Raw genomic sequence first — 288,358 nt, forward strand, 5'->3', positions numbered from 1 at the left:
TTCCTGCTGCATTGGCAACTGGACCATGAGGATGTGAAGAGGAAACAAACCTAGCCACTTCAGGAGGACAGGGAAAAAGAAGGCAGCAGGACCACATGGAGCAAGGGATGTAGGGCTCATTCTGGGGCAGACACCAAGTGTCTGCTGATGCTTCATACACTTAAAAACCTTTGATTCTCACTTTTTGGAGTTTGGATGCTTGGAATTTGTTTCTCTTCCTTGCTAACTGGAGCCTAAAGAGGGAAGCTGTATGTTATTCTACCTGTTCCACATATGCAGCTTTGGCCATCCTCTTCTTTCTTCCTGCCCAGTCTATGCAACAGCATTTTTTTCTTCTTTGAATTTTCCTCTGTGTGCTTGGGGCTTCTTTTGTCTTATTTTGCTTGTTTGATTGATTCTGTTTATTTTGGTTTGGTATTTTTTATTGTTTTAGGTACCCGCCTCTCACTAAAGACCCTGTGTTCTCTATGTGATATGTTTGGTCACTAATTTCCATGTAAGAAACAATTCTACAATTGCCATTAAATGTCAAAACTCTTCGAATAAAAAGAGAGAGAAACAAAAATTTCTCCAGATTCTTTCAGTAATTCTTCAAAACAATTGATTTGGTTATGACCATAACCCTTGTGTTTTCTTTGCCTTTTGTGTCCAGCTGTGATGATTTCTGATCCTAGCGCTGTGAGCTGAAACCTGTAGGACAACAGCACTAGGCCAATCTCTTCTTGTAGCTGACCTGCAGAACTGCAAGTCTGGATACTTGCATATTGTTCACTCTGCCCTTCTTGATCTGAGATGCTCTGCCCAACTCTTCTCCTTGGACTTTATTAGAGACACATGAAGGCAGCTTTAATTTTCCAATCTTATCCCTTATATGGGAGAATGTTGGCTATCTCCTATTTTCCAACCAGGGTGTGGACCAGACAGTGTCCCAGCTTGGTTGTTCCTGCTACATCCTTCAAGTTTATGAGGCTGTTGCATGATTCTTTCAATTTACTACTTGGACATTTGGGGTCCTGGCTCACTGCAGGCAATGGACAGAAACAGTCACAGCTCCAAAACTAGGATGAAAAGAAGTTGCCTGAAATCAGCCTTAAGAATCAGAAAAATTCTGATTCTTAGTGCTTATTTCCATCAAATTTTGGAAATTTTGAAATCTAATCTCAGCTCACCAGGATACCTGTCTGGTTGGGGCACATTCAGTGTGGCACAAAGCAGTTTCTCTCCCAGGAAAATCCTTCATCTGCTTCTACATCTACAGACTGGAAACACTTTCCCACAGATGCAGCCTTTTACTCTTCTACTTTGTTGCAGCCAAACTATCAGTAGGGTAGCTGGAAGGGGAAAACACTAGATGTTTCCTAAACAGCTCTTCTTTGTATGTAAATGGGACATCTTTCTCTGCTTTACATTTCCTTTCTTTCCCTCTTTCTTGCTCTCACCATGTGTTCAGCCTGGTTTAGCCTGAGGCCAACAGAGAGGAAGTCTGATGAAAAAAAAGATGAAAAAAAAGTCCTGCAGATTTCTTAAGGAATGGGAGGCTGCAGCATCAGTAATCAGAGGTAAAACGTTGGTGAGTGGAGACAGATTATAGTTCTGAGATGTATCTGGAAGACAGTAACCATAAAGCAGGTACATAGGCACTTAAATGAGACATGCCAAGAAATACCTTGATCCAATAAAAAATTACTTCCATCATCTGTTCTGTGCCTTTAAACAGCAGAATCCACATTACTGCTTTTACATTGCTGTAGATGTCAACAGAGTTTGTCTTCTTCTAGCAGCTGTCCATCTGCCTAACTGGCCTGCTTGCTCTTTAGCACAGATCCCTTCTTTTCTGTACTGATGACCAAAACAGGTTGCAGAAGGGCAACTCTCCAGCAGTGTGTGGCTTCTTATTTATTTGAATTGGTCGTTACTTTGTGTTTTCAAATGAGTTACCTTTCTCAATATGTATGATGAGTGTCAACTTCTTTCCCTCCAAATTTCTTCAATGTTATAAGCCAAGCATCATCCCGTGGGAGCACAGACTGTTAATGCTCATACCAAGAGGAACCTTCCAAAGCCAGACTTCATCAGTGCTCTCTTACAGCTGACTGCCACAACCTCCCTCTCTGGATGCCAAATATGTCACAGCACTTGTAGAATGCTGGTTTCAGTGAAATAAATGCATTTTTAAGGCTAGAATCCACCAATTTTATGGAGTCACTTGGTATGTGGAAAACCAAGCAGACAACGAAACAACTGCTGGAATTCATGAAAATTTTTACAAGCTGCTTACTTGTCCCCACCCCAGTCCTAGAGTTTCATAGTCCCATGTCTCTCTCCTCTTCCTTATGTGCATGAAAAAGATTTGTCTCAGAGACTGTATTTGAATTTGTCACTGATTCTCCATTTCTCTTTGTAATCTTCTCCCTCTGATTTACTGTGTTCTATTTACTGCAGCCAAGACTCAAGGGTGAGATTAGGCCTATTTTCTTAAATTCATGTAATCATATTCAGGTTACTTTTTTCCCCCCTCATTTTGTGTATGGATTAATATCAGTAACGTACCAGGTATCTCCAAGTCCTGCACAGTAACAGGGGAAAGATTAGAGGAAAGAGGAAAATCCCACACAGTAGATGTATTTTGGTAATTATTATTTTCTGAGATATCTGTGAACTCCTTTCCCTGATACCCTCTAGCCACATATTGCCCTGTTGAACTATTATTGTCAGCTCATGCTGACCCTCAGCCTTTTTGTCCTTGGCCTTCACCTATACTCAATTTTCCATCACCTGTCTACTACTTGTCTAGAGATTTCCCTGCTTACTGCCTATGAGTGCTTAGTTTTTTTAATTGAGCTAAAACTCCACACCTCCTATGAAATGCAGGCAATTCCCTCATTCCCTTAGTCTCTGAGTTCCCATGTCATGGCATCCTACCCTTTAATTGATGACTGTTCATGTGTATACATTTTCTGGGCAGCTTTGAGGGAGAAAACAGGGATAGAAGATATTCACTGCTGCCATCTCCAACATTGCTGCAGCTGCTTCAACAGCAGTCCTCCAGTATGCATTTTTGAGGCTTCTGTCAGAATAAGATAAAGAATTTTTTAATCTCTTAATTTAATAACATATTCTTTCTTTTCACAAAATTTACAGTAGCATCGTTTTCTCTGGCTTAATAAAATTTACAGGCTGCCTAGCACCCAGGAGTGCACATTTAATTTTTCATTGTGGGCTGAGGTTACAGGGGATGATATAGAAAGAAATTGAAACTCTCAGGAATTATTTTGAGACAAGGCAAGAAAATAATTGCTATATTCACTTGTACTTTTATTCCTCAGAGATTGTGGAGGCTTTAGAAATTAATCATTTAATATAAATTTATTAGGCACATGGAGTCCCAATTTTTAGAGTTCATTTAGTGTTGTGACAGAACAAGGTCTACTGCAAGTTAATGGGCTTACTTCCTAAAATACACCCTGAAAATATCACTCCTATAAACTTTGAACAAGAGCACTTTTTTGTTCCTGCATACAGTGTAAGGTGGCTTATGATTTTCCTCACTCTTAAAAGGAATGTAAGTTTCTTTTAAGGTGGAATCAAATGGAGTGTTTAAGTGTTTGTACTCAAAATCTAGTAGCCAGTGGAAAGCAGAAATACCTTTCTGGCTGGAGAATCTGCTCTGGCTGGGCTGTTGGAGCTGCTGTTGTGCTGCTACCATTTTGTGTCTTGCACCCTCTAATTTGCAGAAGAAGCTGGAAGCCATCACATCATTTTGAAGTGGCTCTGATGGTTTCTCACCCCTGTGCAAGCACTTAAAAGTTGTTATGGCCATGTGTGAGAGAGACACGTGTGCGCTGCGGCAGCGGGAGTGGGAGGCATGAGGGATTTTTAGCACAGTTCTGATTAAATCAGTTTAGCTGCAGTGGGACAGAGGTTAAATGTGCTGCTTCAGATGTTTGCCCTTCTGTGAACTGTGACATCTGGCCAGCTGTGAAACCTCTGTGGTCTTGCCATGGCTGCCACAGAACAGCCGTGGGTACCCACTTCATACTGGAAAGATTTACCTCACACCTTTGTCCCATATTCAGGAACATGATCAGCCATGCTGGCCACAGCACTACTCCTGTAGACAGGATCCCCAGTTTGCCCTGTAAAGATGCTAGCAGGCTTCTAGGGCTGGAAATCACTGAGTCTGTTTAACTTCCTGGATTCCATCTTATTTTGGCCCTAGTCCATGCTCCATTTTCCAGTTAAACATTACTATTTATAATGCTTACCAAAAAACAGGATTTATTTCTTGCACCAAAAACATTCAAAAGAAAACCTCTTTTAATTTTTTTTTCTTTCCTGTGACTCACCAAGGGGGTTTGATGTTCCACTTAGAATTGCAGAAAACAAAATTACAGGCAACTGGATTTATAATGGGATTTAGCCTTTCCCCTGGGGGCTCTGGATCAGCTATGTGCTTGCTGGAAAGGCTGGTTTCTGGTCAGTTGTTAACAATAGATGTCTGTGGCTTCACCATTTCAGCCATTATACCATTACAGCTGGCACTCTCCACAGAAGTAAGGTTCCTGTAGCTTAGCCATGTGCTTTCCCCCCTAAATCTGATGCCATGAGTCAGCTGAAATGCTATTTACCTCTAGGCATATGTACAGAAGGAGGCAGATGTTTTAAAAGTCAGTCGCTTAAATGTACTGTAAAACCTGTCTTGCTCCTTCCATGAGGCTGAGGAGCAGCAGGCTGCCCCATACCATGCTCCCTTCCCAGGGAAGTCCAAAGCAACATCTTCCTGTCAGATCCCTATGGTGAAGGGTGTGATTCTTCTACTTTCTTGCACAGAGGTGGCTTTATTTCTAAATCTGACTTTCTGAGAAACTGTGCTGTAAAATATCAAGTTTGTGTATGAAAGTGTGTTTTATGCTTACTGTGGTTTTGATCCCTGTGGTGGCAAAGGGCAGTTCAGATGTCACCTTCCCACTGGTGCCATCTCTGTTAAGTAACACATTCTTACACTCTGCTGTTGTTTACCTTGGCATGATTTAATGCATACTTGACCACAAGAGGAAAGACTTAAACTAGATTTGGGAATGCTGGTTCCCGTTGCCTGTCATCAGATAAATTTTCCTGGGAATTCCCTTAAGAATTGCTACTGCCACAGATCTGGGACTCAGGTGAGCTGGAGAGCCCCATCATTCCCATGGGGAAGGGGCAAATCCTGTGTCCAGCAGTGCCTCGTGGTCACCACAGACGATCTGCCTGCCTTTGTTTATTTAGCTTCTCACTGGGGATGAAGAAGCCTTCAGTTCCCGTGAAGGCTCTAGTCAGGAAAGCTGCACGAAGCTCTTCTGTGCATCAAAGATTACTTCCCTATCAGTATTAAAGGTATTAATGTATTAAAGTTTTCGGTTGTTTTATATGTCTTATGCTGAGCAGGTCAAATTTTGTTTTGTTTGAGGCTGTAGCAAAACCTCTCCTTGCACTGCTTTGAGACAAGCTTAGTTCCCTTTTTTCGTTTCGCTGCTCAGCTATAAAATAAATTCAGAGAACATTTTGTTTTCAGAAATAAATTCTCTTTATTTTAAAATCCAGACATATGTGCTTTATACCAAAACAGACACCAAAGGAAACTTGGTATTCATCTCTGGTTTTAAGCAAAACTGTGGCTTTCAGGATTGTCTAACCAGACACGGGGATTTCAAGGAAACTTTACAACTTTATGTCTCCCTGCTGATTTTCAAGATAGTTTTGCAGGCACTTTGGCAATCTTTCTGTCAATGGCCTCTCACAAGAGAATCCAAGAAATTTCAGAGATTTCCAGGGGTTAAAAAAAAAGAAGAGAGGCAGAAATAAGGATAAAGCAAAGATGGTGTCTTTACAATGTCATAATAAATATGGTGAGCTCTCTACCAACTTTCTGCCATGTGCAATTCTTCTCCCTGTTCCTTCACACCATTTCCAACAGCTCTCCTCTTGCCACAGCACCAACTGCCTGCTCATTCCTCCATTGCCAATCTCTGCTTTGTAATAAGACCTGTATAATTTTCACAGATTCTTGAATAGAAGAGGCTTTATGTAAGAGGAATATTCTACTTTTTGGGCAACCACACCAGTTATTTTCCCCAAGTGTTCCTGCAGCCACAGACTACAGAGGCACATGGAGTCATGCTTACAGCAGCTTTCTGTTATCCTCTTCCTTCTCTGCTACTGTGAGGTGAGGTCCTTCTGGCAGCAAGTGCAAATGGCTGGTGACAGCCTTTGTCTAAGATGGGCACATGTATTTCTTCTGGTGAGCTTTGTGTTCAGGCTGTCCTTAGAATCTGCCACCTTTCCATTAAAAAAAATACTGCTTCTCCACTGAGACACCAGGACCCAAGGACTTAGAAGATTTTTAGCCTGATTTTCTGCAGCAATTCAATTAGTTTTCTTTAAAAAATCAAGAAAAAAATCCCTAACCTAAAAAAATCAGCTCCAAATTCATAACAACAGAACTGTGAAGGTACACAATATGGGTTTGCACCATAAATTAGTTAGAAATTATTTGCAGAAGATTACTTGATTCAGGCTACAATTTCAAAGATGCTGTTTTCAGGAATCTGAGATTTTAATCTGGGTATCTCTCTCCTTAATACAAATCATAGCACTGTCATGAGCCAGATTTGCTGCTGAAGACATTGATGCTAATTAAAAGATTAACAAATAAACTCAACTTTTGCTAACTGTTATCATCTTAAATAAAATATTTTCAGCCTGTATTTTATGAGGGGAATGGCACTTTCATTTTCATTCCTCATCCACCTTGTCTTAGAGGAAATTTTTCTCAATTTTGTCCCCATTTGTTTTATGTTTCCCTTTCAACAAACCCATGCTTGATGCTAGTTTGGAAATGTTTTTACTTGCAAGTATACCAGTCCACAAGAATGTAAAACCAACATTTTATGTAAAGGCAGGAAAAAATACGCAGACAGAGGCCGGTATCTCCGAAATGAAGTGGAATGGTGTTTGTGTTTGATTCTGACAGAATATTTTAGCTGGTGAAGCCATGAAGATACAGAGTGAGCTGTGGTGACATAAGCTAAATCCATTTGGTAATTATCTAGGCCTAACAAAGTGAGTTCTTTTCCTTGGAAACAAAAAAAATTAAGTTTCTGTTTATTGTTCTTTAAATTTTGAGGGAAGTTAATCCAAAAATCTACCATCCTAGTGTGGCAAAACTGCTGACTAAACAAATATTTGGCATCTTTTTGCATCTGCTAGCCTGTGTTAATTACTGAGCACTTCCTGTCCTAAGTGCTGGAGAACAGGTCTTTGAACCTAAATCCACAGAGAAATGTCGTAGACATCTTTTATGGAAAATCCTTTCCTTAGGATTTTTCCTCCTGAGAAGCCTCAGGAACAAAATGTAAACAATGGTTATCTGCTGCTGTGGAATGCAACAGGTGGATTTGTGCTTGGCTCATATTGGTTGTTTGTAATTAATGGCCAATCACAGTCAGCTGGCTCGGACTCTGTCTGAGACAGAAGCTTTTGTTATCATTCTTTGCTATTCTATTCTTAGCTAGCCTTCTGATGAAATCATTTCTTGTATTCTTTTAGTATAGTTTTGATGTAATATATATCATAAAATAATAAATCAAGCCTTCTGAAACACAGACGGAGTCAGATCCTCATCTCTTCCCTCAACCTGAGACCCCGTGAACACTGTCAAAGAGTAGAGAATCCTGTTTGTTTAAATAAGCATGTAAAAATCCCATCTTTTCAGTTCATGCCTTGAGTCTTGCTCCCCTTCTGGCTGAGGCTGTAATTAGCAAAGATGGCTGGTTGTTACAGCTTTCCTACTCTTGGGAGGTGGAGAATGCAGGTTTGAATCCACTCCATCAGAGAAGGGAAATGTATGCAGGTTTCCCTCCTTCTGCAGAAGAGCTTTGATGCTTGAGGTATTGCAGACTCAAGGAGGAAAAGGCATGTAGGGAACCTTATGGCTGAAGAGTGGTCAGGTATTTTTCATTTTCAGGAATACTAAGTATGATAAAGTCTTTCCGAATTATCTGCATTTAGTTGCCTAAATCCCATTCAAATCTCTCTTCGAGTATGATGATCTTTCTCTTTGGGACTCAGTCTTTCTTTCTCTCCAAGAACAGCAGGAGAATTAACTCCTCAGAGCTTGCAAAACATTGGTGTATGGTCATAACCTGGGCTGCCCAAGGCAACTGTTAATTGAAATATGGCTGAGGGAGAGTACCTAAAATGTCCTCAAAAATGTAGAATGTAACTCAGAATGAGCTTTTACTATTACATTTCTCCTGAAGCCTGTGGGCAGTGCATGCAAAAGCCAACAGCACTTTGTGAAAGGTGGTGCTCTAAGAAGACTTAGAGAGAAGGATGCATCACTCACCTGTTCCAGCTGGACTAGAGAAACAAGTGAAACACAAATCTACACAGGAGTCTGCTTTAATCCATCACTCTATTTTATGAAGCATCACACAGCATTTTCAGCAATTAGCATTTGATAGCAGTTTAAGTAAGGGTCACAGGGTTATCTAAGGAAAAAGCTGAGAACCTATTTCATCATCACTGAGTCCTCATTTGGCAGCAGCGCTCTTGGAGGGCTTGGGTAGTACCCAGCAGTTGCTGAACTATTTGAGGAAAATCGTGTAAATCTATAATCCAGTGGTAAATCTGTAAGACAGAAACATACCACATCTCATTAGCAACACAGCCTGTATCACATAAAAAACAAGCTTGTCATGAATAGCAATACTTCTTAAAACCTTGAGCTGTTTGCTCACCGGCACCAGAATTCAATCTGATTGCATGATTACACATTTATTTGACATCTTCAGCTGTTCAAGGGATTGACTTTCAGAGTTTATTCAACTGTAGTAAAGGATATTCAGTTCCTTGATTGCTGAAATAATGTTAGTCAGAGAAAATTATTTAATGAATGCTTAAATACTAATCAAAAATCTTCACTGAGCCTAGATGCAGTTTTTCTCCCAATACACCTTCAAGTTTATTTGTCAATTAGTCATCCTTCTCTTTTATCTCAACCATCTACTCATATGAGGGTTATGTTTAAAACAAAGAATCAGTTCCTTTTTTTGTTTTTCATGGCTATTGAAGCAGGATTCCCAAAAGGCACCCACTCTTAGACCTTCTTGCAATCCAGTGCTAACAACATTATTTTGTATCAAGCATTCTTAGAAATCTGCACTTGTAACTTGATGTACTCATCACTTCCAGTCTGTAAAGAACACTGAATGCATTAAAATAGCTCTGAACAGTGAAAGCTTTATTTTCTGTAACTTTTCAAAAGCCTCTGCTGCCAACAGTGACCCACCCACCCTCACAGCCAGAAAACTGATACTTCCTGTGCTCACCTCGTACTCAAAGTTCAAGAAACCAACTTAAAAAACATATAAATTAAACCCAGTTCAAGAAAAAATTTCCTTTCCAATAATGAAAAAAAAAACAACTTCCCCCCAAAAAGGGGGGAAGCTCCTTTCCAGGTTGTCAGTTCAGAACCAAAGTAAAGCATAAAAGCTATTACTAGGCTTATCTGTACAATAACTTATGAATTGCAATTTTTAAAATTTAATTTGGAGTAAATGTGGGGAAATGACATCCTGTCACTACATGCTGCAATTTTTTTTCCCCCACTCAACAGCTCCTATGAAACAGAAACCCGTAATTTTAGTAGTTTCAGCAAAAACAACAGGAAATCTAGTTCTGTCTCACAAGTGATTTGCAGGCAGGCACCAGGACAGCATCCAGGTCTGCAGCTTCAAACTCATATTGAACATAACACAGCAACAAAAGAGTACTTAGATCAAGCTGAAAAATCAGATAGAGGCTGGAATAAAGTAGGAATAGGAGGAAAGATAATTGGAAGAGAATTATTTAAGTGGGTGATTTTAGATTGTCATAGAAGTTAATTTTCTCATTTTGTCTGAGTCAGGGAAATCTCTGGAGCACGGCAGAACAGGCAGATGTTTTCCTAGTATGCAGAAGGCCCAGTGGATTTACTGGCTGCTGAGTCTATTTATGACACTCAGTTTAACACAAAGGCTTCAAAAATGACAAAAGAAATGGAAAAAGAAAGCAAATATTTCCAAATATCTTTACAAGCTATAAAAATCAAATGTCATACAGTTACTTTTATAAAAAAGCTTTTACTAGCTTAATAGTCTAGCAGCCTGGAGTTCCCCAAGAGTAGTTTAATCAAAGAGCAGCACAAATGGGGCAGACTTGCTACAGAGTTGATAATTGCTGAGGAAAAGAATCAGCTGGATCAAAATGGTAATTTCATTGGTATTTCTTCGTAAACTAGCTTTACAGAATCAGCTTAAACACCCAAACCATTCTATATCCAATGCCAAAGGCTCCAAAAGAGATTTTTATATATTCACACTCCAATCTATCAATTTAAATGTTGCTTTTGTCTCAGCAAGCTGACTTTGGAAGATGACTAGAAATATCCATATCCATTTTTCAAAGGCATGAAAAAAACCAAAACCATACAGTATTCTATAATAAAGCCAATATTGGGAAAAAATTAGTTGCTTATTTCCAAGTTGTAGTTTTCCTTCTGTTTTTTTTTCCCAGTAAATTCTTCAGGATTTGCTGTTATGCATGCTCACAGCTGCTGCTGTGGTGGTAGACCCTTGCATCTGGGCACCCACTTGTCACCTAACCCTGATGGAGAGTAATGAATTAGGCAGGGGGCAGATATTACAACAAGGGGCAGTTTGACAGCAAGGATCTAATGAGTCCTAACCTGCACTGATAATGAATTCAGCACAAAATTCATCCAATATTGCCACTATCACAAAAAACCCTAAGCAGACTTGAACAAACAAGACAGCCTGAGACTGGAAGAAGGAACTAGCTGACACTATCCAATTGCTTGAGAACCACAGTCCCAGAATTTTTCTATCATTCTTAGGTAATTCTACCCAGACTAATTTTTTTTTTTTTAAACCCAAGACAAACAGGAAATTACCATTAAGAGCCAAAGACTCCTAGAAATCAGACATGAAGGGTCCCAAGAGGGTCCGAGAGGAATACAGAAGGTCCTAGATCTACAGAAATGCCAGTCAGATCAATCACCCTGAGTTCCTGTCCCACTCCTTTCTTTGCTCCCACACCAGCCTGAGTGCAAGTGAGTGATGAATACTGCTTTCCTTGATGGTGACCACTCAGTGGTGCTAGCACTTCCCAATGGCTTGGGCATCCCTCACAGGTTACATGGCTTAAGTTGAGCTCAGAAGAGCTCCTGCCCTGCCCTGCCTCCCTTGCAGGCCTCCAGCAGCCCTGGTGTGAGCAAAATAACAATGATGGTATCTAAACAGTAGCTACTGTCAGTTCCTGTGTTCCAGTTATCCAGATCCAGGTATTAAGTGACATGAAGTAGAACATTGTGTTCTGATGCCTAAGTATACCCATATCCATGCATTTATATCACAGTTAAAACATCCCACTGTCACGTGTGCTGTGCATTTGGTATAGGCCAGCTAAATCAATGCCACAAGCTTCTATCAGAGGAAGACTTGGAGTTCCACCCACAAGCAAGAAAGAGAAACCACAAGAAGAAGGGAAAATGTAATATTCTCAATGAGTGATCAGGAAAGTATTTGAGCAACTGGATGGAAGACAATTTTAATTTAATCCAGACACAGGCCTGCTTGATAAACTTACTACTCTAATTTTTTAAAATTTCCTTGAACAAACCAATAGATTAAACAAATGAAATCTTAACTAAGCACTTTAGGTGGATGTCATTGTTTTTCAATTAAAAACACAGTCCAAGACTGAAACAGATTTCTTCCAAAATACACAGCAGAAATGTCAGGAATAATTTTTCAGTATTGACCAACAAAAGCAAAGCCAACATTTTTTCATCATGACACCACAGCAGCATCCCTGGGATGAGTGAGAAGCTCTACAGAAAGCAGAACTCCCCCTCCCACCCTGAGGTCTGCTCCCTGCCAGTGAGCAGGGCTGGCGCCAGATGCTGCAGAAGCCTCCTAGTAAACAGCAGGGTTGTGTTCTTAAGTGAATCCAAATATATCCTCCTGATTATCGCCATGGAAAAGGCACAAGGAAGAGAACTAAAACCTTGTTAGTGATACCCAAGTTTGAAAACAATCCTTAAACTGCTTAATTGTGTCAAATTTCAGAAAATACCGTCAGAGCTCTATCTTACATCTCATCATCTGGGTGAGGTAATTATAGGGGCAGAGGGCAAACCATCAGCTAGTATAAATTTTTTTCTCTTACAGGATTTTCCATAATTAACGCTGGCTTAGAAGCTTTATCATGAATCTTTCATTGTATTTCAAAGTCACTAATGAGAGAAAATATTAATTTCTTAATGATAAGAACTTCTAATAATTATTTCTTAGCAATGGAGTAAGCACAATTCCTGCAGGGGAACTCACCAGTTTGGCTGTGCCTTTGGGTGACCTGGCTTGCCAGTCTGTGGGTAACCTGTAACAGGTGTTGCTTTTTCTTAAATCCTAAATGTTTTTTATCTCCTGACCCATCTCTATTTTGTAACAGTTAAAGCAGCACTTGCACTAATAGCTCAGGATGTGAGACAGCATACTAAAGGCAAAAAGAAAAAATCCCAAGGCCAGAAGTAGATTTATCTGATAGCAGTTATTTTTAGAAAAACTCCTACGGTTGATTTTCCTAAACTGGAGCTCAGATGTTTGCTGTATTAAAGTAAAGCTCCCAAAAGAGAGAAGTCAGCATGAGAAAAGCATTCTTTCTGTCAATTACATGAATGTCAGTGCTGCTGTCTGCATACTCTATAACTCAGAAGTTGGAGAGGAGGGAGTATCTGGGTGGTGTCGTATGGGAAAGGGGTGACTCCTCAATATAGGTTTGCTCCACAGCAGGAGAAAGCTTCTGAGTTTGGATACAGTTGGTGATATGAGCCAGTGCAGTTTACTCCAGGCCATGTAGGAATAAAGATTAAAACTATTCTCAGTCATGTAGGAATAAAGACTAAAACTATTCTCAGTCAAAGTGCAGGTTTGCTGTTTTACTTGCACAAGAGCTTTTGCCAACACAGGTGTATTGGTTGGAGACCATGCCTGTGGCACTGCCAGCAGACATCTGTGGCCTGAGCTTGGCCTGAGCCAGAGCTTCAGTGCCACTGAGGTTTGTCACTGGTTACTTTTTTGTGGTATCTAACACAGTGCCATTGGAGAAAACCCAAGTGGCAAACTGCAGGGATATGTGCAGCAGCAGCTTCACTACCAGTTTTGCAGATGGACAAGTGCCTGGGGAAATGGAATGACTGTCCCATCGTGGCTGCTGAGATTGCTTGTGGTGTGCAATTTTACTGTAATTATCTTGGGAATAACAAGTCACATTACTTTGGGTCTACCCTATGGCCAAGGGACCGCTGACCCCTTCCTGAGCAAAACAGCTGTGCACAAGGCGTGCACTGACTCGCAGCTGAGCCTGATAAGGGTCTGCAGTGAAGGAAAGCCTTAGAAATTCCTTTGCTCTTTTGGGCTTTCATGAGAAAACTCATTATTTCTATGTGAGGGAAATTTTTCTCATTTTTGTTTTTATTTAAGCGGTGGTTTTTGAAAGCCTTGTAAGAAAATAGACGAGTGTGGTTCTTTGCTTGATCTGGAAATGATCAGAAGAAAATATTGGACTATGATACTTTAAAATATCTAGGTGAAGACTTTAACTAAAAAAAAAATCTTGAGAGAATGCCAAGATCCTACCAGGATGTGTTAGCCTTTCAGGGATCTGTTAATTAATTTCTTGTGTGTGAATGACTCATTCTGGATCTTGGAGCGGGAGGAAGGGCTTCTGAGGTAGGTTCAAGAAGTTAGCCTGGAAACAAGCAATTGTTTGAGCTGACAGGAATTTCTGGTTGATTAATAAAAAACAAAAAAGAGCTACATTTGGAGGCTGTGAAGGAGCTACATTAAGATAAATGTGGAGATGATACACCCCTTTACTTTCATTTTGAGATAAACTCACCAAGAGCAACCTTCCTCTCCAAACTCATGAGATGGGTTAATCTCATCATGTTCCCCTCTCTTGTAAAACAAATGTTTTCTTTCCCTTTCCCTGATTTTTTTTTTTTCTAGAGGGGTGACAAACATTGTTTACCTTAAAATAAAAATCCGCACACAAACGCACATGAAGTCAAGGCCTACATAGTTTTTTGAGCATGTGTGACCATCTTAATCTAGAAGGAATATCTTACACACCAGTCCAGAGTACATAAATGTCCTTCCAGCAATGTTTTTTTTTTTTTTACATGTGAGGTTGCAGGTTATGTTCAATTTCAACCTGGTCAGACAAGTATTTTCAATATTTGGTGATTTATCTATTTCCACTAGTTTTCACACTCAAAAATTATCAACACTTTGTATTACAACCAGGGTTTATAAAGTGTCAGTCTAAACCCACCCCATTAGCCTGTGATCCGGTCAAAACCCAATTACAGCTTTAGTTACAGCCTGCAAATGAAATTATGCTGCCTGAGTTGAAGGATAACTTTAAAGCAGGAATGACTGAGTGGTTCCCCCTTTCTTAATGAGTTGCTCATGAGTTCTCCCTTTAATCTTTTCAAGGTGGCTGTACTTTGACATCTCATAGAGCAGAATAACGATGGCAGGAACATTTCTGTCAGCTATTGGCTAGGAAGTAATCTTTTGGGTTCTGCATGATTTGACACAGTCTTCAGGGGCACAAGTCAATACACCTTTCTGGAGGAGGAAGGAAAGCCTGATCAAACCGTAATACACTGAATACTGTCCTTTCTACACTGAAAATCACTATCAAGTGGTCCAATCCTGTGGTAAAGATGAGGTCTCAGACCATTTGGGAAGTAGCTAGGTCCCAAGGACTTTTTATAAACTAGTCCTGATTTATTGAACAATAATTTTTTATGATTAAAATGCTGTTTATTTCAGCTGAAAAAAATAGATGCCTTATATTTGTTGGTTGAATTGGGTACGTTTTTTCTTCTTACTTCTAAAAGGAGAACATTGAAACTAGTTTCCTGGAACAGATGAATCAGATTTACATTATCTGATGTTTTTCAACTGACACATAGATGAAGATGCTGTTTATACACTCAGAACACATATATTCTCTCTATTCAGTTATCTTTATTATCTGTTGTTTTTTTTTTCCTTGTATGAAACCTGAGAGCCACAAAACCTCGGAAATGTTACTGTTGTGTATTTACACCAATTTTCCACCCAGTGTAAGAGTACTTTTTTTGCATAAAACTTTAATTATAAAAATGACCTCTTTGGCCTTGTAGCAGCAACTATTATTTGTAACAGCAAATTCCCAAAGCAGTTTAAATCCTCAAAGCATTTTGATAAACTTAGTGTCTAGATGCTATTGTATAGATACACTCTTACATGGAAGTTGTCAAGCAAAAGCACAATTGTAAGATAAGGCATTAAATATGAAAGGTTACTGCTAACTAGCAATGCATAATATAGATAGTTCTATGTGTTTAAGGGAATTATATATTATTGTATCATTTGAATAAGAGCACAGTTATCAGTCTACTTACAGCAAGGACTGCTGTAATTTAATTCTAAAATGAGTTGGATTTTACTTTAGGTGATGTAATGTCAATGAAAAAACATAGAACTAAGGTGCAAAAACATGAGGGATTTTTTTTTTTTTTTTGTTTCACTTCAGCAACAATTGCAAATGTTGCTGTTCAGGATACAGAAATCAGTATATGGCTGATTAGTGTAGTATATGGCTGATCAGTGATTAGTATGTCACAAGATTAGCGAAATTCATGTCTTCCATGATAACAGTTGATTCCTCCAGGGCATTCACATTTAAAATACATGTGGAGGATGGTGTGTGAAGTTTGCAATTTGTAGTTGATCTCTGCTGGCAGACCTGTGTATCTGCGACCTGCACATTGCCAGTTCTGGAGCCCCAGCCACGGCTGCCTTGAGCTTTCCATTGTGCAGATAATTTGCAGCTCTAAGCAGAAACATGAACTTCTTTGTCATGGTTCACTGGCAATTTTATCATTATATTTATACAGCAAGCAGGCTGACAACTTAAACTCCCGCAGGAAGTGGCAGGGATCTGTAGGCATCTCTAAAGAGACAGCTTTGGTTAATTATTATGGAGATTTTTTTCTCTAGCTCTAGCTAACTGAAATAACAATAAGGCACGAAGATAAACTTATGCAGCCATATGGGCAAACCCTGATATAATTTCATATTGCATGCAAGATTAAAAAAATGCATTATCCTCATGCATGACACAAGCTTGGTTATCAAATCTCTCCAAAGTGTGAAATGAACTCTGTCTCCATAAAACATTTACAAATGTAGTAATTCATCTCTGAAATGAAATTCTCTTGAGCTGCAACATCACTCAATCTCCTTTTCTTGCTTGCAATAATTTTTAATCCTGTGACAAACTTCACCATTCAGAGGTTATCAGACAAATTTACAACATTAGGTTAAGAATGATGAAACTAGAAAAGAAGTTATGTTCTCCGTATTACAATTTAGAGGCCACTTTCTTAACCTTTTCTTTACAATGACAAAAAAAAAACTTACAAAAATCTCCTCCATAGCTCTGAAATTCCTAATGGAATTTTTTGAAGTGTGGCTTTTATAAAAATACCAAATATAGTGAGATTGAAAGGCAAAGCATTAGGTTGAAATATGCGTATCATATTTTTCAATCAAATGAAAAGAATGAAAAGACCTGTCAGAAATGGTATCTTTTAAATTGTTGTAATTACTGTTGGAATACCCATATGATGAAGGAAACACAATTATTAACATGGGGATCTGGAAATGTGATCATGCGGTCACAGAGTAGTGGTTGCTGTCCTTGAAGGTAAAGTTCAGATTATTCAGGTAGGAAAGATAATTGTCCTCTACTTGGCTCGTACCTAACCTTCTGACGTGGAGAAAGATGTCCTGGAAACTGTGGTTTATGCAGAATGTAATTCTTCAGAGAGACCCCTACCCCTTTAATTTCCATGTGGGAGCACTAAAGCAACATTCCCACGGTAATGGATCCCAGTTTGGAAAATCTGTCTTATGATATAATTGTGCTTTAAAAATCTGTAAGGGAGCTGTAAATGAGGAGAGACTCAACGGCAGAAAAGTGGAGAAACAGATGGATTTGTGAACGAGGCATGTAGAATAGAAGTCGGGACATTGGCTTCTACTATTTTATTAACCATGTACTGTCAATATAACATGTATCTGATTTCCAATCCAAACTGATGGAAGTGCACAGAAGGTATTGTAGAAGGTCTGCTTTGAGGAATTTTAACAATAAATGAAATATACTCTTTCATGCACAAAGAAAATGCCAGTTTCTCTTCAGAGAATCTGAGGAGAGTTTAGATGATGAACAGTGTGCAATTTCAGTAACACCCTCCTTGCCAGAGGCGAGATTAAAGTTCAGAACTTCTAATGCATCTCTGAACTGGTATTAAGTGTGTTACTAGTATTAAGTAATGCTGAATAGTCTTTGGAAAAATCTTTTTCAATGTGTCATGAGAAGTAAACCAAGCTGTTCTTTATGCACAGACACTCATTGCAGCCAAACAACAAGAATCAGTCTTAAAGCCAGCACTGCAGCCATCTGCCACATTTCACCAAATATTTTTGCAGACCACAAGCCGTTGGCATCCTGACTCGTAAGTGGCACTTACTACTGCTCACATAGGTGTACAAAAGCCAGGTCAGACATTGTTGATAGAGAAGCCCTTGTGAACCCCCAGCTACAGGAGGCTGCAGTGCACCTCCAGCAAGGTGGCAGCTTGTGTGGCTGGGTCAGGCTGAGCGAGGTGCTGCCAAGGCTGAGCCAGCCTGAGCTGAGCTCACACAGTCAGCACATCGCTGCCTGGGAGCTGGGCTCATGTGGTCAGCACGGTGGCAGCCTGGCTGCACAACTGGGCTCAGGGGATCTTGAGGAAAGGCCTGAGTTTTTGCAGCTTGGCAGTGGAAAGTCCTCTGCTGGTAATTGAAGCAGATGAATGGGAAAGGAAAAGCTGGAGAGCATCAAACTCACATTACCCATTTCAATCTCTTCTAGCAAATAGCTGTAGCTAAGATATGACTTACAGCTGCAGCCAAAAACTTCAGGGCTTGGCAGAGCAGGGATTCTCACAGCTTGCTGTGACAGGAGTCAGACAAGGTATTCAAGAGGAGTCAGGAATTCCTTAACATCCATAATAATGAACATCTGCTCTTCCATACAAACAAACAAGAAATACCTCTCTCTGTAACAAAGCAGAGATGTTCTCATACCTTCAACTTTGAGTCTGCTGTCCAGTGCACAGCTGCAAGTTTAAAACATTATTTCTCCCCTGTCCTTTTGCACTGGGGTTTAACTTTTACAGACATGACCCCCTGCCCCAGCAGTGGCTCAGTGCAGTGAGGGACAGCACACGGTGTCCCTCCTCATGGAGAAACAGGAGCTTTGCAGGAGTTCCATGGCCGATGGCAGGCAGCTATCCTATCACTAACTGCCCAGATATGCCTTATGGGCTTGCACCCTTTCATGTGTAGCTGGAAAGACTGTCATACATTTGAGGTTGAAAAGCCTTGCTTGTCGTTTAAACTGAGCTGTGGTTGGGGGGGGGGAGCTGCCTGGGAGGCGAATTTCAGACTGTGGCCGACCATTTTCTCCTGGTCAACACTTCCAAAGCAAGCCACGTGCAAGCATGACCCTGGAAAGGGTATTAGATGGGAGTTTTACAGAAATTATCTCTCTGTTGGCGTTTTTCCTTGGTATGTTTGGGCTTTTGTGTCTTTGGGCTGAAATACATTGCAAAATGGCAAATATGAGAGGCATAAATAAATTGTGGCAGTCTATGATTGTTCTGTTTTGAGATATCCATACAATGTAAGGACATGTGTAAAATATGGTTGTAAAGAAAATGTCTATCGTGTCCTGCTGTAGAAGTCACTGCTGGGCAAGCCTGAAATGCTCTCTTGCAACAAACCTTTTACTCCCTGGTCTTCTGCATGAAGCAAGCAAAAGGTGCTGAATGGAGGGGTTAGTAAAGTAAATGCTTGCTGTGTTCTTCATTCATTTAATAATTAGTTTCTTCCTTTAGGTATGGGTATGGACAAAGCTCCGTAATGCAAAATGATAGATGGAGCACATGGGGGTCCTCATCATCACTTTGTAATCCCAGGAACATACGGTAGCTGCAAAGTTACAGTAAGCTGATAGGGGAAGTGTAACAATCCAGATCTGAGAGAAACATTTTTGTAAGTATAACACTCCCAAGTAACTTTGCATGTTGTTTGTTTTGAATGTATCTCACCACTGAAAGTAGAAACAGCAAATCACAGTGGGGAAGTAGGGACCAGATTCAGGAACTAATCTACAGCCCGGTAAATGTTGCAACCTGTCTCTAACAGTGAATCAATGAAACAGCTCCTATTTGCAGACACAAACAAAACCCCTGGTGTATCAGGCAACAATTAAAAGCTCAAACTTCCAGGTAATCAATGGTCACTAGTGATAAGTGTTGCATCATATGAACAGAGTATTTTGAATGTATTTTAGATACATGCAATCTCAAAACCAGGTCTACAGCACTACAAACTTACTATGAATACTGCATGTTCATTAGAAAAAAGCCCCAGACATCTTCCTTACCTGCTATTGCTTCCAGACTAGGGATTGCAATAGTGCTGTAAGTGCTAATACATTTACAGGACCACGTGTGAACTAAGGTCTCCTCTGCATTTTCCAGGCCTGGCAATCTGTCCACGAAGAAAGAGCCCCACTGTTTAGATACAAAGTAAGGAACTTTGAGCTGATCTCCCTGAAAGAAAAATAAATAAATACATAAGCTTAAAAAAAAAAAATCTTTATTCATCCACAAGCATTAGTTTAGGGAACTCTAGTGTTTTTCTGATTGCCTGGGAAGCCTATATTGTATCTCAGGAGCAATGTGGCTTTAAAATATAAAGTCAACAACAATACAATAAGAATCTTCTTCCCACAAGTCCCCAAGTTCCTGTTTATACAATTTATGGATTCCCTAGGACATAAAAAGTTAACTGTAAGTAGTTTTTAAAACTTTTAAGAAAACCCCTTCTATTTTCCCTGTTTTTCTGTTTATGATAGTGTGAATTGCTTGCTGTCCTTCTCTGCTGGAGAGGCTGTGTAACAGCTGGGATCTCCTCCTGGGGGAAAAGGAGCTTCCTCATGCTGGGTGGAGTAACTGCAAAGAATGCATCATGCCACCTGTGTTATCTATTTCTGAGCTGAGGAATGAGTAAAAACAGAGCCACAGAATCCATGGAGAGACAGTCAGTTGCCTAGAAAATTGTGGAATATGAATTTTTTAAATGTATATTTTCAGACAACAACATCTGTTTTAAAAAAACCATTAAAGCAGCATTGGAAAAACTTTTTACAAGTTCATCTTGAAACCTGCTATATACTGTCATGAGCAATCAGAATAAAATGCCAGGACACATCTACAGAAAGATGAAAAAATGGGAAACAAAACTACACTATAGAAAATCTGTTAAAGTAATTTGTGTGCAAAGTAACATTCAGACTTGCAGAACAGATACAGCAGTTTGTGCCTCCAGGTTTGTGAACTTTTGTACTTTATTCTCCATTTAACCTCTCTTAACAGTTTTGAGAATCTGCTGGAATCATTTGTGTTTATGACGGAGGCCTGTATCTTTTGATCACAAGGAAGTGGTTGAGGCAGCCAAACAGACCACATCAGTAAACACAGAGCCACACTTCCATCAGTCTGTGCTACAGTTTATCCTCTGAGTCTAAATGGGGGTAAGTACTGATTTCAACAAATGTAGATATTAATTTCTGTATTCTGATGTAAATAAATTGGAAAAAACCTCCCATCTTTTGTTTCAAAATAAGCATTTAACTGAAGTCCTGGGCATTTTTGTTTGTTTTTTAATGCCTTGCACAAAGGGACAGCATGTTATTTTCTTTTTTCCCCTCACTAAATCTTATCTTTCTATGCCAATCCCAGGACTTTACATCAGTTATAATTAAGTTTAGATGCTCTGATGAATTAAAATCTGTTTGCCAGCTGGATGACACATGCAGAAAACTCTTAAGGCTGTTACAGCTGTTCAGGTGATTAATCAAAACAGCAACCCCACTACTGGCCCACATAAGCATTTGTACAAAAGACAGGGTCCTGTTTATTGATAAGATAAAAGAAGTGAGGGTTCTGCTTTCTGAAGTGGATGGTTAGTTCAGTAGACAATTAAAAATGTAACCTGAGGAAATGAACTGATTTTTACAGAAGTTTGATTCTATAGTGGGATTTCCTTCCTTATTAAGGAGGAGAGAGTTAAATTTTGGATTTACAAGCCAAGCCCTTGGTGAAATCAAACCCAGTTAGATATGAGACTTGTCATCACCTAGTGCAGAGCTCCCATCATTTTGCTGTGGCTTATCTACACATGACAGGGCTGGTCTGGTAGGCTAAATTTTGATTTAAAATTTGGAAAGAGCACTCGAAACTTTTACCACATCCCTAGGAACATCTGACATTGCTTCCCCTTCCATCCCTAACTGATGCCCTGAAAATGTCCTTATCTCACCTGCAGCACACATCAGAGCCTGCAATGAAGGACAGACCACACATCATGAATCTGTACATCTGTGAAATGAGGCAAAAGGCTCCTCTCACTGTGGCTGCTCACGTGCCTGGAGGCACATGCCCAGCAGCAGGGCTGATGAGCTCTGCAAGATGCATCAGCCACTCCTGCAGTCCCCAAACACAGAATTTGCTCTCACAGCAGGACAGCAGATCCTGGAAAGTGCTGGGCAATCCCTCTTTCTCAAGCAAATCCCCCAGGCATATGGATTTGCTCTCAGGCATATTGGTCAGACAGCAGCAGGTCAGATGTTGATTGTGCCAGTTGAGGGTACAAAGCCTTGAAGAAAACATCTACACTTCAGGGAAATAGGGATGGTACCAGAAATTCCTAAGTTCCAGGGCCTTCCACAAAATCAAAACACCTGAAGTACGTGCTACCATCTTTGCTTTGCTAACTCTAGACAAATAGGGCCTGTTAACAGAATTGACAGAATCTGTTAATAGGATCCTTGGGTAACACTGATTAGTTGGATTACAAATGACCTTTCCAAAATACTAATTAGCAGGGAGCCAATTGAAGGTTTTCTACATTTGGTAAAGGGATGAAAGAATGAAAGATGTAAAGGAGAGAGGAGTGGAAGACCAAGCCAATAGTATTTTTAAGAGCTTTATTTAGATGCAGATTTGCCATCTATGCCATAGCAAGCACAGAGCCTGAGGAATACTTTACTGCATCCAGTATGAGTGATGGTACTGATGATTGTATGCTTTGTCCTGAGGTAATAACACACCACTGACTCTTGATGCCAGAAAAAAATCAATGCTCAAAACACTGTTTTTCTGGTGTAATAGTATTTGAGATGTTTCTGTCAGCACAACTGTGCTGATGACAACAATGGGATGTCCCTGAATCACACAAATGGACAAACCAGCCACTGGTGTGAATTCTGTTGCACAGAACCTGCCCTCCTACACATCATGCAAATATGAAACATTTCACACATGAATATTGTAGCTAAACTACAACAGGGATCACTATTAGAAAATTTAAAATAAAATGTGCTGCACTTCAGGGTGTTGCCCTAGGAATATGGCTTTAACACATCAGGCTTCACAACAACACCTCAGGTTGTTCCAGGAAGTACTGTTAGATTTGTGCCAAAGATAAACAGGAATAAAGAGACAAACAGAGCCAAAAGGCATAAAGGAAATAGCCTTGTCTATGGTCACACCAAGGGAGTTAATGGAAATACAGGGATTACAGAACTGACTTTTACAACAAACCAGTCACCAGTCAGTATTGTAAAAATTAAGTTTTCTCTTCTAACTACAAAATTATCATGTATATCCACCAATTAATTATTTAATTTCTGCTCCATTCATTCATATAAGCCATTCATTTACACACTGACAGCTCCTCTGTAATAATTTTCCTCGAAATCCTGGGACAAATTCCAGCTTTCCTTTTGAGTTTTCATTGATGGAACTGATCACACATTTAAAGAACAGAATGCAAAACCAAAGCCTCCAGCCAAACAAACAAACCCCCAATTCTAGGAGAGAGGCAAATCCTCTTTCAATAAAATGCCTTGTATTTTTATTCACCCTGCATGTTGCAATTTACTTAGAAGCCAAGTAACTGCATAAATAGTTTTTAGTTTGCTATTTTCTTGCTTATTTGGTTATGACTCACATACTTAAAAGAACTGCAGTTGTTACCATGATTTCACAGTTATGTGTATCTGCTTATATCATGCATTTAATTGAAGGGAAAAGACAAAAACTGCAAATGAAAATGGAAATCACAAGTCTCCCACTTGGTGTGTGAGGAGGTTGTTTTCTTCCCCTCTCACTGTTAGTGACGAAATACCAGTCAAACAACTAAAACCAGATTTTTGTCATTTCTTTCTGAAAGATGCAATTGCCAATTAAAGTAATACTTTCTTACTTTAATAGTAAAGAGTGATAGCATTGAGAGTTGCACTATGTATTAAGTTTTTAGTCCCTCTCTGCACACATAGCATGGCATGGAAAATCTACAGTAGTACTGTATTTTATTGCCAATGAACACTAAGGCTGATTAACCAGATGAAATCTAATCTGTGACTAACTTTCCAGAAACACCTGACTTTGTACAATCCTTTGAATTGGCTTTTCTCCCTTCTTAACCAAAGGGTTAATGGGAGAAGTTGCTTGGGGAAATGAAAATAAAACTCTCATAGGTTTGTGAAGGGAGTCCCTTTGAACTAGTCCTGTTAAGTTAGTGGTGCCCAGTCAACTGCAGAGATATGGATGTGACCTGTTGTTCAGACTCCAGTGAGCAGCCTGGTAATGAAATAACACCACTGACCTGCCACGGCCCCCCTGGTTCAGGTTCCTTTAATCAACGCAATTCATTTCTCCCTTGCTTGCTCGCTGTCACTGGTAGCAGGTGTAAACGGAACAGGGGCTGTGTGTGGCAGGGGTGGTGCCTCCCTGAGATACTGCAATCTCTTGTCAAGAGTGCTACAGTGCCAGTGAAACATCAAGCACCTGTCTAAAAGTCTCAATTTGCTGCTTGACAACTGCTGCGATAGAGAAGACGGATCTTGTGAGGAGAGATGTCGCAACACGGGAAAACCGAATCATCATTGTGGGCTCAGAAAGAAACCAATCCATTACTCTTTGTACTTCCAGGAAAAGAACCACCTTCTGTCTCTCTGTTTAAAAATGTGTGCTTCAAAAGCATGTATTGAACATGCTTAAGAAACCATGTTGAACAAATCCCCCAAACTTTAAATCTTATGCAGCAATGCAGCAGAATCTCCAGTTAGAGAATGAACAAATTTATGGAGGATTTATTTTTAAAGCATTAATTATTTAAATCAAATTGTATTAACCTGTATGTGTTATTAGCTCTTCCTCCCCCACCTCCCCTTCCTACTGAGAAATACATTCTCTTGATAGGATATTAAATTTTTTTGACTTCATTTTTGTTTATTTACAACCCAGGAAAAGGCCTAAACATTAATGATTACATTTCCTTATTTCAGTGACTGAAATGTCTTTGTCTGACTACAGTTTAGAAATCAGGTAGTGGGGGAAAATATGAGATATGTCTATTAAAAAAATAAGATAAAGATATCACATCTATATTGTTTTAGTCCCGTTGAAGAGACCCTTTTCTACATTAAAACCAGGAGCTTTTATAACACTTGGATTAAAAACACACCAAGTATAAATGCACCTCCCAGATCTTTTCTATTGGTAAGTCAACTTTTAATCACAAAGAGTAATTATTTTAAAAGAAAAATAAAGTTTGGTGCGTTACAAAGAAAAGTGTGAAAAGCATCTGTATTTTTCTGCAGTTAGAAGAAAATGACCTATTTATTTAGTAGCATATGAAATGAAGAGACACTCCAAATGGAGAGTGAAGCCTTGCTGTAGTTCCTACCTACATGGGACATGCTGGAGGTACAATGCTGCCCCATCACCCATCTCAGTGCTGTTTTCTATCTACTTTGCTCTTTGGGAGCAGAGGAAAGGATAAATCATAGTAACCTTCCACCTTCTGTGGGAGAATTAAAGGGTGACAGCAGTGCTAAGGCCCTGCTTCCCAGCAGTGATCAACCTGAAAATCATATTATTTATCTGAGGTAACTATCAGTAAGTCTGCACTGGGCTGGATTTTGAAGCTGCTCCTCTTATCTGAGCACAGCTGTCACCAAAATAACAACCTGTGAGGGAAGCAGCAAATTAAAAGTTATTTGTATACAAGGAAAGCACAAGCAAACCATATTTCACATAGACAGAAAGCAACCTTCAAAACAATGTAATAAAAATTCCTCTGTGTTTACAGTTGGCCACAACACACAGGGAAACACCATGAACTCAGCAGAGTTCAGGCACTGGACTTGTGATAACTAAGCTTGAAATTTTTCCTTGTGGGATGGAGGGATCTTGTTTCTAAAAAGGTTCTTGCTAAGGGAGAGCACACACAGCCCCTTTTCTGAGATCCATGGTTTAGCTCCAGGTAGAGGTGCCTTGTCACCCATGCATTGCTGAGCTGGGACAGAACAGCATCCTCCTGGTAAGACAAGGAGGACACATCTGTGGGGGATGCTGATGCTGCCAGCACCATGGTAAGACAAGCAGGTTGATTCCTAGTGCAGGTGACATGAGGCTTTTTTGTAATTTACTTTATTCTGTTCCAGGAAACATCTGCAGGAACCCTTACCTCATATTTTCCTTTCTTCTCCAATGGCTCAGATTCAGCCTTTGCAGGCACTATACCTTTGTCCCCTAGAAGCTCCTCTAAGATGAAGACAGTTTCCCAGTTGCTATAGTGACGAGCTGGGAAAATATCTGAGTGCATACTGTCACCAAAATAAACAACCTGTGAGGGAAGAAGCAAATTAGAAGTTCATTGCATATGAGGAAAACACAAGCAAACTGTATTTCACAGAGAGAGAAAAAGAGCCTTCAAATGACCTAATAAAAATTCCTCCATGTTTACACTTGGTCAAGACATGCAGAGATCCTATTAATGTCAAGTTTGGGGCTTTATCTTCAACCAGCTCCATAAGGGAAAGGCTGGCCCCACACACCCTCCTTGCTCTCACTCTCCATGGGCATTGGAAAAGGAAGCCTAACTGGGACCAGCAAAAGGAAGTGTGAGTTTTTTGGCTGACAGAAATAGCCTGACAGGAAGCCATAGAAAGATTACCAAAAAAATACACTGAATTGGAACAAGTTTTAGACTACACTGGAAACAAGAAAGAACATTCTTCTTGGTGACTCAAAACTCTTCTGTGTCCAGGGAGGAATTTATTCATTATGAAAAATGTTGTTACACCATCTTTAGTGGCATTTTCACCTATCCAGACCTGTACTTAACATACTCCTCGTTTTTACTGATGCTGTCTTTTAATCTTTATGATCTATTTCCTCAGGGGTATTTCCTGATTACAACCTGATTCTTCCCAAAGCTGCTGAAATGTTTACCCTGCATACAGAAAGTTTACATCTAGAAAGTTTACATATTCTACTGATAAGAAGACAAATATGCTACTTGAAGTTCTGGGCTGCAGAACCAATCACATCAATAACTATAATGAAAGTTTGTCTGGTGAATTCTTGAGTGAAACAGGGTATTTTCAGAAAGATTTACTCTCACTTGTAACATACCTTGGGATCCAACTTGCCAGTCATCTTCTTCAGCAGATCATAAAGCTGGATAGCATTACCTTGGGAATACCAACCAGGCTTGTCCAGTGACAGCAGAGCCTCCTGCTCCTCATCATTTTCTGAAATCACCAAGCCAAATTGCATGCTGTTAGTGAGACCAGCCCATCCTCCTGTACTTGTGAGATGTGTGAGAAGCTGCCTGTGCACAGCTGGTCTATTTTGACATTAAACCAGCTCCAGTGTCTGGCTGGAGTTCTGGTACTGACTGTGGATTCAGTCAAGGTGTTTGGTAGCTGGGGGCAGGCAGACATTTGTGAGAAAAGAAGAAGCTGAGCCTTGTGTGCACTGACTACAGAAGAAGACCTAAGGACTTAAATTCATGGACTTTGCCACCCAAACACTGCAGCAGCAAAGGCAGGAGGCCACACAGACCAGACTGATGGAGCTGCCACAGATGAAGGTGAAACCATGAGATAAAACAAACTGTAAGAGACAGCATGTACCTTGCCATGCATAAAAATGACCCACAGTTTTTAAGGACTGACATACACCCAACAAAACAGACTGAAGTAGCTCCTAAGGGCATTCACCAGCCTTAGATCAGCACAAACAATGAGCAGTTCCAGTTATCATACAGTTTTGAAGAAATGATGAGTGGGCAAATGATGAGCGTACAACAACCCCAATGTTGCTGACGGTGGTATAACCCAAATTGACATGTACCCACTCTGGCAGTGTCAGCAAATTAGACAATTCAGTAGAAACTGAAACTCCCTGGTCATCACCCAGTTCTGCCATAGGCTTTGTCTCTGGCTGGTTTCAAAGCATGGATCTGTCCCAGTGTCCACGTAACCTTGTTGCTTTTTCAAATCCCTGTGTTATTGCCAGATGAACTTTAGCTTCTTGCTGGAGCCAAAATAGCAGTCTCAATGAACTGATAAACTACAATTTCATCAGAAGTATTAATATGAATGTCTTTTGTCTATTGAACTGGTGAAACAAAAGGTTGATTTTGCTATTTAGTCTCAACCATGTCTTAATTTTATGCTAGAGACAGAAGAGTTAGAAACCAATACAGTACTTAGATCTGACTTAGGTGTAACATCAGAACTTCAGTTTTCTCTTGCTTTAGAGAATTTTTCAAAGCACTTAAAATGTGTTAGGAATAAGAGGAAAAGAGCAACTTCCACTTGGTTAGAGACTGCTGAAAGCTGAAATGCAAATTATGGAGAACAGTGAAATGCTAAGACAGCTTTATGTTTTACGAGCACTGAAGATGTACATGGAGAAATAAATTGATCTTTGAAAGAAATTAAAAAATAAACAAAAAGAGGGAAATGGGTGTGTGGAGAGAGGAATGAATCCATTCTTTAATATTATGAATGTACAAATTTGAAGAAATTGAGACAAAATGATTCTATATTAAGGCTGTTTTATAAACTAGGAAAAAACAAGGAAATTCAAGTTGACATTAACAATTCATGTAGAACTTGTGTGGAAATGTTTTCCTTTGTTCTTCTTTAGGAATGTAACACTAATTACAATAACAATAAATATGATAGCATCCGTTAAAAAAATCTTAATTTCCTGACTATTAAAACCTTTGATCAAACAACTTCTGAACAAACAGAAGTTGTCATAACAGTAAATTTATTTTAAATTCCTGGTATTTTTAGACATATTTGGATGGTTGGCTGAACAAGTAGACACAATCTTCAAATGACATGGACATAGAAAAAGAAACTTATGAAAACAACTCTTTTGAGATGTTATAAAGTTTTTTGAAATTTTTGAAGATTTGTATAGCCATCATTGCTTTCCATTTCAGTTAATCAGGAACATAATGGAGAAAATTTAAGCTTTTATGAAGTATTTTCTGAATAATGACATTGTATTTGCAAACAGAAGCCCTATGTATTACAGCAGTTTCAGAAGGCTCCAGTAAAAAGCAAAATCCTACTTGCTACCTCTAGCAATGGAATGGCATGAGGGGAAGTCCTGGCTGCAAAAATTCACTCTAATTACAAGGCAGAAGACCTCTTGCTCATTGAGAGCTATTACTGTCACCCCTAGCAATGGGATTCATCTCATTTAACTCAAGGCATTTGGAATTTAGGCTTCTAATGCACAGTAACAATCTGAACTAGTTGGCCAGGAACCTGTGGTAGGCAAAAGACGGTGCACCAAGAATTTTCTGGGGTGCCAGCTGTGGACAAGGAAAGGATTTAATTAAGTGAGAAACTTTGCTTTTAGGCAATGAAATAAAGGGAAATTAATTTCCCCTTTAGAAGGAGGCAGGAAACAGCTCTGAGATGTCTAGTTCATTATGGGAACACTGATTTTGGAAGGAACTTCATAAATTTGAGGAATTAGGAAAGGTCCTTTAAATTATCTGAGTTGTAGGGTCATAGGGATAACAACTCTGAATGGATAAATCTTGTCTTGAAACATCTCATGTGGCTGCTTGTGCTCACACATTGAGGGGTGACTCTGTCCATTTTATTACTCTAATCTGAAGTGGAAGGAAATGAATGGTGTTTCAGTTGTGATAAGTCATTAACAAAAAGTTTCTAATTCACTTACATTTCTCCACTAGCAAAATAGAGCTAAGAAAATTATTCTTCAAGGCTTTTTGTAGAAGTTCTGCCATGTAAAAAATTAATACACAACAACTTAAAAACCCATCAATGACACCAATGGCTCTGGCCTTGTAACCTTTGGAGGGTAGCTACATGACAGCACTACAGAAGTCTGCAAATTTCCTGCAAAAATGTTGCTTAAATGTTTATGGTAGTTCCTAATACATGTTGGATATTCCAAGCTGAATACTGGCTACACTCAGTCAAGAAGAAAACTGCTGCTGACCTGCTTTCCACTTTGCTGTTATTGATTCTTCAAAGTTCATTCAAAGGTCAGAAATGCTATAAATATTCTTTCAGCAGGAAGAAACATACATAAGTGGGGATGTTTTAGGTCTTATAAGCTAGGAGGAAAAGGAGATGCCCTGATGATTTCAAACAGACTGGATAACCAAAAAGAATTTCTCTGATGATTTAGATAGAGTGATCTGCTTCCTTCTGAAGCCTCATACAACACTGCAAACCAGATTCCTGGCTGTAGACTGAAAATGTGCCACATCAAGAAATGTAAAGGTACTAAGCAAGTAAAATTAAAATAATTAAACCTAGAAAATCATTCTATTAAAACACTTGCCCAAACCTAACTGTGATTCAGAGCAGTCTTCCTGAAGGGAAGTTACTGTTCCTTTTTAAAAACAAACGAAAGCTTGACTCATGCTGGGGCAATATTAACATTGCTGGGATGGCAATTTCCATATAGCTTTGTCTAACAGCTGAAAATGGCTTCTGATTCAGAAATATACTTTCATCACCAATAAAAGATAAGTTTTTTTCAGATAAACCAATTCACTAACAAGACTCAATATCCTTTCTCTTGTAAGAATTTTCTTGCCTACCTCTAAATGTGCATTGCAGCTTTAAAGCATCGCCTAAGGAACATCTGGTTTCATTCTGAATGATTATGCAAAAAGTAATCAGTGAAGCTTATTCTCATTTAAATGACAACTGATGGTAATTTACTTTGGCAAAGAGTCACTTTTTGGGAAAGACTTTGCACAGCTTGCTTAGTGCCGTCTGCTCTGTGTCCTCTTATGGGTTATACCTGCTGAGATGGAAAGGCTCTGAACCTGGGCATCTATCCCCAGCCTGACTGGTGTTTACACTGTTAGACCCCAGGCCATGGGACAGGCTTGGTTGGGAAGCATGAAGTTAAGAGAGAAGCTGAGGTGAGGGCAAATTTATGCTTCAACACTTATTCACCTATACTGAGCCACACCTACACCCAGGGTAATTTTCTTCAGCTCACCACCCCTGAGGAACCACCCCGTGCTGCTCCTCCGGCTGCACACTGGGGCCAGGACCCACCAAAGAGCCTGAGGACAGCTCATATCAACCTGACTGGGCAGACACCAGGGCAAGAAAGCAATTCCAAGTGTCCAGAGGTCCTGCCAGCCAAAAGTGTGCTGTACATACAGCTCCACTACATCCCCTCCTTCTGCCTTTCTCTGGACAGCCTTTAATCCCTTTCCACACAGACCTAGTTAGACTGTCTATTAGGGTTATTTTCTTCCTCTTTGAGCTGTGCAGTAGTATGAAAAATGTGTGACAATTATGTGCCTGTAGCTGCTCCTGCCTCTTCTTGCCCATGGGCAGCTCCAGTGGGCTCTCTCTGCCTGCAGGCATCTCATGCAGACGGGCTCGTGTTCTGCATGCTGAAGCTCTGCTTACCAGCATGGGGGTTACTGTAAAACAAATCCATTCAATGGTCCACAACTATCACACTGATAGGCCTCTCTGCAATTTAAAACAATGCCATTTCAAACCCTGAGGGCATTACTAAAAAAGCTGGGTTATGTTCCAGGCTTGCAAACACAGTCTGATTCTGGAGAGCATTTTGAGCTCACTTAAGAAAGACAAACTCCTTTCCAAAAGGGAAAACAGAGCAGGAAAGTGCATCATTTTACAAGGACAAAGGGACCTGCACAGGTGGGTTTTTCCAGTTGTAAAGGTATAACAAGATGGATGACATAAGTTGTAGAGTTTCCCTGTGGGCATGTTCTCCATGAAGAAAGCAAGCACTTACAAGATTCCTGGATGTAAAACTTCATACCCTGTGGGCACCCTTCTGAGGGTATCACCCACCTGTGTATAGACCAATCAACTTTGCTGTGTGGTTTCCATGATTCACTCAGGTATTAGTGTGTGTTTTGCCATCCCTGAATTACTTCTGTGCCCTGGAAGCAGCTGTGAAATCCATCTGCCTGTGCACCAGCACGTGCCTCCCCTGTCTGACTGCAGGGACATGATAAAGAAAAAAATATTCCCTTAACTGGATGTGCTGAAAGGAAAGGTTAAGGCTTCCCAAAGTGACTGGTGATTTCAGCCATCCCCATTCTTGGATGTCCAATCTGTTTTGTTGCGGGGTTTTTTGTTTCCCCCCCCATCCCAGAAAAAGCCTGAAGATCACCTCCCCTTCTTGCCTTTGCATCATTCTGCCTTTTTTGAGGTGGCTTGTGGTTGGTGAGATGGAGGCTGAACTAATTAAAGTAAAAATTCAGTTTTGAAAACTGGAACATGATTTTAAAATTGACATAGGCAGTGATACGTCTTTCTTTTGCTTAGCAATCCCAACGTGAGTGTGTTTGGTCATATGGAGGACTAAATAACAGTACTACTAAAACTGGCTCTTCTCTGGAAGAACACCACAGATAAAGCTGAGGAAAAAATACAGATACCACCCTGTGGAAAAAAATAAACTATTTCATAATAATTCAAGTACTGTTTATCACATTACCAACAATTGCTTTTCTCAGGAAGGACTTCTGTCCTTCCGCTATTTTGCAAGGCCTAGTAAAACCAAAGTAAAAAATATTTGTACTTTGTGTATTTATATCTGTGCATTTTATATTTGTGTATTCTCAAATTGCCCTGGGCATATATAAAAACCACAGAATCCTCTAAGCACAAATTAAAAAAAAAAATTATTTTTTTAGTTTTACCAAAACCTTTTACAGTTTCATTAAAATCTGACTTACTGCTTTAATTGTGCCAAGTAACAGGCTACTAGAGATGATATTGAAGTTTTACTTGTTTACAAGAAAATCAGTAGTTCCTTTAGAGACATCAGCAAGTAAGTTCCTCTGAAGTTTTACTTGTTTATAAGAAAATCAGTAGTTCCTTTGGAGAAGAATCAGCAAATAAGTTTCTCCTGAAGGTTTTGATTGCTGTGCTACAAGAACTGAAAATAACAGCTCCCTACAGATTAAGTGATTTGTTTTCAAAACTGTCAAAGCATAAATTTTCTGCCTTCCCAGGAACAGTGTGACTAACAAAGCCTTTCTGTTTGAAACACTGATACAAGCAAGGCCATCTTTTTTTCTCAGAAAAGAAAAATCCCTTTTTGGAAAATGACTCTCCTACAAGTTCATTTTTAATTGTAGTTCATATGCAAATTTGGCAACAGTTTTCTGTAATTTTATTTAATTGCAATTATAGAAAAGAAAACTTATACTCTGCAAGGGTAAGGTGGACATTATATAATTTCACTTCATTGCACATATTTTGTAAGGGTTTTCTTATTCTCTTGTTTTTTTAAATTAGGATCTTGGAAAGGTACAAAATGGTAGGAAAATAAATAAATTCCCTCTCTAGAGCAGTTTTCTTCTGAATCTTATTGGTTTTGTAAAAAGATCCAGAGCCTTATAAATGAGGAAAGTAACAATCAAAGAAAAAATATTTAATTAGAATACAATAGCATTACATAGTTAAGGACCATTTTCTCCCAGAAAATATAGTAACTGCCACTAATAGTTTAAAATCATAGATATGAAAAAATATGAAACATACCCACAATCACCCTGGGTGGTTTTGTTCAGCAGCAAATACACTTTTTTTCTGATGTATTTTCTGCCTTATATTTTGTTTCCCTGTGCTTTAGAAATCGTTCAAGAGGCACTGAAAGAGGCACCTAACACTCACTTTAGATTCTTCCCTTGGAGTCATATCTCTGTTCATGTACCATCAATGAATCCCAATGGTGATTTTGCAATTATTTTTTGCAATAAGGATGATTTTATTACAGTCTCTACTGCATTTTATATTATTACTATTCCTTCTAGATAAAAACATTACAAAAGAAGGTAAGGAGAAGGTGTGAGTATGTGATGGAAGGCAGAGATATGACAACAAATTCACTCTTGAGGTCTGGGGACAATTTCATGGCCCTGTGGATCACAGTCATGAATGAATTCAAAGGAGGGACAAAGAATATGACAGGGTAAGAAAAACTGGCAGAGATTTAAGAAGGTCTGCTAAGGAGCCTGGTGTGTCAGGTGACACCATAATGAAAATCAACACAAAACCTTGTTCCTATATCTGTTGAGATTCAGAACAACTTTGTATTTAATAAACAAAATGAAAAATGTTAGGAAATTAATGTTCTAGCAAACAGGAAGAGTTCTTACATGCGAAACAGTCACTGTTAATCTCAGAACAATGTGACTGGGCTGGAGATGGCAAGTAAAACTGGAAACTACTCCTTTCTGGCAAAGTATATTTAGTTATCCTTTGCAGGGAAGACTAAAATGAAAAGATTTGTAGTAATGAGTCTTCTGAAGAAGTGAAAGATAAATGATTCCTTAGACACTTCCTAAGGCACATGGAAGACAGGGAGGAGAGTCCAGGTAGCCAGCATGGCTTTACCAAGGGAAAATCCTGTCTCACCAGCCTAGTGACTCTGTAATGGAATAACCACAACAGTGGATAAGGGAAAAGCTACAAATGTCATTTATCTGGACTCCTGCAAGGCCTTTGACAGGATTCCCCTGCAATATCCTTCTCTCCTGAGACTTCACTTGGAATACAGCATCCAGCTCTGGGATCTTCAGCACAGGAAGGACACAGACCTACTGGACTGAGTCAGAGGAAGGAGACAAAATTGATCAGGGGGATGGAGCACCTCTTCTATGAGGAAAGGCTGAGAGAACTGTGATTGTTCAGCCTGGAGAAGAGAAAGCTTTGGGGGTCACCTAACTGGGGCCTTGAAGGGAACTTACAGGAAAGATGGGACAAGAATATTTACAAGGACATGTAGAGACAGGACAATGGGAAATGGGTTTAAATTGAGAGTAGCTTTAGATTAGATATTAGAAAAAAAATCTTTACAGTCAGGGTGGTGATGCAGTGGAACAGGTTTCCTGGGGAAGTTGTGAATGCCCCTTCCCTGGAGGTATCCAAGGCCATGTTGTATGGGGCTTGGAGTAACCTGGTCTACCTGAAGGTGTCCATTAGGAGGAAGGTTGGAACTAGATGATTCTCAAGGTCCCCTTCTAACCCAAACCAATCTATGATTACCTTTCCAGTTCCTTATCTGTGCATTTTGTGTGGTTTGCAAAACCACTTGGGCATTTATATGAAAATGTGCTTTATCTTGTTTCTCAGAACCAAGGGCATTGTGCCAGATCTCTCTATGCAGGAATTTCACAGATAAAAATCTCTTGCTACTAGTATTCCAGAAAAAATAATAATCTTGGAGCATTCAACCTTAGTCTGGTAGTATCACAGAGGCAACTAGAATCTGTGGACAGTAATAATATATGAAGTGGTTTCACAGCAGATAAGAATCAAGATAGAATGAACATGTTTGCTAATGAAGAGAAAAAGTCCTGGGGTCGCTAACTCTACCTAACAAAACATGCAGCATACATATTGAAGTTAGGACATCTGGAGCCTAATGTGAATAATAAAGACAGATTGAAGAACAAAGACATGAGGAAGAAGATGGTACATCACTTTTGGTTTTGAGCTTTCAGGTTGCAAGAATTAATTCATTTTGGAACATTAGCTACGGAGGACTTAGGCTCACCTAAAGAACGCAGTGTTCCATGTTTGCTTACCAGCCAAGGAATGTCCATTTTTGTATTTTCTGACCTATTATTTCCCTGTACTTGGTGGGAGAAGCAGAGCTGCTCCTGAACAAGGTGACTCTCTACACACTTGATATTTACCTCATGTGATAAATCCACATCTGCTGTTTGCTGCAGATCTCTGCCACTTGCCACTTTGTGGTTCCTGGTTGCTTCATAAACATTGGGTAAGCTGCCCTATTAAGAAACTGGGAAATTGAGGCAGAGATCAGCTGTCATATTAAACTGAAGCAGATCTCAGCCCAGGCTTTGATTATGACTCCTCTACATGTTCTCAGCTAATTTCTAGGGCTCTTTTCACTACTTGCTTCCAATAGCAGATCAAAAAAGCAAAATGTGCTTTCTGCAAAAAGCAATTCTAAAGACTAACCTTAATAAAAGCCTGACATTTTGGAGAACACACAAGAGAACTCTAAAGCTCCTTAATCAAAACCAGCACATACAGATTCATGGAAACTATGCTGAAGGGAAGCTTTCTGCATCCGTTGCCAGCTCTTGCTTTGCCAGGAATGTACCATACACAATTTTATTTTTGCTTTACTACAAACTGCCTGGATTTAAATTTCCAAATTGGTTCCGAATCAAATCACAAGGTAACTCTTTATGAGGTTCTCTGTCTACTCATCTATTCTTTTGAATTCAACTGATGAAAAAAATTACACAGAGAAAAAAACTCCTTACTTCTATAATGTATTGTTTATGCACATGTTATATATGTCAAAGAATGTTTTTTGCCCTGCAAAGTCATACTGTTAAGTCCCCCATTTCACAGGTAATTTTTCTTCCTTCCAGGAATTCTGTTTGGATTTTGACATCATTTTAAGAACCAGAACATGAAATTATTTCTCACAGGTTTGCACTAAATGTTAGTGGACCAGCAAAGTTTACAAATTTTTACTACTGATCCATCCCTTGGGCACCTCATCTTCCATAGGGTCTGTGCCACTTCTGCATGACCAGGGGCTCTTGATCAGCACTGCAGGTCTGTAATTAGCAATGAGCACACCTCAGCTGGGATTCAGGTGCAGAAATAGTGTGAAGGCTCTGCAACAGCAAACACAGCGCTGGGTCAGTGTGCAGTGCAGGCACTGCTGTTTGGGCACTGCAAAGCCCTCCATGGACCAGGACTGCTGGCCCTTCACTGCCTGCAGTGGGAGGTGGCTGAGGATATATGGTGGACAGCCAGAGCAGTTTCTACACACTGGTTTCTGTATCTATTCCTGGTACTTCATTGTTTCAAAACAGACCTTTGATTTTTGATGTATGGCTTAAAATGTAATTCTGAGTCAATTTTTGTTTCAAGGAACCTGGTGGGTGTCGCTGGGGGAGGGTTAATTTTCTTCCAAGTGGCTGGTATGGGGGCCGTGTTTTGGATTTGTGCTGAGCACAGTAACAAAATAAAATATTTTTGTTACTGCTGAGCTTACACAGAGTCGAGGCCTTTTCTGCTTTTAGTACTTCCATGCTGGCAAGGAAAGTTGGAGGTGCCATAGGAGTTTGGGAGGAGACACAGTTGGGACAGGACCCCAACTGACCAAAGGGATATTCCAGATCATTTGACATCATGCCCAGTAGATAAAGTGAGGGGAGGAAGAACGAAGGGAAACACAGAGTGATGGAGTTTGCCTTCTCAAGTCACAGTAACGTGTGATGGGGCACTGCTGTCCTGGGCATGGCTGAACACCTGCCTGCCCATGGGAAGCTGTGAGTTGTTTAGTTTTGCCTGAGTGCACAGCTTTTGCTTTAACTTTCAAAAGTTAACTTATTAAACTGCTTAACTTATTAAACTGTCTTTATCTTGACCCATGAGTTTCTGCCTTTTACCTTCTGATTATCTCTCCAATCCTGCTGGTGGGGCAGTGAGTGAGTGGCTTGGCTGCTGGCTGGGGTGAAATCACGACAGTGAGAGGCTTGCAACTCCATACAAAAAAATAGCTTCTTAAAATGATCCATTTCTCTGATACAGATTTGGCAAGTAAAAAAGCCATGTTTTGAATAAGCTACCAAGGGTGTAACATCCTACTTAGAAACAGCAGTAGAGTCTGGTAATAATCTGCATAAATTTATAAGCTTTCCAGAGGGACATTTATTATTCCATGGACAAAATAAAATGTATCTGTTTAACCATCTAATAATAAAATTGTACAAAACAAATAAAATGGAAATATGTGCTCTCTTAATGCCAGAACAGCTGCTGAGTTGTGCACGGTTTGACTCCCTAGTGTTCCTTTCAGTCTTTTGAAATTTCCATTTAGTTCTTCCCCCCCAGACATGGACACTCTTGTATGTGCTGGGAAATAGAATGAAGGTGAAAAGACAATCATAACCACAATTTCACCCTTCTAGTCTAGAATTGTGGGTATTGAATCAAATTATCTGTCTAAAAAATCGTTACACACTCTTTAGCATTTCTAAGGAAACATAAACACGAGAACTCGAGTTATTATTTCAGAATGGCTGCTGCTACTGCTGCAACAAACCCGTTGGTGTTATTAGCACCATGCTCTAACCAGCTGAGCCAATCTCGGGGCTAATAAGAGTAGGTTTGGCAAGCCTTGCTCATGTATGGAAATATGCATTTGCTTTTCTCTTCCATACAGAACTGGGTCGCCACATTCTGTGTAAAATCTTCCATGAATCCCAAGCATTTTTATGCATCACATATTATTATCACACTATAAATGTAGTCTGAGTGCTCACTGCTTTGCTTCTACTACATCTTGTCTGTTTTTCTTAGAGAATATGAAGGGAATCATCTCCTCTTAATAATGTTTTCATGTCTTGGAGAAGAATTCCCTTAAGCCAGATAATCTGTTTGCTGAACACGGTTTTGTCTGGAATACAAAGTGGTCATTTAGGCATTTTGGCTTTGGTTTTGAAAATACAGACTCAGGTTATGGTAATTTATGTTCTGTGGGCACCCACTGGCAGGAGAGGCTTGGGTTGAGAGGCCCTTAGTTCATTCTGCTGTAAAAAGAAGCTGCATTTTTTAGATTAATTTGGCTTCCTAAGTGTGGCAGTTTCCCTGCCTTATCTCTCTGGTATAATCCAGATCAGACTGTACTACAGTTCTACTCTCTGCTAGCATCCTAAAAGAGAAGACAATAAAGAAACAACACCAGAAGGTGATCACAGAACTATGACTGAGGATCTTCTGTAGATGTTGACTTTTAATGACCTCCCAATTACATGGTGCATGTGTGTCTTTCAAGGCATTTGACATGCTTCTCTATGAAGGAAGTTTCTTTCATAAAATGAAACACAAACATGGCCTGAACCACTGGTATGCAGCTGTCTTCTAAAATAAACAACTAATTGAGCTTATCACTTTCAATAATTTGAAATAATTGCTGGATAACTATCAAATAATTTGATTAATTTCAATATAGAACACATAAAGTTCATGGGTCCACTTCCCTGAAATTACAAAGGACATATTAATGAACCATAAAAATTAAATCTAGCAGAATTAATTGAAATAATGTCAATTTTTCCATATGCTAAGTCTTTAAAAAGAGCTAAAAGGATTTTCACAATCAAGACTGATGAGCCCTTATTCAAACTCAGTTTTCTTCACTACTTCTGGATTAGGACATTACATATCTTAGGTGAACATACATATCTGCCAGAGATACAGTGCAGGGGAGGTCACTTAATATCTTGGTTCTTTAGCTCAAACAAAAAAGCCAGTGCTTTTGTTTTTCTAACATTTGTTTATCTGGTCTGCCTGTGGGCTCCCAGAAGACAGAAAGTGACTCTTATCACATCCTTACACAACAGTTTAAAGAAAAGGGGTTTGAGTTTTATCCTTCAAGGCCTTGAATATAACATGATGTAATCAATAGCTAGGATTTTGTAGTAGTGTTACTGTAGTAGTTACTGTAACTCCTTTTAAAAATGAAAATATACTCTCTATACACAAAGAATTCTGTTTTGGGGTACTTGGCAAATATGCTAAACATGTTTTCCAGTTTTAACAAAAGGAATATTGTAGATACCATGCTTTTGAAAGCAGCAGTTTAAACTCTCTTTGAACTAGTTGTCTGTAATATTCTTATCAGCTCTGTGCCAAACACGCTATTTAATATCAAAGGTAATCAGCTGAAGCAACCCCTGCTGTCTTTATGCAGAAGCAAGTTGCAGTTTTTCACTGTTTTGATTTTTGGATGAATACCTTATTGTTCCTTTTATCCTCTGAAGTACTTTGAACACTATGCAAACATATAAGGACCTTGGCCTGACATATTTACCATAAGCTTTTTTCTTTTAAATAAGGATGGGCATTGAAGAATGCATCTCAATACTCAGCAACAAAGAGATGCCTTACTTCAAACACTGTTTAATTTTTTTCATTAGAAAAGAAAAATTAAACAGGGAGTTGTTTATGAACAACGGTGAAGATAATGGGGACTATCTTCCTATAAAGTTTTCTTGCGCTGTTGCATTCACTGCAAGTTTCTTAGGGTGCAGGATCTCATGGGTCATTTTTCAGTAGCTGGGTCATTTGTAGCTATGTTCTCATGGATGGATACTCAGATATCTAACCAAGGGGAAGTTTGTGCTGCAGCCTTTCTCTGGGTTGGCAGTGATAGGCCCATCTTTTCCTCTCCAGCCTGCTGAGGGTGTAATATCTCACAGAATGCTGGGCCAGACTCAAATGTGGTTGCAATTGCAGTACTGATAGAGGTTTGCAGTAAGGGATGGGTGGAAATTCCTACCCACATATACCACACGATTGCATAATCCTCAATGCTTAGGCAAACAGAGTAAATGTTAAAGAATTAGCCTGTGTCCTGGTAGCTCTTCTGGCTAATATGGTTGAGCTGAAGGAGCTCAAGAAGGAGCACCAAACCCAATTTCCACTGGCCAGTTCAGCTGATAACCAGGCACCTCCCATGGCCAGTTTCAGGCATTAGCTGAAATCCCAGCCCTTGGCTCGTGTTCCAGGTTTATAGTGAATTGCTGTAGTCAGGCCAACATGGTGCCCTCCTGGTAGAAACAAAAACAGAGCTTTGCTGCTCAACCTCCAGCTTCTGATGTGCTGTAAAATGCCTGAGTGAAACCCATAATTTGTGTAAATAAACTTGTATAAACGATGTGATGACAATCTGGCCTCACTTCTGAAGCAAGTACCAGTAAAGCCTGTTCAAAAAACAACCCCAAACAAACAGAACAAAACACACTCACTCCACTCCTCTTCCTAAGAAAAGGAATGGCTTCCCAGCTCAGATTGCCAAGAGGAATGTCCTGCAAGGGAAAGTCATTCTTTGGCTTCCACATGGTCTAACTACTACAGAGTCACAACTTGAAGAACTTACACCAGTTTAACCACGTCACTGCAGTAGTGGCTACACACACTACCAGTGCAAACTGCAGTGTCTCTCGCATTTCACAAAAGGTTTATAAATGATGCACTGCCAGTTAGTGATCAATTGTGTGTCCTCAAGTTCTAATTCATTATCTCTGCAATAGAACAAAATTGTACAAAGCATTTGTTTTAATGAGGCAAAGACCATCAAATATGGTAGCCAAGGACTTTGGAAACTATCAGAAAGAAAGTAGCCTGTGACTTTAACAACCTACTCTGCAAAAGGATGTGAGCATGCGCTAGCCCAACTTTATTTTGCTTTTTGCACCTGTTTTAAATTTACAGAACTTTGTTCTGAACACATAAAACCCAAAATCCAAACTGTTACTGTCTACTAAGACTATGTTTATCAAAAATGAAATAAAATTTAACTGTTAGAAAAGAGTTTGTTAACCTATCAGGACAGTTAAATGACTCTCATCTTACGTATCCCATGACTTAATTACAAACATTGAGGACATGATAGGAAATGATCACCTCTGTTCTCAAATGATTCCCAAAGTGGTGATTTTAAACTACATACAGGTGTCATCTAGCAAACCTTAAAAAGATTTATTGGTAAGTCCCTTTGATTACAAGGTAACACCTGTTGAGTTTTGAAATGTTTGTCCACAGGACATAAATAATATCAGGAAACCAGTAGTCTCTGAGACAACTGTTTACACTGTCAAGAAAAAAAATCTGGAGTGGCTGATATCTTTGCAAAGGATGTACACAAAGTGGAATAGTTTTAGACTAAGATCATTTAAACTAAGGATAGGTGGTGAAACAGTCATCGAAGAACCCTAACATTGTGGATTTTTTGAAATAATCTCTGAGCTTCTCCAGTGGATTATGAATATTTGTATGAAAACAAACCTTGGTATATGAGATGAAATTTCTTTGTATGTCTCTTCCACTGTCAGCCCTACAGGCCTGTCCTAGCCTGCTTTTCATAAAGTGGAGTCAGACATTGATCATGTTGCCAAAGAGGGTGTCACCTGAAGGAAGCATCTTTATAAGGTACTTCCATAATACTTTTGGTTTCTCATTATAAAAATTAAAAACAGTCAGGTTTTATCACTGAATATGAAGTTAAGTCTATATAGTCATCTGTACTAACCAGTTGCTTAAAAACAAACTCCTTTTTCTCAGAAATCATGGATAAAATGAAAATCCCTGGCTGAGATTAGAGTAGGGAATTATTTCTCAGTGGTGGCTTGGGTACAGAACAAGATGCTTTATCCCTTTCAATCGTGGACCTCCTGCTGTCAGCTTATTACAGAATCTGTTTCTGATATTAGAGCACTAAGAGACTCTTAATCTTAATGTCATGTACTGTGAGGTACAAAAAGATTGAGTTTTGAAAACTAGAGTACAAAATAACATTACTTGTTAGTTTTAATCCTTTTTCTTTCCTAAAAAGCTGGAAATCACATGAAAAACAGTGCCAATACACTTTAAAGAATTGCTAAACGGCATTTCCCTTAAAAAAGAGTAGCATGGCTTTTAAGGGCCACATGGCACTGTGGGATGTTATAACAATATAAAGGCATCTTCCTGTAGAAGAGATATGGGAAATGGTTATAGACTTCATAGCTCTTGAATAATGCAGTGTGCAGCCAGTGCACCCTTTACATGCACTCTGTCACAACCTCCCAGCAAAAATGCATTTATTATGTGGCCTCATGTTACAGAATATATCCACACAGACTGATTTGAAGAGGCACCATCTCCAGAAGAATGACAACAAGCACAGCTGCATTAGATAAAGGAGCACCCTGAGCCAGGGGAGGAAAAGATTACACAGGTGCCCTTTGCTGGTGCTGTTGTTCTGCTTGTGCCTCCTGAGAGATGAGGCCCTTTGTGGGCTTCCCTGCAAAAGGCTTCCTGAGCTCTGAGACCTGTGGCAGGACAGTGCTGCATCCCCTGCTCTGGCTGGAGGGCCAGCTGGGAGCCCCAGTCAGCCCAGGACATGGGTACATCATTTTAAGCTATCTTTGACACACTAGCCTTATTGCAAAAGTCCTCCTTGAGGCAACAGTAGAAGTCAAAAAGCAAAGACCTGATATTCAGAAAACCCCATCAGTGTGAAATCCCTTTCCTCTCTATGCTTCCATGTCCTGCTCTGCTCTTACTCTACCTCTCTCCTCCCATGTCCCCACCAGCTGGATCCCCCAGCCCATCTCTGGCATAGTCAAACCCAGTTGTTCACAAAAGATAGCAAAGAAAACTCAAGTAGCAGACATGGGATCACCACCTTCTGAAGTCTTGCAGTCCCTAATAACCAAAGATGGTCTTCATACCAGAAACATGGTCTTTTATATCCCATCTCCATATTTTCCTTTCTAATTGGTCCTTTCGGCTTGTAGAATTTTCTTGTATTTTTAGAAGGGTGGAGAAGAAGCTTCTGCACAGAACTGTTAAAATGGCAGTTACCAGAAAACCATAAAAAATTAGAGGACTGAAAGTTTCTTAAATGGGAAGCTACATTCTGCAGCAGAGGCACCTTAAGATGGACAGAAATTTGAGTTCAGGAGGAAGGAAGGCAGCCTGGAAATGTAACTGAAAGCAGGCTTTGAAAGTGGTATTCACTGGCACTACATCTCTAGGATTGTTTTCAGCCTGTACAGATACATACACATACACATGAGGCTATACATAAGTTTTTAAGTGTGTGTTTTAAATTCAGGCACTGAACAGTCAGCAGTACATTTCCAATTTATGGGAAAAAAACCAAAACAAAAACAAACCAGATCAGAAAAGACAGCTGTGCCTGAGCTGAAAATAAAAGATATATAAGCCTTCTTTAAGACCAAGCAGACTTCCCTGTGAATACAGACTTAGAGAAGGCTTCCAGGGAATTAAGGGTTACCTTTAGCATTTCAATTATAATTTTGGATGTATCTGGCAATGATCAGGACTAGCAGTCAGGCTAGTAATTTGATATTCATTAAAAAGTGATGTGATAAAGGGAAAGCTCTGTTGTCAAATGTTACAGAAATCTTCATGTATTGCAGATTATCATATAATTCACAACTGTCTTTTCTATTTATATTCCTTCGAGCCCTTCAGGAAATGAGAAATTATTTTAAGCTGGATGTAGCTGTTGAAAGCAAAGAAAATCCTTTCTTGTCAACATAGGATTTACGCAAACACTTTCAACTTGATCCTTAGGTCTTGTAGCTCAAGATATTATTAGTACTTTCAAGAACCATGAGAAGAATTTCCCTATGTAAAAGGAAATACAACCTCATGAATAACAAGTTAGTTATGGAGTATTTATATCATGGTAGCAAAGTCTGGGGGTATTTTTATGTGCAGCTCTGTTTTCACAAAATATATCCTTTGCTACATAAGTTACCCCTAATCATAAAAACCATTTTGCCAGATCAAAATAAGTGTAGCTGTCCTAAAATCTGTAAAGATACATATAAACTGTTCCTTCACTTAACAGAATGGTACTTTGAGAAAAATTATGCAAAATTAAATAAATAATTATTGTGCTTTTCAGTGCCCCAGTGACACAAATTGTTTAGGCTTTCAAACAGCGTTTTGGTTGCTTTAAATGATGTACATCTTGAAAATGAAATAGTGATGCAATTTTAATTGATCAATTAAAATAATTTTTCATGGTTTCTAAATGGATTAGCTCTAAAATTACTTGTCTGCTGAAAAAAACACTTTTTCAGAGCTGTTACCCAATATCACATTTCCAGACAATGTCTCCTTTGTCATGCTGTCCTGTTTCTCGTTCTCCTTCAAATGCCTACTGAATACAACTGCCTTTTGAACTAATTCACTGAAAAGAATTTATCCTTCTCTTTAGTAAACTTCAAAACCTTTCCTTCAAAATCTGGAGCAGAAGTCCTGTTACAGATAAATAATATTTAGCTCCAGCACACAATGCAACACTTGGGAAATTTGAAATTAAGAACACATTCCATATTTTGTGCCTTATCCTTAAGTCCATTTATAGCACTATGAAAAATGGTATCATTAGGAATTTATTGCAGCTCAGACCTAATGGTTGGAAGAACATGGTTGAGACTCAGACCTGGAGAAATGGGTAACAACGATAAGCAATTACTTCAGTTTATTTTCTTCCTAGAAACAACACATTACTTCCCAACACATTTCTTCCTAGAACAATTTTTACCCTAAATTACCTTAGCAAAAGTTTAGTCTCTGTGCTTTAAGAAAATATTTACTATGATTTTCACCTACAGATTTTTAATTTTTCAAAGGAAAAATATGAAAATTTTGTCCCCCTGATCTGCAACACAGTGGCCAAACTCTTCTGCCTGAAGTGTGTAGTGCCAGCAGGAAGAAAGAAACTAGAAACTGCAATTTTGAATTTTCAGTGGTTCTGATATGAAAGAAAGCCTTAAAAATTCTGAAAACTGGAAAACCACTCCCTGTCAATGTGTTAGAAGCTTCACTGTATACTGTTTCAGATGCTGTGAGGAACACAGAGGTAGGGCAGCAGAATAAACATTATAGAAATGTATTATTATTTTGGGAAATTTCACATATAAATGCTCCTACTTTTATGGTTTAAACTTCATGTAGTCTTAAACAAGATCTACAGTTCTTTTAAACATATCTCTAAAAATCTGTCCTATGTGTGTAAGTCTTTGCTGTGAATGTTGTGGTTGGTCTTGCAGAAGAAAGCAGTTACTGTCTTTGGATACAAACATATTAAGAAAAAAAATACACTCTCAGGTTAGTTGTTTTAACAAATTATTTATCTGATTATTACTTTAGTTATGTTTGTGTGCTTCATCTATTTAGATAGTGAAGTGTCCAGAACAAAAACTACATTTTATTTTGCATTAATAAGGTATTAACATAATGAGTGATTGACTGACATTTGAGCCCCTTTGCATTGTCAGGGTATAAACTGAATGAAAACCACTAAGTCAATAAGAGGACTCCAGATAATGCTGTTCCTGTTTGAAAGCAGAGAAAGAAACATCTTCATGAAAACTCGTCCTTACAGTTCAATGTGGTGATTATGCCAATGCTACATATTATCAATGGAGAAAATAACTTGGTCTTCTCCCTCTATTTTGCCCCTTTTTTGCACCAAAAAAACCCCAAAAAACCCCCTCATCAAAGAATCCTGGAGCTTTTTGGCTGTCTATTAAATTCACTGAAACTGTCCAACAGGTCCAAAAGCTACTGGCTGGATTTCTGACAGAGGGACACAGCAGGATTTCCTCAGGAAGTCAGGCTAATCAGATTGTTTAAAAGAAATCCTAAGTGAATTACATTTTATTTTCAATTTGCTTTATACAAAACTAAATCAAATGGTTGCAGAACTAAGCCTCTTTCACCCTTTATGATTTTATTCCTCTTTCTCCTTTCATACAAATAGTTTCAATTTCCCTTCTGAGATGACTTTTTTCTCAAATTGTCAGCTTGGCAACTATTTGAACTAAGCCTTTAAAAATCACACCTAGGATACTTCTTATTTTCCTATATAAATATGGGAAACATTAAAATATAGTTTCAATATGTATTTTTGCTGCTTGTTCCAGACTTACTGTAGAAGTTACACAAGCAAAATTTCTTTGGGGCTGGAACGGTGCCTTTCCTGTCATAAATTAATGATCAACTGTGGTTCAGTGTATGCTGACTTAAGTTATTTTGGCTATAAGATTAATTTTCAGGTAACTTAATCATAAAGGTATTTACCAAAATATGGAAAAGTAAATGGTCTTCAGCAACATTTTAGTGTTATTTGTAGTTAAATGAACATTGCTCTTATAAACCTCCTGTGTTACAACCCTAATTACCTAATGGACAACATTGCCAAGTGCTTCAGATTGTTTTAATTAAATTAAGTGAGTACAGGGGTGCTTCTTTTTCACCTGCTCTCTCATTATTTAGCCAAAGTAAACACACTTAATGCTGTCAGATTTCCATCATAAATTCTTTCCTTCAGCTTTACAATTTTATTGGTACAGTTCTCCTAATTTCCTTTAAATTCTTTAAATATTTCTGCTTTGTTTTTTCCCAGAACTAAATTTTGTTTTCTCTGCATGACCCTGTGAGCACAATAAAACTTCTTTTTCATTAATGATGAAATATCTGAGCCCCAATGTATTTTCAATTACTATCACAGCTCTGCCTTTTAATTGTCCTCAACACTGTAATTTTTAATTTCTCAATGCTCCTCAGTCTTAACAGAATTTTAGTCCACTTCCCAGCCCACTGCCAGTGTTCAGTTGCCTTAATTTTATTTCTTTTTTTTTTTTCCATAGAAGTAAGCAGATGAGAAGGTACTTACAGCTGCAACTTACCAAGAGTTCGGAAAGGTCTTTGATTTGGTGTATGGGAGAAGAAACCAGGTTTCAAAGCATTTGTGACCAAAATGTCAAAATACTCTTCAAAATCATTCCTAAAAAGTAAAGTAAATGTGATTAATTAAACTAACAAATTACTTAAAATGTCATGAAATACTCTTTAAGACCTAAGAAAATATCAGAGTATTTTTTTAAGGTACTTGCTTCTGTCACTTTTTTTTTCGATGCTTGTTCAATGCCTATCATTCTTTTCCTGAGGCTGTCAAAAGAGAGTCAAACCCCCAGTGAGTTATCTTTGAGAACATTCATTATTTGTAAAAAGATATTCCTTGATCTCAGGAGAACATGTAACAGATGATATTTTTTTAATCTGAGATGGCAACATATGCATAGACATGGACTGAAAGTTGTAAATGAGGGATTTTCTTTTCAAAGAAGAAAATCTGAAGTGATGGGTTAGGAAGTGGCTGAAGAGACTTAAACACAGGTGCTTATTTGTAGGTATCCACACTGAAGATGTGCATAGGCCTAAGATGCTCTGTTGGCAGACAACAGAGATCTAATTTACAGCCAATGGAAACTAGAGTGTAATCTCACATATTCCAAAACTGAAGCACCATTTTGATAGCTGAATTCCTTCTTCAGATTCCGCTGGCTGCTCTCACTACATCCCTGCTGGTTACAGGGAGGCTGGACATATGACTACAAACAAACAGCCACCAGCTTCAAGTCTTCAACTGCCTGCTGAATCCCACGATTAAATATAGATTTTTCAAAGATCATTTGGTCCATCTCCAAACAATATACAGATTGTTATCTAGACTATGGAAATCCCATCAGTTTCAATGGGTTTGAATGTCTCAGCATGGTATGTAAGAAAACATTCCTCATCTATGACACACTTTATTTTAATAGAAATATTTCATTGCTTAGGTGACTTCATTGCCTACAAAATCCAAAAAAGTGATGGATACTCTTGAATGGAACAAAGAAATCACAGATGGCAAGTCCAGGATGGACACAGGCACTGAAATGCTGTCAGCAGTAGAGGAAGTTTGCTGGAAGTAAACCAGTTAACTATATCACTTTCAAATAATTCATGATCTTCCATGGGACTGAGATATCTTATCAAAAACTGAATGCTCTCCCTATGAGAGACAGCTTTTGGGCTGTGTTCAAAGTTACATTCCAGCCTTAAAATAAAAGCCCTTTAAATTTCCTTTCTCTAATGAAATTTTAGCTTTGTCTAATTTTTCTCCACTGGTGACCATATGTAAACCTTTGCCTTTTTAAAAGTACCAGTATCAAATATCACAATGATGTGTTTTTAAAATTTGCTTCCATGTGGAAGATTCCAGATGCTGAGCCAACAGGCTGGGTTCTTCTGTCCTCAGGTGAAAAGTATCAACAGAGATAAACTTTTCAAATTAGCACCTGGTGCAAATAATCCATCTAGAGGTAAATTAAGCTTGAATTTGCAAAACAAAGCAAGCATTTCAGGAGCACAACAAAGAACAATTAACAAGTGAGAGGATAAGAGGAATATCCCTCATGTTGTACAAGAGTAGGTTTAGATTTGATATTATGAGAAATTTCTTCTCAGAAAGGGTGGTCAAGTATCAGAAAAATCTGCCCAGGTTAGTGGTGGATTCACCATCCCTGGAAGTGCTCAAATAATGTGTGGATGTGGCACTTGGTGATATGGGTTAGTGGAGAACACAGAGGTGCTTGGTTAATGCTTGGACTCAATGATTTTAAAGGTTTTTTCCAACCTAAATGACTCTGTGATTCTCTGATTTGTGGGAAAAGTGGCAAGTACTTTGTTTAAAAAAACTGAAAGAGAACAAACAAGTCTTTTCAGAAGAATTGGTAACTTTTTATTACTCTGTTGAAAAACTGCTTTGTGTGAGGAGATGCTGTTATCTGTGGCCTTTTCTGAAACAATATATTCAATCTCATGTACAAAGCTACTGTTTCTATGAGAGACTTTGTGTTACATTATTATGTAACACTATACATAAAGCAAATCTGTTCCACTTGCTGCCTGTGATTGGTACAGTGGCCTGTGGTTACAGTAAATAGCTAGCACAATGGGCAGGATGTATCTTATACATGTATCATAACTTTCACCTTCTAAAAACTGCACTCTGAATTCAGATAGTGGTTGACACCACCGACAGAGCCAGTGGAGAAACATCCACATTCTTGAAAGGTAATCCATCCCACTTTTTTCAGACATAATTCTACCATGCAGACTGAATTGCCAAGGATAATGCCCAGTGGTTTCTCTCCACTAACCACAGAGGGAAACAAAATGAACAGCTTCAAGAAGTTCCTCGATTTTAGGTGGCTAACATTCCTGAAAAAGTGAAATACAGTTGACTTCAGTGACTATGTGATGATTGACTCATCATGAGGTGTGCTCCTGCCAACACTTAAAGGTTCAATTAACCTGGGCAGCATCCTCGTGGTAGGTAAGACTGAAAAGTCACACCATGATGCTGCTGTATGAATGAACTGGCACTTGCTTTTTAAGGTTTACATGTCTTATTTACTGATCCCAGCAGTATGTCTGTGATCTGGCTGGGAAATAGTTATCATTTTATTTCAAAATGAAGTTTTTTCTTATACTTCTTCTCCCTACCAAAATGTGTTCTAGTTAAGGACAATTTTGTCAGATGAGCACAATTGGGATATTTTGCTCATGAAATGGTAAATGATACACTTAAGCATGAATTTCCCAGCACAGGTTTTATGAAGACAATAATTTCTTTGCCAAAAAGGAGCTTCTTTAATAAAGTGCAAAAAAGGAAACAGTTACAAGGTAAGGATATTGGGAGTAAGAGGCTAAAACTTTACATGCATCTCTGTTTTTAATATTTATCATTATGGGTTTTTTTATTTATTTAATTTTGGGCTTCTCAGTATCATATTGATTAACTGAAAGGAGTAGGAATAGAAATTAATAAAGGATTATGTAGGTGCAATTTGTAAGTGTTGATCTCAAGAATAAAATGCAGTGTTGATGTCAAGAATAAAAAACGGTTAGCCTGGTCAAATAAAGTTAAGGGCAGAGATAATAAAGGTGAACCTAAATTATATTCCAGTACAGCAAAGAGTAGCACAGGTATGAAGAGTCTTTATGTCTCATATGAGAGGCATGGAACAAAAAAAAACACTAAAAAGTTTAGATTTTCAGGAAAATAACCCCACTTCACTGAAGTCTAATGGACAGAGGAGTACTCAGTTCTCCAAAAGCTACTTGGAAGCCACACTGCATGAATCACTGGAAAATATGATTGTAATAAATACCATAGAACAATCTACACTTTTGTGGAAAAGAAAGTGACACAGTATCCTTCTAGCAGGATATCTTTTTTTGGTGTTTTGAAAGGCAACTGGTCATTTCTGATATCTTGCTTACTGTCTTCCAGCAGGATTTCTACAGCTACCTTCAACAGCTGAACACTATTCACCAAGGAACAGAAAGCCAAAATCATTGTATGTGGCCAAGAATGTACTTTTATACCAAATTTTCATTCAGGAAATAACTAGACAGATTTACACAAAAGAGTTAATTCACAGACATCTTGCTCATAAAAGAGAATTGCTTTTTGTCAGGAGGTAGATTTGTCCCTCCAACGAGCAAGTATAATGTTCATGCAAAGCAGTGAGAACTGGCATGGTTGATGCTTCGTTTTAGCATTTAGCCTAGAGAGTACAAAAGAGAAGTCACACTGGCAGGACTGGTTTTGGAAGGTAGCGCTGTCTTTTACCTTACCTGTAGTTTTCTTACAGTGTTGCTGTATTCATTCTGCTGTTCCCTGGCATATCCTGATAGCCAAGGCAGGGTCACACTGAACTACTTTATTTCTTGGATTAATAATAAATAAACAGTCTCACTCTGTCACCTCACTATTTGCATCACTGATTAATTTATTTTCTAGGTAAGTGATAGTTCTGCTGAATTTCACTGAATTTGACTTGACCAGCCATGTTCTTAACATTATGCTATAAACAGTTATTGTGATCAGCAACTGCAACCTCCACCAGTTGCCAAGTGCAATAAACTGCCTGCTTTACCTTTTCTGCTGTGAAGGAGCACATTTCTCGTGCGCAGCCATCTTTTGAAAACCACTAATGGGAAAAAGTATTGGTAAGATTTTCCTGCAAATTTACTGCAAGGAAATGTAATAGTACTAATAGTTGCACTCACTGCTGGAGAAGCAAGAAAAGAAGTGGCTTAAATAAGACAGTCTAGCAAAAGTTTACAATAAAATTAGGAATCAGATGGTACATAGGATATTGGCCTGAAAGATAATTCCCTGGCATCTTCAATCCCATCATGATGCCTCCAAAAGGATGCAGGTTGTAAGTGTGCTGTGGGTCAGATACAGCTCACAGGCTCACAGATGGACTACTTTGTCTCTTGTAACACTCTACTAGAGAGGGGCCCAGCGGAAAACTCGGAACCAAATAATTCACCAAATAATACATAAACAAAACTCAAATTAGCTTACCAATAACTCAGGCTTATCTCCAGTTGCTGTTGGTTAGATATAATTTGAAATGGACTTTGCACTTACCCAAGAACATGTTCACACAGAAGCCTGCAGTAGTCACTGTGAGAACTGGTAATTAACAGCAGAATCTTCCCAGCATTCTTCAGTTGTTTCAGCCACTTTTTTACAGACTCTGGACATCTTTGTAAATATTTGTCTGGATGATTTTTCACTTCTGGGAAATACATCCCACAGTCTTCTAAAAAAATGAAAACATAATTATGTTATCCAATCCTGCTCACAAACCACTTAATCCACACAACAAATATCCTTTTATGTGCAAACAACAGAATTAAAATAAGGCAAAGCAAAGTTTAACATTTTCTCTGGGCTGTAATATAATAGAAACCAAAACCCCCAAACAAACCAAGAAGATTCACTGTAGCAGACATAAGATTGCATGACTTTTTTATTGTGGAATTTTCATAATTATTTTGTTTCATGATCTTTTGCTTGTCATAGTTAGTAGCAAAGAAATTTCAGATTATAGTTTCATGCAGGAAATAATTATTTCTTTTCACCTTTGCTCAATTTTTGGATACTCAGTTTGTGATTGTAAAATGAGCTAAATATTTAGAGAGTAGTAAGGGCCTAAAATTCCAAAGAACACCTGTTCACTTATTCCGGACACTTTACATTAGCATTGATTGATCAGTAACATCCATTTTATTATTTTCACATTTTTCTCAAGTAGCACTTTATCTATGAAAGGTTGATCAACTGGCAAAGTCTTGTAGGTATTTGGAATACTAGGAACAGATGCAAAAACCTGCCCTATTCAGCTTCAACAATGTTCTTTTTGCCAAATAAAACAGCAATAGAATTTTGCAAATACACTTGGAATGTAAGATTTTAAAAAGTGTGGAACAACACTAACTTGGCAGTAAAAGTTACCTATTCATAAAGTCACCAATAAATATTCATCTTGTTATAGCCCATAGCAGCTTTACCAAAATGTCAAATTAACATTAAATTTCCCTACGTATTTCTTCTGTGCTCAAACCCTCTGTAACCAAAACTGTCAAGCTAGTTAAAGGTTTAAAAAGAAATATAATAATTGTAGAGACAGAAATTATACAAAGTATTTGGCTCTCAGTCCGTGTGTGTTATATTATAATGAACATCATAATAGATTATTTTTCTTCCAGCACTTGTTCTATATGCAACTGTCTGTGGTCAACTTTGCTGAATGATTTAATAAATCCCAGACATTACTTAGCCTTCTGGTATGTGAGTAATGCTGTTCTCTAGTTTGAAAAAATAAGATTTAAACCACTTGAACTCTAGCTATTTAATGGAAGAGAACATGCATGTTTGAAACAGCAGTATCAAAGAAAGACAGAAAGATGCTGGGTGCTAAACATTGTTCCATACACTACACATTCAAACATCTACAGATGGCAGGGAACAAAAGTCTTCCAAAAGAAGATTCAAATTGGCTGTTATCCCTGGAATTAGACAGGAGGCAAAAAATGTATTATTCTGTACTACAACTTAGCAGATTTCTTCCAAAAAAGTAGACTGGTATATCTGAGAAGAGTCTCTCAAACAAAATCTCCCAACTCACAACCAGGCCACTCTTCCAGCCCTTTGCTATATTTAGGTCAGGCTGTGTAACAGTGTCTACCAGGGATACAAGCCTGCTCCTGCAGCCAGCATTATGGGATGCCATGACATTTGCCTTGAGAGCTAGCCAAGAACAATGATATTTTTGATTAAACAAAGCAGATTTATGAAAGAAGGTTTCCTGTTGTGTTTTCCCTCCTTCTTTCCTGAGGCATGAATATTGTTTGGGATGAGCAATCATTTCTAGGAACAGAATCTGCAATTTTTTTTCTCCATATTATAACTAGCAATAATATTTCATATGCTATCCTATGACAATTTTTATTTTTATGTTTTGGAAAGTGCACAACATTAGATGAGAAGGAAGGGGCACACACAAACAAAGCAGGCTTAGCACTAGCTCCTACAGGTACAAACAATTAAAATAAAGATGGCAAAGTTCATTTATATAACCAGTGACCTATCACTCTTATCACTCTCAGATGAAAAGATCTGTTTTACTCCTGGATGCTTTATGTTTTTCTGTCCTTATGAAATCCCTTCTACTGTCTGTGACCATTATTTGATGTGCAATTTAAAGCCTTTGAGTTAATATAATCAAAACTGTCTTATCTCTCCATAATCTGTGGAGTATCTTCTATGTGACAAATCTATTATACTTGGCCTTTGAGCTACATCTGCATTGGAAAAGGCCAACAACTCTGGGTTCAATATATGAGCTGAAAGAGAGTTTTATTCCAGCTTTCTATCTAGACCCTGAAGCACAGCTGTTAATTGCAGACAAGCAATGAATCAGTTCTTGACACTGAGATCTGAAATTTGCCTCTGGGCTGTTTGCCACATCAGACTGAGGCAGCTCAGAAGAATCCTCATTAAAGCATACTCTACTGTAATTAGACCAGCATGGTCCAGGAAAGAAGAGTTTGACTTAATTCCTAACATACTATTGTATCTGGTGAAGACAGTTTGGTGGAATACAAACTCATACCTGTAAATGAGTTTAATCACCAAATCTTGCCAGATTTAATTGAAAGCCACATAAAAGCCAAAAAACTTGCTCATTAACCCAGGGCAGGAGCCAATTTTGATGAGTATAGCAGAAACACAGGCACCTTGTTGACAGAAAGAATTGTGGAAGCTTTAACATGTGATGGAGAAATAGCATTGTGTCAAGCCTTCAAAATCAAATGGAATGATTTCTTAATGACCAATAAAGCCGTTTTCCCCATTATGGCATAGGTTTTACTGTGTTTTACTAAAGCAAACAAACAATAAAAATATGAAGAATACTCTATTAAACAAAGCACCAGTGAGAAATCAGAAAAGAAATAATTTTATCAGAGACAACAGAGGAAAGCAAAAATGAGTGCTTACGCAACTGTCATACAGCTTGATTCTTGAAAAACAAAGAAGTAGTTCATCAGAGTAACACTGTTCTGGAGAAATAAGAAATTTCTCTAGCCTGTAAAACCTTCCTGACAATGCTTATGGACCATCCAAATTGGAAAATACTCTCATAAATGGAAATATAAGCAAACTTTAGGAAAGTTTTGTTGGTCCACAAATTCTGTGTATCAAAGTGGGGGACTTGTGGTCACTGCCAGATCTACAACTGATGGTTTGTTATCTGTACATTGCCTAAAATAAAAGCTCTACTTTTTTTCCTCTTTGTTTTATGAATATCACTTAACATACAGCTATATGGACATTGACATATATTAATACATACTCATAAATCAAGGAAAGCAAAACATTCACAAAACAACTGTCTCAACTTTCACCTCAAATTCTCTGTTGTTTTCAGTTACCTTCAAGCATGCCAAAGCCTTCATTAGTAACCTCTGGCAGTGTGAACACTTACACAAAAAAAAAAGAAGTATTTAATAAATTCAAAACAAGAAGCCCGTGACAATCGACATAACAATTAACATATTTACCCCCTATCATTTTATGAGAAAACTTAATCCAATGATGTGGAGGAGGAAATCTAAGCATTTCATACACAACCTTGGAATGTATTATGTATATGTCACCATGGAACAAATGCAATTTTTTCAATTTCCATTCCTGTTATTAAACAACATGAAGTTTATCTCAAATCTCTGAAATACAGCCTGCTTTAGCAAATTAGCAACTAGACTCTGAAGGGATTTATAATAATCTTCCAAATATACTTTCAGAAACAATTATTGCTTTTGCAGTCCACCTTTCAGAAGGTATCCTTTCAGAAAAATAAAAGTATCCTTTCAGGAAAAAATTATACATTTTAAACTGAAGCTGGAAATAGAAGCAATTAAAATGAATTGTCTAGAACCACCACATATGAAGGTCCTGCCAGAGCCTCTTATCAGATCAACATCCTGGTGTATTTTCAAAGCAATATAATTTCCTCTGTCTATATTATCAGAGGTTCCTTTTGTGTCCAGTTTGGAGTTCACTTTTTCTTGTTTTATCTGACATTTTAATTTGAAAGTTAATCTGATTTTTAATCTGACATTTATCTGACGTTGTGTTGACTTGTAATTTAACTGTGTGAGAGCTGTGATAGCAAGTGTGATGGGAATTTTGTGGCTGGAAATGCTGGAAATGCAGAGCCCTCAGACCATACTCAGAGAGAGGGTGCACAATGCTTGTCGTGTCTTCCAGCACAGATAATAATCCAGTCCTTAAGCCAATGACCATCCTCTACTACAGTCACAAAATTACTTTATTGAACTATGCAGTTTGATGTTTGTGGAAAAAAAAATAAAAAGATTCTGCATTTCTCTTGTGCTCTGCATTACACTGCTTCTCCCAGCAGGATCAGTTCACACACACCTGGCCCTGGATTCATTTGGATTCAATGCCAGTAAATCTGCACTGCCAGAACACTGCAGTTTTCATCCCTTAACTGCTATTTGGATTATAAAGTGGGCAAATGTTCAAGGGGCACCTTTCTGGCAAGGTCTTAGTCCAGAACTAAAACACAGGAACAGTGTATTTCTCAGTATTGTCACTGCTTCTGAGGGGAACTTACTTGATTAAATTAAAAATAATTTATCTGCTATTTATACAATTTAGCTAAGCAGAAAAGTATGAGGCTAAAAAAAACCACTAGAATTCAACCAAGAAAAATAAACTTTACACTACCAATTTGTAGCTTGTATTTAATGGCTTTAACAACTAACAATCTCTTACAATGAAAGCAGTATTTGGAAATGTGACTTTTCTCTCTTTTAAATTCAAAGGCAATATGATAGCTTAGCTATTTATACACATAACCAAATTCTCTGCAGCTCTGCTATGAGAAAGAACTTCTAGTTCTTCCCTAATTTTTGTCTTAATGCTGGCTTGCAGATAACAGTTATTCATTTGATTACCAGAGCAGAGCTGCAATGAATGTTACAATCAGCGATGATACAGACAAAAATATTCACTGTATATTCCTATGCACTGTGGCCTTACAGCACTTCACGTTTTTAGAGTGAACAGAGACACTTTGACCATTGTTGCTGTCTTCCTCTCCTGTCTAAATAAACTAATACAACAACTATCATAAACATTCAACAGAAACGCAAGAAAAGTAACTTCATCACAGAAGATTCTGAAAAAGAACTTAAATTTCATCTAATGAAAGCAAGTAGAAGAGAAAGGGGGTGATGGTTAAAATTACATTAGGCAAGTTGTCTTTTACTGCCTTTTATTTAAGCTGAAGTGTGTTCTAGTAGGAGCAGCAGAAGCAAAATGAGAGACAGAGGGAAGGAAATGTTTACATAAAGCAAGATAAGAAAAGATAATGGTGATGCAGGAATGACAAAATATGGTTACATTCTGGAGGCCTGGGATGAGGCAGATATCAGGAACAGAGAGCAGCAGGAAGAGATAAATCATCCTCTCCTTCCTCCAGGAGATAAAAAACTTTTAAAAACAGAATAAAAGGATGACAGTCCTGGAAGACAGGAGGTTAGGAAGAGGCAAATGTCATAAGAGCAAAAACGAAGAGTGACAGATATCAAATATTTTGAACTTTCATGTTTTCTACAATTGTCTCAATTCTTTAGAAAGATTGAGAAATTCTTTAGAAACACAGTGCCATTTCTGAAAAGGCCAAAGGGTTAAACATCCTGTTCCAGTTCAGGCAGGAAGAGCAACAGCTATTTACATTTCTTCATTTATTAGGAGCAGACATAAAAAGAGGATACTAAGTTTGGAGACAAAGGAGATTTTAATATTATGGTACCAAATCTCTCATTCTCACCTGAAAAAAAGAGTGAAGCAGCATTTCTATGATAAAAGAGGGGGGGAAAGGAGCATGGGTGAATTGGCCAGTGGAGACCAGAAATTCAGAATAACACCTCAGTGAGTTTCTGCCTGTCACAAAGCTGAACTTTGCAACCCGATGAATGTTCTCAGCTTGTTGTAGCTAAGAACTAGCTTATGTGCCAGATATATGAGTTGCTGCTTACACACCAGTATCTTTCAAGCTGCTCCTGCATATACAAAGGAAACAGAAATGTGACAGAAAAAGGAAAAAAAAGCCTGAAAATCAGACAGAAGAGAGGAGGTAGGAAATATGAGGAGAAATAAAAATCAAACCAGTATAAGGATAAGTTTCATTCTATTAATAATGCACAGTTTTAAATAGGGAACATATATTAGGATGTCAAATCAAATTAAAGAAAAAACTTTTCCTCCTGTGTTCTCAGAAAATTAGGTATTTTTATGATCACAGTGTAAGCCCTCTGCATGTGGCACTTGAGTTTCGAACTAATCACATATTACCAGTTGAACTACAGGATCAACTGGGTCTTCATTTGCCTCTTTTGCCTGTGTATCTGTCAAAGATGTTTACCGCCCACATAACATTAACATTCTCAATATTTTTAGCAACATCCAGCTCTGATCAGGCAGAAATAGATCACACTTTCTAAAATAACAAACTATTTTCCAGTGATGACAACTCTGTGCTCGCTTTGATTAATTTCAAGGGGGTGACCATAAGGTAAGGGTCCGTGGTGAGCTAGGAAAAACATGACTACTTGGATTAATAGTGGCTGCAGTGCTATATAAACACTTAATACACTGAAGGAAACATTTTAGCAGAACACACACAAAACAGCACCTCTGCAAATATTTCATGGGTCATTTCCTCTTCTACTTATTTTCTACTCCTGTGGCCTATGAGAAATTTACTGCAAGATTTAAAATGCTTTGGTAGCTAAAGATAGGTCTCCAACGAAAAAGGGTCTGATTGACTAAAAATTTTCCTAAGGAAGCTAAGAGCAGATGTTGTTTCTTCTGGCTTAATATTATAAGGCAGGAACCACAACTCTCCCTTTCTGAGTTGAGGTTCCCATGACAAAGGCAGTCAGGATAGCACAGGACCTTTAGCTATATTTAAAGGGAAGTCCTAATGTCTAAATTAGAAGCTATTACTGCTCTGACATTTCTTAGCTGAACATCACCCCCTTCTTCTCCCTGTGTAGCAGGGAGTAGAACCAAAGACCTCTGATGGACAACCCAGAACCTCAAGGCTGTGCAAGGTTTAAGGGCTGGCCCTAATCAAAGTCAGCTTCAAGGTGAGGCTATATCATTTCTTGAAAACATAGCTTGTCAACAACTTTTCCCCAAAAACTTTTCAAGCAAGCTTAAAAAGTACCATTTCCTGACAGTCCCCACCATTTCCTATCAGGAAGAACCCCCTTCAGTCTGCCCCTAATCTTCACCCTCCTGCTTGCTAGCTCTGTCTCATCTTCCACCACATCAGAAGTGTTCTAGATGCAGAACAATCAAGACTCAATGTGACAGGCAGATGCTGGCATGGCTTTTGCATCTAGTGTTATTCCTACTTCTTACTGAGGTCCATGGACACTGAAAGAGAAATCCAGGCTATTCTCATATATTTTCTGTTCTTACTGGTGTTCCCAAATGGCTGATTTAACTGCTCCCACAGCCAGAGTAAGCCCCACTCTGCAGTCCTTGCATCGTCTCATCCCAAGCTTGCAAATCTCTTCCTTTAGAAAAGGGTAAGAACACAAATAAAAGAAGTTATGAGAAGCACGGGTATGTGGCAAAGTCTGCAGCCTGACTTCACCATGACTGCTGACACATGACACTTGTAAAGGAAGTTGTCTTGATGTAGGTAGTTTGAATGACCTTCTATAGTTTTATATACACAAGTCTTGGAGAGAGTATTTCTTTCTTTCCTTGTTTTTTCTTTTCCTTCTGCTTTTATGTTAATATTTATATCAATTTATATTTATTTGTAGCAATGTTTTCCCGATGCACTACAAAGCAGGAAGGATGTACTTTGGACGTAGGACAGGATCTGTTGCTATATTTTAGAGAAAATTATTTATTTCTCCAAAGAATTCACTTCCTTGCTTTACATTACCATGCTAGTTAGAAGCATAACAGACCAGATTTATCAAACTGTATGAAACCAATCAATTTCTGATGACACTCTCACAACCCATGGGTTAAACACTAAACTTGTGCAGAAGTAACTATCCTTTGCTGGATAAACATTTAGTTAAATTAGTCTGATTCCCCAGATCCTCTCTACTGCACTGTGTGAACAATTAAAGTGAACAATCTGCAGGTGGAAAAATCTGCTTTGTTCCATTGTCAAGAATGTCTTCTGATAGAATTTATGCAACACACTTATTTATGCTTGGAAGTAAAAGACTGAAAGCTGGCAGAGTGATTGCTCGAGGCAACACAACCCACATTTTTTCTTCCTGTTAAAGATTTACACGGATCATTTGTTATATAAGTATTACCATGGTATTAATACTTACAGGAAGACACCTTATCAGTGGGAAATTACCATAAAAATTCTGGAAATCTCCATCTTCACCTATACTTAGACTGCTGAAGTTACTGATCCTTATACACATATTTATCATACAAACTTGTCATAGAAGTATATTTGAGATTTTTCTTCTACATACATTACAACTATTTGCTCTCAACACCAACTTTCCCAACAAATTTTCATACTTCAATAGATACCTGTTAAACTCTACCTGTTGTCAATTCACATACCTTTAAAATACATCCCCTGGTAAAGACATCCGAAAAAAAACACAAAACAATTTAGGATGGAAGGAGGAAATTGTTTTGTTCAACTGAATGTAGCTAAGTAGGTGGGAAATGGGATCTGTTCAGGATGCTGCTGCAGTCTAACATGACAGGAAGAAAAATATTCAATTGTGAATCTGATGAAGGTTACTTGAGTCCATTAGCTTGTGTAAAATGTGCTTTTATGCTTGGTGTGGAAATGAAGTGCATAATGAGGAAATAAAGTACAGTAGATAGATATCTTACAATGACACAGACTATAGCTGCTGATAAACTAAAAATCCTACTCAGCTGTCCTGCTCCACCAAGAAGACATTACAGGTAATCCCTGCTTCTGAGATCTCAAATTAAAATAGCTCTGGACAAGAGATTAAACTCTTTTTGAAGCTTTGAATGGACCAGCTACTTTGAGGCACTTCTTGCTATAAGAAAGAAGTTTAAGTTCTCAGAAAAGTTTTTCCTGGAAGCAGCAGTATCATTTCCCTCTTATATTTGCACATGTAGATACTAACACACAAACAGATGTAGAAATAATCCTTTTCTGTCTCCCAAGACATTGTGCACCAACAAGAACAAACAAATGGTATTAATTCCAACTTCCAGGTCTGCAGCTGCAAACTTTCCAAATGGGTACAGATGGACCAAGAACTGTAAGCAGACTCATTTAACTTCCTACATAACATTCCTACACAGATGCCACATGCACACTTCAAGAACAATCTGATTAGCAGTGGGAACCTGCAAGCAACAAGTACCACAAGAATGGGGTAGGGAGAAGAACTCTGTGTAAATGGAGGCATTTAAAATTGCATCAGAAAAACATGTCAGAAAACAAGACATTACAGAAGAGTGTGACCAGGGGAGATTTGCGACAGCCTATTCTCCTTCCATGTTTTTCATTACTCTGTGTATACACAAAGTTACCAGCCACGTGCTTTCTGTGATCTCATTATTTTTACAACTTACAAGTAGTGTCCAACAATTACTATTCATACTGTAGGTGATGTACCAGCTGTTGTTATGCTTACCATCACATTTTAATACATAAAATGAAAGCCTTACTCTTCTTGCCTGGGATCTCACCAGCCATCCTGTTAATACAGCTCTCCAATCACACACATACAAAATGCTTTTCATGGTTCTTGCCTACAGAGCTGCATAGATCTGGCTACAGAAGAATATTTTCAGTTCCTGTGTATTAAATATTTACAGGAAGATGTACCAAGAAGGGCCATCGGGATAAGGCTCAAAGAGCTGAAATGACAAGGAGTCAGGGTACATTCAGACTGCGCAGTGAAACGCGGGGTAAAGGCGTTCACCGATCTCTAAGAAGCCGGCACAGCTGGAAGAAGCAAGGCTTCCACGTGTGCGCATTTGTTCTCCATCTCAATAGTCCGGTCACACGGCTGTGGAAAGAGAGAGCGAACAGCTTCCCGGAGCAGGAGCTCATCTTTCCCGGCACTCCTTCCGTCCCCGGTCCATCGGTCCGGTGGTGCCATCTAGCGAGGGGGGCCCGGGAGCGGGAGCCCCGCGGGACCGGCACCGGCACCGCGGGGGCGGCTGCACCGCAAAGCACCGCAAACTCCCTGTCCTGGTTTAGACACCATGGCTGTCGGGAGCGCAAGTCCCAGCTATTAATTTTCCCCCGTTTCTCTGGTTATTGAAACCTTCTTAAATTTCAAGACAAAACTTTTAAAGTTTTGAAGAATTGAAACATGGAGTTCCACAGCCACAAATGGCAGTGGTCCTCAAACAGCAAGTGTGACAGGTCAGGGCATGGGTGTGGGAGGAAGGTTTCATGGAAAACACTGGGTGATTTGACAGCTTAAATATAAATCTAAGAGGGGAAATAATAACAGTCTTCAAGCATGTAGAAAGCCCATGCTTGGGGCAAAAAAAATAAAAAAGGAACAATCTGTCCTCTGAGGCACAGGTCAATGAGTCAAGAAGCAATAATCTTACACTTCTGTAAACCTAGATTAGAAATGATAAGAAGGTTTCTGATTTGAGCGGTACTGACACACGGGAAAAGCTGCCAAGGAAGTTGTATGATCTTTGTCAGTGCAGGTCTTTAAAAAGAGGCTAGAAAGCCATCTGTTAAAACACCTAACTCACCTTTTTGGCAATGGTGTGCTAAATGCAAGTTATTTTCTACAGTTCCTTAAAGTACCGTGATTACATATTACCAATGAATATGCATCCCCATGTCCATCCATTGCTTTAATGAGTCATGCTAGTGTTCATGTTTATCAATGTGATATGGATAATGACACTTACGGTCCCATCAGGAAAATTTACTAGCAGGCAGTAAGAGGAATGAATTCAGCAAACAGCAGCAGCACAGCTCTGTTAATCACAGTTTTTGCTAACCCGAACAAGAAGTCTGAAACTTATCCAAACAAAAGAGATACAGCCAGCTGACTTCATGCTACCTTTTCTTGCAGACCATCTCTTTCCCATTTGTACCAGCTCATTTGCCACAGGAAGGCTGAGAGGAGCACTCCCTAATGCTATTTTCATGAACACAAAGACTCCATTATTTTATGGCCAAGCCATCAGTTTGAGAACAAATGAAAAAAGCTGCTTTCCTGAAATTTAACAAGATGTATGGCCTCCATTAAGAATGCTTTAAAAATGGCACTATTAAATGAAATTATTTTATGCAAGGCGCGTGTGCTGAGTTCATCACTCTCTTATGGAGAATGGATAAGAAGAAATTAGTTAAAATTATACCTAAAGCACTGAAAAGGTTATTGCTGGTCAAGCTGTCAGCAAGAATTTTGGAGTTCATAGTCTAGAGAAATCTATTTAAAAATTACGAAGAAAATTTTTCTGGGTGCTTTGTTTGTGAATCTGTATTCCTATCTCTCCTGGTTTGATTCTTAACCTGTTTTAACATTATCCAAATAACACAACAAACAGATGAGAACTTTTGGCTTTTGAGGCCATTTTTGTATGGATCTCTGCAGCTACTAGCAAGAAATTCTGGAAATTAAAGGCAATTTATATATTTGATATAAAATAATAGAATCATAGAATGGTTTAGGTTGGAAGAGACTTTAAAGATCATGTAGTTCCAAATCTCCCTCAAAATACTTAAGTGACTTCAGAGTATCTCTTACATTTATAGTGTATTTACAGAGTATATCCCAAAACGCTGTGGCTGTTTCAGTCAATGCAAACTTTACAGGACTTGGTGTTTCAGGTTTCTTGCAGGCTGGCAGAGGGCGGCTGGGAACCCACCCTGCTCATGACAGCAGCGGGCACTCCTGGGCACGCTGTTCTCCTGCCTGGGCAGGCTGTGGAGCAGGAGGGTTTCCATGCACCTACACCACCAACAACCTTACTCCAATTTTCTTCCTCCTCACTACAACTTCAATTAAACAAAACTTTAACATTTAATGAGAAAAAGCAGAAAGCAAGTGCCTGATTGCCACTTGAACCCTTGCTAGGCTGCAAGGAAGGAAGTCCTGCCATTCAAATCCACTTACATGGGGCTTAGCCAAACAGGATGGAGGATTTATGAAAGCAAAGACTGCATGAACAATTCGTATTTGTATATTTAAAATGTTTGTAGAGGCAGTTTCCACAGAACAACAAAAGTCTTCCTTGAATATTTATGAAGAAACCAGATGACACACAAACAGCTCTTTTGTTTTCCAGCTTGTGGGACTGGTTATTAAGTTCCAAGAAAAGAGACATATAAGGAGACCCACTTCTCCTTTAGTCTTTAAATTACCATTCCTGCCAAAGCCAATGACATATGCACACCATGTTTGCATTCAGCACCTTACATTCTGCAAAAATCATGCAACATCCTCATTCATTTATTTTTTTGGACAGACACCTGAACATTAATGTGCAATTATTGTGTTAATATAATTTGTTGTATGTGCTTTCTTTTATTACTACCCTTCTGCTGGAAGAAGTGAATTGAATATGGAAATGTCTTGAATGAATGCTGGTTTTAGACAGTTTATAGTGATGTAAGACACAAACTATGTTTTTTTCATTAAAACACTCCTATCAGGACCAATGTTAAATTATATCAGCAATAGTGGTTACATCACAGCTGCTTTTTAAAAGGAATTTCTCTGCTTTATAAAGACTCATGACAAACAAAAAGAAAGACAAATAAAGGTAATATTTTATTTTTCCTTTTTAAGTGCAAATTTTCAGGCATTAGAAACCATTTGAGTCTGACAATAGCATAGCAGATATATGCCTGAGAGATATGTTCCCTCAAGAATTTGCTCATATCTGTATTCATTATGAAAAATTGCTATAAAACAAAATCCAATTTGCATATATTACACCCGCACATGTAAGATATATTTGTAGAGAAAGATAAATATACTTATATGGAAAATGCCATTATTACCATTATAGTAATAAGTTTATGAGCTAGTGGATAGAATAAAACAGTAACTATACTTAAAGAAACTTTAAATTATACATAAAGACTTCAATATTCTTTAGAGAAAGGACTATAAAGTCTTATGTGCTCATTTAATTGTTAGGCATTTGAATCACTTATGACTTTTTCCACATGTACCATCATTCTTCTACAGAAATGCATTGCCAGAAAGTATGAATACAGCATCACATGCTGTTATGAAAAGAAAAATTATAGAGAGTTTATAATAAGAGCTTTCTTGGAATTTTTATTAAACCTCACGCTCTTTCATGATTAGCTCACGAGAAATATTGGGATAATAAAAGTCTTTGGTTGTTATTTGACCATGGCTGACTGTGCACTACAGTAAGGTATTTTATAGCTTGACAGAAGTATGCCCCTTAAGGATTTGTTCAGAGTTCCATGACAAAATTCACACTGACTTCAGTGGCATAAGGGTTTACAAGGATCTTACTCTCCTCAATATAAGAAAAAGACCATCAGCTAATATTACTTTATTCACTCAAAAGACATAAGCTGATTTTGCTCCTACTCCTGCTCTCATTTTAATTTCTGTTGCAGATGATTACAAGAGATCAAATAAGCAAATCTAAGCACCTGGCAGACGGGAACCTGTACCTGCTTTCTTTACTCCCTCATTGAGTGTTTTATTTCACTGTGGGGACAGGTTTCATGCACACATATACAATCAGTCACTCCATCTCACCTGACAGGCAGTAACTTTTTATGCCACTTGCAAGCTCAGCAATATGCCCTGCAACATGCCAATCTAAAAACACCTTTCACAATGCTGTCCTGGGAAGCTTAAAGTCTTCTTTTCCAGCTTGTTGAAAATATCCTTTGCTTGAGCCAAACAAAATTGATATAAAGAAGACTGCAGGAGTCCTAGATTGGGGAAAGTATTCTGGCTTATTAAGTGCAGAGAGCTAAACCAAACAGGTGGCAGCATTTCCCCACAGTGCAGTAAAAAGCTTGTCTGAGTGACTTACAATCTTAGGCATGCAAGAAACACTTCAGTTGCTATGTACAGATTTTGCCTACATGGTATGAGCCTCATATTTTATCCAGTCAATCTTATTTGACTTTTAAGAACATGTCCAAGTTCTAATACAGCTGAACTCTGAATGATTTAAATCAGAAGCATGCTTACATGCCATTTCTTTTCCTAGCTTGACAGCTACAAATAGCTTTACATTCTATTAAAAAAAAAAAGTAACGAGTGCTTTCTACATAAAGCTTCCAAAATCAGACAAACTATTTTTATTTAAATCCATAAAACTAGGGAATGCAATGAAATACTATAGTAAAATGAAAGGGTTATATATAGGGAATATAGGGAAGATGGCATTCAGACCAAGATGGGAAGGTATTTGTGTGGCTCTTTGCATTCACTGCAATGACACCTTAGTGTTTCTATGAAAATACTGGCTGAATTTTTTTTTTTTTAAGCAAGATACAGTAAGTTTAAATAATACTTTTACAGATTACAGATGCCCTCATTACTGTAATGTAATTGAATGTAACTCTGGATTTAAAAGTCACTGAGCACTGTCTCTACTGAAACACCAGAGGGAGCAAGTTTCACAGAGGAGTGAATACTTTTATTGCAAACTCCTGGCTACTGTGTTTCCTCTTTAAGAAGGATACAAAAGAATTCAGTCAGATTACCTGGAGTGGCTGCGAATGTGCCCTTCAATGCAAAGCCCTTCAACCTGTGATGAAATGTGTAACAAGGAGCCCCGAACAGCAGAGAAAGTGAGGATGTGCATCATTTGGGCAGTTGCAGGTTTTTATTCACAAAGCTGAAAAATCTTCTGTTACTGAGTAAGGGACAAAAACTAACAGCCTTGATGTATTTGCCTAATAAAGGTTATTTTGGTACTGTTTTTTTAAAAATTGACTCACACTCCTTCTTCACAGCACAAATCACACTCAGTTGTGACAGACTCCTCTAAAAGACTAAAAAAAAAGAACAATAGATAAGATCAAAGTCAAATCTACCATGAAATGAACTGAGTTACTTGGAAAAAACCACATTTTCTTGTCCTTCATTGGAGACTAAACTAAGCAAGGCTCAAAGAAAAAATAACCCAAATCAGTAGTCTTTCTGATGATTCACATGTGAAAATAGATCTCACTCAGAAGTGACCTTGTTGCTGAGTTTTAAATGGGAACTGAACCTTCACAGCTACTCTTAAGGACTGATCAAGTGGCAATGTATCTGCATTGTTAATACAGTCTAAAATTTATCAGGGATAAAAATCCTTTTATGCCATTACACTGGGTCCAGTTTGGTCAGAAGACATTGCCAGTCACCATACAGTGAGATCCCAAGGGATTTTTTTTCACAGCTGGTGGCCTGTTGTTGGTGGTGCCCTATTCCTGAGGGACCTCTAAGATCAGGTGTAGTCTTTACATTATGATTAGTGCAATTTCTCCTCATAAAGAATTTTTCAGCATGCACATGTCTTAGTCATTCCTGCTCTCTCCAGTGAATGGTGCCTGATCTGGACTGCTAGCAAATCATTTTGTATACACAAAATGCACAGGAAAGGCTGTTTCAAACCAAAGAAAAGTTTGTGGTGGTTTCGGTGTCTGCTTTCAATCTAAGAACAATGAGTTTCAGAAAAGAGGGAGGAGGAGGAGGAGGAGGAGAGGAGAGAAGAAAGCCATAGAACTAAGCCAGGGAAGCAGAGGGAGAAGGGGAAAAAGAGCAGCCTCTTGAATGAGTAGGGTTTCTGGCCACGAAACAGCAACAGCAGCCAAAAGCAGAATTTGCAACAGGTTTTTTTGGAACTGGTCTGATTGGTACCATTGCAGCAAACCAGCACATATTTCTTTCGCTCCACACATTATGACCCCATGGGAGAAAGGCATCCCAAGGATTTGATCACCACAATTACTATAGAAAACAAAAATCTGGGTGCAAGGAGCAAGCAAAACCTGCCTAAATGACAGTACTTCACAATATACTCTCCAGTTGTAATTAAGTAAGTTAAGTCTGTCAAAGAAAAAGGTATCAGAGATTGCTTTATTGCCCAGGCTACCTTCAGGCAGCATTAGGAGAGTTTCTAAAGCCTACACAAAAAGTATTTTCCTTCTTCTAAAATACAGGATGAAAAAAGGAAAACTATCACTATCGACTTAAAGATTGGAGGGTATATTTGAAAGTAGGAAATAAAACTCTGATTTTGCAAACTCCACAGAGTGTTTTCCCTTCCTTTTGGTAAGCACTGTAATTAGGGAGTTCGTACTTCACCTGACCTAGCAGCTGGACCACTCCACTCATCCTTTTTAAGCTCCAAGGAAGAGGCTGTCTGGCACCTCAGCAGGCTACTGAGATCCAGCAGCGCTGTCACTGCCTCCAGACTGGAAACAATCCTTTCCAGCCCTCTCACATACCACACAGGTCTCACAGTTCAACCCTCAAGCTCCTGGAGACCACAAAATATTTGGCAGTGCAAGAGGTCTATGATCTTTCCTGTTTGGTTTTGCTCAGAGCTCTATAAGGCAAACAGTTGGTGCAAAGGCACAGGAGGCTTCAAGGGTTTCAGCAGTGCTCTCCCTTGCATTTTGGTTTTTCTCTCTGTCCATGCAGGCAGCTGGCTGGTATCCTTCAGCCATTTGGAAGTTAGTATGCCTCTGAAATACACATTAGTGCCACATACTGGCTTTCATGCTGGAAGGTGGATGCGTGCCATATGGCCAGTGACTGGATATATTTCACACTGTTTTCAAATCTACCAGCACGACAGTTCAAATCATCTTCTAAGGCTGATGTAAGTTACCAGGGTGATAATTCTGTGTTCAAGTACTTATCTGGCTTCCTGACAGATTTATTTGATTCTTATAATTCTCCAAAAATAGCACACGATCATGTATAAGTTTTTTAAAGTTCTGTCAGAAAATCATCATCATCATTAAAAACTGCACACAACATTTATGTTCCTTTTAATCTTCAATCCTTTCCTAAGTACTTTGATTTTTTTTTTCAACTTCTTTTTAGAAAGAAGCTGATCTCTTTTTCCTGAACTTTGATAGCAGTACAAAGTTACAAAGTAGCTGGCACTGCACAGAGTTAGATAAAGCATTCCGTCAGTATTCTTTCTTTTACATCCTCATTAAAAATGAGTACAATAATAACACTATATGTCCAATTTCAAATAATTTCATCTATTTTACCATAAGAATACAGTTTTAAATTTAGCAAGAAAACTTATATTTAGCAGGAAGGTTTTTACTTAGGAAATCTCAGCTTTGGACTTATAAAGCAGTTTCAGTAACTTCAAGCCAGGTAAATGCAAAAATAAATGTACCTTAAAATATCAATTTGATAGAAAAGATGTATGCAAATAACACATAATTTTAATTTTTTTTAGGAGGGGAGTTTGATTAAATTTTCTCTACCAGTTTTCCTACTTTATTAATGCAGAGACTGAGGCAGATCCAGGCTGGTGATTTAGAACAAGAATTTTATGCGGGTGCTAACTCTGTAAAGGGACTACCACAGAAAGCTTATTGCTAATGTTTTACTGGCAGCTAATTACTTCTGCTTGGGCTAAATAATTAGCAAACTGAAGTGTACTGAATAAATAAAAGTTCTAAAATCCAATCAAGTCACCTTTTAAGTTGCTTCATGCATCCCAAGAAACCCTGAGACAATCCACTGACAAAACTTACCCAAGGACAACAGAAAATATTTTCCAGTTCATGAGGTCAGGAGTAAGTTGTTGGTGATCAAGCAAACCTTTCATTATTAGTTTGTGGAATCTAGTAAGTGTATTTTTTCTTCAGTGGTTTTCTTTTCCAGAACTGGGAAGTACTGGTTTCTTTCCCTCCCTTGCTAATGACTAAGATGCAGTGCTATGCTGGGCTGGCCAGAGGCAGGGGGACAAGAAGAATGTGTGCTGTCTCCTTTTCTCTAGACAATTTCAATGTGGCTTGAAAGCAAGTCCTGTCCAGGTCAGCTTTAATAAGAAAGAGAATTCTCGCCAGGGATTGTGGTTACCCTCAAGACTTCATATAAAACTCTTGGGAGCACAAATATAAATTCCATTAACGACTTGCTATATTTTAGCTTTCAAAACCAAAACCCTAGTGTGCTGTGTAACACAGATGAATAGCTAGGATATTAAGAATATTACCAGATCTTTTAATTAATGAAATCTACACCAGCAAGAAATTGGAATATTGTTTGAATCACAAAGGGGTACTAAAGACTCAATATGTCTACTTTTTCTTGATTCTTTTTCTACTACGAAATATAGAACTAAAAATGAATAAATCAACCACTAACACTCTTGTTTTATTAAAATATTTCTTTTCTTTTTGTTTTAATTACAATTAGAATGCCCCCTTTTTGTTGTTTCTACCAGAAAACTTTATTTAGCTTTCCTTTGAGGAAGAAAATAATAATACTGCAGTTGCAACACAAGCACCTTTGTCATCCTAATAGCTTCACTAGGTGGTTTATTATCACTATCTCTTTATGCTCCTTGGAATAAGCAGGTAAGTTCACAGAAGTATAGTGGCATAAAATCTAAGCTCCACAGACAATAATATCAGATCTGTCCTCTGGCAGGTCACCCAATATAATAAAATTTTGCAGCAGGTCAGATGTGGACATAATCACTTTTTCTTTTTTTTTTTTTTCACATTTCCCAAAGCTCACTACAATAAACTCTTTATGCTGACATTATGACTTCATGCTGGTTTTATGCTAAATGCAGATCAAACACCTGATGCTTTATAAAGCTGAAGTGATGGGAACCTCAAAGAAAGTCTGCTGGGACGAAGTTAACCTTGATGATGTTTATGGAGAGAAATCTTATCAGCACCCTACACCAGTGCTTTATTTAATGTGATATTCTGCATGAGGCCCTAGGTGCCTTAAGCCAGCATCAGTTCATCACTGAATGTGAGCACACACTTCAGATTGAGCTAAAATGAAAGTGTTTGAAGATGCTTATACTCAGACCCTAAGGATGTTTCTAAATGCTCCCTCCCTTCTACAGTTGTCCACCATTACACCAGTTTTGGAGTAGTTACAATATTCTATTAACTGCAAACACTGTTTCTGTGAAAGCTTTGCTTTGTTTGAGTTTCCATACAGATAACCTCAATTTCTTTCCCTTTGCTGTGGGAACATTTGCAGGTGCAAGTGGAATGCTGGCAAAGTCCTGAAACTGTAGGAGATCATGGAGAAGAGCAGTGCTGGGAATTCCTGTCTGTGCCTCAGGTCTTGCAGGGCACATTTTCATTGCCTTTACCTCAGTGCCATGAAAAATAGCCAAAACCCCCCAAAGCAGTTAATGCCAGCACTGAGGGGTCCCTTCCAGGATTGTTCCTGAACAGGAGCTCTCCCCTGAGTTACACACACAGTTCCAGCTACATAATGTACTGCTACACTGTAATTGCTGGGTAAGCAAAGAGGGAGAATGAGAAGTTTTTCTCTGGGACATGGAAATTTCCCAGCTCTGCAAGATGAGGACAGGACTCCATCATGAATCACTGGCTGGGTAAAAACCTAACCTAGTAAAAGGACAGTCCTTAAGGATGAGAGTCACCCCACCTGAGGCTGACAGTCCCTAAATCCGTGCAGGATGGCAAGGCTTCTTTTATAGTTGATGGAGACAAACGGGTGTCTCTAGCATGTTGCTCTTCCCACTTGAGTGTACACAGATGTCTAAAATAGACCATGTGAGTCACACGCTACAAATGCCCATTTCTTTCCTTTGCTCCAAAAAAGTAATCTAGACAACAAATGCCTAATTGTCAACATCCAGAGTCCACTTGCATGAAAGCCAGTCTGGCTGGAAGGATGTGATTTGTTCAGCTGGGCTAATTAAACATGAAGATCTCTAAAACAGGACAAACAGCAATGATTAGAATCAATAGGACTGATGAACACCAAAGGACTAGAGGCATAAGACTGTCTGAAAATAAATTATCTACTTTTCTATCCTCCTGTCTTTCATGAAATATGAACATTGACTATGTAGATAAAAAGGACATGCCCCAAATCTTGACTGTCTTCTACAAACATCCATAATCTGGGGAAACTGAGATGTTTTAGCTTGAACACAGCCAGTGTCAGAGGCCATGGGGATAAAAGTAACCCTTGAACTAACATTTATGCTAAGCAAAATTATGTGGGCTTACACCTTTTACTTGCATTCACTCTTCTCATTAAACTTTGTACTATGCCTTTTACTGCAAATACTGCAAATCATATCTTTTAGATAAAATTAAAATATCTTTAAGATCTGGTTAAACTGAATTAAAAAAAATCCAAACCCAGAGTAACTGGCTGGTCCCAGTCCTAAACATCAAGATACCTCAGCAGGTAACAACAGCTGTTTCTGCTTCATTCCATAACCTGGATTAAGAACTGGTGATGTCTGATTGGCATGAAAAACCTTTTGCAGACATTAAATGGTGCAGCATATTCCCAATGGGGCACATAATAGCCTCCTTTAACACTTGCAAACGAGAATATTGGCTTCTCTACTTCATTAGTAACTTTCCAAAACCTCATTGACTAAACATTTGAACAAACTAGGTAAATAATTATCTTTCTCTCCAGTTGATACAGAAGTAAAAATATACAGCCAACAGTCATTGATGGTGAGGTATTTTAATTTCATAAGAAAATATTCAGTTGGGATGGTCTTTGTAACTGTACTGTACTCCCTTATTTACTGAATTATGTTGCTTGGATCATGGTCCAGTCAGTTGCAAGAAAGAAATGAAGGAGCTTCAGTCCAAAATGGCATTAATCAATTGCAATTCTCCTTTCCTGTAAAGCAATTGGCTCAACACGATGGCATTTCAAAGTACTTCTAGATGTAGACAGCCAAAGGCTCCATGTAATGGGAGAAGCACATCCACTAGTGTGGAGCATGTTTTTACAGGCATTTGCTCTTTTTTCATTTCCACATCCATCTGGAGAACCCAGAACCAATAATTCTGTGATTGTTGCTGAGCAATGTGGTGCCACTGCAGTATTATCTTACATTTCCTTTGCAAAACGTCTTTTAGTCTATTACTTTTTAATGATTTAAAACATTCATTTCACATCTTAGTCAAAGTTTTTTGTAAAAGTTGTCCTGTCACAAAGATCAAGGCCTTTTTCTTCCCACTTAAGAAATGATACAGTCACTGGAAACAAGCTTTGACTAACCAGAAGCTCTCTTAAAAGTGTGCAAGTAATATAAGTTTATTTTTATTGTGCATGGCTATTCATTTTACCAGGAAAATAAACTATTTGCAGAGAGGACATACTTGAAACCAACTTTTTAAGATAAAAAAGAGCACTTATGAAGGACACCTGAATTTCTTTATATCAAATATTCAGGTATTTATTGGAACTTGCATCTCAATGAAAGGGAATCCCTTTATATGATGTCTTCAGATCCAAGTGGACAGAAAACAATATTTGAAAAAGCAGAAAGCCTAAAATGACTGGATACAAAAAAAACCAAAAACCAAAACAACTTAAAATGGCAAAATGAATTGCTCCTTGAAGAAAAAAAAATGTTCAAGAAAATGCCAACAACTTTTTCACCTACCAGGGAATAAAAGTAGCACTAGAGAAGTAGCTGAAATATTACAGTAGAAATCAATGTGAATCCCAAATTAAATGGAAATCTTCAGTAAAGTCAATGTGTGATGTAAGTATATGTCCATAATCATAGTCAAGGAACAAGCAAAGTTTAAACAGCTTAATGCACTTGAGCCTACTCACAAGCTCCCTTTTATCTCAGAATTCTGAAAAATGGCCATATAATTAATACCAGACCCAACAGAAAGATTTTTAATGAAGATGTTACTTAGACAGGGCTACAAAATTTGCTGAAGTCATAACAGCATTTGTGCCAACACTGGAGAATAAAAAATGACTCAAAATTTTTTATCCTTTCACACCTCAGGCTCCATATTAATTATATGATGAAATTTGAAGGAAAGAATAATTAAAGGCTTGAAGGTAAATGGACAATAGAATAAAATCTAACATGGCTTTAGAAAAGGTAGGTCATGTCAGACCAGCCTGATTTTTTCCTTTGATAGGACACCCGATTTCCCAGACAAAAGAACTGCACAGAGAGATTAGATTTTATCTGAACTTCAGCAGAACATTTGGTAAGGTGTCACAATGGAGATTGCCTGATAAACTGGAAAAAAAGAAGGTTAGAAAAAGACTGTGAAGGTGCTGACTAAAGTGACTGTTGCAGAGGAAATGCCAATGAACTGTGCTGAAAGGGAAACCTCTGGGCTAAAAGAGATGGCTCCAGTAGAGCTTCTCCAGAAGCAGTCTTGATATTAGTTTTATTTCTAATTTTACTTTTGTGATTTCATTCCTGAAACAGAAATGAATACAAAAAGTTTGGGAAAAAAATAAAAATAAAGAAGAGAAGCACTGACAGGGACAAGAACACCATGAAAAGGAAAAAATGGAGCAGAATATTAAACATGGAATGGAAGTGCAAAGCTGAGATGGGATTCAACTCACCCAAGCTATCTAAAAACTTTATAACTTCCCAGTTCTTTGTATAATCACTAGAAAGATGTGAATAAATCCACTGATATTTTATATTATCTACTTTAGACCCATGTCTAAATGGGATGAACGGAGATTGTCTGGAGATTCTTCCATCTTTCTACAGTCATTCATAAGGTACATCTGAAATTGTTCCTTAGGTGCCTAACTTTAAACAAAAAAAAAAAAATTCCCCAAGGACTATTGAAAAACTGCTTTTCAGTAGCTCATCACCAGAAATCAGGTAAGAGAAAAACATGCAATTTTCTTTTCTGACCCGGGACTCAATAGAACACAAATAACTTCTTCAGACATACTACACAAGATAAATTCAACTGAAGCAGCAAAGAGCTAATACAAGTGTAAAAATACTGTGAAATCTCATCTGAGTCAATATCTGGCTGTCCATATTCTGCAAGAGCCTTTGAGAACAGAGCTTGTCTTGCAAGAAAACACTGCAAGAGCAAGAATTATATGAATAATCAAATGCTTCATTAGAGCCCCCCCATTGCACAAGGGAGAAGGACAGTTTCATCTTAAAACCCTCAACAGCAGCAGGTTAGAAACTTGCCACAAACAGATTTAGGGTGGAAACTTTCTTGAACATGAGAACAGTGAGGCTGTGGGAGTGCCTTCCAGAAGAGCAACTGAAGGCCAGAAACCTGAGGAGTTTTAAGTGACCTGGACTGTTTTGTGAAACAATTCTATGATGCAGGGCCTGAGGAGAAGAGGTGTGCCAGAAGAATCTTGCTAGCTTTATTTTGGCTTGAAACAAGACCTCAAAAGCTAAATTCCTAACTATAACGTGGAAATGGGCTGAAATTCCCTGAGAACCTTTCTTTTATACTTTAACAGCATGGAAAAACCACCTTACAAGTTATTAAAATATTTTTTACAGTGTACCCTAGTATATTTGTACAGTTTTCAAAGGGAAATGACAGATTTGTCAATTCTGATGACAGTAACAGAACCAAATGTCTGAATTCAAAGCTAACATTCCTTTTTATGGGGGTGTGTTAATTTATTAATATAAAATATTTGGTTGTTGGTTTTATTTATTAATTTATCTATTTATTTACTTTTTAAGAAAGAAACAAAGGAAGAGTGATTTGAACAATATAAGTGAGATAAATTTTTCATTTGGTCAGATCAAGCAGGTGGACTTTTTATAAAAGAGCTTTTTTCACTTTTTTTTTTTTCCTTGAGCTTTTCTGGTATATACACATTCTGAAACAAAGCAAATAATTAGTAAAATAATATAACATAATTAAAATAAGCATTACAACTTGATTTTGTTTTGGTAACTTTTTGCAATTTCACATAAAATAGGTTTAAATTTCATTATGAGATACAGCTACTTAATTTCTGATATCCTTATGCAAGTTTGAAAGATAGTTTGAAGAGTTTCATAGAAAAACATTTATTTACATAGACACCTGATGGTTTTGTTGCATGTACAGTTTAAATCATCACAGGGTAAGTAAAGAGTCAATGACTGTAAATAATCAGATTTTATTTCTTCCCCTAGGAACTGAAATCTCACTTTGTCATTTTGACATATGCCTGTCACAATTTTAGTAGTATCAAATATCTGAGGACTGAATTTATTCTTCTCTTATAAATGTATCTTCTTGTAGCATAGATTTGGGGAAAAATATGCCAAAACAACCATTTAATGATAAAAATACTGTAACCATAAAATAAATATATATAAAAAAAGACATTTGTTAGTCTTTAATTCCCAACCTTACATTAATTCACCAAAGAAAATGCAGACAGTTAATAAAAAGTTATTAATAATACATTACACTTGATATATCAGCTATTCTTTCATTCATCTTTGAAAAGTCCTTTGAAGCAAATATACATTATCTTGAATTTATAATGGAAATGGAAAAATGAAAAGTTTAAGTAGATTATCCAAAATCTTGCTTATTCAAATAAGCTTTCCACAAAAGCAAAAATACAGGTAGAAATAAAGACATCTCTTGATTTCTCTGTGATGTTGTAACCAAGAAAAAAAGCCGAAAAAAACCCAGGATTATCAATTGAACTATTCACAGGGTATGTACATCTTAAAGTAAAATATTTTAGCTGTATTGTTCTACCAACTATTCAACCTGGTCATAAGGAAAATAATCTGTTGATTTCTATCTTTATCACAGATCTTGCTTGCCCTGTGCTGAGATGCAGTAATTCCAAGTAGTCAGAGCTATATGGATGCTGAAGGGACAAGGCCAACCTGTCCTAACTGCAGCCTGAAGCTTTGCTCTAATACATTAATGCTCCCTCCATTCTCACAAAAAAGCTTCTTAAGGAACTTAATTACATTTGAGATTTTAAAACTCCTTTGAAATTTCCCAAACGTCTTCAGTTTACTCTGTGACATGCACACAAGCTACCCTTTTGTGCTCACATAGATTCCATATGTGTTTTCTTAGAAAGTCAGGCTAAACATTTAAAGATAGGAGAACAGACCTCAAATATGTCATCCAAGATTCCTTTGCCAATCTCAAAAGGTGTCGAGGATCAGAATAATAGTGAAATCATGATCTAAAGCCAGAATTGCATAAAAATGTGATATCTACATATGATGATAGAGAAGAGCAAAGATTTCAAAGCAGGGCAGAATAGCAGACAAAGTTCCCTGAAAAATCAGTGTGCAAGAAGCATGCTCTCAGAGACCAATAAACATCAATTTACTATTTTACAACTAGAGTGCTTTTCCACACTGCATATTAAATAAAAATAACAAAAATGTATCATGTGAACATGGTACTGATTGAAGAGGTTATAACTAATTTTAGAATGAACTTGCTATGCTCCTTTATGCAAAGTTATAGAATAATTTTTCATTTTGAAGACAAAGATCAGATTGTTAGGGACAATCTTACCAAACAGAGAAACAACTACTTAGACAGTCAGTCTTCACTGCTGGGTCTCTCTTTGTCATTAGCTATATTATCTACTAAATGTTTCTTTGATAGACAAATTCTTTTAAAATAGAGCCGATGTGAATCTGTATCAGAATAACCTGAGCTGGAAGACACCCTCAAGGATCACCAAATCCAACTTTGAATGGCTCATGCAGGAATCAAATGCACAATCTTGGTGTTATTAGCATCAAGCAAACTGAACTACTCTCAGGTTAAATGATATATGTCAAACCCTGGTTGTAACATGCCAAGTGGATATGGTCTTATGACTAATTTTTGAAGAAAAGCTGTACATTTTCTAGGAGAGCAGAAAATCATTGCAAGTGTCAATGTATTCACATTTCATACACATTCAGGAAAAAATATAGTTTGCATATTGTTAATAAAAATATAAAGGAAAATTCAGACTGAACTATACATGCCATTACTATCTCATTTCTGTCTGTCTACCTGCCTATATTTTCTAATTTGTTTCACAATGCTTCAATATCATGTGGTAGATTACTCAAATGCTTTAAGCCTTACCTTTAAATCTCTTTTCCACTGACAAAATCAGTTTCAAGCTTTGTGTGCCTTTCTTCCCTCCTGCTTATCTATCTGTATTTCAATGGAGAGTCTCACTGAAATTTCTAGGTTTCTTATGAATGCCAACACATTTACTTTCCAAACTTGTCAAGGGCTTTATGGGAGTCTGGCTGGTAACAGGCACTAGACCCTTGGGCTAGAACTATTTATTGCCATGGCTGTGAAATGCTCAGCAGCCTGATCAAGAAATGCAGAGATTCTTCTCCTGAAATAACAATCTTGCTCTTCCAGCTTTTGTACATTTGTCTGAACCTCTGTTAAAAGCTTATCAAACTTACAAGTTCCACGATATTTCCTTATCCAGGTGATTTCCCTAAGCAAAGCAGATGGTCAGAAACATTTTGCAGCACCATTCCCTCTCTGCAAACTTTGCTACAAGTAGCTTTTATCATTATGTAACTGGAAATGATGAAAAGCAATGCTTGCACCAACCCAAGAGTGTATTTTTTTTTATTTTGCTCTTTTCAGATATGTATTGTATATTCTTTCCTTCCTAACCACAAGACTGTACCCAGCCCCTAGATCTGTTTATTTTTTTCAGAATTATTTGCATTTTTCTATGGCACAAAGAATTAAAAGCCTGCATAGACCAAGTTAAAGCCTGGGATCAGGCTAACCATTTTAAGTTCCAGGACTGTATAAGGACCTAAAATATTTTTTCAAGCTATAATTTATTGTGCATTTATAGCCTGGTGCTTGTTTGAAGGGAGGTGGTTGTATGCAAAGGAAATAAGAACATACAGAAGGGAGGACCATATCTGATGGATGAATGGAATTGCAGTTTTCAAGCGTATGGATGAAAGAAGTGTCAGTTAAGTACAGGAAAGTGAAGTTGAGCACAAAATTGCAACCAGAGCTTTAGAGAGACCACAAGTTTTTCCACTTTTGAAGAAACACCTAGTTCTCTTTCCCACAGAACAGAACTTAAATAATCTTTATTAAGACGTCATTTCAATTTCTGTGCAAAAATAAAGATTCTTTCTTCACTGAAACAAAGAAGATACCAAGAATATTTGTATCATGATTTAGAAATTTAGAACATCAATATCACTTTGGCCTCATGGCTTTTTGAGATGTTAGAAATAAATGTTAACTTTTGGAAAATGTTACTGCAAAATAGATAAAAAACTAAATCTTGCTGTACACAGTAAGAAGTTATAAATATTATTTTCTCAGACTAACTATAAAAGGTAGTCTGAAATGACTTACTGAATAAAACACAGGGCAAAGATGTAATTATTTGATAGTTTTAGACATACAGATTTTTCTCTCTTTATTAAATAGAGGGAGATCCAGAAGACACATGGGTAATTTCTAAGAAAGATCAAATCTCTATTGAAGTTAGTCTACTGAAAAATATTTAAGCATTTGAATGAAATATCATATACTTGAAATAATCACTATAGATAAAAGAAATACAGATGATGGTAAGGGTGAAATACAAAATGATGTACCTTAAGGGCATTCATTTGTGAAAAATATTCTAGAGGTGGTCTGGCTAATCTATCATATGGTGGTATAAATAGGCATGATGCAAAATATAATGAATGAAGCAAACTTGAAACAAAAGTTCTTAAGCAAGAGCAACAACAACCACTGGCACCTAAAAATCATATTAATAAGACTTCTTTTTATAATATAAATCCATAAAATTTATGTAACAGCACAAGCTGCCTCCTGGTGTTAAAGTGCTCTGGTTTTACACTTCAGCAACAATCTAAAAGACATGCTTCTGACATTTGCGTTATGCATTTAGGTAATATAATTCTTCAAAGATTCCATTCTTCCTATGCATTTTCTATTCTCATATAGTGCTGCTGTGCCAGTAGGATTACATAATTCTCTATTCTTGCCTATGAACTCAATGCAAGTCTCTTTGAGGCATGAAGAGGACTTCATCTGCAAGTTCATCCCCCAGTGGAGAAGCAGCCACAGCTGAAAGCAGTGAGCTTCTCAGTTCTCAGCTCCCTTGGTATACTGGACAGGAAAGTTCCCCAAGATTACAAATCTTGCATTGAAGTAGGGTGACAATTTCTAAGAAACAGACATAAGACAGGGACCAGTAAAACATGAAAGGAGAGGGGGAAAAAGCAATGATTTCTGCAAAGGAATCATGGCTGATCCTGTCCTTATACAAGCCATATTAACTACCCAGCAGTGCTGGGTGAAAGGCCAAGTAAAAGTGCATTCAACTCAAAACAATTCAGAATGGACATAAACTGAATTCAGAATATTTTACACAGAAATTATTTTATGGAAATTCAGAGTTTATTCATATATTCATATTTATATACTCCTAATTTCTATCTTTCGCAATACTCCTGCAACACTTACCACTCTGGACTGTAGACACTGCAGTCCTAAGCTGGGAATTTAAAAGGATGCATTAAGGAAGTTCAGATACATGGCAAATAAATACAGGACAGGAAATGTCACTCTCATTATAAGATTTATCATAAAAATAAAGGCATGCATCCTTTAAATAAAGCAAACACCTGAGGATGAAGTTCCGAAAAAATGATCTTACGTTCCTTCCTCTAAACATGTTCACTACCTTATTTCCATATGTTTTTTTACATGCTCACATATACTCTGCACACAAATCTATTTTTAAGGCTTTTTAAGGCTTCTATTGGCTTTCTTATGACTGTCAGCCCTACCACCCATTAAGGCATCCCAGAGTTTTACAAACATTTATGAACATTCATCAGATTCCTAAGAGATACTGCCATTTTGCTATTCCCATCCTACAAAAATCCCCAGTTGACTGAGGTAGACAGAGCTGTGGCACATATATCCACTAATTCTGGCTGCCCCTTTCCCTGACACTTTTACTGTTTTCCAAACTTATTAATAAAGAGAAATCCCATTCATTGGTACTATGACTTTTTGTTCTGCCCTTACGCATGTCAAGCCCTGAGTCCCTGGACGATGATAAAAGGTATAGAAAAAACTGCAGGATTACCTGGAAAGAAGTGGGCCTTGTGAAAACCTTGTGTCTCTAAATGTGGAGAAGTTCTGCAGTTTAGGAAAAAATTGTCTTTCCTGAACTCAGTGTCAAAAATATTCCACAGAAATGAATGGGATCACTGCCCCCAGAGCAGCAGTGCCCTAACATGGGCATTCCCACTTAGTCTTCTCTATGGCACTAAACTAGAATTTTCAGTCAAATGTGAGTTTTAAGTTTAGAGTTTAATGAGAGTCTAACAGAGTCTAACTCTTACAGAGTCTGACTTTTAATTTGAGTGAATTTAATGTTTTCTCAGAAACTGGCTCATCCTTAGAGTGGACAGACTCAAACTGAACTAAATCAGGCAGATTAGCAGCTCTCAAAGAATTCATTCCATGTAGCAGGAGGATCAAAAAGTGCAGACAAACTACTCTCATGATTTTGCCTACTCGCCCAAAAGAATCAACAGTAAAAAGTATTTCCCATATCATTACAGATAAAATCCAAGGCCATGGAGCTGACTAAAATCCTGATATCCAAAATATGAAGTATTTAGCACTAAGTTTTGAAAAATGGTTTGAAATATCTCTGAAGCTAAGGTGCAGGGAACATGACAATTAGTTGTGTATATACATTGATAGAAGTATGTAACTATTCTGACATTGCATTTTGAAACAACAAAACAATGCCACATATCATGTCATAGTTACCTGTCTCACATCAGAAAAATATTTAAATGAAACAGTGACTGTAAAAAACATGAATCTGTCTCAACCAAGGGATATGATGACAATTAACATCCTGCACTGTCATCTTCAAGGTTTATACTTATCTCTGTTTCCTCCCAAAGGCTATGGCAGTGACTGAATTTTCTCCAAAGGCAAGGTTTTCACCTTTGATAACAAAGAGCTGTTTAGGCTACATGAAGTAAAGTATCAGCATAAGAGATCTTATAGGAACTCAAAAAAGCACAGTGTAGTCATCTTTGAAAGTCAGCTACAGGACTATCATAGCCATGAAACCAGTGCTCAGAAGGAATTTTCAAATCACCCAAATTCAATACCAGAACTAATAGATTCAGAAATGGTCATGAAAAGCAGGAAAATATCTTGATTTGAGATTACTCTCTTGGATTCCAGGAAACACTAATACCTCAGACTTACCCTCATTCCTTAATATGGAAAAAAAAAAATCACAGGTATTCCTATTTGACTTTTACATTAATAGAAGCAGAGAAATGGATGACAGACATGAAGGTATTTGTGTAAGATTTTCCAGGAAGCTTGTTCTCCCTTTCTGAAATCTGAGTTTTGCTACAAGAATATGAATAGACTGAAAAACTCAGGAAAATGCTGTAACTTTTTCTCATAAGAAGGAATTTTTATTGATTACAGAACATAGAGGAATTTGTTCTCTACTCTCAAAAAAAGTCCATCCTGTCACAGAGACATGTCAAATGAATTTCATGCTCCTCTTTAACACAGATAAATGAGAACATGAAGGTTAAACAAGTGAGAATCCCCAATCCCCTTCCACCTCTCATATGCAGTCATTTTCTGCTGGGAAACAAAAAATTATTCTCTCCTGGAAGTGAATCAGAAGGCAGACCCATCAGTCAGTAGCCAGTATATGATTCAGCTCAGCTTTTCAATAAGTTAGAAAGTCCAAAAGTCACCAAAAAAGAGTTTTTGAATGAGAGGACTGCTTCCTTCTAAGTCTTTTGAATTGCCTGCTAAGCACTTCTGTGAATCACACCCGCTGCAAGAGGAGCACATCTGAGTTAAGAAAGCAGGGATTTTCGGTGGCAGCTGGCAAGCAGACACTCCCTCTATCGAGGGACAGCTTTCATTCAACTAAAAGGTAGGACAAACACCAATTCCTGTAGCTGGACACCAGGAAAGAAATTAAATCAATCATTAAAATACATGGCAATTATAACTCTCCCTTCAACCACAGTGTTTTCTATAAGAAGAAAAATGTTGATTATAGATGCTTCATAAAATATGCTGATTTTTGCTTATATTTTATAATTATACTAGCAAACATTGAATAATTGAGAAATAAGCACTATTGCAAGTTGGAAAAAGACATTCCATTCAAGTCTTGGAAAATTATACAAAAGGTTAAAATAGCATTAAGTATGCCACTTATGTTAAATTCAGTGCTTGAACTGCAGAATGATTTAGCTGAGCCTTCCAATGCTTTAAATATTCCTCCATGAATTGCACACAATCAGAAAACTATTTCTGCTGTAATTCACTCATACTTCCAAGGCAATGTATTTTGAATAAGGGGTTTTGTCCTACTTGTTAAACCAATTGAAAAAAATACTACTTGGCTCCCGGATTAATCATATGCTAGATTTTTACTAGCCTGATCATTTAACAAATTACTAACAATGAACATTTCCTGTGTGTTCACAAGACTTCTGTTTAAAATATTCCAAAGTAGCCTTGTAACACTTAGAGTAGCAGTAGGCAAAACCACTTGAGCTCTACAAAAAAGTGTGAGTTGCACAAAAGCAGTGAAGTTTAGATTGAAAACAAATATTTAATTTTCTTTCCTCTGCTTGATGTCTGCTCTTCTTGTTTAAATCATGCAGATAAAGAAATGTATCTGCATGAAAAAGTGTAAGAATAGGGTTACAAAAACTATCATCTTTATTTGGGGGACGCAGCTTACCACAGCTTTGCAACTGAGGCTACATTAAAAACTGTAACTTTTTTTTTTTTTCTTTAAACAAGATTTGAACAGATAGCTTATATAAAAGTTGGGGTTTTTTTTCTATTTTTAGGAGGAGCGAATGCTTCAGGTATTTTTCAAAGTCTACGCAGTAATTTCTAATAAATACATTTTACTCCATAATACTACTTGGAACTTAGGCTCTCAGCAAACACTTGTGGTGTTTGCCTTATTTTATTTAAATTTTAAGATTTGAAAACTGTCCTTTGAAGGGACAAAAATTAACTTTCAATGACTATTTCAGATGACCCTTAACATGCCAATTATTATCGCTTGAATCTATTTACACAGCTAGACTAAGCTGAAATATTTTCAAAGTACTCACCTCAATAAAGTGAAAGTTCTCTTATCAGAGAATTACTGTGTTATATGTTAATAGAGAAGGGCCCAGATTTGGCATAAGAAGCCACCAATACAACTTCTTTTGTGCCTTATCTTACAGCTCATATTTTAAACTGCAGGTATGCGCTTATCTTTGCCAAACACCTTCCTCATACCTGAAATTAAATAATGTATGGTGATAACTCAGAAGAATTAGCTTGCCCAATATTAAACAGTGTATTTCACACCTAAGCTCCTTGCAGATGATTCTTTTTTACTGTGTTGTATCTGTAGTGTATTTACTTAAACACATTTGACCCAGTTGTACTACAGCTTTTGTTATCAGAAGTTCTCAGATGCATCTTATTCTCATACAGGAACTTACACACCAGGACACACATCAATCAACATGCCCCAAAACACACTTGTAAGAGCATAAAAGCTGTCACAGCTATAGCTCTCAATTATGGTTCAAAAACTTTCTATATAGGAGGAGTGAGGACAGAATACCAGTGCTGGATTTGTTTGTTATCTTTGCAATCTAAGGAAGATCAGAATCATAAAGCTATTTGAGTTTTGTTTCAATTAATAAAGTCCCCGGAATTTAAAATATAGGGCTTTATGAAGGCAAAAAGTCAGGCCAAAGATATTTCAAATCCATGCTTATGTCTGGGAGAGGAAAACTGCCTCTGGTAACAAAAGCTGATGTTGGCTTGGTCCATTTTGCTGCAGAGCCTCCCTCCCTCCAGTCTTCCTCCTCCAAATTTCTCTCCCTAAATCCTCTGGCTTTAAATCTTTTGTTCTAGTTCGTCACAAATCTTATCTTCCCAATCCCAGAGTGCCAATGCTTTGCCTCTGAAAGTTCCACTCTCCTAATGCTCTCCCAAACTCCCTTGCTTTTCCCACTCTGCATCCAGTTACTTTCTAATCCTTTTGGAATAGACCAGAATGTACTAGACTAGACTAGAACTAGTTCAGCTGGACTTACAATGATCATCACGTCCACTGCTTTGTCACTTCAGATCTGAACAAAAGTTAAAGCATGTTATTAAGGGCATTGTCCATGTGCCTCTTAAAAACTGACAGGTTGGGGACTCTGACCATCTTTCTAGGAAGCTCATTCCAGTACTTGACTAACTTAGTAAAATATGTCATACTGTTAAGTCTGCATCTCCCCTGAGGTGTTACGATGCAATTCTCTCCCACAGAAGCTTGTGGCATCCAAGTTCCCACCCAAAATCATTCTTTTCCTGATCTACTTCTTCCAACTCCACACTGGACCTGAAATCTACAACCACCAAACCCCACCGTTCACAAACTGGTCTTGTAGCCCGTGACACTGGAATTACACAACATTGCTCAATGTGCTCATTACTATTTGTGTTTTCACTTCTGTATAACAAAGTAAAACCACCAAAGACACTTTTAGAAAGTGGTCAACTCTTCTGAAATTAGGCATATCCCTAACCTTAGTTGGGCTGATTCAGGGCTAAACACTGAGTATTAGGATTTGGGCTTCAGAAAAGATGTACCAGGAATCCCTAAAATCCAAGGTTTAAGCCTTTGTGGTTGGTAAAAGAGATTAGCATGGCTTACCATGAAAATTGATAATTCTGCCACTTAAAAACAGCTTGGAAGAAGAAATTATGCATTTTGATAGCTGTGCCCTAAATTACTTAGTGACAAGAATCACAGGAGAATATCCTTTATAAAAGATAGTGAGAGAGGAATGTACTAGACAGTACTGTTTCTCCCAAACACAGTGCTGATTGAGCATTATTTTCCCATAATAGTCAGTTACTGAATACAATTTTTAAAGATTCAGCATATCTTCCATTGGTAGCCTAAAGGATCTCCAAAGTGCATAAGGGCATAAATGAGTCAGAACTTCAGATTTTAATTTATATTTCTATTCTGACAGGACCTGACTCATTTACAGTGCACTACAGCTTCAAGCTATGCTCTCAGTTTACTTCAAGCTATTATATGAGGATATAATGAATAAAGTCTTCTAATATGTTTATGGAAAGGATTGACATAGTAAAACTAACCTTATATGGAGCTATGATTATGAATCACCAAATTAACACCACTGTATCAAATATTGTTTGGCTTTGGACATCTTTTTTACCTGACAACATTTCTCATTAAAGAGCTTGCTATCTGGTGTCTCTATATTTTTTTACAGCCTCTCTTTAAACTTGGTGACTTTTTGCAAACATGTGGGAAATTTCAGATCTCCAGCCTTTTCCTTGTTACACAAAGGAGGAAACAAATACCAATGATAATGCTGGGGAAGACAGAAAACATCTAGACCCCAAACTAAGAATATCTGCCTTTTGCAAAGACAACCTTTAAACCTGTACTAAGTGATACATTAGGACATAATCTTTTAAGACTCAGGCTATAAAATTAGGTAGTAATCCTGGGGAGGTAGTAATTCATAAGTACCACTAGTCACAGTTTCCTGCCCCAGCATCAAAGGATATATGGATTATTTGAATAATGGAGGTTGTCACCCCCATAATGCAGCAAAATAGGTGAAAGAAAAGACTCTACACAGTGGATTCTAACAACAGTATAGTCCAGGGAGAGCAAAACTGCAAGTCATGAACAACCCTAAAGCACTCAGAACCAAAATAAGCATAAAGTGATTAATTTGTATTTTAGATGATAGCCTGGAGTTAGGAAGTGTAGTAGGCAGTGCTGGAAGTCAATGTGCTTGAGGCATTACCTTGAGTAGCATTGTTTGGTTATTTTTAGGATGGCCACCCAGATGGGTGGCATTAAGGACATTGTAATCCTCTCTTAGGCCACTCTGCAGATGGCAATGTATGTGCAAATACAATATACAGCAATTGGCAGGGGCTCTTAATTTGGGGTCTGGATGAATAGAGATTGATAGCATATTCTATTCTCAAAATAGGCAGTCAGTAAGTCAGACCCCATGCAGTAAGTAAGTCAGACCCCATTCCATGGAACAGAAGAAAACAATAAGCCATTAGGTCAAGGTTTTCTAAATATAATGTATGTAACTGAAATAAGACTGTTACATCCTCGTTAGTATATTAGCATTTCAGTTACCCAAGTATCAGATTCCTTTCAAAAAGCTGCAAAGGAAATGACACAACACTGAAGTTAATTAAGCTGGTTTGCTCTTCTGGTAGAAAAAGTGTCCCGATGTTCAAAATCAAAGACATGAAAAATGTATGACTTCTTCCTACAACACACACATCTCTCTGTTCTTGTTTCCCAGTAAGAAACAGTTTGAAATTAACTATTCTTTATAAATCTGAACCAGACTAGTTTGATTTCCTGTAGAACATCAAATTTTCACTGAAGATGTCTCAAACTGCTAAGTAATCCAAAGTTTTCAAATATCTAGAGTGCACTGATATAATCAACCTTTTAAAGTCAGAGAAAGTAAATTGCAACAGAGCTCATTTTCAGTACTTCAGTTTACCTTTAACCACACGAGGCAACAAATGTCTCTGTTTCATACACAAGGTGCAGGTTTAAAAAAAATAAAATAAAATTGTGTTCATGGCTAGTCAATGACCTGAATTAAAAATACAGACTGTGGAGCATTCAAACCAATTTATAGACCTGTTCCTCCTCTGCTCACTCTTTCAACCTAATGCTGATGGTACACCCCTATAATGCTCTTTCAATTTTCTAGAATGGAAGAAAACTAAACCAGTAAAAAGTTTAGCTATCTTAGCTAAAGCAGACCCAAGAAGAACCTGACAACTGCCACACATAGTAGAAGGAAATTAGGAGAACACAGGAAGGGGACTAAAGAGCAGAGAAGCTGACCTTATGGTGGCAAGCAGCCAAGCAGATGAGCCCGGCTGTGAAACTCTGGCTTTGTCCATACAGATAACTCTCATAATTTCACATTTACCATAGACTACTAAGTGCATATACACACCTTGCTGTTTTGATGCAAGATAATTCATTACATGGTGTGTTGCAGACTTAAAACACAGAAATATGGGGATGACAACCAGTGCTGTGATTTGGGCTTTATCCACATGTGACTTATCGTTCTGCCTCCAAATTACTTTGAATTAACAGACTACAGGTGCACATATTACACATAAAATATTAACCTCCAAGTACCTGCCATTGGTAACACATATAAACCATTCCAATGATTTTAACACTTTGTGAGGAAGGAAAAATTTAGGGTTACTGAGTAAGAAAGAAGTACATATCTTGCAGAAATGTAGGGGATACAGTTTAGGAGGTATAAAAACATGGATTTGCTAAAAATGCTGTGTAACATCTGGGAAATTATTTAAAGCTATTGCTTAAAAATAAGAGACAGGTGCCAAAATTGGAAGAAAGTTCTTCTCTTGGCATTTTAGATATTAAGGTTAACTTGTGAAAAAATGTCTTTTAGTGTTACAGATTTCTTAGGTTTATTCCAGTCGTTTCTTAGGCCAAATATTATCTTATAAGTTATTTAATAAGGAAGCAGCATTACATTACAAAGAAAAAGGGATGGAACACTTTTAAAATATGGAAAGTAACTAGAAAATGATGCATATGCTGAACATATTATCTCCTTTGGCTTCTGTTCTTTTCTTATTAAACACTTTTTTTGTGAAACAAATTACACTTCTACAATTTCAACCGTGAGCCCCCTTTTCCTAGGAGCTAGGCTAGTACTACTCACAAGAATAGTCACTGGAAAAATAGGGCAAGAAACTGGTATTCCAGTAAGCAAGGGATAAATATTCTATATGGTCTCTTGTCCCATGTAGATGACCTTTTCTGTGCTGGACTGAACACTTATACATGAAATTTTAGGCTGAATTATTAAAGGTAACCATAATGTTGTATCTGTGGGAATTCCTCAGAGACACCTTTGGTTTTAAATAGAAATATTAGAGTACTTAGCACTCAGGTATGTATTATTTTTACTCTTTTTCCTTTAAGAGAGGAATCTGGAGACAGGAAGAGAAACCCTGTTGCATTTGTCCCCTGTGCTGACCTAGTACGAACACATCTCTGTTCATTTATCTTACTATAATGAGAAAGAATAATGCAAAGGAATATAAGGAACATTTTTTAATGATGAATATGAATATGTGAATGCTACTGGACAGTGGTGAAGCTGCCTTGATATGATGGCTAGGGTGTGCTGCCATAAGGAACACCTCTTTCCAACCATGGAGATCTTGGTTCACTACACACCTTTGTCCAGCTGAAATAAGGACAATAACTTGGACATAAGGTGTTCAAAAGGTCACACAGAGAAATTGTACTGTTAGGCTGAATCAACTTAAAGCAAAATTTCATATCAGTTATTATCTCTCACAAACACATTGCTCTTCCGATTCCGGAAAAGAGTTAATGCTTCTGCTTTCATCAAAATATAATGTCTGTTGTCCTTTGCATACAAACCTTTGACAATTAAAACCAATGGAAAGTAGGGGTAAACTTCTCATATTTGTAACAATAGCATAGAAGTGTTCAACACACAATTCCAACAAGGTGCTATTTTCATTCTATGTAGGTGCTTCATTCATTCTATATATTGATTACAAAAGATATGCCTTGTTTCCATTTTTCAATTAAGCAAGCATGAACAGACAATGCAGTAATTACATACGCAATTATGCAATACCATCTAGAAATATCCTTACACATGGAAAATGAGAAAAACAAATGTAGATTTAAAAAAAAGGCTGCAACAAATTATGCTGCTGATAATAAAAATTATAATCTGGACAAAATTAGGGAAATCACAAGGAAAAGAGATTAACAAGAGATGAAAGGTACATAATGGTGACAAAGATGGATAAAAGGATAAATACAGCACAACTGTTTTACTTGGTTTTCGACACAATGCCTTGTTTCTTTTTATGAAGTGCCTTGTGAAAATCATATTTTTCTCTATTTCATCACATCATTTTTTAACTTTAAGGTTAAAACTCAAAATACAATGATAAAGATCCCAACTTATGCTTTAAGATTACAAATTTAAAGTTATTTGCAGATCAGTTGAGCTGCAATTATTTATGGACTCAATTCTCAGGCAAACAAAAGAAAAAACAACTGCATTCCAGCTGCAGAAAAGCCAGGCTAAACTCAAACTACTGTTAATAATGTTAACATTTTCTCCATGCTCAGTATTAATATGAATTTTACATTTTTTCAAATTGCTAAATAAACAAAATAGATCTCTAGGAAAGATAAGAAGATAATGATTTCTTTTAAGTCTACAAACAATTGACATCTGCCAATGTTGCACTGTACTCTCAGGTAGAAAAAAACCCGCTTCCTCTACTACCACAGCAAGCGGTTTCATATTTTAATACTTCAGATAGTTCAAATAAATAAGTAGTATTGTTCCTCCTTGGCCACTTTCAAATGTTTTAACAGACTTTCAACTAACTTGGCACTGTCTGCTTCTCATACCACGCCTGCCTAGAGGTCCTGTGGCCAAAGCAAATATCTTGTGTTTAACTAGCAAAAGCCAGTTTGGAAAGAGGAATTTACTAGTTGACCATAAGGTGGAATGGCTAAATCAGTGATGGGAAAATATTTCTTAGTTGTCTGTCACCTTTTCCAGGTTGAAGGTTGCCCTCCTGTCCCTTTCTCACTAGAAATTCACATAGACACATACATATGTGCAACTTTTAATTTGTTTTTAGTAAAAGAAAATGAAGAACATATGAAATTTCGCCACAAAATTCACAGTCTTTCAAAGTAACATTTGTGAAACAAAAGGTTTTCAGGAAAAAACATATTAAAGTTTTTCCAACAAAAGTATTTCGGCATAAGAAGTGATTTTTAAAAAGAATCCCAAATTTTAAAACATTATCGAGATCAATTTCCATTTGTGAGGGACAGAGGGAATTTAGTTACAGAGGAATACAATGACATTTCTCAACAGTTCACTTCATCAACCTTACCAATTTTATCTCCATCCACATAAAAGCAACCAAATCTTGCACACAACTGCATATAACTGCTCCTGTTGCTCTTCCAAGGTCCAACAGCTGAATTCTCATATTGCATTAGCAACACTGTAAACCATTATTTTAGATTTCCCTTAGGCTAATTTGGTAGATTTAACTAATCCATGACGGTAAAAACTATGCATAGATGAATTGAAAATCAATAGATTGAACAAGGTATTTAGTTGCAGCAGCACGAAACAATTTGGACACTTCGTTTTTTTCCTTTTTTGATCCATATCAACTTTGGGCAAATCCACTGAATTAAGTCAGGCTAGTTTAAAGCACCAACTTGTAGACAATGTCACAAGTATCAAAGCTGTGACTGGTCCTCAAACGAGGCACTCATACTGTTTTCTGATCCTCCACATTTTTTGATATATAACTACACCTATTTATCTAACTGCTATAGCTAGAAAAAGTTTAAAAGTCTTCAGGAACCATTAGCTTGGATTTATTTTTTTAAAGGAATTCTCATCAAATTCACTTTTAAGTCCCAAAATTTGTCTTCTAAAATATCTCTGGTAGATGCCACTACTTCTCCTAACCCATGTTTGGAGATTCCTCCTTCCATAAATCAGCCCCAAAATAATGCTTCTATCAGTAGACCACTGAACATTTTTCAAAGATAGGTTAAACTGTCTTCTGTGACTCTTGATCTTCTTTATGGAGAGAAGAAAAAGCACCATCACACTAACCCAAAAGATAATCATTTCTTGAATCATGTGAGCAGTCTGCGCAATTCTATGGGGCTGTTTGGGTGCTGTAAGCAGAACCTGTTCAGCTGAATCAGTAATTAAAAGCATGAGTCAGCTTTTGAACTAAAGAAGGTGGCTCTTGCACTATTATCTGCACTAGCCTTTTTAGGAGATAAAGACTAATACTACCTAGTGTCACTTACACAAATACTTAGCTTTTGGCATTGTCTGCTGTTTAAAGCAGGTCTTTTGATACACCTACATTTCCAGAATACTAACACAAACTACATCTGTTTAAAGTGATGAAAGACAACAGCTCTGGAGTTTTGTGGGAATGAGGCTGTGTAGTCTTTTTTGTTGTTATTATGTTTTGGTTCTCTTTTTTATTTTCTGTAAATTTATGTGTATAAGAGATTATGGATGTGTTTCATATGTTACCTTGATATATAAGGTTAAAGATAAAATCTCTCTTAATACAACAGAAGCATTTATGTTCTGTATAAAGGGGATCTTTAATACTGAAGTACTCCTCATCTCTTCAGTCTTTACTGTTTGTAAAAACAGCAGTTGCTCTGATTTCCCAGAAAAAAGTATTTCATATATAAGTACAACAGATGTTCTCTGCTAAAAGGAAAATATCTGCTTTTCCAGTGGGTGTGGAAGGATTTATCTTTCACTTTCTTTAAAATTGCTCAATCACAGAGTGAAGTTCTAGGAACGCACTGTAACAGACACCAACGCTGCTCTCTCCAGAGCCACTGCTTCACAGAATACTCCATAATTGGTTATGCATATTTGTTACAAACCTGACTATTTGCCACATACCAACTACCATATTTTGCAGTTCAGAAGGAAGAAGTTCTGTTCAAAGTCATAAGCACACACAATAGGATTTCCAGCCTCCTCACTCATCCAGCTCCAAAGCCACTTTCCCCATAGCATCCAACAGAGAACTGCTGCGTGGAAAAAGCTCTTGCCAAATCCTAGTTTTGTGTGCTCTGGCATTTTGATGGAAATAGTTTGGTGTTAAAAAAAATTCTTTTCCTTTTCCAACCATGTTCTTTTTCCACTCTCCTTGTATTTTGCAACAGTACAACTATTTTTTTGCTGTAATTTGATAATTTATTTTTAGGTGACTAGAACTGGCAGTTCTACACAATCTCTTGGACACAGCAATGGTATCTATGCAGGCAGGTGCAACCAGACTCTGCTTATACCCTGATCTGGCAGCACACAAAGATGTATTAGCATGCATGTCCCCTAGCTAACACGTGTTTTGTGCTGCACCACTCTAGATGGTCACACAGCTTCCAGCAGAGGCCTGTTTCACATCCACGTGGCTTCTGCAGGACTGCAAAAGTCTGGCACCAACTGTATAAACACATCCAATGTGCTCAGAGGCTCAAACAGAAAAAAGCAGAATTTGCTTTGTGTAGTTGGCCAGAGGCATAAAATATGCTGAGGAGCACCTTTCTGTAAAGCTGCAGCTTCTAGAGAAAAGACAAGCTCTCAAGAACCCGAATGCAAGCACAATAAATCTTCATGGGGTCAACTAGACATTAGCAAAGGAAGATGTAATGCAGGACTTGGGAAGAGTTAATAAATGACAGTCAAAGGAAAAGTACAACCTGCTACCACAGACACAAATAGAAATTGGCATCTCAAATTTACTTGTGTACCTTTGGCAAGTCACAGAAAAGGTTTTATACCCACTCTTCTGGTCAAGAAAAAAGGAGCGGCTTTGGTGTCTCTCAGCAGGACTTCCCAGATGCAAGTTCAGTCATGCATCTGTCAACAGAAACATTCTGAAGGGCTTCACGTAGGTCATGTAGGCTTTGGACCTGCCAGATTTCCTCTGTTGATTCATATTTGCAGTCACAGACTTATTTCTACTTTAGCCTTTTCTGTTTAAAACTAATTTTCTGGCTTGAAAGATACACTTCAGACTAATTTAGCAGACTACCCCAACAGAAACCCTTTGACAAAGGTAGGACTTTTGTCAATATGTATGAAGTTAGGATCCAACAGACTCTACTTAGAGATGCAGGGGACCAGTCCAGACATTTGCTCTGGTGAACAGTACAGTCTGTCATTCTGCTCCCCATCACTTCCAAAGGAGATGAATGCTGTTCTGATGCATACCATACAAGTTAATTGAGCTCTATATATAAAAGCATCAATTAATATTTCTCAAAACAGAATTACAGCGTTTAAAACTACTTGGGAAAATGGGAAATTAAAGACACTTGAAAAACTAAAGATTTTCATGCACCTGAGGGTAAAGTCTTGAGAATTGTTCAAGGAATGTTCCTCCTCTGATAAGGAAACAATGCTTCTTTTTCTTTTGAATTTGCAGACAAAGATATTAAATAAAATTTTTGCAAAGCTTTTCTATAGCATACCCAATTCTGACAGATATCTCTTGGATGTCAATTAGTATAAACGTTGAATTTTTAAGTCAGGAACTAATTGCAATCAGAGATTAGAAAAAAAAATGGTTAGACATTTTCTATGCAATTTCATAATTTTATCTGGATTAATTTTTGCATTATTTTTCAAAAACGAATTTGTATTTTGTAATGAAAACGTATGATTTTTATGTATGGCCTGAAAATTGTGTTGGAATTAAACTCTAAAATTAGGTGATACTTAATTTTTCATTTCCATATATACAAAAGATGTCTTATTGAAAAGAGTATTTTAAACTTTATTTAAGTCTGTTATCCAAACAGTATGCATATGAATATATATGCATTAATTTATGTTTATGAATAAATATGCATGAATTTTTTTCATCTGAACTTATGTGCTGTATCCAAAAGACAGAATATCTAACATATCCAAATAAGCAGGAAGATGACAGGACAAGAAATTGATCAAAAGAAGAAAGATATGAAAATAAAACCACTGAAATGAGAAAGGTGTTCTCGAAATACAAAACTAAGACAGTTCTTTTGGATGTGTAGGAGAGATTGTGTCTGTAGTAGCCATCTATGACAGTTTCTGATTCTTAAATTCTTCCAAATCAAAACAAGTTAATATATAGCTAAAATGGTATTGTACAACACTCCAATGCAGAAGGAAAAAAAAAATGAAAAAAAGGAAAAAAAAACAAAGAAAAAAAAGAGATGAAAAAGAAACTCTTGACAAACAACTGAAAGATGTGATAACAAAGGGAGCTTTCCTCTGTGGTGTGAAACAAGGATCAGGAGCAGTTTGTGAAGTAACTGGAGTAACTCATAGCTACGTAAGGGCTAGGATATAATGTTATGCCCTTGACAATATGCTTTGGGTAGAAACAGAAGCTACTGGGCAAGCTTCTTTGGCTAGTATTATGACAGTAGGAATGAATTATTGTAATGATCCAGTTTGGCTTTAGACATTGAAAATATTTAAAATTACATTTTGCTCAAGGGAGAATAAGCTGTAGACACATGTCAAGACTCCAGAGAATTACTGGGAAACCTGGTAGTGATTTCCCAGATAGCAAGAAGACTCTTCAGTCCCAAAGGGTTTAAATGAATTTGAAGAAAACAAGTACTGAGCAACTACAAGAAGGAGCTTGAAACAAGTGGCATATCATAAAAATATCCATATTTGTTTCCTTCAGGAAAAAGCTTCTTTCAAGCTCACAGACACAAACAAAAGAGCAATGCCCCGAATTCCAAACCTGACCTGATGGAATGGACAGCATTCTTGGGCTGTCACTACAGCAGGATTTCATCCCCTGCCCGAGTTCCTCTGCAGCTTCTTGGAGCTAAGAGCCAAGAAGCAGGTTTTTCATTTTGCTACTATACATATAAAATGAATGGGAAATTTAAAGCTTATTTTTATTTAGCATGTCGAGGCTAGGACTCAAACTCAGATGATCTTCAGTTCTATTGAATAAAAAATACAGTATTTGCAATGAGACAGATTGAAAATTCTGATCTTGGACAGCATGACAGAAATTATAACAAAATTAGAAAACCCAAAGCCTTCAGCAAGAGTAGACAGTGATTCTCTCTGAAGTTTCAGGATTACTGACTTTTGTCTCAGATTGCATTTTTAGAGGAATATATTTTAAAGTGACTCAGTGGACAGATATCATTTTTGGTAATAATACTAAATACAGAGTTTTATATATAGTGTTTTTGAAGAGAAATAAAATATGACCTAATTATGTTCTAGCTGAATTTTTCTATTTCAAAGCAGTGATTCTATGTCAACATGGATTGGACAAGTTGCAGCAAGAACATTTTATACAATGCAGCAGTTTCTTGCTACCTAAAGACTCTGTACTAACCAGCTTCGAAAATGTATTTACTTTTCTGTTTTGGCCTTACTTCTCAAAAAATGATTCACCCTTTCAAAAAAGGACTCACCTATACTGCTTGGCTCCACGGAACCCCTGTTTGATAATGCATGAGCATTATTACCCCACCCACACCACAGTGAACGGGCATAGGTAGAGCACAATAGTAAGAGGAAGCATCAAATACACTGAGAAGCAGAGAGAAAAGCTAAAGATATGGAGATTGGAAAAAAATGCATAGGAAAAAAACACTGAAAAACTGAGATAAGCCTTCAGTTCTATACATATTGCTTGCATGTTTTATGTAGGAAATGTGCAGTGTTCACATTTCTAGTTACAAGCTAAATGTCTTCTCCCTTTACACCCACTTCCACCAGCCCAGAAAGTCTTCAGGAGACGAAGTCCTGCAACTCTAAAGGGAGTAAAACCACATCCAGATGTGGTATTGGAAAGAGGAAAGAGAATAGCCTGAAAGCAACACAGATTTCCTTTGTTGTTTCCTTATGGTTTGCCATTTTGCAAACTTCGGAAAGCAACTTTCAAGAGGTGACAGGCTGAGAAAAAAATTAGCAGTAATAGCAGTAAAGGGAAGTGGGGCTATTCTTAGAATATATGATTTTAGTATTATATTCTATTATCCCCCTGCCCCAAACTACAAGCCTACAACCCAACATCATAATGAAGTCCAAAGAAATAAAACTAATCATCCTATCTTCTACTGCCTAACTGTTCTAAATAGGAACTATAATTGAAATGTAGTCAGCTATACAATCTTATCATCCTCCACCAATGAAGGTACTTACAAGTGCATTTTAGGAAGCTTTGACTAAAATGTGGACAGCACCTGGCCTGATTTAGTCCTTTTGGGTCATTCTGCCTACAGGCATTGGATGTCACTCATCATTATCAGACATTAAGGGCCAGATGCAGAGAGATGAAGGCATTACAGAGCATTCAGTACAAAATAATAATACATATAATAAGTACATAAATGATGGCACAATCAGATAGTTAAGAATCTCGATTTCTAACTGACAGAATATTGAGTATCAGAATACATCAATCAGTCACTAGAGAAAATAATGCATTCTTATCTCCAGCCTCATCTGAGGACAGCAATTAGTTGCCTCTATAAAAGTGGTATTCAGAGGATGCCTCACCTAGGATGAGGCCATCTGGAGCATGGGGTTAAATGTTGCACTGCCTAAACAGAGGTAATATTGTGATTACTTCAAACACCTTCAAAACTTATGCCAGAATATGTGGTGGCTAACAAGGCAGCAGTTTCTACAGGAATCAGTTTTACTGATGTGAGACAGGACTCTGCAATAGCCACAACAACTCAAATCCCTTTCAGTGTTATATTTTCCACTATATATGTGCCTTTGGCATGCAAGATTCCTGTCATGAGGACACTAAGTAAAGCTGGAGGTCTGTGTAATTGTGACAATGCTGAAGCCCTGCCTAATCACAATATCCATAAGGAAACAAAGTGCAGGGGGAAAAAACCCTAAAAGAGCCTTAAAAATAAACAAATAAGCACACATATGCAGTGTTTTAAAAATCTAATCTTCTCTCTGTACTTCCATGTTGTAATGACCAACCAGTTTCAGAAAGCATCTCCATGGGATGCAAACCAAAAGATATATTGATATTCTTAAACATAGTCTTCTACAGTTTATTCTGATATACACAGGAGGATAACAATAACAGTCCGATCAGCTCCAAACCACAGAGAATGCAGAAAGTTTTTCTTAATTTTTGTCATTTAAAATGACAATAACTGAAATTCAGAGCAAACATTCTGTTCTAGACCAAGAAAAACAAATGACAGATCTTGGGAAAATAGAATTTAAAAATACAGTTCTTATGGTCTTTGCCACTGTTTTTCATACTTAAAAAAAAAAAAAAAAATCCACTGTTCTTCAAAAAGAGCCAGGAACATTGCAGTACGCATCTTTAAAAGGTTCTCCAAGTGCAAACTTAATAAATATCTGGGATGAAGAAGGAAAGAAATGCCTTTGGGAGGAGATGACAAGCCTGAAACTAGTTTAGTTGTGAGTTTCAACTTTTCCAAAGCACTACTTTCTTACTCCTAGCATCTGTTTGGCAAGAGGATCTCAGAAGGATACAGTTACCAATAAGGAAACAACAAGTTTCTCAACGAGATAACAGAGATAACAAGTGATCATGCTTTAAATTACTATAAAGGACATATCAAACAATTGCATTCTTGGCACTTTTTTCCTTGGAAGATTTCATTTTAATTCATGGCAGTTGAGTGATAGTCTACAACTTTCAATATCAGTTTTTGTAGATCAAACAGCTTTTAATAACAATATGAAATACTATGTCTTTAAAAATAAAAAGCAAAGACTCTGAAAATAGTTTTCCTAAAAACACCCCAATGCCCTGAATTGTAAAAGCATAATCGAGTTTAGCATTCAAATAATTACCTGATGTTGTAACAGGAAATATATAATTCATCTTTTGTGTGAACTGTGAGGTTTCATCAGGATCGGGTTTTCTGATAAAACACTGTCAAATTTTCACCAGTCCAACTCAATACTTCATTCATGCAATAACTGAAACTTCTTATACCTTGTGCCTTTGCTTTTTCAAAAGTATTTGTTTAAAACTGTTTGTTCATCGTTTAATAAAAAGTCAGGGAAAAAAAGTTTCTACCCTAGTCTTGTACATACATCTTGCAAAGCAGTTCCAAGGCATGAATTCTTTCCATAGGTTTGGAACTTGGGACATAGTGGTACAATGAGCAAAATATCCAATCTGCCACTATCACAAAATTTTATGCAATTATTACAAATTTCTGATTGCATTTGCACAATAAAAGCTTGTTAGAATTTGGCAGCTAAATGCCCCAAAGAGCTTATCTACACCTTCAGTGTCAAGATCTCACACCTACATAACTGCTTAATGGAGCACTCTCCAAAAGAATCAGACTCTGTTTCTTTTGGAAGAGGCAGTGACAGAATATAATCACATTTACTTTGTCCTCCTAGCACAAGAACAGAAACTTGAGATGCTTCCTATGTGCCTTTAAAGCACGTGGCATAAATACAGAAGTCAAGGAAAAATGCTGTGCTGTAGGGGTATAGGGAGCTGATTAAGCTTTAATGGGCCATAAGCTTGACTGCAGAAACTCAGAACCTGCTAGACTCTGTTTATAAATTCATTTTCTGTTAAATACAGACTTAGGGCACATATGTCCTTACAAAAACATCAGAGGCCTGATCCACATTTCCATAAACAGTGCCAAAACTGGAATGTTTTACTTCACAGGCCACTGTGCAGTCACCTGAAATGTAATTAGATGCCATTAGGCCTTGATTATAAGCTGATGGTTGAGACTTAGACAGCCTAAAGTCCTTTCCTGAACATTAGTATAACTTGGAAACATCATGTTTTATTTCAAGTAGACATTTTAGATGTAGGCCATAAAATAACTCCAAACACAAGATGTAGTCTTGCTGATCATCACTTTTTTGTAGTTGTATGCAAGTATGCAAGCCAAGTTCTCCGAACTACTAGACACAGAAAAGCACCTGCTTCTCAGGTGTCATATTTGTCCTTCGGGTATCTTAGGAATGAAGGATTCTAAGGAGCATTTTAACAACTTTGGAGAGAGGCTTCTGCCAGAAGTTTGAGCAAAGGCCATGAGGCAGTTTTCCCTCAGAACAGCTGGATGGTAGTACATCCTGCATTATCATTCCATAGAAAAATAGTATAAAAATACTGGAATTTTAATTTGCTTTCTATTCTTGAATCTGCCAAGTCTCAACAGAAACAGGTCCTTTACATCTATGATTTTTTTTGATTTTTCCATGTCAAAAGACCAAGAGAAAGACCAATGGTCTCTGTGGTCCTAAGAGACCATTTAGCCTTGTGAGATTCATAGGTAGCATCATTACGACAGCTCCTAATCAAATTCTCCAGAAACTTCAGATTGTTTTCTTAGAGAATACAAATTTTTTACATTGAGGTCTTTCTCTCCTTCTAAAAGATGATCCAGTAGAAGTTTAAACATTCCAAATCAGTTTTAGAAGTAATGCGACAAAACTGTGTCCACTATTCCAATTAAGTTTGTAAAACAATCTTGCTTTGTCAATGCAAAAGTTTGTCTTATTTTTATTTGGCATTTGGTATCTCTAGAAACTGGTAAAGGTAGTAAAATTATCCTATATCGGTATTAAATAGTTTGTAAGGTTGACCAGACATTATTCCACATATCAAATAAATTCTGCTCATGCTCTTGCCAACTCAGTTTTCCAATAGTGTTGGCACTCCCTATGCGATTAACCTAAATATATCTTCCCTTAAAGTATCTGCAAGCTATTGGTGCACAAACAAACAAAACCCCCTGTTCTAAACTACTTGAGTGTCTCAGGGATATAGCACTGCAGGAGAGGCTCAGAGGGAAAAGTCTGCCATAGTTCATGTAAACATCCTGTGGTCATCAGCACAGCCAAAGGTGGAATCCAACTATGAAAGCCAATTTTTAAATACAATTTATGTACACAGGACACACCAAAAAAGATCTGGATTTAGACAGGTATAAAAAGGAAACAGGAGAAAAATATTCTAGTATTTTAATTTTGCTTTTACTTACTAATATTTAAGTAAGCAAATACATCCCACCACAGGTCTATAGACACAGTAGGTCTATTTTCTGAAACAATAAGCTCTCTCTGAATGAACTAACATGCATTCTTGGTGAACTAATATTTCAACAGACAAATAGCATTATGTTTATGTCCTGAAATAAGGAAAATGTTTCAAGATTCTCAGCTATATTTAAAAATATTTCAAGCTGGTAAATGAAAAGAGTTTCAATCAAAGAAAAAAATTTCTAAATCTCATTCTTTTAACTTCTACTGAATTTGCAGAACGATCTTCTGAATATAAGGCTTCTTTTTGAATCTACTACATCTAATCCTGAAGTCTATTGTTGGAAAAATGTGAAGTATCTTTAAAAAAAGGGAAAGCTAGCATGCAGAATAAGATTACAAATATGCAAATATAAAGATAGAACCTTGCCTTGTTTCTAGTGCAGAAAGGGATAACGAGACACTAATTGGATAAGCCATGCAATGGCAATAGAATCATTGACTTGAATATACCAGATTTATTGTTAAATGATGTGATGACTCTAGCATTGATATCACGTCAAATAACAGCATTTACTTTAGCCACAGCTTCCCAGATACGACACTTATTTTTGGTTGAAAACTAATTTAGAGCAACTCTTATTTTCTACTGTTAAAAAGTCCTCCCCCTAATCATCATAAGATACTTTTCCCTACTGAAGACAAATACAGTCGCTTTTAAACTGGAATCCACAGCTTTTTGGAGGACAAACCCAAAAGTTCTACAAGACATTTTTCAGAGAGATGTTGCATGAGATAATCATACAATTCAGAGTCCACATCACAACATGGATAAATGAGTCTTTCCCTCCATAGCCCATTTCCTATCCCCAGTTTTACTTTTGTATGCAGCAGAATTACAGTGGTGGAGTATCTGCGATCTGTGGAGATCACTGTCAATGGGTGCAGAAGTCATTTCACATGACCTCCAGCAGGAGTCCAATTTTAAATTTGTTTTTTCATCATTCAGTGCAGTATCAGCAGGGAAACTGGAAACAGGATGAAGTCTGGTCAGGCTGTCTCTCCTGAGTTCAGGAGTCCCTATCTTTCCTTGTATCTCCATATGTTTTTGTATCAGTTGTTTGGAAAGTATCTGTTTCACATATGAGTCTCTTTATATAACTCTCTTTTGGTCCTCAAAGCTTTGAATGCAAAAGCCTACTAGTAAAGTTCATAAAAAGAGTTCATCCCTCATATTCATGTGGTATTCCTCCTATGGAGGAAGATGTCCCACAGGAAACATTGAAACTTGTGATTTGAGTCAGGTAATACAGCAAATGTCACCTATAAAACTTTGTAGCCCTGGTTTTCTGTGACAGGGCTGACACTGCATTAGCACTTGATTAAAAGCAAGTAATTCTGACTCTCCTATGTGACAATATAATGCTTGTAAAAGTTCAATTTCAGCTAATTGAAATGAAAACTAGTCTATTACTAATATCAGGAACACTTAGGTTTTATGGACTCAAGCTTATTTTGCATAAGTGAAAGAGCATAAAAAATTTATACAGAATCATAGAATCATTTAGATTTCACAAGACTTTAGGATCATCAAGTCCAACCATTAACTCAGCACCATGAGTGAGTCCAACCATGTTCCTAAGCACCACATCTACAGGCCTTTTAACACCTCCGGGAATGGTGACTCCACTCCTTCCCTGGGCAGTCTGTTCCAATGCTTGACAAACCTTTTGGTAAAGAAATTTGTCCTAATATCCAATCTAACCCTCTCCTGGTGCAATTTGAGGCCATTTCCTCTTGTATCACTCTCTACTTAGGAAAAGACACTGGAACCCACTCTAACTTCTTTTCAGGTAATTGTAGCATGAAAAAAGGTCCCCCCTGAGGCTCTTTTCTCCAGGCTAAACAAGTTCAACTACCAACTACTCCTCACAGGACTTGCACCCACCTTATGCACATGCACCCACCAAAAGAATGTTTCAAAGTTTCAATTTAAATAAATTAAAACAAAACAGCAATATTTAAAATGCCAGACTTAATAAAACAAACAAATCCCTTATTTTTAAAATGAACTCAGACAACTTTTTATTTTTTCTGGTTGTAAAAGTCTGGATTTCCCCCACTGGCACCTGTTTTTAAACATGGAAGTTTAAAAACAACTCTGTGCCAATTGTCCAAACCACAGCAGGTAGTATAGTCAATGAATGAGACTATTCAGCAGGCTGACTACATGCTCCAGTGGCTACGCTTGAAAAAGTAGCTCAGTTACACCTATTTTTGACCAAGTATTTGGAAGATTCCCCTAATTATGGGATACCAAAGGAAGCTGCATGAACTTTTTCACCTTTGGGATAGCAGAAGTGGTTCTCATTCTTTTTTTCCATGGTTTCTACTTTATTCACTGAGGTTCAGGGCACTCTGACAGAAACCTTGAGTCCAGCAAGCACAGAGGTAGAGAAAGATATTAAATAATCTAATAAAAATCAGTTAAAAAAATAGGGCATGAATTAAAAAAAAAGAATAAAAATAGTCCTCACTGGGAAAATATGACTACTTAGCGTATTTACATTTCTATGTGAATGTTCTTTTTAAACAAGAACATCAGGTACTTACTAAAATAGAAAGAAGACTTGCAGCAATTTTTAAAGACTAATGATCTATTTAACATATTTAAAAATAATTTTAAACATACTGTGAAATGACATGGACCTACAGAAAACAAACCTCCATCCGCCATCACTCTCAAGAAAGTCTGACTGATTTTAATCCAAATCTAATTCTTAAAGAAAATTTTCATAAACCATTGTATTGCCACAACTGGGAGTGCAATCAGCACCTACCAGAAGGCTGAAACTGAGCATCTTCAGCTAGAATGAACTAGAAACCTCCTCATCTGGTTATGTTTAAGTAGCTCCAGAAAGAGTTTTGTGGAACTCCCTTGTCAAAATCCAAAGCAAAATCTTTGCATTTACTCAGGCTATTCAGTGACCAGGATCCTGGAAATTTTATTTTCCTGAACTGTACAACAAGTTAATGAAATACTTCTGCTCTTTTTCTTCATGCAAGTCCTGTCATCAGTTGCATGTCTACATTTTTAAACAGAACTAGTGAAAATAAAAAACTTCATATAATTAAACATTTACACTAATTAATTAGAAAAGCATTTGTGAAAGAAAGGATGAATATTTAATATATAAACCCAGCTTTGTCTTTTTAGTATCTTGAAACTGATCGGTTTTCAATTAAACCCACATATCTGATAGGAGTTTCAAATTAATTTATTCATTTAAACAATATTTGTTGTTTTTACATTCAGAAGCAAGGGAGGGAGAAATAAAAATGAGGGCAGAATAAGGTCAGGCAATAGGTTACCCAAGGAAAACATCTTTTCTAACACCAGTACTTCTCTTTGGTATCTTTTACTCGGTTACCAGAAATTCTCTAATGTGGGTGAGGATTGTCTTATCTTCATACAATCCTAGCGAACATGGTGATAAACAATGTAGTGCTGTTAGAGAGCAATAATCAATAATACTATTTGTCTCAGAGGACTGTTCATCAAAAATTCATGTCTGTCTCAAAGCTTTCTCTATAATCTATGTAGAACACATCTTCTCTTGAGGTTTCAACATGGTTATTCAGTGTCCCTGCAAGTTAACTCAGTCAGAATACAACTATAAATATTTAACTGGGTGTCATCTATTTAAATATATTGCTACACTAAATAGAGCTCTTGTGATCAACAGTTACTTGAGCTGAACAGAACAAACTGGTCAGCAGTCAGTTTTGCAGTGCCAGAAAAAATACACACCATCTTTCCATTACTACTTGAAAGGAGGACATTTACTCAACCACAATTACAAGTGTTAAAAGAGTATAAGGACTTAAAGTCTATTAAAAGAGTACAACAGGACTGTAGGAGTAACAGAATTTGTTTTGCTTTGTTTGTTTAAAGAGAATTCTTTATTATATCCCAAAATATGGATATAGATAGGGCTGCACAGCCCCACACATTACCTTAACAAGCCTCTTAATTAAAAAAGACAGCATGCATTCTAAAACTCAAAATAAATCTTATTTATTTTTCAATTAGAAAGGTAAATATTTCCTTCACCAAGATGTTTTCTAGTCCTGTGCAGTCCAAGCAGCTAGCATTGGAATAGAAAATACCCTCCATGTAAAGAGAATGTTACAATAAATACAAAACAAACAACCAACCACCCAGATTTCCCATAGCTATCAAGATAACAAATTTTCCTTTTACCTATTCCTTTGTGTCCATTTGACTGTGGGCAATGAAAAGCTGGAACCCCTCTGTATTAGCTTGGCCCGTCAGGTTCAGTGGAACACTTTGCTGCTCTGCACTCCCATTGAGGACTTACCTGGCTGCTATAGTGGGAGGATGAGAACACTTCTCACCACGGTGTGACAGAAAGGGATAGAGGACAGCTTTAAACCACGGAGTTGACATGATTTAGGATTTTCCAAAGTGCCATAAAGCATACCACAAACTAGAAATCCAATTATTCCTTTAATTTCATGGCAGGCTTTCAAACTTCTCGTGGAAACTCTTAAACACCTTTCTTTGAAAACTTAAAATTGGAGAATGGAGAATTCATTCACCAGAGATGGTGCTAGAAGCTATTAGAGTTCTTTGCTGTTAGAGTCCTTTCCAAAACTACCATATGTTTTGGGTACAAGCATTTGAATAGAAGAAAACTAGTCACAGATGAGGACATTCTTCAAGGTTACTTCAAGCAGGTAAGAAAATTGGACTTGAGCCAGAAGCAGCAAAAGCAGTGTCCTGTTGCTGACAATGTTTTGATTTTATATCGCCAGTAACAAATTACTCCCCATTTTTCAGTCTACTTTTTAAATTAAAGGAAAAATCTCCCACCAGCACATTCTTGACTCTTTCTTCACAACTGAGATTACTAATCCAAACAGAGTAAAAACCCCTCCACAGACCAGGTTCCTTGAGTACCATTTTCTACCATAAACAGTAATTATAATCTGTAACAGCAATTTGAAGAAAAAAAGTCAGGATTAAGACTAAAGGCCAATTATTAAAAACAAGACATATTTCAAGTTTAAGTTGTGAGTTATTACTTTCAGAGAACTCTGTTATTTGAAACTAAGCTCAGTGTTTGTGCTTAGATGGTTCAAAAATTTAGATCACATACTCCAAGCCAAAACAATAAATATACTCACACTGAGTATCCTCAGCATCAAGAACATAACTGGCCAGTTCCCAGCAAGGACCTATTTCAAGCCATTCTGGAGTTTTGCTTCTCAGCTTTCTTTTTTTTATTGAAGGATGCATGACAGGGAGTGGTTTATTGTTTTATGTTTAATTAAGACATTCTATTCCTCTTCCAACTCCTCAAGGAGTTGCTTGTTGTGGGACTCACTCAAAGTCACTTTGTGAGTAACTTGCAGGGTTGTGGTGGAAGTCAGTTCCCATTTCCCAAATCATGGCGTCACTTCCATGCTACACGTTTCCACTGATTCCGTGGGAGTAAGAGACTGAAGCAAAAAGGGGTTTTGGAAAGCATGAGTAAGTGCACGCTTTCCAGCAACATTCAACAACAATCTGAACACCCAGTCAGCAAATGTCATGAAACACTGCAGACTGCTGCAAATGGTACTGGAGGCTTTGACTTCAGTACCATTCACGTGGCCCATAGAGACTATTTGGAGTCTTTATTGCAGTTAAGCTTAGGACTTCAGCTATTGCATCACCATAACATGACTACCTTTAAATGGGAAGATGCAGCCAGCACACCACCAAAAAGAAAGTTCTGAAGTAGCAGAATGGATCAAATTTTATTCCTGACTATTACTTCCCCCTATTTGTGGGAAGGAGGGAGTGAAGACACCTTTGTTTGTAAGCAAAAACAACTTTCTAAACGTGTTACTATAAAACAAAAGCATCTGAAGGTTTGTATTTTGAGAACAGCTTTGCAAACAACCTTTCTAGTTTACAATGTGATGTTACTGTAAATAGAGATACACAAGTGTGTCTGTTGCGCATATTTTTGCAAGGGCAAATACATACCACAGCACACCTTTCATATGCATGCTTAGCACTAAATGCATGTTAGTGCTCTGCCAATATGAAATAGCCACAGCAACGGGGAAAATACACAAAACCTGTGAACTCCAATTCTACCTCAACTTCCCACACCCACAAAAAACAAAACCTCAAGCCAAAGAAGTGGAGTAAGATAGCACAATAGGGTGGAGCTCAGGTTAATCACAAGGACAACGGGTTTGCCTGTATATACCTTTTGACCCCACAATCATCCCTATTTATGCAGATACACATAGAGATTATTCACCTTCCTGCCCAGAAGGAGCTAAGAGGCAGGAAGTGAGGCTGCTGGGCAAATATCAGTGTGAATTATTGGTGCTTTTGTAACATAAGTGTGCCTGCTTTGGGGGTATTTATGAATTAAGCAAGAAATTAGCACAAAACTGTTGTGTGCACGAAACTGTTGCCTGCTGTTCTTAACCAAATATTATCAAATTAGCAACAACCACACTTCCCACTGAAGACTGTATATTTAAATGCTTCAAAAAATCAAAAGCTATTTTTGGATTTATATAAACCAAAAGAGGGGCTGGAGCTGTGTTTTTTCAAGGAGGAAATAAACTTTATGCCCATATATTTGCTACCTCTGTCAAAAGTGGAAGACTGGATCCTCATTTGAGTTTATAGAGACTAATTTTTAAAATAGAGAACCTTGAGAAGTTACACAAAAAACCTGAGGACAGAGTTTCTTTCTCTGAAAGACTAAAAGAAACCGAATACATATGTGGGGAGCAAAAATGTCATCTCAGATATGCAAATTCTCTGAAAATCACTGACCAGGTCAAGGATGGAAGCTTAATGGAGAAAGCAGGCTTTAGTCTGAAGATCCCTGCAGCAAAAAGGGTTATTTGCAAAAATAGTATAAGAACAGTGTCTTTTAGAGGATGGCCAGGAAGAAGAATAGAAAAAAAGAACTGTTCAACAATACATTGAATAAATTATTGCACTTATTAGTGTAAGTTAAAACATTAATCCAGTCCTCTACTAAGCAAAGGTATCAGCACAATTGGAAACAGAACAGACTTGATGGTCCACTGGTCCCTTTCAGTACAGTAACTTGTGTTCTAGGATGTTTGCCATAATACATAAAAGCCAGAAAGCTGAAGAGTGTGGAATTAAACAAAGACATGGAGCAGGTAAAATTCAGTCCACGTTAACCTGTCATTCCACAGGACAGCCACAGGGTTCAGGGCCACCAGCTCAGTCTTTTGGTTGGAACAGTAACAGGTGTTCCTTCTGTACCTACCATGCATGAGAATTGACAGTAATACACATTATTTATTAGTATACCTATAACTCCTACAAATTTGAATACATACATGAATATCAAAGAAATTTGCAATTGGCAGAAGTGTTTCAATACACAGATAATTTATATGTAGGTGTTTTTTCTTAAAGGAAACTGCACTACATATTTAATTCTACAGTTTCACCCTTAATTAGAAAACTTGTTTCTTGCCTCTTACTTTAACCTTCAGTTTTAAAAGATTATTCAGAGTCACAAACAATTCAAGGACTGAGAGTTACTGCCTATTTAGGACTGAACTTCAATAAAGTGATGCTGAATCACTGTAAGATTTATTAAAAAACAAAAGAAGTTGCAGTCTGTGGGTACAGTCCATTAAGCAAAACCAGTTTAACAAAATCTCTTAAAGAGCTAAAACTATAACCAGGTTTGATCAACACTAAAACCAGCATCAGTTTAAATTTACTAAACTGAAAGCCCCAAACACCCTGTGTAAACATTTGCAAAATAAAGCAGGGTGGATTTCAGTACATTTGTTATAACCGGAAACAATAAAGTTTTCATTCTGTAAGTAAACTCACATTTCAAGATTTCATAATACAGAAACATTACTTGCATTATATGTGTAGTAGTATACCTCAAACATGAAAACAGAAGTCTAGAGATATAATATGAAGATAATCTCCTAAAATAACTGCCTAAAAGTAATCAGGTTCTCTGACAACTCCATTACTAATACCTTAATTGATTTGAAGTTTCTCACTTGTATTCCATTGGACAATTACTCACATAAGTAGTCTTTAGTTACTCACATAAATGCTCTCTACAAACTTTAGTGGGGTTACTCCTGAAAGTAACAGCTCACCAAAGTTCAAAATGTATAGGTCTTTCCTCAAAACATTTACAGAGAAATTTAAATGAACACTTGGAATTACTAACCTTACTTACTAGTTCATTATTTCTCCCAGTGTTACCTGTATCAATTCTTAAAACAGAGGGGCCAAAAAATTTTAGGAAAAACAAGTTATGAGCAATACAATCTCATAAATAATAAGAAATCCAATAAAATATTGAGAAAAAAACTAACAAAAAAACCCCCTTAAGAGAATCTAGGATGACTGCCCAAAATAGCTCTCCCCCACCCCTAAAAAACACACTTATACACACACAGGTAATTACTGCTTACAGATTTTGGGGGAGGAGCTTATGTCCTGCAGTCACCCAACTAAGGGGAAAACCAGATAAATACTCAAGGGTGGCACTTGAAATCATCAGCTTCTGCTCACTCACCAGTGGCAGAACTCCTCCTCAGTAGAGGAGGATTCACTCCTCTACCACTCTGCATTGGAGCTCCACAACGTTTTGGTATGTCACAATTTTATTTTATTCTCTTTGGTTTTGAAGGTAACTTCTTCAGGATACCTGTTTTCTGTCTGGGGAGGGAAGAGGGTTGATATTTAAGGGCCAGTGAAAGCACCCTCATGCCACTGGGGCTCTTTGTAAGGCTACAGGTAAAAACCAGCTTTCAACCTTGCTGAGATTTTTGCCACTGATGGTGAAGGAACCAGGACTTCATCCTTCATTTGCTACAGCATTAGACAGAAGTAGTAAGATCATGGAAGTGTTTACGTATTTTCACTAAAAACTTTTCTTCTTTTCAGGAGTTTTGGTATATGGAGCTCCTGAACTTACTTTGGAGGTCAAGTTAAAATAGTCACTCTTTCTGAATACTGTTGTCTTGAATAGACTGCCATCCAATCAAAATTATTCTTTTCCTAAGAGTGAGACTATTGCCTCTAATCTATCTATGCAACAGCTCCATCATTCAAGGTGATAGCAGTGCTGATTCTATTTTTCTTAGAGCATTTTTCAAAACTAGTGAAAGCAGATGGAAGTAAGCACAAAATATTGTTACTTTTAATACCAATATTTTAAGAAAACTCATCTCTAAAACCAGAACTTAACAGCTTTTCTTTACAACAAACTTTCTCTACCTTTTCTAACACAGAACAAATTTGGAAAGATGCATTTACAAGTATCTTTACTGCTGCTGTTTTGTCTGAACTTTGTCCATGGTGGTGATGGGTATTTTTCTGAGCGATATCAGAAACAATCCAGCATCAAGGGGCCACATTTTCTACCATACAATGTAAAGAGTCAAGGTAAGTTTACTATTTTTTCATAATAAACTAATATAATTATTCCTAGAGGTTCAATACATGAACAAAGGCTCTTTGCTTATACTACTGATATTCAAATTTCACTAACAATTTAGGTTTATTGAAATGATTTTATTACTGCAGAAAGAATTTACAGTGGCTCTGGAGTTGCCTCCTACTGACAAAGATGCACACCTGCCAGACAAATGTTTTGCACAATAAACACCAAAGGCATATAGAGCAGAAACAAAGCTCCAGATCTCTGCTTCAATAGTGGGAGTAACATAGCATAATTGTGTACATAATGATGTACAACATGCTAATTATTAATTTCTTGATTCAGCACTGGGGTTTCTAGCAACAGACCTGTCACCTAAAGCTTACCTACATTCAGGAAGAATTTTTACATATTTTGTCATGTTATCTGTACGCAAAACAGACCTTAGGTGTGAATTTAAATATATATATGATACATATGGGCAAATGAAGACCCATTTAAGGCCTAGAAAGACAAAATAAAATTATATATAGTTGTACAAACGTGTCATAAACTTATATATAGTTTTTCATGAGTGATTTAAGCTTATGCTTTAATTATCAGGATAAGCACATAGTAATATAACAATTCTAGCTTCAGTATATTTTTAAAAACCCTCTTCATTGCATAAATCAGTCTTATGGCAGCTTGGACAGGCAATACATAACTGCGATGCCACATTGTTTCATCTTATTTCTGGTTATGCTCTGTGTCTCTTTAAGATGAACAGGTGGCTGTTCCTAATGTTTGAAACTATTTGAGTTCTGTTTTATTTTTCCACTCTTAGGCCAACATCTTCTTCAAAAAACTTGAACTCAAAGCTTCTGATCCATAATGACTATTCAAAATTGTCATCACTAAAATTAATAGTGAATCTTCCTTGTAAACATCCTACCTTACGTCCTGAGAATAGCATTATTTTCTTTCAGACATCATTAGGCTATTCAAAATAGTTTTCTTTTTTTGCTGTATCTCATCCACTTTTAGTTGTAGTAATCACACTTGGGCATTAGCAAATAAGCTTCTCTTCACTAGAAAAAGGACACAGGCAAATCTGGAGAGCAGAATTGCTACTCAGGACATTGCATCCACATTACCCTCATTCAGGTGTTTTGATTCAGAATAGGTCTGCACACAGATCCTATGGACTGTCTGATCATGAGCAGCACACATGGAGACCAAAGAAACTCTGGTCTCCTACCAGCTGGTATCAGCCCTGGCCCCATACAAATCAGCTCCAACCCACATGCTCCAAGAATCCCCACAGTGAGAAACAAGTGAGAGCAGCATGGCTGGGAACCTTACCCCCAAAATACTCTCCCAGGCTGTACCAAAATATTGTCATAGTTTCATCCCTTGTCTTATTCAGCACAAGGACTTCCTGGAACCCTAAGACTCCTGGATCAAATTTAGGTACACGCAGATACAACAAAAATTCTCACTGAATTTAATGCTTCATTTCCTTCCCCCTTAACTTTTCTTGTGTTTTTCCATGACTTTACTCAGAATAATTTACATATTTATACTATTTTTAAGTGAAGTGTAATATTTACTTAGCTATCCTCTACCATACTTTACTCACTTCTCCTAATAGTGGTTCTTCTTTCCCCCTGTATAGAAAACATTTGGGAAGGGGGAAACCAGCAACAAATTAAGCAAGAATCAGGGTAGACAGAAAATAGTGTGAAAGGGGGAAATGAATTGTCCTGAGCCAAATTTTCACTTTGTATACAAACACAGAATCTAACGTGAGTGAAAATTCATATTTAGAATGAGAATGATTATATCAAAACATGAGAAGTACAAAATTCTCTCAATTTAGGAAATGTAACAGAAGACTGTATACTAGACCTCAATAGCAGGAACAGCCTACATTTTTACAGACATGCAGTCCAGTCATTCACAAGTGCTTGACAGATTTTGATTTGGTGAGCAAGCATTACAGAAGGACTGTTATTCCTGAGTTTGGAAAACAAGCATCCTATAGAGAGTTTTTAGAAGAATTTAAAGAGGGAAGACTGCTGGAGATTATCACTTCTAATCTGAGATGATCTTGGAAGAATAAAACAGGAGCCTACAGAACCAAATGAATCCAGCTTTTTTCTAGTGAGTTGTTCCATTTGCAAGTATCTGAAGTAGCAATGGCAAACTTTTCATCATAGCTTACTTTTCCAATTTCATCAACAAACACTGACTTCTATAGATATAGCTACCAATAAATTATCTTTTTGCTTTGTATAGCTTTGTCAAAAAGCAGCCTGGAACTGAAATTTCAGTCTAAACCCAAACTGGTGAGTCAGGACAACATAAAACAGACCACACAATTTCTGTTGGCAACCAAAGCCTATCAAGGCTTCATCTAGTTCAGTGAAATTGTTTAAAAAATCTTAGTCTTGACAGCCCTCCAGAACATAGTTTTTTAACCAGTATATCTTTGGCTTGAAATATTTGAAAAGCCCAAGTTGAAAACAATAATTGAATGAAGTCTCACTATTCAGCAATGCTTAAATAAGCCATTACTGCAGGTTATGTTAAAGTCTACATATTTAATTCAATATGTAAATGGGGTTTGATGGCACTAGAAAATGTAAAGCAATTTTGCATCAAGGTATGTGCTGAGACATGTAAAAGAGTAGCCAATCAATACTTCAATGTTCTTGGTATAAATTCTACTTCATTAATAGATTTAGCAGTCCTTTCCTCAGAGGAATAACCATTGTTTTTAGACAGCACAATTAAAATTACAATCTTAATCTAAAAGCAGCACAACTTCAGAACAATACAGCTCACAGAAAATCTCTATAACAACATGAGTGCTGACAATGCCTTTAACATCTTAGGCAAAATTGGCAGCTCTGTGAACCTAGGACTGATATTTGCATCTAAAATATGGTAAAAGTAATAAGGAGATACACTCTCTGAGCTAAAGTCTGATGCAATTTGCCACAAAAAAAAAATTGTCAATATATCACAAGTAAATCACCATGCTTGTTTTCTATGTGTAGGATTTTAACAGCTATCTTCCTGTTCACAGCCTTAAGAACGATGAGATAGGAAGATGTGCAAAATAAGTTGATATGCATTTGTGCTGATTCTATGCATCAGCAGAAAAGAAAATGCACCCTCTGCACTTTCTAGATAAGAACAATTTCCCTGTCAATACAGGAAGAAGGCAACCTTGCAGATACAATATCAAACCAAAATCAAATGTATTTCATAAGCATACCTCTATTATTTAAAAAACTCCTAACAATATGTAGAAGAATGGTTTCCTCCTTCACCTCACTTTTGGTTCAACAAAACTATCCACATATTGGAAAATGCAGTTTGTTATCTAAGAGACAGCCAAACAGTTACTGTATATAATATATATATATACATAATGTATATAATATCATACATATGTACATATGTATATACACAATATATATACAAATTTTATATATATAATATATATACAAACTTTCATGTGTGTATATATGTAACACTGGTCTTTTTGTGGGAGACTGAAAGGAAAAATTGTAGCTGATGCAATTGTTGATCAATTTATAATGCTTTCTAAATGAGCATTCAATAGAATGTGTTGCCATTATAAAAAACAGAATTCAGGCTCTTTTAGTATCCTTCAGTTTTTGTTTTTACAACGACTTCTTAAATTAACACCCATCACAGATATGCCATTTTGTTCTATAATGCTGCCACTTGTAGTGTGAGACTACTGAAGTAGCCTCACAGTATCTGTGTTAAACTTGTTAAACTTAAATGTAATGTCCAACAAATCAGCATGCCAATTTCAACATAAAGCTGAACGCTCCTCCCAAGCACACACAAACTAAGCAATAAGCTTGTTTGCTTATTCCTCTATTTGTGACATTTGGTTAAGTGGCTCCACCTGCTGTTTTGGTAACTAAGAAAATTAAGTAGTATTAAAAAACTCCATAACAATGCCAGAATTGTGACAGCAGTAAAATGAATTATCAGCTGTGACCTTGCCACTGAGTGAAATTTTTATGACAGACAAAAGTCTGAAATTTTTATGACAGACAATATCTAAAAATATAACATTCATATGTTTACAAAAGAACTAGTGCCATGGGCCACTTTTGAAAATAGGGGGCAGGGAAGAACAAAACTCTCACTACTTAAATGTAACAACAAGTTGTTTCCAAAAAGCTGCTGCACCTGCACAGACAGCTTCCTGCGATTTTACTCATCAAGTCTGATGACCTGCTCAATCTGTTACCTGTCTGTCTGGGTTGCTTTTTCCTTACTTAATAGTCTGCATCTACTTGCACAGCACTTTTTAAGTTCTTTGATGATCCTGAATGTATTGAAGCAAAAAAAATTCTAGAGGCCTTATATCTCACATTTCCAACAAATTTGCACTTGTTACTTGTAAGGGCTGTGAAACACTTTTACTTTGAATGTCAGGTTCTCAGTGACAAATACAGCAGCTGAAACTTGACTTCCATGAAGTTGAATTAACCCTTCATGCATTTTACCACCATGCTACATTGCCTGCAAATATGTTGTAGATGCCCTGGTTGATCTGGTTTCCTCTCTCTCACAGGTGTGCAGGTACGGGGGGAACAAGGACCCCCCGGTCCCCCAGGCCCTGCTGGACCAAGAGGACAACCAGGTCCTGCAGGAAAGCCAGGGTTTGGAAGTCCAGGTCCCCAAGGGCCCCCTGGTCCCCCAGGACCACCTGGGTTCTCTGCAGTCGGAAAGCCAGGAGTGCCAGGTCTACCAGGAAAGCCAGGAGCAAGAGGACTAAATGGTGAGAAAGGAGAACCTGGACCTGCTGGACTCCCAGGAGCAAGAGGGCCACAAGGGCCGCCCGGCACTCCCGGCCCCGCAGGACTGACTGTCCCTGGCAAGCCAGGACCACAAGGCCCTCCAGGAGCTCAGGGGCCAAGGGGACCCCCTGGTGAGAAGGGTGAGCCAGGTATCCCAGGTATAAACGGACAAAAGGGAGAAAACGGATTCGGAATTCCAGGCCGCCCAGGCGGCAGGGGTCTTCCAGGCCCACAGGGACCCCGGGGCCCCCCTGGTCCTGCTGGGATAGGGAAGCCCGGTGAAAATGGCCTGCCAGGTCAGCCAGGTCTGAAAGGTGACCGAGGTTTTCCAGGTGCACCTGGAGCAGTTGGTCTCCCAGGTCCCCAGGGTCTCCCAGGTGAACCTGGAGAAGTTGGCATTGGCAAGCCTGGGCCAATGGGACCACCAGGAGCAGCAGGTATCCCTGGAGCCAAGGGACATCCTGGACCTGCAGGGTTGCCCGGATCCCCAGGACTCCCAGGTTTTGGAAAGCCAGGATTGCCAGGGATGAAGGGACACAGAGGGCCTGAAGGTCCTCCTGGCCTTCCAGGGCCTAAAGGAGACCAAGGTCCAGCTGGTGTGCCAGGAGAACCAGGGCCAGTCGGGCCACCAGGGAACATGGGCCCTCACGGACTCAAGGGTTTGCCCGGTGAGAATGGCCTACCTGGGCCCAAAGGTGACATGGGCCCTGCAGGACACCCAGGATTCCCAGGGGCCAAGGGGGAACGAGGCCTCCCAGGATTAGAGGGAAAACCAGGATACCCAGGTGAGCAGGGTCTTGCTGGTCCTAAGGGACACCCAGGTCTCCCAGGCCCAAAGGGTGATACAGGCCCTGCTGGGCTACCTGGGCTGCCTGGTCCGATGGGTCCACAAGGAGCCAAGGGAGTGCCAGGGGCCAACGGTGAGCCAGGCCCCAGAGGCCCTTCAGGAATACCTGGGATCAGAGGTCCCATCGGCCCCCCTGGCCTGCCAGGAGCCCCTGGTGCAAAGGGTGAGCCAGGAGCACCAGGACTGCCGGGCCCAGCAGGCATTTCCACGAAAGGCTTGAGTGGACCCATGGGACCACCTGGACCCCCTGGTCCTAAAGGCAGCAAAGGTGAGCCTGGCTTGCCCGGCCCCCCAGGTCCTCCTGGCCCCCCTGGCCAAGCTGTAATCCCACAGATGCCCGAAGGCTATGTTAAAGCAGGAGAGTCTCGGGACCTATCAGGGATATCTTTCATAAAAGGAGGAGTAAACCAAGCTCTGACAGGGATGCCAGTATCTGCTTTCAGTGTCATCCTCTCGAAAGCCTACCCTGCAGCAACAGTCCCCATCAAATTTGATAAAATCTTGTACAATAGGCAGCAACACTACGACCCCAGAACAGGAATCTTCACCTGCAGGACCCCTGGACTGTACTATTTCTCCTACCATGTACACGCAAAAGGAACAAATGTTTGGGTTGCACTCTACAAAAATGGTTCCCCACTTATGTACACCTATGATGAGTACAAGAAAGGATACCTTGACCAGGCTTCTGGCAGTGCTGTCATCGATCTCATGGAAAATGACCAAGTATGGCTCCAACTGCCCAATTCAGAATCTAATGGTCTCTACTCCTCTGATTATGTTCACTCTTCTTTCTCAGGTTTCCTGTTTGCTCACATCTAATATCCCACTTACCCTGTCCTGACACACTCTCCTTCAGACCATGTGAACTAGGTACTGCTCTGATTTGTCCTTAGCAGCTCATGCAACATCAGTGTTGCAACAGGAATGGAGGAGGGAGTGAGAAAGTAGAAGAGAGTGGCTCAAACATAGTAGTATAATGTTGTATGTTTTTAGAGAATTGTCATTAAAAATTGTTTCGAATGATGATTAATTGTCTGACTGAATGCAACATAAAATTTTTATGAATTAATGTAATGCACCAGTCTCTGTCTTTTTTTCCTTTTTTTTTTCTTTTAAAAGGAGAATGAGAATTTCTAACTATCACGCCTCATAACACAATAAAGAATGCTAGATCATACTTCACTATACTTAAATTAACTGAAGGCATTTCATTCCAAGTAAAGGGTCTCAAATTCACCACAGTCACCTCAACAGCTAGACAATACACTTAAGGAACATTCTACATCTAGCTTTATTTTTAAGCTATCCAACAGGAGACAAGAATGACAACTCTAATAGAGTCCATATCATAATCACAGTTTTCATTTAGTTCTACTGTTCTTATTAATAACTACCTTAGAGAAAGGTGGATTTACAAATTATTACATGATACTGAAGATCTAAAGTTTCCCAATATGAAAAAGCAACCAGATTTCACGCCTCAAAGTCCATTCGGCTTTCTTTAATGCACATTGATGCAACAAACTAGTTCAGTATTTTTAAATCTCCTAACATTCTGTAACATTCAGAGAACAATAAAGCAACATTGACCAAATCCAAAGCTCAAAAACATATCCTCACAAGCATGCAGACACACTTACAAAAACAGAACAGCTTTACCACCCCAAAACTGGAGATAATTCTTGCCCTGATTTTTCCTGAACAGTTCATTCCTTTAAAACACAATAGTGTGAGGAATATATTTTACTTATTTGGTAAATTTATCAGATGATGGCAATAATTAGTCAGTAGACACAACCATATTTACCATACAAACATGTCTCACAAAAAGTTGTCATTTTATCAATTTGTTACGCTACTATGACAAGTTAGCTTAGGAATTATGAAACCTTAACAGTTTGATCACACATTTCTTCCGGTGACAGTTGCCATTCATGTACTTTAAAAGTATCATATACATCAAAACCTTATGAACCCTTAAATATACTATAGTTAGCTTTTTTTCTTTTTAAACAAAAGCTTTTAATCACTTGCACAGGAAGTATGTAGGCCTACCTTTAAAATTTTTGTGATATTACCATTTCTTCATGAAAGTAGAACTTGAAGCTTTTTAGGTTGTGTACATTTGAAATGAGCAATATCCTTAATACTTGATAATACACTGGAATTAATAAAAAAGCTAGGATACCTTTTGCTTGATGGTTGACCCATCATTAGCAAAACTATATAATATTTTGGAAACTTTAAAGACCTACAATGAAAGTAACTTTAAGAATTTTTTTTCTTCCTATTTTTAAATGCTGCTGGATAAGGAAACCTGTGGTTTAGGCTATAATTTAGTAAAATAATAAAGGAACATTAGTTCAACAGCGCTTCCCAGTATTTAAACAGCACATCCTGCTGCCCATCCATTCTGCCAAATTGGAACTTGTGTTTCAGAAACAAATAGAGGGACTGGAAAATATGACTAGGTAATAGGTTTCTGATTTATTAGTTCACATATGAAATCTATGCCAAAGCACATGCTTGAAATTGTTGGAGATGCTTGGTGCTCAGCAGCTCAGGACTCCATTGACCTGTGATTCCAATTAACTTAGAAGAAACCGGGCCCAAGCAGCATTCTTAAAAGCATAGTTCACTAACACTTTTCATCCATCCATCCATCCGTCCATCCATCCGTCCATCCATTTTAAATAAGGTTTTGTGCTTTATGTCTTTGTTCCTCAAACACGTGGGACTTCAAGTAAGTCTACTGCTTGGAACCTCATGCCTGGTTTTTTAAGTCTTTTCATATTAAGTCTCAGATACTAAGTCACTAAGAAAGCAACTCTTAAAACTTAAAAGCTAGAGATGATACAGCAAATCGTGGCAAAAGCACAACTTATACTTTGATTTTAGCTTTGGATTTTCAGTTCAGAGGAGACCTTGAGAAGGTCTGTAAGATTTTTAAGTTTATTTTTTTAATATTTTCTCCCAAGAAGATCAGCAATCTATATAAAGATAAAGACCATCCAAAACCACTATTTCTTCTGCATCTTGGATATTAAAGGAAAGAAAATCCAACATGAGATTCAAATGAAAACTTAAGAGCCTGTTATAGTACAAAATCACTTCCAAAGAAATACTGAAATTTCTGAAGCCTTAAGTGATCAAAAACATGAAGCACCCAAACAATCCCTTCTGTATTTACTTGGAAAAGACAGCAAAGAAATGTAAAAAATTTACTTTTCACTTGCTTCTTTGGTGCAGTTTTCACAATTAAGACAAATAAAGATATCTCACTACTGCTACACCAACATTAGGAACTACTAATATTTTGCACAAGATTATTTTTCCTTTGGCCAGAAAAGCATCTTTGCTTTTTGTTTCTTATATCTGAAGTTGCATATTAAAGATAAAACATACATGTCACAGACACCTAGACTGGTTATGTTCTGCGAAGACCATAAACTTGTGATCAAAAACATGTATCCTAACAAGCCTTGTTATGGGCAATTTACAAAGTCTGCTGCCATACGAGCCATGACTTTTCACTTTCAAAATTAAATATAATCTTATAAACTGATTGAAAATATTTCAAATATATAATTTTAACTATACAGCCATGGATGCTACAATTTCCAGAAGTGTTAGGAAAATTACAGGGAAAGGCAAGTCTTCTGGAGAGAAAGTAGCCTTTAAGATAAGAAATGTTAACAAAATTCTGCTTTAAGAAGTTATATTTGGCAACATTTCCCTGAAAAAGTCATTGATTTTTCTGTCCAAAAATTCATCAAATCTTTAAATTTTCACAAGGAAATAATTATACAGTACTTCAAGCTCCTACTAATCCTCTAAAGAGCACACTTTGATTCCATAATACATCCACATAGCTTGATAGTGTAAAATACATCGTCCCATGATGTTTTCTTTAAAATTGTTCTGCATTACTATCTATAAAACATCCACTAAATCAAATACAGTCAAGATAATGTTAATCACCTTACAGTCACAAACTATTCCAGTAATAAGAAAGAAGTATTGAGAATAAAATGGATTCTCGAGTAATGTAATGCTTAGCTGGGATATCAATTGCAGAGAGAGAGCTCTCTTGCAGGTATTACTAGGTAAGAAATTACCACATTTCAAATATCTCTGTTCATTACTATCTGACACTAAGCTTTTCTGATAGTATTGTTTCATAGATTTTTCCTTTTTCTATTTTTGAGTTATTTTTCACAATGGAATGTCTAAAATAACACAAGACTATTTGGGAACCTCCTTCCTTTTTCAAGCCTCAGTTCTTCACTTCTTTACAAGGAGAAGAGTGGGTTAATACCCTTTATCAAGCTGAGTCAGGACAATCATGCCTATCTGAAAGAGCCATCCAAAAAAAATATCATAGGGCAATTATCTAAGGCAATTACCATAGCTAAGACAATGAAAAGCAAAATCCATCAGACACCTGATTATGATCAAAAAAAATCCTGTGAAAAAGAGAAGGGACATAGAGACACAAGGGCATACTGACAACAAATCAAAGTGAACTGCAAACACTCGTTGGATTTCAAAAACTAAAGCGGTCAGTCGTTCTGCTCCGCCACTGACAATGGCACCGCTAGGACAGCGTTTCCAGTTGGGAACTTTGCGTCCCCTCAACTGACCACTTAATAAGTTTGCCTTTGAAATTTTACCTTGACTAACTGTTAATGAGCACTGCTTTTCTCTGAAGGGTTAAAACCTCTACAAGACACGGAGTTAAGTCAAAAGGCTGTGGTTTTCAGGCCAGATTCTGGGCTATGATAGAAACTGCAGCTTCCTGGTATGTAGATGTTGGGATCCAGGTTTGACAGTTTCCTCAGGAAGTTATGTGAGATGTGAAATTGAGGAAAAAAAATCACTTTGTCAGCAGTGATAGAAGATTAGTACCCTTATTCTTGTATCACAGAAGGACCTGAAGCAAAAAGAGATGTTCCATGGGAGTATCACTGGTAAGTGATACAGGAAGAAAATATCTCTGGTTCTTCTGACTCCCTGTTCAGTGCTTTAGCTACTGGACTATGTTATTAAATGGAAAATAAAACCACTGCGAAGCCTTTCAAAGTGATGCATGACTGAGTATATCACTTTCTTGTATTACAGTACACTCGAATAGTGCATATAATCTGTATTGTTTCACTTCTGATATCACTGAGCTTTATCTATAAAACTTTTTCCTCTCACTTACTACACTTTCCTGTATTTTTAACACTCTTATGCATGCATGTGCCTCTGACAGAAGCTAGAAAGGATGAAGTCATATCGAAAATGTTGTTCGCAGATTCCAGATTTACATATAGAAATAGGTACCTGATTGATAGGTATAAACATAAATGTCCAAGTGGTCACACAAGCAGACACATATAAATAAAACGGAGCAATTCCTTGTATGACTTCAAAGTTTAGGCTTTTTTTTTGGATCTCATTAATTTCTGAAGAACACTTTTAAAAATTATGCTTTTTGTTGCATGATCCACACCTTTAAAAAAAGAGCTGTCATGGTTTGAAGAAAAGAATTAACAAAAATTCTAAAGAAATGATTACAGTTGATTAGTGCTGATTTTGTATCAGCAGAAAAGAAAGGATATATTTATTTTTGTACAAATGAGTTCCCAGGGAAATTCATAACTACCAATCACACTCTAAGCTCCAATGGAAACACAGTAATGGAAACACAGTAATGGAAACACAGATACAACAACAAACAAAGCAGTTTGGGAATATCTTGCTGGTTTTTACCATTTGCATCCTCATATCAATTTCCATTTTTGCTTGGAATCTCTCTGAAATAATTTTGTCAATTACATTTGAAAGTAGTACATCAAGTGGGACAGCTGTTGTGAACAAAAACTGAGTTTTAAGAAAGTCCAAACTACACCCTGTGTCTAGTGAATGTTGCATCAACCAAGGTAATTCTAATAGCACTGCAGAATTCAGAACTGAGCTGCATATAAACATTTTAAAAGAAATATTGTTAAAAATAATTTCAATTAACTGCATGCACAAGCAATGGTTAGCCTTTATTATCAACTTATTATTTTATATGCCTGAGAGTAACTTTGAAGTTATGTCTGTGAAGGAAGGAAAATAATTTCTTGCTGAACAGTATACAAGATGCTTTCCAACTCTAATTTATATTACACTATTACAATGTTGGTTTTGGGTGTAGAAACACTGATATTAAAAAATGGTCCTCTGCAAATGTTAGGAAGTTCAAAACTCTCTATTGTGTCAATACTACATGAAGAATTCTAATCAAAACTAGAGCACTAAAGATAACCATCAAATATTAGTACTTGAATTTCTTTCCCCAATTCATTTTGGATTTTATATATCACTACAAGATCATAAGGAATAGATTCAAAACACAGTTCAAGGATGTCCACAATATCATATCAATCACAGTAAGAAACCATTTATCCTTCTAAATGGAGTTGAAATAGCAATAAAAATTGAAATATTGAGTGAAATAATACATCAGAAATGTTATTAAAGTTATCAAAGCAGTGAAATGAAACCAAAATAGTTATGATAAAGATGTTTTATTCCAGAGAAAACATGTGTTTACTATACAACTATTTATAAACTTGAAAAGTAAAAGCTGTGCTGAGTAGCCAACAGTGTACTTGCAAACATATTTGCTCCGGCAAGCACATGTAGTATTTTCAGTTGTTATAGTGAGTCTTCAGTGAACCCACTTACCTTTAAAAGCTGATATTTTATAATTATGTTGAATAGCAGCCACCATGTCCTTCCAGAAGTCATATTTTTTCTGACCATCATGCTGTAAGTGTCAAAAGGAACCTAGTCATTATATCAAGTATCAACTATTACAAGCTTTCATATTGAAACAGTGACAGAAACGCCATGAATTAACAAAATTATACAGAGTAAGACAGTCTTAAGACAGTAGGATTCAGAACATCAGGATTCAGTAGCACCCAGATTAACAGCAGGTAACTGCAGACAAGTTATGTCCTTCTTAGAGGGTTACGATGGGAGGAGGAAGGGAAAAGGAGAAATGCTGCATATTTGTGAGGAACTCTAAAACATTACAGCCAAAAGTGGCATCAGCTATAACAGCAACTTACAGAATGAGCATCCCATCCCACCAACATTTGGGAAAAAGAAATGCCCAGGGCTGCAGATACTGAACTTAATTAGCATGTTGACATTATCAATATGCCTGGCATTCATATCACCTTCCACCTTAAGAACCGGCAAATCCCTTTGCTATAATTTAGAGGAAATGCCCTTATGCCAAGAACCCTACCCCAAACATGGTATAAAATACTCATCCAGAAGCCTGCACTCATGGCATTGTGCTCTGAAGAGTGCCAAACCCCAGCTCTGGCAGAAGGACAGGGGAAGGTGATCCACAATTGCGAACAGTCTCTTGCCATTCCTAGAAAGCTTCCCAGGCACAGCAGGGCTCCAGCTGACCTCAGCTTCCCCTTCAGCCTCTCACATGGGAGAGGAAAACCTCAACCAGCTGAGCCCCACAGCACTCTCAAACACGACAAATTTTAGTAGTGATGAATGAAACAGATGCAATTACAGAGCTAGCCAGTATTACAGAGCAGAGGATTAGCTACAGAGCCTGTAAGAGGTGCTCAGGCCTCAGGTACACAGTAATTTGGCAGCAGTAAAGCAGGTGGTATAGTCTTTAAGTTTATGTGTCATGGAAAGTATTTCTGTAATGCTGTTACAGGCCTTCCACGTCTATATCAGGATAAATTTCAAGGCAACTGTCAGCAGCTTCAGGGCACTGCTGCTCTCTGTGTATTGATACCTGCACTGACACCTGAATAATGAGCCATTTTGTAAGCATTAAGCGTTCTGTAGAGGGAAACATTCAGAAACTGAAAAAAAAAACTCCAAGCCCAAACCCTTATCAGTGCCAAACAAAAACCAAAACTATGTAGCTTATATATACCGAAGTAAACTGCTATTTCAGTCCAAACTTGTCATGGAAGCTTCCAGAGAACAGTCTGCCTTTACTTTCACAATCAGCAAGTCACACAAACAAGGTCTTTTGTGCATAACTGACAAGCATAGTTTGTTTATCATCCATCAGCTCTACAGGTTAAGAGCAGGAAATACGGTGCTGTGGCTTTCAGAAGTTTTTTTTAATCCATTCCTATAGCTAACTGCCATAGAAATACATAAAAGAGAAAAGGTTTCATATGTCAGCTTGAGCTAGTCAGGGGTGCTAACCAAGGGTGATTATTCAAAGCTATGTACAGGAGATACTGGGGACCATCTGTCTAGTGGCAAGGTGAGTAGCCTCAGCTAGCACTCTTCTCAAGACAGAAAGATTCACCTGCCTTCTCCCCTCACACTCTATGTGGCTGACTTAGCCCTTAGTTTGGAGTTTTGAGTTTTTTTGATTGTTTCTCTTAAAAACAAAAAAAATCGGTGAACTGAACCAAAAGCTCCTCGGAGTGCTGTTCTGAGGACAGATGGATACTAGTTTAAAACTGGGTATACTTCCTTCAAAACATTTGAACTCAGAGGAGACTAAAATAACTTGAACTAATTTCTTGCAGATCTACAGCCATTGCATACAAGATCTAAAGGAATACTGACCAATTCCAAAAAGCAGAGAAAACTGTATGCATGGCCATCCAGTCCACCATGATTTTGGTGTGATTACAAAATGTGATTTTATTAGTTGAACCATCAAGACAAAGCATTGTTTTGTTTAGCTTATCAGTGTGAAGATCAAAACCACTAAGAAGCTCCCATGCTTTGTCTGAAAACATGCAAGAGTTCTGGCTCTGGACACATTAAAAACAGATACATTTTTAACAGTGCAGGGTAGTCCAGCATCCAACTTATGTCCAAACCCATTTTGAACCCAAATGTAGTAATTCTTGCATCTGCTTCCAGTAGAAAGCTTTCCTGAATCCATAATGTTGTCTGGAAATGGTAAGAAAATATCACTTTGTAAGCAGGCTTACAGAACAGGATACAGAAGGCTCTACTTTCTTTTAGAAATGACGAAGAAGAAAATGTGATGGTTTCTAATCCTTAGGATGCAGCATTTTGCAGGCATAAGTTCTGGGCTGGAGAGGCTGACCACCTCCTGCCGTGCATCTTTCTCAAGTGGCTGATGCTAACCTTCCAGGGAATTACTGTAGCCCTCCTGTTGAAACAGGGCTGACATCCAATAAAATACTTGAGTACTGCTAGGAGATAAAGAGGTTGCATGACCCACTTCTCATGGCTCTCCGGAGAAACGACACGTGGTTAATTCCCTCTGGCTGAACATGGCACTGATCCTGGGTCAGCGCTCCAGCCTGTGAGCCAGTAACTGGATGTGAAAGCTTACTACACACACACTATGAGCTTTCTCTCTTAATAAGAGGGTGATTTGTGCTGAGTCTAAATTAAATATAAAGTAAACACAATACAGGTGTCACAACTGCAACAGGTTCCTAAACTGTGAACAGCTTAGGGGGAGGAGATTAATCAGGCAGAAAATTAAGAGTCTTACCGAGCACCTGTCCTGCATGCTTCCCTGATAAGCTAGTTTTAGCTAACTCTTCATGCAGCACTTGGACTTAGGCAGCAATCTACTCAGCATGCTATTTTGGAGTGAAGGCTAAAGCAGCAAGCCACCTAATATCCAATGAGACCCAGACACTCATCTCACAGCTTGGATTTTCACTCTGCAAACAAGGTTAAATCCTGACAATTTTCAGGCCTGCAGCGCTTTGGCCAGAAGATTATCTCAGTACTCTTTTGACACCAACACAGTTACTCCATGAGAAGAACCCTCTCCTATATCCAGCTGCATGCAAGTTAAACATTAAAACCTTTTACACAACAAAACAATTATCACCAAATTTCAAAAGCAGAATTTAGGACATTCCATCTACCTAAAAAGCACTGAAAAAGGTTCAAGCAATTGTATTTTCCACCTTAAGAATTTAATTTACTGTTTCTCAGAGGAAAAACAATTTTAAAAGATACTATGCCAGAGGTGTATTTATATCTGTGTAGAGAGATCAATGTATTTAGGACAAAAACAAGCTTAAAAAAGGATGAAATTGAGCTTCATTCACTCTTTAACAACTTACAAATTAGCAAATCATGTAATTCAGGTAAGTTATACTATATTTATTTCAAGTACAATCAAGCATAATTAAAGGTGTCTTTAAGAACTACATTGTGCATACCACAGGGTAAACTTGAGGAAACAGCACATTTCCATTAGTATCCTAGTTATTTGTGCCCTCTGGTGGAAGAACTTTTATTTTGAACATGCCAAGTGGCTCACAATTATCTTCAGAGACAACTTGAATACAGTAAATCCAACATGGAATAGTCCAAATGAGAAAAAGACCTTGGTGCTGTTCAATACCCAATTTGTATGCATTTAATAATGCATGCAAGAGATGTGGTGGTGGAGGAAAAAGATAATACATAATTTTCAAACAATCCAGTTCTTACCTGATCTAAGCTGTCCACAACCCTTGCACACAAGAGAGCTCCTGGCAGGTCAAAATAATTATCATACAAATAGTATTTAGCTGGAAAAAAATAATTAAAAAAATATACTTCAAACACCCCTGTATTGTATGCTTTAATCACAAATAAAAATTACATTTAAGTAATAATATAAGCTCCTATTTGGATTTTACTGGTAATAAGCATTATCTGCTTCCCAATCTCCATTAACAAAGGCTAACTTCTGATTGTCATACCTGGTAACTAGAAGTTGTTTACCTAAATGAAGGCAGTGAGATTTCAGTAAGATATTTTAAGATTCTAAAAGCCCAGGTGAAAGAAAAGGGGGAGAACCATGAGTTTTAATTCAGGACAGTATCTTTCAACTCTTCCAAAATATCTATTTCCCTAGAAGTGCAAACACAAAGAAAGTGTTTAAGAAGTTCACAGACACTTGGACAGGTCTGACACACTCATGTCCTTTGCACACACATGCTGTGGACAGCTCCTTGGCCCAAGGGGAAGCGTGCTCACGTTATTACATCAGTCCCAAAACCAGAACTGTATAAGGAGGGTGCAAATGTCCCCTCAGACTATGGTCATGCTCAACAAACTCTCTTCAAGAAGTGAAATTAACCAGCGATTTCTTTTTCGTGATCTTGTCTGTGCTGTCTCAAGTATATTCAAGAACAAGCCAGCAAAATGGGGATTAACATTCACAAGAGAGACCAAGTGCATGTTTCAGTGAAAAAGAAAAGCACATTTCCTATATAACCTCAGGAAACCTCTCTCTTCCTCAGTTTTGCAAAAGATTATCTGCAGTTTAGAATAAGTATTGCCTTTGCAGTCAGCAAAATCTCAAGGAAAGTATCTCCATTACATAACAAAATGCACCTTAAGTGATCACTTCCTGTGTGTTACTCTCAACTGCCAAGATCAAACTAAAACAGAGAGGAAACACAGAGCAAGAATGCAAACCTAGCCACAGCTCCTTCAAAGTGACTCCTATCTTAAACACAGGAACTGCAAATGCAAGGGGAGAAGTTTTGTTTCTAGATTTGTTTTGTTCATTGCACCTGCACCTAGGCCTCCACTAATGGGACTGGTGGCAACAAGTCAACAATTAAGAAAAATTTAAGATATGTCCTAAATGAGACAGAATATCTGTAAGCAGGTATTGAGCAATTGTATTGTACATCACTGCTCCTCTTGGGTTCTGAGGTTTTGTCTCCTTATCACTACAATAATTATTATTAGTATTATTAGCATATTTATAACAACATTTCATTTCAATTAAAAATTGCTCTCAACTTATGAGATTACCATTCTTTCTGATTCTCCTGCCCACTAGGCCTAGGCAGGGTGGGCGTGAATGAGCAGCTTTATGGTCCTCTGTTGATGGCTCAGGTTAAATCATGATACTGGTTCTATCAGTCTACTTCATCAATAGTGTGTGTGCCCATCACTATAACCAAAACATGCCTATAATGTCAGCTCATTTGTCTTACCATAAAATAAATACCATGAAATAAATTTAAGGTGAATTCTAGTACTAGAAGTTAAAACACCCTAAAAACCAAGTCTTCCCCAATACATTTACCTGTTCCAGTAATTCCCAGTTCAAGTATTTTTACAAATCTGTGTTAAGAACTGACAGTACGAGGCACTGAAGGGACAGAGCAATTTCAAAGAAGAGGACATGCTAAAGTATAGCTACCTGTGCGTGAAACCATTCCACTGACTGTATTAAAATGCTTCCACTCCTTCCTTCCATATATCTGCAGGACCTCTTCGGATGTCATGCTCTTTGTACCATGGCTTGCCCTGTTCCATGCATTGTTTATTAAAAAAAAAAAAAACCAAAACAAAACAGAAGAGAGTTGAAAACACCCAAACTACAACTTGTGCAAAGTAACACACTGCAACAGAATTACAGTGCATGCCAGCTGATCAAAACTGATCTCTTTATAGCTTAAAAGTTTCCCAGGACCTATTAAGCTTTTATCATATACATTCCAGCTCTCGATAAAGGCCTTACTGCACAAAGGTCTGGTTGGCTGGAGGCCTCACCTGCTAACACAATCACTCTGTATTGCTCGAATGTTTTCAATTGTGTCAGGACACTCGCTATACTTGAGCTATCAACATACACTGCACAATAAAGCACAGTACAGAAAGCCTATACATCATTCTGAAGCCTGGTAACATCACAGAATGCAGGGCAGAACTATAGAAAAGTGCTAGTTTGAGCCCTGCAAGCAGCTTTTTAATACATAAGTACGCACTAGCCTTTTTAGGCATTAAAAATTAATTACTTGGACCATCAAATTGGGTCCCATTTTGAAGCAAATGCATGAGAGGCATTTTGAAGCAATGTCAAGAGAGGTAACCCTGTACCAACTCTTCCCTTTAATGAGGTATACCCTGTTATCTTGAATTCTGCATTCAGTACTCCAAAATTCATGCTATTAAATAAATTTTAGGATACATAGCAATGACTCAAAAGTATTTCTTTCTTCTTTTAATGAGATCTGACTTTCCTTAGCATCTTCAAGCTCCTTCAGAGAGCTATCAGAAGAAAAAAAAAAAGTTGAGTCTGTCTTGCATTCTAAATTACACAGATTTTCATTCTGGAACAAAATTAGGGAGAAATGGGACTAGGATTGGTATATTTTAGATACATTTACTTTTCAGATTTTTGATTCCAAGTAGCAGTCTTCTACATTAAAAGAAAAAAAAAAAAAAAGGAAGGCAAGAAAGAAGAACTAAGAATTTACTGAAAGCGACAGCTGAAAGCAAAGTAGCTTTTAAGCGGAAACCCCCCAAAATTCCGAAAGTGAATGTATCAGTTTCTGTGGTTAATTTATCTCAGACTGTTTAAATTATAAGTTGTAAACTTGCTGAATTTTGAATGTCTACAGCACAAAGAAAACAGTCATTCCAGTCATTAGTATTAGTCATTAGTACTGCCCCCCAAGCCAAGTAATTCTCAATCCAAAGAAAAACTCTGCCCAGGATTTTAGCAAAACTGGACAAAGAGTACATTGGTAGCAGCCAAAAAAATGAATTCACTTTCAAGATCAATGTGTATCTCAGATTTTATTAAAAATGAGGTATTATTTTCTACCAGCTAACATTAAAACATTACCAAAAGATTCCATATGTAAAATTAAAAGAAACTAAGCACCATGATACCAAAGAGTATTTAAACTTTTACATCTAATAAATGAATGCATGCTGAAATAAGTTTTTAAAATATTTATAAAATTGAGAGACAGCATTTAGGAAGGAGATTAAATGTTAGTGTATTTAATAACACAACTTATATTTAACTATATAGATTACTTGTCAATATTACCTTAAAACTGTTCCATCTTCTGCAAGTTTCAGGAAGTTTCCTTCTTCAATGTCCAACACCAAGCCTTTGCAACTAAAAATAAATTAATATCAGGGAAGAAACAAAAAATTAATGCTTTCAGAGGACTGTTTTCTTATCTATCAGTGATAGAAGTTATGGTGCTTCTGTAGCTATGATGCTACAGAAAACCAAACAAGTCACAATCCTTCCAATATTTCCATGCTTGAACAATCCTCTCTATACAAACGTGCATATTATTACAATGAGAACTGGACTTTCCTTACATAGCAAAATCCTACTAAATAAACCTAGTTCCATGTCCAGTAAATTTAGGGACTGTTATATAGATTGGTTGGAGGTTTCAGGTCTAAACATATAAAAACTAAGAAATGTGATATTTAAGTAATTCCATTAAAGAAATTTTTTTTTTTGGTGGCAACTCCTCTAGTTATTACTTGACTGATTACACCAGTTATTACAGAAAAGAGGGGTAGAACATCACTCTAAACGAGGCAACTCAATAAGCTAAGAACACATGAAGCAGAAGCATTGCCATGTTAGCCAGCACAAACAAGGGGAAGAGTTGACAGTGTTGGAGACACTTGGCAAGAGTTTCTAATTCTCCCTAATAAATCTTATGATTCAAATTTGCTTAGGTTCTTTGAAAAATTAATTCAGAGTTCAGTGGTTAGAATACAAATGAATAAATGAGACTGAGGAAGCAATGGCACCTTCATCCTCTATGAGGCCCCCAAGGCAGCAAGCAGATGCCAACCTTTTATTTATGAATTTCTCCTGGACAAGAAGCAATCACACATTTGTTACCAGCACTGTGGGCTTGCAGGTCCATGTTAATGAACTTCCTGCTTCAATGAGAGACCAAACCCAAGATATCTAGAGCTGAAAAAAGGATTTCTTGCATCATAGGCCTCAAAATATGATATAGATACATTGCTTGTCTCATGGAAGTTGAAATTAATCTCATTGGAAATTGTCCAGTGAAATATTGAATTGGAAAGAACCATTACACAAGAATATGCACGTTATTTAAAAAAAAAAATCTGTGTGCATCTGTATCTAATGATTATTTGGCCTTCAAGTCTCCACCCCCACGGCCTAGATAATAACCATATAAAGTAAAAAGATCAAGATTCAAGTTTAGTTCCTGCTCAGAAACCACTGAGTTCAGAGCAGGGAACTTGGGTTTCAGTCTTTTTCATCATGGCTTTGTGTCTGAGGTGCCAAGGGCTACCTCCTGGCATGTCACCTTTCCGTGGCTGTTGGGATTAATCTGCCTTACACATACAAAACAACATCTGTTGAGGTAAAAATTACTAAAATCTGATGGTTACTGTTGAATAGAATGTAGAAGACAAAGATGATACATAAAATAAGAGAGTGAGACTAAAATGTTTGTGTCCAGACAGCTGGAAGCACAGACAAAGCAAGGTTAGATGCTCAGTTCCCTCTTCAAAATACCATGTTAGAAGTATCTCATAACAAATACTTCTTAGAACAAGTATTTGAAACTGTAATTTTGGATTTATCCATTGCACTTGACAATCATAACATTAACTGCCTAATAAATGAAGGTATTCTCTGAGCTTTGTAAAAAAGTTACAGTGTAAAGGAATGACATTATTTTCAATATACTCACCAGAAGTCTAAGCTGTCTGGAGCTAGAGTCAGCAAGTCTTCATCATATCCCTTCTCTGTTACCAGATACTGGGCAAAACTATCATATATTAGCTACAAATGAAAAAAAAAAACAACATTGCATTTATTATATTGGTTAAGTGAGATCAAAGACACTGCTTCCTTGAAAAGTGGCAAGATGCAAGTGTTAATGCTTCCTAAGTGAAATGAAACTATGGAGCTAGGGGCCCTGTCCCACTGCCTCCAGTGGGAAATAGTGCCTGAGGTTATTTCAGTCATGTCTGGAACACATACAAGAGTTCTGGTGCAATGTGTTCATCACAACCCAGATTACAACATTCTACTGCACAGTCCCTGTGCTTCAAGACTGTTGGGAAATCAAGATGCTAAGTACTTAAAGGCTAGTCACTATTCCCCCCCCATCATCCTTTTTGCTTTATTTTTTTTTTTTTTTCAATTTAAAATGTTGTGGTTACTGACATTCAACAAGCAGCTTCTAAACCAGTAAACATTTATCCTTAGGGGCATTTTAAAACTATTTGAAGGAATTAATTTTGAAGAAAATAGGCAACTACTGAATAAACAGTTATTATTTCTAAGTTCAAATGGCCTAGCACAACACTCAGCAATTTATTAATGCACTGTGAGAGTAAAGTTTTACAGGAAGCTCTGTGGAGATGCTGCCATGTCCTTAAAGACTCTCCAAAAATAGTAATTGCTCTCTTTTTCTTGTGGTTCTTTCATTAAAGCTGTTCCCTGGCCTTGTTTCTTTAATTACAACAGATTCTCTTGAATTTAGTATGAGTAACGTCTGAGAAAGACAAATTATGGAAGACAACGTTGGAATAGTAAGAACTAACTACATCTTCAGCTGGGCCTATGAGCCTTCTAAAGTATTTCTTATTTCCAAGAGATAAGGAGGCATGCAATGGGCATGTGTCAGTCTGCCTCTGTCTCCTGTGAGAAGATGAAGAGTGTACTAAGTTGAGTAAAAGTTTTGGGATTTTTTCTCCACTTTGTTCATTGGTTGGTTAGCATTTTTAAAAAACTCTTAAAATCGATTGTCTAATGCTTGCCTTCATCATACAGAATTTGTATCAGAAAGAACGTGCTTGCGTATGGCAAGAATACGGAAAGTAAGCCTAGTGTTACACAGTTTCCACCTAGAAATTTAAGAGCTCATACATTTTATTGTTACTGTTGAATCCTCCTTTGTAAGCAAGATGCCTCTCCACTTAAGTTCACACATAGCTAAGGGAAGCAATGCACTTTTTCAGCACAAGATGCCTATTAATAAATGGGACAGCTCATAAACATTTGTTTCTATACCAAATTCTGAAATTATCTTGCAATTAGCATGGGAGTCCGGTGCAGTGCAAAATGTACTGTAAGTGAATGGCGACAAAGAAAGGGGGAGAGTGAGACACCATGAGCATCCATGACACGAGATACCTCCAGAACAATCCTGACATCAACAGAGAAGGACGAGTCAGTGTAAGATTACCAGGCAGTTGAAAAGCGAAAGTGACAAGGGCGGGAACACACAGCACAGGCAGCAATTTCTCTTCGAAAGAGACCACAAGGCTAAGTCAGAGGCGCCTCTAAACTCGGCGTTTTATTACAAGCACCAGAAAGTTCACAAAGGTCCAAAGCGCTGCGGGCTCCTCACTCTGCAGCATCTCTGGATTTAGTGGGCGGGCTCTACCTTTTCCTCAGTGCCGCTACGGCCAGGAAAGCAGAACCATTTTCAAGGAACGAGACATGGCTGTCCCCTCCGCTCGGGCAGAGAGGCCTGCTGAGGAAGCGCCCGGCGAGAGATGCACTTGCGATTCTCTTATCCTCCGCGGATGTCTGAGGCTGCGGGCCGGCCCCGGGCTCGCTGCCCCCGCCGGAGGGCTCCCGGCCCCGCTTGCCTTCGGCGGGGCATGCAGCGGCAGCGGGCGGAGCGGGGCCCCTCCCGCGGCTCCCTCAGCCGCGCCGCGCCGCCCGCACTCACCCGTGCGCTCTGCGGGAGGTGGTACCGGCAGAGCGTGTGGTCCAGGTCGAAGCCCACCACGTCGCACTCAGCCAGGGAAAAGTGCTGCTGCATCGCGGAGCCGCCGCCACCGCCGCAGGCGGACGGAGGAGAAGGAGGAGAAAGAGGCGGGAGGAGGAAGGAGCGCGGGCGGCGCTTCCTGCGGAGCCGAGCCGGGCAGAGCCGAGCGGGGCCCGCGGGACACCCTCGGCCCGCTCTGCTCCGCCCCGGCGGGGCCGCCCTCACCTGCGGCACAGCCCCTCGGCGAGCCCGGGGATGGAGGGGCGGGCACACGGAGGATGGCCGGAGGCGTGTCCAAGCGCTCGAATTCGAAAAACATGCTTCCCGCCGCAGCTTGGTGCGCTTGGGAGCTGGCGTGGGAACGGGGGGCTCCCGCTCGCCTGGCAGACCGCGAGTCCTCGGGGGGTGTTTGCTGGAACATGGTGAGCAGGGAGCAGCGGGGAACAGGAGACAGCCTTGGTTAGTGACAGGACAGCCAGTGCCACACCGCAAGGGCCCTAAGGGGGACGCTTAGCATATATAAAAGTAGAAAAACTCTACTTACTACTTCGTTATGAGCCCTCAGCACATTTGTGATGACACCAAGCTGCGTGGTGCAGTCGACTCGCTGGAGTGAAGGGATGTCATCCAGCGGGACCTTGGCAGGCTTGAGAGGTGGGACTGTGCGAACCTCGTGAAACTGAACCAAGTGCACGGTCCTGCACCTGGGTCAGGACAATCCCAAGCACAAGTGCAGGCTGGGCAGTGAATGGACAGAGAGCAGCAGAGAAGGACCTGGGGGGTATTGGAGAAGAAGCTCACATAACCCAGTAATGTGCACTTCCAGCCCAGAAAGCCAACTGTGTCCTGGGATGCATCAAAAGAGATGGGGGGAGCAGGGTGAGGCAGGGGATTCTGCCCATCTACTCCTCTCCTGTTATGTCCAGCTCTGGAGCCCCCAGCATAAGAAAGATGTGCACCTGCTGGAGCAAGTCCTGAGGAGGGTCACAAAGATAATGAATGAAAGGACCAGAGCACCTCTCTTATGAGGACAGGCTGAGAGAGCTGGGGTTGTTCAGCCTGGAGAAGAAAAGGCTTCAGGAAGATGTTACAGCAGCATTCCAGTACCTAAAGAAACTTACATGAAAGCTGGAGAGGGATTTTCTACAGAGGCATTTAGTGATAGGACAAGGGCTTTAAACTGAAGGTAGGTTTGGGTTAGAGATAGGGAAGAAATTTTTTCCTATAAGGGTGGTGGGGCACTGGAACAGGTTGCCTAAAGAAGTTCTGGATGCCCCATCCCATGAATAGTTGAAGGTTAGGTTGGATGGGGCCCCAGGCAGCCTGATCTAGTGGAGCGTTCATGGCAGGAGGGTTGGAACCAGATGATCTTAAAGGTCACTTCCAGGGCAAGCTGTTCTATGTATCAAAGTCCCTGCAGTGTATACTGTATACAGTAAACCACATTATGCTGTGCATTTGGCTGTGGAAAACCCAAAATTTCATAGATAATTCCATAGATACCTTTTAATTTATTGGAAGTTTTAGTAATCAAACAAAAAAAAATTAAGAACAGTACAATCTGTGTCCAGAATACATAAACAAATGAGATTTTGATAAGTAGCTGCTGAATAAATAATGCTGTCGTGCAATTAGAAAGAAAGTGCTGTCTGAAAGGAAGTACCACATTTGGAGAAAGGCAAACAACAAACAGATGAGAATTGCATCGAGGTAGTCTTATTCTCAGTGGTTGAACTTGAATATAGTGAAGGCTGGACCCAGGATGCTAAAACAACTGGGCTTGACAGCCTTGTTTGAAGGACCTCCTTATTCTTCAATGCTTTTCTCTCAGTAGGTCAATGACACAATCAAAACTTTGTTTTGATTCACAAAACATGAAAAAATCTTGTTGATTATAAATGCATATATTTTCTTTAAAAAGTCTTGTGTGGCTATAAATAGAATAGTATAAGAGATAATTGAATTGAGAGCAACTGTTAAAAAACATTTAATACAAGTCATCTTTTCCAGTGTTGCCTACCTTTGCACAGCTGTAAATTCTGTGCTTTGTAGATGTTTAAGTTGGAGTTCATAACCATAGTAGCATGTAGCAGAAATTTTGATTATATCAAATTATGATTTGATTTTTGCAGGATCACTCAATGATACTTTGGTATTACAGAGAAAAACACTTTTGAAAATACATTCAAGTAGTAAATAGATACAATTTTCTTATATATTAAGAGCTATAATTTACTTATATATTAGGATTCAGTTTTCTGTGTTCAGGTAGACACAGATGAGAGAAATTTAATAGCATGACCTCTCACATGCATTTAAAAATTCCACTAACAAGTTCAGTATCAGATTAGGAAATGAACTGGACAGGAATATATATAGAAACTAGGAATAAAGTTCAAAAATGCTAGTAGTAGGGCAGGATGAGCATTTAAGGTGTCAGAGCAAGATAGAAATTGATTACACATAATTTTACCAAAGCCCATTGTACAGCAGCTTCTCAGAATCTCCCACTGACATTAATATACTTTCTAATGCTTCTATATATGTATATATATGCATACCATATAATATACACCCACACCATACATAATATACCTATACACACCATAAATTACATAGAAATATTGATACATATATGTGCTTTAGACATATGTTAAAGAAACATATATGCCTAAATACATTAAAAAAAATAACATGTGTGAAACCTAAGCATACAAAAAAGGCACATCCAGGACCACACACAACAGGGACAATAACTATCCAGATGATGCAGCAGCTGGGAACTGAGAGCAAAAGACAATTTACCTTCCTAAAGCTTCTTACTTCAGAAAACACAGAGCAAATTCCTGTCCCACTGAAGTTGATGGCCACAATTTTGATTGACTTCAGAGAGTCCAAAAGGTCACCCACAATTAGTGTTTCATGCTATTCTCATATAAAGTTTGTCTGCCTTGCAGATTATATCAGTACAGCTATCTTATTTCAGTTACTTTTTTTTTTCCCTGAAAAGGATTCAGGTAGCTGCCAAAATCATGTTTAGGTTATGCCATTTTCTTGCTATGCCAGTAAAGCATTTTATACAAAAAACTCATCAAAAAAGCAACTTAACACAATGAAGTATTGAAATATCTGAATAGAGACTGAAAATTATGTTTTTATTGATAGAATCATAGGATCTTCCAGGTTAAAAGATTATCTAGTCCAACCCTCTGGTCACGGTATTCACTGTCAACTGAATGTAATCTTGAACATCCAGACTTCGTGAATGCTGGACAATTATATTGATAGCAATGATAAGCTATCATAGAATTTACAACACAATAGTACTAATCATGCTTATCTTAAACCACTTTGTGTAGGGAACAATATTCACCCATGGAGGGATTCAGCAAGATAAATTTCAGATACATGAAACCGAAGATTAGATCAGAAGTTTGACGACAAGAAATATAGAAAATATTAATGAAGAGAATTCATCTTCAGTTCTGGGGAAAGAAAAGATAGAGTGTTACTCTCTCATTTGTCTTCAGTATTTGCAGCACAAGCCTGGTAATAGTCTCAGCCATTTACTTTCATGTTGTCATCTTATTGTAAAAGTTCCATACCTTCTTGGTGACATCTTGCAGGCATATTCTCACAGCACCGGCTCCTTCTTCTCTACAGCCAACAAAATTGAATTTGCTTCTCACCTACCTAACCCACTCTTTTATAGCAGTCATCCTCATTGGACACAGCTGTGGCCTGTTAAGGGCAGGCCTGTCCCTAATCTTTGGTAATTAGTACAGCTGCAACTCATCAGGGGTGAGATTGCCTTCTGCACTATCTTTATTTTCTTACATTCTACCCTCCCAACACTTTCAGTACATATACACCACATTTTATTTCTTTTTCTTTTGTCTTAAAAGTGTTTTGTCTCTCAGTTTCTTCCTTTCAGATGAATTCTTTAAATATACTGATATCCCATTCTAGGGCCTTTCTCAGAGAGGAGCTGCCTTTGAAAATCCTCTGCAAAAAATGTGTTTACCTTTCTCAGAGAGGAGCTGCCTTTGAAAATCCTCTGCAAAAAATCCTCTGCTTTTTCAGCACTGTCCTTCAGGTTTGATAGCACCATGAGACACTCAGAGATGTCCACATAACTGAAGTTGAACTGTTGGGCTATCAGGTCCTAACTGAATTTCTTTTAGGGTGCCCCATGGTTAATTTATGCATCACAATAATTTCTTTTATGTTGTAAATATGTGGTAATTGGCAAATCGGGAAAAATCACAAGTCCTGTCCTAGTAGGGGAAATGACTAACTGGTTACTCTGTGCAGAGGTAGAATTGCTTGTGGTGTGGCACACCTGAAGACCAGCATCCCTCAGGCTGGGGCTGCAAGGCTGCCTGGAGGGACATTCCCTCTCCAGCCCTCAACCCCTGATACACAGATCCCCATGGAGCCTGCAGGAGAGGGCAGTGGCTTCTGCACACCTTCAGCACCCTAATGTTTAGCAACCTGCAGGAAACATGTGAAGCGAGGGATTTGATTTGTCAAAGCCTTTTGGAAATACAAAAAAGGAGCATTTTGGTTTCCATCTGCTGCATCATGCCTGCTTTCCATGCAGAACAGGCTTCTAACGCCATGAACCTTTAAAGCACAAGAGCTTACTAATGTAGCCTGGAGAGCAAAGGGGACACAACCGAGTGTGGTAATGTACATAAAAGCGTGAGAACTGTGTCAAAATCCTAGCTGTCACACAGAAGTTGTAGGCCTCTGAGCAGGACAAGCAGTGCAGCTCCTCGCTTTCTTTGTCCTTAAGGGGGCAGCAGTACAATACATTGGAGCATCCCTCGGAGTTAGCTGGGAATCGTCTGCGCCTTAGGCTGTTTCACTTCCCTTAAACTTCGTGTGCATTGTCCTAGGACACTGTGTAAGTTGACTTTGTCCCAGCAAAGCAGTTGCAGCCGTTTGTCTATTTTGGCAAGGGTTATAAGGGTTTTTTCTGTTTAAAAAAAAGGTAGGGGCTCTGATATTGTTACGGAAGAGTATGTAATAGTGATATGTGAAAATAAGAATTTGAACAAATACAGATTGTTTTCATTTTAGACAAGGAACACCTTCTGACTTTATGAAGTAAGATCAGAACATTCTAGATTTTTCCCTGCTGATTTTAAAAAAACATATGCAAATACTTTTGGAGTAACATTAGTCAAACCAAAAAGTGTTGGGTTTGGGGTTTTTTTAAAATATATTTTATTTTAGCACCCTGATAAGATATGTACTCAGGTTTGTACTTGATTTAGCTTTTAACCCATGCATCTCTTCAGTGCACAGGTATAAGAATGCCTCACAGCCCAGCATCCCCACCCTGAAACATCCTATGTTTCCTTCAATGGGATTCTTCATGCATTTAAATAGGATTGTTGGATTTGGTTCCGTGATTTTAAGTTTAGGACACTAAGAAGGAAACATTTGTTTAGGAACCATCACAGGAATAAAATCAGGATATACAGAAGTAGGGTATGACAGAGCGATACTTTGAGAGAAATAGGACTATCAACACTAATTTATTTTAGGGATAACCTTTGTCTCTGCAAGACAGTGAAATCTGTCAAGAATATATTTTCTTTGAAAAACGGTCTCTAGCACTTACTATTTCCTTAGCAGACTTTTAAAAGTTGAACAAAATGCTAAATAATTTTCAAGGCATCCCTCTGTGGCACACAGGGTGCCTTGTTACTAGGTAGAGAAGCTTGGCGAATTTACTTAAGTATTGATCAGGATTTAATGTTCAATTAAATTCCAGTGACTTCACAAGTTTTTCTGTTTATTGGGATGTTTAGCAGCCTTTTTATATGGCACAAAATATGGACATATCAATTTTCTAGTGGAATTACACACAAACAATTTATAGTGTCCTGCTGGGATTAGGACATCTGGCACCTCAGTACTATATTCCCTACATTCTATCTGACCAGCATAGAATTGAAAATCAGGATGCTAAAGAGACAAGATTCCCAAAACTAAACCCAGTAGCTCATCAAAAGGTTAAACAGACAGTAATCCACTTGGTGCTCAGAGTCTCTCAAAAGCCTTTTTACTGTCCTTATCATCTCTCTCAGATCTTGTAATCTACCTCAGGCTGTTCCCACACAACATGAAAGAAGGAAATGAAAATCAATTTTTTTGTCAGAATGATTAATAACCAAGACTGATTGCTGGACCTTTAGTGAGTATATATTTTAAAACTCTGCATAGTTATTTAAAGGTACTTTGAAAGATTTTTCTTTTTGACCTGGATGAATGTTACATTTAGTCAAAAGAAATTGCACTAGAAATATGGACTTTTAGGGAAGATATGCTTCCAAAACACACCCTTTTGTATTTAATGGGGAGAGAACAGTGCAGTTTCTATGATCTATGGGACACTGTCTTATTTTTCCTGTGTTTGGGATTTTTTCTTGTTCTTTTGGGCCTACTTGTATGTTTACAATGTGAAGTGTAAAATCCAGAAGATTACTCATTTTCAGTCCTCATTTTCCATTCATTCGTGGTGTATTCGTGGACAGATAATATAAATTGCTTATGGCTTCAATTTCTTCATGAGCAAACCAGGAATAAGTCGAATTCAGACATTCTGAAGATTTCTGAGTTGTCCAAGAAGGTTACAAGCTTGCATTTCAAGCCTGACATTTGCTGGTTATTGCATAAAAAAAATCTAATGTATTCCAATCTGCAGTCTGCACAAAAGAACAGGGCTATTGAACAGTCAGTGGGAAATGCCACAACTATAAAACTGCAGACTTGCAGATAACAGAACTAGGAAAGGCCTAACAAGAGCCATGTTCTGCCCTGGGACAGGATCAATCTGACTACAAACACCCTTAGAAGTCAACTGTCTACTTCTTTAAAAGTACCCCTTTGAAAGAGCCACTGAGGCAATTTCTTCCAGTGTTTACTAGTCCTTACATGCAGAACACAGAGTTTTCTCCCTCCCTTCATTTCAAAGCAAAGTCTCTGTTGCTCTAATGAATCTTTTTTTCTTGTTGTGTCCTATTCCTAGCAGATGTGAGAATGACATGCACCAGACTTCCATCTATTTGAAGGCTGCTACTATGTTTTCCCACAGACTCTTTTTGTTTAATTGTTTAAGTTCCTTTCTTAAAGGCTGAAGGGTTTTGAGCCGGTTTGTCTTTGACTCTCAATCTGGATGATGTTCATTCATCACTCCATTATCTAATTGGTCATTATCAAATTTTCTGGAATACAGGATGAAAAACTGGTCATGTTGCTCTAGTTTTGGTCTTACTACGACTGAGTACAGAAAAATTTAATACACTGTAACATAACACAGAAATCTGTGCTTTCAAACTAACATATGAGTTACTTAATTAATTACAATCCTTACCATGTTAGGATTTTCAAGACCAGATTTTATCCTATCACTATGATGAGTAGAGGTCAAATTTTTCCTTCTTTAACTATAAATCCTCTTTCTTAAGGAGCATTTGATCTTCTATTCAATACATATTTTCTTCTGTATGTGTTCATTGCTAATTATAATGAGAGTGATATTTCTTGGGGCTGCAATAACAAAAAGCTAATATTAATGCTTATAAATCTAAAATACAAGAGCTTATTTTGAATATAAATGGGATTTCATGTTTACTGTTCTGCTTCTAGAAGATGTCTAGTAGTGGTCTGATGGAAGGATAAAAATAAGTATGCTGCATTTTCATAAGAAGGAGGTGATGTAGAGGAATATATACTAAACATCAAGAAAAGTCCATCATGCTGATATAACTGTTTAAATATCTGTACTCTGTATCTATGTGTGTCTGTGAAGCAGGTCAGAGCAACCTCTTCTGTTTTTGGGAAAACTGTATGTCTGCATTTAGCTACCTTCATGTTCTTGTCAGGGGGATAGGCAATTCTGATAAGGTTTAAAGCTGTGGAAGCAAAGACAAAGGAATATTAATTTGGGAAAAAATTTTCAGAGAAAGAAAGTGACAGAATTCTTCATCAGAAGTCCTTACTGAAAGTGAGTATCACCAAGGCTGGTGGCTTCCTATCCCCTCTCCCTGTGTTTATAAAGATCATATCTTGGATGTTGGGTAATGTTCTTTGTACAGCATCTCATTGTACAGCTGTGAAAGATGAGCAGAAAGAAAAGAGGAGGCAGGAAACTATACAGAAATTTTCTACATCTCTAGAGAGAGAAGAATACTGAAACAAAAGAAAAGGAAGAACAGTAAGAAAATACATATTTGCAAGACAAGTTGCATCAGTTTGTGCAACACATACCTACCTGTCTGCTACTTCCTAACATAGTTTTGAAGCATATCCCAGCTTTCAAGCTTTCTTTCTGCCTATCCTTTACTTTTCATAGGGAAAATATGTAAGTGCACATCCTGAGGTTGCTGTGGGGCACCTTTCCTCTGGCTTATAAAGAGTGTCTTACCTTTTGGGTAATGTTCTTTATACAACATCTCACTGTGAAAGGCAGATACAGCAGAAAGAAAGAAACAGGAAGCAGAAAACTATTTAGAAAACATACAAAGAGAGAGGAGCACTTAGTCAGGAAGGTGGGTGGACCATGCACAGGATTCATATAGTCATAGGAAGTGATTACAGAACCAGTCCTTTTCCTATAGAGAGATTTTAGATATATATAAAATCCTAATGTATGCACAGTTCATGGAAATGAGTTTTGTTTAAATATGATCTAGCAGGAAGAATAAAAGTAAGATGGATGAGAGAGGGAGATGCTGATCTTTTGTCCCTGAGATCCAGTAACAGAGTGTGTAGAAATGGTTCAAAGTTGAACCAGGAGAGGTTCCAACTGGATGTTAGGAAGCATTTCTTTGCTGAGAGGGTGGTCAAACTGGAACGGTCTTCCTAGAGAGGTAGCTGGCACCCCAAGCCTGTCAGCCTTTAAGAAGTGTTTGGGCATTGTCCTTTAAAACAGGCTTTAACTTTTGGCCAGTCCTGAAGTGGTCAGGCAGATGATCATTATAAGTCACCTCCAAGTGAACTGTTCTGTTCTGCTCTGTTCTATTCTATTCTAGAATTAACAGCTAGTTTTTCTGGTGGTTTTGCATGCCATATTTCAGTAATCTTAAGTCATTAATAAGATGTGTTCCTTTATGTGGTATATCAATATATTCTAATAGTAAATTTCAGCTCTCTGTGAGGTGCTGCCTTTTTGAGGTACAGTGAAGGTCAGGAGAGAGTGCTGGTTTTATTTTTGGAAAAAAACCCCAAGCACTTTCACTTGCAGGTGAAACAATGACTGCAGTACTTTGATACACTGCTCCTTTACATCAATCTCTCTTTGGACTTCTCTGCTTCTTTTGATGCAATTCCAGCTTCAGATATAAATGGTAAATCATGTTCTCAAGTCATCTATGTTGTAGCATACAGACTTTGATAGAGTTATGTGAGAAACGATTTTGACCCATCATAAAATCTTCATAAATAAATACACATTCTAAATTTAAAAACTATTCATAGCAGGGTCATCTTTGGAATACATTTTCTTAAAAGAATGGCAAAGTCATGCTTGCTGATAATTCTTTGTCATCCACTTGCCATATTTTTTCCCACACAGAGATAAATTTGATTAGAAGTGTTTTTCATGCCTTAGAGAGCTACAGCTCTTTGGTTTTATTCAGAGAGGCTGCTTCATAGAAAGCAAATTAAGTTACAACTTTTAACACTGTGGGCTGTATATCATTTAGAATAATGTACAATGAAATGAAAAATAATGTTTGAGGTCTGGTCCCATTGCAGATAATGGCAAAACTCACATTAAATTTGAGCAAAGTGGGATCTGTTTGTTTGAACAAATAGAGGAAGTCTCTATTCTGTCAATCCTTGACAGAACCTTATTCCTCTCTGTTAATTTGTTGTCAGATGTAGCATGTTTCAGGCCCAAATTCAGCTAATAAATAAGCAACCCTCATCACCAAAGCACTTGAAAGTATACTTTTAATGTTTTTCTAGGGTAGAGATGGATTACTGGATCAGCCTTTTGGAAATAAATAGCCAGAGTTTTCTCATTACAAATGCAGAAAGATTTCAAGTTGGAAAATGCAGAATCAAATGTAACTCTATGTCTTCATGGATTTATGGTTTAGGATAATAGACAAAACCAGGAAAGTGATTAATCAATAAGAGTAAACAATTTTGTCAAGAGTAAAATTACACACATAATTTATTTTCACTGAAAAAAGGCAACTTGCAAATTAGAGAAACAAAATGGAAATGCTGATTAAAAGGAATATAAAAAAGCTACAAAGTGGTAGTAATATGTTCCATTTTAATGCGCAAATGGAAAGAAATATAGCTGAAAAGACAGCTGTAATAAAAAAAAAATCACTGTGCTTTATTTCAGTTTGTTACCTTAAAAAAACTACACAACTTTAAAATGGTTAGTCATTTATATTATTCCCCAAGAACAGATTTAAAGCAATATGCTTTTGGTTTTCTGCTAACTTCTTTAAAGATCACATTATTTGAATATTTTACTTTGCTGAAGGGTTTGACTTGCTTTCTTGTAATGCATTATGAAATTTTTCTAAGTAAGGTAATAATGTTGAATATTTAAATAGCATACATTAAATGCAGCAGTATAACTTCTGTCTAGAAAAAGATTATACTGTGTGGAAAGTGATGCTACAGGCATCATAGATTATTTAATTACAATTCTTGTATTTTATACCTTAATTTCTAATTTCCTTACATGGAGTCTTTATTTCCTTTTACAAAATTCAATGCAATTATGAAAGAAAATGTTTGTTTCTGTTGTGATCTCATTAAGAAAAACCACTGTCTTTTTCAATTTCCGATTTCAACTGACTCATATTTCATAAAAAAATTGTTGATGGATATTGCCTTGGAATATTTTTTTTTTCCCTAGCAGAGCTGATCAGACTACAATTCTCTGCATGACGTAGGGGAATGGTTTCAAACACCATGTATCATCAGTACTGAAGACTGAGTCTCAGTGATGTCACTCTTTGTCTCTAAAATATGAACCAGCATATTTATGTGTTGAAGGAGGGTCCATTTTTTCTGAAACTCCTAAGTTTTTATGTATTCATGCCAATAGTTCCACACAGAGCATATACAAACCAATGAATGTAGAAACTATCTGTAATGCAAACTCATACAACATAATTTTTGAAGGCATGTAACTCAAATAGAACTTCTATCAAAACAAATCTTTTAAAATGTTGTGGATTCAAATCTTATCTGAACTTATTTTATACAATTTAGTCTGATACCTTAATTCATGCAGAGCAGGACCTGATTCTAATATCACTTCAATTAATGTCAGTGTTGCAGATTAGTTTTGTACTAAGTTTACTAAAGGATGTAATGTTAGCACATTATTCTTCTGTCCCTTCAGTCAACTAAGAAAAATATGTTTCACCACTGCGTTTAAACAGGATTGTTTTGTGGAATAAGGCCTAAGGGATATTGACTCTAAGTTAATTAGAATTTGATTTAATGGATTTAGAGGACTTCAAATTAATTGTTTAAGCAGATGCAAAGCTCCTTGCAAGAGTCTTACTTATACTGGACTTTATAGGCAATATATAGAAAACATAAAAAGTAACTTCAAATATCTGTTATCCTCAAACCTATAACATCAGTGTACACTCTTTTCTTTATGGAACAAGGAAATACACACTAAAAGAAATGGGGAATTACCTAGCATGAAGGGGGAAAGTAGTGCTTGATTGAATAGACTTGCTCTGTTTTCTAAAGTCTAAGTTTATCTAGTCCTGTCAGACACAGCTTTTAAATGATCAATCTTTGTTTCAAGGTGTTGCATATTTTAAGAAATGACTTACAATATTAGTGTTTGGTGTTTTTTTTTTAATATAGGGACCAGAATACTAAATTTCAGTATTCATACTGTAAATGTGCCATTCTGGTTATAATAAATTCAACTTTTTTGCTAGCTATTGTTGGCTGCACAAAGGAGGTGAGACCCTTGCATTCTTCTTAAAGCACTTTTGCCAATAAAATTAATCAATATCTCTGATTAAGTCTTTTACAGTCACTCTACCTCCAGTGGCTTATTTTTTAACAATTTCTGCTCTGATATTCATACTTCTAAACAAATTAAATAAAGTTACAGGAAGCCAAGGAGCAATGCAGAACTCTTTGGCCCGATTTGCAAATATAGTGGGGTGCAAGACAAAAGAAATAAGCTAAGTCAAGGAATAGGTAATGCAAAGATTATTCTGTCAAATTATATGTAATTCAAATGCAGAGGACTTGGACAACAGTTTATATTGAAAAGCCCATGAATATACATGATTTGTTCCAAACTGTGAATATGAAAATCAGGATTATGGGATTTATCAGATTTTATTTTTTTCTGTAAAACCAGCAAGAACACTTTTATTACATGCTAATTTTCTTTTCTTGCCTGTGATAAAATTATATAGTCTCTTAACCATTAAGATAACTTTTTTATTTTCAGAAATGCAGTGAATCCTCAATAAAGTCACCAGGATGGGAACAAAGACCCTTGCAGAAGCTGTTGCAGTGTGGCCACCACAGCTCACTTACTGTCCTGTCCCACAGGAAATCTGCTCAGTGGTTCTCAGCAACTCCAATCTTCTCTCTTTTTGAGAAGTCTTTTAAATCTGATTAATGATTTTAATGGCTACTTGGTTAATACATGGAACTGGTCCTGAAGATCAGGGGGAAAAGAATCTGATTTATAGTTATTTATCACTTTCAGAAAAAGTCTTTCTGTTTTTCTAAAGCCAAGCAGGGACACAGATTGAGCGAGAAGATGAATTTAATGCCTGGAGCTCTTTGAGATAAGGTAGTCATATACACAACTGTTTGTAGGCTTAAGCCCTGTTGTAGCTCCAGTTATACATACTTATCTGAGTGGTCTCAGTGAATGCAGTGTGATTTCTAATGTGTTTGTATATTGGTTCCTGAGTGTAAAGGTGAGATTTGGTCCTGAAAATGGTTGTGCAGTGTACAGCTTGATTCTGTATGATGCAAATGGCTTTGTTGTTATGATGAAACTATTCTGGGCAGTAAATGAGTTTGCAAAGCTTTGTCAAATTAATGCCCAAGTTGCCAGAACCAAAAACCATTACAGGAAAAGTCGATCAAATGTGCAAACTGAAAATTGTGAGATTACTTAGTAGTAGTTTCTAATATTCTTTGATTTCAGTAAATGTAATCAATTATTTAGACAAGACTAATGAAGATATCAATATTGGCTTTTCTTTCCTTTGGATAGTGTTATTCACACCAAGGAAAAGCAAATATCTCTTGGATATCTGTGTTCTTACTATTATGTGGTTAATAACCGCTGGTGAAAAATCATCTCCAGTGGTGCTTCAGAAGTGAAATAAGATTATGATAATCTTCCAAATCAGCATACCTTTTTTTTTATCAGACCCTAAAGATGTTGAGGTTTTTAGTGGTGACTTGATGTGTATGGTACTTCCTCCTTTATTTAATTTCTTTTGCAGCATTGCAGAAGTGTTTATAAGCAGTTCCCCATTCTTCTTCAGTGGAGATGCACCTGATACTAACATTATCACTTTCAATAGAGATGTCTTTTAGTTAGTCATCCCACAGTCTCTAGTTGGTCAGTAGCCTACTGCCTCTGCCACTGGTCTCCTCACTCAAATGAATGAGAGACATGATGAAAGCAAGTGACTTTGGTTTCTGTTATTTAGGTGTTTTCTTTCTAATAAAATAAAACCACAGAAGTCAGCTTCCTGACCAAAAAAAAAAAGAAAAAAAAAAAAGAAAAATTGGAAAGGAAAGAAAAGAAAAATATAGGACTCAGTTTTTTTAATCACCAGGAAGTTATAAGTCTGTATGTGAGTTTTGATTGATCTCAATAAATATTCTCTGATCTGTAAAAGTTTGTCTCTTACTGAAATGTGTGCAGACAGGCTATCACTGTATCTTCTGTGCTTCCTGCTCCGGTTCCAACCAGTCCCCCAGGCTGTGGTGATTTCCAGGGGTTACAAAGCTTGGGGTGCACTGCTGTGATATGACAGCCAACCCTTCAGCCTGCCTTGCCACAGCCACACGGTATCCAGACACCCATGCTTGGTCTGTATGCTGGATTAGAGATACTTTAGAAATGGGAATATACTGGTCAATGCAGAGTCATTGTTTAAAAGATGACTGGAAAACAGACATTATTTTTATATAGGGTTGGTTTAATCAGCCAGCCACCTAGAGAAATGCTTTTTGGCTAGTGCCTTGGTTTCCTTAAAATGCAGAATAAGGAATGCTTTAAAATATATTGCTTTATTACTGTAAGCCATATATATTTGGTTTTCCTTCTAAAAAGTGCCCATCCCAGCTGAATAAAAAAATAAAAATAAAAAAAAGCCGTAGTGTTTGTTTGAAGGGTGGGTACTTGGCAGGGAATGCGCCTGGGTGTGAGTGAGGGCAGGAGCCACAGGTGCACTCCTGCTGAGGGCCTCTGTCGGTCTCAGGGGAGCAAACTGCACACCGAAACCAGTACAGACCGGGAGCAAAAGGAAATATTCATCCAAGCTGTCCACGTCAGACTGCTGAGGAAGCAGTTTGGTTAATCATTGCCAAGACAGACATTCACCACTGATCACATGACCTGACCACATCTGAGATAAGAAAACACCCATCCCGAGCAGAAGGAATTGAAAAGCCTCCTTTATTTACATGTTCTGGCTTTATTGTTTTGCTGTAACAGAAGAGGCTCACACTTTGTTCTCAGAGCTCAGCCCAGCACAGCTGTTGTGTTGCTTTCCTTTTTCTGAAGAGGAAGTGAAAAATTCCCTCCATACCTGTGCTGGCACTTGAATGCTTAGGTTTCATTCTCTAACTGGGAGGCGTCTGTAATGAGCTCTCCGTGGGACACAGAGAGGAGCTTCCAGCTGTGTCAAGAGTTGTTTCATTTTATGCCTAAGGAGAAGGGGGAGAAGAAGTCCGCTAAAAGCTAAGATGTGGATGGTGCAAAAATTGTTCTAAGGGTCTTGCAACCAGGAAAAGCAAAAGAAAAGCAGAAGCAGAGGAAGCAACAAGGTATCAAGATGGGAAACTTCTTCCAGAAGTACTGTCCCTGTTTGAAGCGTTACCTTCCCTGCTTATTCTTTGGGACAAATGGTGAACAGGAAGACAAAGGGGGCCAGGTCTTTACCAACATTGCTGTGGTAAAACCTGACCTCCAAGCAGGACAGAAGGACTTAGAGAGTAAGATAAAAGAAAAACCTTTACCTCCACTGCCTGGCCAGGAGCTAGCAAACATTTGCAACTTTGTGGCACTGTTCGATTATGATGCTCGCACAGAGGATGACTTGAGCTTTCGAGCTGGGGATAAGCTGGAAGTGCTGAATGCCTCCCATGAGGGATGGTGGTATGCCAAGCTCCTCCTGCCAGAGGGGTCAGTCTGTCCTGGCCGCAAGATCACGGGCTACATCCCTGCCAACTACATTGCTGCTGACCAGAGCATCGAAGCTGAGCCGTGAGTAACCCATATTGTGTGAAATGAAACTCTTCTCTGTCATGTTAAATGAGTTTGGGACAGGTCATGGCCTTTTCTCTTGCTGGGTATTACCCTACCACACTCAGCCTCTGGTGATCCTAGAGGTGGTAGCACTAGTTGCCGTGGGCAAGGAAAAGACACTGTGGCCACAGGAAATAAATTACTGAAGGAAGAGTGTGGAGGGTTTTTATTTTGTTTTAAATAATTTCCTTCTGTGATATACACTAATCAGTTGTTTAAAAATCACCTGGGAGGATCAAGTTGGTTACTGCTGTGTTGGTTCATTATTTTTATTTGTATAAAAAAAAAAAAAAAAAAAAAAAAAAAAAAAGTGTGTATCAGATGATACCCAGAGAGCAGAAATATATGACCCCTGCTCTAAATAAGTGTTCAGCTTAACCAGCTGCAAAGTTACCAGTTAATCAGTTAAAGCAAGCTACCTTTACACCTTTTCATCTTCTTCCAAATGATGGGTGAGTCCCTAGCAGATAAGTTTCAAATGGTTCCTTCTAGACTATGTGCATCTTCTCTGGAGGCAAATCTCTGCTCTCAGGGCAAAATTAACTGCAGCGAGTACTGAAAAGGGCAAAAGTGGATGTAACAACAGACTACAGATGAAGTTATTAAATTTTCACAGAGTTTAATTATCCATCCCATCTTCTTCTGCCCTTTGTAAGCATGCTAGATCTTATTAAATATTCTGAAATAGACCAGAAATCTCACAGAATCAGTTACTTGGCTCCCTAGTAATGATGAGTAAGATCTGAATCAGCCTAGACTGTACAGTTACTTCTGTGTGTTAAAGTCAGAGTCAATGTTTGCTGAAATCGGTCTGACTGCAGTTCCAGAGGTATATTTTGGAAAAAATTATCACTGTGTAAAGAAATGCCATAAGCGACATTCATTATTAGTCTCAGAATGAATGTTGACTTTAGAGGGATGGTGATGCAGTCTTTCAGTTAAATCTCATTTGGACCTGAAACATCATCTTCGACCTGATCTGCCCACTGTACTGCCACAGGCTAGAAAAATTGGCTCAGATATGATTATACTAGTCTTTTATCAGCTGTAGGATTTTTGCTGGAGGCATTTTAGGGCAACTCTAAGATTAATCTCTAACCTGAAGACCTTAATTTCCAGAGTTTGACCAGCTGTTTCTATTTCTATATTCAGGCAGACAACATTTTCAATGGTTGTGTTCAAAAAAATTCTTCCAGCTGGAGAAATTAATCTGCAGGGAAGGCATTTTCTGAATCACTAGATAAATGGTGTTAGGCTCTAATTTAGCTCAGGTTGGCCTTTGCTCTCTTTCAAGAGCTAGTTTTCTTAGAAGTCATCAGATTTCTTCATGCTCTTAATACTTTGAAAGTAATTTTTCTCAGTTATACAACATCTCAGCTCCTAAGGTCCTTATCTTTCTATATCTAGAGCTTCAAACACAAAGTTAAGTTTGCCGAAGTGCATTGTTGTGTAACCTCTGTTTTTTTACTTGTTGCTGAATCAATTGTATCATTTTTTAACTTTTTTATATACCTTTCTCCCTTTATAGTAAAGACTAAGTTACAAGAAAATTTTTTCTCTATAGATTGTTAGAACACTGGAGAGGAAACAATGGAGAGTTTTTCCAGCTCTCAGATGAAGTAATTTCTCCCAAATAAACTCTTTATTTCACAGCAAGATTAATGTGGCTTAAACATGTTGTCTTTTCTCAGATTTCTTTCTAAGTTACTTGGCTTTAGTGATCTTCACATATGTACAAGCCTCTCAGCCCACACACATATAACAATAGACTAACTGAGGTCAGAAGGGACCTCTGCAGGACATTTGAAGAGTCATCCCAACTCAAACATGGCCAAATAAAGCTAGACCTCTTTGCTTGTTAGGCATTTCAGGTTGAGCTGTTCATCCTCAAGATGAGGATTTTTATTGCCTTGTATCAAATTGGAAGATCCCTTACTACAATTTCTTCAAAGAATTCCCTTTTACCCACCGTCTGTAGTTTATAATTCAGTTATCCTGGTGAAACAGTAAGAACAAAAGTATTGATGATTTAAAGAGCCACTATTTGTTTTCCCTAAAGATATTGCAATTAGAAAAAAGCTTGTTCTAGTATCTCTTTTATTAAATTTAAAGATTAAATAATTCTCTCCACCCAACCTGAGTTTATCTTCTCTCATCTCTCTATTTTGGTTTTAATTCCCTTTGGTGTTGGCGAATTTTTCATGGCCATGAAATAGACAATCGTGGAAATATGCAGTTTCTAATGCATCATTGCATCCTGTATGGCAGGATCCTTTGTGGTCCCAGCACAGAACTGACAGAGAATGGAAGACTCACAATCTTGTGTTCACCTGCCAAAATATACATTTACCATATATGTGCAGTGTGGTTTTTATGCTTGTAATATTTGCCAGGCACAGTTGATCAACAGTCTTTGACTTAATTGAATGCACATTTTGTAGCTCCAGCCAGCTTCTGTGCATCTGCAGAGACTACAAGAATTTTATTTCCAGATTGCATCTCCATCTCATTAGATAAAGAAACACTGGCTATTCTGTTCTGAGAAACAGACTTAATTCATGGTGTGACCCTTAGGAAGCTTGGGAAGAAAACCAGACTGATCACATTTTTTAGCAGCTGATTTCAGCATGTTTGTGTAGAAACTGTTTTAGAAATTGCATTCATGTGCATGCATGGCTACTCCGTAAAGTCACTGAAACAAAGGAATAGAGGGACACGAAAGGTTCTACATCTGTAAGAGATGACAGGGCCACTCCATAAGTTTAGACAATAAATGCTTGAGAGCTGCTTGCGGAGTAGTCAAATTTCTTTTGCTTATCATTTCAGTTTTGCCTGTGACCTTCAAGAGTATTAACAAGCAAATCTATCTGGCCCTCTTTTATCAAAATATTGACATGTTCTTTCTTATAGAGATAGTTAGAGATCAGATAGTCCATCTGGCACTGTATTGTCAGTGCTGGCAGAGAATAATGCTGGGTCATTGCTTGCTCTCAACAAGTTCTGCAGCAGACCAGTTTGTCTCCTTGCTGAAGTGTCTGTGAATTTTTATCAGGGAGAAAGGCATGCCTTTTTTTTCTTACTTTTCCTTGGTAAGAAAGAGAATGAAGTAAAGCAAGAAGGAAATTAAGAAACTTCTTTAGGTAGCTTCTTTTTTTTTTTCTGGGTGTCTCTGACTGTCTGATATGACTGAGGTAGAGCTGATAAGGTGGGTCAATGTGTGGGGGAAAGGGCAAAAAGGATTTGCAATATCTCATCTGGGAAAAACAAAAAAAATAAACACTATTCACAACAAAGGCAATTTTAATGTATCCTTGGCTACCTGAACTGAGAAAGAATGAGATTTCTTTACTGTGTTGCTCTCCTTTGACTAAAGGTTATTGGTAGAAGTCATATGTTACAATTGAAGGGGGCATTTTTAATATTTTGCTAGTATATTTATATTATATAATAGAACTAAATTATATCAAAATCAAAAACTTCTTATTTGTACACGATTTCTTGCTAAGAAAAAAATGTCATTTTGCTTCCTTCCTTTGGCTTAAGTGATCTCTTCATAGGTGGCTGACTTGGATGAAATTAGTGACAATCTGTGTGAATAGGGGAAAAGAAGGTAAATCCATGGCTTGACTTCTGTCTGTTGCAACATTTTAGTCCAAACATGTGCTGCACAAGATGAAATGCATCCAAGAAGTGCACACCTGCTACAGTGAAGTCTGTTTTGGACAAACTGGGGAAACAAGGCCTTTCATTTTTATTTTTACCAGTAAAGCATCTTCTCATTGCTGAGCTCTTCTAGCACCTGCTGTACTTCCTATACCAAAAACAACCTGTCAGGGGGAGAGGTCATGAAGGAATTGTGTTTAGTGTCTCTGCAGACAGGTGTGTTCTCCTGGCCTCACCTGCAGTAGGGGAGACAAGGCAGTTGGGGCGTGGAAGCATTAATCTGACAAACCATAGTCACATAGTGAACTTTCTCTTCATGAGGAGATAAATCTGTTACCATGAAAACATTATTTTATATTATATCTGACCAAAAGCAAACACAAACTATGCTAATGATATATTAACAACTGTGAGAGCACTTGGTGCTTTTCTTCTTTCCGTGTTGCAGGTAGCAGTCAAAACCATGAGCCAGACAGATTTTTCATTTCTAAGGTAGTTTGAATGTGGTTGTATCTGCTGCATCCCATGATTCTGGAATGCTCTTCTTTCTGGGTTTAGGCATATAACACTTGGAAAACAAAAAATGTTATTGGAGATAGAATCACATAATTTAATTTGCACTTCCAACAAAGGATGATCAGAAAGAACAACTTGACAAATACCAAAATTTGAATTAAAAGATAGATTTTCTTGGCAAAGTGTGTGACATTCCTGTCTCTGTGCTCTTTTTCTGTGTCTGTTATTCTGCACTACAAACAGGAACCATAGTGACATATTCACCTGCTCTTGTTTTATTACTGCCAGTTGTTTAAACTAAACAAGAAAATGACATAGTGCAAATTGTTCTGGATGAGAAATACAGCCCAGCTCTACAGTCAACTTTAATGAAGCTAAAATAAAATAAAACACCTTGCTGTTGGAGTGACATGAATTCTGGTTTTGATAGAGGAAAGATGGATTGTTCTTGGAGGGGACTCTCACCTGCCGTCCTGATGGACCTGTTGTCTGTTTATTGAAAGACAACTCACAATCATAAAATCATAGAATCACTGAGGTTGAAAAAGACCTCTAAGAGTCCAACCATTAACCCAGCACCACTGTGTTTGCCACTGGCCCTAAGAGCCACATCCACATGCCTTTTGAGCACTTCCAGGGATGGTGATTCCACCAGTTCCTCAGGAAGCTTGTTCCAGTGCTTGATAATCCTTTTCATGAAAAATGTTTTTTAAAATAACGAATCCCTTCCTTGGCACAACTTTTCCTCTCTTCTTGTCATTTGTCTGGAGGAGACTGACTCCCACCTCACAACAACGTCCTTCCAGCTAGTTACAGAGAACAATGAGATCACTCCTGAGCCCTTTTTTATTTAGACTAAACTACCCCAGCTCCCTCAGCTGCTGCTCCTCCTTGTGCTCCAGACCCTTCCTCAGCTTCATTGCCCTTCTCTGGACATGCTCCAGTACCTCAGTGTCCTTCCTGTAATGAGGCAGTCCAAAACTGAACACAGGACTCACCAGGGCTGAGTACAGAGGGACAATCACTGCCCTGGTCCTGCTGGCCACATCACTGCTGATACAGGCCATGGGGCCATTGGACATCATTCATTCCATGTGTTCTGTCCTGGCCCTAAACCAGGACATGTTCATGCCAGCATTATTGACACAAGACTGCTGTGATGAGGGAAGCAAATCCATATGAATTCCTAGTAGATTGGGTCAAGGAAGATCATAGCAATTACTTTAAACTTTTTTCAGTTTTGAAATTACTTATCTCTTATATCTTATGTAGGTATTTCCCAGCTGGTGGAAACTGAGCCCCAGACCTAATCAATGAACCCTCACAAGTCAATTCCACAGTGAGCTTTTTAAACAACACGCTGAAAGCAGAAGTGTCTAGTAGATTATTTTTGTGAATCTCCATAGTTCCTTCACCTTCTGTTACCTGATTCAGCTTTAACTGTTTCATACATTGACTGAATTTCAGTTACTATATGAAAACAATAAAGCTTTCACTGGGCTGACTTGTTTTACACTTCCCGTGAAGTCAGGCTTTTGGGGTTTCGTTGGTTCACATGGGACATTTTTCAAAGTGGTATTTACAGTCAAAATGGGCTAGAGGCTTTTTTAAAAGTGAAACCTTGGATTCTACTGAATACCTCAGAAAACTGAATGTAATCCATTGTGGTTTCTGTGTGCTCCCTCTCTCTTGCTCTCATAGCTCCTTATGCTGGAGCTACAAACTCCTGAGGACACCACCAGAATCACCACTAACCCTTATACTGAAATAAATGAACTTGTAAAAATTGTGCATTGCTAAATGACTGCACAAAGTTCTAGTAGTTTGTTTGCACATTCTTGGAACCTGCCAAGTACAAAAGTCATTCTTACATTTTTTTTTGGTAGAAAAGGTGTCTATCACCAAAATACACATTTAGTATAAGATAGAAAGACCTATATGTAAAATTAATATTTTCTTTCTATTGATATACTTTATCCATGGGGGGGGGGGGAAGGTGTAGTTTGTGTGTGCATACATGTGTACACACACACAATATAGAGAAAGTTTATAAGACTGATATTTTTAAGATCATGCAATACAGCCCTGCTTTCCCTAAGGCTTGGTGGCCTTTACAGTGCCTTTTAGAGAAAAAAGAAAAAAAAAAGGCCACATAATGGTCATAACAACTTGATAGTCCTGTTTGGTGGGGTTTTTTTTCTGACTCACTAGGAATAAACATTGTGCATGCTAGCATAGATAAGCTGTGTTTGAGCAATGTTGTTGGCAAAACCATTTTCCAGGTATTGTACAATGTTTCCTCAATAGGTGTCTTTGATGGCTCTCTGCCCAGGACAATAGAGACTCTGCAGAGCTGAGGGATCTCTGAGCAGGTTTAGAACTGAGAAATATCAACCAACAGTTCAGCCAGGCTAAGAAATCCTAAAGCTGGGCTCATTTTAAACAAACTAGGTCAGGTATCTCTGTGAAGAATTATTGTTATGTGAAAAGCACTGTTGGTTATAGAAGACTTTCTTTGTTGTAAGATTCTATCTGTACTGAAGAGATTAAGACATAAAAATATAAGAGGTACCCTACAAGGTCAAACCAATGGCTCTCTCTAGCCCCATTGCTTTCAGAAAGGATTTTCTGAAAAGTGCACAAGCCCATCTACTTTCTTTGGTCTCTTACTTTTGTACTTCACCACGGGCTGGAACAGTTGTATAAGCAAAGTCAAGGGTACATCACTGCCACGTCTAATTACAGACCTATTGTCAAGTCTGCTGAGCAGAACCATAGGTGTTGACACTGCACAACTCTTTTTTTATGTTGGTGGGCAAGGACCAAGCTATTAGGACAAAAAAACAACCTCATAAAAAACCCTCTCGTCTCTGCGGAAGGTTTTATATTTCTAAACAAGTGTTTGGCTTTCTTTTTTTTTTTTTTCCTAGATTGTTGATTGCTTAGTCATGAGTGACACAGAAAAAAGACATGCTGAAAATAGATAGGCACAAAAGGAAATGGTAGCATTGCACAGGTCCCTGTGACATTCAGGGACTACTCCTTTTCAGATCTCACCTGTCTGCCCCATCTACACTAATGCCTCGAAGTCAACCCAGGCTGCAGCCATCAGTGACTTCACCCTCACAGATTTATCCATCCATTATTTTGCTCCCTACCAAAGATGCAGTGCTAAACCCAGAATATGTCCTGTTATTATTCTGAAGACATTATGTTCCAACATGAGGCTGTAACAGACACTGCAAAGATTTTGATACTGAGCGACTTTCCAGCAGCATAGTTTAGATGATATTAGATGATACAAAATTTACCTGCACTTTAGTTTTAAAAGAGGTTAGGAGAGAAAATATGATTCATCAGACTCAGATGCTTTTCTGTAGTAAAATTTTTTTTCTTTTTCTTGTTTTTCGTTTGTTTTGTTCTTTTTCTTGTTTCTTGTCTTTTGTTCTTGTTCTGTTTTTTTTTTTTTGCTATGTAAGCAAGGTATACATAGCAGAGAAAGAATATCATTTATTGAATGATATTTTTAAAAAAGGACAAAATATTATTACATATTTACTATTCTGTATAAGAGGAAAAGTACATTTTCAATTATTTTTTAAACAATACTATATAGGATATATTTGAAGGCCCTTTTTGTGTTAAAACTAAAAATAAGAGATTAAACTTCATTACATAAGAAGTTTGTCCTTCATCAGAATTTTCTTAAATGTTGACATTCAGGTTTTCAATTCATATGTGTGTAAAGAAAACCATGAGTGTTATAAGCAACTAGAATGGAAATTTGCAACTTTGCATTTCTATAGACAGGCTTAGAAATCATCTGGAAATAGCTTTTTAGAAGATCAAAATATTGATAGTGAAAAAGTATTCCTTTTCCCCATCACTTAAACCACATGGAAATATATACTTTTTTTCATGCTGGTACACTAATCCTAATCAATAAAAACTGGAAAAACAAAGCAGTGATTTAAGTAAAAAATGATAGCTCCATAAAGGATTGCACTAATTAACATTCCACTACTTCTTTGCAGAGTACTCTATAATACTGTACATTATAAATTTATCTACAGTAATGTCAGTAAGAATTTTTCCTTAGTTTTCTCTAAATAAATTAGATATATTTTTAACTTAATTAAAAATTTTATTCCTGTATTTATAGAATAAAAATTTTGCAGCACAGCTTTTTAAATCTCACCGCAAAAGAAGAGAAAAAAAGAGATTTAAGACTCACATGTGGGAATGAATATGTACCATAAATTTCAGAAATGTTGAGAACTCACCAGCCCCAGTTTTCCTTTTGAAATTACTGATCTTTTCAGTTAGTGGAAGCTTCTGTAAGGGAATACAGAAGGAGTCTTTGCTCCTCTAAGGGTGTGTAGTGACGGGAGCCATACACAAGAACACACAGACAAACCTGAGGGGCACACGAGGAGGGTAGTGGTGATTAGGAGGAGGTGCTCAGTTGCACTGACAGAGAGTGGCATGTGGAGTGTGGGAACATTTCTTTTTCAGGATTATCTGAGGACCTTGCCAACAAGGAAAGGGAGGGAGACAAAGCACACAGACAGCAAAACTGACAAGTTAATGTTAACAAAGACAATAACCAGAAATAAACTCAGTCACACTAGCTGATGAGCTAGCCAGAAATGACAGGCAAACTCAGACTATGCAAATGATAAAGATGTAAACCTGGGGGTTCAAAATGTTCTAGAATAACAACTTGATTATAATAATAAGATAATTATTAGTTTTCTGAAAATGTGCAAGGAAAGAAAAGAGAAAATGAGATCTTGTTATTACAGAGCTAAAATGCTTGAAAAATCACCCAGAAACTTCCTGTGATGCCAACATAAAGCTTATGTGGTGTTGTAATCTCTTGCAAAAGAAATCTGTGTAAGGGTCTTGGTCTGATAATACACAACTGATGTGGAGTTTGATGTGCTCCAGCTTTACTTATGGAAGTCAAACGTATATTTATTGTTTCACCCTTCACATCTGTCACCCTGAAAAGGTTAGTCTGGAAGGTGGAAGGCCCTTCATTTAAGTAATTTGTCCCCCCATGAAAGAACCATTCTGTCCTTTGGCTTAGAGTCACCTGAGGATGCCAGACTGCACAGTTTCTTTATGAATCCCTCTGGGGACAGAGTGTCCTGGTTGTCCTCCACTGAAAGCTGACCTGGCAGAGGACACAAATCCACCAGACTTCTGGCAATGGTCTGAGGTGTGAACCCAAGTGCCTGTCCAAGAGAGAGCTCTACACAAAATGGATGAAGATATCTGCTCTGCCACCAGTGTCTTGGGCAGGCACGGGGCTATTTGTTTCTGAGGGTTTCTGTATTATTCCTGTACTGAGTTTCTCTGTAAGAAAAGAAAATAATTTCTCTGGAAGGATTTTCTCAAGAAAATCAATTGAGGGCTTTTGGAAGCTGTAATGGTTTAAGTGAATGTATGATTGAAAATTTTCTTGTCTATTTGAGTTTCCCATGGTGTTGAATCAATTCATGTTGTGTTCTCTGTACCATGTTAACATTAAGGCTACCTCAAGATTTCCACTTGGTTCCTCAGTTACAAACAGCAGAGTTATTGCTACTTTTACAGTATATTATATCAGTGTGGAAGTACAAATGTATACAGACACTACTAACGTTGATGCAAGATTTTACAATGCTATTTGAGAGACTCTATGCAGCAGAAATAGGGTCTCAAGAATGTATTTTAAGTTTGAGGTTTTTTTAAAAGAGGTGATTATATGGCTGTATTTCACACCCCAAATCCTAAAGCAATGGATGTTAGATAGTGTTAGCCTTTCATTGATGCAAGTCGTTGTTTCAGAACAAGCTTTAAATGCAAGGGAATGCTTTTTCAGGTGCAAAACTACAAGAGAGAATAAACGTTGACAATTGACTTTAATCTCTTAAATGGGACTTGTGTAGCTAAAACACCACAAAAAGCAATATGATATCACTTTCACATACTGTTTTTTTTCTCATACAGAAGAACTTCAGAGTAGATTAAATAATACAGCATGCAGATGACTGATATTGTGGAGAATGAATACAAATGTTAAAATTAATTACACAATAGCCAAACTAGGGACTCAAAAAATGAGATAAATTTATGGATATTTCCAAAAATTAATGTTATCACATTGTGATTTTTTTTCCTGTTGTGCAGTGAACCCAGTATTGGGTGAGCTGTGCTAAATTACATAGCTCATGCCTTCGGCCTTATAATACAATTCCTACAGGAGAAACAGTCACTTCCAGTCATTACTGAGTGCATGAGTAGCCAAAGGTACAATGATTTGTCATCCTGCAGCAGACTTGAAGCAAATAAATTTCCATGTTTGCAGTGTGGTCAGCTGCCATTATCAACTACTGAAAAATGAATGTAGTATTATTCATAATCCCTTACAACAGGTGACAGTACAGTCATGGCCCACCGTGTCCTTGTGGGAAAGGTTTACACACAAAGTGTCACAGATTTTTAGACTAATACACAAGTAATCTTGGTGTTTATGTTGGCAAGATAGTAAATTTGCTTTAGACTGGAAGAGGAAATGCCTGCCATTGTGATGGGTTTAAACCAACTTACTCACTATTGAATTTTCCCTTACCTAAACAATCCCACACAGTTGCTTTACTGTAAAAGCCTGTGGAGCTGTGACAGGCCCTTTATTTAGGGTGCTCTATTTAGAGTCCTCTATTTAGGGCACAGGTCATTATTTATTACGCTGAAAACAGTGGCGAAACACAAAACAAGGATATTTCTTGGACCAAAACAGACTTTAGGGGCTCAGAGTCCTTTTTGACACATCTGTTGCCCTCTTCACATGAGAAAGTAATCTCCTGTAGTTTCTTCATCTCTGTCCCAGTGATTTCTTAGTGGAGCCTGGGGCTCCTTTTGTTTCTCAGATACACATAAGGTCAGTCTGCAGAGTAGGTGAGAGTTTTACGTTGGCAGCTGTTGCGATTGTGTGGAGTAAGCTACTGTTCAGTGTTACAGTCCGGTTGTCAGTGATTAGTAAATTGAAACCATCTGTTTTTAAAGACACTACACAATGAAAGTGTGGTGAATCTGCTCCTTCAGTCTAGAAGTATAAAGACTTTTTTCTGGCAATAACCTTCATCTTGCTACAAAGAAATGATAGCAAAAGTAATGCCTAATTTTGGTGGTAAGCTCAGAGATATTCAGTCCCCAAAATATCACCTGTGTTTATTAAAGTGATACGTTTTCCATATCACGGAATTTAAGCATCTATGCACATTGTAAATTCCAGCAAGATAGCGCCTATAATATATTAGAAACATAGGTTTAAATTGCCTTGTTTTAGCTAAAGGTCCCCTTTTATGTGGATGAACATATCACTTGTGTTCTAATGTGTATATTCATTATCAAATAATTATGGGATGAGAGAAAGGAAAAATGTCTCCTTTCACCTGGAAGAAAGAAGCGAAGTGGTTTCTCAAGAATCCTTCATTTTAGCTTTGTATGAAATCAAAATATGCCCTGAAATAATGTGTAGAGTATTGCTTGGTTTTGTCTTGTGTTCAGATAATGTTCACTTCTGAACAAAATTAAAAGGAAAAAAAAGGGTAATATTTTGTTGGAACTTCTATTTGAAAATAGAAACAAAAAGCCTTTAAATTTTAAAATTATTCAAATAGAGTACTTTCTCAAATTAAACTATAATATTTTGTTTAGAAAATGGATGGAGAAGTATAATTCAATTCTCTTTTCCTTTTTGCTTCTATGCCTCTTTTCATATCTCCTCTTATATTCTGCCATTTCCCCAATAAAAATCTCTCAAGTCTAACATAAATTTAGTGTTTCTGGAAAAACACCAACCAGTCAGCCATATCTGCTGACAAGAACACTAGGAAAACGTTATCCAAAAGCCAAGAGCAAAATGGGATCTGTTATTTTCCAAAACTGTATTTCACACTGTAATGGTTATTCAAAGAAAAATGGCAATGTTGATCTCAAAGTGTGGAAAATACAGCAAAACTTAGAGCATGTTACGACAGACAGTCACTTTCAAACATACAGACTTTTAAAAACATAAACTAGTGTTGCTCTGTTGCTTTGATAGATCTTTGCTGCTTATGTGGTGTAGAAATGAGCCTTTTTTTTACACAACTATTTTATATACATCTATTCACATGTTCTGTGTTTTTCTCTGTGGAAAGAAAAAAAGACTTATTCTATCCACTGTGAAAGATTCAGAAGCTCCAAGTCCCACACACAATGCACACAAGAGTCTTCATTTTAGTTTGTGATAAGTTATTCAACAACGGGGTTCTGAGCAATATGCATGACTCAGTTCTTTCTGTATGAAGCAAAATAGTTGCCAAAGGTTAGGTGTGATGCCGGACATTACTGTTCCTGAAAACCTGAATTTCTGGTTTTACTTGGAGGGAATTAGGTTCTTATTGTGGTAAATAAGTAATCAGAATTGTGCTGAGTCACTGTACATGAACAGTTTAAATGTTTTTTTTTAATTTCAATTCCAAGTCAGGTAATGTCTGCAATGTGTTAAGATCTCAGATGATTTACTTATGTAGACAGAGAAAAGTGTTGGTATATTAATGTTTTTTAACAACCTCTCCTGACTCACTTTTTTGCAGATAGTACTTTGGTGAATGAGATTTAAAGCAATGACTCCTAGACAATAAATATGTGATGAAAACTAATGTCAAATTATTCTTTTGTCAAGTACAAAAAAGAGTGGTGTGATGAACTAAGAAAGTGACAGAGAAAAGATCTGTGTAGAGCAATCCTCACAGTGAGAGTTAGTCTGTGAAATTGTTTCAAGAGATATTCTGTAAAATTGTTTTCCCAAGTAGGACTGAAATGGCTGCCAAAGGCCAGGCTCCCTGTGGGAGCAGGGTAAGATGAAAACCAGCATTTGCTGAACAGTGCAGCAGCTCAGCAGCAGGCTATAGCCCTTGGGCACTGAATGCAGTCAGTCCTCAGCTTTGTGTCTTATCATTGCCTACTAACTCTGACTTTCTTCTCTCAATCCATCCACTTGCTAATTCTGTGGTCCTCTCAGCTTTGAATTTCTACTGTCCTGTTTTCCCCCTTCCTCCTGTAATGTCCTATGACTTCCTTTACCATTAGCTTTAAATTCCTTCCTCTTAAATTTTGTCCTTCCATGTACCCTTCAGTACCTGATAGTAAATGACAGTGAGGAACAAACAGAATTAAAAGTGATCCCAGGCATGCCTGTAGAAAGAAGTAAGGAGGAAGGGCTGTGCCTGAAAATCAATCTTAGGTTTTCTGGATTCTGCCCAGTTAAAGTCCGCAAGCCCTAGAGAAATCCCCTAATTTCCACTGTTTAGATTCTTAGGCCATTTATAGGAAGGTTTGTGTTTTTGAAAATGCTCTTGAAAGGAATCTTGCTGGCAAGTGTTCATCTTTATGGTTTATCCACACTAAATATTTTTCTGGTTTTGGTTGGTTTTATCTCATATGTTTTGGGGTTTTTTGGTTTTGCTGTTGTTTTGTTTTGTGGGAATTTTTTGTTGTTTTGTTTTGTTTTGTATTGTTTGTTTGGTTGGTTTTATCTCATGTTTTTTTTTTTTTGGTTTTGCTGTTGTTTGTTTTGTGGGAGTTTTTTGTTGTTTTGTTTTGTTTTGTTTGTTTGTTTTGTTTTGTTTTTTTCCCTGGAAACTGTCATCAGGTTCACTGTAGACTATACATGGAAAAACTGAATCAGCCAGTGCTCATCTCCCACTCTCTCCTTCATGCATACACCTCACCATTTGTAAAGCACATTTTTCTTAGGTATGTTATGTCTGGAAGGCTTTCATCTATGCAGTAATATTTCCTAATTTTTTGAAAAAGCAGCTCTTGAAGTAATGCTATTACTTCATTAGTCTTATAATTAAAACATCCTAATATTTTCTATCAGAAGAGCTTGTTTAGTTGCTTTTAAATTTCCAGGCTTTACCTGATTGTGTATGAATTTTCCAGAATTGATACCAGCACTGATGAGGCACAGGGTGTCTCTTCCTCTGCCTGAAAGCAAAAAATGTGGCTCAGAACAATACAAGAAATCTTCTGTTCATGTGCATTGGAGAAAGGGCTTGATATTTAGTAGGGAAGATTGGTGCACTAAAAATAGGTGCTTTTTTGCTATCTAAAAAGACTTTGCTTCAATATAACCAAGGCCTTGAAAATGAAATTATATTTTATATGTATTAACTGAACTTGTTATTAAAATTTGATGATTTCATTCTCTATTTTTAATATTTTGGGAAAACCCAAAAGTGCTTGGAGCCTTCCTGTCAGCATAGAGAGGACTTGCTGGTGGCTCCCTTGGTAAACCTCTGCCCCTGTTTCTGCACTATTCTTTACTCACAGCAGACTGCAAACCTGGCATGGATTAAAAGCTGGTTCAGCAGCCTTCTTTGTCCCGCATGGATGAAAGCAGAGAAGAGTGGTGCACACAAGCCTGTTCAGGTTTCCATGTGCTGAGTAAGGCCAATGGTCACAGGGTGGTCATATGATGAAAGTAATTGAATAAGACCCTGGAGGATCTCTCTGTCTCTGTCTTTTTAGCTTTCCATTCATCCCTCCTTGTCTTCTTCGGCTCAGAAATTAGCACCTATTGCTGTCCAAAAAACTGTTAAATTGTGCTAAATGTTAAATTCCTGAAAGGCAGGCCCTGGACTTTTCAAGTTGGACATCCAAAATTAGTAGAAAATACTCACAGTATTTTCATATTGCCTTAGTCCCTTTCTGGGCTGTTTCTCCACCGCAGAAAGTATATTACAAGGAAAAGAGCCACAAAAAGAATTTAATGAATATTTGCAGAGCATTTGGATATTACAGTAATGAACACTGTAATAGAGGCTGCTAGGAAAGAAGCCATTCATGTAATTTTGTAACTGGCATGGAGAGCAGATGCTAAACAATGTAAATTGTTTAAAACAGTAAATGAACTCTATCTATGCAATGACAAAACAAAATAGAAGGTAACTATTCAGTGGGCAGCATTCATATTAACACTGTAGGGAGCACTGGATATGACCATGTAATTAAAGATGGTATCACAGTGGATCTTCTGAAAATGGCTGAGTGGATGCCATGAAAGCAATATTAATATTGTCATCTCCTAAGTTTGAAGTACTTCAGTGTGCAGTTACAGCTTTCTATGACAGTAGATTTTGAGGCATTTAAAATGTAAACTTCATATGCTGATGGAGCTTTTCTTTATTTGTTTTAGCTCTTACACAAGCTTTCTTCATTCCAGAAGAAGCTGGGATATATGTGGTTTCAGTATAGAGAGTATCTGGGTTTCTTTTGTTTTGTTTTCACCCAAGAATTTTGCTCTAAATGCAGTAATTCTTTGCTTTTCTCCATCAAAGAAACCTATTCTCTTCAGCCTAGTAGTACAGACATAGTTAATACACTTGAGTTAATCTTCTGGAGGGCCAGATAACCTTTTTGTCAGCACCATTTGTTCCCTAATGGAGACTTCTGGTTGAGAACTACAGGAATCTCAACAAACCCTCTCAGCTGTTGACATTTAGCAGACTCAAGAGACTTACCCCAACATGAGAAAGTAAGTCCCAGTTGTAAGCACTTATGAAAAGTGAGAAGCAAGATGCCCTTATGCCACAAAGTGCTGATCCAGGATAGGATTGTGTTGTTCATTTTAACATCTTTAATAAATTTGGAAAATAAATCTTATGTGACTTATTTGCTATTATTCATTCTGTGGTTTCTCCTTGCTATTTTTCAGCATTTTTTCCCCTTTCCTCCTTCTTCATTGCTGTTGTAATGATCACAGCTTCTATATGTGGTTGTACCTTACTGCTGACTCAGCCCTCAGGGCTTTTGCTTTTAAGTGAACATTAACAAAATTAGGAGTATGTCATAGACCTCTGCTTTTAGTCTTATCTTACCTCCAATGTCCTGCAACTTGAATGAAAAACTGAAATAATCTCCCCATATCACAGCTACAGCTACTTTTTAAAGGAAATTCAATGACTTCAGATATGACATTGTAGAGTTAATTCTGACTTTTCTCCTGTACATATTAAATCTAAAAAATGGTAAAAGTGGGAAACTGGTGAGCCTTAAAGGAAATGGGTGAAAAACTTCTGCATCATTTTCTCTGCTGGTTTTCAGTGGGAATGACAAAAGTGCATTGATGAATCTGCTGAGATTTCCGAGAAAGTTAAAGATTGCAGATGTTATTTCAGGGTCAGTGTCGTGAGCATCTTACCCATGTCACCCAGGGAGTGACATCTCCAAAGAAATATTTTGTCTGGCCCATGAGTGGAGTGTTTTGGCTAGGGCTTAGCACACACCTTATGTTAGAGTCAGGATTTAGCATGTTAGCAATTTAGGAGAGACCAAGAAGAGAGGTGGAATGTAGGAAGATGTGGGGTCTGTGAAAGGGGTTTCCAAGGAATGGCAGGCTGCCAAAAAATATATTTTCCCTGAGAGCATTTTCATCTGGATCATGACTGGGAATCTTTTTTTTGGGGAAGGGATTAGTTCTGTGTATTGGATAGAGTTAGTTTTGGGACAGAAAAAGCCCATAGTTCCCAGATTAGTTGAGATCTGTAACATCTTCATTCTCTATCTCAGATAAGTGCATTGAGCAGATTTTATCAGAGGGGGATTTTGCATTAATGAGAAGGAAGAAAATTCATTTGCATACTCTTTCTTTTTGTTATGGGGATATTTGTGGTTTTTTTTCCCCACTGGGGCTTTTGTCCTTTTCTAGGCAAGTTACCAGGCAGTGGAAATGTTGCCAGGGATACAGCACTGGAGAACTTTTCCTCCACATTTTTCTTTGCTTTACATCTTGGCCCATGTTACTTTTCCTCTCTTCTACTGTCTAGCTTGAAAGTTCCTGCCATATCTTCCTGCTATAAGAAGTGTAGAAGTAGGAGTGACTACTTTTATTTTAGCAGATTTTTATGTAGCAAAGCACAGGGGGAGAGAAAGCAAAGCCAGGCAAATGAGGCTTTGACATTTAGATGGAGATCAGCAGTACAGTGCACCATGGAGGACAGAAAGCTTCTCAGGAAAGGCAGTGGTGGAGCCAGGTAGCACTACCAACTTCCCTTGAGCTCATGACTCCATCTTAGGTCAAACTGGGCTGAATAGGTTGGCAGGAATGAGTGTAAGGTGATGTGATGTCTGTCTCTTAAGAAAATTGCCCTTCAAGTATAAACACCAGCATTCAGCTAGATGAAGATTTCCTTGGCTGTAAGAAAGTCTTTAGAGGTCTCAGCAGTGATACTGTCACAGTCAGGGAACATGCCATGACAAAACCTGCTATGATCCATGATGTGACATGGTGATGATAAATGTGCTAGTGGAACTGATGGCCAAAACAGATGTGATTACTGTTCTCAATAACCACAACAAATCTCACTGGTATTCCAGTATTGAGCATCATCTGCAACAAGTGGGGACTGTGTTTGTTATGGACCCCTACGAAGGTCATGTTTTCTGGCTCCAAAGTCATCCTATGTGTGGTGGCCAAAATGACCTGGAAGTACCCTGGAATTTTTAATGAACATATTCCCGATAGCAATGAATGATGGCGTTAGCAAGGGGTTTAGATGAAGCTGCTAGAAACAATCCTCAAAAACAATCCCAGATCTGGCATCCTTAAAAGGGAGCTGGGGTGTTGGGTGCAGTGTTGGCCAAGAAAGCATGTTCCTGGGTCTTGCTGACAGAAGAGCACTATTGCTGTGCTAGCCAGACAGCTCCTGCTCGGAATGAAAAATTGTGCCCAAGTCTGAATGCACTCATTTGTGCCATACCTGGTATCTACTGATCCAGCACTGACAGGCCACCAAAGTGGCCTGGCTGTGAGCTGAATTTCAGGCTGATACTGTGTAAGAATTGCTAATTCAAACTTCTCCTGGACTGTCTGGTGCCAATACACTGCACTGAAGTCAGAGAAGTTACTTAACTAGTTCAGTGGATAGTGCTTCATGTTTAGTTCTTGTTTTCCAAGTGTTCTGTTTTAAAACTTTCATCTGTCTTTGAGCTATAAAACATGAATAGATTTACTGAGGATTGGGTGTTGTTTTGGTCTGACCTTCTTATCCTGCAGAGCAATATCTTGTGGTGAGCAATTACTTTGATTCATTATTACTTTTTAGAGCGCTTTTGCCTCTAAGATACACACTTTTGGATGAAGTAAAATATTAAGCCTTTTGAAGCAGAAGTTCAATTGCTAGAAATCGAAATAAGCTCTTCACGCTTTATAAAAGGAATTTAAACTTCCATTACACTGAAAATAGTACTTTAAATTCAGATGTGCTTTAGTTAAAAAAAAAAAGTGAATAACAAATTAAATTATTTGCTTTGAAGTTAAGAGATTGTTTTTTTCACATTCAGTATTACTTTTGGTACTGTATAATTATTATTGCAAACCAAATGGCTTTGAACTAAGAATCAAATATTCAAGTGCTATTAAAAGTAATTTTCCCTGTATTTTTCTGAAACATTTTAATCAGATCATATAAAGTCAGGCAAATGAGGTAATACACAATATGGATCCACTTTTCACCCTCTGTAATTGCTTCAGTTACACTTACCTCCTCTAATACTGTTCCTCTAATTATATTATTTTGCAAGTTAGGATATTTTTGACTGCTAGGCTTATCTGGAGTCAGAACCTACATATTATATATCTTCCATAGAACCTTTAATGGTAATTTCATATTGATTTAAGTGAAGTTTTTCCAGCCTAATAAAAATAAGTGTATAAGCTGAAATGTTTTGAAATCAAATGTTTTGAAATCATCACAATTATCCTAAATGTGATGCACTTATGTGTATATTATTTTCCCAAATCATGGTTTATATTGTAGACATGGTTTTACATACACAGAGTAATTAATTTATATATTCAAAATAAACCAACAGTTTCCTCTAGTTGCATAGGTTGTATTACTGCTCAAGTTTTCAGCTTTAGAAGTTTGAATTACTAAGAGTGTATATTCAAATGTTGAGTCACATAAAGACTGTATTTTGACTATGGCTATCAAATCCAGTCTTGCTAACAATGCACTAGAAGCTCTTTTGGGTTTGGTACAAAATTAAATTCTTTTGAAAAGGTACTATCCTTGTAACCCAAGAAGAAAGGACACAAAAAATTAAACACCTCTTCTTATATACTCTAATGAGGATTAGTCACTTTGGACATGATTGAGTGATAGCTAATACTTCAAGGTGACAAATATTAATTTTTTTTGTCTCATATGCTTTGTTGGATTTCAGATGTTATTCTCAGAGCAGGTATATTTAGAAATTTCAGAAAGATTCTAATTTAGATTTTAGGGCAGACAGATTTTCTTTGCAACTTGAATACAGTTGAACTTGTACTCTCCTTCTTTTGACAAGAACCTTAGTCAAGGATTTGAACATTTATTGATTGCTTAGTTTTCTGCAGTCTAATGAAAGAATTAATTAAATTAATTAGTTGAATTATTGAACACATTTAACTAATTAAAATTACTTCTAACACATTACAGCTTTCTAGTGAGATTACTTTGCTTGCCAAATATGTATCAAGACCTATTTTATCCAAATCATCTTCAACTCAGTGGACAGGAATATGGTCTGGAAAAATCTGTCTTTAATTTCTTTTCATTTTCTGTTAATAAAGCATATTCAGCGTGGGTTAGTGCTGTCTGCATTTGCCTCTTTTTATTTCCTCTTTGTTAATACAAACTCATTTTTCAGTCCTCATGCTTGATCAGCTAAGGCATCACCCAATATTCTCATTTATTTCCTCCATTCCTCTTGATGACTACAAGCCTTGCAGATACTAAAATAGTTTGTTGATGACTCCGTCTGTACTTTTCACCAGTAATTTACAAATCAAGTAGGCAACTTACTTGCGGTGCATTAATTTATATTTGAAGTTTGTGTAATAGTTTTAGCTATGATTAATTTAAAAGGAATTCTCCTATGAGCTTGTGGCATCTTTCTGATACCTATTTATCATCATTTGCTTCAAACAAGAGGTGGAGCTAATCTTGGAAAGAGCTTTGCATGTTTGCTGGAAGGAAGCTGAACACCACCCCAGCTGAAAATGCTGACTCATCTTTGTCTTATTTATCTTTAATTTAAACTCAGCACAAAGCAGCAAGAGAGGTAAATCTTATCTTCAAAGGAGCAAATTAAAATTTTTGCTCAAACAAACCTTTCTGAACTACAGTAGATTTTCACAGAACACAGGTGCAGAGATTTTTGTAGTGACTTGAGGGATACACTGGTTTTGTTTGTCAAAAAGCAGCAAAGCTGAAAATTGCCAGTAACTCGTTTGAGGTACTGACGTGGCAGTGGAATGGGGGAACAGGGTGATTTACACCTTGGAATCTGAGAACCCTTCTGCAGTTTGAGAGCTCTTTTGTCTTTTAAGATGTTGGGTTGTTAGCACATACCTGCACCTCTACTAGTTCAAGTGGCATCAATAGATTTGGCATCAATTTCCCTTGTAGCCTTGGCAAATTTTCTTGGTGATTTTTTCTGGGACAAGGCCAGTCTGTCACTTCTGAATGCTTGTTGCCTTGAAAGCAGTAAGACTTTTCATCAGCAATAAAATCCAGATTTCACTCAAATGTGTAAACGATGTTTTCTAGCAATAAATTTGTTCTGTAGTTCTTGTTGGCTTTTTTCCCCCCATACTATTGACATTTAATTAACATAGCACAGATTATATCTTAGTAAATATGCAGCATGTTTATAAAAGCTAAACTGTCTTCCTGGTATATTTCACTGAGTGGTAAAATTAATGGTTTTTATTTGTTCAGATGGTTCTTTGGCCCAATCAGACGAGCAGATGCCGAGAGACAACTGTTGTACCCTGTAAACAAGGAAGGAGCCTTCCTAATCCGAGAAAGTGAAAGTCTAAAAGGCGAATACTCACTCTCAGGTATATTCTAGTTTTTTATCTGAAGCAATGTTTTAAAAATTTTTCAGGTGGTCTGGACTTTTTCTTCTTCAAGAACAATAAACTGTGGGCAAGAAAATGAAATTAAATTCATAATAATGGGGTATTTTTTTCCCAGGAGATATATAAAGAAAACTTGGCAAAAGTAATTTGAGTTTATATTTTATAGACTTTGTTTATCAATATACTCAGAACAGAAATAACTTTTTTTATGCTTAGTACTTACAGCATTCTAGCTGCCTTAATGTATTTTCATGACCAAAGCATAAAAAATTACATTAAAATTGTACACTACAGCTCTGATTAGTACACAAAACAAAAATAAAAATAAAAGCATGTTGACAGATATTTGCAATTTAAGGAAAGGAGATTTCTGTTAGAACTCACATTTAGGTTTATATTTTTTTTTTTTAGGGATAAAATAGAGGGAAGGTCATCAAAGCTGTGCTTTAGAATCAGCATGTTTCATTGAAAATTTCACTGTAAACTTCAGCAAAAAATAGATTGATGATGCATTTTGAAATTTAAGTCCTTTATTTGAATCTGAATGATTATCAAATTAGGACACTTATTCGTTAATAATTTAACTCACGTTTAAGAACATCATGTTTTTTCATGCTGTACATATTTGCCATTTTAGATAGTAAATGTGATTGTTCATTGGTTGCTTTCTGTGAACATTTCCCATCAAACTTGTCATACTGTGAGTCACAAGTATAGTGTTGTCCCTGAGACAACAGGGCTATACACCCAAACTTCCTAATATGTTCTACCTATATTAATTCCAGAGCCAGGAAAGACTTTTGATGTTTGTGAATAAACCATGAGTAGTCACGTGCAGAATTATGTGAAATGAGAGGCACCTTGTCCATAACCAGATTCTTTCATATTGACTCTTCTTTTGCCTGGATGATTATGTGTCACTCACCTTCTGAACCTACACAGAAACACAGCTTAAGTTGTGAAGAAACATATTCTTGGTTCCCTTTTCCCAATTAAAACTAAAGTGTATGTACCTGCAGTGTCTTGTGGTAATGTGAGGAATGCTTTTTGTTGCCAAGACAAAGAAATGTGAAATACAGGGGTGTTTATTGAAATAAATGTGATATTTACAGTACTGGGAGAGTTTAATCCACAGGTTTCAGTTTGCCTCAAGGAAGTTGGTCCTTGCCATGAAGTGCTTAAAGGAAAACTACCTTCAGCAAGGAATCAGACTGCTCCTGAGCTGTGACAGAACTGACCTCTTTGTGTGTGCACACTTTTGTCCAAGGACTGTATTACAGCCACAGACCTTTCAAAATGCTTTCTCTACGTGTGCCAACTTATTGCTGTGTTACATGGTTTCAGCTTCCTTCAAGTTCATCAGTGAGCTGATTTCATCCAAGAACTGGGCTAGGATGGTGTTATGCAGGGAAGGAAAGACAAGCCTGTACTATCTTCTTAATGATGTCACATAAATACATGGCACATTACCAAAAATCAATGAAAAGTCTTTCATTTGTGCACCTGGGGGTGGAAATGCAAATTATTTTTATTACTCTCTCTCCTTTTAGGAAAGATTTTAAATATTAATTATTTATCCTGCATCCTAACTACTTCTCTAACAGGAAAGTAGAAGTATCTTAGGTAAACTAGAGAAAAATCCAAGAGAATGAAAAATAAATATTAAGCCAGCATTTGTAGTGGTATAAAATCACCCTTTGATGCTGCTGTTTAGTTTGTTCATTACAAATTTTGGACAGAAAATTTATTCCATCTGATCTAGTATATTTGATTCAATTATGAAAGCTTGTAGACATTTTTTTTACATTTTTTATAAGCTTATTTGAGAAGAGGAGATTTGATGATGAATGATAAGAGCAAGATTTGAAACCAACAGTGTGGGTTTGTTTCATGCTGGTTTGTTTGATTAAGAAAGGTAAGAGTGGCACTGAAGAAAGTAATATACACAGAGGCAAGGCTCCAGCTGCAGGAGCCAGCTCTCCTTCATGCACAAATATGGCTTGTCCTCTGAAAATATATGCATGAATATATGTATCATCTCAGATTTATTAAACATTTGTGCTCTTTTAGTTAAGGAAAAAGGATAAACTGAAGCAATCTGTAGACACTACTGGTGGCATCATTTCCCAATGCTGCTGTATTCTTTAGTAGCTTCCCAGAGTTGAACATAATTTATCCTTAACATGCTACTTCATCCCAAAGAGCTAAATATTATTTGCTGCTTACTGAATCAGCTTAGCTGAATGGCATCTGTTTGTATTTTGCTCCCAACCTAATAGTATACATTCTGGTCTAGATGTTTTATGTCCATAGTCTCATTAATTACTGTTGACTTCTTGGAAAGCTAGTGCATTTTAAAGCAAACAATGAAATGTTTGTGTTGTGGGGAGCATTAGTAGGAAAGAAGGTAGTTCAGTTCACCAGGTTCTGTGGAGAAGAGAGTTTTCCTGCATCTTTCCTGTTTGTGCCATCAGTAGGAATTATGAGACACTAAAGCTGAGGCAGAAGGATGGCTTCTATCTCTGTGGTAGCTGATACACTGACAAGAGAGAAGTCACAACCCAATAATTTGGAACGTGTCTCTAATTTCTGTTTCAAATTTTTTCAGTCCAGAAACATTAGGCCTCAAAAGTCCTATCTTCTGTAGGACTGATTGGTTTTGCTCTAGGTTTTATTGCTGGTTTGGTTTCATTGCAGAGTAGATGATATTGGCTTGAAGAGAAAACCTGGCTTTCAAAATTAAGATCTTTAAGAAAATATTTTAATTCTCCATCCAGCATGCCATTTAGGTAAAAAAGAAGTTGAAGAGGAGGATTTTTTTTTCTGTTACCCAAGAACCCATAAACTGATTTTATGACTTTTGTGCTTGATTTCATACTCATATGGACTATGAGATATATAAGATTTTATGTTAATGGAGACAAGTGATCTCCTTGGTAAAAAAAAAAAAAAAAAAAATTAAAAATTCAATCTTTCATGAAAATTACACTTTTAACCTCTAAATTACCTTGTTGGGAAAACTCTCACTTTGTAAGATTTGGATAATAAATAATTATTTAAATTAAAAACAAAAATTCATGTTCAGAAAGGTTTTTATCATCTGTGAATAGTGAAATGGAAAGCTCATCAAGCCAGATAGGCCCCTGACATGTGTTACTATAAATTTAGGGTGTTTGACATTTCAAAAATAGGTTTTTCCATTTTAAAAATGCACATGTTGTCGACAGATTTTTATGTTGATGACTCCAGCATCTGGTGTGAAATGTATTAAATTTTAAACATGTTGGTGCCATCTTAGATGTTGCCTCATTTTAATTAAAAGCCATAATTTAGATGTGCTCAGCTTAATTGAGTGTCATTGCCAATGATAGCAGGAGGCTCTGTACTTAGCCCATCACTGAATAATGGTATCTGAAAGACTTATTGCATTAAATAACAATGTAAATAGTTTGTGTTTTCTTCAGCTATTTTTTCCATGCTCCTAAAAGAATGTTGTGTGTTTTCCTCTTGGCTTCCAGTGTAGGAAAAACAGGTAGTAGGTAGTTGTTTAAGGCAGCAGATTCATAGAACTGGCAAAATCATGGCTGTAACTAAGAGGATGATCTTGGATCTGCCTCTGCACCCCTTCTGTGCTGGTGAGAGTGATCTCATGAGTGACTCTGGGCATGGAGGCACAGCAGAGGTGCTTATGGCAGTGCTGCATGGTGAGTGCTGGGGCAGGGCTGTTCCCAGGAGCTGTGATGGGACACGTTGTTTTTGGCACTAATGGAACATTAGTGTCTCCATGACTCATTTGGTGAAGGTGTGGACTCTGCTGATGCCACCATAAATTTTTGTGCCCTGGGGAAGAAGTAGTAAATTATTTTGTTCACATTCTTCAGGTGGCAAAATCTACTTCTGCTTAACCTATCATGTGAAGATGGCTAGCTGGGAGAGGATAATCCTTTTGCTAGACTGAAACCATGTAAAAATCTCATGGGGGAGCTGTAATTCTTTTGGAAAGGGCAAGTTGAGGAGAAAATCTCTGCAGTCTTCAAACCCAGTTACTGTCAAGCTGTTTGAGACTGAAATTGCAATCCTGTCCTGGTTACTAGTCTGGCATGGATGTAGAGATGACTGGAAGGGGTTATGGGTAGTTCTTTCCTGCGTGATATATGCTCTGTATAATTTTGGCAGAGGAGCCGCACCGTGCTGCAGAACTCCAAGTCTGTGCTGCAGAACTTATACAGCCAAACTCAGCCCTAAAATAAAAGTAAACAACCCCCTGTCAAATACTGCACTTGTCTCAGCTACTTATTACAGGATGTGAGAGAGTATCAGTGCAGAAATTTTCTCCAGCTTCTCCACACAAATCACCACCTGACCTCCATGCTGTCAATCATAAGGCTTTGTAAAAGGCTCATTTAAGAAATTAGAGCACATCCTTCAAAACAGCTCTTGCATTATTAATGTTAGCTACTTCACAAATAATAGTTATAATACTGCTAATAAATAAATCAGATAGGCAAACTGCTATTACTTGTGATATATAACTGAGACTGGATTAACACAGTCATCCTGTTGGCCTTTTGTTCAATGCATCATAAAGACTAATTAATTTGTCTGGATTAATTTTCCTGTGAACTTTGGAAAAGTCATTACATTTTCAGTCTGTTATTACTGAATTACTCTTTCCTTCATTTTGCTTCAGCACCATTTCCAAATGACACATCACAAAAGCATTCATAAATTTTACAGTTAAAAAGTAGTAATTATGGGTGTAAATTAAAAAAAAATAATTTGAAAAGTGCAATGTAATATGGATTTTGTTTACAAATATTCTCATTCTGTCCTCATGCAGAATCGTAAATTCCCAGATTCCTAAAAAGACTACCTGAGGTGGAGTATTTTGAAAAGCTCCTGTCTGCTCTCTGGTGGTCTTGGATGACAATTGCACAGTACAGTGCAAAAATATTTGATCATCCACAATAGTCCTTAAGGAAGGAGAAATTTCCTCTTTGATTTCATCACTTAGATGGTGAGAGAAATTATTCTTCCTATCAGCTTTGCTTATTTCTTGCAACCAATCCTATACGCTTTCTACATACAATATGTAACCACATATTCTTCTGTTATTATAACCAAAGCTTTTGCCAAGATGCATGCAGTGGTACAGTAAAAAGAACTTATCTTCTAGGTTTATTGTGTAACACTGTTAATGTTAGAGCTAACAGCTATGGGCTTCTTTGGAGCAAAATCAGTTACCCTTCTGTATGTAATATAAACTCTCTACTGCCCACTGAACATGGACAGTGATGTCTAAATAATGGGGGGTCTAGGAAATGACACCCACATAAGCAACTAAATACCTTTTCAGCTCTTCTTAACTGCCTTCTCTGATGATTCTGAGCCTGCTATTGCTTCTATTGATATTCATTTGTAAAGCTCTCTAAACTAGTGGTCTCCAAGTCTTTTTATGTGCGTGTGTTTCTGTGTGTGCGATTTATATACATTTTCTGTCTCTCTTTGATCTTGTGCTGGTCCATGTCTAGCCCTAGCATGCAGTGGCCCAGCCTTTTTTCTGACACATCTAAAGAGTGCTCCAATGGTCACAGGGAGGGACACTGGCTGTCATGATAAGCAGATAACTTACAGGAGGTGAGGAATAGTCTTATTGATTAAGACACAACAGATTAGAATTAAGAACATTGCACGGAAAAGGAATTAATCAACTGCCTGAAACACAGCATTATTCACCTGATTTTTATGTATTCCAAACATGCACAAAATTTAAAAAATCTCTTGGAAGATTTTTTTTACTTTTCAGAGAACTGTGGCTTTGTGGAGGGTATATCTGCTTCCTCTAAAATGCCTGCTAGCCCAGCAGCTGCTATTTGGAATGTTAACACTAAAATAAAGGAGGATACAGGAAATATTAAAAACTGGCTAAATGACTGCTGTCAGTTAGATGCTTTTGGCTGCTTTTGGCTTCTTCAAACATGGGAAACATGAGCTGCCTCACAGAAGATATATTTATGTACTTCTACATCAGTTCTTTTGGTGGAGAATTTCCAAATCTGAATAGCTGAAGACTGATATAGATAAGATGTGTTAAGCTATCTGAACAATGGGCTTTGGTTTGAAAGAGGCTTTTTTATAGTTGTCTTATTTGGAACTAAAATAATTTATTTTAAGGTCCTCATAAATGTATTTAGGAACATTATGGTGGTTTGGGTATAAATGATATTTTACCACTTCAATAATTCCTAAAAACTTAATATATTTAAATCTTTTTAGTTTTTGATGGTACATCTGTGAAGCACTACAGGGTCAAAAGGATGGATGGAAGCTTTTTCCTAACCAGAAGGAAAACTTTTAAAACTTTGAAGGAGTTGGTTGACTATTACAGCAAGAACAGCGATGGCCTCTGCGTGTTGCTCGGACAGCCATGCCTAAAGGTAAGACATGGATGCTACACTGTGCAAACTATTTTTTGTGAGCTAACTCATCAGATACCTGTCAGAAAGTGTTGACCCCATATCTGCTTCTACCATTTCAGAATGTTAATGATCTGCTTGTTTTCAGGAAGTTTTGGGTAGTGTTACAGTTTCCTTCTTGAGTTTGACAAATTAATAATAAAGTACCATACCATTTTGAAAAAAATCATCAAGTGTTTGGTTGGGGGGGGGAGGAATATGCCAGATCATGATTTATGAATACCTTTTATAAATACATATGGAAATGAAATCTCCAATTTCATAACTCTAGCTGTCCATATGTAATTACTGAGACAAAACCACAAGGTTCTGGCAACCAGCAAGTCATTGTTCAAAAAGCTTGCTAGAGAGATGATTTCTAATTTGTGCTTTTCATGGGACGATATTTTCTTTAGCGTATTTCTAATTTCTAACAAAGAGCACCCAGTATGTATTTTATGTTCTTGGCTCACTTTATTGCATGTGTATACTCTAAGGAAACATTATTTATATCTGTTCCTGCTTTACACGAAATAGTTAACAATGATTTGTATATGTTGTTGATGTGTATTATTTATTTTCTTTTACAAGATACAAACTCCTACTACTTTTGATTTATCTTACAAAACTGTTGATCAGTGGGAGATAGACCGACGATCTCTGAAATTAGTGAAAAAATTAGGATCTGGTCAGTTTGGTGAAGTATGGGAAGGACTGTGGAATAATACCACCCCTGTGGCAATCAAAACATTAAAACCAGGTATGTGAATTATTCTTAAATGTTAATGAGCTATTAGCAAGAGTGCTCCTTTACTTTTTAAATGCTGCAGCAAACAGAGCCTATCTGTATATATGCATTCATTCTTAAAATCCCCACACCTAGACATGAAGATTAGTAAAGCTCTAGGTCTAGATAGTCTTTGGTATTTTGAATGAGAATTTAATGCAGTTTTCTGTTTCTAGATGAGCTGAATTAATTCAGCATCTGTATCACATAATAAGGCAACCACAACAAGAGTTGTACCTATTTTTACAGTATTGTTTGTGTGGAAATGAGTCACTATAGATTAAATAATCTGTAGGTGAAGTAATTGATTGCAAGCAGTCTGTCATCTGTAGGGTTTTTCTAGGGATTAGGTGCTATACTGCAGTGATTTCTTCGGTCGTATAGAATATTTACTATGCTAAATTGGTACTTAAGGAGTGCTTTAATCCTAGTATTGCTTTTAATTTTTAAAAGTTTTTGATACACTACATTTATACTCACTATTTGCATGTAATATAAGATTGTGACTAATACAGTTTTTAGCATTTTTCTTAATTATGTTTCATTAACTTCAAGTAATTTGTGCATTTTCAATTGACAACATAAAATATCTGCCAGCAGATGGCAAGAACCACATAGATAAGAGAGGCAGCTTGTATGATATACATGTTTTTTAAAAAGAGATAACAACATGAGCTGTGGTTAATTAAAAAAGCTTGTGTTGGGCACTAATGAACCTGATTCAGGAAGCAGAACAGATTCAGGCCTTTGATTCAATATAGCATCAATATGCTTGAGCACTGCTTGAACGGTCTCCTAAACAGGGAGGAATTTCAGCATATGTTTCAAGTCTCCCTTGTATCAGGATATCTTTTGTGTTTTGGGACATGCAAAGTGAAAGAAAATAAGCCCCCTTTTTTTTTTTTCTGCTTAACTGAAAATATGACATCTGTTCTGACTAAAGACCTTCTATAATTCATATGAAAGACAATACTTTTTTCACTGAACAGGTGCATCTCCCTAGTGACTCAGCAAACAAAAAACAGCTTGAAATGTCTTTTTCACTGGAGTAAACATAAGACTCACTGCAAACTTGTTATCATGTATAGACTAGTACAGTACAATGGAAGAAACTCCTTCAACTGTGATTCTTTTTGTAGTATCATAGTTCACCTGGGAAAAAGGGCTCGATTAATCAATACTTTTCCTATCTCCATTTTTTCCACTCTAGTCTGATTCTTGCTAAGGTCAACAGCAGTAGTTTCACTGATTGCACGCTGGGTTATATTGAGTTAGGGCAGACAGAAGCCCCACCTGGATGCAGTGCTTGGATAGCAGAGAGTTTGTGACCTAACACTGTGATAAGGAAGCCGAACGTCGCACATAGTGTTGCTCAGAATGAAGACTTTGATTCCCAAAGCTGTCTTGATAAATTATGTAGTTAATGTTGAATCTCTTATCACTGTACTTTGTGAACTATCTCATTCTACAAAAACAGTTCACACAGTCACAAATGTAAGCAATTAACCTTGTAGTAACACATCTTCAGGGAATTATCTTCTTCTATATATTGTTTTTCACTGTATAGTGAAAGGCATTTGGAGTGCCTTACAGTAATCAGCACATTGGTTTTCCATAGCTTGTTCTCATTGTTACTCATGAGGAATAACACTTCACTAATTAAAGACAAACCACAATACCCTCACCCTAGTCTGAGTAACAAATGTTTATCTTGGTACTAATAAAATTTCAGCAAAGGGTAGGGTTGGTAATTTCATTCACCATAACATAAAGTTGATAAATGAATGAAAAACATAATAGTTAATGAGTAATCAAGAAATATATAGTGTTGATCCCTGAAGCTTCCAGTATTCACATAAGCAATGTTTCAGGCTTCAAGTGTAACACACTGTAAAATACGCCTCTCCTGTAGCTTGGCTCAAAGATCTAAATCTCTTGTCTTTAGACTGGGGCAGGAGGGGGTGTATTTTAAACTACAGACTTTCCACTAAGCTGTTTTACAGTGTAGACTCTCTGGACAAGCAAGTCATCAGAAAAACAGAGGAGTGTGTTAAAGTGATCTGACAAATGTAAGGGGCTGAGATGTAAAGGGCTTTGCTAAAAAAGCTTTACCACCAGAGAAATTGTGAAATGGAACAATGCTCTTATTACCAAGCAGGAGCAGGTTGATCAAGGGTAATCACATGGTGAACAATAGAGAAAGTATAATGCAATCAGAATGTCATAGATTTATAGGTCTTAGGGCCAGAAAGGATTTCTGTAACTTTGGGGTTTTCTGTTGGGCATTATTTTGCAGTGTACATCTGTTCTAGACCATATATAGTTGGAATACTTTGCTGTTATATGCCATTACACATCATCCCTCTGCTGAGATTAGCATTTATTTTAATCAAAATACAGCTTGTTCTTGACTACACAATAATAAGAAGTCCTCTAGTCCTAAGATGAAGGAACTGTAAGAATCTGCACCTAATTTCACATTTGAATTTGCCTGATGTCTTCTTTTTAACCCTTGCTATGCCTTCTTGTAATAAAATAAAAGCCTATTCAAATGTATTAACTGTTCTTTCCATTCTTGTTTAACCATTTTCCACTTGTCTTTAGAAAGGCTAAATGCAGTTTCTTGTTATATAGTGTCCTTCTCATTTCTCAAACAATTTTTTTCTGGACTTAAAATAATCTATAGCTATTGCTACTAAAAGGCTTAAAATCAATGATGCCAATGGCATCCTGGCCTCAGTCTGCAATAGTGTGGCCAGGGAGACCAGGGCAGAGACTATTGTCCCTCTCTGCTCAGTGCTGGTGAGGCTACACCTCAAATCATGTAGAGAAAAATCCTGGCCAGAAAAAGAATTCTCCACAACAAAAGCAAAACACCATAATCAGAAAACCAAAGTCAACAATTTGCACACAATCCATCCCTTGTCCCTTCAGCACAATTACAACAACTGAAAATATCTGAGATCATTCCACTCTTTGCTCTCAAATATCATTGTCAATATCTTGCCAATTACCTCTCCTTATTTCTTTTACAATCTGTTGATCAGTGTGACTGTATACAGAAAGCAGCAGTAATGTGATGCTTTCGTTCAGATAATTCTCTTATTTGTTCACTGGTTCACTGTCTCTGCTTTGGAGACATCTGTGACATTTTACCAGCCACAGCCATAGCCATGAATGTGTGAATGAAAAAACAAAACTTAAGAACATCTTTGCCTCTGACTTTTGAGCTGTTGACCCATAGTTTTCAAAGAGGTGCAGGGATCAGTAGATAGGAAAACATCTAGAAACCAGCAGTTACTATTTCTGGTTTTGGCTCTGCACAGCACTGTCTTGATGCAGGTCCCTGAACATGTCATTTCACATTTCTGTTTTTATTTCCTCACTGAGACATTGGATTTTTCTATTTAAGTGGAAATCATTGCAGCAGGGATTTGCACTTTGTCCTGTGTTGAGTGTGATGGATTTTCTAGAACCTGTTGTCTGGGCTAGCTTGCTTCTCCAGCTGTCAGCAAGTGAAGCAGACATCTATCATCACCAATTAATTGTATCTGATAAAGTTCCTTATGCCTGTTGAAGCTGACGCATACATTTGTCATTATCACATTGTAAAGCATCTCCCAAGCTTCTCTCTGCATGGAAACTCTCCAAGCATGATTTTTTTTTTTTCAGGAGGTTTTTCCAAAAAAGTCTCTGGGTTGGTACTGCCAGTGGAGTTTTTCATAACATTTTCATTTCTCTAATTTGTCATCTCTTTAATACATATGCAGTGTAAAAAGCTTTGCACTCAGGGAAATACCCCAGTTTCCCTGAAAACAAAAGAGATTTTTTTATTTCATTTAATTCAGTATGTGGCCTTACACTGATATGTAAGTTTACTTCTGTATGGTGACAAAGCTGCTTGAGAACATCCAGAAACATATATTATTCATCTGTTAATATGAATAGGCTATTTTAGTTTCTTGTGTTGTCAAATTCTTAGTTTTTAAACTTTATTTCTTTATTACTCATAAAATTCTTCAGAAGATCATAGTTATATGTTTAATGCAGTCTCCACATAAATTAATTTTCTATAAACTTTACTTAGAGGGCTAGGTTCTTCTGAAGCACAAGGGTACTTTGAAGCAATTTGGGAAGGTTTATTGAAAAGTTGCAAACAAAGGGTCTTGTGATGCGTTTATCAAATATTTAAGGGCCATTTACATTTAGAATAGCAGAATCTGGAAAATAACTAACCTTCCTCTCTAACTCATTTCCAGGTTATCAGTGTTTATCTTAGAATTTGAAGCTTCCTCAACTCTAGAACAAAATATTTTCAAAGATAAGTTAATCAGAACTGATATATCTGTTTTAAGTAGACTTAAGTTAGAGGTGATTCCTGGCAAAGCAGCACAACATAGAACATCTCAAAGGAAGAGATTCCAATATTTTGTTCTGGAGAATGGCTCTGACATTTAGAAAAACATTTTTCATTCAAAAAACAGATTATTAAGACCATATTTTCTTCAGGTCCTGATAAATTTACTCCCAAACTGGTATTTTACACAAAGGAAACCTCCACTTGTTTCAATAAAGGCTTATGTTAACTAATTGTTTTATGACCAAGTCATTTCTACTTACAGTAACCTGCTCTTTATCTTGTGTTTACCACTAACAGCTGAAAATGTGTATTTCATTAAAAACATACATATTCAACTACAAGTTAAACCCCCCTCAGTTATTTGAAACTCCATTTGGCATGTGTTTCCTGCCTCAAAGGGATGTACTGTAAATTCTTTGCCACTATTGTGACAGGCTTTATCCAACTAATTTGTAACAAGCATGTTTGGTTTCTTTTAGAGGCAGTTTTTAATTTGCTTATTCAGTTGCTGAAACATAATCTTAGGCAGAACACTCGTAAAGACACTTTTAATTTTTTTCATTTGGCATCCAATCTTCTTATGAAGTACAATATAAGATCTACAGGGCTGTGGGGGATTGGGGCACTGTCTGCTACTTGCGCTATTTAAAGATGTAAACTAAGTAAAACTGAAGGTTACATATGCTCTGTAAAACATGCAGGAAATATTGATCTTTTTCTGGTTTGTTATCATTATTGTCACTGTTATTTGCTTTTACAGTGTAGAAAAAGATTTGCAGCTATTCAGCTAATGGAAAACTTCCTTCTTGATCAATTTATTGAAAGTTGTCATATCTGAAAAACATGTTGCTTGGTTTCAGTTTATTGGGAGAAGTTTATAGCATGATTAAATTGAGAAATTCCTTGTAGGCAAACTTTGATGGTGGAAACAAATCAGACTGTCAAATTCTATGGTGTGAAGAAATCCTGTATAATGATCCATAGAGGGTCCATGATTTGGTAGACCCTAAGTGAGCAAGTAGTTCATCGTTTTTAGGATCAACTTGTCAAATCTTGGCACTGATGCTAAATCATAATTCATGCTGATGCATTTGCTTCTGGAGGCAGAATGCTTCACACCATGCAGCTGTAGATTTTAGGTTGATTTTTATGACAATGCCTCTATCTTGAAACAAGTAAGCAAATGGGGTAAAATTTTAAATAAATATCAAAGTGAGTCCAAACCCTATAAAGACAACCTTCTAAATTATCTTTTTAAATCTAGAATTGGTGGAAAGTTTGAGTAAATCTGTAAAGATTGTGCTGTTCTAAACAAGAAAAGGATGTAGAGTAAGCATCACAGATATTTTGGGTTTTCTCCCTGTCACAATCTCCACTTTATCCAGACCAGGTGTGATCATTTACTCTTTGTGAAGGCCCCCACTTTCCTCTGACAGTGAGTAAAGAAAATGAGTATAGCTTGTACCGGTTGAGGAGATGTATTATTGGCTGCTTGGCATTTATTGATGGAAATCCAGATACTTTGACCACTCCTCCTAATGACATCTTACCAAATTGGGCAATATGGGATTGCCAAGGGAAGTATGAGGAAACAGAAGTGAGGAGTACCTGTTCCTTTCAATGTAATCTTTGCTCTCCCAAATAGCAATGCCAAGTGGCTCTTTTTTCATAAAGTCTATGTCAGGAGCATTTCTGAATCTTTCCTCTTGTATTGATGTGAGGATAAGAAATCACACATCATTCCTATGTTTTGGGAAATAAACCGGGGCATTTTTCAGGAGGTGGCATTTAAGGTAGGTTTTGGGTGAACAGGCTGATTTTCTAGTCCTTTTTGTAGAACAGATTATCGGTTGGAATTTTATTGCTGAGCCATTTAACATCCTCCAAGAGTTTCACCTAATTTAAACATCCATGTTTGGAACACAATCAAACTCCCAAGTGAACCTTATAGATTACCTAATATTAAAAAGAAAAACCATAAAGACTCTTCGTCTTGCAGCCTTGGCTTCTCAAATTACTTAGTCTGCTTGCTGAGTAAGATGAATTTGTTTTTAAACATGGCATAGAGAAGAATAAGTTGGATAACTAGATATTTTCCTCTCCAATCTTAACTGTAATATTTTCTTAAAGTATTTTGATTTGGGAGGAAGGAGACATGAGTAGTTAAATAATTTCACATTTGCATGTAAAGCATTTTGAAGGAGATATTATTCACCAGCTTCCTCAAAAACCTGACAATATCTGATCACTACTGGATCATTCATCTAGAAAGCTTTGATTCTTTATTTGTTCGTGTTTTCTTAATAAATCCCCTATTCAGGATACATGACCTTTAATCCTACATTTGCCATGACTTTAGCTTCCTATACCACTTCTGACTTCTTCTTTGACATAGTTTCTGCATTGGTTCACTATATATATGAATAGAACTAGAGATGTTATGATCTTATGTAACACTTAAAAAGTTGGCATCATTTGCTGGTAAGACACTTTGGTATTTAGGGGTTGTAAAATTAATGTTACATCTGTGCATACACTGGTATTTCTGATAGGGTTGCTATTGCATGATCATTATAAATAGTTATTTGTTTTTGTATATATAAAATGCACACACCATCTCTGCATATGCTAAACTGATTTCAGTGCTTTCTGTCTTTAATTGGTGAAGCTGAAAATATAGTGCAACAAATTTTTATTGCAGCACTAGTTTTCTCTCAGAATTTTATGTTCATTACCTAGACACTCTCACCTCAGTTTCTGATCCTTTCATTAACCAGTTGTTTGTTTAAAATGTATCCCTTAACATTCTAGCCTTGCTTTTTTTTCCTGTTTTGGGGAGTCCTGGAGGTGTTTGATTTTAGCCTTTATATTTCTGGTGGCTGGGACACATATGTTGTCTGTCCCTACACAACTGGCATGTTTCACTCATTAAATGTTTGTTTCAGCTGCACTGTCTCTTTTCTGTGGGAACTGTGAAGATTTGAGATGTTAATGTACTTTCAAAACCAGAAAACAATATCAGTTACTCCCTTAAGATTGCTGGTAGAAAGCCCTTTAATAACCTTGGTTTTGTTATATGCTGTTGTTTCAGGTTCAATGGATCCAAAAGACTTTCTGAGGGAAGCACAAATAATGAAGAACTTGAGACATCCAAAGCTTATACAGCTTTATGCTGTCTGCACATTGGAGGACCCAATTTATATTATTACCGAGCTGATGAGATATGGAAGTCTTCTAGAATACCTTAAAAGTAAGCAAATGACTCTAAACTCATTTTAAGGGTGCTGCAGTTGAGTAAATACACTAACATAAAAGACAGAATTACAACACCCTAGTTTTATGTAAAAGCTGCATTATTTGTCATGTGTGGGGGTGAGAAAAGCGGAAAGGCTTATGAATTTTTGACAACCAAAATATTTTAAAAGTAGGAAAGAATCACATCCACAGTCTGATTCTTGCCTTATAATGGCTCATATTTTTTCATCCAGTTCTAGGAGTAGATGGGAACATACACAAAGGAATAAAAATATAAGTATCCAGAAGGATAGGTCATCATATTTGACATGAAATAGAAGCACTTCCACAAAATGTACTTAACAGCTTTGAAAACTATTACTAGTCAGGGATAGCTTTTCACTACAAATTTGTCCCTTGCCTATCTCATCAGGGCTTTTATCTCAGTAGCACTTCAAAGTGCTCTTTTGAAGGCAAATAATAATTAAAAATAAAATTGTACAGCCTGGAACAGACTAGCATAATGATTGCACTTTTAAGTTCACTCCTGTTATCGGGAAATTCTTGATTCTAGTGTTGCTATCCATTTTCAGTTTAGCAGATGTCTTTGAGATGCTAAATGTCTTTAAAGCTGTAATGATTTCTTGAAGACAAAATGTTTACCACGGTTGTCATGCTGAATTTCTTCTCTGTTTACAGCCCATAAAGCCCTGTGTAATACCACAGACAGCATTTACCATGACACATGCCTTCTCCCATCTTCTCTGCGGAACCATTTTTAAATGAGGGTCTGTCCATGCACAATTACAGCTAAAGAAATCTCTGACACAGAGACAGCCCTTCCAGGAACTGCCCACAGTGGGTCTGCCATGACCTTGGGCCAGATCATCCACAGTTTTGTAGGCATTTGCTGGCCAGACGTAGCAAGGCACAAATTTCCTTCAAATCCTCATCTTTGGTGCCTTTGTGTGTAGATTGCAGCTTATCTGATTGAAAGAGCCTGGCACATCAGGAAACGATTGCTGTGCATGGAAACATTTATTGCAGTGGAGAAATAGCTCTGAGAAAGCCAGGATGAGTCACAGCTGTGGCAGAGGTGAAAATTGGCCTATTAGTGTGCATAGAGTAAACATGTCCAGAGCACATCAGTGCTGCAGCCTCTGTGTGGATCAGCTGCCAGCATAAGCACAGCACCTTGCTCCTTGCCTAAGTGCCCACTCCTGTAGCTCTTCATCAGAGGCTGTGGAAAGTCAGCTGGTTTCCAGGCAGCCATCAAGATATCCATAAAAATGCCCAGTTGAAACCCAGTCTAGTGGTATCCCTCCTTGTCTGATGACCGATGCACAGGGAGGTGCACAGAACTAAGAGGTGGAGGCAGAGATCCAAGGGTTTTGATAGGTATTGTGGTCAGAGAAAAGTCATTGCTGTCAGTGAGACTAATAAGGAAAGAGATTTGAAGCTCCTATTGAGCTCTGTGGCTGGAAGTGATCTATATCAGCTGCAGTGCACAGCTCCTGGTAGGTTTTCTTGAGATTCAGCCTCTGTAGGAAACAGGAAAATATTTCCAGAAGGCTTCTGTCTCTGTGTGCACTATGGGTAAATAAAGCAAACTAGAGTGGAGGAAAGTCCAGAGATATTCTTTGTTCCTATTCCCCTTCTAGAACTGTATGGTATGCTTTTCCAGCTTTAAAAGTCCCTAATATTTTATTCACAGTTACTATCACATTTCCCCATATTGACAGCTACTTAATAATGATGGACATGAGAATTCCCTCTGCCCACTGTAAATGTACTTTGGGAGAGTTCTTGATGAGCACTGCTATGCAGAGTTATTGAGCTGCCACCACTATGAGAAAAATGCACCTGAAAACTTTTCTTTGTTATTGGAAGTGAATGAAATTGTCATAAATATATGAGTGCTTTTATCAATTCTGATGGGCCTAGGGCTTGTTCTGGCAGGTATGCAGTCTTGAAATTCAGTGAATTATTGTGAAGGCAATGTCCTCACTGGAGAAAGTGCCGCTTATTTATTTTTCTCTTTTTTTATTGTCAGATATCTGTCAATGAGAATATTTTCCTGTCTTTTCTATATGAATGGTTATGATAGATTGCTTAGAACAGGGTGCAGACCCCAAGACTTCTTTAATATTTTCTCTAATAAATTTTTCATATGAGGTTGAAGTTTTTGTCAAAAAATATTAGTAAAAAAGGACATGGAGGTGCTACATTTTTTCAATCAGTTAAAGAATAATCCATGGGATTATATATAAATTTATAAATTCAGCAGTAGGGCCTGATTTTGAGTGTGAAAGTTATATAAACATATCTATATCTATAGCTAGCTAGCTAGATATAAACTTAGAGTAGCCTTCCACTACCTAATGGGAACCTATAAGAGAGCTGGAGAGGGACTTTTTACAAGGCCAGGTAATGGCAGGACAAGGGGAAATGGCTTTAAATGGAAACATGGTAGGTTTACATTAGGTAAGGTGGGATGAAAAAGTTCCATCAAATAAAATGCCAGAACTGGAGAAGGCTATTTAAAACAATACTAAGACATGCTATCACTGTAAATCAATTAAAAATAAGTGAGACAAAACTGCCAGCTACAAAAGTTTTATTCCTCTAACACAGAAGCAATAAGTAAAAGTCACCAAGCTGATGACAAAGAACTGCTAATAAGCTTTTTGATATCAAGGCTCTGAAACAAAGTTGAAATTGTTTTGAGTGTTAGAGACTACAGAGGTAGAAAGCCATGCTTCAGTGCTGCAGCATTTGGGATTGTGTGAAGTGGTCCTTGAATGTAATACTGATTTGGTTTACAATCAATTACTTCCTGGTTTAAATTCTTTGCATTGAGAAGTTTGGTTAGCTGTTCCCAAAATGCCACAAATTTGTACTCTAATGTGTTATACCCCAATGAATTTTTATTTTTTCTTTGTTACCCATTTTAAAATTTTTGGCTGCAGTTTTTCATGGCCTGAGACTTTCCTTAATTTGTAGAGGCAAGTTGCTCAGCTCAAAGTTCTTCTACTACATTGTTTGAACAATGATCTTCAATTGCCAAATCTCAATTTCTGGAATTTGGTGGTGGGAATGACATGCACATTGCTTCAAAAAGTTCTACTGGAGAAGGAGGCAGCTTGAAATCATCTCAAGGAGTCCTACTCCTGAGTAGAGACAACAGAGATGACAGCGTGAAGCTGTCAAGTGGACTGGAAAGTGAAAATAAGTTATACTTGACAGCAGATAGTATTTTTCCTAGTCAGAATCATTGGAGAATAGGGAACAAGGATAATTTTGTGATTTTCCATCTTTAGCCAGCTCTAGCTACAACTACTGGGTACGGACATTAACTCTTACTCACAGTTCGGAACAGTTTTATGAACCCTTAATGTCAGAAAGGTGCATACTATGTTACTATCAGTAGATAAAAGATTTTCTTTTCGGACTGCATCAGCAGCTCCTTCCTGGCCTTGATTAACTCCTGCATGTAGTATCTACTGTTTTAGAGAAGATGGGACAAGCACTGTTACTCAGTTATTGGGAAATAAGTAATGGCATTCAGAAATCTCTGTCATTTGGCTGGACTGTTGCTTTATTGTATCGCATGATTGGTTTATTTGTGTTGGCTTTTTTGAACCAGGCAGGTTTTCAGTTATTTATGTCTGAAATCAGCATCTTGTTAATGTTCTTATGTTGTTCTTGTCATCTCCTTTTTAAACAGAAGATGGAGGCTCTCAAATCTCCCTGACACATCAAATAGACATGGCTGCTCAGGTGGCTTCTGGGATGGCATACCTTGAATCTCAGAACTATATCCATCGGGATCTCGCAGCCAGGAATGTTCTTGTTGGTGAGCACAATGTTTACAAAGTGGCGGACTTCGGACTTGCAAGAGTTTTTAAGGTAGGTTGTGAGAGGCTTAAACGTCCCCGATTTTAACTCTGGAGAACAAGGTGGAAGAGGCCAACTAAAGAATGAATTGATGGGTTAAGACAAAGGCAAGCCCAGGGAGAAGAGGACCTATAACCTGTTCACTTGTATCTTCTACCTGCATTATCCCATGCGAGGTCAGAAGTTGTCCTGTGCCTTTGCGTCAGTCTGAAGAATCTTGGTGTCTGCTTCCTACCCAGCCACCCAGGAAGGATCCTGGCAATATCCAGCTTTATCCACAGTGTTTGCAACATGGAGAGGAATGATGGAAAGGTTGTACACCTGGGCCTGTAAGAGAAGGCATATAAAAATGTATTGACATATATTCTCTTGTTGTTAACTTCCCCACTGCCTCCATGGTGCTTGTGATCACAGGCAGTAATCATAAAAGGACCTTATTCCTCTCCACAGCTAACAGCAACATTTGTAAAGTGAGCTCTCAGAGCTTTAAGTCTGATGCAAATTCTTTGTCACTGCACTGTTTTGTTTTTTTTCTCTAGTCCTTGAAGGCAGAGAATGCCAAGGGTCACCAGCCAAAGCATCCCTTTGGAAGAGCTGTGGTTTAGAAATGAGATTTCCTACCTCTGAAAATTATTTAATCAGTGTTGGAAAGATTTATTTTGCTACATTTTATGGATTTCAATATGAAATCCATAATTTCTGAGGCTATTCTTGGATTTTATTATTTATTTATGTTCTTGCACTGAGAGGAAAAACAGAGAAAAAAAATTCTACTTCTCATTTTGTTTTTCCATTCCAACAGCAGAAATTGAAGTTTATAACAGAATTGGATTTATTACATACTGAAGTATAGAATAATGGCTTAACAAAGGCATCAAGGGACTTTGAAAATTCTTTTAATTTAATTTTGATTATTCTAAATATGCATAAGTTCATATTACAAGTTCTTTAACCTAAAAAATATATCTTTTTAAATGAACAATGCTCATAATGCATTTGTTTCTTGTTTCCAAAGATTAGTGTTATGGTCAAGATGCCAGCTGTATAAGTATAGAGATATAAATCAATAACAACCAATATTTTTAAAACCATCGACCATTGCAGCTGGGAAATATACATTCTGTATTTAAACAATCAAAAAAGCAAGATCTGGTACATGTATGTCTGGATTTGCATGTGAAAAACTTGACTGAGGCTTTAGGTGTGACTTATGTATACTAAATTATGTGTAGGAATTAAAGAGAGAAGAAATGTTCACAAAATTTAGATGTCCTTGCGATAAACCTTTAAGGACATGATTCTACAAACTGGCAACTCAGCAATTTTTTTGTTTCTTTCACCTACACTTTACATTAATTAGCTTAGGGGAAACTAATATATTAACTTGAATCAGTGAGAGTTTATTCTTTCTTCCCCAAAAACCTGCTTAAGCCACTGTTATCAAAGTCAATGACCCTTCAACATCACAATAAATCACAGAAGAAATCTTCTGAAGTTCATTAGCTCTTGCTCTTGCCTTTTCTCTTTACTCTAGACCAGACGTGGAGACATTTGGTCTCTAGTGTCAGCAGGATGCTTAAACTGCCACTCCTGACAGACTTTTGAAATCTTGCATGCCGGGTCCAGAATTCACAGCAGCAAGTCATAATTAATCAGGAGCCACTCCAATGCTCTGTGCTTGCTTGAAATGATAAATGCTTTAGAAAAGCCTCTGATGAAGCCTCTGCACTTTTCAACTGCAAAGCTGAATCCAACGGTAGACTTCAGAAAATGGGTACTTACCTGAAAAACAAGAGTTTGGTTAAAAGATAAGATTAATCACATGTTAAGCTTAGTCAGATGCCTAAGTGGTTTGCTGAAGCAGGTCTGAAACCAGGCTTGTTTTGTTTTACCCATGATAGGTAGAAAATGAAACAATATATGAAGCTAGGACTGAAACAAAACTCCCAGTGAAATGGACAGCCCCGGAGGCAATCCGCTACAACAGATTCAGCATTAAATCAGATGTCTGGTCCTTTGGAATACTTCTGTTTGAAATAATCACTTATGGGCAGATGCCTTATCATGGTAAGTACTTCTACCTAAAGAAATGATGGCTAATTTTTTTCTTGATTTCAGAATAACACAAAAAAAGAAGGTTGAATGCCTGTACTATGGGCATGTTAAAGGGTTAAAATTTTAAAGAGAGGAAGAAGGTTGTTCAGATGAGGTCCATTTAGTAGGGTAGACCTTCTGGCTTCCCTGGGCATCCTGGCAGCTTTGCAAAGGCTGTGGTTAGCACACATTCAAGCTTCCTCTTGATGGAATCAATCTGCACTGCAGAGGCACCTAAGCCAGCTGGCTATTTTCCTCCATCATCAGATCAAAGATGCCAGTTCTTGGAATGTGAAAAAGGGAAGAAATAAAGGGAGGGTTTTTTGTTTCCCAACCTGTCCTTTTTGAATTTTTTTTTTTTTTTAGTGTATCTCATGCAAGAATAGATTATGTGTGAAGCGCTGAACAAGCACTTCAGAAAGAAGGTGTCTGAAAAATAAATCAGGGTGCTTTTACCCCCCTCCCTCATGTATGATTGCTGCAGTGAAAAGTCTTCATAAAGGAAAGGATCACAAGAATTAAATAATTAAAAAATAAAATGTTACCAATCTCAAAAGTAGATATAGTAGTCTGAGAGCAGCTACTATTTCTAGTACGGTGAGAAATGCTCAAGGAACTGTGGCTCCAATAACACAAGATATCAGTGAGATGATTGACTGTGACTCATTTTGTGCTGGTGAGTAGAACACAAGGGAAGAACTAAAGCAAAAAAAAGTTATGTTGTCTGTACAGGCCTGAGGGGTGGTGCGTTTGCCATAAACTACATTTCACTGGGTCCCAAACGGATATTTTCTGCAAAAGGAAAAATTGATTTTGCTTTTTGATTCCCACCCTCACCTCCTGCGAAATTGTTCTGAAGAAAAAAAAGCAAAGCAAAATATCCTGAAGTCTTATATAAACTATAGTTGTGTACGTATGGACACACACACACATAAATAAATCATTTTAGTATAAAAAATATGTAACACCGTAGCTCTGGATATTGTCTGAAAACTCATTCAGTATTACCCCTTTGCAAAGGCATCTGTATCTTAAAAGTAGAAAATGTCATTTTACTATTTGCGTACTTGGTATTACTTTCAGGAGTTTGTTCTCAGTAATCAGTTAGTTTATGTTGATTTGTGGTGGCAGTGGATAATGTGCAGCGGAAGCACCATCAGAGATCTAGGGAAAAGAAATTAACACAATTCAAGATTTAATTTAAAGAGTAAAAAGATTGGAAGAGAACAGGACAGTAGTCTTAGTATATAAAGGTATAGCAAAGATAGGGAAATGAATGGTTTCTTTTCCATGACCGGTGGTGATGGAGTAGGGGGGATAGCATTGCCCAGCTGCCCCTGTGGAAACAGGGCTGACTTTAGGAAAAAGTTTCTAAATGTGAGGAAAATTCAGCAGCAGATCAGGTTTTCTTAGGAGATTTCATAGTCACTGAGACTAGAGGCATTTAGGAACTATTTAAGCTATATAGATGTCTGAAAATTTTTGACAAACCCAAATGGTGGAAGAAAAGGCTTACATGCAGACATCACAAACTTATTTGTGATGCCTTGTAGCTGGCACAGTCAGGGTGAGGTGGTGGGGAAATGTTGGAGTTGGTTTTTAATTGCTGGTAAACATTAAGAGATGAGGCTGTCCTGGAATCATTCAAGGTCAGGCTGGAAGGGCTTTGAGTAACCTGGTCTAGTGGAAGGTGTCCCTGCTCAGGGCCAGGGCTTTGAACCCTGTGATCTTTAGGGTCCTTTCCAACCCAAACCATTCTGTGGTGATTCTGTGCTGAATAGAGAGGAACACACGGCACCCAGAAGCAGGTCCTGAGTAGCCTGACGAACTCCTTTTGGCTTGCAGGTATGCCAGGACACCAGGTGATCCAGCTCCTGGACAATGGTTACAGACTTCCTCAGCCGGAGACATGCCCAGCGCCGCTCTACAGGATGATGAAGCAGTGCTGGAATGCAGAGCCTGATGAGCGGCCCACCTTTGACTCCCTCAGCGACCAGCTGGAGAACTACTTCAACAATGAGCTCTATTCCTTTGCCTAGGCCCAGGCCATGGGACATGAACTCAGGATGCTCCTGAAGGACATGTCCTAGCCAACATGGCTAACAGAGGCTGTGGAGTCAGCCTAAGCCCAGGTGTGGGGTTATTTGGGGGTGCTGAAGAATCCTGGTACACTTCATCCCCTCCCTGATCTTCAAAGACTCAAATTTTTTGCTGCTGGCAAGTGTTTTGCAAGACAAAGCATCAGGAAGCTGGAGGGTGGATGTTTCTAAAATTTAGTCTTCTATTTATTTTAAAACGACATGTTGAAAGAACAAACAATTGAAATTAGTCTAGCTAAGTAACTATTGTAGCTTTTTGTAATTTCTTTATTGGAATAATTATTTACTGTTAGACTTTTCATTCCTATCAGTTTGTTCTCGGGAAGGAATGTGATGCTCTACACAGCAGGATCTGTGCTCACAGAGTCCTTTCATTGTAAAAAATAATAAAAGTAATCCTATGACTGATGGCTCTGATTTGTCAGAATCCAAATTAATTGCCTTGCTTAGAATTGAAGTACATGTGCTTTTGCTATATCTGAAAATAATGGGAAATATTTATGGGAGAAACGGAATTATTTTGTTTTGTAGTTGCACAGGCTGATCTTTTTATATTTTGTCTACTGTACTCCTTTTACAAGAATAAACAAAATTATTATTTTGAATTATTCTTAGAAGTTTGTTCTTAAGATTGTTAAATATCTATGAGTTATTGTCCATTGAACTGTGAGGGTTTATTTTATGGCTCTTAATTTTAGGGATATTGGAGGAAGGGATATTTTAACATGAACTCAAGACTGTCTCAGTGTTTTAGAGTGACAGCCTTTTCAATCCTGCTTCCCCAAATCACAAACCCTCTCCAACAGGGCAGGTCTAGGTATTTTGCAGAGTAACTAGCAATCTTTTCTTCTACTTTCTTTAGGTTCAACTTTAATACAGGAGATTTAAGTAACAGATGATCCATTTTATTTTGTTCAATGAGAAATGGAGCCCAGGTGCTTCTTCCAGCACCCTATATAGCCAGCTATAGATATTAAATTTTTTTGCCCTTTCCCTAACCATGGTATCAGTTCTGCAAAAAATCTGGTATCACTGTGACAGTTTTATTTTCTCAGTTGTGAGGCTTACAGAACCAAGATTTAATTATTTGCTTATGATTCATCAGTTAATTATTTAACAATATAATTCAGGAATTAAGAGCTGTATTGTGTTGACATAGTGTGAGGTCAATACAAGTGTGCTACCATTTTCCTCTAATATCAGAAAGATCCATTACTGGATCTGGGTGGCTTTTATTACATCTTTTCCATATGATTATCTTCACTTTATATTTCAAATCTATTCATCTTGTTTGCTTGCCTTGCTTCTAATTTTTAATTTCCTTTCCCCCTCCTCTTACTTTGGAAAGTAGAACACTGCTCATTTCTTTCATACACACCTCTTAAGTACTCATTATTCAAAAACCCTTTCCTTATTATCATTTTTCTCCCCTTTCTATCTCACTACAGTGGCTTTCCAGCACTGTGTCTATGTTCAACTTAATTTTCTGTGGAGTGTTTCTCTCTACTAATCTTCTTTATACTAATTAAATTTGTAAAGCATAACACAGCTATAATTAATTAGCTGTCATAGCATTCATGTGATTTTTGGAAAGTAATCATCCACTCTGAAAGAAGAAGAGGTTGAATGGCTTTGCCAAACCCATCTGATAAGAATTGGCATGGAAGAGCTGGGAGATTCCCAGTCAAAGTCTCCTGCTGTCCTCCATCCATGCTTGTTTTGAGACTTGTGCTAACTTCTGGCTCATGGCCTCAACAAGATATTATTTATGATTATCAAACTTCCATCAATCCATGCATCTCTTGTCTAGCTAGGAGCTGTGTTTAACACTGTTACAGTATGAGGTTAACCAATCTCACAGAGTGGGTTTATGTAATAATAGGAATGCTGTTATGCGGAAAGATCTCTTCATCAAACTTGTGATCATCCTGTTCAAGCAGTATTTCTAACATGATTTTTCAGACTTATGACATTAAGAATGTTGCAAATAGAAGTTGAGTTTGCCCAATCAAAAAAAAAAAAAAAAGCCAAAAAGCCAACAATCCAAACCCCAAAACTGCAGCTAAAAGATCAGCCTAGATGTGTGCATTTCACAGGAGACAAGCTGCCAGGAAAAAAAAAAAATTGACAGCTAGGAAATAGGAAAGTTTTCAGAATTCCAAATTACACTAATTTGGTCCAAGCTGCTCTGTGCTGGCCTCTGCCCTTGGGTGGAAGTCAACAGGATATTGCAGAACTCTACTGAAGTGACATCAGTAATTCTGAAGAAATCCCACCTATACAGTGGGATTCCGAAACCAACATTAAAGGAGTAGAAAGTCTCTTTGTCCAGCTAAAGTGACTTTTTCTCCTTAATTTCTCCTATAGTCAAAGGAGAGAGAGGCTCCTTGAGATGATGAGTCAGTGCCCCAAAACTTCATTTTTCCTCTGAAGCACCCTTGGCAGGGCTCTCTGTAGTTGCTGCTGTGAAGGAAACAGCTGAGGAGGGTGTGTAATAATCCACCTGCTGCAAACTGCAGTCAGCTGCTTCAGATCCCTCTACCAAGTGCAGCCTCAGGAGCCACCTGAGGCTGAAAGGAGCAGAAGCTGCATGTGAGCTGCACCCTGCTGAGCTGTGTGAAGAGCAGGCACCTGCATGTGACGGCCTCCAGGTGATGCAGCCTGGCACACTGGGCTGTTGCTGGCAGGCACCTTTCCCTGCCCTTGCATCCTGCCACTCTTTCTCTTCACATGCTTGCACGGCCACAGCTGCTTAATGGAGTTTGGGTCTGCCAGCTGCCTCTCCTGTCTGCAGGCCCAGGGTGGCAGACCTGCAGGGCTGTCTGAAAAGCAGCAGGTATCTTCACTTTGGTGTGTCTCATTATAGGCACTACAACAAGTAAATTAATTTTGTGTTCATCTTTGGGGCAGCCCGTGCATGTCTGTCCTCCCCAAGATGCACTGTAGGTGAAAAGGTGTGGTGAATCTTTGACATCCAAGCCTGAGCTCTGTTTCCATCTCACTACTATGTGTCCTGAGACTAGTGCACTTTCTTTTCACAGCAAATTGAAAAGCAAAGAAAAGCAGGAAAGTAGGCTGTTCATTTTTCTCTTGCTCTAGTTACACTAAATCTGGTGCCTGGTAGAGTTCCTTTGCCTCTATGAACAATCCAGTGGAGGCCAAGCTTGGCAAGCACCATAGGTGCTGGCCTGAGATCCATTGGTTTTCTGGCTTAATCCATGCACTTGCACTCACTCCCTCATTTTGCCTGTCTGGAAACTGCTGCCATACACAGGAAATACTGCCACTCTAATATGAGCTAATTTTGGATTTTTGTTTTTCCTTGGGCTAGCAGGGGAACAAAGGAGACAAAATCACTAAATGCAACAGAATCAGTAAAGCCCTGGAAATAAAAAGTAATAGGGAAAATTATTAATTGGTTTTCAGCTCTTTCCATATATTTGCAGTTGAATGGATCCATTATTAAGAAAGACTGGAGGAAGAAGGCAGCAAAGAGTGATAAACCTTCACAGAGTTCAATTTGCTTACAGGCAATGCAACAAGCAAAACTGTACCTTTTCAAGCCCATTTCCATTTCATGATAATTTTATTTATGTGACAGATAACAATTACAGTCAGAAGTCTTTTCTATGACTTGTTTTAAATTAAACCTCAAGGTTATCATTTCCAGTTATAGTGCACAGCAAGATATGTTTAACAGATCTCATTCTATTCTTGAGGCCTTTTATGTTCAAGGCTCTGCTAGAACTGTCTATTGCACTTGTTTTTACCTGATGGATCATGGAGGGAAAATAATGGATTCAGTTATGAGAAACAGTAATAGTTTTTTTTTTGAACTGACATAAATTTCTATGTTTAGATAGAATAAAAGGATCAGGAAGACATAAGTTGAATTTTCTACAATAGACTGGTTCTTGTGAAATTCACTCACATAAATTGTACTGAGATGTCTTTTATGTAATGTTTTATTTATGTAATTCAGTTATTCTTTGACAACTAAATCATTTTATGTGGTTTTACAAATGATAACTTAAAAATGTCCAGCCATAAAGAAAGAACCTCAGTTTTCCTTTCTCCATTCCTCAGAAAGTTATGGAACAATGCAGTTGAGAAGTAAGTATTAGAGAGTCCCTGGTGTTTATTTTTACTTCTATTGAAGAACTCATTTCACTTAATCTGCACTCAACAACATATGCAGGGGTATTAAACATGATAGGGTAAGAGGGAACCTTGTGTCTCTCATACTGCTTTCTTTTATTGTCCATTGTATGCCATACTTGCTCTCCAAATTACTTGACTATGAGCATAAATTTTCTTTGTGTATTTTTGTAACTTACAGCAAACAAGGAACTAAACCAGTTGAGTGCATTGTTTTTGTGGTGGTTCAGATTCAACAAGTTATCAGCACAGAGAAATGGAGGACATGACTTATTCAAGTGATTGCTTGCTCTCCCACATGCTTCTGTTTCATGACTTTAAAAATTGCTGTAGCAACACATCGCCTCAGTGCCCCCCAGCCATTGTGACTGGTCAGCTACTTGTAGTGTATGGATCTTGGAGCAAAGAAAAATGCTGCATGTAGGAGCTGCTCCACTGTGCTTGAAGGGATGTAAGTGTCTGGTATATTTTTATGGAAAGCTTCGTAGCTTTCATCCTGTCCCAACAAGACCTGGGCCAGCCTGTGCCTCAGCCAATGCTTCAAAAGTTTACTCAGAAGCAAGTTTGTCTATGCTTGAACAAAATACTGAATTGGGGTCAATGAAAAAAGACTTAATTCTATCCATGCTTACTATTAGCAGGTCCATGTAATTTATTTTTTAGTCTCAGGCTTCTCAGAAAAGACTAATGTGAAAGAAAAAAAAATCAATGGTATATATGAGCAAGCTGGAGAAATCACTGAAAAGTACTTTGGCATTTTAATCTTCATGGCTATATTAGGCTGAAGGAGTCAGTATGGCCTTAGTTTGGTATAGAGAAAATTAAAATGTATGTTTGAAGAATTCAGTAGCCCAGAAATGAATTTTAGCCAATTTCTGGATCTCAGCATCACTAGAAATGAAAACTGTGATAGAAATTGTACCTTGGATCCCACCACTATTTTCAACAAAATAAATTCTCCAAAATTAAGCAGATATGGAGAAGACAGATACCATGTCTTAATTTCTTTCTCCTTCCCCCATTTATTTACCAATATCATTACAGGAAGATTAGAATTGTCACTGAGTAAAAAGACTCTTTAATTATGCTGGGAGATAAAGAGGTTTTTTCTGTTATTTTTCTAAAGTAAAAAAAAGAAAAAGTTGAGCTATAAAAGTCGTTCCTAAAGCTACCTTAAAAAAATGTTTCTAAAATTTCTTTTGTTGGTCATGATGATTTTCATGGTTTTCAACATTATTTTTTTCTCTCACTAATTTTTTCTATCCTTGATATTTAAAAAACATTTGCTTGGATGTTTTTATGCTATGATCTATTTATTTACATTTGCAAAGAGCAAAACCCACTCATATTCCAGAGTGCTCTATTACTCTGCCAAAGGTTTAAAAATACAAAAATATAAAAAAAGAACACAAAGATTTGGTGGGTTGTTTTTCCTCTGAGGCAGCTTCTTATAAGAAATAGCAGTCTGCTCTGTGTCATCACCAGGGTCTTAGTTGCACAGCCCTCTCAGAAGCCAGAAGAATGAAAACTGAACTTGTTTGTTCTTCTAGAACTCGTGAGTTCTTAATTAATTTGCACCAAAATAAAAGTTGGAAAAATGTACCTTTCATCATTCCTTTTACCTCATCTTCCAAACATAAACAGCAGTCCTCCAAAGTCAGCAGTGTCATCTGAAGCCACACTCTCACCACAACACTTTGGTAATAACTGTCTCCTCTTCTACCATCAGCATTGGCTGTCTCCTTAGCAAGCTGGCTCTCATCCATGCTATCATCTCTGCCAGATACCAGATCAGTTATGGAAAGACAGACATGCAGTAACAAGTTAAAAATCCAGAAGTCATCCCTGATTTATTTAACTGTCCTTCTGCCAAGCACACAGACACTGGATTACAATAATAACATAGATTCCTATTGCAGCTGACAGACTGCCTTTGGAGCTGATGAGATAGGTCTCCAGGCAAATCTTTGGGAACCCTCAACTATGAATGAATAATGCTACTATAGTCAGATTAATAATGTACTCAATTTGGAAGAGATGAGGTATGAGAGCTGCTACTTTACAAACTTCACTGCATCCTTCCCTGAAAGAGAAATACGGGCCTGTTTCTTTAGGAAAGCGGTGATGGAAAGAGAAATTCATTGATGGAGGGGCACAGGAGATTGTGATGCCTCCCTAAATTCCTGATGCCAGGGTCTTAATGTTGATCTGGCATTTTCCTGTGCAACTAGAATTAGAAAATGGACTAGGCTTTTTCCTTTCTTAGGAAAAAGCAGTGGTACAGGGTGTGACTCTAAGGTGTTAGTAAAGCATAAATTGGCAAACATGACTGGTGGGAGAGAAGACTGGCAAGATCTTTTTCTATCTGTACTGTGACTACAGGAAGGTCTGGCTCCTAAGCTGTTTGCCTCAAAGGGCAAACACACAAACTGGAGACCAAAACTGAGAGGAAATTTCACCACTGTCAATTACCTTTTAGAAAACTCCTGTCTTACAATCCTGTAAGGCAAACACTGGTGACAAACCTTAAGTATTTGTTTGCACACTATGGATATGTGTAGGAATATCCCAACTAGCTTCAGCTGTCTGCCTCCAGTAGCTGCTGTCATCTGACTATGGCATGTGAAAACTGCTGTTCCTGATTGGGATCATTCTGACTTCTGATGTGGATGAAACATCTGATTTCTGAAATAACAGTGGTTTGTGTTGGAGCTCACACACAGCCAAGTCTGTGTTCTTGTCTCAGAAATTGTGCAGGGAAAGGCTTTGTTTTGGAAAGTGCTTATACCCTGCTCAGCTGCTTTTCCATGATCTCTGAGAGATTTTACATGACATCAGGTTGCAGTAGCAGAAGACCCAATCCTACTGCCATTGACTTTCTACATCAGCAGAAGTAGATAATGACCTAGGTAAGGTAGCATAGTTTCTCAAGAGAAAATAAATAAGAGATTAAAAAGGAAGAAGAGCGTTCAGATCAATAAATGAATTGGGGTTTGAATCAGTTATCCATTTAAATCTTCAGGTTTGTATGGATATTTTATTTTGCCGTTTAAACTTGGAAGTTTCTAAAGTTTGTTGGGGTTTTCCCCCCTCAGGAAAAGCAAGTCCTAACCAAACATTCTATTGTCTAGAATTTCCAGCTAATTTTATTTTAGTTTGGCAAGTGAAACTTTTTAGTGTCAAACTGACCCAATTAGACAAAAGTTGGAGGCACTCCCATGCGAAGCTCATTTCCCATCCAGCTTGTAGCTTTAGCCCTCTGTAGCCCGGTAAAGTTACAGATCCCTGGCTGGGGTCACTGGTAAGATGAAGCAGCTGCAGGGTGATCCAACAGCTCTCCCCATCCTGGCACTGCAGTGGTACAGGATTTCTCTCTGCATGTCTTTCTCCTGAAACACTTGCCCTCTCCATTTCAGGACCATGCAATGTAGTTGCGATTTCCTCTAATCAGTTGTTATGCTAATAAAGGAAGGGTACTTGCTAATCCTTTCCTCATACAGTGATAAGAGGTTTCATATTCTTGTGGCTTCTGGAGGTCTGATAAGTGCCTATCATATCCTCTTACAGGTCCCAAAACTCTAAAATAATTTTGTTTTTCTTAATCACCCTTAATATAAGAAATGTGGCTCTAGCCATCAGTTATCATGTGAAATTATTCTTAAGGGCAGAGATTAAACATCCAGAGAATTAGAGAAGAACCATATTTTATTTCTTTAATTCTTCATATAACTAAAGAATAAATGATAAGGAGATATTACAAAATATTTATTTAGGATGGATTTTGGAACATCATTGTGGGAAACATACAGTTATAAGTTGTTTATTACATGGTTCTTCTTTAGCCTGATCCGTGGAATAATTGTATTCTCAATAGTGAATTCTTAATGTACTTTTGAGCAATATAATTTAAATATAGTGCAACTGTCGAATATTGATCTGGCATTGACTTACGACTGATATCCAAATCATAATGGTGCTGTGTCTTAAGGCTACAAACATCCAACCCCTTACTTTATTATCTTTTATATTTTATTAGCAAAATTAAACTTCTGTCCTTCTAAAATTAAAATTTACAGTGAATACATTTAGAAAATCCACATGAACACACTTCTGTGGCTATGAAACCAGCCTAAAAACCTTCTGACACTTCAAAGAGGCCTTTTGAAATTAGAAAATAACACTTTTCTCTATGTTATTTCCATGCTGCAGTCAAAGGTGCAACTTCATTCCCTGTGGATAATATAAAGAAAGATTTACATGACAAGGTAACTTGGTACCATTACCAAATAGTTGTAGAAAATTAGAACATATTACCAGCCTTACTGAGAAAGCTGGAAAAATGCATCATTAAGTTAGTCTCTGCAATTTTGTGATGATTTGGCCTTCCTGTTAGCCTGCACTACCTGGTGAAGTTAAATCAAGTCGGTTAGCAAAAGTTTCAATAACTGCAATGAGGCTATATATTCTCTGTACTTCTGAGAAACTGATTAGGTGAAGGTTTTATCATCTGGTCATCCATGCTCAGTCAAAAGTGGAAGATGAGAGTTTAAGAGCCTCCTGAGTGGCATTTTGAGCTAGGTCTCGAAATGCCATTGTTTCTTACCCATCACAGATGACTTGGAGCTCAGTACACTGCAGGTGTCCAGCAAAGTGCTGGTGTTACCCTGTGTTACAGCAGATGATGCTACTGGATTCAGTTAACGGGTGAAGAATGGCCTGTACAAAACACAGACTTACTTTTGATTTACAGTGGAAGTTACTGAAAATAATTTGTCTGCCTTAAGTGGGTGGAGGTAGGATTAAAAGACAAGCTAAGAGTGAGAATGCCTATAGGGATAAAATGTTCCTGTCTAAAGACCAGCACTGCAGTCAAGAACTGTGACCGTGTTCACAGGGGTTCTTGGATGAGGGAAGAGACGAGAATGTTGACTCCATGATCAGAAGGCTTGATTTCTTATTTTATGATATATATATATATTACATTATAACGATACTAAAAAGAAATAGAAGGAAAATGTTTCCTCAGATGCTAACTAAGCTAAGAATAGAAAAGAAAAGAATGATAACAAAGGCAGCTCTCTCGGACTCTGTCTGAGATAGCTCGGTCCTTGATTGGCCATTAATTATAAACATCCAAGATGGGCCAATCACAGGTGGACCTGTTGCATTCCACAGCATCAGATAACTATTGTTTACATTCTGTCTCTGAGGCCTCTTAGCTTCTCAGAAGGAAAAATCCTAAAGAAAGCATTTTTAGTGAAAAGATGTCTGTGACAAAGAACAGACAGCTAAATATCTGGGATCTTCCTTTGGGTGTTTCCAAGATAATTAGGCTAAAAGGCTGTGTCTCCTTGTGACACATCTGAGTTTAGTAGGATTTAGATGTCCTTTGTTTATTTTGGCTAGGAAAAATTTATTTAAAGAAAGCCATCAAGTTGTTTCAAAGGCACAGATTCCTTTGGCATTTTGACTGGCTTTCCTTGTGTTGTTATAGGAGGTAGTAGTGCTGAGATAAAATTTACAAAAGGTTTTTTCAAGGTTTATGTGGTGCATGACATCAGCAAGCCTTCAGCACAGTCTCTGTAGTAAGTGCAGCAATGAGACGTGTAGTTATAGAACAGTCACTTCTGTCTCCAGGCTCTTTGGTATAGGACAGAGCTGGGGCAGACCCACATCTTACAGCATCTAACAGCTTACATCGTCCACTTGGGTTCTGCTGTAATGAATAGGGAGCTACAAAATAACAGTATAGTTCTCGTTGTCATACTTGTGGAAAATGCAACTAAGAAGCTCATTCCTTCAGAGTAGAGGTTTTCCAGCCTGACCCTCACCCTGGTGACTCCTCTGCTTTTTCTCTTGCTCAGTGTTTCAGATTAAAAAGGAACAGTCCAGCAGTCCTGCGGTCTTTGCAGCTTACATTTAATTTTTTTTGAGGTGTTGAATATGTGATTGTGAGTTTTGTGTGGTTTGATTTTGCTTTGCTTTGTTTTTAAATTTTCTCCAGCAAAGACATAAAAAATTTAAGTAATAGAACAGTTTGGGAGGCAATTTAAAACCCTATGTGGAGAACCCAGCATGGTCAAACTGCCTCCTAACCCCAAATTTTACTAAATCATCTTTCAGTTATGATGCCACATACGCTATTGACATGCAGGTATTTGCTCAACTTGGCTTTACCTGCTGTGATCCTTGTAGCTGTGGAAGGCCTTGCTAGTCTTGAACTGTAATTCAACCTTTAATGTTTCTGAGAGAAGAATTTCCTTTCCTGTCTTTCCTGATGTGGGGGGATGCGGATGATAGAAGACAAATGCTGGATGTAGAGGCAGACACTTGCTAGCAGTTGCTTACTTGATTCCTTCTCCCCCTCCTTCATGGAAGCTTACTGAAGTGCAGGAAAAAAGTAGAGCAGAAACAGACTGGTATAAATTATTCAAGGATTCTGCTGTTTCTAAGAAGAATCCAGAAGGAGTCTGCCTATAAAGCATCAACATGACATTTTTGAATTGTGATAGGTGGGTTGAGAGAAGAAAGCTTAAGAATGGCAGAACGCTGATGTAAGGAAACAGACATTGTTTTAAACTAAGCAAGCCTGCTTTATCTCTGAGGTGCACACAGCTTTCCAGCGATTATGAGTTTGGGAAAAAGGGACATGGGGGTGGAACAGGATGTATTAAAATCTTACAGATTCTTTTCAATAGTTTAAAAAGGCTCTGTTCAGTACTACTATGGGAAATAAAAAAGAGAGTCCAACTGGGCTTCTTTGCTATTTTACTCCTTTGGCCAAAACTGGGGAGCGATCCACTTGCCCAAATTAAAATGTTGAAAACTCCTTTTTCTTCTGATTGGCAATTTGGAATCTTAACTTGTTTGTGATCTGCCTGATTTCCCTGTAGACTCCAAAGTATAAGAGGTGCAAAGAAGCTGTAATTTTTTATTTAGCTTCAGTAGATAGTAACAATGCAATGGTGCCAGATTCCCTTATTTGATAGAGCATTTTTTCAATTGGGAAGCCCTACAGCAATGTCAAATGCTCTCTATTTAATGACATCCCTATATCTTAGAACTAAAATACTATTTTGGACAGACTGAAGGCAATTTTCCAGGTGAATAAAATATCTCCCAGGACTAGAGACAGTGAACAATACCTTATGTTGAATGGAGCATCTATGTAAAATTCATGAATTTGTCACTGTATTTTTTGGCTTTGTAGCTTTAGCTCAGTATTTCAAATCTTTGACTCCCATGATTTAGCCCTATGGCCTTTCTCTTTTTCCCTATAGGTGATTCAAGCTTTCTGTTCCTAAAGTAGGTTTTGTGAAAAAGCAAAGTGTGCTACCTATACAGAGGCTAGGCATAAAAGTGATATTCACAAAAGGCCAGCCTACAGAAGTAGATTTCCTTCTCTTTCTCTTTCCATATATAATTTGTATATAGTACGATTTCATTTCCCAGCTGAATTTCTTTCTTTACTGTTTTTGTCCCTTTTGGGCTGACTTTTTTCTCTTCTCTGTCCTGCAGTGTATGATTTTCTTTTTATCTGCTCACCATTCCTTTTTGCCTCAGATGCACAATGCCAATACTATTTGAATCAAATTTTTAACAGATGAATACATTAAAAATAAGGCAAAGTTATCCAGCCCACTTTGTCCAGGCAAGGACACTTTCCACAGGAAAATGTGTTCTATTTTCCACAGGAAAATAACATCTTTGCGTAGTTAGCCAAAGGTAAGATTCAGAACTATGTCTTTGATTAAATTTTTATGAAATAGATGCTCCTAAAATGGACCCTAAGTTTTATGGTGTAGATCTCTTTTAGCTCCCTCTTGTTATTGAAAGCATGGCCAGAAAATACTGGGTTATTTTTTTTTTTTAATGCCACAAAAGGAAACTTCAGACTTTTAGGTCTGCTTGCAGCATGAAGGGGCAAATTTGGGGCACTGAATGTCCTTTATGAAAGCAGCAGTTAGACCTGCAGAGCAGGTCCCTGTCCCCACTTAGGCTGGCCTATCATCTCCTGTAAAACCAAAGATCTTTGTTTGGGAATGAGGGACTATTAACTCACAGGAAATCTAGGCCAGCCCAGGTAAGTCTGATCAGAGAAATACTCTCTAGTGTTTGCAGCTTGTGCTTGTAACAGATGAGGGGATAGTATTCACCCAAATATTTTTCTTCCATGCAGTTTTGTTTCTTTTGTATCCCCCAAGGTATTAGCTTCTGCAGCCTTCCCTGCCTGCAGGTGATGGCTGAGAGCACAGAGCAGCGGGTCACCCTGGCAAGAGGCAGCATTTGTGTGAAGCTTTGTGCCAAAATCTGCTGCTGGAGTGCTCCAACTGTTCACTCTCCATTTTTGTCTTGGCTCAAGGAACAGCCACCTCCTGCCATGTCTGCTACTACAGAGCAAAAACTGGATTCCCACCACTACTGCAGTTCATCAGCCAACTCCTACTACTTTTACCAACTGCAGAATGGGCATGAGCAGTCACATTTACTCAGTGTGCATGCTTCCCACATGTTAACCCAGACGTGCCTTTGGCTTGCCAATCACTTGCTACTGTGCCTTTAGAATAGTACATGCAATGCTCCTCTGTCTCCTGGATGGAGGCGAGACTGACAAGATCTCACCTGTAAGCCAGGAAGCTTCAGTCCCTGAATTAAAAACACCAAATCAAAGTGCTAAGACAAAATCTCTTTTGTTCATAAAGTTTGACATGATACTTGAAGGTAGTAGGCTGAGTAGCCACATGGGAAATCTGTGAGTCTTCAGGCTTTTTCACCCCCAAGGACTGGATGTGAGAGAAAGCACAGCTCTAACATGCTGAATCTTTGGCAGGAGTGAGCCAGGCAAAGCAGAGAATGTTTCTTCAGTCCCAGCTGCTGGTTGATTGATGGGAACTGAGTTGGTGATAACTCTGGAGGGAGATGTTTGCCCTTTCTTCCATCTGGAGCTGCCGTGTTATGACTCATGGGAATGGCTATGGAACAGGCTGGGCTGGCAGACATTCTCCAGCAAATCAGACTGGAAGCTGTGGAAATAAGCAAGTTATCCAGGGGTGCTTGTAGGGAATGCAGTTTGATTTATCTAATGCTGATGGCTTTCATAAAAACACAAAGTGCTGGGAAAGCAGAATGTGTCTATGTGGTGAAGATGAGGAAAAAATTGCAGATGTCATCTTCTAGCTCTCAAAATGATTGTTTTTACAGGGCCAGATTCTGCCCTGGCATCTACTTGATGCATCACTGTAAAGTATTTATTTTGCATGTAAGGTGGTGCCACCTGCCAGGGCTTAAATTACAGAGACTCCCATCTCTCCTTAATCCCAGTGCCCTTCTGTGCCCTTCCGTGAAACTTACGTTAAGGTTCTGAGCCACGTAGGTCATTACAAACATTGTGTAAGGCAAATGCAGAGGTGCTGCTGCCTAAGCAGCTATCCATATTCATTAATGGATAGCTAAAGCAGGTGTAATATTAATAACTTGCTTCAATTTTGGTTGTGCAGGAAAAACATCAAGCTCAAGAGTATCCAGGAGAAAAGAAAATGTTGACATTAATTGTGCAATATGGTACAATGAAAAGGGATATCCCATGGAGAATCCCAACTGAGGTGTGATGTCTGGGGTGAAAGTTCATGTCACAGAGTACTTGAAAAAACACCATTCAATTTCTACAGCTTTCTAAATATGCAGAGGAGAAAAAGTGTTTCCAAATAATAATACAGAAGAAAATCAAGGAGTCTTGTCCAGAGCATAGTGCTTTTAATCTTGAAATGCATTGAAATTGGTCTATGTGCAGAATTTCTGCTGTAGGGTAGAAAAGTCTTTCAGCTCTGTTCAGAGAAACAAATCCACTCATCCAAAGCACTGGGGATGGGAGGTCAGACTATGGTAGCTGTTATATTAATACCTGGGTTTGGTTATTTTAACCAAAGGTGGGGTTTGTTTGTTTTTTAGTGAGGTTTAAGACTTTTTAAACTTTGTAACCTACAAGCAAATTGCTGAAAGAATAACATTTTCCACGATGTTTTCTATGGGGCAAAGAAATTTGACTTTGTGTGATGATTAATGTTTAATGGGTTCAATAGATAACTACATAACAGTGGAAAAATAATTTTCATTTTTTTATTTTCTGTAAATCTTAATTATTTCTCCTTTTAACTTGATATTTAATTTCAAACCCTGACTTTGCTTCCTCATATTTTTAAATTTTCACCTATAATTTAATGGTTTAAACATGTAGCTGTTTATGGTAATTCAGACCAGACAAATGCATGCCATTTTACTTCTTTTATATCTATTTTTCTTTGTAATATTTATTTTTTCCTGAAAACAGACATCCTCCTAAAAAAATCAAAACATTTTGCTGTAACTAATTTTCATATCATAGATTAGAATTTTTCTTAAAAATAAAAAAAAATGAAAGGCCAGGTATTTGAGGCAAAGGAAGTGCTTAATTGAAAACTTCTGACTGCAAGGTTTATAACCCTTGGTGTCTATCCAAAAGTTCCACCTCTAAGCTCTTTTGCATTCAAAGGGAAGGGCCTGGCATACAGAGAAGAAACAGAGTGTGAAGAGAAAGGATTGATCATTTCTTGTCCCGTTAAAGTTGTTGGAATTCCTTAACATGCTCTCCAGTATTCTGTCCTTCATGGTGCCCTTGAAAATGACACTTTCTCGTTGCTGGTAGGCACAAGTTTGCTGAGCAGGTTGAAGTTAAACATGAAGAGTTTAGTAGTTTTCTCAAGCTGAGACTCTGATGACCTTAGATACTGGTTGTCCCTGAAAGTTAGGCAACAGAACTACTCAAAACCTCTTCACACAAACGCAGATCTGAAATATATATATATATTAATATGAATTCTTCTATTTTCCCCACTTTTTTATCAATCTGATTAGAGGACTTTTAAAAATGTGTATCCAAATAAAACTATTTTGTCTTACAACGTCAATATGATTTTCAACACTATTGTGAAATACTAAATTCACTTCAGATGTTAAAATGTTTTATTTCACTAGAAATAGAAGCATCTTTACTTCTTTTATGCTAATGGTTTCAAAATTTGCTCTGAACAAAGAGTGCACTTCTGCTTTTCATTTTAATTATAAGCCAACTGGAAAATCTTAGAATCTCTATAGAAATAGAATGCCATTTTCCTTTAAACAACTTGATTTACACAGATAATCTTGAAGAGATTTTCCAACTCCCCTAAAGAAGTTAAAACAGTGAAGTGAATGTTTAGACACTTAAAATCACGTTTTTATGTTATTGGAATCCCAAGACTGTTTGATAATTTGATCAAATGAATTATCTAGAGCTATCTATCTGAACTATCAAATCTTATATTTCTTTAGAACCATGAATAAACCCATGGGTTTATGTAATTTAAGATGGCATTCCAATTTTTTTTTTCCAATTTGTAAAAAGTAATGCCATTAGAACTGCTATTAAAGATTTAGAAATCAGCCAACAAACCTGGATAGTTTAACATGAAAATACAGCAAAAATAACAAATTCCACATTAATAACAACTAGTTATTAATTAATAACATTTTTTGTTATTAAAAATAACAAAAATAACAAATTCCATGCAGTGGAAACCCGTTGAAATTCTAAATAAAACAAAAAAGAAAGTGAGTGTAGTGTTTCACTTTTCCCTAAACCAAATATCTCTCCTTTGTCAACTTTTAAAGACTGCAACAGAAAAATACATAAATCAATGATGAATGAAGTAGTGTGCAACATAAAAAGGGAAAGATGTGATTTTTTTGTCAGAAAGTATGAAATAATCTGACTTTCTAACATGATTTGGTTTTCATTAAAAAGAATAAATCAACACAAAATCAAATGAAATGGGCACACATTTAGAAAATATGTTGCTGACCATGTATTTATATTTTGTTTCTTACTTTTTAACCATGAATATTTATGAACAAGTGAGATATCCTTTGGACTTAATCACATCTTTAGGCACTCATCTATTTTGGAAGGAGAATTCAATGTTTGTGAGTTGTTTGTAGTCACATTATCAATTCATCATGAAATGAAAACTGGGTTGTCCATCCTCTGTGAGTATTTTGGCAACAATGGACTTAAAGTAGTGAATTTGGTACCTCTGTAACTCTTTGGCTTTGAAGTACCTTGGGGGCATTTTAATATAGTTTTACAAGGATATAAAGGTTCATCAAGAGCTTATTTTAGGATTTTGCTATTAGATGTAGATTACAGTGTGTGTGCAAAGTTGGATAAAGTCTGTAGATGCAGACATTGCTTTTTATTATGCTAGATAGACAAAATTAGTAACCTTTTGATGGCTTGCAAAAAGGCTTTTGCACTTTCTCTACTTTTTTACAGCTATAGTAATTCTAATTACTCCATCAATAAATATTTATTTGCATATGCCTAAACACTATTGGCATCAAAATCTACTACAGTTGGACTACACTAAACAATCCAAAATCTTAGGATTCAAAATATTACAGCTGCATTTGCATTGGATGTCACCTCTGGGCTTAAACCCTGGATTTAAATGTTAGATAACTTCCTTACTTGTTTCAAACCTTTCCTAGCCCTCTAATCTCTTGGATTAGTATAAAGGAGATGGATAGCTATTGCTATTTGGTCAGCTGCCCCCTGAGCAGACATGAATTCTGAGGTCAGCTCCAAAACACAGGTGGGCTCTGGAGCCAGCCTTTTCCAGCTGGGCTGCCAGCCTACCTGTGGCCACAACACAGCAGCCCAAAGCATGGGGGTCTGATTCTGGCTGCACACACATTGAACACATCAGTTCACATCAGTTCAAGGTCTCCTGACAAGGTCAAGGCCTGTAAAAGAAGGTGGTAAAGATGCCAAAGATGAAGAGGCTTCCCTGGCCCTTTTCCCCTACCAAAGGATCAGCCTGTCCACATTGAAGTCGGGGGCAATCTTTCTACTTATATATGTTGAAATCTGTCCAAATTGCCTTAAAAGCTGTAGCAAAAATGTCATTGCCAACTTTGGGGACTGTCTTATCTCTTAATACATCTTTGAGGCTCAGTCAGAGCTGCTTTTTGGAAGATGTGTGAACTTTTGCAGATTTGTCTAGAGCTGCTGCACAACTCTGATTACCAGGTGAACTATTTAGTCTGGTCTTACTATTTGGAAGTCACAAAATTCATAAAAGGCAGAAAACCAAATTCTGAACTCCCAATGTATATAGTTAGATCATGCTTACCTTTTAATTTCTCTGACACACAAGTTGTGATATTTGTGTTCTGTATCTGCCTGGTAAACCCTTTATTGCTTGTAATGTTTTAGTGGCCTTTTATATATGGATCTTAAGTGTTGTGTGTCTCCAGAAAGATTTAATGGAAACCAGCACATTGTGAGCACAAACATGAGAACGGGCTCTCAGAGGAGAGTATTGTGAAAATGGAGTGTGGTTTACTGGTTGCATGCCTGGATAAAATGCAGCTCTTTTCCTGCTTCATTCTTCCCTATTTTTCCCTTTGTGGAGGATTTCTAATTTTATTTCTAGTGTAAGCACATATAAAATCTATTCAGTAATATAATGATAATAATAATAATAATAATAATAATAATAATAATAATAATAATACACATATTTTCATATATTTACCTACTATATAGTCACTTTTCAAAACAAATTTTAAAAGGTAACTGTGAAAAAAAAACTGGGACAGACTCACTGTTTAATAAAATCAGACAGATACATCCCCCAAAAATTTGCTTATTAAAACATGTGAAGAAGGAAGGATGATTACCACCCAAAATGAGCAATGCTGTTTACTGTGAGACAGCCACAGGGACTATCAGAATCAGGAATATGTTTTACTGGTATAATGGTTTTTAAGGGAGTTGTATAAAATGTGTCTGGAGTAAAATTCTATTATTCATATTTATTCTCTTGTGCTTAAGTTCAACAGTGAAAAACATTTCTGTTAATGCTCTAATTAGTATCCATTCTAAAGTTCATGCTTTGATTTTCAGACTCAGATGTCAGGATACTTGTAGGCCTGGATCAATGTAATTTAAAAAGTTCTATGTATTCCTTCTCTCATTCTTGCTTTACTTCATTGTGTTACTCAGTGAATATAAATTTAGGACAGTTTTGTTGGAAGGGGATAAAAATGACGCTACACCTCCATCAGCCTTTAGATCCAGACTTTTATTTGTTATGCCTGTGTTATGCTGAAAGAACTTATGCTATGAAAAAGCAATATTTACAATATTTACAGGTTGGCACAAAGAAGGTAAGTAATTTTGATGATATCATATGTGTCACAATTTTTAATATTTTCAGAGGTAGTTTACTTAATATGATTAAACAGGAAATGTTCAGTGAGAAGAGTTAACCCGATAAGAAGTCACTGCAGTCAGTATTTCATCTTTGACACATGGTTGAAACTAAAGCAGACATTTTCAGAGGAGAAGTGAAAACAGCCCTTTTCTGTCATCATATTGTTGCTTGAGATGAAACATTTCCCCTCACCTGAGTTCTGCAAAAGTCTTCTTAATGAATAAATCCCATTATCACCTTCATTTAAATGAAGAAATGGAGCAAATTATTAAAGACCACTTGATACTTTTCTGGTGGAATTGTGAATTGAGTTCCTGTGTGTACATATCCCAACTTCTGATGCAGATTTCACTTCACCTGCCTTTAGATAACAACAGTCTCAATGTTTGCAGTTTGACTAATCATTGCAGCTTCTTTTGTAGTTATTGGAGAGACACGGGAAGGAAGTTTTTGGCTGTACTTTATGTGATATGGTTTGGTTGGTTGTCTCAGGTCAGGATAGACCACTTCCTAAAGATGCTTTCTTTTCTGTGACTACAAAGAGAGTCTAGGAAGAACTAACTCAGATGTATGCATACACATTTGTTGACATCGTGCATTTATTCAGGTGACTCCTGTGTTTAATTCATTGCATTCACACAGTAGTTAATAAAGGTGCTGCCTGTAGGATGCTACATTAACCATGTCACACCAAGCAGAAATGGCAGCTAGTATACATTCTGAGCAACATAATCCTTAGTACCATTATGACCTTTTGTACTTTCTCTTTCAGCAAAGTACATAGCACTTGAAGGATGTTTCACAAAAAGAGTCAGTGATTCTACTTCTCTTGCATAAAAATCTGCAAGAACTATTAATTAAATAATGTTTAATAGAGTACATGGTGTTTTAATAATACTATTTATTGGGCACATTGTGACATTTGGATTTCCTTCAAGATCTTCTAAATCTCTATCATGATGTGCAAGTATATACCATCAAACTTGATTCTCCTGTAACAAAGTACCAACAGCAGATTAACTGAAGCCAAAAATTATGTGACTTGCACAAAACCATAGCGAGCTAATTAAAAAGAACCAGAATCAGGCTTGACCCTGAGTGTAGCAGCCATGTTTCAATTTGGTAACTAAAATCATCATTACTCTAAAATACTGGCAAGTTAAAAATTCTAATTCAGGTTTGACAGTAGAACACAAAAACAAAGGATAGTCTATTTACTTTGGTTGATTTTCTTATCATGAAGAACAGGTGTGACTATTCATTCCCAGCCAGGCAGGTGTAGTCATCAGAGGCATTGCAGAGTCTTACATAACTTAAAGGGTTTGTTTCAAAACTGGATTATTTTCATTTATAAGCTTAGAAACATGAACAATCCAAGGAGTGTTTCTCCCTTGCAGTGTTCTCTGGAGGACGCATGATGGAGCCAGTAAGTTCACAAATCTTTCTGCAGAGGATCTGCAGTGAAAGCCTGATTATGTATGCTGGCTTCTCTGAAATGTGTCCAGGGACAGAGATGTCAAGGTGCTTCATCACCAGTGCCATTCACAAATCTTCACTAGCTCACACAGCAAACAAAAACAATTCAAGACTATCAGGCAGAGTCTAATGTTTCAGTACATTTCTTTGGCAAAAATACCTACTCTGGGGAAGGTGGCTGAACACCTCTGAATTGTTGAGATATTGGCCCAGAAGGTCTTCCTTGCAAGATCCCAGTCTTTCACCAGCTCTTCCATTTTTCCTACCTTGGAAAGACCCAACTTCAAGAAAGGTGGATTAGAGCCTGTATCCTCAAAGTATAGGCTTGTCTTAGGTGTTTGTTCTGAAGATTTGAAGTACTTTCTTCATGTGGAGGATTTGAACAGGACACAATGATGCTGGGTAAACTTGGGTTTGTCAAGGGAGGAAACAAAAATTGGGATTGTTTTTGAGTCTGTAGTAGTAAGAAAGTCTTAGAGAAACCAAGACTTCTCTTCTTCTTGGCCCTTGGGCTTGGTGGGATAATAGAAGCAGCCTGGATGGCAGAGGCAGAAACAAACCACTTGAGGCCTGAAAGAGATGGTTAACCCTTGCCTCTACTCCCCTCATGCTTATGGGTAAACTATGGGCTTACACAGTCAGTATCAGTGGTTAAACACCTCTGTGTTTGCCTGGGTCAGTTCTTTCTGTATTTACCATGAAATGGGCAAAAAAAATTGAAATATATTTACAAAAATGTCATCACTTCTTTAAAGGGTCCACTGAAATACCTGTTTGTGTTCAAGGTTTTTCTGGGTATATTCACAGGAAATTCTGAATTTCCACAGTAAAAAAAAAAAAACTCTTTTTTTTCTCACAGAATGAAAGATGCTTCAGAGAAGGTAAACTGATTTCTTTTATTTATGTTACCCTATTAGCCCAATTTCATCACAGGGGCATATTCTACTCTAAAAGTAAAGTAAATTAATTTCAGTCTTGCAGCCTTCATCTCTGGTGGATTATCTGAAATTCAGAATTGGAAGGTTCAAAAGCATTTTGAATGATTTAGGGAGATAATGGCTCTCTCTTATTTGTAATCTTCAAGTTAAGAACATACATTAGGAACTAAACATTGAAATTTAAGTAAAGCTGTAGGTCAGATACCAAGGATATCCAACCAGTGGAACCTCAGATGGGGGCTGAGACAAGCCTTTTGCTATGGTTCCAGAAAAAAAAAAAAAACAAAACAGAAAAAAGGGTGCAAATGCAGAAGCCCAGGATATTTAGAAAGATTAGTTTTTCTCTTTTTTTGTGGGGAATGTGTGTGCCTGCAATGGCTATTCTTGGTAAGATGAATATAAAAAGAATGTTTCAAGCAAAGATAGCAGAGAAATGCACTGGTGTATAAAAGTAGTACTGAGGTGCAAAACACCTCAGTGAGAAACATTCTTAGTGAAGAATCATATGGGAAATACAACTACTCAAAAGAACACAGGAATAAATTATGCTTATGAGAGAATGTCTCCTGCAGTCCCAGTACTTCGCTGTATAGTCTGGGAAACCTAGAAGCATGTAATGCATAACTTCTAACCTTTGCACTTCCTTTCCCTGTTGGAACTCCCCCAATTTCCCAAGGGAATCAGGCATGAATACAGGATGGATTGTGATGTTCCCTCAGAACTGCAAAAAGACATTTGAGATGCATAGTGGTACATAAAGAGAATCTGGAGCTGAATGGAGGCTACTCCTCTGGCTAAAGTGAGATATACCAGAGAATACCTACATCTCTGAATGATGCTCCACACAGAGCTGGTATTGCACAGGCCCACCCTGAACTGTGAATTGAATAAACACAGCACTACATCTGAGTAAATGTTCACTGTTTTCAGGGTCTGAGCTAATATTGTTGTGCTCTGTTAAAAGACCAACATAGCGAGACCTAACTTAAGGACCAGGACAAATGCTGCATTTGAAGTATTCACCCTGACTTTAATTGCTGCTGGTTAGGATGATATATGAAGTTACTTTAGTCAATAAAGAGAGATTGATGGGGATAATTAATCAAAGGCATATAATATTTAATAATTTAAATAATATTTTAATAATATAATTTAATAATTAATTAAAGGCATCCTAACATGTGTACAATGGTGTGATAACTGGGGTGAAAAGTTAGCAATACAATGAACAATAGCCAGTAGGTAAAACAAAAGGAGTAGGCCTGACAAGCTTTGCCAAGAAATGGTGTTTGTGAAAAAAAGATTTCAGAGGAGGCTTGCAACATTCCTTCACCTCACCCCCAACAAAATCCAGAGTGGTCTGGTAATCAAAGCATGACTTTACTATCAATGTCTATTTCTGAGATCAGTGAAGTGAACAAAGTAGTTATCTTGATCACTTGTTTAAAGCAGGAAGGATATACCTCATTAGTAGACCTGCAGCAAAATCTAACACAAAATAAAAAACAAGTCCATAAAGAAAAGTTGGTTATGTCTAGCAATAACAGAATTCAGATGATCAATTCATAAATTCCATTTTTGAGGGAAAGTAGTGGTTGAGATGATTCTGCAAAGGCAATGGTTTAACACTGCCCTACTGAATAAGTATAATTAATAGGTTCTTTTAATTTCCTTGCTACTACACTATGACAGATTGAGATTATGAGGGATTATACATTCCTATCACATAGCAAGTATCAGAATTCAAATATCTGTTTTTCCAGGATTAAATTCACCCTGTTAAAATTCATCATCAGAATCAGCAGGCAGTGATGTGTTACTTGAAACAATTTTAAGTTCTCTAGTTAGGAAACTAACTCCTTCACGAAAAGGAGTGTATCAAAGCAGATCAGAATATATGAGCACAAAACCGTTTCTATCCTATTTGGGAAAAAAATATAGTTATATCCTTTTATGCACATTCCTGTGCATAAGCTCACGCTCATAGAGAGAGTTGGCATTATTGGGTGAATTTCAATCTTCAGAACAGAAGGATGAGATTCATAGATACTTGCTATCAAGAGATGCTGAAGTCCAGATTCTCAGATTTATTTATCCATGTATTTCTGCTCAAAATGTCTGAGAACCTTCTCACACATTTAAAGGCCTCTACCTTTATAGAGCACAGACCTAGCTGTGCAGTGGTTACAGTGTATTCTGTAATTGTAGTAATTATCTGCGGTTAAGAATTTAGTGAGAGAGATCAGAGGGTAGAGAAAAAAGAATATATAAACCATGGCTGATTCAGAAAGAATATCTCAGATGGTTGAGAGAAAAAGACAGAAAGATATGTAAAATATGGCTGTGATACAGAAGGCAATAATCTCTCCCTTGATGTTTGTAGGACAAGGAGGGTTTTTTCATTGCAGGTAAGACTTAGATCAGACTGCGAAAAAAATATTCTCACAGTTAACAATAAGAGCAAACTGCTGAAAACTTATAAACTTCACATTCCTGGGTGTTTCTGAAACAGACAGGACAAGCTTTTGTGAGGAATGACGTCAGTACTAATGATCCCACCATTGGGAAGGGGGTAAATGAACCAACCTTTGGATGTTGCTTTCTAGTCTTACTGTCTATAATTGCAATGATTTATGAGGCACAGAGCAGATCAGGTTCTACATTTGTGCCAATTTGTATAGCTGAGAAGTTGGCTTATTGTGTACCTAATTCTTTACCAGCCATTAATGTGAAGTTAATTATCCCTCTGTTCTTACATGTTAGATTGATTCGATATACAGAATGGTCTTCATATCCATTTTGGATAGCATTAAGGGAGTGCTTGCAATCTCCTTCCCACTTATTTTTGTTGAACTTCAACATGATGAAGAATTTGTCAGAATAGGCTTAGGTTTAGTCTTTGTGGGTGTGTTTGATGAAAGGAATATGATTTACAGAAGTTCAGCAGTTATTCTGTTATACTGCTTATGAAGAATACAACTGCTAGATTGCATTTCTTCACCTTAATTAACTTGTCTAACAAAAGATTATATTAAACAGGATGTATTTTTTTCAAGCTCTAGGTAACAAGATTGAACTCTTTGATGTAATGACAAAACACTGTTGAAATGGCAGAATTTTTGTTTTCCAGAGAGTTTTTATTAATATACTTTATCACTTGGTTTCTGCAATGCATCTGAATGTGTTCTGCATTCTGTATTTTACACTGTTGGGAAGCATTTGTCTGGAGATTACATTTGAATTGGTTCTTGGAGGCTGCTACCACATCTCTGTGGTGCAAGGATGTAAGGAGTATTACTACACACTTCTTGGTATCCTTAAACCATGTCTCAGCAGATACGGCACTGTCAATGAGTAATAAAATCCCAGGAGAGGTTGGTGTAAATGGCAGAACTGGAACAATTCAGATAGGGTCCCATAAGGAATGAAAGTTAATAGTTCAATTCAAATTGAGATGGGTATAAAGGATCCCTTGTCCTTTTATTTGACTGTGGGTTTTACTCTAGTTTTGGTACACCAATCCAATGCTCGAGAGTATTCTGTATAGTATTAAAGTATGACAATTCTCCAGAACTCTGTTTCAGCTAATAAGAATTTTGTCAAAAATTTTTGAATAGAGCATTGAAGGCTTTCTTCATCTTTAACTTCAAGGTTAGAGTCTATACCACTTTTGGTGCCAGACAATAATCCAGAGAAAGGAGCTATTCTCTGAGTGCTGATCTTTGAGGCAGCCTGGACAACTAACTTAGGTTTGGCTTATCACCTAGGTTGAATGAGATAAATGTGAGGGTCAGGATACTAATAGACAACCTCAACCTGATGTCACTCTCTCCACCCCTCATAGAAGAACGATTAAGAGCAAACTTGTAGCTGTGCTTCAGCTGTGAAAAATTATCTGGTACTGGAGAACCAGATAATTTTGGAGAGAAGAGCTTTTCTTCCACATTATTATTGCTATGGATAGAGTTTGGGGACTCTATCAGAGGATTGTGGTGGTGATGGTGTTTATGTGTTCTGTTTATCTTTCTCTTTTCTTATCATAGGCACACCTTACACCTAGGGCTGCCCTGTCAGGTCAGAAGAATCACCTTTGGATCTGGGAGGAAGAATCAAAGAAGATTAAAAACACTGAAGAACATTCTCAGCTACTCCGTGGCAGACACTCCCAATTGGGAAGTGTGCAAATGGCAAAGTGAAACCTCAAAGTACCAGTAGGCTTTCATTCACTAGACTCTATCAGTTAAAAATCAGTTTGCTAGTCCAGACAGGGTGGTCAGAAAAGAGACCACAGACTACCAGCCACTAAGTGCACCGACAATTAAGCCTATATCCCCATCCATGTCATAGAGCAGCCAAGCTTTATTTCCTCAGGATGGCCCCTCAGGGAGGCTGCCAGTCCCTTTCATGAGCCAGCAGGTTTCCACTGAGACACCTTCTGGAGTAGACTGTGTTGACTTACAGGCAGGTCTCCTAAAAGGGTGGAACCCAAGAAATGTTTGCCACTTCTCAGCCTGCAAGAAAACACTATGCATCCTTGTTGGAGTCCGTTCATCCTTTCCCGAGAAGCATTCTGCAGATGGTGGAAGGAAAGCTTGGAAGGGCTCACAATGCATTGCAGCTCTTAAGCTGACTAGATGAGGGGAAACAGAAGAAGCAGGAGAAATATGATACACTCTTAGGGCCAAGTCTCATCCCTAAAGCTATCTTAATATCTTCTCTATCTTCCATTGGACTTGAATGCAAGTACATTTCTAGGGACAAGTCATAAATGCTATTGCTTACCTTGAACATAAAGATTGTTAGAATTGGTTTGCCAAAAACCCCAACATAAAAAAAGATACAACAAGATAGCAGAATCTTCTTTACTATGTTGATATAATCACAACTCTTTTCTGTTTTAAGGACTAAGTGAGAGTAATCTGTGTTTTCATTCCTCTTGTCTTTCCTTTCTGGAGAGGCCACAAGAAAGCCTGAACATGTATGATTTTAGACCCATTCTAATGGGGGCCCATTCCATGCCTTTAAAAGCATTGTGGCTAAATTGAGTTTGCCCTGTTGAAATAAGGTGTCCTATATGAATATATTCTCCAGATACAGGCTCCATTTAATCTCAGTAGGCATGAAGGAATTATGGCCTTTTCATACTCGAAAGAACAAAAAGTCTCATAAGAAATAGACTGCAAGCAGGAGTTCAATGCCTATTTCAATGCCTATTTTCTTCCTAAAAGCCTTTTAATGCAAGGGCATCATTTCTGCTTTCTTTTGACAACAAGAAAGTGCTTTCTTAGTAATGAAAACTGTAATTTTCTTTTACAGTGGATAATATGTATCTGTTAGCTTAAATCGATACCTGTGAAAACCTGCAGAAATTAAATTCCCCCTACTGCACCTAGGTGGACCTAGCAGCAGCTTTTTGTGGGAGTAGGTGGTAAGGTTCATATGCTGGAAGATAATGGACAAGAAGATGTAAGAATGGAAGAAGGATGTAAGATAGGGCAGCTACACTTGGCTCATCAGGGGAATAAGAAGGGAATCTGAAAAATCTCTAGGCAGGCATTGGTCATGGTCCAATAATTTTGTATGCTATGATGCAATAGTAGAATGGCAAACAGATGGCAGAGGTGTTAGTAAGACCTTGGAAATGTCTTTCCTCCTTCCCCTTATGGACAGAATCAGCCTCCCTCAGGGTGATGCAGAAAGGTAAAGGTGGAATGCAAAGAAAAAATGCCTTTTGTTTGATACAGTTTTTGGATCCTCAACTCCTTTGCATGCATTAGAGTGCTCTGTGTGTTTTGGTTACAAGTGTTTACTGTGTGGGAAACAGGAGAAAGCAATTATCTTCCCAGGTGAAGCAAGCTTTCCCTCCGGACATCAAAACAAAGAAGGCAGTCTTCCTCACCTTATCAGTATCCATGCAGTATATTGCAAGAGTAGCATGGGGAAAGATATATGTGAACTCTGAAATATGCAGATGTTTTGCCTTTGCCCTTGCCCTCTAAAACTGGTCTAACTGTGTAATTTGATTTTTTTTAGAGTCAGAATAGAATCAAAGAATGCTTTCAAACCTCTCTAGCAAATACTGGATCAGAGTCTCTTATCAGCCTTCTGGTGCAATTGACTTCCCTACTTTGGGGATGTGCTGATGTTTAGGATGTCACAGACGAGCAAGAGAAGTAGACCATGCAGTATTTGGTTTTTTACACTCCACAGCAATGGACTTCCTGATACAATTGTTGCCCTGCAGTTTCTTTTCATGTCTGGTATAGATGTAATCCAAAGGCTGATACTGGATCAATTCAGGATTGAGTTTACATGTAGAAGTAGGACTGATGCAATCAGTCTCCCTTTGTTTCAGAACACAGACAAATTGGCTTTTTGCTCTTGGACATTTGTAGCTTCCTGCAGCTTTGAGTCTGGAGTTGCGGAGATACAAAAGGTCGAGATGTGATTTCCTACGAGGGTGCCATTGTGCAGGAATACAGTTTAGTATGCCTGGGATGAGGTGCAAGGCTGGTGCTTGCACTTAAGAGAGGAAGTAATCAGATAAAATTACCAGGTTATCTACACAACAGGATGTAGTTTTGTGGGAACTAGCTTCTTGCTGTTTTCTCCTACTCTATATTGTATCTCTCCCCCCGTGTTGTTAATATTGCTAGGATGAGCCTGCTGGTGCATCAGCATCAGAGGTGGACAAGGGGGTACACCAGGCTTGTTATTACAATGAAAGAGGTTGTAAAGTACAGCATGACATAGAGGAACCCAGATGTATGTGATTACTAGAAGGGCTTAAATGTTATATGTCTGGCATATACCTGGGCTTGGGGATCTAGTATTATCCCTAAAATCCCACACCTGTGTATGCAAATCCCATAGAGGGGCCATGCATGAACTATCCTAGAGCTACTTTGTGAATGCAGACAGCTGCTCCAGGCTGAGTCTCCATCACTGCTGTCACAGCAGTGCTCTAGCAGATGAACAGGAATGTGTCCATACAGGCTCTGAGCTGTCTGAGTGCACGTGTGTGCCTGTTTTGCCTTCAGGAATGCATGTTCAACTCCCTTTGGCTTCAAAGGAATTAGGTGCTTAAACATTTAGTATAATCAGAACCTTGAGCTCTTTCCTACCACATATGAAATGTGAGTTCAAAAGTGAATTTACTAAGATTACCCTTAGCACAGTGTTTAATATCCTTTTTCCTTGTGTCTTTTCATTGCACCATAGGATTATTTTTTGAGCACCAATGAGGATACTATGCTTTTCTTGTGCTTATTCAAAATTTATTTAGACCACCTGTTTGGAGGTGTTTTATTGAAAAACAAAAAAAGTATTTACTCTACTTTAGACATGTTTTTATATATGTCATACTTATTTACAGTATAGAGATAAAAATGTCTCTTGGAAAAATAAAGATCAAGTAATAGTGGAAAACTTATATGCTTTTTTCATAATTGTTATTTTTGCACCTACAGGTAATTTAACATCCTCTCTACCAATACCTTCATTTTCTATATTCAGTGCATCACATCTTAGATTAATAATGGCACTGGCCAAAAGAAGGGTGCAATATTTTTTATCTCAATGTCAAATTCTATTTGGGAAAAAGAGCGTGTAGTTACTTACTTGAATTACACGGAAAACCTACTGTTGTAGCAACTCAAGCAATCTAAATTGTTAATATTCATATAGGAACATAAGAACACGAGATTAATTCTTTGCTAGCATGTAAGAATGAAAATGGTAAATGTTGCTGTCGATAAAAACAATACAAGTGAACTTGTGTTGTTATTAAAAATTGTCAATTGTTATTAATTTTTTTGTGATAAAATAAGTGTTGATTTTAATGAAATGATTTGATTTTTTCCTCTGGGGAAAATATTGGTTGGATTATATTGTCCTAATTATAAATAAAAGAAAAGAATTACTAGTAGCATAATCATTACTTTATATTTTTAATTACTTCTGCTTTTTTTCTTTGGGTTATGCAATATGAGCTATAATTCATTACATCAAGACATTCCAACATCTCTGAAAATGTTGTAAATAAATGCCCATAATGAAAACCTCACGGATACTGTGTAATGGACTTTATTGTAAGAGAAAAGGAAATATATTTATGGTGTTGGATTTTAACCACCAGGACCACTAGCCTTGAAAAATATGGTAAGAAAACCAGATAAGTTTCTTGGAAAATGAACTACTGATTATACTTTAAGCTTTTCAAAGGCACCTATGCTGAACTGTCCTTGGACTGGAAAAATTATAAAGGCTATTTCACAGAACACATTCTTAACCTAGCTACTGGTGACTGAACACTGAAACGACAGCTGCTGTCATGTCCACTGACATAGGTGACTCACTGCACACATGATTTTCATTATTTGTGCATCTACTCCTTCCCCCTGAAGTGACTGGGCTCCTTTGGTGATATATGGGCAATGCCAGCCTGCATGTCATTCCATGCTGATAATATCAGGGATAAATAAGAATATTCACTTCCTACAGTTCTTTTCTTAAATTTGCATTCCTAATGAAGGGCTAAATCCAGCATATATTTTACCTAACTGGGTAATATGTTAACCATTGGAAGGACATAAGCGTGATTTTAGAGCCATCAAAGCAGAAGTCCTGCATCCCTTTCTGAACAAAAGTGGTTATTCTCAGAACTGCAGAATGGTTGAGGTTGGGAGAGACCTCAGAAGACTGTCTGGTCCTACTCCCCTGCTCAAGTACGGCCACTTATTGCTGGTTGCCCAGGACTGTGTCCAGATGGCTCCTTAAATATATCCAAGGAGGGCCACAACATCTATGGAAAAACTGGGCCAATGCTCAGCCACCCTCATAATAAAAGCGTGCATCCTGGTGTTCAGATGGAACCTCCTTTGCTGCAGTGTGTGGCCACAGGCTCTGGTTCTGTCCCTGGGCACCACTGAAATGACCCTGGCTCCACCCTCTTTCCTCCCTCTCTGCAGGTATTTACACCTATTGATAAGGTCCTCTCTGAGCCTCCTCTTCTCCAGGCTGAACAGTCCCAGTTCTTTCAGCCTTTCCTCCTATGAGAAGGTCTTTCATCCTAATGGCCCTTTCTCTGGGCTCTCTCCAGGAACTCTGTATCTCTCCTGGGCTAAGGACCCCAGAACTGGCCACAACAGTCCAGGTGTGCACTCAACAGCACAGAACAGAGGGGAAGGATCACCTCCCTTGACCTTTTGGCAATACTTTGTCTAATGCAAACCAGGATACCACTGTGTCTTTTTGCAGCAAGGATACTTGGCCTGCTCATAGCCAGTTTGGCATCATCCAGGATCCCCAGGTCCTTTTCCCACAAATTGCTTTCCCAACAGGGTTATCCCCAGCATAAATTGATGTCTGGGGCTGTTTGTCCCCAGATACAAGACTTTATACTTCTCCTTGTTAAACTGCCTGAGGTTTCTGTCAACCCATTTCTTCAGACTATTGAGCTCCTTCTGGACAGCAGCATGACCCTCTGGCACATGGTTGCTCCTCCCAGCTTTGTACACTCATCAAACTGACCTGTTTTCTAGATCATGGATAAAGATGCTGAATGGTACCAAACCCAGTACTGGATATTTATCCCAATTACCATGATCAATTCAGAGATTATCAAAAGTGGTGTCACAGTGACATAAGATAGCCTCAGCACTCATGGGTGCATCCTATCAGGGTCTGGGAAATCCAGGGTCCTTAAAAAAACCTATTGTCATTATATTACAAAGGTTCTATTGTCATTACATTGCAAGGGTTCCATATTGTTAGAGTTCTGTACCTCCTTGATGTTTCTTGTAGGCAGCTCCTCTAGGCACTGACTCTTCCTTGTCCTCATAGCAGCCAGCTGACTCCAGTTTTCCTCAACCAACCAATCCACTCTTTTATAACACTCTTCTGATTGGCTACAGCTGTGGCCTGTTAAAATCAGGCCTGCTCCTAATCTTTAATAATTGGCTCAGCTGCAACTCTTTAGGGGGTAAGAGTATATTCTATACTGCTGTCATTTACCATACTGCATCCCCCTACAAAAACCTACAAATATTTTTGACCTGTGTGTCTGTAAATTATCTCATTTTAGTTTTAAAGTGAAATATAATATTAACCATGCTCTTTTTCCTTTTAATTTGAAACATCTATGTTCTTGTCTCTATCCCAAACCCACAATATCTTCCTGGCACTATACCGTATGCTCACACATCCCAAAGCTGACCATGAAGTGAGCAACATGATGAGAGCAGTGTAAGCTATAAAGTTCTGCTGCTTTATCAGGATTAAGAGCAATTATCATGTTCAAGTGGAACTTCAAGAAAAGGACACATAAACAGTATGCTTTGGTTTTCATGCTTCAAAATATCCTCCCTACCCCTCCTCCAGGTACCAAGAGCTCAGTAATTCATCTTAATGTCCCCATTGCTTACCATAATTATAGATAACACAGTTGACCTTGCAGTGTGTTTTAGTCACCAAATTCTACTTTAATTATTACTATACAAAATTCTTTCTTGGTAAAGGCCACTTTCCCTCTGGGTCTGACCTATGCCTCTTTAAGCATTTTTCCTATGTGGGCAGAAATTACAGGTACAGAAATATAGCTATTTTCCTCTTTAGATTCACTAAGCCATTAGAAAAATGTTTGAGTTCAACCACAATTTCTTAAGGTTATTTAATATTATAGGTTATTTATAGTTTTTCTATTGCTGTGGCTCAACATGTTGTTCTTATTACCTAAAACAGTAAACAGTGTAGTCTGGAAACCACAAAAACTGAAAGAACAGTGAATTGTAGATGAATGGCTGTGCCAGAATCTTTGAGAACAAAGTCACAGGAACATCTCAGAGTTGACTACAGCCTAGATTTCAGATGTGAAAGCATGGGTAGATCAGATCCATCTTAGCATTTTCCTTTGTTGAATTCTCAGGTATATCAGAAATTGTTTTGCTGTTTCTCCTGAAAGCTTACATTAACATTCTTCTCATTTCTGGAAATATTTTTTCTTATATTTGATTTCTTAAATAGTGAAATTTTAAAATACAGGACCTTGGTCTTTGATTCTGTGGAAGATAAACTTCTTTAGGAAGAGATAATTGTTAGAAAACTGGACTTTCTCTTGTAGAGAATTTTTTTAATGCTTACCAAACTAATCCATTCATTGAAAAATAATGAAAAATAATTCAAAACCATGAAGGACCTTGACTTTTGTGGATTTGAACTCCTATAGCAGGAAGTCCCTAAGGCAAGAAACCAGCTCTATTACATAGAGTTAGTACAATATAAAATATAAATATAAAATATAAATATAAAATATTTATAATATAAAATATAAAATATTGTGATAAAAGCCAATAAAATATTAGCAACCCAAACCTCTATTTCTGCATTTTTTTGAAGATTTGACACCTCTATTGCTGAACAATTTCACTCTCCTCCAGGCCAGAAAATTGTCTATTATGACCTACATATTTATATATTGACCTATATTATACTACACTGCATAAAAACACACTGTGTGCTGTGTTGTTTCCACATAGGAAATTTGAAGGTCACCTGGAAATGTTTAATGTGGTTTTTAGTCTTTTTCTTAAAAAAAACCAAAAATCCATACCAAATCAGCCAATCAACCAAACTTAATGCCTTCTTTCTCATCAGTGCTCCTCCTCTCCTCCCCTTCCCTCCATGTTTCTCATATCTAAATATAGTTCATGGATTTCTGGCTCTCTGGGGTAATCTCTAACAGCTGGACAACTAGACAGAAGAAAAAAAAAAGATAGAGAAGAACAAGAAAGGGTAAGAGTAAAGTTACTTGTGGACAGCTTTCTTCAATAATTGATTATTTTCTGTAGTTTCTGCAGATGTGCTGGTTATTTGACCAGCATGGTGTGTCTGTTGCCATAATAAACTAATTGAGCATTTGGATGGCAATGGCCCACGGCTGTGTGTAGTATGACAAGTTTCACCACCTGGTCTGTCTGCAGTTTCCACTGTGCTCACATGGGAATTTTGAATCTGCTCAATCTCCATTCATCTGTGACCCTCTTTATGGATTTTCGCATGTGTGATCCCTGCCCCAGGGGAGACAGTTTGCTTCAGAAAATTGTCCTGTAGGTAAAAGCAATAGGCCATCCATTACCCTCTTCCTTCCACTCTCAGGTTAATGACTATATAAAATATTAAACGGGGTTCCATCTCCAGAGTGTCTGTGTAAGTGATTTTACATTATCTCATTCAGCCCCTCTCTGATTTCTTCTAAAGCGTGTTGCTTCTTTCTAGAATAACTCTAGCAGTGAAAACCATGATTGATTTGACAACCATTAACAGAATGTTTAGTACTAACCTTCCTTATCAGGGAGAGAAGAAGGTGAAAATGGAAAGAGGAAAACAGGAATATATGATGTGAAATTGATTTCCCTTATTTAAAATGTTATTTAATATAGTTTCTACAAGTTATTAACAAGTAGGCAAGGACTGCAGCTTTGCTTAAAGGGATGAGTGAGAAATAAATAGAACCTATTCTACCAACTGGAATTAAATTTCATAAGCAAATTGTTTGGTTAGCAAATCACAGAATCATAGAATACTTCTGGTTAGAAAAGCCCTTTAAGATCATTGAGTCCAACCATTAATCTGCCAAGTCTACCACTATACCATGTCCCCAGATGCCACATCCACACATTTTTAGAATTTCTCCAGGGACAACCACTTCCCTGGGCTCAATGCGTCACTATAGTTTTGGTGAAGCAATTTTTCCTAATAGCAATTTAAGCTTCTCCTGGTGCTTCTTGAGGCTGTTTCCTCTTGTCTAATCACTTGTCAAATTGGAGAAAAGACTGAGCAGCCCCTTGCTCCAACTTCTATTTAGGCAGTTGTAGAGAATGATTAAGCTGACCATTCTGTGATTCTGTGATCTTATGTGCTGCTAACCTAGGAGTTGACTAAATACCAGGAAAAACTGCAGCATAATATAGCCCAGCCCCTGAGGAAAAGCCTTGGAAATTCACACCAGAAAAATCAGCATCTATTTTGGTATATAACTTGTGATACTGTAGAGATTTTATTATATATGAAGGTCCGTGTTTGGATATTACCAACTTCTAAAAATTTTACCCAAACAATGAAGAAGAGATCTCAGATTCTGCTTTAAAATGTACCCTCTAAATCCTTCTGAAGTGTTCATTGAGCATTGCAAAAGAAAAAGCAATCCTACTATCTGTATCTGTAAAAACGTTATCAAATGCCTCCACTTCCACTAGAAACATTTAGCAGGGGTAGTCAGTCTGAAAATGAACACTTTAGTGGTGTAAATCTTGATTTATAATGTTAGAAAGAAGTGAGCCAAGAGGGTTGCATTTGAAATGCACTGAAACTAGAGTAAATGCTAGTAAATGCTAGAGTAAATGCTAGTAAATGTTAGAATAAATTCTCTGCTTATCAGTAAGTAGTCACAACTGTATAACCAGCTACAGAGATGTTGAATGTTTGAGATTTTTTCATATTAGTCTCTGATGGAAACCAGAGAGTTCTGCACCTCTTTCTGTGAGCAGAAGGTGTCAATGTATCTTTTTGCTGTCTTGACCTTCTCTTCTGGTTTAAGCAAGTACAGTGAGCACAGCTCTAAAGCACAGACCCAGTTCCCAGTTTGCAGAGTTACAAACCCAATGAATGACTGGAAGTTGAAAACAGACCCTGACCCAAGAACCAAAAAAAAAAAAAAGAAAAAAAAGAAAAAAGGCCAGATAGCTGTGAGGAATCCAGTGTGAAACAAGTTCCTTTGATTTCATTACTCCACTCTGTTACTGCTCATCAATTCCCAGTGTTGCCCTCAGCAGCAGGTTATCTCATAGCTGGCTGAATGTGCAATCTCTGTGTGGCTCCTGGCACTCTCTGCTCTAGGCTGAACCCCATAGATCAGGAATAAGGTGCACTGATGGGACTGTCGAACACAAAAACTCTGTGATGGATCTTCACCGCTCTAAACCTAATAAAACAATTGCTGCAGAGCAAACTTAATTTTCAGTTTCCTTTCTGTTTTCACCATTTAATCATAGCTAAGTAAAAATGTGTCACATAGTTTTTATTTGTAATGTATTCTTGAATCTATGTGAATTTAATGAAACAAAGTTTGGGTTTTGGGGGAAAAAAACCCCCAAACCCAAATATTTTTCCCCCCTCCTTCTTATTTCTTTCATTTCACCTCTGGTTTTGTCGACCCAGTATTACATCTGTAGTCAATCATTCTTACCAGACCAGCTTGCTAAATTATCCTCTGAATGTCAGAAGAAAGCAGCCTGAAATGATGATTTAAAGGAATGATGCTTACTTGGGTCAAGTAAAACACATAAAACCCAAGGAGGCATTTTCATAAATTCTTTAGCTCCACTTGAATTTCATTTCTTTTTGTCACCTCCTTTGTCATTACTGTCACCCTTCACCAACAAAGCACTGGCAATTAACACTGAGGTAAATTGGTGAGATAACATTTACCTTGGCATTGTCATTATTCTGTGGTTGATACATAGGAAATCACAAGCAAGTGACCAAATGGGCTAAAAGGTTAGAATTTAATGGTCAAAATACAAATAAGTAAAGGATAAGAAAATGCCAGGTATTTGGTGACACCTTGTAAATGGGGCTATTTGTTCTATAGAAGAACCAAACAGATTTTGCTCCGTATTTATCTTCATTTGTTGTTAACTGGAACAGGCTGTGAAAATCACAAAGGACACACACTGTCTATATAAATTTAAAAAGCCATTTTTTCCCCTTAAAATCTAAGCACCAGTTAAAAAGAGTAAATCGGAACAGATTTAATTGGTATTTACACACACCAACATTAGCAATTAGCAAAGCAACAGCAGGGGGAGAAGAACAATTACTGCACCCAGTCTAAATGGTCTATTTGGATGAATTAAAGAAACCAGTCAAACTTAACCAGCTGTTTGCAGAAAGACTTTTTCTTTATTTTCATAAACATATTTATTTGAATGAAATTTATCCCCATTGACAGTGGGGCAGGATTAGAGTTGTTTTCCTCCTATTAGTTTGTGTATATATTTTGGAAATATCAGATATTATAACTATTAACAGATTGCTTGCTTGGCATAATGATCATCCAAGTATGATAAAGGATCACAGATTAATAGTATTTTTAATCATGTAAAATAGCATTTTTCCACAGATTTTGTTGGTATGGATTTCCATACCAGTTAGAGAGATTAGGTGAAAGCACTGATTTGCCTCCTCCCTCCTTTCCTTTTAAGATATTATAAGCAAAAGACTAAAGGGTATTTGAAGATGAAGATGCCTTTGTTCCTTAATTCTGAAAGTCAATGCAACATACAGAGAGCTTATCTTGCAAACATGAAAATCTCTTCTAGCTGGGAAGGTGAAAAGTAGGAAACTGAACTAATTTTACTGCTCCCTCTTCTCAACCACTTTGACCAGGTGGTTGTTGTTGCATTTGTCCTTCACTGTTTGTGACTGATGAGACATGCTGGACATATTTTGTGAGAATTTGACAAGCTGATGCCCATTCCTGGGTTTATGATTCTGGGTGCTGTAGTGATGGATAGCTGACCTGCTGTTCGAAGAGTCAGTGCCATGTGATGTGATTTGGGCTTAAATCTGAGAAGTCTTTATGGAAACAGCTGACAGTGATTGTTAGAGTTTGGAACAGGAATTTCAACTGTGCCTGATTTTTTTTCCATGCATATTTTATTTGATTTTAATTAGGACTTTTATTTGAGAGGGCTTGGGGTGGGGGCTGCTATAATTTTTTTGCATGTAATAGGTTTAAAATGGGAAAACTTCAGCATGCATAGAACTAAGGAAACATTTACACCAAGACATTATGTTTTCACCACAGAAAAGCTTGATACATGGAAGTGACCTAAGTGTAAACTTCATAGGCAGGAAGAGAGCTAAGACATCCCTGAAATTAATGTTATGATGTATAGTTTGGAAATAAAAGAACATGGTCAACATAATTCTTTCAGCAAACTCTGATGGTTAACCCATAGAATTATTTTAATATTTTTGGAGACTGTCTGCATTTCTTAAGCTCAGCAAATTTTAGAAACGGGATGCAAAGTGTAGCAATGATATTATCTATTTTAAAAATAAATCAACCATATGCCCAAACCCATCAGATGCCAGAAATTCAGTAAACCAGGAAAGCACATGGGGCATCTGTTCAAACCTGCTTAAGAAGGGGCAGCAGCCATGAGGGGAGTAGCATATGAGGAGATATATGGCGAGTTACACTGGGAGAAAGGCAAAGAGACACACAGAGAGATGGGGCACTGCTGTGGAAAAACACAGCCCAGGGTGCACACTTGGCAGGAGAAACTCCAGTCTGAAGGGGCTTTGGCCTTCAGATAGACCCAAACTGGGGCAAGTACACCCCAAAAAGACTGTTGCTTACAGACTGATACTCAAATGCACAGAGGAGTAGAGAAAATCCAGTAAGGAGCACAAAGGAACAGGGAAAAGCCATTAGGACATTAAAAGCAGCAGATAGAAACCAATACACTCCACTCCAACCTTCTGTGCTGCCTGTCACCTTATTGAAGCAATTTGGAGGGACAGTCTATTAAGGGTGGACAAAACAATGATTTTTTTTTTTTAATTAATACTGGAGTCAGTGAGTACATTGTTTGTGTTTATTGGAAATAAATTAAACTAAATAAAAATTCTCTCAGGTGAGGCTGTTTTGCCTTCTACAGTTTATAGCCCTTGTGAAGGCATGAATGTAATAATTGTCCTCTTGGTTGACAGCAGGGAACTTAACCGGTGCTCAAAGAAAATGCCAATTATAGTGACATATACTTTTGTATCAATTTTACCCATTTGTAGACATTCTCCTGGAAAAGTTTCCCAGGTTCAAAATGGAACATGCAATAAAAAAGTAAGTTTTCTGGAAAAAGTAAGAGAATACTACAAAAAGATATAAAGCTCTTTGTACAAAGAGGACAAAAATATTGAAAATAAACCAAAACCAGAGGAACAGATGTGATGGAGAGAAACAGAGAAAATGCATACCTTGCTGAACTGTGCAAGGACATGAAATGTAATAAGTGACATGATATTCAGAGATGTGAACTGTGAGTACTTAGCATCTCTGAAAATCAAGTCAAAAACTCCTGCTCAAGGGAGATTTGTTTTGTGTGTTTCTTTTCTATAACAAAGAGAGTGAAATTGAAGGGAGGTGAAATACATGAAAATGGGTTTTGTAACATCAACACATACAACATGATTGATTCAAAACAGAGTGAAGTATGACAATAAAAGAAATGAGGGTCACTGTGTGAAAGAAATATAAATAAGTAGTTAGGAAGGACTATTGCTCTTGGGTTCATGAAAAGATGCTTTGAGTTTTGTGGAATGTATTTTTTCTTCCAGAAACTTGTTTCTCTTCTGTGATCCTACCAGAAAGAACTGAGTCTTCTATGCAGAATTCTTCTGTTTTGAAAGTAGCTAGAACAACTGCTTTATTTTGATTTTTCATTCCTTTCCATAAGCCCAAGACCTTTCAGTGTGGTCACTCTCAATTTATCTCAATTTCTTCCAAGCAGTTATTTTCTGTTTTGTTCATCATCTCAAGCAGCCACGTCTCTTGATTGAGATCTGAGGACTGCTACCAGAAATAATTCATGGAGGTAGGGAAACAAGAGTAGTGTCAGTGTGTATCCAAGGAGAGCTACACAGGTGATGGACTTTCAGCCATTGATTATTAATACAATCAGTATCTCTAAACTGATGTAGGACTTAACAGTTCATTAACCAAAATGCATGACAATGAGCAGAACACTGGTTAATGGGTCATTCCTAATGACCTGCTAATCAAAAAACCTCTTCTCCCAGGCAATTAACAGTAGGACAAGAGGGGATATTTAGGCTGAACATTAGGAAGAATTTCTTCACAAAAAGGATAATTAGATATTGGAATGGGCTCCCCATGGTAGTGGTGGAGTCACCGTCCCTGGAGATCCTTAAGGAAAGACTAGATATGGCACTGAGTGCCATGGTCGGGTTGATGTGGTGGTATTTAGTCACAGGTTGAATCACAACCTAATCAATTCTGTGATTCTGTGATTAATGAATTGACATTAGCTATTAGGTAAAATTTCACAAAATGTTTCTTCCTATAAAAAAATTGCTATTCCATCATTCTCACATTAAATTACTTCTTTTTCTCTCCAACATGTTAAAAAGCAAACTAGATTTGAAGTTTCTGATACATGGCTTGGACTTGAGATAACAAGAGTGGAATGGAGTATAAGGAATATTAATCCTAATATTTCTGGGTGGGACGTGCCTGGCCTCGTCTGACCCTTGCTGCTGGGCCAAAGGCAGCAGCTGTGATGTTTCACCTCAGAGATACCTTTGGCCAGCTGAATGCTGCAGCTGGGCACTCGGAACAAATCCAGGCAGAGTAGGAACTCAGTTTACCTCTGGTGGAAAAGGTTCAGGAGACGGTGAAGAGAAAAGGAGAGGATTCTGCCATAGAGTTGTAATCCAGAGTTTTATTCCAGGATGATAGACCTCTGAATCTTGTAACAGCTCCCATCAGAATCCAGACCGCATGGTCCCATCTCCTTTTAAGCCCGGGGACAGTGGGAGGGGAAGGGACAGGTGAGGGCCAACCAGGGGGGAGGAGGGGAAGGCTCAAGGGATAAAAACACTTGGACAGGCCAATGAGCCCAGACCTGAGGGGCATCTTTTGAACTTCTGCCAACCACACCACAACCCTGCTGGAATGTTAAGATGGATGGACAGCTCTCAGCAGGAGGGCAAAGGGGAAAGGAGAGGTTGGCACACCTGGGAGGTTGGGATAGGTGAAACAGGAAATGGCATCACACTGCAACAATGGAGAAGTGTTAATTCTCTTTGAGGAACAGGTCAGCAAGGAATATGCAACTAACATTAATAATGGGTCATATATCTTTCTCTACCACAGTCCCACAGTGCTGGGAATGTTTACATTGATGTGTGCAAGAGACACAAGTCATCTGTCTTTTCTTGCATAAGAAAAGTTTAAAATATACACTTAAAATAACCACTGGTGGGTCTAAATTCATGAGATTTGTTGGGTTGATATTCCCAGAAAGAGGGATTCATCAACATGCCCTACTTACTGAACAAGATATGCCAAGGATTTCTCCTTGGTGTCTCACTGTGTCTGGGATCTTTAGTCTTTCATATTCTAAACTTCATTGTTCAAGGTCAGTTCTCTGTTTCTCCCTGGACACTGGAGAAAGCCTTGTGCTGGAATTCAATGGTTGGTTCAAATACTTGAGAAATGAGTGACCTGTTTTGAAGCCGGGCCTGAATCTATGAGGACTCAAATTATTGTGGCTGTTCAGCAAATGGTCAGTGTATAACATAACTGCCCTCAAATGTGATTTTAAATTTTTCTCTAGATTCTTCTTTTGAAATTGCACCCTTTCTCTTGTATCTGGACTGGCTTTAACTTTTGCCACTTTTTTTGTTATTTTATGTTTCACACTTTGAAAGCAGTCGGGATCTGAATTTCTGCCCCTTTGTGTGTACAAAGTGGACATTTATTAAAAAAACCCAGGAATCTAGAGTTTTCTAAAAAGGTGTTGTTTGATTAATGGTATTAAATAAACTGTAAAAAAGTTTTAACCTTTTGACTGGTTTGGAGAAGAGTGAATGATAGTATACAGGAAGGTATACTGACCAAAGGTTGCAAATGTTACAGAGTAGATTAAGCAAGAATGTGAAATGGATAAGATGCAGAGGTTAATTAGCTGAATTTAGTGTGTCATGCAAGAATATTTTGGTTTATTATCTGGTTTGCTTAATATTCTAGTTTTCTTCTCTGATTTTCTTCTTCTCCTCAGTAATTTTAACTGCAAAATATATAATTTTACTACCCTTAAAACTGGAGTGACACTCTTGATTAAAAGGATTTTTGACAACAAGGATTTTGAAAGATGCAAATAAAGGTAGAACTGCAAAGCAGTAGGTTTTGATTGAAATTCTGTGTGTTTCTTCTGTCTACAGCTTGGTTTGTGAGTGTTGTTTTCCTAACACTGACAGTTCTGTCATATCCTTTGTTATGATAGATGGCCATGTATTCCTTAGCAGTTGTAACTGCTCAGTGGATGGCAGGTCTAAAAGTAGAAACTATGGAAGGCAACTTTACTTCCTTTTCCAAACAGTTCAGTGCAATCTTTATGATGAAGGAGATGAGAGTTTTGCAGCTTGTGCTTGCACTGTCCCTTGCCTCCTTTTTAGGAGACTGAGTGTTCTCTTTTTTTACCATTCTCTGGCTCTGGAAATGAATTTATTCAGGAAGTTATTTCAGAATAGATCCCAGGTAGCCCCACCTAGCAAGTTAAATTAAACATGCCCTGCCTGTACTAATAAAGGGAGAAAGGAAATCTATATTAGTTAAGCCAGATAACTTCTTTTGTTCTTGAGAAAGAAATCCACTTCTCAACAAGACTGAAGTACCTCCTTATCTGCTCCAACTCATGTTTTCTGGAACAGCAGACACAAACCAAGACCGGGAGTGAACGTCAATATTTTTGAATTTCAAAATGGGAACCATGATGGGCTGGTTTGAAATGAAAGGGACAGAGGATACTGTTTGCTTCATGGCATGAACAGGATAATAAAGGCTGGGAGATGTCCTGGTTTTGTCCAAGACAAGGTTTATTCTTGCAGAAGTCATGAGGGGGGCAAGGCCAGGACAAGGAGGTTATTCTATACCACATCACATCATTGATTGAGGTGGGGAAAAGGAACTCTTTGGGGGAGAAGAGGTTCCCTCCAGAGTGAACGTGGCAGAAGAAGCCAGAGGGGTTCTGTGTGAATCATTCCTCTCTAGTACCATCTGTCATTAGTATTGTTGCTTTTACTGTTCATTTTCTTATCTCATTGCTGTTTCCAGCAAATTGTTCTGATCTCAACCCATGATGTTTACCTTTTGTGCCTCCAATTTTCCTCTCCATCCTGCCACAGGAGAAGGAGGAGGGGAAAGCAGGGGAATGAGTGGAACAGCACATGAAGAATCTTGGTAGGGGCACTGAATTGGGGAGTACCATTCCTAGACCATGACAGCCATTAGAGTCCTCAAAAAAAAAAACCTAGCGAAAATTTATTTAAGAATTTTATTGCACCTTTCCACACATTCCAAGTTCTGTACCATTTTTGAATTAATATCAAAGCTAAACAATCCATTGAAAGAATTGGTGTATTAGAACAATGTAAGATTTATTCATCCTTCCAATTATTATACTCTCTGTGAAGAATCTGCACTAACTCGTTTAAATCTTTCCTGAAGTGGGTCACACAGTGAAGCTGATTGATAAGGAGTTGGAGAATTGAACTTTATGGCTGATCAGCAGACCTCTATCAACTATGGGAAGGGAGGTGTGCCACAAATAGAGCTGTCACTGCAGCAACCTTGCTATTAAATCTTTAAAACTGCCAAATTTATGGCTCGGAAGAAGGGGCATGGGCTGATCCATACATACAGATTGAATATGTAAGGAGAACACTCTGGAACTGCAGTGAGTTGTTGGCAGGAGACTTGAACTCTAGTGAACAAACCTATCTGAGCTCAGTGGGGAGAAGTGTGTAGTTGTGCTGCCTTTCATCAGTTTAGTGACAGGCTGAAAAGCACACTAAATCTAATACAGAAGCATTAATCTCAGTCCTCTTTTTTTTTATATTTTTTTTGTGAGCATGAAACTGTGAGAACAAAAGGGACAGATATAAGCTTCTTCCTCTTTTGTGCCAAAAAAAGAAAAAAGGAAAAAGTAGAAAAAACATAAGAAAGGAAAAAACTGCACATAGAATAAAGACATATGCACATGCAAAGGAGTAAAGAAAAGTACTTTTATCCACATCTCATGGCCTCATATACAGGCAAGGGGAGCAGGAACTTTCTTACACTTCGTGATGGAAAACTGGAGCTGGTTGAGATGTTATAAACCTATGACCCATTTTGAAGAAATTGCCTAAATCTCCTGTTCACCAGGATGAGGCAATTGTACATGTATGACTAAGAGATGTTGTGCTTATCACCAGATGTCATCAGTTCAGGATGAGTTTGAAAATATTAGCTTTTTGGACAAGGGTACAGCATGAACTCTGCTGGCAGTGCAATTCAATTTAGCCGGCATAAATATAAATGCCTATATGTAATCAAGAAAAAATTAGGTGACTATAAATTCTGGTAGTAAACAGAACCGAACAGAACAGAATAAGCAAGCTATCACTTTAATAATAACACTCTGCAAAAGAACCCCTCTTGTGTGTTTCACATTTTCAGCAGTTTGCTATACCATAAACTTAGAAAATTTAACTACATTGTAATACAAAGCATTGTACAACCTCACTGAATCATGTGCATCATTTAAATTCTTCTATTCTTTTTTTTTTGTTCAATGTTATAGTATTGGCTACACCTGAACTGCTGAAGTCATCCTGTATCCTGACTCCCAAGACAAGAGAAATGGTGTCTTTTTGAGGAAAGTATCCACATCCATGCCTCATAAATTTTTCCAGTGATGTCCTATTGAGCAACGCCTGTGATCAAAACCTTATCCTTTGCTGTGCATCTTATCTAAGTTATTAAGTATTGACTGATCTCCCTAAGAAACCAGGTACAGCTTACATTTCCTTTAGTGGAATGTTTTCTGTGTGTCATTCTGCCATTCTTGTCAATCACTTCTGATTATGACCTATACTTAGATCCTATGGCAGGATCAAATCAAAGATCAAAATTATGTGCTTAGCCCCTACTATATGTAGAAAAATGTACAGATATTTTATTGGTGTTTGGTGGATGTCAAAGAAGAGATTGGGTAAAGATGGAGATATAATTTATGGTTAGAACCTTGTGGTAAATGGTTTAAAAATCCCTTCCCCATGGACTGAAACCTAAACTTTATCAGGTTAAAAAATAGGGAATGAAAAAAAAATCTGTATTTCGTTTCAGACTAGCTGTTAGTTCAAAATATTTGTGTAGGTTGAGTAAGATGCACAAGCCTTTGTTCTATCTGACTCAAAACAGGGACTTGAACTCCATTATCTCACATGTCAAGCAAATATCCTATCAGCGTTGACCTTTCTGTTTGCTAATGTCATTTTTGTCTCTAATTTTGATCAGCTATTCTATCTTTGCTGAAATTGATATGATCATTCCTGCACAAGGTCTGAGTTTTAATGAACCTGAACCTTCTAAAGAAAAAAAACCCCAACATAATAATTTCACTGGAAATTCCTGAACAACTCTATTTATTAGGGGGTGTATTCATTCTACTGGTGCAAATCTGTAGTTACATTTACACAACAAATAAACCAGAAATTGTTCTCTGGCTCTGAGGCTGCCTGCCATGGCAGAGTTTGAATTCACATGGCTGTCCCTTTCTGTAGTGAACAGATTTGTCAGCCTGATAGTTTCCAGCCTGATCAACTCTAGAAATACGCTGGGCATACCCAAGGATATTAGTGGTTGGCTCAGGCCAAAATTGGACTATTCATTTAACAGTATGGAAAACTACAGCATGGAACTCACTTGTGTTTTTAATTCACTAGCATAGATGTAGCCTGTGTTTACAGCCTGGTCCTGTTCTGTGCTTAGTACTGCCAGTGTTAGTTATTGGGTTGGATGTCTACATCAGTGCGTGGGTGAGCAGGTGTGCATCAAATTAAATATTCATAGGCTCATTGAATCTCTTAGCTAAACTGGATTATTTTTTTGTTGAAAAAAATTCATCAAAATATCTGTAAATCAGGGCAAGTGTTCACTGTTCCTATCGATGCAATCTGTAGAAAGGTGCAGTCTGAAATTTGAGCAAAAATTTCAGGGTTGATGACAAAAATTTTAGGTAAAACAGTGACGTATCAAGAAGAATAGTAAAAATACCCTTAATGATATTTTAGAGACTGACTAATACATAGGATAAACATATCTGAATTTCTACAGCATTTTGTGTATGCCACTGGCACAAACAATAAGAACTATAGATGACACTTCTGATATTCTAGAGGAGGTTTATGTTGTAAAATTAATCTCGGTGAATTTGTACACAGCTAACTAGGAAACAAGCTGAAGGACAGTTGTCCAGTTGGTTGTACTGAAAAGGAAACTCATGCCTGGATAGACTGCATGTGTTCTTCAATGTTATCTTATGTAATATTTCTATTAAAGGCTTTGGCACACAAGTAGGTGTATACTAATGAAATTTGATAATGACACATGGGTAGGTGGCTGGAATTTATTCTTTTAATACTGAAGCTAGAATATATGATTTTCATTTTATCCTCTGGGCACATGGGGGAGTATATGTGGGCCCTAGAGAAGGATTTTCTTCTTTTTTTTTCTCTCACTTTTTGTGCAATTTAACTGGGAGATGGAACTACTGACCTTGGCTGTTGCTGTTGTGAACTGACATTACCTAAAGAATATATTCTTACCATAATGCAATATTTCTTAATTTATAGTGCTAATTCAGCATCTCTGAGGGCTTGTTATTTAAAGAAACATAAAGTTTGGAATTTTTTAGGTCATTATTTAAAGCAACATAAATAAATTCCTTTTTTGCTAGTTTTTTGTTGTGATGATGCATTTAACATAATAATGGTGTGTTATGAGGAAACTCTTACTGGAGGCTGAAATAAGCATTATTTGAATACAAAATTAATTCATCATTCTCTATGCTAATATGAAAATAGGTAGGAAATGAATTCATAATGGTGCTACTTAATGTGCAACTTTTTCCTCCTTAATTGCCTGTAGAAGGTGAGAGAAGTGTTGCAAATCAAAGTAATATTGGAAATAGTCATCTGTTAGTTCAGGAGAACAGGCTTTTAAGAATGTTTAATATCTGTGTATATCTTGTATGTGATCTGTATATATTTAATAGGCACATATTTATAAGTATACACAGACAAACCTGCTTGTCACACTGTGAAGATCACAGAAATATATACACACATACCTCAACAAGGCCATGGATATGGCTATGGGCCTGGTTCTAGGCTAGTGTAAGCCCCCAACACTATTACCTTCTGCTCTGGGATGAGGATCTATGAGGAAATTCCAGAAATCCATCAGACTGGTGCAAAGAGCACACCACTCAGGCTGTACTCTCAAGTTGTGACACACACTGAACTGAGGCTATTTTCATATGAAAAGGGGAATTCCTTTTCACCTGCTTCCACTCCCAGGTCTTCTCTTCACAGTGCTTGTCATGGTGTGACTCACCACTGGTCTGCAAACAACCCCCAAAAAATCCTTTAAAATTAGACTAAATTCCCTGCAAGCGTCCCAGAGGTATACTATCCAGAGGCAGCCAAAAAGGAGGCTGTGCCTGAGGATGGGCAAATAAACCAGATTATTTTTTTGCTCTCCAGCTCACAGTTAGATCAGAAAATTGTCTGTAAAACCCTAAAGTTCAAACCATGGGTATCATCTTTGTATATATCACACTATTTAAGTGCGGGAGTTCTCTTTGAGGACTTTGTTATCCCAGTGCCCACTCACTTTGTCCTTTTCCCCTGTGTATCACTTAAACCTTAATGAACTAAAACACAGTTTCTTTCCTCAAAACTCACCTTTTACATGTTGCTTGCTCACAATTGTAAGAATAGGGAACTGAATTATGTTGGCTTTTAAATTAAATCATTAGCTAAGTTTCACTTAAAATTATTATGACCTGCAGCCAGTGTAAGTACACTCAAGTAACTAGACATGATGTCACAATCTTTTCCATTACTGCTCAATTTTTAGGTTTAAATTTGGATGTAGGGGAAAAAGGAGACATGAGAAAGATATTTCCAACTAGTTTTAATATTTATAATGTATTTTTTCTTTACCAACTCCCAGATAATCAATTTGGGATCAAATCTTTTCTTTTCCAGAAATGAACAGGATTTGGTATTTCAGGGTAATTTGACATCTGTATGCTAAGCACCTTTCACCAAAGGTAAGAAGGGACACTCTTCTTACAGAATACTTTTCTCTGCTCAGTCACAGGACTTCCATGCAAATCTCCACTTAACTATGGACGAGAGCCACGTCTGCTTTGACTCCATACCCCAAGCAAACCAGGAGCTCAGAAGAGCTTTTGTTTATCTTCTTGCCTTTACTCGTTATCAAACTAACATTAGAAAGTAAATATGAATGAGATTAAATATTTGTCTCCTTTGATTATTTCTGTCCAGCTATGTTTATGGGAATCTGAGTACATAGTCTGTCCTCCCAGATAACTATAATTCATGTTGAGGGAGGTAAAAGGTTTAAACAAGCTGGTACTCATCCTTGTTCTCTGGCTCATGGCTGCCACCACACGAGTGGTGGTCCCAGAGTCCCAAAGTCACAGAGTCCCAAAGCCTTCTGACATGAGTCAGCTCCAGGACAATTTCAAGTGCTGAATGTTTCATCCAGTAAAAAATAATAAAAAAAATAATTCTGGTGTAATTAATTTTTTTGTAAAGAAATCTCTCTGCATTCAAAGTTCTTTCTGCTTTCTAGTACAGGCTTCCCAGGGGAAAGGATGAAGGACTGATGTTGCCCATTTTCCTCTTTTAAACTCACAAAAGAGTCAGTCTTAGTTTCTTTGAAGAAGGAGATGAGGTATGAAGTAAATTTGGAAATGCTGGGAAGCAGCAGAGGAGTGTTTCTCAGACCTAGGAAAGGGCTGTCTGACAAGGACAATTCTTATGGTTAAAACCCAGAAAGGGTTAATATTGCTTTTAGAAAATTCAGTCCTAAAATGATTGGGAAAATATGGGGTGGGAACTTTCCAGAACAAACTGTCTGTCTCCTTACTCTGCAGTTGAAATTTTCCTTAGCTGTAAAAGTTGCCTTACCAAATTTCTTTTTTAAACAGATATGCAGCTGTTTGGTTTTTTTTTTTTTTTTGGTCTGTTTGGTTTTTTTTGTTTTTTTTTTTTTTTTTACTTTGGGAGAACAGCAGGACTTTATTTTAATTAGTTCTGTACTTCTGAAGAGCTAGTTCTAAGGAAATCGATGGTACACCTTTCCTTTAGCCTTCTTAAAAGATAAGTCCAATACTTTTGTCAGAATATTTATCTGAGAAAAGAATATTACTACATGTGAAGTTTATGGATTCTAGAACTGGTAATTAAAACTTTTAAAAAATTCAATTAAGAGAATCTGTGTGTGAGTAAGCTCTGAAATCTAGTCTATGATGAATATAAAAGTTGGGTTTTGAGTGGGCTTTAATTAATTAACTACTTTGGAATTTATTGTGGGGTATTTTCTGACCTCCACACTATACCTTATTTTTGTTTTGTTCATGAATCTTTAGCTGGTCATCTCCTCAGGACTCCTGTTGTCATCAGTGGGGTCTGACCTTACACCAGACCTCAGTGCACACAGGAGGGTGCAATGTGTCCACAAGAGGAAGTTTTTAGCAGTAAGGAAGGGGTTGCAGAGTTGGAGAGATTGATACTCTGCCTCTGAAGACTGCTTGAGCCTTGGAACAAGGGGAACTTTTGTACTAGGATGTTGTTTGGAAATCTCAAAATCTATAGCAACAGAAAAACATTGTCTGGCATTTTTAGAAGCACTTTCTCTTTGTTGTACCTCTGGTTTTTTAAGCCACATAATAATACTGCCAAATGATCATTAGTAAGCCTGGTCTGAGTAAGCATAATCACCACTTAAATGGAAACAAGTAGTATGAGTAAACAAGAGATATGAAGTTCATTATTTCACTTTGCAAATCACTAACTCTGGGGAAAATTTCATTTTAATATGTTGTTTGTTTCAATGCAATGACTAAGAGGTTAAGATCACATATATCCTGTAGATAATATAAACAAGCATTTATTTCAACCTCTTTTGTTTTCTGAACAGAGGCTCATGGGTGTAAGGTTAGTTTATTTACTTACTTACCTGCTTACTTTGCCAAGTACTTTGGTATTTGTCATACTACTGTTCCTCCTTCTAATGTCTATATTCTTAATTCCTGCAGAAAATATTTGCTAATAATGGTGTTGTGCATTAATAAGTTGTTTTAATGCAGAGAAAATAGGTGGTAGAATATGATTTTACCCTTTACCTCTGTATTTTATAGAAAACTGTATTTTCTCTGGACACATGTGAGGTTTACATCAGAAGATCAGTGATCATGTCCAGGTATTAGCAAATAAATAAGGCTGTGAACTTCAAAGGTGCTTTGCATGACATTCAAGACTCCATTTTACCCTAAAATCTCACCCTACTATTTTGCCAATGGCTATTGCAGTGATGTTAAAATCTTTAGAGAAAGCATACTCTGGATTTTTAGAGTTCAAACCAGAATTTGTTCTTTATATTTTTCCTCCCTTTTTTTCCTTCTATTTTACTGCTCCAGGGTAGAATTACATTAACTTAGCAATGTTGGGAGGAATGGGAATTGTATTAGTTCAGAAAATATCTTCCGTGCTTATGAATAAATAAATAAATAAAGTAAAAAGATTACCTGGAGCACTGGCAGGTTGATTTAGCAGCGAGACTGGGGTCAAAGATTTTCACTTGTCTTAATGGTCTTCATTAGGGAATCAGAGCATCCTGTTGAGAAAGACTGGCATGCTTTGGCTCCACCAGTGTCAGACTGCAGTAAACATTCTAGTACCTGACTTGGGAATTTCTTGCCACATGGATGAATGTTTGTCACAGTCACTGGGACACAGATGTCACAGCCTAGGGAAGGCCTGCTTATCATTCATGTGGTCACTTCTATTACCTCTGGTCGTACTGTGCTGACCTGCTATTAGTGACTCTAATTTAATTTCCCCCACCAGTGTCATGGGTTATTTCTTCCATTACTTTAGAGATTTAATTTACAGGGTAAACTCCATCACTTGAACGAAAGGATTTTTCATGACATGAAGAACAAGTTATTTTTGAAGATTAACATGGTTATGGCTATTTGTCTTGGTCATCTCTAAGACATGAGGCTTAAACACCAGTGAATGACATTATATTCATATGTTGGTGCTATTTCAAAACCACATAAAATATTGTATTTTTTCTCATTTGAGCTATATTGTGACATCTAAAAGGGATTCTGCACAGTGTTATGAATTACCAGTTATGTTTTTGTTACAGCTATAAATAAGCTTGTCTGGAGTTGAGCTTGGGATCACATTAAAAAGACTGACACATAGCATAGATAGGACAGTCACTGTAATAGGCAAATATGTTAGCACCTGTATGCTTGTTTTCCCACATATTAATCATTCCAAATACTGAAAAAAACATGAGGAAGCAATCCTAAATATCTAAATATTAAATTCATGCCATTAATATAATGATATACATTTCCTAGACTAAAAAACCCTTGTAATCACTAACTGATTTTTCAGTGTGTTCAAATTCAAGCCTTGCACCTCTTGGAAAAGTGCAAACCTTGAATGCTTATTTAAAAAACATAAATATTTCCTTACACAATCAGTGTAACTACCAGAGCTTAATATAATTGTATATGTTAGTGAAATAATTTTAACTGTTTGCCAGAAGCTTGTTTTTCTATGTGGCTAAGAGTTCTTCACAAAAATATTTGCCAGCCTTTTGGGGTTGCTTTTTCAGAAATCCTGAATTAATTTCTGGTGCCTCAGAGAATTTCTATGCCTTTAGAGCCCCCAGTCTGAGGGCACAACCCAGGCCCATGAAAACACATTGGGGTCACTGAAAGGAAGAGGGCAGGGCATATAAACCTAAAGAATGAAGAAAAGAACGAATGGGAGAAAGTTGCCTGCTAAGTTCATCAAGGGCTACATGACTCTGAGGTCAACAGAGAGGACAATGAAGGGAAAAGGCACCATGATTACCTTGGCTTCCAAGGAGAAGGCACAGCATGGGTAGGTATACGAGAGGGTTGACTAAAATTTATGCCAGATCATTTGGACACCTGCCATGGTTTCAGCTGAATCAGCCCAAAGACTCCAAGCACAGTGGGACTGTCTGTAAGGAGTGAATTAAATGATCTTGCACTTGAATGTCTTCACCCATGCTCTGCCAGTCCATTTCACATCAGTTTTCATAAAACAGAGAAGCAGACAGTGAAGAAGTCTAGGCTTTCCTATTACTAAATTATAATTCAGTAAGACAATAATATATATTTAAATGCAGACATATCCAAGTACATATGTATGTATATGTAAGCATGTATGCATTTTTACTTGCAAGAAAGGCAAAAAATTATTATTTTTTCAAATTCTAACTAGCAATAAACTTGGACTGTATGGCATCCATATGAGTTCCATGGGAGTATTTGCTATTAAAAACTGCTTTGGCCAGCAAAGTAGGTCATGTTGCTCTTTCTGTTCACATGAAACTCAGAGGGAATTGAGTTTTCGCTATCAAGACTTGTGATTATTAATTTATAATTTACTTTATGTAACTGCTATGTGTTATTCAGAAATAAGGTTATCTTACAAAGATTTTATTTGGAAGCTTTAAAAAGAATTTCAGAGTTTAAATGCGTACTATATTTCTTCTTGTGTTGCTACTACCTCTTCAAATTTGGTGTTAATTCAGTCAACAGGGGTGAAGACATGGATTAGAGCAGAAAAATTGCAACACAGAATTCTTATTGCCAAGTATTTTTCTTTCTATCAATGATCTTTGCTTATCTGTCAAAAAGATGTTCTTCTGTTTATATTGTCATATACTTGTCAGATTTGAAGAAGAACATTTCAACAAGGAACATACAGCAGGAGGGTATTAAATGATAAGGAAAGTTCCAGTTTTTATGCAAATTAATTTGTTTACATAAAAGCACAAGAAACAAAAGAGTAAATATCAAGAGGTATGCTCTGTTCAATGTCATAGCTCCACATAGAGAAATGCAATTGAAATTTTCAGGAAATTATTTTTATTTAGGATCAGGTTTCTTTGCTGCTCGCTTTGAGGCACATAAACCACTGGAGAACAGGCAAAATGAAAGGAATAAATCCTCTCTGTTCTGGTACCCCTCCTTTACCTCAACATGTGCAATGAAAATTCTGTCATTTCAGAAATGAAGGATGTGGTCCAGAAGGTATTCCTGACTACTGAGTGATATAAAGGATACAACTACAACTAGAGAATATGGTTCATGAATATCCTGTACGTTTAACTATTTAAAAATATTTTTCAAACTCTTCAAGCAGTTCTTGCATTTATTTAACTGCCAAAATTGCTTCTAGCTGTACATTCACTTCAAAAGAAATGCATAATCCTCTACTGGAATACCTAGTCAATGCTGCAGTAAACAGCTCTGTTTTCAAGTCGATCTGCAGGTAATTTAGCACAGTGAAAGAGGTACTATTCCTTTTGTCTTCTTACTTCAACAATTCAGGGAATTACCTGTATTCTGGTCATATTTCTCTCCCTTTCAAGTGCCTCTGAGGAGAGGTGTCACAGGAAAAGCAATATGTGTAAGATGAAAGCCAAACTAGCGAAACTAACACTTTCTGAATGCACAGCATTTGAGTAACAAGTGGGTAATATTTCGAGGTAGTCAAGTCCCCAGATTGAAAATCTAAGTGAGAGCTTTACTTCCAGTTTCTGCTGACAGGGCAGCCCAGCCTGACTGCAACAAGCTTCTGAGCCTTGGGCATGACTGAAGCTTACTTGACAAGATCACTTGCTAAGCCCAATGTGCCTGATGAGACTCAGTCACAGTGAAGTGTGACAACAATGCAGAGTGGTGAAGAAATAGGAAAGGTAGCTGAGTCACTATATTTACAAGTCACTAATCCACTCTGGGTATAATTACTTATAAAGCCTACAGATTTGAACAAAATATTTGTTAGCTTTTTTTTTTTGGGAGGGGGGGGATTAATCTTCCTGACTTAATAGTGTCTCTTAAACAGAAATGGAGTTTTCTAATCAAAAATACCAGAGGAGGAAAAGAATAGGTTTATTTTATGGTGTGGAAAAAATTTACTGAGCTAACTGGGTTAGCTGTTATCGACAAAGATCCCTGAGGAAAGTATAGCCACATAGATGTAGCCAGTAATATTGCTCATACACATCTTCTAGTGCTGACACAAAATACCTCAAAGAAACAGCAACTAAACCTAAAAGATTTTGCCAAAAAATACAGCTCATTTGCAAAGCAGTATGTTTTAAAGTACATGATTATATGAGTTTTTAATGTAAGATGAAGTACAATTACACCTGGGGCCTTTAGGCCTAAAAATTTCAAATTTTTAGGAGTTTAAAATTATTATTTTTAATAATTTGGTTTTTTTGGACACATTGTATTCTTCAGCTCCTGAATTCCTGGCTGTTTGCATTCTTTTTGAGAAGCGTCTACTTGATATTCCTGCCAGAAACATTTGTTTTCTGCAAGAAGGGCCATGGAACACTTTTGGCTTGGCTTCAGCTGTCACCGATCCTTGGCATCAAGCACCAGGATCCTGAGGAATATAGTAAGTGGGAGGTTAGGGGAGAGTTACTGCGGAGCTGAACCTGAACAAAGTAACAGTAGGAACATACATATATATTTTTAAATATAATTTTAAAACAAAATATATAATTCTACTCTCATATTTTAACATTGGGAGTCGTAAACTTTAGGATACTTTTAATGGAAAGGTATGGATAAGGGGCTTAGTAATACACTGGAGAGGTTATGAATCAAGGGACATGATGTGAAAAGAGAGATACAGTTCACTGGGTGAAATGAGTGGGAGTTTTATGGCCAGGGGTGCCTGCTCTGACTGGGAAAAATGGCAGATCTGAGGCAGGAGAAATGGGAATGTGGAGTATTTCATTCCAGGTTAAGCATGTCAAGAACTGCTGGCCCCTGCATGTACCCTCTTTCCTGTTAGAAATGCAGTTGCTCAACATGGATTGAAGATTAGAGACTAGATGAAATTCAGTAATGAAAACAGTTGAATGAAGGAGTCAGAATTGATATAAGAGTGCCTTGCTGATAACCCAGTGAGCTGTCGTAGGAAAAAAAAATACCTAACAAGAAAAAATGTTCCCTTGAGTTCTGAAACAGAAGCTAGAAGCTATAACACAAAGATTAATTCAAGAAAAATCCATAAGATAAGACTGATTCAACCTCTGAAGAACATCTTGTTCCTAATTGGGATCAGGCTCATTGACAGTGTGACCTGCTGGATATAAAACAGTCCTTGACAACTGAAAAAGGGCAATCATATATGTTTTAACAGTACTGTTGTACTGCTGGTTATAACATCATTCCATAATAAATGATCATCTTAAAGAAGACTTCCATAATTGAAAAACAGCCTTACACAAAAAGGCAAACAATCTAGATACAAACATGTGGACAATAATTTTAGAATCACGATATTTTCTTTTAAATTATTGTTAATGGCAAATTAGTTGTTGTGTATAATACTATCCTTCCTAGTGGCATGGGATTCAGAAGGGAATTGTTAATAACAAATTTGTTTTTACAAATTCATGTTCATGTTCTGTTTGTTGATTATGAAATGAAATTATAATGAGATGAGAAACCAAGGTGCAAAATTTGGCAGCAGACTATAAGAGCTAGACATTTAACTTGGAAAATGTTATTTTCCAGGTGCAGGGAAGAGTTACACATTTACTTAGTCAAGGCTGGATATACAGAGAAGACCAACATTTCCTTCAGAAAGTTCTCGGTAGATGGAGGGGCACAATGAAGTGAATAATAGGACCCTCTGAAAGGCAGTGTTTGGAAGAAGCAGCAAAGCAGTCTCATCCAAAAGTTGGTAGCAAGTGGGCTGAATGGAAATTACTGAACATACAAGGCAAGAGTGGGCTTTAAGAGGAGGAAAATACACAAATAGCCTCTTTTGTTGCTGGTTTTCCGTGGATTATACACACCCTTAGGTTTTCTGTGGATTCTGTTCTGAATCCACACCTTGTTCTGAAGTGGTTGTTTTTGGTCGCTTTCAATCAACCAGTGGTCACAATGGCAAGAGAAAAAAGGGGTCAGTTAGATTAAGAATTGCAGTAGGATTTACTCCCAGGGAGATGCCACCTGGGGATCTAGTCCTTGTGCATCCATCTGTGATGTTCAACTTTAAAAGAAGTGCTGAAGGTCAGGGCTCTCACTCCTCTGGACTGAAAGGAACTGAACTGCCTTTTGCACCCATAACTCTGAGGGAATGTGTCTGGCACACTCTAAGCATGGGAACTGTCTATATGCTGTAATTTAAAATATATTTTCTCTACCCCTACTGGCGGGAGAGAAGTGAGAATAGAATGGAAATAATACTGGATGCACTTATTGTTGCCTCATTATGCAGAGGTAGGAGTCTTCCTTCTGAAGTTCCCCCTGGTATCAGACACAAATACAAAGTGTACTTTGATCTCAAATATGAATAGAGGCCTAATAGACTGTGATGGTTTATTCAATATCATTAATTTTTGGACCCTGTCCTTTCAGATTTTGTATCTCTACATGGAACAGAAAACTCATTGTTTCCATCGGCCTTTTATTTGGGGTGTTGATAAACTGTATTCATTTATTTTTTTGAATCTGCTGTTATTCAAGGATTCTTCCAGATGCATATATAAATATATAAATATTTTAAATGTATAAATATTTCATTAACAAGGAGATTTCTGATTCCTATAGAATGTTCCTTTCTCTTTGTCTTCTTTACACTGAAGCATTTAATTTCTCTGCAATACAGAGAAAATTAACTGGACAAAACAATCAGAACTGGCACCAGTAACTGAACAATTGTGATTGTCAAATGTGACAAAATGCAATAATTGGCCATTATTAGATCACAGGTTTCCTGGCTCTGGAGGTAACAACTGTGGCCAAAAGTGTCTGGTACATTTGGTCAGAAGAGGTTGATGATCCTGCTTATATTCAGGATCCCTCTTACATTCACTGCGATCAGTGAATTTTATTGTTAGGTTATTCACATTTATTCTCTAGGGGCTGTCTAGTCAGATTGTTTCTAAAGACACTAAATCTTCACAACTGCTTTTTTACAGTATTAGCACATCTATAATTTACAGAGTATTTAGGAGTGATCAGTATTGATTTTGCATGGCCAACTTTGGTAGTGGGAGGGCTACAGGAGTGGCTTCTGTGAGAAGCTGCTGGTAGCTTTCTCCATGTCCAGCAGAGCCAGCGTCAGCTGGCTCCAAGATGGGTGTGCCACCGGGCAGGGCTGGGCCAGAAATGGTGGTAATGCCTCTGAAGGAAAAATAAGTTACTGTGCAGTTGTAATTGTGGCCTGAGAAGAGCAGGTTGAGAACATGTGAGAGGAACAGCCCTGCAGATGCCAAGGGCAGTGGGTGGTGCTCCAGGCACCAGATCTGAGATTTCCCTGCAGCCTGTGGTGCAGACCATAGTGAAGAAGGATGTTCCCCTGCAGCCCATGGAGGACCACAGGGAGGCAGGGATCCATTGGAGGAGACAGGTGCTGGAGCAGGGGAAGGACACCTCTCCCTCAGCAGAGGAAGAAACCACGAGTGATGAATCGACTATAACACCCATTCCCTGTGTCCCTTCACTGCTGGGGTAGGAAGCAGAGCTGGGAAAGAGTGAGGAGTGGGGGAAGGTGTTTTTAAGGCCTTATTTTACTTCTCATTATCTTGCTCTGATTTTGTTAGAAATAAATCCAGTCAGTATCACTAACTCTAGCCTGCTTTGCCTGTGGAAGTATTTGGTGAGTGACCTCTCCCTAATCACAACTCATGAACACTTTGTTACATTTATTCTTCCCTGTACAGCTGTGGAGTGGAGTGAAAAAGAAGCTTTGGTGGGTGCCTGGCATCCAGCCAGCATTAAACCACTACATGGTGTCATGTAACCCATGTCTGCCACCCTTTTGGGAGGCACTTTCCTCGTAAATCAGATATGGTAACTTTCTGCAGATGTTGAGTTTGAGACCAATGAGCTGGATTGAGATCTCTCTCTGTTCTTATTAGCACTGATTTGTTAATCTGGGTAGTGGTGAAGTTTATCATGGTATGACTGAGGGTAAATGAATTGTGAAACTAAATATATTAATTTTAATATTATAAAGTGCTTGTAATACAAATAACCTGCCACATTATGATTGAAATATAGAGATGAAGAAGTTTTAGCAGAAGTAATTTTTATTTCTTACAGCTTGCTCTTCCCCTTCCAGTTTGATGTCAGCTGTGTATTATACACCAACCAAATAATCGTGAAAATACACATCTGTATGCTTAAATATAAATATACATATAAATATACATATATATGAATTAGATTCTGACACAAAATTTCAGTGTATCTTTAAATTTGGAGACTGAGAACAGTTCTGTTGACTTCCAGAGACCAAAACTGAGCTTATGCATCAATTCTTGCACTTTCTTATACCTTCTACTGAATAACCTAGTAATATATTCTCAGATGGAATTTCAGATTAAAGCACTGGACTGTGAGAACAGTCAGCTATTTCAGCTTGGCAACATTTGGGCATAGAAATTTATTCTATGCATCATCTATGCAAGAAGGAAGTTTGACAAGAAAGAAGATGATTAATTATGAAAAGAAAGCTTTTAAGAATTTCTAGTAGCAAGACTATCTCAAAAAAAGTATGCAGAGTTTGCATGATGCAAGAATGAAATTATTTTATCTCATATTATAGGGAAGAATAATTTAGTACAGTAGCTAGCTAAAAAGGTAATGAAAGGGAGAAATTGCAGGTTGTGAATATAATGCAATCAGATATTATTAATAAAAAAACCCTGTTATTATTAACATTGCACAAGAACTCTAAGAAAAAATAACAATTCAGAGACAACCTAGTTTGTTTTGTATCATGGGCACAAGGCTCAGTGTCACAGAAAGATTTGGCTTACAAGGTCAGCAGGTCAGTGGTGGCCTGACCTGGGGGACCAGGACAGGAGAGCAGGACAGGGTGGCAGACACTGGCTGGGGCCACCCAGGAGCCTGGATCATGAGACAAGTCAGTGGTGCCCAGTCCAAGGTGCTCTCAGGTCAGGCTGGGGAAGTGGCATCGGTGGCTCAGGGTGCTGAACAATCATCCAAGGGCGCCTGCGGTGTGCAGCTCAGGCAAGGAGCAGGAGCAGGGCTGGGGCTGAATCCCAGCTCCTGAGTGATGGGAAAACCCAGTAGCCCAGCTGGAAGACTTCTCCCAGCCCAGCTCTGTTCCAGTGGCTGGATCTCACATTGATACAGCAGCAGAGCTGGCTGTGGGTGTGATAGCCAGACCCCCAGAGAGGTGGAGCAGCTGCTCTTAAGAGTGATTTGAGTCCTTGGGTTGAATGGCCTCACACAGCAAAGCAGATTTAGTCTTTACTGAAAACATTCTCTATAGAGTTTGTTTTATGTGTAAACCCTTGATGTCACACAACTTTCTTACATTGTATTTTATTTTTCCTTCTGTTTATCTTGTATTGAACTAGTCCAGTTAATGATTTCTTCTATATGAAATAGTACTCACCATAAAATAAATTTATTTAAGAACAATAACTGAAGATGATATTTCAATACCTCAAAGCTAGATGAATGTTTGGACTAAGTGCTTGTGAGAACTTTCCCAATTTTTGTCTATGAAACCCAGAGGCAAAAAAAGTTCACACCACTCCTTACCCAGTCAGGTCCTGTAAGTCTTTCAAAGATATTGTCACAGCAGTTGGGTTCTGACTGACCCACCACTTGCAAATGGATCTTAAAAACTTTCCTGAAAGAGAAAAACAAAGCAAAAAAAGTACTTAATTGACACAATTGCTTCCTTTTTTACTTCTTCTTCTCTCTCTAGGTATAGATGTATATATCATACTAATCCTGATCAATCAGAGAGGGGGATAGGACGAGGCTGTTTGCGCAGTTCAAGAAAGAGCTGAGTCCTGGCTGAGGGAAGGAAACCAGAATTGTGTAGTTTCTTTCCAGCGCTATGATAAACCAACATTTTCTATTTAGTAAATTGCTTTATTCCCAACCAGTCAAAGTGGAATTTGTAATTTTTATAAAGGGGATGCTTTTTTGTTCTATATTTTTTTTCTTATTGCTGAAAGCACTCTGTGTCCTTGGTTTTTCTAATTTCACAATAGAAAGTAAATCCATTAGGTAGGCTGGCATTTAAATGTAGAAAACCAATCTAATTCCTTGCCATAAGAGTTTAAAATTCCACAAGCATATTTTCTCTGGTTTAACTCAAGTTTAGTCACAAATTCAATAGTGCATTTGGCATTCAGCAATATAGCTTGCCTACTGTGTAGTGATTTTCACTTCAAGTCCTACTGACTTCATATCCTTTGTGATATTCTTTAGCTCCCTATTTAAAAAAAGACAAACAAACTTGTATTTGTTTGTATAGTAGTGGAAATAAAGCATAATCAAACTTGATTTTCAGAGAAATGCTGTTCAACTCTATACCTACAGCAGTTGTCCTTCTGGTGACCCTTTCTTTTTGTGGTTGTGGTTTTGACAGGTGTTTTTGCTTCAGGCCACACAGAGGCTTTACACTATTAACTGTGGTGACATTTTTCTCTCCTGAATTGTTCCAGGAAAAAAAGCTGATGAGAAAGTTCGACTTTCCTTTTGTTTTACTGTGTGTCTTAAGGGCTTAATGTTAGTGCCATGGTGACAGCCAAAAAGTTCATTTTCACCCCTAATTTTTTCAGAGGGATATGCATCTTGGCACAGCTATTTCAATGGGTTATGAAACATGAGAATGGGTGTGTCGACATATGCAGAAACAACCTATGGTAAACAATCAAACACAGTGGGCTGGAATCACTATTATTAAGATCCTGATCTAGATCTATAGGTCAAAGAAATAATCTATCTTCTTTTTATTGGTTTCAAGGGACTCAGAACCAGTTTTTTAGGCTTTAATTAAAGAAACATGGAGGACTCAGGTCATGATCTAACTACAATGTTAGGATCATTTGGAAAAAGAAAGTTTAAAAAATATTACCCATTTATTTAATCAGACTGGCTTAGGCAGCATTTCATGAAAGACTTTTATGACATATATAATTTCACCATTTTACCTCTGTTTATTTGTTGTCTTTTCTGACTTTTTGCCTTTTCTTTTTTTGTCTTTGAGCAATCCCTTTTATTATTCTGAACAGGATAACAGCACTGGAAATACTGTAAACCAAAATGTTTGTCTTTGCCACATTCACATCATTTGCATCATGAAACTTTTGATAGCAGTTGGAAGGTGAGAAAACAATTGCCTGTTGAAAGCATGATATACTCTTGATTTCAGAATTCAAATTAATTTTTTTATGCTATTGGACATGAATAAATGAATTCACTAGTCAATAAAAACACAAACCAAAACAATTCTCAAACATTTTTTTTCAAGTTACATACAGATTTAAATCAACATACATGGAATTTCTTAATATTTCTTGGCCTCATGTTATGGAGCTAAATCTTATTTTATGTGTACTTTTATTTGCATTAATGTCTCTAAAGCAGTAGTTACCTCTTTATTTAATACTTTTTTACTTTGAATAAACATAAATTTTTCTTCTTCTGTGTGTATACATGTATGGACATATAGATATGTGCATGTACCCATTTTGTCTTATTTGTACTATTATTAGGCATGCGAATGGGACTGCTGGTGCTAAATGATTTTGTATTTTTTTTAGAATCATTCTGGCACTGAAAATAAGTTTCTTGAGACTTCTCTATGGAAAATGGATAATGTGTAGAGAGTGTGTCCAGTTCAATGTTTATCTCATTAATCTGGCTCCTAGGAGACCTGGATATGACTCTTCGCTCCACCACAGGTATTTTATTTGACCCTTGGCAAATTGCTATGCTTCTGTATCTCCATTCTTCAAGCTGCCAAATGTCTGAGGATGTGTGTTTAAACCTCTTGGGAGGGGATAGGGTAGGTAAAGAATACAAGCAAGGAAGAAGATTTTGAGGATAAACGTTCAAACATAGCAATAATGGAATTATGAAAGACTCTTATGCCCCTGTCCTCCAAAAAGGCCCAACCAAAACCCCAAACAAAACAAAGGCATAAAAAAAAGAAAATAAGACGATAATCTATGCAAAATTACCTGGGGTGCTATTTTTGCAGGTTGATGCTCCACTGTGGTCTGCCTTGTACCATTAGTGGTGCTAATGTAATGAAAAAATACCATCACTCCATTCAAATGGGAATATCATACCAGTGAAAGGAATATAAAAACCTAAATATTAATTCTTAGTCTGTTTTAGATACCATAACTTCATGACTTCAGGGTAAACCTCATTAAAAACTTTGGCTTTATCTTCCCCATGCTTCCCTGAAATTTGAATTGAGTGGGATGCCCTGTACTTATATGAATCACTCATAATTTCTGTGTTAAACTGGTATGTCTGGATATATTGAACTAACCTCTTCCTGGAAACCACAGGGGTTCAATAGCTTTGTTAAGCAGCCCTAAAAACTAAAAAGGCATTCTGCTTTATAGGCCAGTGACAGGAGGTTTATCATAATATTAGATTTATTTTGTGTACTTTTTATATAGGCACTTCTGAGAAGGAATCTTCATTTGTCAAAACCTACAAAAAGGCAGTGGATGATGTTTTAAATGAGTCTTCCTGTGACAATAAAAGTAGTTACTTCAAGCTCATATTATATTATATTGAAGCAGTATGTCACTTGTTAATAAAGGTATGTCCCATTATACCTTTATTCATATGTTTCAGGTAGTGCTTTTCTGTGTGCCAAACAAAACTTTATCAGTGTTAGGAACTCATGATCAGAATGGCTCCAAAATATCTCAGAAGATGTAACCAGTCACCTACCATGACAGAGCAATGTTTTACTTGAATCAATATTTTTAAAACACCATACCTAAAGAAACATCCCTGAATCTGTATTTAAGCATTAGATAAATAAGATCTTGTTTACAGAGACACTGATAACCTATTCTTAGGAGCTGTGCTGTTCACATACAAACTAAAGCAATAGACGAAACCAAGGCAGAGAAGAAATCTATGATTACAATGATCTTTGAAATTCTTCTTTTGATGTTTTCTGAGTCTGTTTTTTTCTTTCTGGATGTTTTCTATGCATAATAGATATTTTTAAAATTATTTTCATCCTGATCATTCTCATCAAAATAATTTTTTTTCAGCAAAACATATGAAGAAGGAAATCTGTTTCAATTCTATGCAATTATCTGAAAATATTTTTTTAAAAATAAACTCCTTTTATATAAGGCTTTTATTTTATATGAAGATCCTACATTAGAATTGCAGTGACAGAAATGTCATTCACAGCAAGAAGGAAAAAAGAATGTCATAACTTAAGCAGACCTCAAAGTAAAGATCAATGCTTAAGAAGGAAATCATTTAACTTACCTGTGTCACCCTTGACTTTCTCACTGGAAGAACTGGCTTTAACTTGATGAAATCATGAAATTTGTAGGTTAATAGCAAGAAAACTGGCAAGTTCTTCTAACATAACAAAAGGTAAAAATGATTAAGTCAGTAGGCTCTTGGATATTAAAGAGATTAATAGGCTTTTTAATGGCTGTATGAATTAATTTGCATGAATGATACCTGGAACCTGCAGAAGAATGAAAAGCTCTTAATGCCAGCATAAATGATCTGTATTCTCTTAAATGATCATACATTGAAAAACAAAAGGGAAAATTCTCTGATGCAAATGTCACCTTTACTGAAATTCCCAAGTTCATAGAAAGTCTAATTAAGGTGCTGGCCAAGACAGCACTGCTAATGATTTTCTAAAAGGTCTCATCATTCTTTGAGTGATCACAGGATGATTAAGCAAGGTTGTTTTAAAACAAATAGTCATTCTTCAGATTTTGTGCTTGATTCTGGTGCCACTGTGATTAGTAATTATAAAGACTCTGTTGCATCTTATTTGCAATCTTGAAAACATAAAGGAGTTTCAACATCATAGCATTTAGCTTTTCCCAGATTGTCTAGGTATCTACTTCAGCTTGTGCTCAAAGCTCACCCCATGTTTTTGTCACGGTAAGGCACCTACTTCATCAATTCAAACACAGAGAATGCTGACCCCTTTGGAGTTTCAAGGATCTCTTTGTGCTTTCAGTCATCTAGTAAGATGTTATGCTAATATTGTGATTCACAGGAGGTCTTATTCATTGTCATCTTCACTTGTGAAGAGAGATGGCTTGAAGACTGCCACCTGAATGGAAGGCATCTCCCTTTTGAGGAGAGGTTCATACATGACCTCAGGTGGTACACCATAATCTCCAGGTTCTGGCCATGCTCCTCCCTGGCTGCTGCAAAAATTAACCCCGTCCTGGCCAGAACCCAGACAGATGTGAAGGCTTCAGGGAGAGCTAAATGAAAGTCATTGGAGTCAGCACCTTCAGTGGAAATGTCACTTTGCTTAAGAGAAGAGGGGTTGGAGAGAATCAGTTCATCATTTAGAACAAGTAGTCATGTCAGCTAATGATATATATTTAGAAGCTCCTACTCTGGTTTTTCAGTCTATGGAGATGAAAACAAGTTCCAGAGGCAGGTTTGTCTCAAGTTGAATATAATGTTCAGAACAGCTGATTCTTCAAAATGCCACCCAGTCCCAGAATTCCCTCAGAATCTTTATCTTGACATACATTCCACAGTGAGCTATTTTATTGGTTTGACCAGTCCCAGAGGTTTCAGTGATATAAACATATTAAAAGATCTGAAAGGAACCTCACAGTCGTCAACAGAAGAGGTCAAATTATACATGCCCAGATATAACATTATACAAGACAAATTTGAAATTTTTTAATGAAGAAAATTGCTACTGAGGGAATATGGGAGAGAATTGTTTGTAATAGGAATGACTCAAAGGCAAGTAAAGATGTCAGAAGTTAACTCATTAACAGCATTATTATTCAGACAAGTAAGAGATCCATTTACACAATCTTTTTTTCTTTTCCTGAATTTTATAGCAGGATCAGATTTCCAGATCACTCTTCTACTAAGACATAAAATCTGACCATAAATCTTGAGAACTACAGGCTAAAATTGCAATAGGCACTGCAAACTTTTACAACCACAAATATGCTTTGAAAGAAAAGGTTTAGTTATAGTGAGTATTCAGTGCCTCGGTAAAGGTCTGGCACAGGTTGTCATCATGAAAAAATTTAATTTTTTTCATATTTTGGTGGTTTTGAATCAATATTAAATGGTTGGGAAAAAACATTTTTATTTTTTCTAATGCCAGATCTGTTTTTTACAAGTCCTCATTTGGCAATTTGTGTTTTGGGCCATTTTCAGTCTTCTGTAATAAAAGAATTACAAGAAAAAAAAATTCTACAGTAGTGCTTCATGAATCCCAGTCTTTTAATGTCAAGTTTATACTGCTGTGGCTAAAATATCTTTCTTAACCAAATGAGCTTATTGGCTTTTTTTTATTATTATTACAGTTGTCAGGGAAAAAGCATACTTTTTTGTTCTTGTTGTTGCTGTTGTTGTTGAAAACGCTGAGCACATTTAAACTAAATATTTTAAGTTCTGCTGAAAATGAGCAGGGAAAACAGAACTGTTGCAGTTTTGAGTACACTTGAATGATACTTAATGGGAAATGCAGCTTAGTGACTTGTGTTGCCCTTCTTATTTGCTGGCCAGAATTACTAAGTATACTTCATCACTGTTTCTTTTTGATGAAGAGAGAAGCCAAGACCAAAGAATCATGAGAAAATGAGCAGGAACAATCTTAATCCCCAGAGTGGCTGGTAGTCACATTTGAAAAGAACAACTTGAGATTATGTTAAATTATTGCACTACATTTTGAAGTTAAAAACATTGTAATTGCATTTCCTATTCAATGCTAATTATATTTCTGTGTTATGAAACATTACCAATTTTCAGGCAGATCTCATGTGAACTTGTTTTAAACTTTGTTGCCAAAATTTACCTGCCTATGACCTTGAAATTCATTTTTGCAAGCTAAATTTGTCATTGAAATGGTTGTGAAGATCATCACAACTCGAGCATGACTTTCCCCAATGGGTTCTTTTTACCCCTTACTTTATGAATGCTCATAAAACAATCAGTTACCTTTTTTTCCCCAGTAGACAAATTACTATATTAACATTTTTGGTTTCATAAAATGTATAAATTTATGAATCTTAAAATTAAACTAATGAGTTTAAGAAGATTAAAAATAGTCTTTAATTTTAAAGAGGATTTTTATAGATGGATTATGCTTTTCTGCATTACCTCCGTACTTTGTGTAAAATTCAAGCATCTCTGACTAGACACAGGCATATGTCTGAAAATTCCCTAATTTACTTAGTGGCCTTCCCCTAGGATACTTTTCTAGGTCAAAAGACTGAGAAAATCGGATTCTTACCATTCTCTGCTCATCTTTTATTTTATTAGATTGCATTCCGGCAGCAGATGCATTAATGGAATTCAAATACAGTTGATACACAGATTGAACTAACAGACTCATAAAAGGCACTTTCACAGTATGCTGATATCTAACCCAGTGTTATATAAAGGTCAGGCAAACTGGATAGCTTTTATGGAGCTCATTATTTAATCTTAATATTAAAGAGAACTTAGCACAGAAGACTCTAATGAAGATTTGTAATTAAATGGGAACATCATTCTTAACCTGATTATAATTGCAAGGTTTTATAGCCCTTTTGCAGAAATCAGTCTCTTGTTGATGTAATGCAAGGAGTTTTATAAAAGGCATGTCTTTGTTTGCAAATCAGTTATTAAATGCATTATATGGTTTTTTAATCTGTAGTGTTTTCTATAAAATGTAACCTCACTGAAAAAAAATTGAGTACTTCCCAAACCGTGGCTTAAAACAGTAAGTAAAGGAATAAAAGAAGTCAAAATAGTAATTGAATTATAATGTCTCATGCTCAGATTTTATCCTCCAGTCAAATGTGATTTTAACTAATAAATATCAAGTATGCAACCATTCTCACTATGCTTATATATCTGAAGTCTCCTTTAATACACCTCCACAGCATTTCAAGTCAACTTTATGTGAAGGGAGTTCAACTGTCATATTAGCACAAGTATAAGTCACTCTCTACAGTACAATGGCCCTGAATCTGATTAATCTGAATGCTCTTTTTAGCAAACTAGATCATAATAGCTCCCTTGGTGCCATTAATATCTAACTCTTCTAAGATCATGATATCTCAAAGATATTTGGTTCATGGATTATACATCCATTAGGCTGAAACATTTCAGCTAATATATTGTGGTCATGCATTTATCTTGACTTCACCAAGCAGAATATGGCACAGAGTTCACACTGAATCAGACTGATTGCAAAAAAAAAAAAAAAAAGTTGCTTTATAAATCAGTTGAAATTAGCTAATAATATAATGACAGCTGTAATACTTTCAGATTTTTTTAAAGCAAGAGTAGCAACTTGGAGAATTTTTTGGATGTTTCTAGCATGAGGCAGCTAAGTAAGAATTTCCCTTTGTCAATCCTTTGTGTGCTGCTTTTTCCTTTTCTTTACCGCTTTGGTGATTCTGGACAGATGTCAGGTAAATTTACAATTCTCCAAAGTATTCTGTCACCTTTTCTTATTTTTTGCTTCAATTCAACCATATATTCTTTCCCTAAAAGTTGTACAACTATACAACTCTGAATCCACACAGATAATGTAGATTCCAAGAAAAATCTGTTGTGACTGAAAGTCAAAAATACACCAATTTGGTACATCTCAGTAGTACTGTAAACGTGCCTGCATTGTGAATGTATCATGATATTTAAAATTGTGTGTTCCTAGGATAATGAAAATAGAATTTTGAGAAGTGAATCACTTTTCTCCATTAACAACTTGGACATTTTAATTTAAAAGTGTTAGATTTTGTGAATAAAGACTCATCCTACAAAATCACAGAATCGTTCAGGTTGAAAGGGACTTGAGACCTAGTTCAATCCCTCAGCTCAGGTTGGGCTAACTAGACAAGATTGTCTATGACCATTTCCAGCTGGGTTTTGAATGTCTTGATGGAGAGAAAACCCTTAATCTCCCTGAGAAACTACTTCCAGTCTTTGACCACCCTCACAGTAAGAAGTATTCTCTCGTGTGCAGATAGAGTCTGTGCCCATTTCCTTTTGCACTGCCAACAGACACTTCAGAGAATAGTCTGGCTACTCTTCTTCCTTCCCTCCCAGCAACAGATTGATAAATCCCCTCTGAATCTCTACATCCCCATGTTGATCAGTCCCAGCTCTCTTAGTGTCTCCTATAAGAGACATTCCAGCCACTTAATCATCTTTGTGGCTCTTTGCTAGACTCACTTTAGTATGTCCATGTCTTTCTTGTACAGTGAAGTCCAGAACTGGGCTCAGCACCTCAGGTATTGTCCCACCAGTGCTCAGTAGAAACACCCTCCCTCGACCTGCAGGTAGCATTTTTCCTAATGCAGCCCAAGATGATTTGGGTTTTCTTTGACATGAGGCTTTTTTGTTGGTACATGTTTGACATGGTGTCCTCCATGATGCCAAGGTGCTTTTCGGTGACTTTCCATCTGGGGAGGTCTAAATATGTGCTGGAGCATGGGATTTTTTCTTCTCAGGTGAGGACTTCGTATTTTCCTTTGATGAATTTCATGAGGTTCCTGTCTGCCCAATTTTGCAGCCTATGGCATATCAGTCACACCTCCCAGTTTTTTAACACAGGAAAGCTTGCTGTCATTATGAGGTGCCCCTTAATCTAAATCATAGAATCATTAAAGTTGGAAAAGACCTCCAAGGTCATTGAGTCCAATTCAAATCATTAATGAAGAGTTTAAATAAGATTAGACACTGACTTGTGTACACCACTTTTGCCTCTGATCACCACCTTCTGGGCCCACTGTCCACCAGTGAGACATCAGTCTAGTCTATCCTACTTTACCATCTAGATTTCATTAGGTTATTTATTTTGTCTGTGAGGATGTTATGGGAAATAGTGTTGGAAGCCTTACTAAAACAGATGGAAGCACCACTGCTCTCTCCTAATCCACCAAGCTCTTCCCATCATTGTAGAAGGTCGTCAAGTAGGCTAAGCAAATTTTCCCATTTATACATCCATGTCAACTACTCCTGATCACTTCCTTATTCTTCATATATTGTAGTTTCCAGAGTTATTTGCACCATCATGTTCCCAGGGACTGAAATGAAGCTCTTTCCCTACAGTTTCCTATATTGTTTTCTTGCTTTTCTGGAAGCTATGAGTGACACTTGATCCAGTCTCTCCGGACAGGAAGGAGCAGCACAGCCAAGCAGGGAAACCTCAATAACCCAGGCAGAGACACAAGCCCGTGCCTTGGCCCTCCAGGGCATCCCAGGACAACATCAACCCCATGAAACTGGAATGGCACCCATCATTGTGAGCCAATAGGAGAGGCTGTCCTGAGATTACCAACAGAGTGGGCAAGAGGTGTGTGTGGGTGTGGCACTGCTGGTCATACAGGCTCATTTGGGGGAATGCATTTGGGGATTGTACAATAATTATGGCATTTTTAGGCAGATTATAAAGCTGAGGAATGGAGGGATCAGAGTTGACTGAGAAGGAAAAAATGAGGCAAAATAGAGAGAACAGGATGTAACAGAGAGTTGTTGGTGTAAACAGACAACAAAGTTATATACTTCTTTGTATATGTGGGAATCTATAAAATTAGAGTCCAGAAGTCTTTTGAGTGCAATATTTAGACCGCGACTGACCACAATTGACTTGTAGCCTGACTCATTGTGGTAAAACAATTTATGTTACAGGCATGCCAGATACTAGTGCAGATGTCACTGTAATTTCTCACATGTTCTAGCCCAATGATTAAAATTTAGTAGCTCCTTCAAGTTCCCTCACAAAGACTAGAGGTGCTACTGTGTGTTTGCAAAGTGCATCCATGATTAACATTACAAGTCCTGAAAGAAAGACAGCAGTGATGTGTCCTTTTGTTGTTCAGAAGCCTCTCACTGTCTAAAAGAGAGATGTCCTGTCCCAATAGAAAGCAAAACTAGAGGTGAGACTGTGATAGAAACCACGTCGAAACTGGCCATTCTAAAGCTGACCTAGAAAACTGATCATCCTATATAGATTGATCAATGGCCTTTAACAAAGAAAAAGTGAAATATCTTTAAAAATTAGTAAAAGAACAAAAGAACAGCTGTGCCCTGTACCTGGTGCCTGCAGTTGGTGCTGGCTTCTCATTGAACTTAATTTCTACCAGTTTGCCTGGATGAGGGACTCTTCATGCATGTGTGCGTGTGTCTGTGTGTCTGTGTGTGTGTGTGTGTCTGTGTAAGGGGGTCTGAGTGTGGTCAGTGGAGAGGTCTCAGCTTGTGAGGAACTGAGAATGCTCTGGATTGGGGTTCAGGGAACCATGGGGTGCCAGACAGAGTGTGTGACCACTGGCAGGTGTCACACAGGCTGTCCTGTGAGTTAGGCAAGAGATTTGGGAGCCAAATACTCAGCTCTATAGATACTGTACCAGATACCCAGATACTGTAGAAAGCAGAGTGTCTGTGTGACACAACCAGAGTGTCCAGAAGGCCCATGCTGGATAGTGGAGAGACCATGGGATCTGGTGGTCAGCTACCGTTAAGGTCATGAGTCTGGGCTAGCAGCTGGAGAAACACAAACCTGCATGTGTGTGTCAGTGGATAAGACAATTTAAGCACTTCCCACTACTCACTTTGCACTGGTTTTGACCAGAGAGGGGAATGGAATGAAGCTGTTGGTGATGTCTGTGTTTGTGGTAGCACTGAATATTTCATTTTGTATGAGGCTGGCTGCTCCTGTGTATATTCCTGTATGTCTGTGTCAGCCTCTTGGGAATACATGTTCAGCCTCAATACTGTCTTGGCCTGGGGATATGGAGGTGTAGCAACCTCACCTCTATCAGTCTACTGGATCTGGCAATCCTTAACAGAAAGGAAGAGAATAGTTGCTCTCTCTATTCTAACTTAACTGAAAAAATATGGAGAATGCTGAACTTTTTCAAGGTTTTGTGATTTTTAGACTTAGCAATGCTAACACCCTCATAGCATGTATGTGCTACTTATTGACATAATATTGGGTTCCCTAATGAAACTATAAAACACCTTGATGAGAATTTAGAAGGATGCTTAAAACATAATCCTATCATGACTTTGAAGGTTACTTTGAAAGTTAACAAACACTCTGCAAGCATAGCCAAGATTTACACTTCCAGATATCCACAGTAACTTTGAAGCCTTTGTGACAATAACCTGAGAAATAAAGGCAATCTGCAAGGCTCCTGATCTCTCTCAAATATTCTTTTACTTGAGAAGCAAGAACTTATACAAAAAAACCACACCAAACCAACCAACCAAACGGAAAAAAAAATCCCATAAAACACAGCAAAACAGGACAAGATAGTATAAAATGTATGCAACAATTTTAAGATTTAATAGCATAACTTGGAATCTCAACAGCAGTTAAAATGGTTTTTATGTACAGTGCTAACAAAGTATATTATGATTTGCAATTCCTCTGTCTTTTGTGGCAACAGCTTGAAGCATGTGCTTAGTTTCAGAAAAAGCAAACAAACACAGCAAAAACATTTGTGCAAAAGAAGACAGAAGAGAAAGATGATAGCCAAGCTAGATTTTCTAAAGTGCTTACAAAATCAGTAACAAAGTATAATGTGACAGATGAATATAACTACACTTAAAAAAAAATCAGTATCTGCATCATTCTTCAATTAAATGCCATAAAATATTAACAGAATAATCTGTAATTAGTGATAAATGAGGACTGCTGTTTTAAATTGAAGTACTGAGTAAAAATTAAGCCTTTGTAAAACCCCCTTAACATTAAAATGAAGTTCCTTTAACCTTGAAAATTGGCATCTATGAGGAATCCTAAAAGTCTGTAGTGTCATCTACAGGTTTTATTAAAAGCCATCTCAGAGGGTTGCCCAATTCAACAGTAACGGCTGTGATAGAGCTGAGCTTTGTCTTCAGAATTTCTGACAAGTCTGAACCTGAAATACTAGCCTTTATTAATGAAATTGTACTTCATAAGAAGAGCGAGTGCCACCACTTATAAACAGTTGAAATTTATCCTTGTTGAAAAGCTGAAACAAAACAGGATCTGTAGGCTTCTTTAGATAACTACACTAATCTTCTTAGGTTCTGTTGCATAACAGCCAATTAAAAAATCTAGTATAATTATTAAAAAATGTAAATTAAAAGTAAAAAATTGTAATAATTATATTTTAATTATAACAATAATTATGTTCTTAACTAGTGATCCTATTGTCTTCTTTGCTGGTGAACTGAAAATTCTTTCTCTTTCCAGACCTCACTGTGACAGCTTCTTGCCACGTTTCAGTGGTGTATACTTAGCCTTTTTATGTGGCTTCAAACATCCAGGTTTCTAATTGCAGGCAGAGCAATCAGAGAGCAGCAGGAAGAGGAGATAGGAAAATTGGTGAGCATGCCTAAGGGATTGTGCCCTGTGTCTTTTGGTGCAGTGGTCATTACTGGTCTCAAGGGTCAAATATCAAAACTATCTAAGGAGGTTTTCTCATGATCAGAGGTCTGCCTAACCAAAGAAAAAGAGGAGACCTGGAGGAGAAGGCTCTGCTGTTGGGCTGTTCTCCATCTGAGAACTCATGAGTTACCCTGGAGATGAGTTTATGAGGTTCCTGTAAGGGTATGTGGAAGGTGAGCTCATCCAATTCCCTATGGTTATCTAGTCAAGGAAAACAAATTAATTGTAAAGGGAATAATAAGTAAGGAGGCAAATAATAAACAAAAAATGTACAGTGGCACAAACCTGGTAGGCAAGGGTTAAGAGAGGCAATGCCAGGGACTTGTTGGGCTGAGAAGAGGGGCTGGTATCTGGGCAATCGATCTTCAGGCCCTAAAGTTTATCTACTTCATATGTTTGCACATGAAGTTCTAGGTGCATCTCTTAACTGCTGTTTAAAGACAAATAAACAATATTTCATATAAAAAAGGAATAGCTTTAAATAGATTTATTTTAAAATGAGTGCAATAAATTTTTAAAAGGTACATACTAGTTCTATATTATAACAATGATATAATTTCAATGTTTGCCTTGTGACAGTTTCTAGTTTCAAGGCATTTGAGACAATCTATCACAGAAATTTTCTTTATAGCTTGAAGGGGATCCCTTCAAAATGTAAACACCCTTTGGGACTTCACCTGTAAAATAGTTTTTAAATAGCTTTCACAGCCTTTAAAACATGTCCGTAAATTAGTTGTCAGAACAACCAAAAGAGAATACCTAGAGATTGGACCAGGCATGCACAGAGCTGGTCTCAGTACCAGGCAGTGAAAATGGCAGTCCTCTCCTTTTCAAATCCTTATATGACTTCATCTTTGGGGCTTTTGTATTAATCCTTTAGCCTTAAGAAATTCCACCTTTACTGCAGAGCAGCTATGAATCCTTAGGCTTTACTCCTTTATTTACTCACAAAAATATTTCTGCACTAAAACTGTTTGTTGTGTTGTTTGTCAGTCTCTGGAGAGAGAAAGTGAGCAAGATTTAGAAATAAATCTCCGTTGAAATATTCATGATGTTGACCATTTATTTAAGTCAGACCAGTGGGGACACTACAATGACTTACAGTTTTAGCAATTTGGATATAGCATTTATTAAAAGCTGTATTTAAAGTTCCCTGTGGGACAGTCACTCCTACTGTCTGATTTTATGATTAGGATTTGCATTTATAAGGATTTTACCGCATGAAAGAGGTTTCACATGATTGAACTGTTGATTTTTGTAGAAACTTAAACTCACTTCTCAGCTGAAAAAGGACCACCAATTGCCTTTCTTGTACATCCATGTTTTCAATTTTTCCTTCCTTGTTTCTGCCAAATGTAAATGAGCACTACTGATCTAGAAAATAATACAGCATTTTACAACTAAAGCATTGCAAGGGTTTTGATTTTGGACTGGATAGTTCATGAAAGATATAAAGTGCATGTTAGCATTTGCTCTTTTCTTAGAACACAGTTCTGTGTTCAAATGCTCCATTTTGTCCCCTGATCTCCTTTACTTGTAAAGCTTGAGATAAAGTTACTTTCCCATTCACACAGACGATTAGACATTTTAGATTTAGTTTTATTTCACAAATAAAACTCTTACAGATCTCTGCACAAGGAGAAACAACTGCCTGGACCCTAAAGGTGGAACTACACTGCAATTCCTTACTTTCTAGCTCCACCATTTTAGTTCTAGTTTTCATCAGATGCTGATATGTACATTTTAAAGCACGATGGAAACAATGCAGTGAGCTTTGTTCACATAGCTCTTCTGTTTTTAGCAGTTAAGGTTAACTGTGTTATTAGACTGCAGCACAGAAAATCTGTGACTAAATTAGTAAGCTGAGTGGTGCAATACAAAAGGATCTGAAGGCAAAACCACTGCTGTTGAGAATCTGACATCCACATTACTTGAGAGTTTTGCTGCAGATTTTTCCTAATCCAAGACTCTGCAGTGTTGGATTTAATCCATTATTAACTGCAATCCTGAGTGTCAACTTCCTGTTTTGTTTCATCAGAAAAGTAAATGAATTTGCAGGGAGATGATTGAAAAAAATGCCTCAAAAACTCAAAATGCTCCAAAAGCCCTGATCTTGCTGTAAATTAAATTTGTTTCTATTTATTAGAAAAACCTATCCTATTATGAAGTCTGAAATGTGTTCTGTTTAAAATACCCTAAAATTTGTGAGAACAGAGCCTCGATCCATGTTTTTGCTCTCATTGTTTCACTAGGTTTTCAAAGATCACCTAAGAAATAGCACGTTTGCCTCTCTGCCATCCATTCTTCCTGTTCCAAGGACAGTTTAAAAAAAGGTGAAAAGGAATTAGAGAACATAAGAAACTGAATTGTAAGGATGACTTCTCTTTATATTAAGATGGACTAATGAATCTGAACTATACCACAGAAAGCTATGTCCCAGGTAGACTGGTGAGGACCCACTAATCCAGAGGATATCTGCAAAGCTGGGCTCTGTCACCCTCTGCATTTATCCATAATAAGAGGATGTAATTGGAAACCCCCCACAGAATAAATGAGGAAAGGAAGAGCAATTAAGTAGAGTCATTTAGAAAAAACAAATGAGTCTGTTCTTGACCTTCATGTAGCAAGAAAGGGACTGTGTCACAGCTGCAATTTAGCACAGCAGTGTCTTGCAGAAACTAACACAGATTATAGCAGAACATAACTTCAAATGAGAAAATGTGTAACTGGAAAAATTATTCATTATTAGATAGCAATTGCTGCATGAGCTGCAGCAAGGGAGAGAGAGCCAGGTTAATGGAGAATTTCAGAAAGTAAATGCTTGTGAGATAGTACTCTCATAAAAGAAAGGATGTTCCAGGGTGTGCTGTTGAAGAAGATGTAGTAGGACTTCCATACTTTCTAAGGGGAGAGAGTAATTTTCTCTCTGTGAGTTGACTTTATGTATCTGCTTCTATTGGTTCAAAAGGTTACCTGTGGGACTTCCTTGTTCCCTATGTGGGAAAAAGGAATGAAAAAAAATTTAAAAGATTTTTTCTCCCCTTTTTGTTCTGGGCATTAAGCAACTGTCTTGCAACTTCTGAAAAAACTGAGACAAAAATTGAGAAAAGGAATGAAGCAGGGTGCCAAGGAAATTGATTGACTGTTTTCCCTCAAAGAAGCTATCAGATCCCAGCTACAGGATGAGTCAGTCAAATACTTGCCAAGCAGTATTTGGCTCACTTAATCATGCACTCTTTTTTTTGCTCTACAAGATTTGTAGGTTTTAGTCACCTCTCTATAAGCTACATAGAGAAAATGTGTATTTATGGTAAGTTGGATGAACAATCAATGTATGAAGGTTATCAGAAAAGTTATTATCAGAGGAGTCCCCTGAATTATCACAGTGATGTAAAATAGTTTTCTCTTTCTGTATACAATGTTTGGAAAATAAACATTTTTCATGTTGCTTTTCCATGCTTGGAAAATATACTTTTTTCAGCTGTTTAGGAACAGCTCTTTTAGGTTACTGGCAGACAGTTGCTCCCCTGTTTCTCTTGCTGTCAGACAGTCTGGGCCATTGATGTGGAAAAATGTTCAATTTCAGCAGTTTTGTCCTCTTGCCAAGTAAGAGGGAGAATTGTTCAGCCTAGGCCCACTCCCCTGATACAGCAGCAGAGGCTGTGGAAACTCTAAGTAGCCTTGTAGATGGGCTGAGCAAGAAGAGGTTAGAAGGATGCTAAGAGCATGCTGGTGCTCTTCCAGAGCTTTGTGCTACAGCAGGGCACATGAATGAGGTGAAAAACAGCTGAGGCAAAGCTGAAGTTTGGCAGCCCCAGCAGAATCTGGGAGTGTAGCAGTGGCTGCTGGGAGAACTGTTCTTGAAGGCATCCAGAGCCCAAGTGCTTCAAGACAATGAAACCTTTGCACAGGGAAGGCCAGATACTAAATTTTTTTTTTAACTCTGCACCAAAATATCACCTAGGGCATCACTCGGCTCACTCACCTCTTGTCACAGACTAATCACACCCTTTATAATGCAAGTATCATCTGCAGTAACCTCTGCTTTGGTTTGGAATTGCATATACTTCAGATTGGTAATATTGGAAGAAATCTTGGCCAGGTTTGCTTGTCTAGCTTCTGCAGCTGACTGTGTTTCAGAAAACAACCTGCTTCTTTAAAGCACTTTGAAAAAACTGTTGTCTGAGAATGACTGGTAATAAAAGTGCAGTGGATATAAGAAGGCACCATAAATCATAGGTGTACAAGTAATAAATTACTATACTGAGCAACCAGCTCCCTAAGAACATAATATTCCTAGTTTAAACTGTGAGAATAAAATCTCTAAAATATTACGTCCTTGAATTATGAGTTTCTATTTTCTTCTTTCCTACAATATATTTGAGACAAATGTAACAGCAGATGATCACATGGGTTAACATGACTATTTCTTGGGATGGAAGATCAAACCAAACTACTAGAAAAAAATGAAAACCACTAAACCAAAGCCAGTACAGAGATTTTGATTGATAGGGAAATACCCAAGTGGTGACAGTGAATGAAAGAGATGATGGGAGAGAGAAAAGACTCTAAGAAAAAGAAATATGAAAGCTACATAATTATTTGTCATCAAGCTTGTCATTGCTTTAGTTTTTGTTCTGTGTATTCTATGCTCTGTGTGTTACAAACACTACTTTGATGACTTCATCAGGCTCTCACTGGAATGTCTCCCAGCAAAAATCACCAGCACTTCTTGGGTGAAGCCACACCTTGTAGGGTCCAAACCTTGACCATGGGTCCCACAAGGGCCAGAGTGCAGCACTTTTACCAGAAACAATCCTGTAAGAAATTAATATTCTGAAATGTTATATTGTTTTTCCACAGTATAACTCCTCGGTGTAAAAGTATTTTTCTGTGTTGCCCATTCAATATAGGAAGGGAAAGGTGCAAGGCACAGAATGAAGAAGTCTTAAAAATTTTTTAAGTTCACAGAATGCTTATTCTGGATTTTCACAGAACTGCATGCATGAATTACTTGGTAAATCTAACGGATTTCACATCAATTGTATAAATTACCCATCTTTTATGTTTCTTTACTGTTTTTACATTTGGCCATCATTCCTATTTCTGATATTTTACCTTTACAATTTTCATGCTTGTTTGACCTTTTACATATCGCTTAAAGAATTGTGAAATCATATCATATTATACCCAAAGGAATTGAATTTCATATTCCTTTATTGAACAGTTTACATTTAACACACCCAGAAATGCTTTTATCAGCTGAAAAAGTAAGAAAAAAATGAAACTGAGGAATTCAAACTGCACCACCTGTACAAGTTATTTCACTTTATATCTCATGTCAGTGCGGCTACTATAACAATGGCTTTTCTTTTTTTCAGTGAGAAGACTACAAGCAATTTGCTCAGCAGCAAATGTGCTTGGGAGATGGGTGTGATAGATTCAGACCTACAACAATTAAACAGAAATCATGCTTAACACAGTGTTTGTAGATATATTAAAGCCATCATACTGAATGCCATTAGAATACCCTGCCTATTTCCACTGTCCATTACCCTTGTGTGATGAAGAAGTTTAACTAGGTGCCATTAATAATTTTAAGATGTACATTAAAGTCCAAATGTCTCTGTCATGCTCAGGGCTATATATTCAAGAAAAGAATGTCTGAGAAGTATAAAAATAGGAAGATAGCTAATTCCTTTTGTTTTATCCTTCTGGTCTCTTAGTTTCACAGTATGTTTTTGGCAGAGGAGTTGTAGATTCAGCCTGTTCAGGCTGCATGATGCTTTACAGCGCAAACTCGTACATTTACTTTACTTTAATTCTGCTAAACTTAGATTTAAATCAAAGTTGAAATCTTCCATGATTAGCTTCAGTTTGTAACAGAGCATTTTAGAAGCAGTTCAGTTCCACAAAAACACAGTTTTTTTGTTTTTTTTTTTTAATATATAATTAGAAGAGTATATTTCTTTGCTTGTTAAATTATTCTTACTTATTTAATTGAAAATCCTTAGTGACTCCAATGTATTTGGATGTGACTGAGGGAATTGAACACCTTGCACACATGGATGGAGTTTCTGCTGGGTAGGTGAAAATGTGCCTGCATATGAATAAACTGCTCAGAGCAGACTTCTCAACATGTGTAAGTCAAGATCTCTAGAGACACCATTTACATGAAGCCCACATAATTTTTCCACCAAATCTACCCGAGGGACAAGATCTGTATGCACACGTGTGACTTCTGTCTTCCTTACAGAGGTACCTTGGTGCCTTTCTGTGACTAAAGTGGGTGTTTGCTGTGGATGCTACCATTGGGCAAAAGAAACGAAGATTAGGAGATGGTCTCACTCTTGGCATCCTTAGGGTTCAAGCAGACTCAATGAGATAAAAATCAAACGCTATGTCTTCACATTGTATAGTTAAGAATTTTGTATAATAAAGCTGGTGTTTTGAAAAGAGAGTGTTATTTCTTCAGCTTATTACTTTTCCAGGGTTGCTTATAATCCTTCTTCCCATGTATTAGTTTTGATGCAATATGTCTGCACAATGGCCATGATATGAACTAGTTGTGCTCAGACAGGACCTCTCTGGTGTCAGGAAGGAAGTCTATATCTAAAAGGTTATTAGAGGATTTGGACTCAGATTTAGAAATGCAGTAATGATGGTGTGACAGATCAGAATATGGGGCAGAATACTCATCATCAAAAACTGTATCAGCAATGTATAAGAATTTTTTCTGACATTTTACATTTCTGTCTCTATGTGTACTTTACACCTTCAAGCAAATATGCTTTTTATTAATCTTCAATAATTATGTCTATATATATTTAGCCCTGGTAACAATTCTATACTTCTATATTCTCTACATACTTAATTTTCTTTCCTAATTTGTTTCCGAGGAATGAAGTCAGAAATGAGAAAGCTCACATAAGCTTATTCGTTTTTCCAGTCTAGCTAAATCGTGTTTTATGGTGTGACCAGATGTTGGAAGACATCTTGATGTGAACAATGGCATAGCACAAGCTTTTTTTTTTTTTTAAACAACAAGAATGTCACTTTTTTTCCCCCTTTTATTTGTAATTTAATATGTTTTTATATTCTTGGCAATAGCTTTAGATACTTGAGCCAATGATTTCTTTGAAAGCAAGTTTCTTTAATATCTCTTAGGTTTGCAAAATATTCCTCTTTATTTCACTCTATTTTTAGATAATCTTTTTAGGGTCAAGACTGGAAAGGAATAAGATTACTGAAAATTTGAAGAAGCGTTACTTTCATTCTGGGGAACAACCTGCAATTGTTTGAGCAATATGGAAGCTGACAGGACCAGCTCTTCTCAAAAGAAAACTCTCAAAAGCATTGTGCCTACTGCAGAACACACCTATCTTTGTTTACTACTTTTCAATGATGAGCCTCACATGAGGCTACACATTTTAGAAGACTCATGGTTGCATACATGAATGGAGATACAGATGATAGAGGTAAATAAGCTTTGAACCTAAGCCCTGGTACAAGTTTGAGATTCAAGCAGAGACTTTAAGTATTTTATTTTCATTTACTTGAAAGGACACAATAAATCTCAAGTTATGATTGAAAACAGAAGGATATTTTTTTATATAAGGCCCCTGCAGTTTGGTGAAGTCAGCTGCTACTTACAGTACAGGGCTTTAAAAAATTTTTATTGCAAGCAACAGCTCCATGCATAATGGTGGTTTACACTTGAATAAAGAATAATTGCAGATAATGGGTCTGTCAGCATGAATGGATTAGGAGTCTCAGCAGTGGTTCCATCACCACATTGAAAATACTAATTTAAAATCTCGTTTCCTTTCCTTTGACCTTATGCCTCATTACTTTAATGGTATTAAGACTTAATTTCTCATAGAATAGTTTATTTATTTATCTATCTATCTATCTATTTATTGTATTACTTTGCTTGGTATATAACTGCATTTTTCTGAAAAGGAGCTTTATCTCTTATATGGCAATTTGGCATTTTATCGTTTAGTTCTAGGAAAGCTGTCTGCTTTTTGCCAGTTTGAGGACTGGCCGTGAGCAGATGGTGGAAGATTTGGGTAGTCACTTGAAGTGAAAGGAAAATACAAAGACTGATGTCAAGACAGCCTCTTCCCAGGAAGGCAAAGAGAAGAAATTCCTACTCTCACCTTTTCATACTTTGCCTCTTTTATAGGAACACAACATGAATTGAGCTTTTCTAATGACTATTTCTCTCTGTATTCAATTTGTTATTTATAAATACAGCGTGCATATTATTTCATTGCAATCATGTAGAATTCTATTCTTGTACTTGCAGTCTCCTATTTAAAGATATGAACTACTAATCATGTTCTTACTTTCATGTATTGTTGCCATTTGTAGACTTTTTTGCATAGAAATGGAGAAATTAAAGTACACTCAGAGACAGGATATTCCACAGCACATTCGGTGAGTCCAATTAATGAGTCTTTATAGGGGAGAGGAGAGTTCAAGGCAAGATTTTTTAACCTCTCCTGAGAAAAAGATGTACCATTGCCTGCTTTGCCTCAGCTGCTGCTGTCTAATTTACCTTCCCAGCAGATTTGTGTGACTGAGTACTGCTGGTGAGGGACCTCTGCCACCAGGTAAAGAAACTGTGGGAGGAGGTCAGCACACTGATCTCCTTATCAGAGATAAGGAGGAAGAGTAGCAGTTGGATCTCCTCTGAAACCCTGCGGTGTGAAGAATCTGAACCCCCAGCCACAGGGAAGGAGATAAGTCTGTGCTTATCAGGTTGAAAAATGGAGCTGGTGGCCCCAGGAGGGTGGCTCCTGCTCCACCTGCAGATTTGCAGCTGCAGAATAGGACCAGACAGGGAGTCTGGAGCTGTGTCCAGGGAAGCATCAAAGCCAGTTGAGACTGAGCCTTGCAACAGCACCTTGATCCATTTATTAAGTTTAGTCTGAATTAATTTACATATATTGCTCATGTAACAAATTTCTAACAGTTTTCTGACATATAGGAACTTCAGATAAATTGATCAGATTATAAAAAAGCTAAATGAATACTTGATCAGAAAAGGAAGTTTGTCTGTGGGTTTTTTTTAAAAATTATTTAACATCTTTAAATTTAGTTTCGTAATAAAGTCGGTATTAAATTTAGAGAGGCTTTCAGCTGAGTAAGAAGTAAAATATACTGAATGAAATGAAATCTAAAGTCAAAGAGAATAGCAATGTAACTCCCTGCTTGTAATGAAAGATAGTGAGCCAAAACAAGCATAAAAATTAAAAAGTCCGTAAAATAATCAAGGAAACAACATTTCATTGAGCGTTTCAATGGCTTAACTGCTTTTAAAGTTAGGAAGTAAGAAATTTCATTGAAAGAAATTTCTCTATGACTCTTCATTCTTCCCTAAGCCCAGACAGTTATTTATCTCACTCTTTTAGAGGTTCTACCCAAACAAAACACTGCTTCCTATTTCAGTACTCTTCTGTTACTTTGTCAGTAGGAAAGAAGAGAGAGAGAAAAACAACAAAGGATAAAGACAGCAGCAAAGTATTGTAGGAATGAAGGAAGCCAGGCCAGAGCAGAAAAAAATGGAATCAAACTTCCAGTCAATTAAATGAAATGGAAACGGGATGTAAGGAAATGTGAATAACCACAGGCAAAATTGTGCTGTCCTTGGTGAAGTCAACCAAAGCTGCTTTTTAGAACATGATGAATGTTTAAGAATCAGTGGGAATCAGTCAACAGATTGTTGGAACACTTGAAACAAAGCTCATGGAGGGAAGTGAAAGAAAAAAAATCTTAAGGAGATCGAAAGAAGCCCAAGGGGGACATGAGGAAAGATAGGTCTAGCAAGACAGTCAGTAAAAGAAAAGCAGAAAGAGACAGGCCAGATTCTCAGCAGAGGCTGACAACCCATCTCATGGACTGTTTCTGTCAGACATGTATGTTGATTAAATAAATTATTGTAAATAAATTATAGAATTATTATTGTAAATGAATTATAGAATCATGGCAAAGGGAAAAATATATTGCATTTAACATCAGTAGCAGGGTAAAAACTATATTACTTATTTGGAGTATTATTTCAGGCCACATTTTATTAGGGGAATTACATATCTCTGACATAAAACTATAACAGGTTGACATTTTTAGGTTTTTTTTTCTTAGCATTAATTAAAATATTTGCTGAAATATTTGCTAAAATATTTGTGAAAGTATTAAAAAAATAAAAAAGTAATGCTGTTTCTTTTTAATTTATTTCTGATTTACAGGTATAGTTTCTTTCCTCTTTACCTGTAGTTCTACCAGTGACATTTGCAAAATCAGATCTGTTGCTGTGTGACAATTTGCTAATGCCAGATACTCAGTGGTCTTTTTCTAAATGCCCTTGTATTTTTCATCAGTTACTTGTTTAGTGTAGGTGGACTTGTAAATTACTGTTTAATTTTGCAAATCAGGGTGATTTTTCTAGATCCAATGGCTTCATATAGATCCGTTGTACACCTGTTATTCCAAGGATGGTATATGTTAGATATTACTTGGTTTATAAGTTTTCTTGAGAGAAAGCCATAAAATAAAAAAATTCTTTAACTGTAGCTGTGAAAGAGGAAAAATTATCTTAATTGACCAAATATCTATTGTGAGTTTCAACTGGATTATGACAAAAAAAATGCAAACTATCCTAAGTATCCTTACAGACATGTTAAAACATGATTTTGGAATCTAAAATAAATATGGTTATGGTGCAAAATTTGAGGTGTTCTGAAATCCACTCAAACAAATAATAAAACCATCATCCAATCATTGAGATGCCTTGCATGCAACATTTTTGCATAAGGACTAATTAGCCATAACTTTTAGAATTGCAGAACCTCTGACAGTCACTGACTTATTTAGGCAAGAGTAAATATGGATTATTGCATCTAACTTCAGGAACTCAGACGTGACAATGATGTTATCACTTACCATCTCAAAGGTAGAGCGCTGCTCACCTCATTCCTACAATTATTCTTGGCTTTTGACAACAGCTCCAAGCTGAATTTGGGAACTTGAGATGCCAGAAGTAACTGAACCGATTTTTGTTTTAGAGATCAATACTTAATTAATCAGTTAGTTAGGATAAATTAGCAGTAAGTCATGGTCATGAAGAAATATTCCATGTTTTCTCTGTGTGTGTGCTACTCATGGAGAGGCTGTTGTATGATAAATGTTGTTGTAGAGTGGTAGCTTGGTTGTTAGGTTGGCATTCATGTGACAGTGCTGAGGTTTCAATTATCTACTTGCATCAATCAATCTTTTAGTTTCCAACACTGTTGCCTGCAGTAATGTCACAGCTTTTCTGTCAGACAGGAGAACTTTGCGGGAAATGTTATTCATTACAGCTGCAAATCTGTCACTGTGCCTGGCATGGCTTGTTAATGACAACATTTATTTCAAAGAGTCGTATTTTGCTTTGTTGCTGGAGAGTTGATTTTGTGATCACACAAAATATAATGAAATGCCAAGAAGATGAAGTGAATGAAGTTTGCCAAAAATGCAGCTAAAGTGGTTGAGATCTACTAAAAAAAATGCGCACACAAATACACTCTTTATATTTTGTTGAAAACATTTAATCACTTGCTAGGAACATAAACATGGGCAGTCGAAAAATGTTGGTTAGAATACAGAAAGTAGAGCAGCAGGCACAAACAGCAAATTTGAGCTTCATTTGGCTTCTCCAATCCATAATACTGGAAAGAAAAAGACTTTTCAATCAATCTTTTAAAACAAATAAACAAATACAGCATCCACCTCTTCTATTGCTAATATTGAGATGTCATCTTTCTCCCTCACCTCTTCCTTAAGAACTGGAACATCTTTCATGTGAAGAGAGGCTGAGACAGCTGGGACTGTTCAGCCTGGAGAAAAAAAGGCTTAGGGGGAAGTAGATAAATCCCTGATGCAAGGGAAGGAAGAGGGAGCCAGACACTTGGTAGAAGCCAATGGCTTCTTGCCACTGACAGGATTGGGCATTGGACACAAATAACAACAGCAACAAAAAAAAAAACCCAGGAAATGTCACCAGAACACAAAAACCACTTCTTTACTGTGAGTGTGTTTAACTGCTGGAGCAGGTTCTCCAGAGACACCATAGAGTTTGTAATCATATTGATACTCTAAACTTAAGTTTAAACTTACAGAACATATTCTTGTGCAACTTTGCCAAGCTGACCATCCCTGGGCAGGGAGACTTGGACCAGAAAACCTCAAACCTCAATCATTCTGTGACTTATGCAAGATGTTCACTCACAATATTTGAAAACACAGATTAACATAGGGTCAATACCTGCTAACTGTTAAACAATACACCAGCAGAGCATGGATATAGAGAAGCTTATTAATTAAATGAATGAGAAAGAGGGGATTATCAGCAAATTGATGATTGTATCAGTTTCATGTATGTCCCAGTGCTATAGCAAGGGCACACCTTCTGCTGCTCCTCATAGTGTTCTCTTTATAATATCTCTGCTGAAATACATAGAAGGACATTTCTCAGGGGACAGAATCTTGTCAAGTACTCTTGGACCAAACTTCAGACATACACTCAAACTACAGTCTTGCTTCTTGATTCTGTTTTTTGAATTTCTGTCTACCCATCTATTACATATACCCCAAAAATACCACAAAAGAAATTTAAAAAAAGTTCCAACAGATTTAAAAACCCTAAAAAATCAGGTGCAAAGTCTTAGCTACAGACATCTAAAAACATCTTTTGAATTTTTTTCTCAATCTGTAAAGTTAATGGAGTTAAATAAGAAGTAAATGATCCAAGATTTACAAAATAAGATAGTTAGTAAAATCTCAGTATATGAGTAACTGCTAGAGGTTTTATTTCTGATTCTTTGTCATAACTGGTAAAAGAAGCCATTTGACTTTAGAAATAAACTTTCTATTACATTACATTAGATTGGACTCATTCTATTTGACTGTGCAAAGCTGTTGTGTGGAGAGGAATCAATAAAATATAACTGGAATTTATGCTAGGTCTTGCCCTGTGCCTCTACAAAAAAGTGTAAGGGGAACAGTGACAATAAATTTAATACACGAGTACAAGAAATATGAAAATATTTATATTCTCTGTATGTAGAAGGGAAGAAATTCTTTAAATCTTCTCTACACAGGATAAGAGAATTAAATGCAATCAAACCATAAAAATTCTTATTAATTACCTCTTTGCTTAATTTCTTTCATCTCCCTGACACTGCCAAGCAATTTAGGGTGTAGCACTATTGATCTGTTTGTCATCTGAGAATGTTTTTTTGTGAGCTTCTGAGATCTCACAGCATTCCTTGTTAAATAAATAAATGTTTTTTTATTAAAACTGGACAAGCTGAATAATTGTTTCTTGCTAGTTTACTAGGAGATAAACATGAACTTTTTCTTGACATGCTGATTGTAATCCATCAAACAATGATTAAAGAGTAATACTCTTCATTATTATTAGGGGGAATAATAAAGACTTTCCTGAATTACAATTACAATTCTTGAAACAAATAATAAAGAGATGTAATTTTCTATGCCTTTTTTTGAAATAGAATTTTGTAGGAAGAAAAGTGAGAGATGGACAAATGGATGGCCTGTTGCATTCAGCCTCAGAATTTAGCAAACACTTATTTAATTTAAAATTAAAACCTTCTCATTCCATAAAAATATATAGCCCACATTTAAAGGAAAAGTAAGTGTAATGGTAATCAAGATATAAACCAAAACTTTTGTGAATGATGCAGTAAGAGCATGGCCATTTTCCAGTAGAGGAAAAATAGAATTCTCCTACATAGAACATTGACTTGGAACCATGTGGCATTTGTATTGGTTTGTATAGTTAATTTTGTAAAGTCTATTTGAGAGGCAATCTTGCTTCTAATAAATACACATCAGACTACACAGTACTTAACCTTAAATTAGAAACTGCATAATCAAGATGACTAAAATGTTAAACAGACCCACTGAAAACATTGGAACTGATTTTTATCTCAAGTCTCATCTTGATTTGTTTGGAAAGTTCAGTTTAATATGAAGCTTTTTAAAGGATTATAAACAAATATTATACAATCCTTTTGTGTCTGTAGCAACATTGCTTCCTACTGCCTTAAAAGATTTTCCTTGCATTTTGGAGAGGGAGATGACTGGTGACCATAAATTAAGCCCTGTTAAGTCAGTAACAACATCCTGTGTTTTAAGGTCCTCTCATGAAGACACAGAAGGGGACACCTTACACAGTAATGTATTTAGACAATTAACAATTCCACCAGTGCAAGTCATGGATTATGTGGTCCCTACATCAGGAAATGTGGGGAAGGAACTCTGTAAGCAGTAACAGTGTTGGTAAATAGTCTGTCCTCTAATTTAATTGACCACCTGTAGACCAGACTGGCAGCCAGCCTTCAGAGGAAAAAGACATACAATGCCAGACACCTTGAAAAATGCATAATCTTGTCCATTTTTTTCCAGCTTTACATCCTCATCCCTTACACTCAGAACAGCCAAATTGCTTCAAAATATTGGCTTCATACTCTTCTTCTTTTTCCTAGTGTCCTTGTACTACTTGTCATCTCCCACAGAATGGGCAGGATTGATCCTTCCCTGGATATTTAAAATGCTTTTCTTAACAAGTTGGTGTTTTGTGCCCTTTAGTAAATTGCCCATTTCTCGAGGAAATTTATTACAAATTGATTTCACATCTTGTGGCTGAGCTTGACCCCTTGTTCAAAGCTGAATCACTGTTCAAATGAGCTCTCCCATTCACTACTAGAAGACGTTAAAGGCATTTTGATAACTTCTTAGATGACTTAGATGCTGGAGTTTAAAGTGCTTTGCTAATGCTTAGGGTATTTTTGTAGACCTACTCTTTAAAAAGGAAGAGATCTGTTCTTGAAGAACAGATTTGTATTTGCAGATCTATGAACCAATATAGATTTATTCCCCAGAACATAAAAACTCATCAACATATCACTTTTACTCTGATTTGCAGCACTGCCAACCTAAGCTTCATTTCCACTGTTGTAACACGTTAAACTGCAGACCCAAAAACTTAAAGTTGTCCTTCCCTCTGTGATTGCAAAGATCATATTTAGCAAGCCACCTTCCTGTTTCCAACAAATACATATGAACAAATAATTTTCTGGCCTGCTAGCAACTTTTATCAACTCCTAGTGAACTTTGTGATTCTTATTGCTAAGAAATATATTAAAATGACAAGTCTGTTTCTAGTTATTCTATTTCTAGTGTATATAATTTTCTTTATTGACATATTAGCCCAAGAAAGGCCATCTTCTAAGGGGTCATTTTTTGTCTAAGCTGACTTTGTGGGTAGCATAAACACTACAGTAAGCTTAATTTTTCACTTTGGGGGAATGAGCTACTCCAGTCAAATGAAAGTACAGATAAAATGGAAATGAAAGAAAACACACACAGTTTACACATCACCTTGATCTCCCTGGTCTTGTTATCTCTACAAAATGTGAGTAACTCTACAAATGTGTTCAAGTATGCCTCTGGTTTAAAAAATCTTCCCTTAACTTACTCAGGACTTCTCTGCAGATTATTGTAGGTGACCTGTATAGCACATTTCCTCAGTCTGTTTTTTCCATGCACTTCATTTTTCCTCAATCTCATGACCACACTTTTTCTGCCCCATATAGAATTATTTTGGCCTGGAAGAGTACCCAAACTATCTTTTCTTTAAGATGCAGCTTACCTGCCAATACAGTCATCTTTCTACCCCAGTGATATACCCCTGTAGAAGAAAGATGCTGTTATTCACCTGTATGAAAGTCTTTTATACGTTAACTCCTTCTGGAACCGTCCTGTTCTGCAATCTGTTGCTCCACCACAGTTTTCCTTCTGAAGCTAACAGAATCCCCGTTCAGTCTAAGAGTCTTTGGGCTTGTATGTCTGTCCCAAAGATCCTCTCAGAGTTTTCCTCTAAAGAGTGAACAAGCACAGAGGCATCAGGCCACACAGTAGGTGAGAGATTCTCTAGTCTGTGACCATATTCAGTGACACTACCTTTACTCTGGCTATCCAGCCACCTGTATGTGTTGATCAGCTGGATGGAATTTCCAGAATTGCACACAACTGCACCATGGTTTTGTTTAAAGGTTATGTTATGTGTGATTATGTCATGTAATTGGCTGTAATTTTAATGAATTTTGTTATAGAGCATGTCTTTTCCTTGTTATTGGCTACTTTTATCTAGACTAGCAAACATGATTGATGTCACAATCTAATTGCTGTGATCTTGTTTCCTGTTATTGCAGCTTTCAACTTCTGAGAGCTTGTTGTCTTCACTATGTTTTGAACAATTCTAAATACAAGAGAAAGTCTCAGGAAAAAAAGAAGAAAAAAGAAAAAGAGAGCTAAATTAGAATAACTGGACTGGAAAAGTATAACTACTCCTTGAAAATGGAAAGTTTATTAAGAGTTCCCATTACAAAAATGAGAGCTAAATAACCCTAGAATTGGCCACAGAAAACAGAAGAAAGGCTGTGTAGATCATATGAGTGCAATGTACTTTTTCCAGATGGTTAAATCATCTCTCCATTTCTCTCTAGAAAAATGGGCTTGCTCTTAGAAAATACTATTTACTATAAGAAAGAATGTTAGGGATAGTGAAGTATTTTCATACCCAGAAGTTAAAACTTCTTATACACAAGAAGCCTACTAAATCACACAAGCCATATGGAAAGAGCAAGACAATGAAAGATCAATAAGAAGCCATCTTCCTCAGATCTTATAAGATTTATTTTAATAGATTTTAACAGTGAAACATTAATCTCCTTGAACATGATTTCACCAATATCACCCAGATCACTGAAGTTCCCTAAATTATTCTCTGAAATACTTCATATATTTTATTAAAAAAATAGTCTGAATACAAAAGAAATCATTCATGAAAATATTAATCTTTTCATGCCGTGCTTCCAACACTCAAAGTTCTTACTATTTTAGAAAAAAAGCTTTTTGGAACCAATATAGATTTCTCTTGTTTCAAATTGTGGACATGCGATGTTTATATAACAGGTATGGTAAGCAGGAAAAGAAGTAGACAGTCATTTCCTGGCCTCCATCTGTGTATGTATCTATATACAATAATACAGCCAGCTGCTAAATTAATATTTGAAAAATGAAATAATCATTACTTGTTTGCAGGTATTCTGGCAACTCTATGGTTTATCTCTAAAACTCCAGCTTATTAACACACATCTTTAGTTATCAACATCCAATCTGAAGGCAGCCAAAAGACAAGACATGATGTCAGAAACGGAAGTTGTATAACTTAATTTCTCTGATTTATGATTCTGATTGTGTGTTCAGGCACTGAATTAGTAATTTATATTTTACTCTTTAAATTTTGTCTGTTGTTGAGAAACACTCAGAGAAATTTCTCAGAAACCTTTAAGTAGAGCTAGCAATCTTATTCCTAATTATATGACTTGACATTTTTTTATTGATACATATGCTTAAACGGGAATTTATTACAAAATCTGTTCTTCAATATCAGTGGACTGATTTTATTATTTACATACAAATATTACTGTTTGCCAACTTGACCACAAACAATGGTACAGTTTCTCTCAGATGGCTAAAAAAAAAAAAAAAAAATTAGAATTGAGAATCAGTCTTCGTATAAAAGTTATAAACTTTCTATCCTTTACATTTATTTTTAGAGATGTGCTGGCCTGATTTTATTTCATTTACTATTTAATCTATGCTCCATTACTTTTAAATTATATTAATTTTGGGTACCAAGTAAAATTACACAGTTGCTGCAGCATATTAAATTAAAAATAGTGCTTTTATCAATCTCTTTAGAAATCTAAAAAAACCCCCTATATTATGTTATTTTGACAAGATCTGATTGATATAAATTAAATTATTATCCTATTTTAGTTTTAAATTAATTAAGCTTCATACCAATTGTTCCATCCTTCTGCCTGTAAATGATGCTATGATGACAGGATTATAATTACTTGAGTCACTATGTAGCCTTTTAAAATACTGGAGGAAAATTAGCTTACTTCAACTACTCTGGAATTTCCTCAGTATTCCAAGATTTATTAGGATTTTGCATTAGTTTCCAAAGATCTTAACATTCAGCTCTGTCAAAATCTTAGTTGTAAAAGTTTAAGTTATTATCCGGTATTTGAGGGTGGGGAAGCACATCTGCCCTAGGGAGTCCTTAAACTTTCCAAGAGTTCTTGCATTTCAAAAATTCTGCACATTAGTTATATATTTTTCCACTGGGGCTTTATTTTTAGATCTATTTCCATAATACTGGCAGTTAGCAAATGATTTCCTAATAAATTAGCCTTGCCTTTTAATTTCCGATTTTCTCCTTAATTTAGAATTTCTACTTAATTTAGTACAGTTCTTAGCCATAAATCAGGGTGTTGGTGCATAATTTAGCTCTAATGTACCACATTGTTCACAGGGCTGTGACTGCTGCAATGAGTGCACCTGTTGAGTGAATAGTAATCAGCTTACAAACTAAGGCTGGGGCTTTTTTGTGGGCTCTGGTTGTCAAACTTCACTGAATACCCCAGCAGTTTGATGTAGCTCTTCTTCCATTGCCTTCATTCCCTCCACAGAAGAAAAATTAGTTGAACCTCTAAAGCTGTTGGCTGTCCATATGTATGGTATGTCCATAGAAACATATTGGCCAATGAAAGGGTTAATTTTTTTTGCAGTAACCATGCAGGGGCAGGGCCTGGAGCTGTGTTGATATGGCCAAGACCCCAGTCTTCATTGCCAGAGATGAGAGAAAGGGACTCCGTCTCTCTCACCTCCTGGAAGAAAAGGCATTCTTTTCCTATGGTGGGAAAATGCAGCAGACTGAGAGTCTGTCTGTCATTGTTTTTCCATTGTCCTGGGCTTAGTGAACATTTTCCATGTAAATCATCCTATCTTTGTTCTTGCTGTTGGCATTTTTGCTATTACTGTTTCCAGTAAATTGTTCTTATCTCAACCCATGACATCTGCCTGTCATCTCTCATCAGAGAGGGGAAGGGAGTGGCTTGTGTTTTAGGAATAGTTTACCCAACATAACTCACACTTAAAAGAATGTGTTCCTAAACCATGACATCCCAAAAGAAAGAGTGCATATATTCACTGCTACGCTTCTCTATTCTCTTATGTTTTTTCTCATTGTCATCTTATTGCAAAAGTTCCATACCTTCTAGATGATTGCTCATGGGCATGTCATCACAGCACTGACTTCTTCTTCACAATTCAGCCAACAAACTCCAACCCCCTCTACAGCCAGCTAACCCACTCTTTTATAGCACTCATGCTTATTAGACACAAGCCGTGGCCTGTTAAGGGCAGGCCTGTTCCTAATCTTTGGTGATTAGTACAGCTGCAACTCCTCAGGTGTGAGATTACCTTCTCCACTATCTTTATTTTCTTACATTCTATCACATTTTCTCAGTAGTGGTCATGGTCAGCAGGGAAGACTCAAAAAACAGGAGCCATGGTATGTGGCTCAATATTCCACGGGGTGAATATATTGGCAGTACATGAGGAAAAACAGATGAGATGTTCAGAGTGATCTACATTGTCAGAAAAAAATTTTTGTTAAACATCACTGGTAATAATGGTGTTGGTCAAAATTGCCCAGGATTTAAGAAAAAGCAAAGTGAAATAAATCATAAAACAAGCATTTTCTTGTAATGGAGGAGAACCATAACAAATGTGCCCTGTAAAATTATCACAGATTCATAGAATCACAGATACACATAGAATCACGTATTTTTTGTTGAAAGGGACCGTAATGATCATCTGGTTCTGGCCCCCCTGCTGTGGCCAGGGACACAGTAACAGACCAAGTTGATCAAAGTCCTATTCAAACAATGTAAAAAGAATTAGAATTACTTTTTGGTGAGGATGTAGCTGCTAACATCTTAAATTTTATTTTATTCATGAGTTATTAAGTGCAGATGATATTTTCAGAGCTATTTTAGGTGTAAAATACAATCATGGCAAATCCCAGCTGATTTTTTTTCTTATTCATAGCTACACATGCGCAAGTCCTGAAATTTCTGTTGTGCATGGCATATGCTATTACTGCTTCTATTTTAAATAGTTTATCTTTTAAGGCTGGTATATAGTGGAAAGCTCATCAGTCTGAAAAAGAAATTAGATTGTTTAACACAGCTCTAGCTGTACCTGCTCTGTCTCAGATTATGCTTTTTCTGTGTCATGTCCAACTGCCACTGTATTTAATGATATTTCAGGCTAAAAGAACATCCCAAAATGCTGTCACTACAAGGTACTTTTTCTCTCTCTTGCATTGCATCAAATAGGTGTGGTGAGAAAAGACCCCATGGTGCTGCACTGCATTCCCAGCCATGAAGTGGGAATCCTACTGGTTGGTCCTGCTAGATGTTAGTCTCTCTGGGACAGTGGGGCAGATTTGTCAATAACTCAAACCCTGGATCCCTTCCTGCCCCACATCTTACTCATTTAGAAACTTATGTGTAAACCTTCAATTTAGAGATTATCAGTCCCTATAGACCAGGTTGCAAATTTCTCTGTTGGTTGCCTGAAGCTATATTCAATTTCCTTAACTGTGCTTTTATCCAGTGGATACAAAGCTTTTATGATGTTTTTGGGACAGAAGAAATTTATATTATTTGTTTGGTAGAGATACAGATATTTTCAATGTCTGACATTAATTTTCTCAGAGATACAAAAGATACTAAGAAGAAAAGATTTTTTTTTTTTGTACTGCTGGACAATAGTGAGAACAAATGTAACAAAACCTGACATTAAACATTATTGTTGTGGGTAACGAGAAATGTTGTGGAATACAGCGGGAGGTGAGAGAAGCAACAAAAAAAAGTCAAAAAGATACACAAAGGTAGACTTAATTTTCCTGTTCTTGTTTAAGACTACCTGAAGCTAACCAACTAATACATTTTGCCTTATTCTGAAAAAAAATGTTCAGAATAAGGGAGATATGGGGAACTCTTTTGAATGTACACATCTGAGATCTATTATTCAGCTTGAAACCGGGGGCTTCCAAGGAATATTAAGTGTCCTGTGCATTTTTGCTTTGCCCTTGAAAAGAGCATATCAATTGTCAAGGTCAGCCCAAAGGCAGAACACAGCTTCCCCTCCCTAGGGGGAGTGTCTGTAGGGAAAACCCCCTGCCATATTCTCTTTGACCAGGGGTAACCGAAATACCTGGGGCCTGATCTAAGCAAAGCACACCAAGCCTGATAAAAAGGCCCCACACAGGCTTTAAATCAAACCTTGCATCTCCAGAATGATATGTAGGCTCCATTCATCAGTACTAAATGCCATTTGAAAAAGAAAATAAATGTTGACTTCCATTAGGTAAGGAAAACATTCTGGTAGTGTCAACCTTGACAGCATCAGTGTTTCCAAATGGGGCTGTTGAGATGTATCCCATTCCCCTCAGCTTGAATTAGACATGAGTGAATCAAATAAGGTGTGATTAATAGAATTGCCAGTAATATTTGTTCTTGTGAAGAACTGATATTTTAAAAATTTTATATCTCCTCCTTTTTTTTCTTTGTTTTCTGCTTATACTGGAAAGTATCCAAGCTCATACCTTGATCTGAAGATTTAATACCTAAAAAGAAAAACATGAATTTTCCTTGCTCTATTCTCTTAGATATGTAGAACTAAAGAAACACCATTGAAATGGCAACAGTTGGAATCTTGTTAATTTTTGAACTTGCAAGAAGCAATTTTCTTCCAAGTCTCTAAGTTAAATATTGTAATTTCTCAAATTGCCAGGAAAAAGAGAGAGAACAGGATCTTATTCATTGCAAAGATGTCAATATGCTTTTCTCCTTTTTATTTTCATTCTTATTATAGAAATTACAATTGCAAAATATAATATTTGTTTTCTTGACAAGTGCCGAGGGAACTATTTGACTGCCTAACAGGTTTTGAGAAAACTTAAACATTGCAGGAATTTTTTTACATAGATGAGCTTTCATATTTTCATTACAGTCTCTCACATACATTTGTTTAACATAATGACAAACTTTTCTAAAGATTATTTTTCTAAAGAGAGTTGATCTACTTAAAGTAATATGCTGCTGATTTTATTTGTTTAATGATAATTGCACTTTTCATTGTACAATTTGCACAAGAAAATAGAACATATTTTGAAGAGAAATGAAGTCAAAGTTATTCTGGAGGATGTGTACATGCATTTAATGATATACTTTACCGATCAAGAAGCAAATTCTACAAGTAAGAGTTATAGTGTTACAGTGCAGCTGTACTCCTGCAGTTATGCCTGTCTGAAAGGACAGGTTGAGCCATTGAATGGATAACGAAGACAAGCAATAGACACAGACCCTTATGCTTTGTCAACATGCATTAGCTGATGTCGTGAAAGGTGATGTAACACAAGAGGAATAAAAAATTGCCATCCGAGCACAAGGCCATATTGTCCATCTCAGAGGAATCTAGTTGCCTGTGGGTCTGCCCTGTGTAGCTCCCAGAGAAGGATTAGCAGAGAAATAATGGAGTGCTGCTTATGATTAAGTGCATTATGTACATGTAAGGGGAGAAGGTGGACTATAAATAAGCGTATTCCTTCTTCCCATCACTTGCTGTCAGCAAAAAAGTTTTGGCAAAAGGGATATTTACTGTGATTTAGCATCAGGAAGCAGGAATTGACCTGATTATAGCAGCAACTTTCAGGCTTCAGCACTTTTGTTAATCATATAAAAGCCTAAAGATGACTTGGGAACTAAATTTAAGCTCCAGGGTTGGAAAGCTCTGACTGGAGAGTCTTAGCTGCAGGAGGAGGACTGAATATGTGAACTGAGGAGAGGCAAGCACAAGACCTAGCACTTGGAGCCAAACCTGCTGGCTGGGGCTGTGATACCTACAGCTCCTGCCAGCTGCCTGTCTGTGTGACTTTCTCCTCACCAGAGCAGCAGAACTGCTGGGCGAGCTCCGGTGCAAGTTGGCTCAAATGAAGCCATTTCTATAAACTGGCTATCCTTTTGTCTTTCTTCTTTCTAATTATACAGGCCAGTGCTTGAATACATTTTGAGCCTGATCGTCAGGTATATACTGGTATATCACCATATTCCCTCAAAAATTCCTCAAACGTTAAGGTAATTACTGCATTCTCAGGTAGGTATTACGAGGGAGCATAAATAAGAGAAAATGTGTTGAGAGAAAGATTGCTTAAACACAGGTCTGCCTGTGCTGTGGCAGAACTGAGGTAATCATGGCTCAACACTGTTTTGTGCAGTGCTTGTACTGCTTGTACAATGAAACATCAGCTTATTGTGCAGTTTATGATGTGACTATGACATTAGAAAAGTACAATTACATTACTACAATAGCATCATTTTTATAATGGCTTTTAACCTCTGATTTAATTCAAGAATTTTCAAGATATTTATTCTATACTTTTACTTAATGAGATATTTGTGCCTACAATCTCCATGTTGAATTTTATGTACTGGGAACAAGACATTTTCAGAGAGGCACTTGGATTAATTTTCTACCTGTTCAGACAGGGAGAGAAATGTTAACTACTTGAGCTTTTAACCATTTATTATAATGCTATCAGATGAGCTTGGAATATTGGTTATTTGCTTGAAACAGAACTACTTTATTTTTCTTCTGAATGGAGTTTCCAGTTAATCAGTTTTGCTGATCTACATCTCAATATATCTAGACTTATGACTTTAGTAATTTTGACCTGAGCAGAATATTTTACAAGTAATTATTGTCCACATGATACGAATCACCAATTTTTAAGCATTGTTGAGCTATCACATGAAGATGACAGAATATGTCTGCATATCAGAACATCAGAATATGTCTGTCTCTGGCATGAATATGTCAGAGCTGTGTGACTGCTGGCCCCCACCTGAGCTAAGAAGTCTCTATTTCTGAATAAGACAAACCTGTGCTCCCATACTGGCTGGGGAAGGATATGTGATGTTTATCTGGTGTCTCAGACATGTGATGTTTTTAGAGGATATATTCTGTAAAGCTCAGGTTCATAAAACCTTTTTCATCAATTCAGATAATACCCTGTTTTAGGGTATTCTAACATGAAGAGATAATCTTTCATTTGTTATCTGGAAGAGAAAACACAACTGAATTATGGTATTTAATGTTATACTATGAACACATATAGAAAGTCTTCCAAAAACCATATTCTGAAAAAATCATTAGCATCTCTAATTTAGATAAAGCATAATCACTGAATTATATTATTTTCATCCATTTGTATCTCTATATTGCAACTACTCATGTTTTTAAAGGCATGGAAGGACGAATTTTTCTGTGTTAGCAAATACTCAGAGTTATGTGTAAATAACCTGGCAACTTGCCGTAGCTATGGAGTGACTGCAGCCCTGACATTTTACTGTACTTGCTTTTAGCATTCTGCTTATAGAGAACTATAAACCTGTACAAAAGAAAGGGGAAGCTGACAGAATACCCACAGTTATAGCTCTAAAGAAAAAAATTACTTCAGGAAAGCCATTTTGGAGAACCATTTCAAAGGAACAGAGGAAGCAGAAAAAATGATATCTTTCTGCTCTCTGCTTTACAGTAAAACTGCCTACTATTTCATTCTGTCCAATTCTCTT

At 37.5% G+C, this 288,358-nt stretch overlaps 3 protein-coding genes across 3 annotated transcripts; 2 read left to right on the plus strand and 1 right to left on the minus strand.

Annotated features, from left to right (window-relative positions):
* Positions 1 to 8,423: 8,423 nt before the first annotated feature.
* NT5DC1 (5'-nucleotidase domain containing 1) lies at positions 8,424 to 133,075 on the minus strand. Its single transcript, XM_071438247.1, has 12 exons — positions 132,852 to 133,075; positions 130,857 to 130,948; positions 129,200 to 129,271; positions 127,559 to 127,665; positions 125,845 to 125,924; positions 122,089 to 122,170; positions 51,506 to 51,680; positions 46,917 to 47,014; positions 26,759 to 26,877; positions 25,809 to 25,967; positions 19,654 to 19,822; positions 8,424 to 8,667 (listed from the first exon to the last, which is right to left on the minus strand). Exons 1-12 carry the CDS (start codon positions 132,942 to 132,944, stop codon positions 8,549 to 8,551), a joined length of 1,365 nt encoding a protein of 454 aa, XP_071294348.1. The 5' UTR covers positions 132,945 to 133,075; the 3' UTR covers positions 8,424 to 8,548.
* COL10A1 (collagen type X alpha 1 chain) lies at positions 109,550 to 116,187 on the plus strand. The gene is made up of 2 exons (XM_071429542.1): positions 109,550 to 109,688; positions 114,293 to 116,187. Exons 1-2 carry the CDS (start codon positions 109,550 to 109,552, stop codon positions 116,185 to 116,187), a joined length of 2,034 nt encoding a protein of 677 aa, XP_071285643.1.
* Positions 133,076 to 147,442: 14,367 nt separating the features above from the next.
* On the plus strand, positions 147,443 to 193,001 carry FRK (fyn related Src family tyrosine kinase). Its single transcript, XM_071438258.1, has 8 exons — positions 147,443 to 148,380; positions 169,407 to 169,528; positions 175,826 to 175,986; positions 176,596 to 176,764; positions 184,243 to 184,401; positions 188,113 to 188,294; positions 190,184 to 190,349; positions 192,222 to 193,001. The coding sequence occupies exons 1-8, from the start codon at positions 147,950 to 147,952 to the stop codon at positions 192,413 to 192,415; spliced, it is 1,584 nt and encodes a 527-aa protein (XP_071294359.1). The 5' UTR covers positions 147,443 to 147,949; the 3' UTR covers positions 192,416 to 193,001.
* The last annotated feature ends 95,357 nt before the right edge of the window (positions 193,002 to 288,358 follow it).

Source organism: Agelaius tricolor, unplaced genomic scaffold, assembly GCF_023055355.1.
Source record: "Agelaius tricolor isolate 1412-34295 unplaced genomic scaffold, bAgeTri1.0.p SCAF_1, whole genome shotgun sequence".
Classification (NCBI taxonomy): domain Eukaryota; kingdom Metazoa; phylum Chordata; class Aves; order Passeriformes; family Icteridae; genus Agelaius; species Agelaius tricolor.

Excerpts from the sequence above, each read along its gene's own strand:
- COL10A1 (XM_071429542.1), top strand. The coding sequence starts at position 109,550 with ATGCATTTACAAGTATCTTTACTGCTGCTGTTTTGTCTGAACTTTGTC. Across the intron at positions 109,689-114,292 it reads ATACAATGTAAAGAGTCAAG|GTGTGCAGGTACGGGGGGAA; the intron begins GTAAGTTTACTA and ends TCTCTCTCACAG.
- NT5DC1 (XM_071438247.1), bottom strand. The coding sequence starts at position 132,944 with ATGCAGCAGCACTTTTCCCTGGCTGAGTGCGACGTGGTGGGCTTCGAC. Across the intron at positions 129,272-130,856 it reads CCAGACAGCTTAGACTTCTG|TTGCAAAGGCTTGGTGTTGG; the intron begins GTGAGTATATTG and ends ATTTATTTTTAG. Across the intron at positions 125,925-127,558 it reads TGGAATGGTTTCACGCACAG|CTAAATACTATTTGTATGAT; the intron begins GTAGCTATACTT and ends ATTTTTTTCCAG.
- FRK (XM_071438258.1), top strand. The coding sequence starts at position 147,950 with ATGGGAAACTTCTTCCAGAAGTACTGTCCCTGTTTGAAGCGTTACCTT. Across the intron at positions 169,529-175,825 it reads AGGCGAATACTCACTCTCAG|TTTTTGATGGTACATCTGTG; the intron begins GTATATTCTAGT and ends AAATCTTTTTAG. Across the intron at positions 176,765-184,242 it reads AATCAAAACATTAAAACCAG|GTTCAATGGATCCAAAAGAC; the intron begins GTATGTGAATTA and ends CTGTTGTTTCAG.